The following is a 222,563-nucleotide window of genomic DNA, read 5'->3' as shown; positions in this document are numbered from 1 at the left end:
ACACACACACACACACACACACACACACACACACACACACACACACACACACACACACACACACACACACACACACACACAGTGAAACAGGAAGCAGAGGAGAGAAACGCCACTGTAAATGACAACAAAAAAAAGCAGAGATTCATGAGAGCAAATGAGCAAATAGAGCAAACAAAGTAAGTAAATAACTAAATAAAATATTTTGTTTTGTTTTTTGGTAGAGGAAACACAGACTACATTATTATTATCAGAGGATGTGAAGAAGATAACATAATATCTACAAAATCCCTTGGAAAAAGTCAGGTCAATTGTATTTATACAGTCCAAAGTCAGATTTTGCCTCAGAGAGGAAAAGCAAGGGTTGGAAAAACACATTTCTATCTTAGCTGGCCTGTTAAACATCTTGTGACCCCTCAGATTTACAGAGTCTGATCTTCACTGCACTTTCATCTTTACCTGATGAGATTACTTTCTCTCTGGCAGCAGTGTGGGAAGAAAGACTGTGCATGGGCCCAAATGTACAGAAAACCTAGAGACCAAAACACGTGAGAAATAGTGCAACTGCATGAAAGCTAAACTACAGGGACATAATAAAACAGCCCTACAAAAAACACCAATCTGCTGAAGCTCATACACAGCGTTCAGTCCCTGTTGAGTCTCTCAGCAGTGGTCATTTTGGAGGATGTAGTCTGTAGCGCTGTTAATATACAACTCTTAGAAATACAAAGTTGTAAAAAGACAATTTTTTATTACCACTGGTTCTGTTTGCTGGTGCTGTTTTCCAGTGTTTGTCATTATGCCATAACAGTTTTTGAGCCCCTGTTCTGCTCACAACATTACACAGTTTTGCAGCATTGATGATCTCTGCACCAGCAATTCAACTGCAGAAAACTACAGATCAGATTTATAAAAAGGCAGAAACTCATCAAACATTCATTCAGTTTTCAGTTAGCAAAAAGTTTTCTAAAATCTAAACTCATGATTCCAACACATGACAACTGTGTCCCAGGACCAGTGGTCACTGACACTGACACTGACATTTATTTTAAAATACAAAAATGAGGATGATTTGATGATTTTTGTTTGGGCTTGTGCCAAACAAGCATGTTCCTTTACATCTGGAGAATATGATTTGTATGTTTACATTTATGGTATGTTGTGACACATTTTACCTTCATCTGCGATTTGTATGTTCCATATTACATAGTGTCAGATTGCGATTTCGATAATATTTCAATTAATTGTTGAGCCCTACTTAACACTAGATGCCCTTAAAAATGACCATCTGGTTAAATGAAGGCTTCGCTCTCAGTTAAGTCTCAGTGAAAAAAGCCAAATTACATGATTCTGATTATGATGATATGAATATTTCTATTTATTTATATAGCACTTTTAAAGCTTAAGCACAAAGTCAGAGATTTACAGAGAAACACATTAAAATATCTGAGCCCTGAAAGACATACAAAGTTTAGGAGCATGTATCGACCAGCACTGAACCCATACATTAAGAAAATGTTTAACCCCTTTTCAACCTGTTTCAGATGAGCTCTTGAAATCACATTAGCAGCAGTGATCTACATTAATGCCTTGGCTTTGCTGTTTTAAGCGTGGTGCAAACATGTTGAGCTGCTGAAACGACATTTTACTCAGCTGACTCACCCTCACAGCAGAGACAAGAACGCCTCACTTGTACACAGTTGAGTCAGCAGCTGGTTCACTAGCTGCTCGACGTGTGATCAAGTCGTCAGTGAAAGGAGGCAGCGGGCTCCGCTGTGCTTTAATAAATGCATATTTCATAAGTGTGCCTGCAGACAGGAGAGGGTGTGCGGCAGGAGAAAAGACCGACCGACAGTCATCCCGTGTTTTTAAACAGAGGTTGAATGTCGCTTCTCTGAAGAACACTATGACTGTATGACATGCATGAGCACACCGCTGGGCACTGAATGATTCCAGACTGGAATAGATGGTTTAACTCCCTCCTCCTACAGAGGCAAAGCTTTTCCAGTGATGTATAGAGGCGCATCTCTCTGCACGTTATAGATCCAACAGCAAAATATTCTTTGGCATTTGCCGAGAATTTGTTGTAGAACTCTCATTAAAACAATGCAGGATAATTTGAATAGATGAATAAGACATGAAAGGACAATACAACAGAATATAGGTACAAATGTCAAAAATATCCATCTAACCTGAGTGAAAATGTATTGATATTGAGGGTTTTTTAAATGTTTTTTCAAGGAACAAACAAGCTGTAACATCATTTCCTGTCTCCCTGAACCAAGAACCAGTCATTAAGAAATGAGCCCATCAATCACCTTATTATCTTCTACACTGCCGCATTCCTGAACCAGTCTGCTGGCAAATGATTTGGAACAACAAAGCATAAATGGTACTTAAATTATGAATTGTCTCGTAAAGTTGAGAACGGTGTTTCGACCATGTTAAGTACCTACAGCAGATGACGAGAGGTCGCAGTCTCCGACCTGCATCAAAACAGCGTGTTGCTGCTTCTGCAAACAGCTGGTGCTGAGCAAATAGAGCCCCTCATCATTTGTAACGACACAAAGCCTTGTTTTACACATAGCATTTTCCAGAATGCACACACTGAAATGTTAACAAGTGCACATCAAATGCATACAGATTCTTTTCCCCTGCATTCAAAAGAGTGTTTCATGAATAAATCTATCAGGCTCTTATTGACTACTTTCCTGTGTCCTGAGCTCGTCAGAACAGAATAACAACACAGAAGCTAGGTTTATATATTCGAATGACTCAGTTTATTTCATGCACAAATGCTCCTATCCATCAGGACTCGCTGCACATGGGGATTTCTGAGCTGCTTTCCAACACAAAATCTGACATTTGTTGGAGCAATATTTCTACCAAAGGGACAGAAGTGACGAGAGATGTCACAGAAAACTCTGACTCGGATCGAAACAGAATCCTAAAGTGGTGGAGTTTGTTAATTCTGTATGCAAATGATGCTCATGCAGTGTTAAATGTTAATGAGGGCATGTGCTTATTGTGAGTGTGTCGGAGACTGTGTGTGCTTGAATGACTGGTGCCTGTTGACTTGCAGTATGTTATCTGCTCCCTCTCACATTCTGCTTGACCTTTCAGATACAGCAGCGATGGCTGGCAGCAGCAGACACACACAGCTGGCACACGTGCCACTGTTGTCACCAGAAGTTTGACTTCAGTAACACGACTGACAGAACTACGAGGAAAAACTGAAAACCTGAACACATCGTGGCTGTCAACTCTCTGAAGTGCACCCAAACATGCCAAATATAATTTCCTCACAAGAGCAACACTGACATTTTCCTTCAGACAGTGGTCTACATATATAATAATGTCACAGTGCTCCCTATATCATGATACGTTACACTGTAAGTATTCCTCTTTCTATGTAAAGGATAGATGATTGGAATTTGTTCTGCATTTGTTGCCTGTGAATTCCTCAGCAACACCATGTCAATGCAAAGTCCTGGCTGTCTAACAAGGCAGTGTTTCACACCAGCACTGGTTAGATTTGAACTTTGATTTATCTGACAGTTATTACACAATTACTCAGTTCATAGTTTCGCCTATGAAATGTCAGGAAATAGTAAAAACTAAATTATCATCAGTAACAGTAACAAATATGTTCAATTTTCCGTAAAATATGACTTCAGTCATGAAAAGAAGAATATCCTGCACACTGCTCCTGCTCAGCATCACAGCATCAATTTATTAATCATCCTAACGTTTCAGTCTCTCTAGACCTTCGTCAGAAGTATTTTAAACAGTTCTTTCAACCATGATCTTAAATAGATAAGGCTCCACCTATCTTGTGTGCCCAGGTGTGTGACAGTCATTCTCTTGTGGGAGTGTCTTTCTATCATTGACAGTGTTTTATCTTGAGTGTACCATACATAGATCTATAAAGTCCCTTTCAAGACTGTCAAGTCTTTACAAGACTAAAGTGACACTTTTTGACCCACCTGCACCTAAGATGTTTGGATGTGAGAATATCTTCATCCATAAAACACAATAATAAAAACAAAACAGCAAAAGCATGAAAACATTTGCTGAAAAATGCCTGAAACAATTAGTTAATCCTCAAAATAGTTGCTGATTAATTCTTTGTTGACTGGCTGATCAATTAATCAACTAGTCATTCCTTTTCTAGTTGAATTTATTAATAAGAACCTTATTCAAAATAAGGCTATTGAAAAGAGAATGATATTGTTGGGTTGTGGGGACAGGTGAACTCAGAGGTTTTTGATCTCCGGTTGATACTGTGTCTGATCTGACAACAAATTTGTCCCACATTTGGCTCCTGGCGTCGGAGTGTTATCAGTGACTTTATGTGATGTGTCCCGGTGGGACTGAAGAGAGGGAAGAAACAGTCAGTACCATGGACAGCTCCCCAAGCTCCTGCTAACACAAGTTGTTTCAAGTGTGATTCTGTGTGTGTGTGTGCTGCTGGCAGACAGTACACTCAGTACACCTGGTTCCAGTTTCACAACCAGTAGCTTCACTGCCAGCACTGGTCCTGCAGGTAGCCGAGTCTGTCAGCCACTTGCTAGGTTTGGAGACGCAGAGGCTACACAGCACAAAACTGCCAAGTGGGAACTGCTGTTTATTTGCCAATGGAGTTGGAAACAAGCTGCCTAATGCTGGTGCCCGTCATCCTCCCTGTTCTTTCCCCCTCTCTCCTTCAAGGAAAGCTCAGCGCTGGTGGGCTGAACAGACACAAGCCTCCCCGCAGGCTTCCTGCCGTCTGGTCGGGCTCAGCACGCTTAGTGAAAGAAGAGCCTGAGTGCCGACTAGGGGAGATTTCTTCCGCTGCCCTTTAACTAAACCTTTAATAAAATAGCCCATTTTAGTTTTTGTTGTAAAGCCTGTCTCCAGGATTTCTATATTGTGAAATCTTCCTGAAATTCACCCTGGACTACCACTGGGCATACAGCCTCAGCTCAGCATGTGGAGCGTCTAGATACCAACCACGCCAGTATACTACACTACACCCTCTGGAAATGACACCGGGGGAAATTGCAGCTGGTGAAAGCAGTGGATGGATTTCTCAGTCATAAAATTCCCTACAAATGCATCGGTGTCCTGCTGTTCCTAATGGTGAACTAATTTAAATTCTGGCTAATGGCCTGAGGTCATAGAAAATGTAGTTAACATTTGATTTGCATAAAACTGAAAGAAAAACACATTTTCCTAAATGCACAATTGAAACCAAAGGTCCCTGGTCCCATGCAGCTCTTGGCCTGGTGTATAGTACCAACCTCACCACAGCACATCACTAAACTGAGCAAACATTAGCCTCTTTCTGTCCATCAAATTATGTAAAGCACATTTTAATCGCTTTATCAAAAGTTATTTATATGCAGAGGCTTTCAAATGTATTCAATTTAATAAAACTTTACATTACCCAAAATTGTTGTAGCTCATGAAAAGTGGCAGTAGAGTCTTTGCACACACAGCTCAGTTTAACTCCAGTAAGTTTGGGATATAATGGAGAGTAGAAAGGTGAGACTTGATACCCGTAGTCAGTGCAGGGCTACTCTCCTGTACTACTCTACCTTGCCTGCACCATAGTGTCACTCAATTTGCATAAATTCATTAATGAATGACACAAAAACTCCCTGCTCTTAAAATAACAATGGAACTGCAAAAGACGTACAAATTGCTCTCAGGGGGCACAAAGGATGAACTCTTGACGAACTGTCATGAAGCGAGGACGGTGCATCTCTGGAACAGAGCATCACAGCACGGCATTAATCACGTTACACGTTCAGATGTATAAATGACAGCTGTGAACATAAAGATGTGAGCAGTGGCCATCATTATAAATCCGGTTCATTACTTTCAGAGGGAATGGCGGACGTTATCACTGAGTGTTAATGAAGACACACTCGATTAACTCTAACGGGCATTTAGATCTAAAAAGCTCAAACAAAATCTATAAAGTCAGTCTTCATCTGAGCGACAGCAGAGCTCCAGGTTCTGGCCTCTGACCGGACCACAGATCAGAGGCCAGGCTCTGAAGCCCAGCTTGACAGGAGGTATGGTCACGTTCACACACGTTGATTAAAAATCTCTAAGATCAATGGAGCATCTTGCAAATTCTGTTTTAATGAATTACATAGCAAACCTACATCCTACAAGTGATATTCATAGCTCCTGTGCTGGTTTAAATATGTACATATTTGGCTGCTGTAACGACAGCAGGAACCACATGGAGCGAAAACACGGCTCAGGAAAAAAATTTACATATTTTTCTTAGTGATGCAAAGAATTTGCCAGTTTTATTTCTTTGTCTATAACTTCACAACAACAACTACAACAACAACCTTCACAAAAAGCAAAAATCTGATCTACAATTGTGCAAGTGAAGCTCACATTACAAAGCCTGGCTGATGCAAATGACAACAGAGACAAATACAGCCAGCTATTTCAGAATAACTGACTTACATACAGTAAGAAAGAGCTGAGAGGCTGTTGTTCGCTTTATAAATCCCTACAGATAACAGCAGCTTCTCCTGAGAGATGAGACATGAACAAAAACACATCAGCTGACTGATGCCACACCGCCGGCCATGTGACAGCACGGCCCGCCGCTGCAAGCTTTTTAATGGCCCCGGACAAATGCGGTAAATTGCCTCTTTAAATATTGTGAAGCAGAAGTGTTGAATGTGCAGAATGAGGAGGCTGTGTGAGCTGCACCGGGGAAGAGGAATCAGTGGGAGACATAGAGGTGTCGCTAATGACGGCTGACAGACAGGTAAGGCTGTTTCTCACGGTGTCTGATGAAAACCTTGTATGTCCAGATTGTCTTTCAGATAAATAACTTCCTGCACAAAGATTGCAATCTGAAAATGTTTGGTGTTTGAGACTGTATATCCAAAGGTTTTCAAAACATATCTGTATACAGCTGGATGGATAAGAGCCTCAGTGTTCTGGGGATATAAGAACCATGTTTATAGTTCTGAATTAACCTTCGTATTGTCTTCCTGTCGACCAAAATTGACCCGATCTGATCCACAATTCAATAAAAATAGTGATCATTAATTACTTTTGCAAAAAGTGTAGTAAGTAACCATCAGTGTTATTTTCAGGCAATCATGTGAAAGAAAACCATATTTCTCATATAAAAACATTTGAAGACAACCGGAGGGTTAAAAAGGCACATGTTCATGGCTTTTGTTACCCTATTGTTTTTATTTCTCTTATTTTAATTTGAGGTTTCCAGTTTTGGCACGCCAGTTCCCATCCTGATTTGTGGGACTTAAGCAGAAGTGTAAGGTTGCCGTTGTGTCAGTAGATCCCCGAGTCCCGTGTTCTAGTCTTACATAGTTTCGATTTTGGCCAGTCTGCAGTATACAAAACTAATCTACATTAGTTACTACCAATCCCTGTTTGTACCCATAGTTGTACAGACACGATTTCATTGATCATTTTTAAAGGAAACATCTACAGTTGGTGATTTTGTGGTAGGATCTAATGTTACAAGGAAGTTCTTTTTATAGGGTTTCTTGGTGGATTATGGAAACTTTTCCTGGACATCACAGATATCCCTGGAAAGAGTCATGTGTGAGGATCCCAGCAGTATCAGTATTCCGGTTTGTAATCCATTTTGGTTTCACCACTCAACATGTAGTGGATAGTACATCCTAATTAAGTAATTACAGGGCTAACAGGCTATAGTCGGTGTTTAGTTGACCTCATGGGGACCCTCTACCCAAAAGCCATTTCTTATTCACCAAACAACGTGAACTGATGAAACGGGCAATGAGAAATTCATACATTGCAAATATCTCCATGCATATTAAAACTCCACCCTGACAGAGTATCTGGCGATTACTGTGTGCTGTGCAGCCAATTTTCCAGGCGGCAGCTTAATGTTGCATCAATGGATTAATATTTTGTAGGTCTAGTTCGTTTGCTGCCTGTGAGGCTGCCACTGCTGACTCTGGCAGACTGTTATTGATCAGGTTTGTGTTCTACAGGCCCGGGTGATTATTCTCAGACAGAGTCCAAAACAAAAGGTTCATAAACACAGGCTCAGCTATAGCACAGACCTGAAGTCAGACAGAGAAGCCAGCAAACCACGAATGCTCCAGGTGAGATAAACTACATGGAGAATAATGCATCACTGTGCTTTGCTGGCTCAACTGAGGAGGACGCTGCTGATTCTGTAGCACTGTATTGTTTCTCAAAGCATTACTGACTATAAAACTGACTAGGCGACGTGAAACAGCATCTGTCCTTCATGACTTGATATACTAGTGGCTCTCCGGTACACCACATCAAACACAGATCTGTTAAGTAACCAGAAATGTTTTCTGAAAAACGAAGCTCTGTATGGGTTTGGGATTCATCAGCGTGTACAGGCTTGTTGCCCAAAATAGTCATTTTTACGCAGTGGCTCCCGCTGCGTGACCGTCTGATCCACCTTAAAATCACATGACTGACTGTGCCTCTCCTTTATGTTTTTCACTACATACAGTCAATGATCTTCTCAATGTCCTCAACATATCTGTTTTCTACTGCTGTCAATGTTGTTCTTTAACTTTTGGTAACTGTTTAACTGGCTTCTGGTTCTCCATCCGCCTCAAGCTGGCATGAAGCGGAACTAAACATAAAGCTGCAATGAGTTTATTATCATTTGTATGCAGCACCATATTCCAGGTGAAACTATTTCAGTCTAACTTTGTTGTCGTCTTTCGCTATAGAGCAGCTCTTAGTGTGACTGCTTGAAAATAAATCAACTGAAAAGTGGTTAAAAAGCTGGTTTTACCACAGAGCACATTAAATAAATGATTCATCCTGAAACCAGTCTTCAAATATGTTTTTCAGGGTACTATAACAGCAGACTGTAGATGTTTAAATATCACCTGCTCGTCTTAATTTGATGTAAATTGATGTCAGTGATTATGGAGGTAGGAATGCAGATCCTTTAAAGGTTCCATATATGTGAAGTATAAAGGTAGATGTCCATGTGTTGTTTGATGATAAAGCAGGTCTAGGTTCTATATTAATACTGTGAAAGTATCAAATCGCTCAGTCCAAATAGAAAACGCACACAGCCTGTATTCAGAAACTGAGCCTCAAAACCAGCCGTCAGGACTTCTGGAACAAAGCAGTCACTGACCCAAGCCCCGCCCACCTGGACCCACCATCCAGTCTTGCAGGATTTGGTTTCTCTGAGTGTTTACCTGGAATCTGCTATATCTTTATTGGATCACTCAGTAAACAGTCAGCCAATCAGAAAAGAGGTTAAGAGCCTTCTCTCCTCTGACTGGCTCACTGTCCTGTTGTTACTAGAGCTCCAGAGAGAAGCCTGAGAGAGGAGATGTAAAACTACATTGAGATGGTTTTAGTATAAAAAAACCACAAATATATCTTCTTATGGATCAACACAAATAAAACTCAGGAAAATGGACATTAAGAAAGAAGCCAGACAGTTTACTGAGGAGCCTTACCGTCAAGCTCCTCCACGGAGATGCTGGCCAGCACGTCGCTGTCACTGTCTGACAGCGAGCGGCTCAGGTAGTTCCCCTTGTAGAGCAGGCCTGCCGTCACATGGTGGAACGGCATCTTCTCCCTGAGAGACACCAGAGGGAAACATTTAGACAGCAGTGCAGGCAGGGAAGAGGAGCTGAGGAGGAGATTTCTCTCTTGGGGCTTTTTGGAAGATTAATTCTGAACACAAACACCAATTAAAAGCTTCACACATTACACATGTTTCTGAACAATGTTTATCAACAGGGGGAACTCCCATGTGCAATATTTCATGGTCATTGGATTCAAATTAGCCACTAAAACACACAAAATAAAGTTAAATTGACCTGTGAGGAGCAGAAACCCGCTTTTTCAAACAAACTTAAAACTAAATCAAGAGAAAAGCAACATGAAATGTGAACCCATAATCAGCTACAGGGAGCTGCTCTGCCCATTTGTGATATTGGTGAAGCTAAAACAAATTAACGTCCAAGGGCCACAGCATAAACGAGCTCCATAAAAGAGGCAGGACTCATTCACTAAGTGGGAAGTCACACAGTGAGGGAGACTCATATAACTAGAGGTAAATGTAGTGGAAGTGTGTGTATGTGTGGCTGTGTGAGAGCTTGCGCATGTATACTGTATGTGCAAATGTGACTGAGGCAATTAATTATTCAATAAATTGAAGCCCAAGGGCACAGGAGGAAAATAAGAGCATAGCGAGGAGAGAGATTTGGGGCGACTACTTCCTTCTCTCTAATTGGATTTCGTCTGGATGAGCACTTTGAGAAGATGCTTCTGAGACAGAGCGAGGAGTTCAAAAATGGGCTGAGATATTACACAGAGAGTGACACAGAGCGCTGAACTTCTCTGAAGCGCTGGGCTTCTGGATGTGTTTGTCTCTTTCATCAGTTGAAGTTTACACCATGTTTCTGCAGAGGCGAGTAAGCCACACAATTACAAAAGCTTTGGTAATAAAAAAAAAACATGCAACATTTAACATGAGTTTAAAAGGGAAACATGCTCTTTGGAAAACTACGACAGTATGGATGTACAGCAGTTCTGTTCTTTGGGTTTTTAAGCAGCATCACACACGCAGGCTGTTGTTCTAGGTCGCTAACCAAATGAACAAATCTGAGCTCTCCTGAGCTGAATGAGTCTAATTTTTCAGCTTGTTATGTTGCTGGTTTCGTCCAATCCATCTCTTTTGAAAAGATGACATACTGCACATTCATCATATTCCTCTGCAATAAGGCATACTTAATGTACAATCGATGTTTTATTAATGTTATTCATCCTTTATCAGTAAGAAAACATTTTAAGAACAATCTTTTAGCTGAGAGCAAAAAAATACTTTAGGTAGCTCTTAAAGTGGCTATTTGTAAGTTTTCTCTGCCTCCAAATGTGGTTTCTTGCCGGTGTCGTGGTGATTGTCACTTAACAAAAGCTTTAGCCATTGTTGTCTTTATAAGACAAGAGGTTATAATAAAAAAGGAATGAAGTTTGATGCTGAGCTCACAACGTTTCTTCTAGACTGGTGAGTAAATAGCTGTTAATGCTAATGTTGTCTATGTAGCGATAGCAAAAACTTACAGATAGCTCAATTAATGTCACCCTGAAGGATGGAAGTAAGTTTATAGCACTGTTCTAGCACAAAAGCTGTTTTTGCCATAAAAGGAAAGTAACAGCGATAGCATACAAACACATTAAGACTGCTTGAACAGGCAATTTAGCCCTTTAGCCTTTTATAAACTGAGAAACTCATGATCTTTCTAATTCACTTCAGTCACTTTCTAATTGGCAATTAAGTTTTCTTATTAAAGATGTATTACTGAAATACAAAGCAATACTAAAATATACATCAGTTGTGAATAAAGCAGATATGAATAGCCAAGACACACATACATTTCAGATCAGCTTCTTATACAAGACTGGCACGAGTTGCACATTATACCCGAGTTCAAAAAAGATAAAGATGGACGAGAGGATGGAGAGAGAACACATTTCAATGTGTTTAAACCAGAAGCAAAAGGAACTGTGATTTTTAGAATTTCCTCATCAAATAAAGTGATTCGGAATATCAATACAGTAATTGTTAAAAGTTGTTTTGCTACCATTAACCCCATTTGAAGTTTTGTTTTTCTACCATGTTCGGCACCTGCCAGAGCCAATCCTTCACTGGTTGGAGCTGCCAGCCATCCATTGCCTCACAAATTGAAAACTGGTCCCTGCATCTTTCTTGTTTGTCAGTTTAATAAGCATGCATATTAAGACGTCTGCAGCTCTGCATAAAGCCCTCTTTACGACCAGCTTTCTTCACACGTAACGTCAGGATTTTTCACTTCCTAATTCATCAATTATTCAGTCATCTCTCAGCTGTCATTATGAATATTACAATCATTCCTCTTGTCTGCGTTTTCCCGTACTCTCGGTGCGAGGAAACCCATTTATTACGCAGGTGTATACTATCCTTAGTCTGCGCTGCTGCTGCGGCCAACATGAAGAAATATTGATCAGAATGATTAACCATGCATGCATTTCATTACAATGACTCTGCAGTCAGTAATGAACTGTGAAAACGCGAATGAGTCGTGGAGACAAAAAAAGGCTGTAATCTTATGCAGCTCAAGATTTTGGCTTTACAATGGCAAGAGTCAGCTGCGTGTGTGTTTTATGTGTTCTGTGTGTGTGCGCTCTCTGAGCATGGAGGGCAATCATGGCTTCCATTGTGAGTTTTCTCACATCCCTGACACCTTCAGCTCTGCACTCTCAAGTAATCTGTTTATCCGGCTGAAAGCTCATACTAAGAGAGGGCTGACCTGCCTTTTAGCAACAACATTTTGCTAATGTTGTTGATCACTACTGTTCAATCCCAAGATTAATACCCTTACCTGAAATCACCTGTCATCCTATTAACCAACCCCCAGGAAGTTATATAACCCCACCCTTCTGGTCTGCAAAGCCATTTCCCTCCAAACCCCCGAGAACAAAGAGAACCACTGTGATTTGATGAAGAATGGACTTTTTAAACCTTATGTTATTTTATCCATGTTAATATTATAGCAGTTCTTTGGTTAGCATTTTATTGTTGTGTGGCTTTTGAATGTTTATTTGTGAACACTGCATTAGATTCCTACCTGAAGGTGGAGAAAATACAGAGACATTGGATGCATAATGAAGTAAGTGGAAGTAATGTCAGCTGGATTTCCTTTATCTATTTTATTATTGTTAGTGCCAACATTTTTAATTGATATGTGATTTTACTTATTTTGTCTTTATGTATTTTGACCTCTCTCATGTACAGAAAGAAGCATCCACCCATCCATTCATCCATCTAACCATCTACCTAAGTGTCTTCAATTGTGACAAGTAAAATTTCTGGAACTGCTTCTGGATCCTGTGTTTAAATGTGCACATGTCCTCATTAGATGTTCAGCGAGCCAACGCCACCGCCCTGAGTGTAGTTTTTACCACACCGAGATAAGTCTGAGATGTAGCGGAGGAAACAAAGTCTCCGTCTGGAAACAGAGGTGGAGAGTCGTAAAGTATTTTCAGCACCTTATAAGTACTTTTCACATTTCAGAGGGAAATGTTGGGTTGTTACTTAGCTACATTTATCTGACGGCTGCCGTTTACCAGCTCCTTTACAATTAATGTGGTTTTACAAGCGGATGGGCTTAATAAAATGTGACGGATTGTTGGAGTTTAAACACCTGCAACAATATTGAGAATCATGTTGAAACAATAAACTGACTGAAAATTACACAACGGCAAATCATTGAGGTAGTTAAGTAGACAATTTCCCCACAAGCTCCATTTAGGAGCTGTTCTGTTCTAAATGGAGCTCGTGATGACCCCGTCTTCTCAGCTGTTAAAACTCAATCATTTAAGTTATTTATCAAGCCTGTATTCCCGCTAACAGCTTCTCAAATGTGACAGTTTTCCGCTTTTCTCAGCTTAAGACCGTTGTAATTTGAATATCTTTGGGTTTTGGACTGTTGATTTGGCTCACAAGCAATTCCAATATATAATCGACACATTAAAGCAGAGCGCTGAAGCCGCATTTATAGTGGCTGATCGGCGTCAAGTGTTTCATATAAGCTTCACAATCATTCATTCGCAGCTGTGTCGATAGTAAATCCAGTTATATTCATGCAGGTGTACGGCAGATGTATTTATTAAAAGGGGGGGGGTGGGGGGGTTAGTTCTCCCAGGAGAATCCTCATGGCTGTTCAGACGGTTTGAGAACTGCCTCAAAGTGCAGAGCTTCTTCCCACCAAGTCTAACTCTGTATCCAATGGCTGCTCTGGAGCTTTGACAGCCACACAGGGCTCTGCAAGGATGACCTGACTTCTGAGCCTCCATGACACAAAGACATCCTCTGCATCACTGAACAAGACCAATTAAATGTACCGACATGTTTACACTGAGGAGCACGAAATCTGACACCACTGACAAACAAACAAAAGATTTAGACATGTCGAAGCACACATGAAGAGGGGACACAAGTTTTGCTGCATTATTTTACTATGGTATATCACGAGGACATTATGTTTATCAATGCAGACGATGAAGAGTGAGATAATGTGCTGAGACAGTAAAACACCTGATCTTCAACCCCTCAGGAAGACGGTGTGGAACAGAGCTGTTCAGAGCCTTCACAATCATTACACTTGATTAAATTGATCAAGGTCTCAGCTGAACAAGCTAATGTGCCCTTCAGGAGCAGAGCAAAGTACAGTAATCACTTAAATCACCAAGTGATCACCGCAGCCTCAACCAAGCCCACATCTGTCTTTTTTCTGCCTTTTTTTTCCCTTCATCAAATAGTTATTCCTCCGCAATACCGTGATATATCAGTTCAATAGAAAAGAGGCGAGGATTCTGGGATTTAATACTCAGATTGAGCAGCTGATAAAAATGAGCCATAGAAATGACTTAAAGATAAAATCAATGGATGGCACCTCGACATTTTACTGAGCAGGCTGCTTTGGCAAATTCTGAATCTCCAACTCTCTGAGGAAACACAACGATGCTTTTTAACCACTTACACTACTATAATTAACAGTTATTTCCACTGTCGATTAATCTAATCATAGATCAATTGATTGTTTAATCTATAAAATATTATCAAATGGTGACAAAAATGTCCATCCAGACGAACAAAGAGCAACTTAGTGTGTAAAATCCCACAGGAACGTGAGAGTAACAGCAGATGAAACCTGCCCTTGTTTAATGGGATAGTAACTCATATTTTACATCACGTTGATGCCATTAGCTGATGCTGTTGTCCAAAGTGACTTTCAGAGAGTGAGTGAGTCTGGAGGTAGTGTCCGGCTCAAGGACATGTTGAACCGACAAGACACATGGCTGTTGACGGCTGCACTAGCAGAGATTGGACCTGTGGCATTTAATTGCAGGGACAACCTGTCACTCCGCTGTTTCCTGAGCTCCAAAGTTAAGCCCAAATGTGATTCCACACTATGATCAACCCCGTCACCGGTCTGTTCATTTCTCAGAGCTGAGTTACTGAGTCACGGTTCAGTTTGATGACTCAGAAAAAGGTCAGGATTCTGTAATAATTTGATTTCAGCAACAACCACAAACAGAAAATAAACAAATAGGTGATTACAGACTTTGAAGTCTTCCTGTTTTCCTCCACTTTTGCCTCCAAATATACCGATCCACCTGAGTAACACTGACAGTGTGGACAAGAGTCACACGTCAAACAATAAAGGAAGAAAAGGCTCTACACATTATCAGCAACATCATTTTTAACCTGAACAAGATTTCTGTACAGAAATGGTCTGATAAATAACAATACCTGAACACTTTACTGTTCCTGAAAAAAAAAAGCTCAATGTTTAAAAGCTCATCTTTCTTTATTTAATGGATTGCAGTGAATAAAGTAGCTGTAGGCCTCGGCCAGCCAGTCAGGTTGCAGTTTACATCCATGTCTGTCCAGACACATGTAACAGTCGTAGTAAAGACTCTGAAGGAATTTTACAAAAAGGTATTAAGTGTATTTTATCAATATTAGCTTTATGAATCCTCAAGTTATGTGAGGTCTTGATGTGACCTTGACCTTTGACCTCTGACCACCAAATTCAAATCAGTTTTTCCTTGAGTCCAGGTGAAAATTTGTTTCAAATTTAAAGAGATTCCCTCAAGGCGTTCCAGAGACATCACGCTCACCAGAATGAAACGGGGCCCAACCTGAAAACATAATGTCTCCGGCCTCGCCTGTCACCAGCACGGAGGCATGACACCGCTGCACGCGGGACAGCTGCAGACATCGCTGGATCTCACGTTTAAATTCTGATGATGTTCTACAATCAGTCAGAACAGAAAAGTCGAAGGAGCATTCAGAGCGTATACATTCTTGTTTTCTTTCAAAGTATATTTCCAGCCGCCCACAATAAAAGCTATTTCAAAGCAGCCTGACAGTAGACAAACTATTACTGCATCATTATTGTCCTTTTAAGTCTTTCCACTGTTGTTAAGAATGGGTCGCAGCAGAACTGAACCCAATTACAGCACAGACATAAATAAAACCACCTCCACTAAACCTGCGTGCATGCCTTACAGGGAGAGCACTTCTTGTACTGACACTTGAAGGAAAAGACAAAGATGACATGACTAATCAAAACACTTTGACCCTGAAGGAAGAAGCAGTGAGTCGCAAATTACACTGTTGCCATTAAAGCGCCGTATGTCCCCAAAGAACTGGTGGGAAGAGTTGATGAACTCATTCCTCTCTGCAAACTCACCGGAGGTTAGTGTCACACCTTAACATGCAACATGGAGGCGTGGTTAAGAGATCAGGGTCAGGACACTGAGATGTAGAAAAGAATCAATTTAATCTGATTTTTCTTTCTTAAATAATTTTTTTTAGTCAATAAAATGGCAAAGACAAACAAAATGTTAAAAAAAAAAAATGCAATAGCTTTAACAATTGAAAATAACATCTTCAAATAGCTTGTTTGTCCAAAAAAAAAAAAATTCCAGTGATACAAAACAGAAAAAAAACAATTAATTCTCTCATTTAAGAACCTGGAAACTGAAAATGATTGTTGTTGTTTTGACCTGATAAATGACTTAAATAATGACTTTACTAAATTGTCTGTAAGTGTATCTAATTTATCTCTGATTGGTTGTCTTGTTTCAAACATGCTGCACTTCCCTATAAAAGGTGGCCTTCATGTCCTGAGCGTCTGAAGCTGTCCAAAAAAAACACAATATCTCACAGAGACCAACTCTTGATATTTTCCACATGATCAGAGAAAGATGCTGCTGGAAAAGAAGAATAACTCTACCAACAATAAATCTGATAATCCAATTACATCTTCAGAGGATTTAATCTTGTCCTTCTGAAATACTGACACAGGATCATTGGATGATATTGTTCTATGTCAACACATTGACCTTCTCCTTATCGTATCACCACATTTCAGTCAGTCCTCTTTTTCTATAAGAAATGAACACTCAACCCACGACCCACACCAAAATACCACACCAGTCCCCAGCTCTGAGTCTTGACTCTTTGAAGAGAGTGCAACCTGATGAAAAGAGCACAGCTTTATTCAAAGGCTTGTGCATGACAAGGAGGCCAGATGGCAATTTCTCACATCAGATCCCGCAGCACAACAGCCAATACTGAGGGGGACACAAGCAGAACACTGTGTCCCGGCAGCAGACCCTCGGGCCACAAAATCAACTTTGTAAAGAGGACGGTGACACAGTGGCATGCTATGATCAGGTCTAAAAAGCTTATGTTGAGAAAATACACCAGTTCCAGCTTTAATAGATCAAGTTATCAGCAGGATGCAAGTCCCCTTTCAAGATGACGCCATTTCCATAACGCTGATGAACTGGCGTTCCTTCCCATCGCACAGGGGCAGTAAACTCCCCCCCTGCACTGCTCTGTGTTGGTTAAAATTCCTTTCTTTTTTTTTTCAATCACACCCTTATCAGAGACAAACAAAATAAAAAACATCAGCTGTGACATCACAGATTGAGGCGTGGTCACATCAGCAGAATAACTAAAAAGTTTCCACTCCAAGAGACAGATGCAGCAGCAAGTTTTCAGTGTGGAGTTACCAGTTTTACAATTTCCCATCGCTGCCAGAGAGACATAAAAGCAGGCAGCTGCTCATGAAAACAGCCTGTTGAGGACATGACAGCAGCCAAGAGGACGACATGTGGGGAATCTATAAACTTTAGATCCAGTCAGGAGTGAGGGATTCTGGTCACACTTCAATTTTATTGACAACCTCACCCTCCGTGTAGTGATGCAACTTGGTGTCAACTGACGACTATCCACTCATGTCAACCTTCACATTGATGATACTGTAAAGTGCAGCAGCAAACAAACGCAGAAGATGCTAAAAATCATCAGAGCAGTTCATCTATTAGGTCATTATTAAGACATTAATTAGCAACTGCTTTTGGTCCCCCAGCTCTATCTGATCCTCGTGTAAATGGCACCAAGTTATGCAACAACAAAACAAACGAGTGTCAAAATCTGTCCCTGTGATGTAAATAATACGAAAAATATTACTATGGATCAATAAGACATGCCTGAACCTCCTGAGAGAGAAATCAATGGGTAAAACGACTGTGCAGTGCTATGGACTGTTCAAGAGAGGCACACAGGTGCTTGAAAACGCAGTCAAGTGGGCGCAAAGGCGATCCATCAAACCATCACGGCAAACCAGGAGTCAAACGTTCTCCAAACTGAGAAAAGAGACGGGAGCGTCCCACAGAAGTGCCACCTCTCTGCACACATCCCCAGCTGCTTCCTGCAGCAACAGACCCTTTCCATTTCTCTCTGTCTCTCCCATGCTGATTCTTACCCATACTGGTGGCTGTGATTGTACTCAGCAGGATACTGCAGCACAACAGGCTCCCTCACTGGACTCTCCATCACGTCCAACGTCCCGTCCCTCAGGTACGGGTTCCCCGGCAAGTCTCCGTTTACCTCTGAGTGCGTCCCCGGCGGCAGCATGCCAGAGGGCTCCGCCGTCTGGGGATCGGGCTCTGTGACCTCCTCCTCCATCAGACTCTTAGATGCAGTGGTGCCTCCAGCAGCAGCAGCAGCAGCAGCAGACTGCCTGTCCACAAACCACTGAGCCCGGCTGCCTCCACAGTTTGGGCTTGTCCCAGAGCAGCAGCATCGGTTCCCAGAAACCCCTTGTTTAATATTTGAGCAGTGAGAGCAGCAGGTACGACAGCTCCTCTCACGCTCCACTCCTTGGCTCCTCACTCCCTCCCTCCCTCCCTCCCTCCTTCCCTCTCTCTCTCTCTCCCTCCCTCCCTCTCTCTCACTCTCTGACTCCCTCTCTCCCCCTTTGCTCTCTCACTCACTCTCCAGTGCAAACATTCCTCCACATGGGGAGACAGAGTGGAGGGCTCATTAGTGAGTCCCAATGACAGACTCAGCCCTGCCTGCCTGCAGCTGTGCTCACAAAATACACAGGGAGAGGCTAGAGAGAGAGAGAGAGAGAGAGAGAGAGAGAGAGAGAGAGAGGGAGGGAGGGAGAGAGAGGCAGACAGAGATAGAATGAGAAAAAGAGACAGAGTGCAGACAGACTAAAAAAAAGGAGTGGGAACCAAACAGAAGCTGACAAAGATGAAGACGGGGAGGACGCAGGAAGCAAGACTGACAGCTGAGGTGAAAGAACAAGAGACTGTTTGTGAATGTGTGTGTGCAGCAGGAACACACACACACTCATACAAACACACACACACACACACACACAGCCTTCATCTCCTTGTGGATTTTGCTTACAGTGCGCTCTGCAGGTCAACACGGGGATGCTCAGAAGGAACGTCACACAGGGAGCGACACATGTGCCATGACAGCGTGCGCCACCGTGTGGAGCAAGGAGCGCGCGTTGGACGCTGCGCAAACGACAGGCTGGTGATGGTGATGGTGGGTGGAGGGCGGCCGGCGTCCCGGCGGGGGTCCACAGTGAGAGCTCTGCTGAGCCCCCGTCACAGCTCCAGTACATCTCACACACACACACACACGCGCGCGCGCGCACGCGCACACGCACTTCCTGCGAGCTGCGTGTGACAGAAACTACATCCACGCAACGGCCACCATCATCACCAGCAGGCGTTAATGTCTGCATCTGATTAAAAGACATTCTGCCTCAGATCTCGTGTTGTCTCATGACTGAGTGATGTCGCTTTACAGTGAACACACAGGCTTATGTCTGACTCTCAAAACAACAACTCCAGCTGATAATGCGGGAGATTTCCAGACTTGTTACAAAAAAAAAAATTGGAAAAGTCAAATATTCATTTGGTTCATTCTCAAGCCTCTTCCTCACACATACTCCACAACACTCTGAGACATATACAACACACTGGAAACTGCAGCAGATGTTAATACGGACTCATCTGAGTGGACACCCGCAGGTCCTGCCCGATCCAAAACAACAGGTGTGGGCCTGCGGGGAGCTCCGATGCGAAAAACAACAGTACGTAAACAGGCTGTGGTAATGAGCTCCAGCCTGTTCGTTCCTCACTTGAAAGGTAATTTATTGTCTCATTTCTACAACTTACCGTTGAGTGTGTGAGGGTGATCAGTCAAATCCGTTAATCGATGCCCGCAGTAGGATCCAGTTTAGAGACTTGAGGTGGACTCAATCAGCCTCGTTGATCGATCCGTGTTGCTTTTTGCGTTATGAGTGAATTATTCCTTTATTTTTCAATGCACTTGTTTCTTCCCATCGTATGCAAAGATAAGAAGCTCACACTGGTTGTTATGGGGTTTTTTTCCTGATATGAAGTCCAGCAGCAGCAGCAGCAGCAGCAGCGCACCGAGCGTTCAACCGAGTTGCACTTTTCGCCAAACTCTCATCAATGTTTTAATTTCTTCTCTCGCTTCACGTCGCATGCGGTTATATTCACATTCACGCACGAGGGAGTCCAGTTAGCTCCGTTGACTCAAAGTACAAAAAAAACATCCATGAACTGAAGATCCACACACACTCACACACATACACACACACACATACAGGTGGAGAGCGTCGGTAAGATTGATGAGAGCAGCCCGGTGGCCAAAGGAGACGCTCCAAACCAAATCAATACGCAATCGAGCAGGAGGACGACGATTGGCTGCTTCTACACCTGTTTGCCTTCATCGGTTTGTTGTGTCGTTTTCTACCGGATAAACTACCCGCGCCGTTTAGTAACGTAATATTTACCTGGACAAACCTGCTCCATGACTGTCATTACGTTTCTTCCTCAGCTCTAAATTTAAAAGGTAACCTGTTTCAAATCAGCCAAAATAAGGCTGTATTTTCCGGTGATAACTTTCAAAATAATATCTTCACTGGTGAAATTATAAAGACAACATTTTCATATTGTTTTCACAATTATTTATTTTCTTTACAGTTGATTTAAAAGGCTTTTTCTTACATGTTTTGTTTTGATTCTTTTTCTCTTCATTCTCAGTTAGTTTTGTTTCTAGGATTTTATTTCCAAAGTTGAATCCTCCAGTTTCCGGTGCTTTCGTCATATCTGCTGGGCTTGACGAAATAATTAAGTAGCCTACTTTTTTTTTCCATCGAGATCTCTTGATATTCAGAGTCTTTCTGTTGCAATAACCTGTTTTCTGCTTGGAAGTAGATAAATAAAAAATCATAAACCTGTTGGGTGGGTGTTTGCGTCACAATTTTACTTACTCCAATTACAAAAATGTGTAGGCCTGCACTGTATCTAATCGGTTCTTTTCTGATTCTGTCAAAAGCCATGTGGGTGTAAGTTGTGGTGGAGGGGAAACAAAGAAAATAAATCTGTATGAAATTAAAATGTGTCTACTTTACTGACCACCATGTTGTTTAACATTGATTCAGATGAAAACTGTCTTATTCCCATGACCCATGTCCCACATCAGACTACTGAACACTGACTGTTGTCTACCAGAGCCAGAGACAAGAGGGATGAGTGGGACCAGCCACCTGCTCTGTGATGAATGACTGAATAAATCAGAGAGGTTTGCTCTGACAGTCTGCAGGTAAGTGATTCTCTTAGGATAAAAGGGCCTGTTTTGGTACAACAAGAGTTATATTCAGAATAGAGATGAGTCAAGACGTGGCACCTGTTCTCACAAGATGAAAAGTTGTTCTGGTTTGGAGACAGTGAAGAACACAGCTGGCAAAATGAAAACTGCTTTGTGCATGTGGAATTGTGAATAATGCAACACTTTCTGCATTCCTCTCAGTTATTCAGCCACTATTTGGACTAGACCAACCAAACTTTTATATATTAAACTCACATTCGTCTGCTAATTGCCCATGGTATTTGAAGATGATTACCTATGACAATAATTCACAAAATGCATTTGAATGGAAGAATTCAGATGTTGGCGCTGACCCCAACCCTGGGGACAGTTGCAGCACAGATCAGGCATGGTTGCAACATGTTAAAAAATACATTCAATTTCACTAATTCGCTGTAGCTTTTTTTCCTATATAAGCATAGTTTTACGAAAATATGCATTATTTTAATATTATATTATTTACTTTTACAATAATATTATGATTTTCTATATTTGTTTGATAATATTTTTCAAGGAACAGGCAAATATAAGACCCTGAGAGAAACAAGTCATTTCCAGAATAACGTAATAATGTATTCTCTTATGCATAGATATTATTGTTGCATTTGTTGTGCTCTGGGACAAAATTAGCTGCATACATTTCCTATTTTGAAATAAAAATGTTGAAAAATAATGTTGTGTGGTTTCTGTTTTGATATGGCTAGGTAGACACAGTGACCTTTACACATGCTAACCCTGTCAACAAAACAATGATCCAAACTAAGTGAGTTTTTATTCACTCAAACAAAATTGTCGGGACAGTTTGACGAATAAAATACTTTCATACCTCCAAAACAATTTTTTTTTTTCAATCAATACAGCAGCAGATGTTGAATGTGTTGTTGTCTTCCTGGTCAGTGAGGGTCTGGCTGACCATGTGCAGTATGAGTGTCATCACCATCCCCAGTCTCCCCTACCTATGGTTGTTATGGATGAGTGCACGTGACAGGACAACCTGGAGCCAACCCAGAAGAGTCTCTAAGGACGACTGAAAGAACCAGGTGATCCCTAAAGCTGAAGGAAGTTGTTGGAAAATAAGAAGTCACTGTGGCTGTGTTCACCCTCCTGCCACTGTGCTGTCACCCTGACCTAAATAAGAACCAAACAGACACATTGACAGGTGGTTCTGCTCTTGCCAACAAACATATCACAGTTCCCATGATTTAGCATTTACTGATCATGCTCCTGAAATTTGTTCACATTGAGGAAAGTACCTGTTAGGTTGAGGATCTATAACTCCTTCATGTAAATAAATTGCTGTTTAGCATAAAGTATATAGTGATTAAACAGTTAATGAAAGGTTTTACACTGACCAACTGATCAATAAGCAAATTTGGTTGAAAGATTTTTACATAAAATCAGCATTTCAGTGACTGTATTTCACTGTGTAGCAAAGGCCAGCTTCACTGAAACACTGTCAGTGAAATGCTGTTGGTTATATGCAGAGTACAAGTCTAAAAAATGTTCACTTTTCAAGCAGTTTTCACCTGCACATCTAGACATCTTTTGACCTGCTACTCAACTCTTTAACACACAGAGGAATGATTGCTTATCTCCAAAGGTGCAGCCAAAACGTTGAAATAAAAAAAAGTCTTGAAAAAGTAAGAAGAAGAAGAACGACTGAAAGAGATTTGCAGGCTAAATACCTGTTAGAAGCCGGTGGTTGATTTCTCCTGAAGGCTACAAGGTTGATGTCAGAGCACTTTTCTGCACACCCACTCTCCTTCTTTATTCCTATTCCTGTCACTTTAATCAAGATGAATGCATATGTCAAACAGGGTATTGTAAGTTTAACGATGGTAATCTAAATTCAGGGTAATGTGCCCACTATGAACGCCAGACTACAAAAAAAAAAAGACCCTGCCAAAATGCCACCCACATTTTCACTGTCATGGTTACAACCATTATTTTTCATATTTTGAGGCATTTAGAGGGTTCTCACCCGGCGTGACTTAGTGTGAGTCAGCAGGTAGGAGTCAGACGTCTCCGGCATGGATACAATATGTGGTTGTGACCCTTTGGTTATTGTATAGTCTGTATAGTCTCCAATAAGCACCAAGTACCTTTGAATGAATCACTGTAAATGTGTTATTTTCTCTAAGCTTTACAGCAGGAATGTCTCTCGAGGTCAGTGTAGGTGTTTTTCAAGGAAGTCCTGAGTTTATTGACAGTGTATGACATATCACATGATAGTAAATACAGCAGAAAAGATCGTGGGCACAGTAAATCAACTAATACAGACCTGTAAAGCCCGGAGGATACGATGCATGAAACAGACAAGAAAAGAGAAATAACTGCTCCATATGTTTTGATGCTTGGTGTACTGTAAACCAATCTGCAGCCATTTATCCTCCTTTTTATATAACACTCACATGATTGTAGGTTCCAATCACCCAGGCCTGTTATTCACATTCAGATTGATTTGGTCATGTGACCGTCATGCTGTTATGAATGCATCTATGGCATCCATGCATATTTTTAGTAGGAGCAACCTGTAACTTTGTAGTCCAGTTTCTGTTTGACAAACCAGTTTGGAGTTTAAATGCACCGTGATACCGACATTAGAGAGAGACAGTATTTCATTCATTTATAGCAGGAAGTTATTCTGGTTGTGTGGCTGTCTGAACACGAGGGAAACATTCATTTAAAACATGGATTACCTCGATAATGACATGTTCCACAAGATTAGCAATAAAATGCACATCACCATAGTTAGACCTGTCCAGGGTGTCACCCAATGTCAGATGGGATTGGCTCCAGCATCCCCACGACCCTATAAGGCTAAGCAGTATGGCTAATGAATGAATGAATAAATAAATGACTGAATGAATGAATAACCATAGTTAGTTAAGGAGACTGGTGTAAGAGAAAGTAAACAAGTGAACTTAGTAAATAATTTCTCAAGCAAGTCAGACAGAGAACTTTGAAATAATGTGCAGCCTTAGCACTTTTACTAGGTTTGGGTTTATTATGTGCCTCATGCAGGGAACACTGTGAGCTATTCTGATCTCCTCCTTCTATACAGACTACTACACACATACAAACACACACACATGCAGCACACACCATGTTTCACATATCCAATCTGTGCTCGGTTCCCACACCAGTTCAGCCTCGGAAAGCTCATCGTCATGAGGTGTGTGTATGTGCATGTGTGTGAGCGTGACTGCAATTCTGGGTGTCTCTCTCTCTCTCTCTATATATATATATATATATATATATATGTGTGTGTGTGTGTGTGTGTGTGTGTTCTTGATGGAATGAGTCACAGTGTCCCTGTTCCTGCTGTTGCTTCATCTAGATTTTTTCAAAGGGAAATCTAATGAGTCAATACGTCTGTGTGAGATTTGCTGCAGTGAAACTAAAGTCCTGACTGATACGACCCGACAGCTGCTGACGACCACAGAGACACCACCAACACCACTGTGACACATTCTCACACAGTCAACACTAAATGTTCATTGTCAAAAGTGTGATCCTGGGCAACACAGAAATAAAACGAAGCCTTAAAGGCAAAGTCAAAAAGAAACACCAGTTAACCTGCCAATAAAAATCTGGTCTAATTATTTATTTGTCTCAGTTGAGAATATGATGTTATTCTTTGCCAAGGATTACAATAATAGCATGGCAGCTATACAGAAAAAATAAGAGAAATAATGACAACATCAACAACATTACTAAAACAACAAATACAAACGCTTCACCAGTCTGTATATTTACTACCAGTTTATTCCCATTCAAGGTCATGGAGGCTAAAGCCATTTCAATGTACTGTGCAAAAGTTTGGGAACACCCTGTTCTCCTGTAAAAAAAACAAACAAGCAAACAAAAAAAAAAAAACGAGTGTACAGGCTGTTTGTGCAGCAGGTTGTTATGACCCATCGTCATCGTTTCGTTGCTAAGTGACATCCAGCAGCTGTAGTAGATAGTAGCCTATATGGAGTCCGTGTTCTGAGGATGATGGCGTGGACGCATGAGTCAACAGAACAGTGGTGTTTTATTCCCATGTGAATGTAGCATGTTGGTTCTATCATCCATGAGCATTGGACAAAGTTAACCACGTTGCTATTATTGTAACCATGACAACAAAGAACGTCTAATGTTGAGGAAGTACTTATTTTAACCCAAATCACAAACCAAGTAGCAAAGTGTTTATTGTTGTAACCATGACAACCCAAGATCTGGTATGCCTGCCGCTGTAGGAGCACTATTTCAGGAGACACGTAGACGTTATGGGTCGTACCAGAGGGTTGGACAAAACAACCTATTTGTTCAGGTTGGGGTTGGAGGACTTGTTGGAACACCCAGGACATTTCACCGTGTCCATCACACACACACATTCACACCATCACACACACACATCCACACCATCCAACACATTCACACCTATGAGCAGTTTAGTCTGTTCAAAGTCAGCTTCCTCCCACAGTCCAAAGACGGACTGCTTTGTGAATGAGGACCTCTCTGCTGTGAGGAGGCAATACAAATGTATGTAAATATGTAAATAGAAATCAATTAGAAAAGTAGCCTACTCATTTTTATGGACAGTCAGGGGGTGAATAGGTTTTATGAGGAAGTAAGTTAGTTCATATCCTGCTGCTGTTTACCTTGTTACTGACAAGGACAAGGTTCAACCAAAACAGAACTGAGCCAGCCTCCTCTGCTGCATGGAGGCAGGCAGCTGCTGAAAACATCACGTCTGAGTTCAGGGAGCTGGGCAGCTAACTGAATGTCCCACTGTAAATTCATGGAGCAGGTGACTAACAAGGTGGCAGCTGCCCTGCTGGAATATAGACAGGTACATTTGAGTATTGTTAAGTAGTTTTATATTATTTAACTTGTATTACACACATATTTTAGGCATTCAAATGAAATCCTTACCCAGAATAACAATAGTGGGCTCATTTACAGTGAACAAATAATGTGACAAAATATTCCTGTTGCCCGAGAATCATGAATCATGAATTAAAGAGAATCTCCATATGATTTGAAGTGCAGAAAATGAGACTGTGCCTCGAAAAATACACACAAAACAGAGTTCTGGCAATGCATTTATTGAGCTCACAAGCCAGTTTAAACCAGATTTTCAAAAGCAAACATTCATGTAAAACTTTGCATTTGCATTTTTGCACGATTGTTTCTTATGTTTGGCTTTTTTTTTTTTACTAATTTATGGATTCTCTAAAAAAACAAGAACAAGAACAACAAACAATGTCAGCAACAAACTTCCAGAAGATAGTCTAATGAAGATAGTCTAATGATATTTGACTGGTGATATATTATCTGTCATGATGACCACCATGATTCAGAGTTCCTGCCTTGTTAATGCAGCCGTCCATATTAAATGAAATGAGAGATGACATCCACTGTTTGAAATAAAAACTTGAAACGAGCAGCGAAGATGGAAGAAAACTGTCAGAAACTATCTTCTATCCTTCTGACGATGAGATTCATATAATTGTGTTTACTGGACTGCGGAGACACAGTCCTCACACATTGCTCTGTGGCTGCCTTGTCTTTCAAAGTAAACCCAGAAGCCAGTGGATAAGATCTACTCACCACTGCTGCAGCAAAGAAAAGGCCTCCTCTGGCAGTCAAGGACCGGTCTGTGGGCTCCCGCTGGCTCGATGGCTCACAGCAGTGATGTGAAAAGAACGTTCTTCTTAACTTTAGTGCAAGAAATTGCAATTTTTATTTCTCATGCAATTTTATGTTATTGTTTCACCTGTCACTCATCAACAGACAAAGAACAAAAATAGGTTCAGAAATGCAAAGGTAACCAAAAGCCTTTTCATACACCTTTACATCACTTATTTCCTTTATCGTGACAATATTCTTTAATGATCTGCCAAAAATGAAAGTGAGAGTAGGACAAACCCCGAGGCTCAGCTGTGCAGACAGAGAGGTACAGGTGTTCTCTACAAGATGACACAAGGTCACAACGTTCTCCTGGTTTGCAGCATTTTACGCATGTTGGAGGCAGACGTGTTACCTAGGACATACTGTATTCTATTATACTAAGGGAAGAAAAAAAATTACAAGATAAACAATTAAAACAATTAGGTGTATAAAAACCAATATATACTGTAGTCATTTAAGGAGGTCGCAGATTCTGCCAACCTGATTTCCTCGGGCAGATTGGAAACTGGACTTTTACCTGTGTTGAGCTCTAATTTCTATTGTTTCTACTATTGCAGTTTTTCTGTTTTTTTCATTTGGTGCAGTTTTCAGCTGCAGGAGAGTGACTGCAGACTGATTTATAGAATGAATAGCTTAGAGTAGAGTAGAAAAAGAGTCTATTGTGCATCTTTACAAAACAAAAACATCCCTATAGAGGTCTCTTACTGAACAGTCAAAACAGCTGACAGAAATATGGTGCTTACTCATGCAATCATGTCAGTCACTCACGCACAAGGGCTGTGCATTTTATTCCGTATGATAACCATCATCCTATGTTTAGCTGCACTGCCCACAGGAGTGGTATTTCTCTGGATTGGCTGCAGCCTTTCAACGTTTTGCAAATGCTCAGAGTGAGTTTGGCGGAAAAGGTCAGCAACTTCATCCGTATGCTGCAACAATCATGACGCAGGGTGAGGTATTTCAGGAGATGTTGGGATTGTATCTTACAAAGCTTTGCCCACTGTCACCATCAGTAGCCTCTACTACGCTGACATTTCCTTTACATTCCTCACACCTGGTCAATTGCTCATAATCACACAGTCCTCCTCCCGCTCCTATATTTGGCCCATCGCATTCCTGCCAAGCTCGCTGCTCACAGACTCGTTGCATACAGTATGCACAGTTTCTCCAGACAACAACTGAACGTGAGGCGTCTGTGTTCTGTGACTGCTCATGTGTTTAACACTGTGTCCATGTGCAGAGACTGCAGCTTCACAGTGTTAGAGACACAATCTCTACACACTCACAAAAGCGCTCATGATCACTCTGGCATTCTATTTCTTCAACAGAATCACTCTCGCTATCCCATAGCTCCATAATAAATCACAGCATGTTATATGACGTGTTGTTGGCCCAGTGGAAGATAAACTACTAAACCTACTGTAGCAGTGTCAGAGCCACTCATTTAGGAAACAAAACGATGACATTCATCTCCCTGATCCCAGAGGAAACTTCATCACAGCAGGAACAAAGACAAGGATGCAGGTGAATTAGCGGCGGAGCTCACTGAAGATTAAAGCGGTGTCAGCTCCATTATATTAACACTCTGGTCCTGCTGGAGTGAAATAAATGTCCTCATGTTGGCTAATGTCTGTTTGCACATTAACAAATGTTGTCTGTTTACAGATGTGCATGGTAGTGGAAGAGTATTTACATATATTACAAATTACAAATAATACATATATAATATATTCATTACTGGCTGTCAAAGCAATATATAAGTATATCTATGTGTATTGTATATATATATATATAAAATATATAATTATGAATCAAATATAAAATGCACATACAGTATCTGACCTGGACCAGGCCTGATTCTGAACCAGAGGAAGTGCTGGGTGCTGGTCCAAGTTTTTCCTCACAAATAAACCTGTTTAGGCCCCGAGTGATTTTTTCCAGTTTGAATAAAACCGTCTGGGCTGTAGGCAATCTATACAGCAAAGCAAATACAGAGCTCAGCATGTTTTAGATGAGTTCGGGAAAAGGTTAGCGAGAGCACAGGTAATCCCCACGTGTAGCCTTCTCTCATCAGCTTTCCATCCGTAGCATAATGTGCACAAACATACAGTATATGATGCAGTAACTGTTATATATTGCGTAACAGTTGTTCTTCTAATGCAATAAGGCATAACAGGACTTACCGCAACATTACACAGCCAACACAATGTTGACCTTTGAGGCTTCAACAGTTGTGTCAAATTTCAGTAAATTATGAAAAGTTGGCACTCTCTCAACCGTTGCCAAGTTACTTGTGACAGGGAATATGTCTTTATCGTGTTATTTGATGAATTGATCAGAGGAGTGTGATTCAGCTCTAAGACTTGACTTTCTGCTTGGCATCCTGCCTGAAATTCATATATTCAACCGTGTAACACAGGCTGTGCGCCAAACAACAGGCAGCAGGGACAATAAATGTCAGGGACGAATAAGATTCAGCCCAAATGTCCATGGCTTTTTACAGGTGCAGTTGGGGGTATTTGGGGTATGTTCAACTGGGAGGAGACCCCAGAGCAGACAAAGAACCCACTGCAGGGACTATACATATCCCATCTGGCTTGGGTGGGACCCCCAGGAGGAGCTGGAGGATGTGGACAAGGACATGACTAGTCTGTTGCCACTGATAGGTGCACTGTATAAATAATACAAAATGGATGGACGTCTTTATGCATGCTCATGAAGGCTGAGGTTATACAGCGGCACTTTACTGCGCTCTAATTGACAACAGCAGCAGGAACAAGGATAATCTCACTACATCTGGGCTGCTGCTGCTGCTGCTGCTGCTGCTGGATACTGTAAACGCTGCACTGCTGACACTGCTAATGCAAGTATTTCCCTCAAATCAACCTTTAATCAATTCTTGGCTCCTCAGGGGCGGAAGAACTTCAAAAAACACTGATTTACACAAAGGCCTGACAAATGATCACCTTGTTAGGGTGCGTGTTCACAATTCTCGCAGACACAGAAAAAACATTGGCATTCATTTGAAGTTATATTTATGCCCATCAGATGGATGTTAAATTCTTTAGCTCTGGTTTGGCCTCCATCAGCTCCAGAGAAAAATATCTGACTCCAGCTGCTAAATGCTCCACTATGGTCACCTGCTAGCCACTTGCTTTAGTCTGTCTGCAGTTTGATGCTTGTCTTGCAGTGTAAACTGGGTTTATAAGAGGTTTTCAAGCTGAAAACAGATTTTTACTGCTGCTGGAAAGGGGTCTGGTGAAAACCGTGGGACTCAACCGTACAGTAAATTTGCAGTATAACAAGAACAAAGAGCTAAATGTGGCTACAAGTGATGGTGATCTGCAGGGTTCATCACCTCACGTGACCCCTTTAAACTAATCAAATGAAACTTTTCCCGACTCTGGACACTGTGACACTGGAACCAGAACATGTTGGATCCTGAGAGGCTAAAATGTGAAGTTTCGATGTGTGTCATTTTATTTCCCTGTGACTGATCAATGCCAGGAAGCTGCTTTGATCACTGGTGTGTGGCTAAAAACGTGCAGAACAAACAGTTCCTGTTGGAGCGATCCTCCATCAGTGGCAGTGTGGGTCACACATGCAGACTGACTCTGGAACAAGGTGTTACAGTTTTTTTTTTATACAAGAGGTTGTGGCAAAAAATAACACACCTGTGTATTACACAACCTGTGTTATACACAAGTGGCATCAGCAGCCTTCAGTTTCAGGGTCAATAAAAAGAAATCTCTCAGTTAGAGCTGATTCAAGTGTCACAGGTCTTTATTTCAGGCCTCGTGTGTGATGGATAATAATCAGCTCGGTGCGATTCAGCTCACAGACCGAGCTGGCTTCGCGCCTGCAATCCTGCCTGTGGTTCATTCATCAATCACACTCTCTGGGCTCCACAGCATACAGCAGACCACAGGACACAGAGGTTACAAGAAAATATGCTTCACCTGATACCCGCCAATGATCTCTGTCACACATGCACACACATGCCCCGTCTCTGTGGGACGGTAACATCCTCAGATGTACTGTGAATAAGTGAGGGAGACAGAGAGGAGTTTCATTTATCATCTGTCTGGATTTCATTCACCTCTCGGGGGTTGGTTGGTGTCTTCACAAGGTTCATATTTATTTTATGTCCTCCTTCATCTCATGAGTGAATGCAATAGGCCCACTTCTCCTTTCAGTGCTTTCTACACTTAAATTTAGTAGCAATCATAATCTGAAAAAAGAAACAAAATTATATCACTTACAGCTCCAGGGTTATTGTAAATCAAATTTTATGTTGTAACCAGGGTTTGAATTACGGAGGGGATTGGGGGGGTATGACACCCCTGCTTAAGACTTGGACTCCCCCAATAGAAGTAAAAACAACAGTTCAGGAGGTTTAAACATTTGTATATTGTTCTTACCTGTAATTGTAAATATTACAATATATTTCCTACATTCATGTCTGCAAGAATCTTGTAATACAATTTCAGACAGCCCTAAAGTGGACTGCAGCATCTCTCTGTCTCCCCTGCCTGCCTCTCTTCATCAGTGGCTCCTGTCTTCCAGCCTCTGCTCCTGTGCATTGCACAGACACTGTAGGTAAATGTTCCTAACTTTAGCCCTTTTTATATACAGTCTATGCTTTAGCCTTAAGCTACAGTTTGTAACTGTAGCTTTAAGTTACAGTTTAACTAATGTTAGCTCGCTGATAGCACGGCCTTTCATTTCCAGTGTTAGCTTGTCATTTCATTACCAATATAAAATGTCAAATATGATCTAATGTTAGCATGTTTTTAGTCTTTTACCTTTTAGGCCTACTTTCTACTAGAGTACTTTCTACTTCACTACATTTATTCAACGGTTTTAGTTAATCAAGCAAGGTGCAGTAAGGACTGTGACACTTCACTGAAGCACTGTCCTGGCTTCCCTTTTGCCCCAGATAAAGAGTTGACCACCCTGATTGTCACTGTATAATTCACACTGTGGTGGTAGCCATTTTCAAACATGGTCATGAGCGTGCAGGGCTTATGTCTTTGTTTAACTTATTCATAACCAACAACTAGTATTAAAGACTCCTGCTTAAAACAGGAAGCAACAACCAGTCAATTTCATTTCCAATACAAATATGCCTGGTTGAAAATGTGTGGACATGAATAATAGTTGACAATTGGTTTTTAATGCAGATTGATTATCAACACAATGTGTCACTCCCCTTCATTATAATGAGGGGACAGGCAGATTATGGTTTAAATGGGTCCATCATTTATTTGCTTGTTTGTTTTGTTTTTGTTTTGGCCTTTGTAAATTCTATCTCTATGCAAATGAAGCAAAAGTGAAAACACATCTCCTCTTTCAGCACATATACACATAAATGTTAATTGCCACTTTCATGTTTGTTGCCAGCAGAAATCTCGTTAATACCACACTGCAAGATTTACTGTTAATACACAGCAAATCCTCAACAACAAACTCACTGTAATAAAATAAAGATCTGGTAAAAAAAAAAAAGGTGAAAAGTTTGAAAATAAAAACATTAAAAAAAATTATGCAGAACATAGAGAAGGCTTTCACCTTTAAAGTGATCTTTTTTATCGCTTTCAATGATGCAAAACTTTTGTGTGGACTGTTCCCTTTATTCGATGAGCTGTGAAACAGACCATATGACAGCTGAGCCTGAGGAAAGAAAGAATGATCCAGGACCAGGACACACAGCAGGCAATTAGCACATATCTCTCCTCATCGCTCCGCACCCCACATGCATTTCAGCACTCGTTATTGAGACAGATTTTCTATGATTCATCGCACTGCTGTGATTTACCACCAGTCAGTTGTCAGGCGAGAATTCATTACGCCATTCGAATGCAAATCCTCCTTCAAAAATAAAGCATCAATATGCAAGGCGATGCCTTCATTAGACGGTCATTTGGTTAATTGATTCACTTTGTTTAAAGAGGGGATTAGCATAAGAGCTAATGAAGGTCACTCCCCAAAACACCTGGCTCACACAGAGGAGGGAAAACGATGCCGCAGACTCACACTTCTGGGGGCAAAGGTCAGGTTTGAGCCAGTTGCATGTTTTGAGTGATGCGCGACAACAACACCGGATGATAAGTGACAGAAGTGAGCGAGCAAAACTCACTGAGTGAACTACCACAACACAGGAAGTCAGGTGTGTTTGTCTGTTGACAGAACATTTATGCTGCTGGCTTGTGATCACAGCTGAGCTCCACTGATGCTTCAAGTGAGGTGAAAAATGGATTTTGGTCCAGAAAGAGAAAAGAGGCATCAACACAGCTGGAGCAGAAAAAATCTGATCACTATCACATTCTCATACAAACTGTGCTTTCCTGCTGCAGCACTCAGATGTCATTACACTGCATCAATTATTTACCACATTATCGTATAGGAAACTATTATTAAGACTGAAGTAAATGGAATTCAACTGAAATAGAAAATGCTTCAGTATATATAATATAAGCTTGTTGAGGAGATGCAGTGTAAAGCCACAACAAGGTGCAAAAACCGTGTGCTTTTAACAACTTCCATGTACCAAGGTTAGAATGTAAAATTGGACAGATGAACAATATAAACAAAAGACAACTATAAAATATATGTGTTAGTCGGTGTGCTTGTGTCATTACCATAAAAATTCACCTGGACACAGCAACAGCAACAACAGCAACAACATGCAGCTATGAGCACAAACGTGTAAACAGTCTACACAAGAGGCAAAATGTGTGCAACTCTGTGTCTGAGGTGAGATGCAGGTCGAGTCAATGCGAGAAAAAAAAATGAAAATCAAAAACCCAACAAACTCTAGAGGTTTGATTTATTTAAATGAACCGACTAAAAATGAACTCATCAACGAAGTGGACTGGCCAGCACGAGTCGTGCGTCCTGCAGCTCTGTGGCTCATCACTAATACATGTATTAATGTGCGGTGAATGTTTTGGACGCCTAAAGTGCACATGTACTGGTCAGCTGGTAAGATACTGCTCCATTTGCACAGCTAAAAAAATGGAAGATAGATTTAATATCCACCCAAAGTACTCGGCTTATGTACGAAATAAATTGACAAAGATGAGAACTAAAGACTTTTCTTCTATAATTTTAGTAAGTTTTGTAAACAGTACAGTTTCAGTTAGTTATTGTTTTTCTATGAATGCTCATTTTTATTATTATTTCAGTTAATGACAATGTTTTTTCACATCTATATATTGTTATTTTGTTCGTTTAAGTTAACGTTAATAACCTTGCTATGTACAACCTTGTAGCTTTTGAGTCAAATGAAACAATGACCAATAAATCTATGTCTCCCCACTGTGGCAGGAGACATGGGTGTAAATTGTGTTCTCATTTGTTTTGGGCTGTTGATGTCATTTTCAGTAACTTCCTCTTTGGCAGAAGGCAGCCTGGTATTTGGCCTCTGCTCCCCTCAAATCTGTTGGTTTGACAGAGTGCCGACAAACTCATCCCTGCACGTCTGAGTGAATTCATGTACAGACAGAGATGCAAATCCTTAGTTCGTCCAGTTTGTAGCTCATCCTGTGTGTAGACTACAGATACAAAGTCACACGGGCACCTGAACACCAGCGAGCACTGATCCATCCACACAGATGCAGACTGAACTGCATGGACATAAACCACACGCATACATTGCAAGCCCTCCAGAAAAACAACTCATGTGAAATCCCATTCAGCAGAAATACTAATGAACTCATACACAAATCATAATACTAGATTTTTCCTGTATCGAATCATATGATATTAAAGGTGTCCTATTGTATAAAGGTAGATTTTCCACGTGTTTGATTATAAAGCAGGTCTAGGTTCTATATTAATACTGTGAAAATATCAAAGTGCTCAGTCAACAGAGAAATGCACACAGCCTGTATTCAGAAACTGAGCCTTAAAACGAGCTGTCAGGACTGATGTCTTGTGTGATGTCACAACAAAGCAGTCACCGCTCTCAGTCATGCCCCAACCCCCGCCCACCTGAACCCACCATCCAACCTTGCTGGATTTGGTTTCTCTGAGTGTTTACCTGAAATCTGGCTTTTCACTCAGAAAACAGTCAGCCACTCAGATGAGAGGCTCAGAGCCTCCTCTTGTCTGATTGGCTCACCAACCTGTTTCTACTAGAGCTCCAGAGAGGTTCATAATACCACAAATATATCTTCTTATGGATCAACACTTCAAATAAAACAAAATAATAAAACTGATGTAACTGATGTAAGGAAACTTCTTCTTCTTCCAAGTAAAACCAAAATTAAAACAATAATATTTTTGTTAGTTTTCAATTAAAATTTGTACTCAATCATAATTTGGACGACTGAATTTTGTAAAATGACAGCACAGATCATATCGTCCCAATACGATCCCAGAGACAGTCTGTGAACAATAATGTTGAATTAGCAACCGAACATTTGCTGACCGTGATGCTATCAGAGGCTTGGCTTACCACGTCCAGGAGGAGGTTATGGAAACAACCCACATCAGCCAGGAGGGATGCTGGGTAACAGACGGACACAGGCAGGGTGAGCCGAGGAATGGTGGAGTGGTTGGAGCCCAGATCCTCTGGACATCTGGGCCAAACAGGACACACACACACACACACACACACACACACATACACACACACACACACACACACATACACACACACACACACACACACATACACACACACACACACACACACATACACACACACACACACACACACATACACACACACACACACACACACATACACACACACACACACACACACATACATACAGATGTACATGAATAGATTGTTATAACAGCACACAGATATACCAACAGCAGCTTTGGAGAGGAAGGGACATTGAGTAATGGTTTGGGCCTTTTTTTTCCCCCACCATCTCTATCTGATGTACAAAAAATCACACAGATACCATCCTACAACATGCTCATAAATATACAGATTATCCTCAGGTCTGAGTGGAAGCTGACAGGCAGAGCGACACAGAGACTGTTTACAGCAGCACCATCGCAGGCTGCCTCTGAGCTTGTACTCACCACCAGCCGCTTAAAAATGGATGAGAAAAGCCTCCGGGACAAAAAGCAGAGAAAAACATCACCACCTACAGCTATTGTTCAACCGTCTCTACAGGGGCAGTGAGGGTTTTTGAGTTCTGTGGGCACCCTGCTGAAATAATGACACCCGCCCGAGCTGACCTCTGCACACCAGACGTATCGACCTGTGAGAATATGACTGAATATGGCTTACTTTGTGGGAAAATGTTCAACCTTTAATGGATATCCTGTCTCACGTTGTAGGCCTCCAGAGACACATCCTGGACTACACACTTCTAAACTAAATAAATAGATTGCATTTTCTAAATGCCAAAAAAATAGAGAAACAAAGAAATAGAGTCCCTGCTTTCAAATGACACCTGACAGAGCATCGAACACAGCGAAGGACCTGCAGTACAAAGCATTTTGGATGAAATGAAGCCATTTAACTCTCCATCTGTCATTGCCTGGGCACAGCCAAGTGTGTCCGTGTTTTATTTAGCGTCACATATGTTTCAGCTAAATGCTTATTTAGAGGGTTTGGGGTTCTGGGATCCAGTTCTTGTGGTGTGGGATTGTAGAAATTTGGAGAAAGAAAAGAAAAGAAAAGGATCTGTGTGTGATACATACTTGTTTGAGAGGAATCACTAAAATATGGAAGACACCAAAATCTGTCGTTGTCCTCCTCCTGTCCCTCGCTGAGTCCTCCTACAAAGCAAACTCACTCTCTCTGAAAACCAACGACTGCAATCTTTTCTGTTTCTGTTCGGTCTCAATTATTAATTATGTGTCTCTGGTGTTCAGAGAGGAATCGCTGGAGGATGATAAAACCAAATTCAAAAATGATCGCTGCATGTATTCACTTTATGAAAAGAAAAATGACCTTACACTTCTGGGAACTGCGGTCTACACACCCAGAAAAATATTTGGATGATAGAGATATATTCAGTAACAGTGTAGTGTGCTTGTGAAAGTCAAGTCAAGTCAATGTTTATCTATATAGGGCCAAATCACAACAGAAGTTATCTCAAGGCACTTTTTCGACCGTTCTCTTCATAATATTAATTTACAGACACCCAACAATGGCCACCATGAGCAAGCAGAGGAAAGTTCCTTTCAAGAGGCAGAAACCTCGAGCAGAAGCAGACTGGCCATCTGCCTCGACCGGGAGGGTTGAGAGAGACAGAGAGAGTGAAGGAGAGAGAGCGAGAGAGAGAGCAGAGGGAAAGACCACCATGCAATAATAATAATAATGATAACAGAAAGAGTAAAAAGTCAGTAAAACTTTATTTAACATTATTATTGCCTTGTACTATGAGGATAACTGGACCATAGAGCCTCTAACTGATATACACATTTAAACACAAGCATCCAAGAGCCATTTTGGGTTTAGAAAATTGCTCTATAAATAAAGATTATTATCATTACTATTATTTAACCATTTATTGAATGAGGGGAGTTGGTCAATGAATGGATGGAGGAATGGGTGAACGGATGGATGATCTTTCTGTAACAGAAACAAAAGTCAACTACTTTCTCTGCCAAATGAAAACAATTGTCCTTACTTACAGTGTTCAACTGATCTCAAAGGAAATATACTAAGTAGCTGTAAACACGACATATGATCTGCTTCCACAGATTTCTGCCTCAAAGTATCAAATGACTTCAAACAATACTTCAGGATCTGTCAAATACACCATAAATCTGGATTCAGAGCATGTAAACAGGATTCAAAGGAAATAAACAATAAGTGATCACAAACAGCTTACTGATGTGGCAGCATGGTCTTTGTAAAGAACACACCCAGTCCTTATATAACCTCCTCTTGGTCTCTAGACTTTCTTTGACAAAGTTAAAGAGACATATTTACTGAATGCTAATGGAAGCTGTTTTAATGATTTTATCAGACATTTATAATGGCTCAGTTGCAGCAAGAAAACCTGCTCCGCAGTAACAATATCAGATAAACATCTCACAGAGATACTTCCAACTTCTACTGGTGGATAAAGCTGCACTAAATCCATTCATCATATACAGTAAATGACCATTTGCAACAACATTCACCATTCTTCATTCAGTATAGATTAATGGACTGAAAATGGTCATTTACCCAATGATTGGATCCTGTGGAGCTTTTGCAGAGCACCAAACAACAGACACCATAGTCATGAGACAATGATCATTTTGAATCCTTCACTCATTCTCATCATCCGCTGTGGACAAAATAACGTATTTAAAATAAAGGTATGTTTTCAATTAGAAAAGTGTTAGACAACAACATTTGGTATGAAATAAATATAACAAAACTGTTCTTTCCTTCCTGTTCTATAGAAGTGTGTGGTGTCTCTCTGTAGTACTGCAGAAGACGTATCTGACCAGCAGACCAGCAGGACTCAGGCCCTGTGTTGAAGGTGCTACACCCGTGAGGATGAGTAAACCTCCCTGAAAATCCAATATTCTTCAGAGCTCGAGAGGGAAGGGCAGATCAAAGGTGTGATGAGTCGAGATCAAACCAGCCATGATGGTAAAACCTAAAACTGGAATCGCCTAGAACGTAATAAGAACATGCTGAATTCCAGTGTCGAAGCGCGTGTTTAACATCACACACATCTGTATATCTTAAGAAGTTGTGGTTTTGATACACTTAAGCGTTACACAGTTTCACACCATGTACATATATATACACACATTATACTGTGCCATTACCCATCATCCCCTGGGGCCCTGTCACAATCTCCCCGACAGGTTTTCTGTCCTGCTCCTGTCATTTATCTCACTACGCGAGCCGACACGTGTCTGAGGAAACACTGTTCCCGTGTGTAAACTACAGCAGCACCCATTCTTTTCTTTTTTTTTTTTAACCTTTATTTATCTGAGGAAGGTTTGTTTGCTTGTTGTTTTGTTTGTGTTGTTCATTTGCCCAGCAGCTGCAGGATGAGACCGTTTTACTCATCAACGTTATCAGACATATTAACAGGCAGCTGCTACATATTTATGGTTACACGACTTCACACTCGGCAGCTTCAATCATCGACAGTTTGCCCTCTGGGGAGTGTGTTCTCTCGTGTGAATCTGAATGTCAGACAGCTCAGTGAGGGACACTTTATATCTGTATCTACGCTGAACTTTGACGAATGAGAACTTCTGTTTGATGGCTGTTAATTTGATTCAATCAATTTGCTAAAGATTTTATGATGAGGAGATTTATGATGAGAGTTGCATAGAGGATGATGGTGCTTTCTGATTTTTGTCTCTCACTCATTTATTTATTTATTTTTTTTAAAAAGCAACAGCAAGAACAAGAGCCACTGAGGGGTCCTTACAATTAGGAATGAAATAAGCATTTGGTATTATGGAGTTACGTGAGGAACATTTCATTAGCTGTAAAATAAAAAATATTCCTTTTCTGTGCAGCACAGTGATCCAGCTTGTTTTTGGTTTGTGTATGGAGGTTAAGATCAAGTCAGTCTTCAACAGTCTTTTAGTTCCCCCACACGAAATAAAGCCTCAAAACTAAATAAAACTACAATCCATGACAGAATTAGATAATCCGCCTGGAACACATGCTGCATATTTGGGTGTGTTTCAAAAAGCACTGGACATTTTCCAATGAGGGCTTGACAGAATTTGGTTGTTTGGTTTTGACAGGGTTAAGTCACATGAAGCAATTAATATAATTACCCAAAATTGTGTTTAAAACTGGAACAAACCTCGCCGTCCTCACTGATGCCATGTTGGTTTGTGTCTCCACTGCTGTGCACCTGGCTGTGTGTGCCGCCTGAATTTGTGATGCAGAAAACCTGAGAACAAGTCAAACCTTTGTCAGATTTCCAGGGCGGGCAGGATGCTGAGCTGCTGCACAGACTGAAGAAAACACTGCAGAGAGAAAGACAAGATTTTTGGAAATAATAATAGAATTTTTAACAGTGTGTGTGCCTCCCACTGCTATGATGTTATTGGTAAATTGTATTATATAAGAGAGAATGCATGCCTTCTCTACATTAAGTTAAATTCTATTTGACGGGGTTTGTAATTCTGTATTGCAAAGAAACAAAAAAAGAATTTGCCTCAATCACTAAGAGGAATAACTAGAACAGCAGCAACAAACATCTGAGAAAACTTAAAAAAGGAATAACAGGAGCCGCTGTACTGTTGTTTCACTCCCGGACTTCACCTCTGCTCTATCCCTGTTCAATTAGAGCACCTCTGTTGGCCTCAGAGTGCAGCCCAGAAAGCTTTCACCACAGTTATTATGTCTTAAAATGTCAACTTCCCACTTTGTCGCCAGAAAAAAGTGAAAAAAAAAAAAAAAAAGTGACAATACCATGTCAGCCAGAAATACAGTATGACACATGTGCCTTAATGTGCCTGTGTGTATGCTGCATGTAAAAAACAACAATTGACAGAGCAGATTATTCCAAACACATTTATTACAGTGATCTATCCACACACCTGCTGTATGCCAGCAGGGAGGCACTGCAACATTAAAGACCTGACAAAAACAAATCTAAATTAAATGTTCACATCTGGATTTACATTCAAATACAACAAATTCAAATGGACTTCATTTTATACATCTGGATTTACTAAAACATCAGTCGAGGCTTTTTCTCTGACACGCTGGACTTGGGGGAAGAATTGTGGCGAGTTCTCAGACCAATGTGAAGCTCCGGTACATCACCAGTCACAGTGCTCATGTCTTAACCTGGATGACGTGTGAGTGTAGATCAGACAGGATAAATATTGACAATTGAAATGGTTTGTAAGTGAACAGTTTGTGTATCTTTGTGCCTAGTGTTGTGTATATTTAACTAAGAGCTGGGAGATATATTGACATGTGATATGAATTTTGACTGCAACACAAAACAGGCATGCCCTTACCTACTTTACTGTATTAGACCTACTGAGACTATGTCACCTGACCCTCGTGAAGCTCAAATGGTCAAAAATGTCATATTTTCCTAATAAAAGTAATCAAAGAAGCTCAAATCTATTAATTATGAGGTTTCATTTTTTTATTTTATTTTGCCCACTTTGAACTAATCTACATCAGAACGGTGGAACTACCTGTCAAACCTGCAATATGTTCTACTCTCCAGGCAAAGCTGAGACTACTCTGGCGTAAAAGTGCAACATTTGTACTGGGGAAATAAAAAACCGAAACGCCAGGAGAGCAATAAGAAGCGTGTGCTGTGAAGAGACTCTCCCAGTGGAGACGCAGCCTTGATGCTCTTCTCTCACTGCCAAGTAAACACAGCCACCGTCCTAATGAGTGGGTGGGAGAGCAAAAGGTGTCTGGGAAAGATGTGTAACTCCCACGGAGGACGTGAGGAGGAGGAAAGGAGCTGTTCCTCACATGCTAATCATGTCCTGTGCTGCCTCACTGGAACCTGCATTATACAAAAACGTTAGAAATGAGGCTTGTGATGAAACCGCTGCCAGGTTCAACTCCAACAGTGTAAAACCTTCCCGAGTGCTGCCAGATGATTATAAAGATCAAAGCCAAAGACGTTTATAATAATGACCCTTTCAAAGACAAAAAAAAAAGAGGGAAATATAAAAGATCTATGAATATATACGAAGCAAAAAAAAAAGCACTTAAAGTGGATGTGAAGGGGAATGTCTAGAAAATAAGTGTGAAAGAATTGATTCTGGCAGTTTCTGGCTGATCTCGGGGGGGTCATGCCAGTAAAATTAAAGATCCAAATTGAAGAGGAATGAAAAGAGGGAGAAAGAGTTTCAGTTCACATGAGAACGAGGGCAGTAAAAAGCTCTAACTGTCCTCTCAAAGTGACTGGGAATAATAACATTGAACCCTATTTATTTTTTGCTACAGATATCAGTACGCGCTCTGTCCACACTACCTCTCTCTTTCTCTCTCTCTCTCTCTCTCTCTCTCTCTCTCTCTCTATCAGCATCCTGAGATGTCTTTGGTTTTGTTGCGCCGTTGGAAGCGTGTGTCAGCAGGGTCAAAGCCTTGCTCGCAGGCTCCGAACAGAGCCCAGCTGGGGGTCTTGGCCATGTAGTCCAACGCCGAGAAGCTCTGCTGTCCCCCGCTCTCCTCGTGAGCCTGGACCAACTCCTGGAAACGCTCGTAGTCGATCCACGTCCACCACTCACCATCCACCTTGAACTGAAAGCACACGAGGAAGAGAGAGTAGTGAGAGAGGCTGTATATACATGTCTGCTGGCTTCTTCTGGGGCTGGCTGCACAAAACACTTTAAGATTTAAGATTCTCCTTTAAATCTGAGTTACGGTTCACTTAAGTATTTAAGGTTTTCTTCTTAACTTGTTCTTATACTTAAGGAATCACTTAAAGTCAGTTAAGCCATTGCACAAAAGACCTTAGCGACCAAAGGGAGAAAAAAAAAAAAAAACTAAAGGTACCTCTGACTCTATCTTAACTGCAACATGGCTGAGTTCATGGGGATAAATGAAGGAAATGAAGAGTGTTCTGCCACCGGGAGACACCCTTAATGCTGAGGAATTGGTTTTACATTGGTTTTACTGACCAGCAGTCAGTTTATGTCCGACCGTCTAGAGTTGGATCCCTCTACTTTCTGCTCTACGGTTTTAAGCCATATGATCTCTCCGGTCAGGTAAAGTCGAGGTATTTCATGTCTTTCTGTAAAATCTCTTTCACTGCTGCAAATAATTCAACTTTTTTTTTTCCTTATTTAAGGAAACCTTTAAAGAGATTCTGGGTAACACCCTGAAGTAACTCCCCCAGCTAAGGAGAAATAAAACTTCAAGTGTCATACTTCAGTGGAAAACTCCCTGTTTCATGACTAAAATAAAGAAACCAAGTAAAATCTTATCTCACATGACTTATTTTTGATTAATTGATGAATTGTGGTCTATAAAATGTCACAAATGATGAAACACCCACCTGTTACTGTGACCCATAATGGAACAGGAAATAAACCCAAACAATCCCAGCAAGGAAACAGAAAGTAACGCACATGTGATCAAACACACCCGCAGTGATTACAGAGCGTCTTGCTCCACATTTACCACTTGCTGTTTGCTTTGCCTTTTTTTTTTTTTTTTTTTTTTAAAACAATTGCTGTAGGTTCTCCAACTCCACCTCCTCCCTTCTCCTCACATCTCTTCTTTTATCAATCACTGCTTCTTAGTCCTTCACCCAATTCGCCATCCATTTTATTGAAGAGAAAAAAAGAGGGAGATAAATGGACAGAAGGAGAGCAAAAGTGTGTGTGTGTGTGATTATTCGTGTGAGGCACGGCGACTACCAGAGAGAGAAAGAAGAGCTTATGTGTTCAACAGTGAGGGAAAGACCTCTAACATCATTCTGCCTCTCTAATCCTGCTGATTTTCCCAAAACAAGCGCGGTGGGGGGGGGGGGTTGAAGAGCATGACCTCTGCTTTTCCAGCTCACAACAGTGCTCTCCAGCTCATACAGTACCACGTTTCCCTCCTTGTCTGCAAAGGTGGGAAAGAACTGAGAGAAACAGAACATGCTAAACATAGGACACAACCTTTCCTCTGAAGATTAGTGCTGTTTATGGCAGCGTGTAGCAAAGTCTGATCTTTAAAACAGCCCTTGTTGACTTGAACTCACTCGTGGGTATTGTTTGGAGGTTGTAACTGGATAAGAAATGGCACAAAGTTGTCACTGGGGAAGGCTGCTGTGCTTTTAGCTTTCAGCATTTAGCATTTTAAAGCTCTTTCAGGTTCATAGCTGCTGTCACCAGACCCCCCCCCCCCCCCCCCTTGTGTGCATTGGGTCTTGCTTTTTTTTCTTTTTAATTCTGAGCCTTATACCAAACTGCTTCTACAACTGTAATTCACACAACGGGAGGGAAAAAGCTAGAGTTACATCACTGACGTTCTCAGAAAAAGACAGCAGCTCAATATGACAAAATGTACTCATGAAGGACTAACATTTATTCGACCAGTTAAAGACTTTGCTGCTGGAGATGATGGCCTGCTGAGGGAGGAACTGCATTAAGCGTTTGAGTGTTAGCCTTTAGATGCCTTGCCCCTGCGTCAGCCATTAGAGACACGCTGCCCGCTGCATTGCTAATGAGGCCTGAGAAAGGAGGGGATTAAAGCAGCGTCTATTGTTAATGTTTCTGGTAATGAGAAGGGATGATATTTATTCAGCCGGCATCTCGGCAAACAATTTCAGTCTCTGAGCAACAAAGCGAAGCGGGTTCTGTACGGGGAGAGAACGAGGCGGCCTGTTGTTTTTACTAACAGCGACTTTGCTGAGGATCACTGGGGATGCTGAGGACAGCTTCTTCACTCAGCACCACAGGAGGTGCCTTCATGTATGACCACATGCCAATGAGCTGTGCGCTACTTTCACACTGATGTCTCATTCTGTCTTTAGGGAGAAATAGTCAGTGCTCAAAAGGAAGAAAATGTTATTTTTTCTTCCAGTGATGCACGTCCTGTCCGTGTGTAATAGTCAACAAATTGCCCATGTTGTCTGCATAAATTTATTTTATTTTTGTCAACAGCCAATCAAATAGTTCCAGACTTACAGTTAAGACAGCAGTTACAGTTAAATACCCACAGATATCTACACGACCAACCAACTGAGGAGGAGTCATACACTGTATCTGGTTTCATGTGCCAACAAACCACTGTAAATACTGTCTGTAACCTGATGGAAAAATAGCAAATTTAGTTTTAAAGCTAAAATATGCAAGTTCAAAATCAAGCTATTGCTACCATAAGACTTGACAGTCTCCGCCCAATCGACAGCCATGAGCTCCCCCCCCTGACTTCGGGCTCGTCTGATTGGTTAGAAGGGCGAGGCTCACTCAGAAATTTTTAGAAGGAAATATCTCTGCAATGCTGCAAAGCTTTTGACAGCACCTCTCCATGTTAACATATGTTTCACGTCATGTTTGCCTCCCAGCAGGAGGCTAAAAGGCTAAAGGAGACATTATTGTTCCCTAATAATGTGAATATGAGTAAACTCGCTAAAGAAGGCGATTGACTTTTGCACTGACACACACCGCTGCAGGGAGCAAGCACACACGCACGCACGCACACACACATACACACATACACACACAAACAAACAAACGAACAGACGCAGGGGAGAAACAGTGAGCTGCTGCTAGCAGGTGTGCAGAGTGGTAAAACCAATCCATCGTGTCTCATCTCGTTGGTGCGTTGCAGCCTCCGTGTGAGACGCTTCAACTGGTGATTGTGTGTTCTTAAAACTAATTTCAGGGCTGTCCTCACCTTTTCATCCCCGAGCGCAGTGTAGCTGTGGTGTTTCTGCTGTAACAGCACCCTGCTGGTCAGGTGCTCTGAATAGCTCGGAAAAGGAGTGAAGATTTGTGGCTTCACCCGGGTGTTGTGTTTACATCACTGCTGATTGGAGCCGGAGCTGATATATACATGTGTCTGCTGCAGAGTCATTTGGCCTGGGTGTGAATGATGATCGAACCCTTTTCCACGGCAGATAAAAGCCCCATGTTAGCTTGTCTTTTGACCGGTGGAAAAGGGGCTTAAGTCAATAGGACTTTCAGGAAGATCTGGGAGGTTTGTGTCTTAACTGTGTCATATCTGTTTTCTCTTTACACTGTCCTGTGAGAGAAAGGCCAATGAGATGGATGGAAGGGGGTGGAAAATGAGAGGAAAAAAAAGATGGGGGAAGGGAAGGAGAGAAAAAAGAGGAGAGATGAAAGAGGGAAACGGCTGAGAGTGTAGAAGAGAAATGCCTATCAATGGGAGGATCCCAGGGACTGAAAAGGAACTAATGATGATGATGTGTCAGTGCATGAAGGATCTATCGCCACACACACACGCACGCACAGCTCTGATGTCTTTTAAAGGACTACATCAAACAGTGATATCATCTAACTGGAACTCTAAGATCTGAGGACTGTGCAGTAAGCAAGCATGCACACACGACTGATGTGCTTCCCTGTGATGTGTTTCAAACTCTGCTGTTATGCAAGTTAACATTAAAACCTGGAGGACTTCATATTCTGGACTCTCTTTCTGCTGAGCCTGTGCCGCACAGACATTCAGTACGCCGAAGACACTTAACAGAATAACATCAGGCTTTCTGTTCACGGGAGGAACCTAAAAATGCCTCCAGTTCCCAAACTCTGCTGGATTATTGATGACCGAACAAAGACGGCGGTGTGCCGGCGCACACGCGTCTGTCAACATTTACATAGGAAGGCGCTCATGCTGAAGGTTCCAGTTTTTGATTAAGCTTTAATTTTCATCTCATTCTCAATTTTCCTTTCTACTTGACTGTGTCTGTGTCCTCACTGTGGTTACATTTTAATTGTGATGCACCGACTCCTAACTTTCTCTCCAGATACATAAACCCATGTATCAGCTGATACAGGGCGCCGATTTTAAACCTGTACTCTAACACATTTAGAGGAATGATTGTAATCATTTGAGGAAATATTAGGTTGTAACAACCTGTGACTTGGTGATCATATATTGAGACGTTCACACACTGTTCTTTGGGAGTTTTGCACATTTTAATTAGTTTGTTCTTGTGGTTTATAAAGTCATGTTGTTCCAATTCATAAAAGGCAGTGACACAGAAATAGTATTTAATGTGGATCGATCACGTGCAGAAACAATTCAATCCAAACAAGGGTTCACAGCTAGTTTTTTTTAGTGCAGCGTCTCAAGTTGTTCCATCTGCACTCTTGACTTCGCATGTGTAGTGAATAGTTTAAATAACAGACACTTCTTAGTAATTTTTGCTCAAACATCATCATTTTGCTTTAGGCATTCAGAGCCTTTTCTCTCTCATTATGTGCACCATTTAACTCACTGTCCTCAACAACCAAATATTTTGACTCGGACATGAATTAGTGCCACACTCTGCTCACACGCTGTTAACAGCCGTGATGATAACCGTTCATGACAGAGTGGTCAATTGTCATCTCGAGAAGACTGAATAATTCAGCACAAGTTGTCAAATTACAAAATAAAGTCATCAGTGTTTATGTTGGCCACAATAGTCATGATTAATAAAATCTCGAGATGAACCCAGGGTGAATTTGACTCACTTTTCATCCTGCAGTGATTTTTCATTCTGTAAACAGAATTAGTGTAATGTTTGAAAAAAATGTTTATGCTAAAGTTTTAAGTTTATCGCTCCCATGCTATAATGGATTTAAAAAAAAATTGTTGATGTTTTTCATTTCTGCTCCAGTTTCATTTAATTATGATAAACTTAATACACTTTCTCCTTGTGCATTTCTGTCACACTCAGTGAAAACAGAAACACCGTGACAAAGTTGTTTAAGTGTACATGAATTTCCCCATGGATACAGAGAAACAGGCGTACACACTCTGGGAAAATAAGCATAATTAGAGGTGCAGTGAAGGCATTTCTCTCTTCTGTTTCTTCTTGAAAAGGCCTTTACAGATGCTTAAAAAGCCTCACAAGACGCAGTGAGTGCACAACGCTGTTCATTCTTCTCACGGTGGCTCAGCCTTAGCCATTAGTTAACACACAGACAGATCCCGCTTCACAGCATCGAGCACTAATACTGCTGTATCTGTAAGACTGATGCAGGAAGTGAGCAAGTATATTAAGAAATACTGTCAGTTGTAGGCGAGAAGGTGCAAATAAATTAAGGTGTCTGTAATGTATACTACACAAATGGCTTTTTAACACCTTCTTTGTCTCAGTGTGTGTGTGTGTGTGTCTCATCACCAGGAGGGTAATGATAGTTATGATGATGATCTGAGGTTATACCTGGGTGTGCATGCCAGTTTATCTGTGATAACCTGAACTGCTGAACATGTGTGCATCATTTCTTTAACAAGATAAGAGTCTACAGCTCTGCTGCAGCTCATGTTTAGGACCTTTAATGTTTACCGTGTTCACCATCTTTAGCATATTAGCATGCTAATATTGCTAATTAGCACAAAACACAAAGTACAGCTGTGGCTGATGGGAATGTAATATTATCTTTAGTCCATTTTGTGCAACACATTTCCAGTTTCTACATTTTTTAAATTTGTTTTGGACAGGAGGGAAAAGGCAAAGTCAGTAAATCAACTTCCCCATTGGAAACATATGGCTATTTAATAAACATTAAACACCAAATATTATTGTTGGTAGGTCACAATATATGATATATATTTTCCATCTTTAGTAGTTACTTTGTCACATACAGCAGCACTAAGCAAAATGAAAATTCCTACCAGATTTATTCCCTCAACTTCCCTTTGTCTCCGCCATCATGATTCTGCAACTTCATAAGATTTGTGCTGCCAACTTCCTGCTTGAACTTACAGGAACAAAATGCTACTGAACTGTGATTTCCTGTGACTTTAAAACCAGTGATTTTTTTTAGCAAAGTCATTTGTGCAGCATTTTACATGTAGACCTGAAATAAACATTTCACTGTGCAGGAGAAAACTTGTCTAATAAATGATAAACATCATGTCTCTCTCCTGTTATCCCTGCAGGCACTGAGAAGCCCAGAGAGCGTGCAGAGACCACAGAGGTAAATCAATCTGAGAGCAATCCCATGAAAACAAAGATCCAGTAAATAAAAACAAAGGAGGATTAGGACTTTTCTGTGTTTGTGTGTATGATGAGGGGGTGTGGGTGCCTAGCTGACTGGCTTGAATTTCTATTCTGTCAGAGAGAGCCAAGACAGCAATTAATCATCATTCATTAATTATTGACGGACAGTTGCCTTGGCAGAACCCCCCACTGACTGATGCTTTCTGGGCCGGTGAGCCTCTGCCAGAGTTAACCACTCTGATGGTTGCATATTTCCAGAGGGGGGCAGACAGGAGAATAAATTATATAAATAATACAACAAGACAAAAATCAAAACATCAATTTACAAACTATGAACGTGCGGCGAAGTTTATGAGCTGTCTGGAAACCGACTTTGAGAGAAAATGGAGATAAAGGATGTGTGTGTTTGTGTCTGAGAAGAACCTCTATAGAATCACAACAGAAGCAAAGAAGATCACCAGGTACACATTATTCATTAGTATGTGTGAAGGGATGCTAATGCAGTATCCACTGTGCAGGTCCACTGATAACGCTGAAAACTTAGAAATGCTAATATGCAAAAACAGCAGTAGCAGGTAAGCTGCACCTGATAAATATATAAATTATATAATATTTAAAATAAAAAATATAAGGGACTAGTTCGACATTAATATTACTATATATATATATATATTATATTTTTGTTTGATCTAGCAAACTTACCTGATAGCAAGTTTTAAAAACAAAATCAACACAGCCAAGCAAAGAAAGACACATAATCTGGAGCAAACTATGCGTATTACGGGGCTTGACAATCACTTACAGAAATTAGTTACATCAAGACATTAATTACATCAAATGCTTTGGCCTTTTATACGAACACAAAGTCTGCAACAAAAGAATAATTTCAGTATCGATAAATCTGCTGATGATTTTCCCACTAAATTTGTTCTATAAAACGTGAGACAAAAGGGAAAATGCCATCAGTATTTCCAAGATGACTTCAAATTGCTTGTTTTGTCAGACCAACAGTCTAAAGCTTAAACACATTCAGTTTACTAGCAGAGAGGCTGGAACCAATGAATTCTTGTCACTTTTGGAAGAAAAAATAAGTTTGAGCAGAAAATTCATGCTGGGAACTGTTGGTAAAACCACCAGCAACCTCCTGTCTAAGCAAGCTAACATGATGTATTGATTCTTCATCAGTTCAGTTTTCTGCATTTTGTGTTCCCCATATAAAATGTGCTGGAATAAAAGAGTCTTACAATTTCATAAACAGATGCCCCATGTCAATAAATCCTGTATGAAGGATTAAACACCAAATAGAAGAGAGTTTAAGTTTATGTTTGAACTACTTCAGTTTCAGCAGGTGCAAGATCTACAAATCTCATTATATTTAATGCCATACGCTGCAGGTGTGGTACGTGATGTAGTTATGTGTGACCCCCTGAAGCTGAGCGCTTACCTTGGTGTGTGCGATGAGCAAACAGTTGGAGTGCTCGTGTTCGCAGGCGATCTCATACTGAGGCAACATGTCAGCCAGCTGCTGGACGAAGGCCACCACTTCCTGGTGCCAGGGGACGTTAGCCATGGTCAGGCTGCTGGCAGAGCTTTCCCCACAGTATGTCACACCCTGGACACACACGAGCACACGATCAGAACCAAAGCACAGAAAAGACAGAGCTTTACAATGAACTGACCCCAGGAGAACAACACACATCTGGAACATCAAACTGACTGTAACTGGGAAGTAAATTCATTTAGATAATAACAACAACAACAACAATCTTTTTTTCAAAATAAGAGTTAAACATTCAAACATAAAAATGCAGGCCGTTAAACTTTCGTGAAGAGCATTTTCTTTTTATATCTGCCAACTTCTATACTAATACCGATATATCTGTGAAAATCCACAGCCAACAATATGAGCATTTAAAAGTTTTTAAGTCCTCAGATAAAAGGTGGAAACTACAATTCCCAGCTGGTATCACACATGATTTCCGAACACCATCTGATTCTGAGCTGTGATTTAAAACAGATGTTTTCAACCAGAGGTCTGCGACCCCCCCCGGTGCGTCCATGACCATGCACTCAATGATAGTCTGAATGGTCGTCCCCGAGTCACTATCAGTTGAAAACCCCTGATTTAAAGGAATAAATTGTGCTGTTTTCACGGAGCATCAAAGTTCTCTGAAAAAATCGTCTGTTGTTTTCACAGTTGGGCTTCATGATTTTAAGGGAAAGCATAGTCTAGAGGTCTGACAAGAGGCTTCTGACAAATAGGTTGCTGATTGATGTCACACTAAAGCTACCCAGCTACCTGTGTTTCTTTCTTTCAGCAGCATCAGGAAAATGACTGACAACCGCTCAATGACATTTCCTTTACTGCGCCTTACAACACATTTGTCTGGACAGTGGACACTCAGTTTTCTCAAATTCAGGCATAAGATAACGGCATTAAAATATTAAGATGAGTTTAAAGATGATAGCATCATGACTTGCATTGGTGCAGCTGTACTGCATGTCTTGTGTTTTAAATATTGGTGTTTGTAGCATTAAGTCGTGATTGCTTGATGGAGAAATTCATTCAAAACCTTAAAGTTTCTTGGATGACTGTTATTCTGCGTGGTGGGTGGTAAATCACTAACAGTGCTTAGGAAAAACATTTCACTTGAGGCTCTTTGCATATTACAAACTAACAAACAACTCGTGGAGGTGAAATCACTTCACTTCTCTTGAAGCCTTTGTCCTCTCTGGTGAAAGACAGAATGACAAACAAATCAGCTGGAGAAATGCAGAAATGTGTTAATCCTAATCCTTGGATCAGAACAACTAAAGATATCATGAACACAAATAATGAAACTAATTAGATGAAAGAACTGCCTTTACTTTACTTTTAGTGTTGTTTTTATTCTGGAGCGTCTGGATGACAAAAAGGCTTCATACACAGAAACAACTGCTGATTATCAGCAGTAATCTTGGCAGCTGACATATAATTTCCCATTCGACTGTCGAGAGAAATGGGGTAGCAAGTGAAAAACCATCTGGCCTTGGCCACAGAAATCAATCGAAATAGCAGACTGAACGCTGGTTGTGTTCTGATCAATAATGGCAAATCTGGGCTGTGGTTACAAGTGATGAGGAGGGAGGGGCACTGACAGAACTACAGCCCCCCTTGGCAGAGACAAACTATTGATGAGTTTGACTGAGAGCTGAGAGCAGAAAGGTGTGATGGAGGCGCGGAGCGTGTATCTTTGATGTACATTTTGTAAGAACTGAGGGAATCTGCTGCAGGGTCCAATGCAAGATCTGCACCAGCAATCACATTTATCAGTAGTTTTTTGAAGCTGAGCTTTAATATAGATTCAAGAGTATTTGGACTTTCAGGTTTCAGTCCCTAACCAATCATACAGGCCACACAGTGGTCATTGTTTACTGTACTTCATTGTGAAGCTGCCACCTTGAACTAAGGCAGTTAACTGACAGACTGACCTTTGAGTTAATAAATCGCTGTCATTGTTGGAGCTCCTGAATTACACAACAAAAATATTGTAGAGGTGGCAGACACGACTGATCTAGAATCTGCAGAAGTGGTATGTATTTCATTTTTCAGCCTTTCTGTGAGCGCCAACATTGAATCAGCCTCTTAGTCTCCCAAACAAATGGAAGAGAAAGCTTCGTTGGGATGACATGCAGTCAGCACATACCTTTCCAAACACAACCAGAGCCGTGGGACCAGGTAAAACCAAGAATGTGCAGTATAACAATTTTGTGCTGAGGGAATCTCTCCAGAGACCAAAGTGTTGGATGGTCACATCTCTCTGCTACAGACAACTCTTCCATTTATGAAATATACAGCGAACAGTGGGAAAATAAGTTTTAAAGAATTACACGTGCCCTTGGGGGTTGGAACAGCCATCGGGGGCAATTTGGGATTCAGTATTTTGCCCAAAGACACTTCAGCACGCGGACTGAAGGAGCTGGGGATCGAACCACTCTGATTAGCAGATGACCTGCTCTACCTCCTGAGCCACAGCCGCCCCATATAGAATGCTTACTGCTTTTTGCAATGTGTACCATTTAGGTGGATGATAGTAAGTGTTCTGCACAAAATTACAGTGCTATAGTGTGCGCTTGTAGTAAAGGCAGGATTGCTTGTTTGGGATTCCTAGTGAAAGTTTGCTACAACACCTAGTTGGTGTAAACACGGTGTACCTAATCAGTAAAAGTTGGTTCACTCACTTCAGTATTTCTTACCAAGTTTTAATCTCTAACACACACACACACACACACACACACACACACACACACACACACACACACACACACAGAGGCCACCTGTGTGGCAGCGTGCTGTTACAGAGCCAAGGCAGCAGCTGTGCCATCTTAATTCTGGCCAGGAGCACTGTCTGATCCTCACCCAGGTATCTCATCGGGGAAGTACAGGAGTTAGAGAGCATGTTAAAAATGAAGTCAAGCATCTAGCCATTTTCCCCTCTGTCTCCCTGGTAACTGTAACGGTATCTCTAAAACAGCAGTGAACAAAGACTCAGTGCTGTAAATGTAAACATACTTGCAGTAGGCCATTGATCCAACCAGCCAGACATCCTAGTCAACCCCTGCTGTACGGCTTTATACATCACATACTGTATTATACCTGTGATGGCCAGCTACTCTCAAAAACAAAAGGAATCTGAATGGTCATGACGTTAACAATTACAGATTGCACCTTAGGATATTAGGCCCATTACCCACAATTACTTGGGTAACCTGGCTTAAATATTCTTTGTTGTGACATCACAAAGTTACGAAAGTCCTGACGGCTGGTTTTAAGGCTCAGTGTCTGAATACAGGTTGTGTGCATTTCTCTGTGGACTGAGGCTTTGATACTTTCACAGTGTTATTATAGAACCTAGACCTGCTTTATAATCAAACAACACATACTATATAGGACCTTTAAAAATAAGTTAATTCTGCTTCATTATTTACTTGTCATTGCATATCTCACATTTGCCCCGTTTCGTTCTTTAGTTAGAGGTGATCAAGAAGCCCCTCAGGACAACTGCAGATTATCTCTATGACTCTCAACTCCGGTCAGTTAAACTGTTCTGACCCCTGAAAAAGCGACATGCCCAGGGAAGATGAAAAACCAGATGTTACACGATACCAAAGGAGCCATTTCCTAAATCCAATAAGCAGAACTTATACCCATGAAAAAGGTGTTTTTTCTTGGGAAAGAGAAAACTCCCTCCTCCTTTTGGAGTATTTACTTGCTTTCCTCTGTGGCAGACTACACAAGACATTCTTCTAACTGATCGCTGTCTCTGACTGGCCTGGTTATTTCAAGGCTGCCCTTCACATCAATTCAGGCCTGTCCACTCAAGTGCCGTAGGGGATCTCTGACTTCAGTTGTGAACTGCAGCCATTTCTGCAGTAATTTAACCACATACGTCTTGAAGGGCTACTTGAGAATTCACCTCACAAAAGAAATCCAACACAACTTTTTTTTTTTTCTCTTTAGGGGTTGAGTTTGGAGAGAAAGAAAGAGGGTGTGTTTGGGGCTAAGACAGGGCAGAGATGCTGGACAGAATTTATGAGGGGCCTTGGTGTTATCAGCCTTGCCTGGAGGCCCACTGAATAAAGATCAACTATCCAGGACTCAGCATAAATCACCAGGAATGGGCAAAGCAGGGGGAGGGAGCAAGAAGAGGAAATGGGAAAAGATCTTTGAGATATACACAGGGAACGAATGTACTGTATCACTGAGGATGGTATGAGAGTGTGGGAGAGATGGGGGTAATGAGGAAGAACCCTTCACCTGCTCACAGATAATCTATGTCTTTTGCCTTTAATGGAAATCATAAATGCAGATCCTGAAGGCCCCCCTCACCATGCGCAACATACAGCTGTGTGCGTCTGACCAAATTTATCTCTACATTTACGCTCTGACCCACTCCCTTCTCCCTCACTCTCTCTCTCTCTCTCTCTTTCAGTAATCCATTTCCTTCCTGGGCGAGAGAGGGACCAGTGGCAGGTAAGTGGTATTGATGTTGCACTGAGATGATAAATAACACCTCAGACAACAATCAGACAAGCGGATGGTAAATAGCGCAGGCAGAATGTGTTGCGCCACATAAGATGACGGACTAATGATGAATGGGTCAATAACAATGGTGTTGCTGCTGGCGACGGTGGACACGCAAACACCCGTGCGATGTACCATTTTTACACATCCACACTTCATATATACAGTATATTTACATATATACATATAGAAGGGTGAAAAACATGAACCTGAATAAATGAGGGGAAAACATAAATTACAGATGCTCTCAATAATAATTGAGAAAGCGTTTTGCTGGCGTAGTTCGACTCCACTCGTTCCCCTTGGAGGGAAGGGTCCGTGCGAGTCAATGGAAGTTATTCTGAGTGATTACCTTTATACTCCCATGAAACATTTCAAATCTGTAAAAAAAGGTCTCTTCCATGATGAGCATGGCTCTCCAGAGGGCAGGAGGGTTCACTGAATAGTTTAATGAGTGTGAAAATAATGTGAATCGTGCTGTAGCCTTCACAGTCACTAAAGCTCAACCCAATTAAACACCTATGGGAGTGTTGGAAAGAGAAGAGCTCTCTATCATCGCGGTCATCAAAACAATAAATGTGGGAATATCTTTTGGAAGAATGGTGTTTCTACCTCCTGTAGAGTCCAGAGACTCAACCAAGGAGCACTGAATCTCTTCTTCTGGTGACTTATGGCTGCCCAACATCTTGCCAAGACACTTCATGTTGGCTTTGTCACACATTTAACTAATTACTTTAGAAAATCAATTTGTTCCACTTCTGCATAAATTATTGAGCTGTTATGTCCCTCATCTCCTACCTGTAATCTCTCCTTAGTCCCTAGAGATGGACTAAAGACCAGAGATGAAACTGAATTTACAGCTCAAGACCCAAATATCTGGTGTCATCTGTAATCTTAAATTACTACCTTAAATCACCAAAATTAGCAGGTATAAGCCGTTTTTTTAAACGCTGGTAAACTTGCAAAAAGTGATTGACTCCTTTTACACTGCCAGCCGAGTTTGCCAGAGAGGACGCACACAACTTCAGGCAGAAGTGTCACATACAGTTACACACACACGCACGCACGCACGCACGCACGCACGCACGCACGCACGCACGCACACACACACAGGGGAGAAAGAGTGAGCTCCTAGCTGCTCCTTGCGGACATCACTGGTGATCGGAGCCTGAGCCGATGAATACCTGTGTCTACTGAGTCATTTGAGCCAGGTGTGAATGCTGATAGTAGCCTTTTCCATTGCTGACAAAAGCCAGATGTTAGCAGGTTTTTTGAACCGTGGAAAAGGGGCTTTATATAGTATACTGTATAAAATAACTAGAGAGACCATCTGACAGTGGGATTACACTGGCTGTGATGTCTTTCAACATGTTGAAGCTTCAGTTTTCATTTGTAGATTATTGCTACAATATTACATGAGTATGCAGTACACTCATTGGTTGGACCACACCCATCTTCAAACTCTTCGTTGCCTTCATTTTAATCTCAAGTACTGTAAAATGTCATGACTGTATCTTGTACGGTTGTGACGCCATCACTGTAACTAAATCATCTGTGCACAGACAGACAGATATATAAAGTCCTAAAACCACCTCAGTGGTAGTTACCGCCACAGTAGGCGTCTCCAGGATCATATTTTGCCCTGATGACACACACACACACACACACACACACACACACAGACTCACAAGGTGAAAACAATACCCACCACCCGATCATGGCCGGTAAAAGTAAAAGTAAAGTTACTATGAAAGCCATTTCACAGACGTGGTGCTAGTGCCTTGGTCCCCCATCAGTCAGCAGTGAGGGCTAATTTGAGAGCTGGTGTAGTGAAGGAGCAACTCGCTCCGTCATACTGTCACCAGTCCATCCTGGGTCCATTACTGGGCTCATGATGCTGAAGTCGATAGCTTGCCCAAAGCTCAGCAGCCAGAGGGGTTCATCTGTTCAGTGAAGGACGATATACTGCTCATGGGCAGGAGGAAGGGAAGTGGGGGCCAAGAGATAAGAGAGAGACAGAGGAGATAGTTTATAGTGTTGAGAAAGGGATGAGAAGGCAGGGGCGCCTTCACCCTGACGGTGACCCTTTACCTGCGCCAGAGTCACGTTAAATCATTTTTTACACTGTTTTTTTACACTGTCCTGAAGATCAAACTTTGAGAAAGTGAAATACTTAAAGAGAAGGAAATAAATCATCACCTACTGTAGAACAGGATATTGGACAAATGCGGGGCCAAGGATGGGTATCAAATATGAAACGTTACAACAACCACTCACTGTGTGTGTGTGTTAATGAGGGAGTAAGGCAGAAACTAATGTTGTCAGTGTTATCAATTATTTTTCTGATTTGTCTTTAGATAAGTTGATGACATGGCAGAAAATTGTGAACAATGTCCATAACAACTAATAAATGAATGAATGTAGAATCTGCATGTGACATTCACAGAATTTTGTGTGTGCAACTGTTTATAGGTATCCAACTTCACCCCCTTAAAAAAATATCAGACTGATTGTGTTTTGGTTTTGTTCTTTGCTTCTCTCCTTGTGTGATAAAAGCAACACAAAGCAGTTACGCATGAACAAAGTGGAAAATGTGAGTGTAGCTTAATCATATTAACATCTCCGTTCCTGTGTCATATTTGATGGGAGTCTCTGATTACCTGTCCAGTCCAGCGCTCCCTGCTGTCTTGTTAGTGTTGCACGCTCTCTAATATAATGAAATGCCACGTAGTGGTGGATCAATATGAAATGTTTAATAGAGAAGCTATAGCCAAGTCTCAGGGGACAACCTAGATTCAGAAGTGTGTGTTTTTCACCCATTAAAAGCTTGGCTTGCTTCAAGCAAGTTTTGGATTACTTTAGTAGCAATAAAACGCAACATGTAAGTAGGTGAAAATAGCTTAATGTAGAGGGAAAAGGGGAGATAGACACGGGGATCCTTTAACTGTCACACAGCTGGTGCAATTCATTTTTGCACAGATGGCAAAAAATTACTTTGACATTTACAACACACAGTGAAAGATCATATTCGAACACAAAGAACAGACTCAAAAGAGAAACAGAGAGAAAACAAGTGGAGATGAGTTGAGCATCGGTTCATCTTTACACAACAGTGTAAAGTCATAAGAGACAGGGAACATACATTAGAAAATAAAAGAGAAAGCAGTTGATATGCAGATATATCAGACATAACTGTTGGATTTCCATGGTCTGTGTGCTTGTATCCAGACTAATCACTCAGTGAACTGCCCTCCAGCACGTCTTTTTCTTATGTTATGGTAATGATTTTTTTTTAGTTACCCTTTAACTCTCTCAACAAGCCCAACCTGTGTCAGACAGTCAGTTTACTAACCAGCCAGACAATAACTCCACCATCAGTTTTTTTTCCCGCTGATCACAACCTCAGAATCACAAAAAAAGGAACAGATGTTCAGTCACCAGCGTGACCACCACCACAGCAGGATTTATGCTTCTCCGGGGTGCTTGCGGGTAAACCCACCTCTGTGTAGGTTTGCAAAGTCGTTTACATCTATCTCCCTAAAGCATATCTCCAGCTTAAACTGTCGCACACTGCATCCCATCCGTCAGGTGAGCCATGAATGAGTGCAAAGATATTTCAGTGGATAGACAATGGAGGGAAAGTACAAGACAAACACAGCGCATCTCTGTACACAAAGGAAGCACAGGGGGGAGGATGATTAATAAGAATGTGAGCTTGTTAGTTTAGTTAGTTTTAAAACGGGAGCACACTGCCAAAAACACTTCATTAGGGGGAAAATGAAAAACACCTTCTCACACACCCAAACACAAACACACACACACTCCTGCTGCCTGTTGGCCCTTCAGAAAGTTTTGTTTGGTCCCCCCCCCCCCCCCCCCCCCCTCCCTTCCCCGCCAACATGCTTCCACCCTCGGACTGCAGAGATCCCTCATTACAGCACTGGCTCCCTCGTCTCATTATTTTGAGCTGAAAACTTGTATGCTGCTGCAGTTTTCTGACGGGGAAAGTTTAATATTGTTTTTGTAGTAAAAGTTGAGCAAATCTTTAGTACGAATGTGGCAGTCAGTCTCTGTCTGCACTGCGATGAGCTGGATGATTTGTTTGCTTTGTGTGCTTGTGGGCCAAACCTTTGTTGTGTAATTAGCCAAATGAAGGATGCATTTTTATTTTCAGTACAAACCCAGGGTGCCCAATCCACAATCCTCCCATTTGTTGTTTTAATTACGGAAAATATTTCAAAAATTTGTCATCTGCATGTGGAGCTGTTAATACACAGTGACTGACAACCAGAATAAATGTGTCGGATTTTATGATTCAAGTAAGTGCAGAGAAACGATCAATTAAAGCAATACCTACACTCTGGTGCTTTTATTAATATTTTGGCTGGACTACAACTGCGGGGCCAGCCCTGCAAATGCAAATGTCTGTTGCTGACTGATTGACTGACTGATGTTACACCATTCATCAGCTGTGTTGGAGTTCAACCATTGGCCTTCTTTCAAAATGAATTGGTGCAAACAGTTTCTATTACGCCATCAGTGGCTGTTTACAGGCAGTGTTGCATACTTAACGCCTTTGTTGCGATAGATTTACCGACTTTTAAGACTCAGCAACTTTTTTTTTCAAAGAATCACCGAGCTGAATGAATCTAGAGACTTTTTGGGGAAACATTAGCTACTTTCTGTTGAAGAGTCGCCAGTCCTGCCCCGCGAGCATGAGGTCAGGCTTTCCTTCCACAGGCACTCTCTCTCCATGCCTCTCATTCAACTGAGCACACGGCAGCTGACACAGACATGAGTGAACTTCTAACTTTCTCTCTGAGTGATCATCTTACATGTAAATACTGTATAGCTGAAATCACAGCACAGTTTTTGTCTTTAATTTATGTGTTTGGTGAGTCTTGTGTTTCAGTCACTATTTCATTCTTGTTCCGTTGTCTGAAAACAGAAACAGAAAACATGTGAATGAGAACAGCTTTATTGTGGATTCTGCTGTATTACAATACTATATATGTGAGCACAGAGAGGAGGAGAGAAGCAAACAGATTAAGGGCTGAAGGCTGACACCAAGGTGAACGCAAATATGACACAAATATTCATAAGTGATATATGATCATATGATAATTAGCATATTGTATACATCTAATGGCATTAAGTGACTTTTCCAGGAGGGTTTAGCTACTTTTAAGTGAAAGTAGTTGTTTTCAGTTGTTTTTTAAACTACATCCTCAATTTCGCACAGACCACACACTGTCCAGCCATACACTAGTTTTGACCTAGTCTTGCATCAGTGTGAACCGTGGGCAACACTAGCTTGAGGTGAGTGTGTTTTATCTTCACCGGTCTGGCTTTCTGTTGTCAGTGCTGCAGTGTTGGCTAACTGATAACCTGCAGATAGTTCCACAGTGCCTAGTGTGCAATAAGCTGCTCAGTGCTACAACATTTTTACCTCCAGTCACTGCCAGTCTTGCATGCACCTGCACATTTTCAACAGGATAAGTTGGGTCATAACCAGTTCTAGTGTGGGTGGTGTGATCGTATTTCTGCAGCATCAGCACCGTGATGCAGCACCAGAGGAAAAGAACATAGAAAGGATGAAGACAAGTTGTTACTGAACGTTGCTTAACATCATCTTTTTCTCCTTCCTTAGAGACGATGGCACTTCACCCAATGCAGATGTCAACGATGTGCACTGAGACAGCAAAACAGACACGTTTTACACTATCGACACTCCTGCCCCAGCTCTGCTTAAATATGTTATCTAGAGCTACAGGATATCTGTACAGAATGTACCTTTCCAGGAAGGAAGAGGGTTGAACGTGGCATAATCTGGGACTATCCCATCTCTACAGCCTAACAGGAGCAGAATTTTTAAGGCTGGCATCAATATTTGAAGGTTGAAAATACCTCATTTGTTTATTTGGTTTTTATTTTTTTTTGTTTTTTTTACATTAACACGAACAAATATTTTTGATTAGAATCCCTTATATTTGGTTATTTAAGATTTGTGACACAGATCTGTACTGAGAGAGGGCATTTAACAGTTAAACAAAAATAAAGCTGTCAGTGGAGAAGCTATGCAATGACAACACTGTTTCTGAGTTATCACAGACATATTTCGCTACAGGGGTTTCTTGTATGGGCCAAAATAAAATCTCATACTACTATATGGATGAGTGATCAGGAAAAACCTGAAAAAGCCAATGAGTGGAGAAATTTAAGAAATGCAAACACTTGTATAAAGTTCACAACGACCTTCACAATCACCACGTTTCAACCCAACTTAACTCCTAGGAAAATTTTGGACTGATGTATCAGACAGTGCTCTCCAACACAATCATCGCCACAATTATCAACAAAGGAAGAATGTCTTCCGTGGTGTTCACCTTGATATTTTTTCCTTAAATCTGTCGCAGATCTGTGTCTGAGATAAGATAATGCTGGGTGATAGTATGAGCCTCACCTATGTAACATTTTCTGTTCTCCCTCATTACCCACTGTTACAGTGCCCTTGAGTGAGCCACTTGACCCCCAGATGCTCCCATCTGCTGCTGGCCGACAGACATGATTGTGCTGGGCAGCTCCCAGGTGTGACTCTGTGTAACTGTGAACAGGCTGCTGATGAAAAACACCACAGAGCTCAGTAAACATAGCCTGGGTAAATGAAGGTTAAAGAAAGTAAAGGTTGCTATAGCTGGGAGCAGTGGGATCCCAGTGGAGACTGGCCGGTGGTGGCACTCTGTTGCCAGGTGGCACAGGAGCGAGATGTGCTCTGGATTATGAATGAGAGAACGTAGGGAGGGATTCCCATGTGGCAAGAGGTGCGTCACGTATGCTTACTTTGTCTGTGGGAAGCCTTTCACTTGTTCTTTTTGCCTTTACAGGAGGACGTTTAGGAGGAGGAGCACGTGTAATGGGACACACAAGGGGATGGGTAGGGTGTGAGTATTCGTGTGCAAGAGGGGTTAGGGTTAGTGAGCAGATCACCTGTTCAAACCAATTAGTTTGCACCCCTGCAGTGGAATGAAAATAGAATACAACTGAATCTCATCTTTGGTTAACTTCCAAGGTCAAACCTCTCTCTTATCTCTTCTATCTCAGGTGGAGACTAGATTAATTGTGCTGGCCTCATTTTTTACAGAGTAGGCACTGATTAAAATGAAGAGAGGAGAAACCGCACCACACAGCACATTCCACTACAGTTTACTCTAAGGAGGCAGAATATATAATCAAAACAAAGAACTGATGTTTTTGTTTGCATCCCTATGAGTACAGCGCTTTATGCTGAAAGGCAACATAAACTTACTAGAATTACCATTAGGGATGTAACAGTACACTACCTCTTTTTTTTTTTTTTTTTTTTACTGCAGGAGACATTGTTAGTTCCAGTAGATCTGCCCTTTCTGGGTGGCTCACCTGGCAGAGCACAGCCCATAAAGGCTTAGTCCTAACCGCAGCAGCCCGGGTCCGAATCTGTCCACTCGAAATAAATAACATGACAGTGAATTATGNCTGACTTTCCTGTCTCTCTCTCTCTCACTGTGACTCAAAATAAAAAAAATCACACTCAAAATAAAGGAGATTAGTTGACATACATACTTAAATTTCCTACTAAATTTTTTCCTCGACCAAAATGGGTATTATTAACAGTAAAAATTGAACAAAAGATAAACATGATAATGTGGATCTGTCCACTCGAAATAAATAACATGACAGTGAATTATGTTGATTCATCTGTGAAACAAATAAAAAAAATTTTTCCCAGCACAGGAAGTTTCAGTATCAGACAGCTAAATCGGCTGAGGGACGGACTGCACAAGAAGGAAAAAGAGACTGAGAATAAGAAAGGAAAGAGTAAATTCATAGTAGACTGGAAAGCATTTAGTTTATGGACGGAAGAAGCACAAAGGAGGGAAAGAAAAACACAGGCCGGGACGGATAAAACCTCATCTGCGTCTCAGTGTGTCAAAATACAGGACTCCGACCAGAACGCCAAAACCCATCACAACAACAGGATGAACCAGCAGCCTCCACTTCTCATCCCAGGTCTGGTCTGGTCTGGTGTACAAAAAGTCTCTAAATCCATTCAACCCTCCATCACCAGTGAGTACTGACACAGAGGAAAACCATCACCAGGTCCTGAATTTCCCCACGGTGGAGGTAGCAGGTGTCGATGGACATCCGATGTTAGTCCACAGACCACAGACTATTGAGGACGTTAAAAAGGCAACGACTCACCCCCCCACCACCATCAGATGGAGGTGGTGTGAAATTTGCCGCTGAACTGACTGTAGAGAGTTCCGCCCAACAACTTCTGAACTGAGACGACTCCTGATGGTAAAAATGGGCAATAATTGGGCCAAAGGCTCAGCAGGATATCCAGAGAGTGATGTGAGACTGGCCAACCCCCACTGGGCTCACAATGACAACGCAGTCTACAGAGGACACATCACAGATCTCAGTGGGCGCATCGAAACAGCATTCCCTGTGAGAATGGACAAATGTGCAAAATCTCATGTAGACAGGACGATGAAAGTGTTCATAACTATCTCGCTCGTCTGACAGAAGTCCACAACACACACAGTGGGCTGACACCTCCAGCTGGACCAAATGATAATGCTGTTAGAGCATGGGAAGCTCATCTGAAAAACAGCTTCCTGAATGGATTGAAACCAGAGATTTCCAGCATGGTGAAGCGTACGTGCATCACTTGGGACTCAGGCAAGTTAAGCCTCATTGAAGCACATGCTGTGCATGCTGGGAAAGTCCTCAGAAAGGGCCAGAAGCGGAAAGGAGAAAAAAAGATAGAAAGATCTGCAAATGGCTGCGTTGACTATGTTCCAAGCACATGCCAGAGGGCGCGGACGTGGCAGAGGGCGGATTTAGAGGTGGCCGTGGGGGCCAACGTATAACTGCTCCAGATGTTTGTTTCCACGGTGGCGAAAGAGGGCATTGGTTCAGAAACGGCCCAAAGAAAAAACCCAACTCACAAGGCTGATCAACTCGAGGCCGCAGCTCAGGAGGGGGAGGACTCAGCATCTTTAACTTTGACCACACTGACGCACGATGAGAGACGACCTACACATCAGACTGGTGATTGCACCTCACACTCACATACACACACACACACACACTGATTGATGATGCCATAGCTCAGTTAGAGAAGAATCAGGGGACAGTGAACACACATCCATTAAGAACATATGCTAAATACTCAGCTGATGCTTGTACAGGCATGCCCACACACACACACTACTTGTACATGTCGAACGTGTAACATTTCTTGTAGATGCAGGTGCAACACACTCTGTTATTAAAGCTGACACTTTTCCAACACCTCCAAAGATGAGTGGAAGTAACCCGAAGTCTGTAGGGACGTCAGGTGAAACAGTTCTGGAAAAATATACAACTCCATTATCATGCACTGATGATGTCACAGGCAAATTTAAGCATTCATTTTTGCTGTCAAACTGTTGCCTAATTAATTTGATGGGAAGAGATGCAATGTGTTTATTTGGTATTTGTCTTGTTTAAAAACCAGGGAGGGTTATTATTACTCGAACAAGTGAACTTGTGTTCCCCGACACTCACGTATTTGTGAAAAACACAACGCTGACACGCTGATTCATGTGTATGAATGGAAGCTCTGCACATCAGCTGTGACCTCCGTAACTCCTGCTCTTGTTGAAGCAAGCACACACACTCAACACAGACACAGACTACATGAAACCACAAGACCGACACTGCACTGCACACACGCATGAAGGGAGAGATGCAGACTTTGAGAAACGATGGTTCAAAGAAGGCCGTCTGAGAGAAAAGCTAACGTTAAGTTGCATGTTTTGGAATAAACACAGATGTGCAGTTTCAGTAACTTTACCCGAACTAACAAAACCAAAGCCAAGTGATGAATTTTCACCATATTTCTCTTTCAGTGATTCAGATTCTTTGACATTCCTGGTTCATATCCACACGTGTCACTTGCCAAACACAGGAAAGATAGACGGCAAGATTTGGGCCCATGGGTGAAGCTATGTGTCAATGCAGTAATATGGGAAAAAACATGTGACCCTTATGTTCAATATAACCCTGTTCAACTGGTACCAGACACACAACACACATCTGCCTATTTGCAGGAAACATGTGACATCATGAACAATCCAGCCTTACAGGAAGTACCAAAGACTCTGTGAGTCCAAGGCAAACATGATGTTGGTCTAATCAAAGGCATGCAGCCAGTTGTGATAACTCCAAAGTCTGATTAGAGGCCCTGGCAACCACAATATCCACTCAAAGAAGAAGCTATTGAAGGCATTGCGCCAGTCTTTAATGCTTTATTAAAGGCAGGTGTAATAATTCGCTGTGAAAATTCTCCTGTGCGCACACCAATTCTCCCAGAAAAAAAAATGAAGGTCAGTCAGATGAATGGCGTTTCGTGCAAAGTTTTTGCAAAGTGTGAATGACGCTCAACAACAACATGCCCCAAATGTTCCTAACCCGTATACCATTCTTTCTCAGGTGCCGCTTGAAAGTAAATGGTTTTCAGTGGTTGATTTGGCAAACGCATCTTTCAGCGATCCAGTCCATCCAGACAGCCAGTTTTGGTTTGAGTTCTCTTTTAAGGGCAAAAGCTACACATACTCACGATTATGTCAAGGTTTTTGTGAATCACCTGCCATCTACAACGACGCGTTCAAAGACAGTTTGAGCTCACACAATGATGGTATTTTTTTTTGTTTGTTTTTTTAAGAAATGTGTCTTTAAGCGCCTTTCTTGTGTTCAAGAAAAAACAAGTCATCCAATTAAAATTGAAATTGAAATTATGGCCAATTTGCCAGTGGGTTACAAGTTTACAATTACACATTTATATTTACAAGCTAAATTCATAATAAGTTAAAAGGAATTTAATGTTTTTCATGTCTTTTTTTTTTTCACTGTACCGAAAAGATACCAAATCATGAAATCAAAACTGAGTTATGTACCAAAATGTGAGTTTTGCCTTCCTTTACACCCCTTATTACCATTGTATGCCTCCAACAACCAGTCAAGTTGCAGGAAATATGGCCGCAATCTCCCCTTCTGTTCCTGAGTTACAGCACTGAATAACTGTCAGAAGTGTTTTTGCAGAGCATGATGATGTCACAGCGAAGTTGACCTTTGACCGTTTGGAAATAAAATGTCATCACTTAATTTTATCGTTACAAACATTTGTGTTGAATCGTATTATAATTATTGTATGAATTTGTGAGTTATGGCCAAAAAAATGTGTTTTGTGAGGTCACAGTGACCTTGACCTTTGACCCACAAAATCTAATCAATTCATCCTTGAGTCCAAGTGGATGTCTGTACCAAATGTGAGGAAATTCCCTCAAGGCCATGAGAATGGGATGGATTGACACCCTAAAAACATGACGCTTGTGGCCACGATTGACGCCTTCTAGGTGGCATAAAGAGGGCGACTTAAAAAGTGCACTATATGATATAATAAAGAACAGCTTAGTGCACAGTGCTTTTTTTTTTTCTTTTTAAGTCCATACATGAACAGACTCAGCAGCTATATAGGAAGAAATACACTGTGGAGTCCCTTAATGCTCACTGCACATTTAGACAAGCTCACTGTAATTGAAAAACCATGTTAGACCTGTCACAAACAAATTAATAATCATACTAAAGCATAATGAGAGCTGTGACATAGAAATAGATTGAAACAACGAAACCATAATGCAGCAGTCACACCAGACAGAGAAGCAAACGTTGTCCATTATTTTCAATATGAAGCCACCACACAACACAGCTGCTTAATGAGATTTCTGTGTTTTTAGAGAATCTATTTCATGCAACACATGAACTGACAAATAAGCTGCAGAAGCTCATGTGTGAGGCAAAAATAAAAATGAATATAGACTGCAGTATGGTCACAGGTCCAAAGCAGTAAGCCGGAGTAAAAGCTTAAAAGTTGACAGTGATTAGAGCACAGTAATTTCACCACTAATTAAACTAAAAAATAAAGAAATTAAATGACACAACAACCAATTAGTTATTATATATAGGTTATATAATGATTTTCCACTTGTGCCACTTAGGATTAGGACAATGTTACTGTCAGACACAATTACTTAAACAGTGTTGAAAATGACTGTAGATGAATAGCTGAGCCTTTTGTTATACAGCGGCTGCCATAGATGATTTCTGTTTTGCACTTGATTCCCTTTTGATTCCCTTTTTTAATGCGCCCTGTCAGTCACGCTGTTTTCTTGCACAACTACCCCCAAAACCTTTTCACCACTTAAAGAGAAAATGGAGAGAAAATGGCAGGTTTTGAACCCTGTAGTTGAGGTATAACCAAGATGTTGTGCTCCAAAGACTTTGCAGAGATGCAGCCCCACCCCAAAAAGTGAAGCAGCAAAGCTGCAACACACTCACTCTGCCAAAATAATCAGAGACTATTAGAACAAAATAAGCAAAGGGAGGCTTGTTGAATTTGGTGTTCTGGCTCAACCACTTCTAGGCAGGAAAAACTGTTAGCAGCTGTTACTACTACAACTACGTTTGCTGCCGTTATTACTGGGATCATATCTTGATCTGATAGACTAAATAATGAACGGTCTCAGGCAAGTTTGTCACTATGACAACCACAACCAGGTGCTCCCTCCCCATGCTATTAATACCTTCTCCACTAAATGACCGGATAAGGTCAGTGTGGTGTACAGCCCACTGTTCCAGTGAATTATCCCACTTATCTAGTGACATTTCTATGGACACATGTTACATAAAACCCACAGAGTGTTAACATAACAGCAGTGTTGGTGTTTGGCACAGAACAACTATAGATGTCGTTAAGACACCTTTGTGTAGGTAGGTTATGGAAGTGTTTGCCTTGTCCTTGAGTTTGGGTACAAACAATTAAGTTAACAATTAGCAAGCTCAAAGACTCACAAACGAACTCAATCACCAATAAAGGCCCCCAGACACATAAAGGACCCAGACGTTCTTAAATCATAAAAGCTTTAAATGAAACGAAAAAAGGTTGTTTTGGCTTTTGGTGAGAGGACTCATGATATGCAATATGATTTGGTGTTGCTTTTATATTTTCAAATAAAACAAAAATGACATACTGTACCTTGAAGAAAATGAGGCTTTGAGTATAAATATCAGGTTGTTTGTTCAGCCTGTTCCCTTCATGTATAAACTGGTGGAGTGCCCGAAAGACAAGCAAGGAACATGCGGATGATTGACTTTCATTTAAAATATTTAAACATGTCTGGGGCTGCCCTTATATAATATCATGACTTCAGGAATTTCAGTTGATGTGTATATCATGTGCTGGGTGATATCTTGTGCTAAAATTTTCTTTTTAAAAGGAATTTCTGCGGTAACAAGCAGCCTGATAGCCAGTGTTACTGGCTCATTTGCTTTTAGGGAACTCATTAACGAGGAGCAAATGTGACAGGCTTTGATTTTAGGAGGGTTTACTCCAGACGCACATCAAAGCTCAGAACAGATAAATAATGGGAAAACAGAGACAGGGACAGGGAAATAAGAACTAAACCTGGCGCAAAGACGATGAAAATTATTATACTGTGACAACTACTGAAAAATAAGACATTAACCGAGAAGGGAAGAAGAAAACACAAGCTGATAAAATGCACATGAACCCCTACCTTAACCTCAATGAAGTCCGGCTGGCCCAAAGCAATGAGCTCCGAGTAGGCCTGCATCTCCTCCACGTTCCAGGCCTTCACCAGCGTCAGTCTGTACACCGTCCTCTGTCTCTGGATGGACAGATGGGGGGTGGGGATGAAAGAGGTCAAAGTCAATGTGCAGGCATGAAAATTATGTTGCTGTACTACTTTTTCTATATTCCTGTTCTTAAAAACAACTACATTCAATTAAGACTACTCATACTTGTTCACATAAGTGTGATCATATAAAACCCAATGAAAGTAGTGTTCAACAGGCTGGTATTGCTAAAAAAAAACCAACAACACTTTTCTGTGACATTTCTGTATAGATATTAAGAGAAAATGTAAACCTCTAGCTGAGTAAAAAACTTCATCTTTGTACGTGAATTCACACAGTTTCTTGGCCCTTGTTATCAACCAGAATTAGATTAGGTGTTATAACACTGAGTGCTGCCATAACTGGAATGATTGCTGTTTTGGACGGGGTGTTCCAATCATCATTTCACACAACTCACACACACCACATCTGATTAAAGCTCATACTGTAGTTTTGTTAAGAAATAAAAAGGTCACGGGGCGTCGTGTGGCGTAGTGGTCTAAGCAGGCGCCCCATGTGTAGAGGCTACAGTCCTCGCTGCAGTCGGCCCCGGTTCGAGTCCCGCATCGGACGGCCTTTGCTGCATGGCATTCCCCCTCTCTCGCTCTGCCTCCCCATTTCCTGTCTCTCTACTGTACTATCGAATAAAGGCATAAAAAAAAAAGAAATAAAAAGGTCAGTTTGACCTCTTTGTTTTTCATTCAAATCAGGGAAGACAAGCATGTTGCTTTCCTCTGACACACATTAAATAAATTCACTAGTTGTGATGTTGTTCATTTATTTTGAGTCAAAACTCAAATTTCTATACTTATGCTCTTGTCTTTTGCCATGGCAGTTTGTTGTTACCAACATCTGTCCTCCACCAGCAACACAGCGGCCGCACAGTTGTCCTGTCAACAACCTACTTTCTTTGTGAATAATAACAGAGCAGTTAGGGAAAGGTTTGTGTGTTTACTAATGATCTGAAAACTGCTGTGCTGCAGTACAACTGAATATTTAAGGATCTCTCAAGCCGGTCTAATAGCATCTACTACATAACACCTTTTCCAATTCCATTTCCAATACTTTGTTTACTCTAGGTAGACAAGCTGTCAATAATGCTCCTTTGTGCATCCACAGAATATTTGAACTCCAGGGAGGGAACTGAGGATTGCACAAAATAAACAAAGAGAACCCATCAGCCATCATTCCAGTATGAATGTTTAAGCAAACCATGCGAGCAGAACCTGATCGAATTTATTTATTTATTTTTTTTAAAGCTTCAGTTTGCAGGTGCACCACTCCTCTAAAGTTCTGCTTTTATAGCTCAAAACTGCATTTGAACTTAAGGATTTTGTTTCCAAATTATTCCATCCTTGCTGCCACAATAGATCCACACCGACAAACATCATAGGACCCTAGGCCTTGTTTTCCTCAGTGTAATTGTAATCAACTGTCAGTGGGTTTCACAGCTTTTCGTGTGGACAGTGTATGGGAAAATACTTTATATACAGATTTGGATCGAGATCAAAGCCAAGTCTGGACATCCCCCTTATATGTGCTCAGCTAATTTTCCCCGGGTAAAGAAAAGGACTGAAAAAAGCCCTGCTCACAGTTCAGTGGTGCAGATTCAGGCTATTGTTGTTGCTGTATAGCAGGAGAAAGAGGATTATTGCGAATGTGATGGAGAGGAAGAGGGGTAAGAAAAGACAAGTGGAGGAGACGAAAGAAGGAGAATGGCGAGGACAGAAGACGAGAAATGAATAATAGAAAGAAACCAGTAAATGACAAGGGGAGGAGAGAGCATACTCTTTCCCTCATTTGTTCTCTCTCTCTCTCTGTCCCTCTCTCTCTTTGGAAGGTTATCTATAACACTAGGTCTTTTCAGCCCAGTAGGGTAGGAGATAATTGGCCAGTGGAAGCAGGGAGGTGAGGTATTTCAAGCTGCCTCTATTCCAAATCCGATGGTGAAGCACAACTCTATCAGTCCCACAGTGCACTGGCACGGAGGCCAGGTGGAGGAGAGCTGTCAAAAGGAGAACAGAAAGGGATAAGCGCTTAGGAAGGATGGAGATAGAGCCCACCATGAAATGGAGACTTAGGAATATGGAGCTGTGAAACACAGGCGGGAGGTGATGGGAACAGAGAGTTTATTTTTGGAAACTGGGAAGTTGCACACAGACAAACCATATTGTCACAGTGAGGTGTACACACACATACATACAAGTACATGTACAACCCTCTGGGACAAGTATAATCATATTAATGTTTAATGCTCAATAGCTGTGTACTTGTGTGCACTAATGTCTGTGATTTTTGGTGTTGGGTTTTAAAGTGACAAAACTTCTGGTCATAAAACTTTGTTTGTTCTGCAAATGTTGCTTTAAGATACAATATTCAAAGTATTTATAAAGTATGCACAAAACACACCCAGTGCTCTCCATTTCTTTTTATCTATGCTTGAATATGCCAACTATAGGGCCAACTATGTTCTGCTATGGATTTAAGCATATCTCTGAAATTATCATGAGAGAGCAAAATACTAGAGGTCACATTGTGCTGGTTGCAACAGTGAGCAACTGTCCCACTGGCAGATCAAAGGCAAAAACTGCTTTGCCAACACACAACACTTAAAGTTTCCCATATTTATAAAGGTAGATTTCCATGTCTTTTTATCATAGATCAGGTCTAGGTTCTTAATTAATACAGTGAAAGTATCACAGCGCTCAGTCCACAGAGAAATGCACACAGCCTGTATTCAGAAACTGAGCCTTAAAACCAGCTGTCAGGACTTCTGTAACTTTATGATGTCACAACAAGGCAGTTGCCGCCCTCAGCCATGCCCCAAGACCAGCCCACCTGGACCCGCCACCCAACCTTGCAGTGGTGTCTCGTTTCTTTGGAAGTGTTTACCTTTAAATATATGGACATGAGACTTTCATGCCAGAAATCCATTCTAGAGAAAAGAAGCTGTATAACATGTCCATATAGTTTTGAATATGATTGTTTCTGCTAATGTTTTCACAAAATAGAGTTTTTAAATTGGGTGTCATCCTCAATATGTCTCACACGAGAATGTGTGAAATCTTGATCTCATTGGACATTTTCTGACACTAAGTTGAAAAGTAATTCAAGAGATTGATGGCTCCTCTGACTGACTGTGAAGCAGAATTCAAATTAATGAGATTCTAGGTAGTAAGTGGTAAATGTGCCGGTGGGTAAAAGTGTCACTCTCTGGTCCAGCAGGACTCTTCTGTCACTCATCTGTCCTAAAATGGACTGATCCTGCAGTCACAGTAGACACTGAGAAACCAGTGATACCGACATAGCCATCATTACCAGCATCCCACTGTACGTTAGATACTTTTAATGACCACAAGTTGTGCTTAGTTATTGTTATGTTTTCCATAAATAGTCAGACAGAGATAGAGAACTTGACCGAGTTAAAAGAATGACAACACTATGGTCATAATGTTTTATCTCAGAGAATATCACATACAGTAATTATAGTCTAGATCAGAGGTCATTAATAGGCACAGACGCTGGCCTATCCGGACCCAGATGTACAACCTATAAATTTTATTAAATTTTGATGCTTTTCAAGCCTTCAAGGCACTGGTCACGTGGCACTACTCAGCCAATCACTGCGACACACACAGTGAGACACGCTGTCGGAAAAATAAGTGGAGAAAGTGGGATGAAGAGGTAGAGAAAGAGAAAAGGACGTGTTAAATCTATTCAGTTGTTACAATGTGTTGAGATCGTTTGTTATAAAAATGCTTGAGACTGTTGGTTAACTATTGAGAGTTAACCATAAAGAAGAAAAACAGAACGTCCAACTGCAATTTTCATTTCGTTTAGTAAAATCAAGCACTTCATTATCATTTTTCAAAAGCCCTGTTATGTAGTTATTTATTACAGCTGATATTATCCTTGAAATGATAAAACATGTTTATTAATATTATATTAGAGAAGGTAGAAGATTGAGGAGGCTGTTGGACGCAGAGAGTTCATGATTTAATGTGGTGAGTGGATCCTTTACTCTAATGACTTTAAAAATGTCACAGACTTGACATAGTGCTGTCAGAAATTGAATATCTTAACTTCACAGTCGTTGGTGTTTATTGTAGGCTGTTCATTAATTTAGTTCTAAGATGTTCCTATTATTTTGCCCACCCTGCAGTTACCCCACATTGATATTTGCTTGTTGGCATGTGGTGAAAGTGGTGATCTAGATGCAATTAGAATGCAATGATCCGTCGCTGGTGATTTGCCTCGAGCTGTGCAGTCACCAACACCTCAAGCTGAGTGGTAATGAATTTGTTCGTTGTTTGCTAAGGCATTAAACAAGAGGAAGCCGACCCATTACACAGAGGTGTAACAGAGGCTCCTCTGAGAGACTTCACAGCCCACATCTTTCTCAAGGTCGTCTGGCGGGTTACCTAAGCACCATTCTTCTCCTCACTTTAGCTTATTAGGAAACACACGAACGAAAAAGAATCGATTTACACAAGCGGAGTAGTGGCTAGATGGAGGCAGTGATAATGGACTTTCCCTCTACTCACAAATGATGAGAAGGCCTGCAAGGTTATTGAATGCACTTTTTTTTAACCGCTGCAGGGGTATCTGTGGACACAGATCATGCACTTAATAGACAAGTACACCTTTGGATGTTTTCACTCTTGTGGTCGTGGCAGTGGCATTATCAACTCTGATGAAGCCAAGATGTTAGAAGTTTCAAGAATCAATGAAAAGCCACTGTTCCACACTCGAGTAAAGTGGTAAAGGGTTGAAGTGGTCTCTCTCATTTATTGGTATCTTGCTGTAATCACATAGGAATTTGGTAAATACAGAGGACATCTCGATCTGTGATTTCTGAGAAGACTCAATCCGTCAGAGTTGGAGATAAGAGATTACTTTTGAGGTGACACAGGAGAGAGTCAAAGTGGATAGGAATACAAGTTTCTTTTCTATTCAAAGGTTTAATATTACTTTCCCCCAGACCTAAAGATGCAGATAAAAATGAAACAATAATTACTGTTTTTTTTTTTAGAACTTATCAGGACTAAGAGTATTTCATACAATCTCTTAAATAAGACACTGTGGTGGTGAGCAGCATCCCTTGTCTGCTTATCAACAACCATACATCAAGCTAAGCCAGTGCCCAGCACAGGCCAGAGCTTTTCTCTTAGAGCTGAGAGAACAAGAAACTGTGACAAACACAGGCGATTAAGTGCAGAAAATCCACAAAATATCGAGATCATGCTTCCCATTTATGGCTGATACATACAGGCTTAAAACATCCCCTCATGATGTAGCAAGATAAACAACATGCACTTGCAGTGTATCCATTCAATGAAAAGGGTTTAATTTGACATTTCATTGACAGCAATCATGCAATCAGACATAATTACTGGATCAATTTCATATCAATATATTATGAGGCTTTCCTTTTACAGGTACGCCAATTCTGAAAATAATTGGGCACAAACAGTGACATGATGATAACAGGAAAATACCCAGTTAGAAAATGAATGCAAGTAATGAAGCACGCAAACATTTCCAAGGGAGAATTAGTTTTACTTTTAATTATGCACTCAGAAAATATTCCAAGTATCATCATTCAGTGCAATTTGTGCATTTGTGATGCAGAATTACGAAGGCGAGATAATTAAATTGACTTGATTAAGCTTGAGGTAATAACAAGCTATGGGAACACAATAGTTAGAGCTTTATTGGCACTGAAACAATCACAGAAGTCTTATTTTCATTGATGCTGAAGTTAGGTTAATTGCATAGACGGTAAACCTGGCATAACCTCCATTACTGTTATTGTTAACACAGAGCAAAACTGCCAATTATCATCACAAGTGTGTTTAACAGTGAGATGCCTGACAAAAAAAAGAGCTCAGATCGCTCAAACTTTCAGCTCTTCTTTTCCTGTAAAGATCAAGTCCTGCTTTTTGCACATTTGTCAAATTGTCACTACCCAGCTAGAACAGCATAGAATGAAACAAATACTGCATGTTTACATTTTTAAAGTAAAATGGGAAAATCCTCTGGGCTGGCTGGGGCCTGAAACACATAAACAGTGTACGAACAATGTATTTCAACCAAGCAACATCGTCCAGGGCTAAAAAGTTGAGTAAACGACCACTACAGTCTATATCAAAAAGTGAGTCTGTCGCCATAGACTTCCATGTTAAAATGCCCAACTTTACAGCAGAAATAATCATGATTACAGCTTGGTATAAAAAACAGTTTTTGGTCTATAGCTAATTTCCTCTTTCATGGCAACTATACAGGGGGTGAATTTTTATATAACTCCCCCATTTAATTTCTATAGAGGCTTAAATTTATGCATAATTGAGGGTGTGCCACTTTGAGTGACAGGTGGGTGAGCGTATGCTTGCCACAACACGGCATGTACCAAAGTCTCAGTTCCAAACTTACCCCTCCTCTTTCCCCAGTTTTGGATTAGCTGGGAGTTAGGTGGAGTCAGGCTCTGCCAAGATGGCGACGGCGGGGCAGCTCACTCTGAGCTTCAAAACCACTCTTGAGAAACCACCTTTATTTACAGTCTATGATTTCAACAATGTAGTTTTAACCCAGTGTGCTACTTTTTTCAGTCTCTTTTTGAGTAGCACTGTAGCCTCTTTTTCACAAGCTCACTTTTCTAAACTCTCGACTGGAAACTAAACCTTGCTCAGGAGACAGCTTACCTTCTCTCCCAGGGCCTTGAGGCTATCCAGGAAGCGTGGCCAGAAGTCCTTGAAAAGTGGCCGGTCAATCTTCTTCAGACTGTCTTTGGTGCTCGCATCCACACTCACATACAACTGGGTAACTGGGACCAGGCTCCTGGAAATTATAGGAGTGAAGAAATTAGAAGAAATGAGGATAAGAATGATCCAGTTTGAGAAAGAAACAAGAAATGTGGTACAAACCCTAGAGGTATTACTCTCTTTTTCTTAAATCTTGGTCTCCCTCAATGTCATTAAACCTTAACATATTTATCAGAAAGCATGAGTGCATTTCTGTAAGAAGCTGAAGTTCAGTATCAGAGAAGACAGAAAACACTGAATATAAATCAGCTCCTCTCAGATTATTCAATAGGAACAATAACATGCAAAAACACGTCAAACATTCACAAAGCAACAGACTAATTGTACAGACAGAAGGGAGGAAGACAACAGGAAGTTGTGGTAAACTAAAAAGTGCTTCTCCTTCATAATAATTACACATTAACTTATTTGCGTGTAGCTACACTCCAACACAAGCTGTAAAAGCAGGATGCAGCAGAGTAGTAAACACAACCAGAAAACTGTAAAAGATTCACACGACTGAAACGAGAGGAGCACTTTAGATGGTAGATAAAGTATCTGCTGTACAAGAGAGACAATTATGTAAAGATGCAAAAATAAACAATTAGCTAAATGAGCAATGAGACAGAAAGTCAGGAAATTGAGTTCAAGAAGTTGAAGAAACAGTGCTGAAATAGAGACTCAATCAACTGAAACAGCTCATCGCCAACCAGGTGGCTCTGGCAGACAGGAAGAAAAATGACTGATGCCTGCTGTTCTTGCCGTCAACCTGCTCGATGAGTATATAATAAGTCAGCCTGTGACAGGCTAGTTAGCTGACATATCAGATATGTCACAGTATGTCTTCATGACAAGGCATCTAGACAGAGTGGCATCTCTAGATGTGAGGGGGGAAAGGGCACGGAGAGTGACAGACACCAGGGTAAACATGTGGACATGAAAACTTAATGTTTATATCAAAAAGGTGAAGAGACATAGGTCATCTTCACCTGGAAACTGGCAACTGTATTACTGTGATTTCTGGCCGAACATCAAAAGACAGTGTGATAATTTCCTGGTCTATGTGAAGGTTAGGTTAGGTTACTTTGTTCAAAGCAGAATGTAAATTTGGTTTGCAGTAAAAACAGTTGTCAATCTTACACATACATACTGAACACACAGCGCAGACAACACCACATGGACAAAGTAAATAAAAATGTATTAATCAATTGATTAAACATTGCTTCTATGCAGTGTTACTACAAGTTATTCATACGAGTCATGGCTGCTGGAACAAAGCTCTCTTTACACTGTTTTGTTCTTTGGGACTATGAACCTTCGTCCAGAAGGAAGAAGGTATCCGCCGTAGCTGTCTGGTTAAGTTGTGACTCACCAATCAGCTCACTGGACCATTTAACAATTTGATTCAGAGAATTCCTGCTCTGTAAGGATAGATTTCCAAACCATGACGCCAGATAAAAAGATAAAAATTGATTCAACAAAAGCACAGTGGAACAAGGTTATCATGGTCTTGTCAATGTGGAAACTGAACAGTTTACTCAGACACAACAAACAAATGTTAACGCCCCTTCTTGCACACAGCTTCACAATTTGCCTAGCATTTCAGCTGGTGTCAATAATTATTCCAAAGTATTTGTAAGATTGTTCACAATCATTTTATTGAACAACTGGTTAAATAAAATGAAAAAACCTAAATTTTCTAATGTCAGTCTGGTAACTGATGATCTGTTGGAAATAAACAAGTTACTAGGATTATTCTACATATAATCGGCTAATTCATTCCTGAATAAAACCTAAGCGCAAAGTGTGTGAGCTAACGTCATTAGTAATACAGTTGATGTCTGCTTTAACATCCTGTTGGTTTTGTCATGTTTGGGGGGTTAGGTGATCCATGAGTTTTATTTGAGTGGTGAAGTCCTTGGTCTGAGTTTGAGAAACACTGGTTTAAAGGAACAGTTCATCCAAATTACAGAGAAGGCATCTCATTAATTCTTAGTATCATCTCATGCAAACAATTTTGGTTTGATGTGCCAAGTTTTTGATACATCCTCCTCTGAAACTTCTGATGTCACCCAAACACAGCTGAAGTTAATGGAATTTTGTTTGTGTTTCTCAAAGCACACAAACCCAACACCACTGTTCTGTACCCTCCTTGTTAAAGGACATCAAGCACTTATTCTTTGAGAAACTGAACCTTTGATCCTTCCTGCTAGGCAACAATGTAACTGCTCAGACACACTCAAGCTCCCTACTTTCTAATTCATCCCCCCAGACTTCAAAGAGAAAGGTTTGTGAAGGCAGTGAACGAAAATACACTACAAAAAAATAGCCAAAATAAACTGACTGGAATAAATTTTTCAGAGTAAGATAGAAATAGTGACATCCACAGAAACAAAGGTATGTGCATCTGGTCTGTACCTACCTGATTTCCTGTGGGAACTGTGCATTGGTGACCAGGAAACTGGAGATTTGTTGAGAGTGGAGGAGGCGGATGAAGGTGTTGATTTCAGGGTACATGATTGGCTCACCCACCAGGGACAGGGCACAGTGCTTGACTGCTAAGCCCTCCTCATACCGCTCTGGCTTCACTCCAGGAACGCCTGGGGGGAGAGAGGACAGTGGCTGAATAGATAGTTTTGAATTCAATTCCACCTTTGACTTAATCTGTGTCTCCCAACAATAAAATGGGGGAGCTCACACACAGAGGCATAAATCAAAGAACAACCAATGCAAAGTTAAAAAACTGAGGTCAAACTGAGTAATTACACACAACCAAACAGAAAAGAAGAGACACGTTTGCTGCTCATGAAAAATAAAGAGGGGAGAGGAAGGGAGGGAGGGAGAGAAGAGACAGTATATTAAGTATGAGCTTTGGGAGTTCGGCCCAGAGCCCAGTTCATCCCTCTTCCACTCACTCTCTCCTACTTTCCACCAGGTGGTCTTGGCCTCTCCCACTGTTCAGTGGATCCACAAACTACAGGACGCTGTAAAAATTTGCTTGACATTAGTTCAAATGGGAAGGTTGAGTAGAAGGACAAAGATATGAGGGATTAATGCTATAAAGTTTAATTGACTATTGCTTTTAATATTTAAGATTACTAAATAAAAAAAGACAACAACTTATTATTCATAACAGTTGAATAGATAGGGATTTAATGTGATATTGCTGGAGCTACAGCAGATGCCATTGAATTTAAGAGTACATGCAGTGAATCTTAATTAAATTAAACTTTGGACTGTTGCCTTTATATGCTTTATAAAACTGTCTATGAATTATTGATAAGTTTGCAACATTCTCTACAGTTGAACAAGAGCAACTGTGACTACGCTGCCTTTCAAGGACAAATTACATCCCACAACAGATGCAAAGGCATCAAAAAGCAAGCTGTCCCCCAGGAGAAATCCCACTTAACTCTGTTCATAAAAGCTGAGGAGGATGAAGGATGAGGTGTGTGTGTGTGTGTGCGCGTGTGTGTGTATGTGTGTGTGTGTGTGTGTGTATGTGTATGTGTGTGTGTGTGTGTGTGTGAGAAGACTGAAGTGTCTGAAATCTCATTAAACATATGTATCTTACAGTTTTGTAATGTGAAATTCCATTAAATTCTGAACATGGTTCACTCTCTTGGGGGGTGAAGTGGGATCAAGTCGATCACTCAGATACTCTGTTACAGAATGTATAATTTAGAGTTATCGGCCGATATTGGCCTATCACAGATATATCAGTATCGGCACATATATTCTCCGATATGCGCTGACATGAATACTTTTATTAGGAAGCAATAATGCAGTGGAAATGCTTGGGTCAAGTCAAGTTATATAGGCAGCATTTTATGTATATTTGATCTTTTGTTTCATTCAAGTTATATATATATTATATACATACAATATTTGTTCTGTTTTTATTAATAGTTATTTATTTTTATAGTTATTTTATTTAATTCCCAGTGAAATTTACCGTTTCAGTGCATTGATGTCATTTTGGACAATAAAGTTTATTGTTAAACTGTAAAATATCCTGCTTTCATTACACATCTTTATTTATTTATATTATATATTATATATATATATATATCGGCCAATATATCAATATCGGAATTTTTTTTACTCCCTAATATCATTATCGCCATCGGTCACAAAAGTCCAGTATCGGTTGAGCTCTAGTATAATTATTGTTACTGAATAAGAAGCCACAGAACTGATTCAAGAGATGACAGCTATTATCAAAGACCTTTAATTTCCTCTGGACTTGACCTGCACTGTCTTTGTTGTGACACCAACACTCATGGAAAATGGTTAACAAATCATCAATCTCTGGTTTGCAGACTACTTCGCCCTGTTTAACTTCTTAGTCTGTGTGATTTAAGAAACAAACTTAACACTTCCCAGTGGAAGTGTTTGGTGTCTACAGTGGTGTCTATGAATTCAGTTGGTAAAAATTAAAGCATAGGTGCTTGGACGAAAGGGTGCAGTGCAGAATCACAGAATGCATGACAGGAGTGAGTCATTTTAAAAATTAAAAGTGCTTTGTTGTTGTAGCTCAGAAAATGACATTACAAATTTTTTTTTCAAGGTATAAATCAACAGACAAGAAAATCATGGACACAGCACTCCATTGAACAACCCAAGATGATCAGCTGGATCTGGGCTGGACTCCTACAGTCAGGCCATGGGATTCAGATATTTGTTCCTAGTTTCAGTCATCAAAAAAAAGAAAAAAGAAAAAAGAAAACACACTCAACTCTTTACAGGCAGAACCTGACAAACAAAACTTATGTGACAACTGGCAGGGTAATAAACTGCATATTTTTTTACATTTAAAGGGTGACTAATAACTTTTCATTATAAACGGTTGCATGACATTCAAAACTGCTATTTGAAGAGACCTTTTAGACAGTAGATTATCAGGTGGTCAGAGCAGAAACCAATCTGTTTAATCACACAGAGAGTTTTCAGAGGCAATGTCTGGAGAGTTCATTGGACTAGACCTTGTAAAATGTATCAGTCGATGGTAAATGGAGTTGAGGGCTGCCTAATTTGATTTTATAGTGCAACTGGAAAGAAAATTATGGATGATAATAACCATATAGGACTGCGTTTTGCTTAAGTGTGTTTCTAATTAGAATTGCAAAGATTTTCTTTGTTACAGCATCTTAAAATGTACTTTTCTTTATTTTCAGCACATAACATTATAACTGTAATCTCTTTAGAAACAAATGTGTTTTTTCAATCACTAAGTGAACTAAAAAGCAGCTTACTGTCAACATAACCTTATGTGCACTATTGTTCCATTGTTATCATGTCAGGAAATTAGATTTTCAATAATGACCTGCATTATAATACATCATGAGTGGCTGCTCTGAGAATGATGTTAGCTATAAAGTGGCCCTTTGAAGAGGATATGTCTCAGAAGTTTTTAGCATTTGACATTAACATCTGTATCGTTTCCTGAGTACAATAGCTGTACTGTTTTTATAATGGGATCAGCAGTGGCTTTGAGGTTAGAGATGCAGCCATGTGACTGTTAGGTCACAGGATGAAACAATGTGAGAGCGTATTGCTTTTCTGTTTTATATCGCTGTAAATTGAATGCGTGTTTTGTCCGACCAACAGTCCAACAGCCGAAGACAATCTACTGAGGTTCTGAGACTCTGTGCTGTCATTACTTTTTGACATGTTATAGATTTAATGATTAATTGTTTATTTGAAAAAGATACCAATAAATTAATCTATGAGAATAATGTACAGGTAAGGCTGTAACTGCTGTTTAAGTACTAATTCTAATGAGGTGAAGATCTTGTTTTAAACATTTAAATCCATGTGGAATATAAACAATTTTCCAATCAGTTCTTGTTTGCTTTAATAAATGTCTTGTTTTGACAATATTTCTCAAAGAAAATCTGCTTAGGGAATACTCACAGGATGATCACTAAATTCTGTTTTGACTGAGCTTTGGGCGTCTGACCAGTCGTCCTCAGCCAATGCTGCTAGCAGCCAGAGAAATAAGTCCCACATGCCAGCAGTATTAGTACAAGTAGTACAAGCTGAGCCCAAAAATGTGGGTACAGACGGGGTTAATTCTTTATTACAAACCATTACATAGTGTAATTCCAGTTTATCTGGAAATCTGACGAACCCTCAGTGAGGGTACAGCACAAATGTTGCTAAGTTTTGGGAAGATAAAGAGAGTGAAGTTGTGACAAACGTGAACGTGCCAGATGGGAAAATTAAATTGTGTGTGTGGAGTGTGTGTTGGGGGGGGGGTTGAGAAGTGATTGATGAGATGGGCTACTATAGCAAGGGTGTGATGAAACAGCAGACAAACCATCAGCATTTTGATCTTCACTCTGCTTCATTACACAAAGGGTTACAAGAGGTCGTTATCAGTAAGCTGGAGCCAACAAAAGTGCGCATGGCGAAGATGGTTTTTCCGTGTCCGTGTTTATCTCTACAGCAATAATTCAGATGTATAATGTGCACTCAAGAGGGCAACTGATTGATAGATAAACAGAGTGCAAGAGATACAGACATATACACAGAAGTGGAGAGACAGGAGTGAACACTCATGTTTGCATGTGTCACCAACCTCTGAACTGTCGAATCATGTTCTGGTGCTTCTCTACAGCGTCCCGCAGGATCTTCTCTGCAGGGTCCATCTTCCAGCGCCACTCCGTGCCCACAGGGTTGGTGTGATGTCTGTTAGTGGGGCAGACGGATAAACAGATAAGGAAGAACAGCAGACAAACTGAAACCAGTCGGTGAGGAACGCTACTATACAACTTCTTCACTGCCTGCAGGGGGACAACATCAACTGACAGCCAGTATGGATCTAAGGCATTACTCTGATTTAGACAGATTTAGGCCATTAGATCGAGTCATTAACACAAATAACACAGTTACATATTTCACTAGATCAAGAGGAAGGTGGATCATGTGTATTCTCACCATGAAAAACATATCAAGTGAAAGAATGCATCCTCCTGTAAAAACTGTACCTCCTGTGGGCGTTGATAACACCTTCTCACCGTCTAAGTGTGATGTCTAGGTGCAACAACAAATCCGGAGGCATCGCAGTCTGTTGCATCAGACAGTCTGTTGCATGCATATGCACGCACTCACACCACACATACTGGCCTTGCCCATCAAATCTAACTCCACCTGTTGCTGCACAGAGGTGGATGGTGAGGACGGCTTCAAAAATACAGCTGTGCCCTGAAACTGCTTACTTCCTGTCATCTCACATAGCGCCCTTAAGTAGAGACTGGCATATCTGCTGTGACAGGGAAGCAGTTCACCGCAGCAGCACATTGTGACAGCGACCTTTCAGTGCTCAACACAGTCGCCTTTTCAAAAGGAACTTGAGGGGAGCAGAAAGCCCAGTCTCTCGCCAATGTCATCATGAATCAGTGTCCACCTTTTAGGCCTCGCAGTTATGCCGGCCATTAGTCTTCTGCACATAAATCATTAACTTGTTTGCCATGGAAAGATCACTGCTCAATGTCAGGGAGTGGTCTTGACTAATGAGGTAAACAAGTTAGTTTTAGACAAGGAGACAAGTAAAGATGTGGGAAATAATCCCAACATGCTATAAAAGTAGATTCCCTGTGTACCTGAGATAGATTCCAGTGTTTTCTAGAAAGATAATTAAAGGTCCTGTTAACAAGATTTTAAACAATAATATAGCAGCAAACATCTATTTTCTATGTAAAGATATAGAGGACTAATGGCGTCCTGAGCACAGAACACTCTGTATGTGTTGTAATCTGAGTTTGTCTGTTCTTTGCTTCGGTAGACCGTTGGCCCTCCCCACGTTTATATGCGCACATGCGACATGACATATTGCACTACAGACTTCAGGTGAAAGCGACCTGCCAGAATTTCTTCCACTGAAGAAACCACTATAAATGTCTCTGACAAAGAAAAGATGAGACCAGAGCACAGGCGGACTGGCGATGGGGACTACCGGCTGAAATCCCCGTCCGCCGATGGACCATCAAAAACATCCATAAAGTTTTTAAAGTTTCTATCAGAGCTGCCGGTCCCAGAATGGCTCCAGCTGGACTGGGAACGGGCCTTTCTTCTCCTCCATGTTTAAGTAACTTGAAGGCTACATAATGTTACATGTCTGTTTTCATTAGTGACCGGCTACAGAAGGCATGATAATGTTAGCTAACTTGCTGTTACCGGCAAATGTTGCTATCACTAGCTGGCTAACTGTCAGCACTCCATGGAGCATATCACGGCAATGCTAGCGTGGGCTGATGGTTCTGGCTAGACTGTTTATTCATTTTTGCTGGCTCTGGTGTGCACGGTAACTTAATTCAGTTCTGCTTCTTGTTGTGTTTAGTGGCCGCTTTCACTGGGCTTCTAACACCTTGCTGGCTGAGAACATGAAGCGAGGCTGACGAAGCATTTGTTATGGTCTGAGACGCTGGTGGTCTAGTGTGACATCTAGAGGCGGTGACGATCGTCTACAGACGTTTTAAGACCTGAGCTACACAGTGGCTTTATTTGTCAGGTACATACCTCCAGCAGAAGACACACTTGTTAGCACAGGCGAGGCTGGGGGTAGTTTCCATGCACCGGTGGGACTCAATACCATAGAAAGTGTGCTTGTAACAGCCTCCTCTCCCACGCAACATAGACTAACCAACAGAAACAAACATTTTAATGTGATTCATGCATTCACTTTGACAGAGAATCTAATGCTCTACTAAGAAGCGTAAATTCGATTACCTTGGTCCATCGACAAAGCTTCACTCCTGAATGACTTCCAATTAGTTTGTACCCTGCGCGGAAAGATAAAGAACAACATGTGAGAAGAATAACGCTCTCACTCAGTATACACTTCTTCCATCCACAACCACGTAGGCCAAATTCAGCAGATACTTAATACAGAGGAAAGCGGCGATTTCATTTTCTTTGAGTGGTACATCAATGAAGCCACGCTCAGCATTCACAAAGTCATATAGTCACAGTCGTCTGCTAAAGGCTGCTGAACATCTCTTATAAAGCCACTAGTGACTGCTTAAGGACACGGCAACGGCAGCAAGGATGGGAAAGCATTTCCAATTCTTTTTGCTGCACAAAAAGGAGGCTAAAGTGTTTCAAATTCACTTTTCTTTACAAGTCCGCCTCTCTAGCACGGCCTCATACCACTGGATACAAACTGGATAAGTCCTTGCAGGGGTTACACATCCTTCTCTGTGATGTCTGTCAAAGAGAATGCTTTTATCTGTATCACTTCATCTGCTCGTGAAATGCCAGAGGATGATATTTGGGTTGCTTCTAGGGGAGTCAAGGATGGCTCACTTTTAAAGACGCAACGTTTAAAGATACTTTCTACTTCAGCCATAGAGCAGCAGAAGAGCCTGATGTTGAAGTCAGGTAGTGACTTTTTTTTATTTTTGAAACCTTTTATGTGTTGTAAGTGAAATATCTAATTAAAACACAGCAGGAAATTTGTATCAGGGTGGAAATGAGCTCTCACTGCTTCAACAGATCTCAGGTTTGATGCTAGATGAGTCAAATACAAATGTTATTCATCAAGCCTATTTATGCGTATATTTGCAGAAAAGGCTGAGTGGTGACAATACTCATTTTTGATTTACCAACTGATGGAAACAGCTTGCCATTCATCAGGTATGTTCCTTTAATAGGCAGAAAAATCGCTCTACTTCCGAACACACAAACACACAGAATTCAATTTCTTTTTGTTTTTTTGGTCAAACACCAAATGTTTGCTGTGGTTTTCTCTCTGGGCAAAAACATGTTGACATCCACCCTGAAAATACCTTTAGAGCACATGTCCTCCTCTAACCTCGCTCCTGGCAACTGCATAACACATAAAAATATATAGTCCCAGGCCTACAAGACCTGGACCTGCTGACAGTTTATTTAACTATTAATAATTTTAATGTGAGCAAAGTTTCCCCTCTTGTGTTTGTTGGGGAAATGGATTTCCAATGCCTCCATGTCCTTTAATGTGTCGGTGGAGAAGATTGAGCCAAGGTGAGGAGGAGGAGAAATGTATCTGCTGAAAAAGTACAACATGTGCTATGAATACTCATACTTAGATGTTGGAGGCATCAGTAGTTGAGACGAAGGGAAAATGTCCCAAAGCTTTGCCAGGAGGCATTTTAACAATAAGTTCATGGCCACACGCACAGATATTAATCAAAATGCACGTGTGTGTGTTCCTGTACAATATCTTAGAGGAAAAAAAAAGAGCGTGAGGAGACAACATCAGTCTGGATCAAAATTAAAAAATTAAACTACATTCAAATTAGAAAATAAAAAAATTAACAGATTGAAGCCCGTTACTCAAACATCTGTTTCTATGATTATATTAGTGACCACCTGCTTCTCAACCAGCTCTTTAAAGAGGACTTAAATTTGGCACCAGAGCTAATGAACTGAAAGCTTACAGAAACTCTGCTGCTGCGAAACAGAAACTTACCCATAAGGCTTTTAATCCGTATAGCACAAAATTCAGTGATGGTCTCCCTAGTGAGAAACTGAGGGCTTAAATAACTTGAAATAAAAGCTTTTTGGGTAAAACATTATTGACAACTCTGCAAACAATTTATACTTTGATCTGTGATACTCGACCCGGAGGGAAATAAAATGAGGAGGGAGGGGACTTGTTTAATCAAAGAGTTGGAAAAAAAAATCCATCTAATTTGTTTGGAGGCATTTGCAGCTTCTTTTTCAGGATCTTGCAGGTACAAATTTTCCATGTACTAATCAAAACTAAAGTGTCTTTCAATATTTCAACAGCACTCGTCTGAATAGTCTAATGAGAAATAGCATTTTTCCGATGTTTAGTTGTCCCTTCACTTAAAACTCTACAACCATGTCACGGATATCTTAAGATTTTGTGTAATCCTGCTACAACACAACTCCAGACCATTAACCTGGTATTGTTGTTCATCTGTTGTTGCAGACAAACACTGACAACTATTAAATGACACACAGCAGATGTGCAAGTTCTTCTACCAAATACAGTTCTTGCTAGTCATTAAAGTTGACAAGACCCATAAATCTGATTCTTTCCATACAGAATCAGATTTTAGTTGCAGGTATACAATCCCGAGTCCATTTGAAAGGTCTACTCTCCTGGGCCTTGTTGATGGAACATGATTTGCTTAAATATGGAGCTCTGTGGTAAAACTTTATTGGACTTTATGCAAGAGTTTCAATAGTGTGTGACTTTTGCATCCATGTCATGCCAGGAAGCGGCTATACAGGAAACGCAGCCATCCAAGACCCAATATCATTAAAACAAAGCCAAAACTTTCATCCTTCATCCTTTTATTCCAAATGAAACGTAGTGTCCACCAGGACCGACTGTTGCCAACATCAACACCACGAAATAGGTCAACATTTGGTCAAATGAAGTGAAGTCTTGCTCACAGTCCTATTTATAGAGTGTTGTGTAAGCTGACAGTGGGGGGTCATTGCCTGAAAATGACTGGCCTGTGGTATACTAGTGAATGAACTAAACAGTAGAAGAGTAGAATAGTAAAATGTTTCAGAGATAATGAGTCAACAACCGAGACTCTGTGGCTTCATTTAACACCAGTTTACCCAAGCACAGGCTCCAATATCAGAATATGAATATTGAACTACAATCAACTGAAAGCACTGAGACAGAGGTCTGCTTCAGACAATAGTAACATAACACAAATCTTTCACACAGGCAGCACTATTCTTAGACGATATCCCCACTGGATATTTTCACACTGTCTTGAAAGTGATATTGCCTGTACATTGTGATTATCAGGTGTGAATGCGTAATCAGAGACGTTTCACTGAGTTAATGTCTGAGATGAGCAAAGTTTTTTCCAAATGAAATAAGCAGAAAACAAAACATATATTATACTTGTACCAATACAATAAGATAAGTGCGTAAGTTGAACTACATGGTCTGGACATTGAATTAAGATCTTTAAGAGTACTGCCGTGTTGACACCAGCTGGGAGGAGTTTTGTTGAGGTTTCACTGCGGGAGCAGAGAGGACTTGGGACTGCACAGTGAGGACAGGAGGAGGCAGAGAGGATAATTGAACGGCGCTGTATCATTCAGTGACATTAGAAGACACACACTCTTCAGCTTCACGCCTCTCCTCATGCAGCACCTATGACCAGCTTTAACTAACCAATTTCTCCATCAGGATGTTTGAAAAAAGGCCGGAACAGGATGCAATTTCAGCTGCTAATTAACGTTAACACAATCCAAACTGAGGTTCCAACATATTACTTCTTTCTGCGTGGTACGCCAAAGTAATTAGCATTTGAGGCCAGAGGACGCTTGATGATTTACAAAAGACATCATTGAGTACCTCAGGTAAAGTGAGTTTGAGAATAACGACAGCTCTGTCAGTGACTTATGGACGGACACATTTAAGCAAAAAAGAAAAGAAAAAAAAAAAACTAACTTGACTTCTCTTCTGGTAATTTGTGTATGTTTGTTAGATTTACTGCTGAAATTTTAAAAAAATGACATGACTCATAATTTATGTTCTGAGGTGAATTACAACTTTGCTGCCCTTGTGGAATCAGCAAGGTTAAGGATACGCCGACAAGCAGCTGGTGTGCTAGTTCTGTAAAGTGATTTTTTTATTGCCGAGCAATGCGGCTAGATAATATGAATATATTATCCACAGTCACCAGTGACACGAGGCAGATGTTCTTTTGGAACTGGCTCTGCATTTTACTCATACAAGTCAAAGATTCATACATTTTTCTAATTCAGTTTTAGTTCGTGTCAGCTCTCAAATGTAAAACTTGTCCTATTTTTCCTCACCTTGCTTCGTCAGTGCTTCTCTAAGGGCCGGGGTGATCATCTCTCGTCGTTCCTCTTCATCCCCAATCTTCTTCACGCCATTCAACTTGGAGAGCTTCACTGTCTGGCCGTCTCCTCGACCCTCCTCTTTGCTCTGTGGCAGACACTCGGAGTCAGTTACTGTTTATAACCACCATCTGTTGCATCTTAAAATATTAAGCTGTGTTGCTGTGTTGTGACTGACATTCGTCATAACTACAAATCAATAGAATACAATGTTAGAAATTTCATTATGAGGGAAAAAAAGAATTCTTGTAGAAAAATTTAACACTAAAAACCAAAATCTTTAAGACGACCATAAATACAAGATCATAGATCAACCACATGACAAGAACTTGAAAAGACAAAAACACTGACATCACTTCATGAGGACACTTGGGGACAATACTAGAACAAGAACAGAACAAAAAGACAGAGTAGGTGAAACTGAGTAATATTTAAAGTCTACTTTGAATGTGTGAGTTACACCAATTCATTTACTTAAGTGACACGCATTCATATTTACTATCTTGGTGTCAGAAATACATTTTAGAGTCAATTGTGCATCGATGTGCTCTCACAGCTGCCCCCAACAGTAAGGTGTAAGAGTTATTAAAGAGTAAAACACCGTCATCACCCGTCACTACACTGAGTCCAGGCTATACAGTTTCATGTGGGAAGACCTGGTGATAGAGCACTTCACTGTTCCTCTGCTATCCTGGTCAAGAACCATGATTATGGGAATGAATCAATGAATGATTCAAGGGATTCCTACAGAGGAAGGCTAACAAATGGGGAGATGTGTTACGACATTGCTCTGCAACGTACTCGTTAATCACACCCACCACTGCAATAAACGTGTTTCCGATAGGGATTAGGGTTAGGGTTCTGAAATGTCAAAACTTTAACAGCAACAGAGAAGGTCAATGGAACAAAGACTTTAACAGAAACTGCACTGTACAATGATGTTTTTGGCCATTAAACACTGCATGGCATGATCATTTTTGAACAAAGGGGCATCATCCAGTCCAAACGGTGCAGTTTAAGTTGCTTTAAGGCCCTTCAGGGGCCCGGTGAAATGCAAAAAATATATATATATATTATAGCACATCGGCGTCTTTGATGCTTGAGCAGCTGCAGCCTATTTGTCTTAAAGATTAAAGACCTCCTTCAGGCTAGGATTACATTATTGCAGTGTACAGCATTTATATGTAAATCTTAATATCTTAGAGATATGGTGTTTACATATACAACTGAGGATTGATTAAGTCCTGCTAGAAAAGTTGCCCAGGGCATGGGAAAGGGTATTACTTTTCAGAAAGGCGTGATAGAAGAGGTGCCTTTGAAATTAACCATGTTAAGTGACAGCTCCACCCAATAACTGTACTGCTGCCACTGCTTCAGCTTGTCTATAGGGATCTATATGTCGCCTTCTCGGCACAGCAGCACTCGTAAGAGGCTGATACGACATCAGCAAACACTGACGAATGTTGGTACGTGAAGAACCGAGGTTCCTGCTGTGTAGCTCACTGTGGGGCACTAACACTTTGTTCATCAATCGCACAGCTCTAAATGTTATAGAAATGTGCCACGGAGTCTTAATAATGGCTCTGAGTACAGTGGGCAAATAGGCTCTATGTACTTCAGCCGAGCCAGTCTGGTCACTATTTGATTTAAAGTAGTGTGAACATCATCCATGTTTACTTGACTGGGTTGTCTTGTTGTCATATTTCCCATCTTTTCCAAATAACTCCTCGTGGATCTGTGTGTTTGGAGTCAGTCATCAGAGCAAACTGAGCTCCTGTTACTTCTGTTACTTAGAAAGTTACTTTGAAGAAGCCTGCAGTAACTAATTACTGTGGCCACTTGGGGGCAACGGGAGCAAGCTGTGAACACAACATTGACACCTTTTTATTTGAGATGGTGACCTTGTTAACAGCTGCTTCCAACATTAGCAGTCCAATATTCACCTTCCTTTTCCTCTCTACTCTGACCAACTCCTGAGGGAAATATTTGGCTCGGCTAGTTGCTAACTGTGTCTGTCTGCTGTTAGGTGCTGAGCAGGTCGGGCAGAGTGGGTATTTTGTTGAAAACAGCAGCTTGCTGCAGACAAAAATGAAGTTATGAAAGCAGTGAGAATGAACCAGAGCAGTAAAGTTGCTGCCAGACAGCCAAACAATGAGCTGAAACTCAGCATAAAGTCCTGTAAATCCGAGGGGAGCTGCAGATTCAGGTGTTAAATCTCTAGGTTCATCAAGACAAGCGACTCCTTTTACATTGTTTTCACTTTGTCATGCAAAACATTGTTACTATAGTAATTAAAAACATACCCATTATAGCAACTTTAAGTATTTTATAGTCATTAAATTGCTGTTTTACAGCCAAATTGAAAAGATCTTTTTTGGAAAGTTTGTAGTTTTGATAACATTATTGCTCCCGTGTACTTTGTCCTTCATATTTTAAAAACATTACTGAGGAAAAAAAAGAACAAAAGTATTATCTGCATTAGATATTGTTTTGTTCAAGTAATTTTTCAAGCAAAAATTGCCAACCATTTACAAGCTTGAGCTTCACAAATGTGAGGATTCGCTTTTTCATTATTTTCTTGCAATTCATGGACAGTTCAACTAATTGATTGAGAAAAGACCAGTCAGATTAATTGATGAAAATAATCATTAGGCACAGCCCTATCAATATCTAATGGGAAAAACTAAAAATACAACAAAGACACTAAATTGTAAACTAAAATGTAAAAGCTTTAGGAACCCCACAAACTTAAGTAAGTAAGTAATAACATCACCTAGAACAGACCAGGCTCTAACATGAGCTGTGTAATAAATACACAGCCCGTCCACTGTGAATCTGAGCATGACCTCAGCTGTTTGGCACTCATGTTTTTGCTGACGAGACTGACAATGGTGTCTTTTCACCTTCCACCTGGAAAAATGTAAGCCCATGTAGATATCTATCAGCTCTATCAGCTCTATGCAGCTGAGGCCATGTAGAGTAGAGATTCAACATCCTGACAGCAGCAGCGGACCCTCAGAGGAGCAGGCCCTTTGTCGACAGGTGATATGTGAATAAGCAAGCCACCGTGATGTGTCAGAGTCCTCCGACATCTCATTGTCAGGTGGAAAAAAGATTAGGTATTGTGCTGGATGACATTCTGAAACTTAATTTACCTCCCTGCAAATTATGTGCTGTTTTCCTATGGGTGGTTTAAAGGATGCGATGAATGGTGCTCTATTCCACTTATCGGTGCAGGTGTAACCAGTCAATTAGGGACAGCACCTGCCAACCTGTCAGCTGTTTAGGTTCACCACATATCTAAACCACAGATGGAAATTCTGTAACCTGCACTTTAAACCCCATAATGGGCGAAGACTAGTTTACCACGCTCAGCCAGTACAAATGTCCACCTTCACATATGGCATCCTTGACATGCAAAATTCTGAAAGCACACGCAACATGTAGCCAACAGTGTTACAATCTGTCCCTGTGGTGTTTGTGTGCAGCCCTAGCGAGTCATCTGGCCCCAGTCTCTGGTCCCCACTGCTCGGCTTTCACCCTCGCTCGAGAGCTCACAGTCATGCCCGAGCCTGTCTGGACTAACAGAACTGGGACATCTCACAGCATCGTGTTGTGCTCTGGAACCATGACACAACATGGGGCTGATGCAGACGGACAGTGCAGTAATAACACGCAGGACAAACAGGAAAACATGGAAGTAAATGAGCGTGCAGAGGCACCAAAAAAAGAGGGATCGAGTAGAAAAAGAAAAAAAAAAAGACCTGGGAAAAAAAATAAATAAATAAAATATCAAAAACCAAGATAATAAACACAAGTTCTATATTTGCGAGACTTAACTGTAGGATCTAAATCTATTTAATACTGTAGAAGGAAACTAATACATTACCACCAAATAAGAGTCTCAAAACACACCACAAAATTCACTCAGCTAAAGTACTGTCTCAATAGAAACAGTTTACATTTCAAATAAAGATCATATTTGTTGTTGTACTACATTGTTGTGTAGAAGATGTGATGGTCAGTATGTAACCTGACTGACAAACTCCCTTAAATGACACATATTCAGCAAACAAAGGACTGGCTTAGCCACTTCACATTCACATGATCCTGTCATTTTAAACTTGTGAGTTAATACAAAAGCCCTCGTAGGAACATCTTCTCCCCTGCTTCTTTCATCTGGACACTAAGTTAAAAACATCAAAGCTCAGCCCAGAAAGCCACGCAGCCGCTCAGGTTAATGATCCGTACCACACTAACTCCTATCTGGCAACAGTCCCACAGCATGAAGTAGACCACTCTGGCAGAAACAGAAGCCTCCTAGGACAAAGTTGAGACGCCAATTCGAAAGGTGAAAAATCAATCAGAGCAACAATGGAAATTAAGCTTACTGGCACTTGGCAGAATACAAACAGAATTACAGCCAAAGACTGATATAGACTAAAATTGGGCGATATGAGCTCTGCAATCTGGCAGCCAATCACAGCCTGCCTGCCTGCCAGTCTATCATCGAGTACATTTGAAGAAAAACAGTTGTGGGAAAGATGTACTCATCATCAAGTTCAGCAGTGATCCAGTCATTCTCAGTCCTGCCTGGCCACAAGCACCGCTGACATCAACACAGACAAATCCATCTGTGCCACATTTAGCTCAGCAGCATTCTGCTGTGTATGGGCTGGTCTCCATCAACCAACAGGCAAGGATGAGGTAACTATCAAAGTGAGAGATTATTCCTGAAGAAAACAGACGGTTTATTTAAGAAACAATAGACATTTATTTAGGTGTGATGGGTGTGAGACCATGAAATCCACAACCGGTGAAACTCATTAGTGAGAGAAAGCAGCCCATGTCTCTGACTGATCACAACTGTTTTTAAAATCCATCTTTTCTTCAGTGAAAGAATGAGTCCTCAGTCTAAAAGCCCTAAAATCATTCCTCTTTTTAATAATTTAATGACATTTCAACAGTTAATGCCACATGACCTCAGACACCTTTTTGGTAAGAATTTTAAAGAGAATCGAGTTCAGTAAAGGCTGACCTTTGTAATAAAAGAAGAATGCTTTGAGATATTTCACAAATCAGCCAGACTGATTTTTTTTCTTGAGGCCAACATCAATATTTGAGTGAGCAGGAAATCTTACATTTGAAAAATAAAACATACATAACATACATTGTCTCAAGGTACTTTACATGGTAAGGTTAAGACCTTACAATGTTATAGAGAGGAACCCAACAGTTCCCACCATGAGCTGCACTTGGTGACGGTGGAGAGGAAAAATTCCCTTTTAACAGGAAGAAACTACCAACAGAACCAGACTCAGGGTGGGCGACCGTCTCCACTACTCTATTATGGATAAATCATAGGATGGTGACACAGTTTCAAAAAATATCTTTTGCATTTCTGTATTTCAATTTCTTGTCATGTAATGGCTGAAATATGCACCGACACCATTATATCTGCAATGAGCCGCTAACAGCTGATATACTGGCCTGGCCAATTTATCAATCTGGCTGTAATACAAATATACAATTATTTCAAATTACCACTGGTGGAATGCAAATGTGCTAAGGTTTACTGCGAGGTCATGTTCTGTGCATGCCTCGGGGCTTACATAGTTGTGTAATGAATATTAAAAAAATATAAACAATACGATCAATTACTGTGGTAACATGTAAAATACAGAATGTGAAAACGGACCCGTCTCCATTTTGTCTTGAAGGCAGCCACAGAAGAAAGCACACAGTACTCAGAGATACCAGCGGTGCAGGAAAAGCCAGTGATGTATGCTATGGGGACATAAGCACGACGAGTCTTCACTTCATTTTTTTGACCGATGTGAGCACATCACTTGGACAAAATCCTGATTAATTCACTTAAAAACAATTACCATGACTGACTCAAAGAACTTGAATACAGCCTCACATAGTAAGTAAGTTTGAGAAAAGACTGGGAATGTAATGAAATCTGTTAAGGGTCTGTCTTCCTAATGTGCCAAGAGAATCCATGCAAAAAGCTCGGGAAGTGAAATAACAGTATAGTGTTAAATATCAGACGCTGCAGCTCTGCCATAGACCAGCGGTTCACTCAGAGACTTGAGCTGCCTTCAACTGAGAGTCTCTGCCATCACCTAGTGGCCGAACAAGTGAGCTTCCATCTGCAGTTATAATGAGGGGCGTCGAGAGCAGATAAAAACCAGGTTAGTGACATGGTTGATCTCCAGCTCCTTTTTTCTTTTTTTTTTTCTTTTTTTTTTTTTTTAAACACAGCAACACCGAGAGCAAATTTTATTCAGCCTTTATAACCTGAGACTTCAGTTTAAAAGGTCCTACAACATATTCATCTTATTAACAGGGAGTCATATAAAACAGATATTAAACTTCTGGATCTCAGCTGACTCTACATCGTAAATTAGCTAACTAACATATTCCAAGAGGGGAGTCTCTTTGTTCACACTTAATTTGCAGCTCGGCTAAATACTAGCCGTCTCATGGCAATAGCAAATGTTTAATGTAAAGAAACTAATTACATCTCACAATGCCTGCTCTGTGTGACCAAATTATGCTAACAACACTAATTTGTTACCACAGACATACAGCAAGTGTGATGATACAAGTCACTGCAGCAAATAATTATAATTATACGTCAATAATACAAGACAAGTTAGACTGAATAATATTAAAATACATTTGCAGCAGGAGAAATAGAAGTATGGAGGTCAATGGGCCATCACAAATATGTATTGGAATATCCTGATTTTGAGAATGACAATAGGAACCCATGACTTCCTAATAAAAACTAGAGGAAAACACTATATGAAATTTTTAAAACAAAGTCTGGCTCTTCCCACCGTGGCAGACATGACTGTTAAATACTGAGCTTCCCAGGCAACTTAAATCATCAGCTGATATCTCTTTAACAACCCAGCCGTGATGTGTAAACACATCATGCAGGAGTCTGTCCAAGCCTCCCACAGCTTACACACAATACACTAATATTAATGTGACAAAAGAAGGGACAAGTCTGGGAATCTGTTGTTTTCTGTTCTGATTCTTATGTTCCACATCTATGTGAGACACGGACACTTCATCTCCTCTCCAGCACTGTAACCACAACATTAACTTGAAAATAAAACAACATTAACTTGAAAATAAAATTTAAGGAACCAGAACGGCTCGTCAGCTACAGTCAAACCGAATGTATTGTCTTCGGTGTTCCCTTGAGTTACTGAATAACAGATCAAAATAATTTCACACCTGTCAAATCGGAACAGAAGAGAAAATATTCACTCGCTTGTTTGTCAGAAAGAGGGGGGGGGGCGCCACCTCCTCAAACGTTTGATTTCGTTTGTCAAAAGCTGTTCATGTTCTTTTGTTGCAGCCACAATAAAACATCATTTTGTGAGCATCTTATTGTAAGGACCTAACATTTCCAACTGAGAGAAAAGTTTGGAGTTGGACAAAATGCAGACAGAGACTATTTAAAAGTAGCAAATGGTGTAAAGTAATAGGACACTCATTATATCCATGAGAGACACACAGACGTGGATAGGTGAGGCCTGATGTTTACTGGGATTGTTTTTAATTGAACTCCTATTACACATTCAAGAACACCAAAGATTAAAAAAATGTTTTGGCATTAAAAAGAAAATTACCAACCAAGATTAGAATTATATTTTTTTCCAACCTGTAGTATAAACCAGACTGTACTGTACTGTACTGTGTGACACTGCACAGGCACTTTACTGCTGTGGACAATCCAACCTACATTTCTACTGTACTTGTACATGTAAACATATGCTATCACACACACACTATACACCATCTGTTTATATTCCCATTGTAAAAACATTTCCATTTTATCTCTATTTATTTTATTACTATTGTAATATTATTATTATTCTATTTTATCTTGTTTTCTTACTTCTATTGGTATCTGTTTATTTTGAATGTAAGGTGCTGGAACACTCCAATTTCCCTTTGGGATTAATAAAGTCATCTTATCTTAACCGCACCTGCGGATGTTTCCTTTGACTTGTGTCTGTTTGAGTTCTACCTTTGTTAATGCAACATGAAACTAGTGATTGTAATTTCACTCTGATCTAAAATACAAGAGGATCTGCCACTCAAAACAACAGGTACATGACAGGGCTGGATATATACATTTCCTTCCATTTCCCTTCCTCTCAGTCCTCACTTCTTTGCCCAACTCCTTCTACGACAGCCTATAAAAAGAGGGGCTGATAATGCCTCTTCCTTCTCATTTTCTTCTGCTTTTTCTTGAGTCACTCGTTCCTCACAAGTCTGTGAAGTGGGCGTCCTCGCTATTACGCAAGCCTCTGCTTCTCGCCTGCCGGGGTCTGGTGTCTATCAACCCATCTGCCATTTCTCCTCCAGTGACACCACTTTTTTCTCTTTACTCAACACACTTAGATTGGTCTGGGGTGGCGGAAGCTTAATGCTACAATGGGGCCCGTTTGTAGACCTTGAAGCGGAAACGCCGAAAATAAACCTGCTGGATGATGAGACGAGAACTCCAGAACTGTAACACTGTGAAGCAGGCAGCTAAGTACTGTATGTCGACCTCATGTTTACAAGTAGAACGGTACAGTACTTCTATGAATGCTCAGCTGTATAAGAGTTCCTGTGACTCCTTCAGTAGTAGAGGTTTTCTGAGGCTAAGTAAAGGTGGTATTAATTCATTCCAGGTCCCTTTTGGACAAGATTATCAGCTAACTTACCTGTAAAGGAACATGATGACTTGGGTAATGTGTAATGAGAAATAAGCATATGCATGTGTGGATGGAGTCTGACCTTGGCTTTCTTGGCGCTGTTCATGATGTTGCCCAGATCCTCCATGTCCACCACTGAACCTGATTTCTTCTCATCTTGCAGGCCGGACTCATCCTCATCACTGCTGGATTCTATCAGAGCGTCCTGAAACAAGATGTAAGAGAACAAAAACCACAAAAAATTATTAGAAAAAAAAAAAGGGGTCAAGGGTACGATGAGACAGACGAGTGTAAATGATTCTCCAAAGTACAGAGATTCACATATGTTCCAGCCCATAACCAATTATAAACTTGTCTGTGCTCGAGCAGGGGAGCCCATATGGAAAGAATTTAGTGCACATCATTATCCTCTGCCTGATTAAATAAGAAAACCATATGCATGTTTATGGTGTTTCAGAGGATTTATCACAATGTGCGCCCAGTGTCGAAGCTTCTGCCCACGTGTGCGGCTGCAGGATAAAAATGCATGAGCGTTACACTGGGTGGAGAAATCACAGATGATGGTCCCCTCGCCACAGTCCTCAGCTGCTCTTGGTTCCGGTTGAATGTCACCTCTGCTGAGTGCACTGAGTGCTGCAGACAGAGGGGACGGAGTCTCAGCTAGAGTTGGCTCTGAGGTGCCCGCTACCATGACAACTGGTCATCTGTGTGTGCTGTGATGCGTACGAAAGCTGTTAGTGTGTGAGTGTGTGTATATTATATGTCTGTGTTTGTACGTGTCTTCTAGAGAAATCTCTAATTTCAGTGATTAGTTAAAAATGAAGGAGCTATTTTCATATTTCGACGTGACTGACAGTGATGACAGAGATGACAAATTGCATGTAAGCCATGAAGAACATTTTCCTGAGACGATGCAAAATGCACAACATCTGTGCCACTAAATACAGACTTGATGAACTGTGAGTAACACTCCTCTTCCTGAGGCATTTAGAGTCCTTATCTGATTTTAATCACATTGCTGGGAGTACAACATGAAGCCGTAAGCTCAGCCAGTCCACGTCCAGTGATAAGAGCTGCTTGGATATCTAAAGTGCCCCTCTGCTTTTAAGAGGCATCATCATAAGCCAGGGGACGATTTTGTAATTAGATATCAGCTACACACTTTCTCACACTTCTTCTTCTTGTATTCACAAGGGGGACGAGCCCAGAGTCTATATCTAACAGTGTGGTGGGCAGGAGTAAGGCCGTGTTGTATCATATCCTTCAAGAACAGGGCTATGGATTGTTGTGATAGTGTGTGGTGAATGAATTAAAGAATTAATTCTGTTCAAATCCTGATGAACATAGTTTTGTTTTGTGTTTTATTTCTGTTGAGAAGCTACTAAATCCTTTTTTATTACAACAGAGGTTTTAATGCATTTTATACATATATATGTATTGTATACTGATCCAAGAGCTTGAAAGCTTTCAACGTTTTGCTCAAGGACACTTCAGCAGGACAGATACTTGCCAACAAAGGGGGCTGAACGTTAGTTATTCAACTTGAAGGAGTCTTTTTAAATAATAAGTCAACCTACTGCCCCATTAAGATGTTTATAGTGCGCCATGTAAAACAGAATAGAGATCTAAATTCAGTTTCAGTTTCTTTTTGTCATTACCTCAGGGCTGGGATTCTGTGGAGCTGCCTTTTCCTCCTCCTCCTCCTCCTCCATGTGTCCGTCTTTCCTCTTATTCTTACAAGAGCCTCCAGTTTTACAGTTCCCGCTGCAGCTCTTCTTCTCACCCTTGGCCAGGGCCTGCAGGCGGTTGAGGAACTTGACCTTCCAGGCCTGGAAATCTGCCTGGATGCTGCCGTTACGGCTCTTCACCACATTACAGTCACCCTCTCCCCTGGTCATGACTCGCATGCCACTCAGCATCCAAAGCCACTTGTCCACATTTTTACCCACCTGGAGAAGGAAAAAGAAAATATGGTTGAACAGGGTTTAAACAAATAAAGTTTGGTCATTCTTGGCTTTTGTACCAGTTACTGAATGCTGCGTGAGCTGCATGTGAAGTCAAGTTTAGATACAGATCATGTTTCCCACTGCCAGGCTACAGCTGTCAAACTTGTGGCTTTGGATACTCTTCAACTGATTCTAATAATACAACGTAGCAGTATTACATTATTATTATTATTATCATTATTATATTAACTGACAAAAATTAATATGGAAACCATTTCTCACCGTGTTATAGTGGCCAACATAGACAGAGTTTCCAAGACCGAACACTGCATATCTGAGGCCTTTCAGGTAGGTCTTGCCATATCTGAAGTCAGTGGATGCCTCTTCCAGCCACTTACAGAACCACTCAGCGTTCTCTGTGGGTTGTCCGTCAGTGTATGTTGCCACCAGAAACACACAGACTGACTTACTGGTGCACTGAATGAAGAAATGAACAATGGAAGACAGTGAAAAAGTGAATTAAGAGCATCTCAGAGAAGGATACATTTGTACATGTAGTGTTTCTTGAACTCAGACCTTTTCCTGGATGTTTTGAACAATGTTAAACACCAATGGTAATTTGGACTCGAGAGACAAAATGATTAAATCATTTGGAAACTTCAGAAAAAATGTCCACGCCTACTTTAAGTCATAACCAAAGACAAATCTTGCAATGCACTAGAGCACCATGAACAAGCTGCTCCAGGACAGGCGACTTACCATGTTTTCAGCAATTATTACTTATAGAAGCTAATTGATAAATAATTACACAACACTGATTTTGCTAACTGGTCCCCAAGACTAAAATTTAATGCAGAAAGATTAAATTTAAAATAGGTACACACACACACATTGTTTAGTTAGCCCTGTGGATATAAACAGCAACGTTCAGGAGTGAGACAGCTGACTTGTCTCATGTCTAACAGGGTGTAAGTTGCCAGACACATACTGTCTTCTTGACTGATGGCTAGCCAGTGAGAGTCAATGCACTGAGGAACAGCTGAATCTAGGGACCGACTGGTGCCTGTGGTCATTCCTCTTGTGGAGATTTTCCATCACTGTGAAAACTGTATCACTGTCCTGTTGAATAAATAGCTATTTTATCTCCTGTTGTGTGCCAGCCAACCAATCTCCTATTCATCTCTCAATGCACTACACAGCGCCTGTGCCCACAAAATAAAAAGGGAACACTGATGAAAATAATCCATCTTTCTACAGCTGAGCAGGATAAGTGTAACACATTTGTCCCCTGTGCCAGCCGTCTGAAGAATTGAATCAGTGAAAAATGAAAGAAAAGGCTGAGCTGCAACAGAAGTCCAGGATTACTGTACTGTTTGTTGTCAAGCTCTCAATAAATAACAGTTATGATTTATTATACTTTGATTAATTCTGTTCTAATTAAGCCTTGCCTTGTGCACAGTGCAAAATCTTATTGGCTTAAAGTTACATTTCAGAGATTTAATTAACAGTCCCGAGAAACTTCTGAGGACAGTATATACACTACACTTCCTGCAACAATTAACTGATGCATAAATTAGTCACTTAATTTATACAATGACAAAGTTATGGGTTCGTCACTGAGGAGCAGCTCTAACGTTTGCAGGTGTTTAGGCTCCTGTATGGGGACATGATTTTTTAAACTGACCCTCTCAAGTTGAGAAACATATGTCTCCACACACTGCTTTATTTTTTTTCCCATCTTTCTGCCCTTAATTAGATGAAAAAGCATCTTTTGTTTGCACTTGGCTTACCTCATCAGCAAGTTGATCATCTGGATCGTAGTCTTTCATGTCAGTCACTTCAGCTGGTATCCCCAAATTCTTCACCTCCTCTGACAGCTCTTTTGCAAAGGCCTGGACAAGTGAAGAGTCTCATTTGATGCTTATCAGACATCTCAGAATGGTATATTTACTATGTGTAAGCAGTCAGTCATTTCAATTTCATATTATGTGTGCAATTTTGAATTACAAATGTTTACATAACACTATTAGTCTGTATCTCTGGATTTTACATCAAACTATAGCATCATCTTGTGTACATATTAACATCATGGGCCAGTGAGGATGTTCAAGTATTCAGGAAACAACATCTGCACCTTTGCTGTTCCAGTTTGTGAGCCGTAGAAGATTTTAACTCCTGACACATGAACTGCAGTGTCTCTGTCAGAGCTGTCATTGTTCTTCACAGCTTTGTAGACCCAGGGGCCAATATCCTTGGAGAAGCTTTTCTAAAAGCATAAAGAGGAAGACATGTATTTTACATTTTGGAAACATGAGCACTACCTAAACACTTCACAGCTCCACAGAAATCTGCACTTATAAGAAGAATAACAACACAATATGTCTAACAGACCACAAAGGAGTGAAGGGGGATATCAGCAAGAGACCACTCACCTTCTTCAGTGCCATCTTCAGGGAGAACCAGATCCCGAAGACAAGGGCAGCAGCTGAGTACAGGTACAGCCTGTTGTGCCATATCGACATGAAATAGCTCTCACTGGGTCTGTGTTCATTCTGAGAGACTGGAGAGAGGAGAGGCATCAAACCGAGTTCTCTTTACAGAGGAGTAATGAACTGTAAAGGTTCGCTAACACCGCTACGTGTATTGCAACGCAGGAACAGTTGTACCAGACAGTGGCTAATCCACCAACAAGCGACAAGACAACAGGGTTAAACCCCAAACTTAGGTCACCTGCTGCAAACCAAAGGCGGGTGACTGGCTAGCAATACATGCTAGCTAGCAGTGTTACTAACGTTAGTTAAAATATAACGTAAACGTGAGGTTACGTTAAAACAACAAATAGGCTCACCTTTAGTATCCGAGGTAGATACGTGTCTTAAGAAAAGCAAAATAACTAAGAAGAAATTTAGCATTGCTGCAGATACTATGTACAGAGTCCTATGCACTTGATGTTGTGTGCAACCATGTTTTTTGGCCACTGAGCATGCTGGGAAGTGTAGTCTTTTCTAATGTCGATGTAGTAGCAGTCAATGCGACATTCAAAGCAGAATTGTGACAAACAATATATATCGATACATTGCCAAAATTCACATACCCATCAGTTTTTTGATTCCCGCATTTTTTTCTTTAAAAAAATGAAATCGTTTAATAAATAATTTCTACTATTTCTAATCATCACAAGTTACTAACGGAACACTTGTTTATCTTTGCTGTTTCACAGGGGACACTCATTGGGAGCGCACTTGGATATTTCTTGGCAGCAGAAACCTGGGCAGAGTTTCTATCGATAATTAGAAATATGTCTATATTTACGCCAACAAATCAGATACGGCTGACAAATGTGGCGGTGGTTAGGATGAAAAAAGGAGGGAAGCGGTTTGAAATCGCCTGCTACAAGAATAAAGTGATGAGCTGGAGATCAGGAGCGTGAGTAACGTTAAATGTCAACACCCGCACGGTTAACATGATTTTACTAACATGAGTTACTAGATTATCTTGTTTATTATTCGTCCGATTGAACTGACATTTGCTGTTTTGCTTTATAAATAACCAATCAAATCCACTAGTCTGTCAGTTTTGTGCCTCTCGAATACCAGACCAGCGAGAGCAAAGGTCTGAATGTCCAAACATTGTGTTTTTTCTTCCAGAGAGAAAGACCTGGATGAGGTTTTGCAGACACACTCTGTTTTTGTTAATGTGTCCAAAGGTCAGGTGGCAAAGAAGGACGATTTGACTAACGCTTTTGGGACAGATGATCTGACAGAAATCTGTAAACAGGTAAGAACCTGTTCCTAAATGTTTCCCTGGCAGCACGGTCCTGTGCAATATTCATTGTCACTCCGTCACCTTTTATCTGCTGTTTTTTTACTTCCTCTACTTATTTACTAATTTATTTATTGGACAGATCCTGGCCAAGGGAGAGCTCCAAGTGTCAGACAAGGAGAGGCAGTCCCAGCTGGAGACGATGTTCAGGGACATTGCAACTACCGTGGCAGAAAAGTGTGTAAATCCTGAGACCAAGAGGCCCTACACAGTCAATCTCATTGAGCGGGCGATGAAGGACATCCACTACTCTGTCAAGGCCAATAAGAGCACTAAGCAGCAGGTGAAGAGATGCATACGGCTTTGGTTTGCTCTTATGATTATAAACAACACAAAACAGTGTTTCCCATCTGCAGAATTTCTCAGAACTACAGTTACACAAATATTTGGCCTGAAGATTTATTTTTATTATGTTTGAATGTATTAATATATTTATTATATGTTGTTTTAAAAGTATGTCTGCACTTGAATATGCCAACTGCTTGAAATGTCCACTGAGAAGGTGCATTGTCGTGTAAGTTTGTAGCATGGTACAATGATTTTTTGTTAAATTCGCTTGGGAATATTACGATGTTGTCCAATGCTTTGACTACCTCAGATACATTTTCAGTCTGTTGGAGACACTGCCAACAATAAATAGACACATTGAGCTATGTCCATAAATGAGTGAATACAATAAAATGTATCATCTGTCTCACCTGGAGTGTGATTTTTGTAGTTAGTTAGCTGCGAAGATATTAGTTGTAGCTCACTCCAGACTAGTGGATCCCAATGACATTTGATGTATGAGTCTCAAAGCACAATAATATATCTACTTCAAAATCAAAATCTGATAATTAATTGAATGTGACATAGTACTTCTTGTTGGTGTCTAAACCTGGAAAAATCAGATAGTAATGTGACTGCTCTTGTCATTACAGTTTGCAGTGATGCCTTTAATTCAACACTCTTGAGATGGCGTTTATTATTATTGACATAGGTTTTGACTCTGCAGCAGAAATCAGACTGTGAGAGTCTGTGATGTTTTTCCCTTCACTTTATTCAGGCCTTCATTAAAGGGAATGATGATCTTACTGTACTCTTGTCCTGTTCCCAGGCTCTGGAAGTGATCCGGCAGCTGAAGGAGACCATGGAGATCCAGAGAGCCCACATGAGGCTGCGGTTGATGCTGCCAGCCAAAGAGGCCAAGAGGCTGAAGGAGAAGCTGAAGCCGCTCCTGCAGGTCGTGGAGAGTGAGGACTTTGATGAGAATCTGGAAATGGTGAGGAGCAGGGAGGTTTTTTTAAAATGGCAGTGTGTTTGTGAGTGTGATTGAGTGATCTCTCCAGTCACTGAGTAATACAAATAGATTTTTAAGACTGTGGATCTCTGCAGTGGGAGTTACAATCAGACATTAGTTAAATTCTGCTAAATTTAAAACTTGACTTTTTTATCCAGCCATGACATTAAAGTTGTGTTTTTTCTAAAATCATGAAATCCAATGTGACCTGTGCATACCTTTTACTTTCTCTACCACCTGTTATGTAAAATCTTCCCTGATGCCTAAACTGAACTGATGCCTTGGTTCCTCTTCTGCGCCTCCTTCCTCCTCCTCCCCCTCAGGTGTGTCTGGTGGATCCCGGCTGCTTCAGGGAGATCGATGAGCTGATCCGCTGTGAGACTAAAGGCAGAGGCTCTCTGGAGGTGCTCAGTCTGAGGGATGTGGAGGAGGGAGATGAGAAATTATAGTAACCCGACCAGTCAGGACTCTGCACCTTAATCACACTATAAGCAAACAAACTGCAAACTCATTCAAGAGACTATATATACGATCAGATTCAGGCTAATTTCAGGCATTCCTATTTCCCAGCTTCTCTTTGTTTAAAGGATTTATTTGACTATATAGAGTTTTTTTTCTATTTGTAATCTGGGTGGAATGTATTTTGAAAATGCGTTTGAACATTTATACCTAAACTTGTAGGTCAGTAAACAGATCGGATGGCCTGCACTGACTTATTTATTTAAAGTTTTTATGCTAGTACCTCTGCACCATTAGCAGTACTTCTGGACAAGGTCGTTTCTGCTTTCTCATCAGACATTGTGTGCCATGCAGCTATGCTCTATATCACAATTTTATGACTAATTTCTTCAACCTAATAATACATATTTTGTCATAATGAATAGGTTTGCTTTGTAGCAAATAAATATATAACAAAATATTTTCTGTTTTCTATATGCACATGTGATTTTTCTTGATATGCACACAGCTGTTTTGAAAACAAATGAGATCACAGGCTACATCCACACGAATACGCTTTTACGCCTACCGTCCACACTACTTGTCCAGCACCTAAAACAGAGACTTTTGGAAATGTTTTAGTTTGAAAACTCCAGGGTTGTGTTTTAGTCTGGATGGGCAGAAACTGAGACCTTTGGGGTTGATGATGTAGGCTCCCACAGTCGCTCCCTGATTGGGTCTCATCAGCTTCGACTACCATTGGTGAAAGCAACATGAATAATGAATTACCAGCGTTACTGAACTTGTTGTTTTTGCCTGCAGATGTTGTGGAGTTAAATTCTGCATTTTAATGCTATGACTGTACAGTACAGTTTTGCAGGACACCATGACCAAATATGTTCCAAAAATAGAAGGAAACAGGAAAAACAGATGTTTCCCTCTCAGGTTTTAACTTGGACTTCCACTGTAAATTCACGCTGGACAAAGTGTGCTGCGTTCCTCAGCCTGTAAAGTGCATCGTTCTGACTATCTCATGAAATACCTGCTAGAAATTGGCGAAGATCTGTAAATAGAATTCTGTAAAGCCCAGCTTCACATCTGATACGTTTTTTTTTCCAAGAAAAATACTCAGTAACAGTATCAGTCAAAATTACTGATCACCTTATTTCCTCCCCAAGTGCTCTGTGGCGTAACGTCAAATAACTTCTAAACCCTGATTCATTTCAAAGCTTTATTTCACAGACTCATCAGTCTCATCTCAGTTGTAAACACATTTGCTGCTCAACAAACAAAACAAATAGGAAACTGCTGTACTATATATATATATATATAATATACTATAATGTAGTGTAACATATGTACAGTATTTAGTTCTAGGAACAGTATGAACTCACTCAAACAGTAATGTCTTATGTCTCAGTAGACAGTAATATGGGAATCAGTTCAGTATCAATTATTGCATCAAGTCAAACAAGCTCAGAAGTTTCATGTTGCAGTGGTATTAAATTGGGATGTGAGAATTGAATGCAAAGCAATGCTACGCAGCATAAATAGTGTGTTAGCTTCAACAGAAATGAAACAAACACTTCAAATCAAAGTCCTACACACACCTTTATCAATACAACTAGTTAAATGACACGTTCCTGTGCTCTCTAATGTTAAATCCACACTTTATTAAACCAGTGCATCATTACTCAATATTTTTCCTCTGCTGTTAAATCCATCCACAGCCATTTCACATATTGATGATATTCCAGTTTAATCAGTCACACTCAGTTCTATATTACAACACAGCCCCCTCAGATGGGCTCTGATCTGCGTTCATACTGGCTGTGTGTGAACGTAGTCCTGTTGATCCTGTTCAGTGGGTGGTTAGCCTCCTCCTCTAGATTCGGGCACCTGCTCCCTTCATGCTGCTGTACCTGCCTCTCACTGGTGGGGCATCTGGTGGTGAGAAACACCCCTCCGACCAGCATCAAAGCAAAGGAGATCCAGCCGAGGTAGAGAGCAGGTCCCCAGTCTCTTCTCAGCAGCACAGCACCCTCCAGTGGCTGACTGCTGTGATGGCACGTCCATGCTGTGGGAACCAGCAGCAGGATTCCAGACAAAACAAAGAGAGCACCAGAAAACACTTTGATCTGGCCACGCTTAGGGAACCACACTGCCCCCACCGCAGCAATCACCGCAGCGAAAGCCCCAGCTCCAATGGCGGCCATGATGAGGGCTCTCCACGTCCGAAAACTTCCAGAAAGAGACATGAGAGACTGGTAGAAAGAGCAGTGCAGGCTGCCATCGTGGGCCAAGTCCCAGTGATCCCATTCCAGCCACACCCCGTCCCAGTAGGCAGGCAGAGAGGCCGTGGTGTTGTCCAGGGTGCCGCTCACCTTCCACAGGGCCAGACAGCGTGTCAGAATGGCACAAAGCCACCCTGCGAAGGCCAGACCGAGGGCAGCGAGCTCCAGCTGCCGCTCCATGACTCCGGCCGGCCTCTCTGCTCCTCCTTTTCACTGCAGGCCCAACTGCCTAACCAGAAACAGCTGGCAGCACAACGCACTGGGGTGGGGTGTTATTTTAACGTGTGTGCATGAGTGAGGCACAGACAATTTGCGCGTGTATGTGCGTGTGTGTGTGTGTGTGTGTATGTGTTTGTGTGTGTGTGTGTGTGTGTGTCTGTGTCTGTGCCTGTGTCTGTCCATTTTGCATGTCTGTTCAGAAAGGACAAACCGGTTCTTTGGTATTCATGAAAAGAAGAAGGCAGGGCACGGCTGTAGCTGGGTGGAGGAGGGAAGTCCCTCTGTTTGCCATGGTTTCAAAACAATCCCTTTCTCCCGGAGGAAAACAAAGGTTCCACTGTGCTGTGATTTTTCAGCCACTGGGTCGTCTTTCTGAGAGAAAATTTGATTTAAAGAGCCTCAAGTTCTTACTGATATAAAGTCATGTTCTCACATGTAGGAGTGTTGATGACTACTGGAGTTCTCAATGCAGAATAGTCATTAACTGGCACATATTTACACTGCAGCATTTATTTTGAAATCTAAGATGCAATTCATAAGCACACAAGATTTTAGAACGGCAAATGTTGGCTGCTAATAATTTCACATAAAAGAACGGTGACTAAAACATGATTAATGTAGTTTAATACTGAATCGAAATGCATGCACATTGAGCTACAAAGCTATTCATTAGTTTTCTTTGTGAAAGGAATAAATGCATATTTCATGAGATGAGGAAAGTCCATCTGATGAGTCACTGGGACAGACTGCAGCTATTTCAGAAGCTGCCAGTTAATCATAGCTGTATCAGACTTACAGTGAAATATATTTCTGCAGTGGCCCTGACAGCTCAACGCCCTGCAGCTTAAGAAAACACATACAAACAGACAAAACACAAACAAATTCAGAGAACATCGTCATCAATTTGACAACACATGTTCTGCAAATACTCACAACACGACAGAGGTGTTTGCAGGAGACACATAAAAGTGTTGAGGGGGCGCCTCAGGGTCTCACCTTGTAGATTGCGCACCTTGAAGGCATAGTCCTAACCGCAGTGGCCCTGTGCTGCATATCATCCCCTCTCTTTCCCTGACTCAAAAAAGTGCATGAATGTATTATAATACATCCAGACACAATTGTTGTTCAATGCTTTTGACTTGACATCTAGTGCATCCCAGCCAAGTTCACCACTTCGTTGTGTCCCCTGGAAACACTTCCGTTGTGTTGTGAGTATGTGCAGCACATGTGTTGTCAAATTGATGAAGATGTTTTCTGAATTTGTTTGTGTTTTGCCTGTTTGCTTGTGTTTTCTTAAGTTGCAGTGTGTTGAGCTCTCAGGGCCACCGTAAATAATAATTCATCTGCACATCATAACAACACTTCAATCTTACAAACATCTTCAAATGGCTGGTGTTGACACCGCTGTGGACAGAATTAAAGTAACTGTGTTCAAATCGTTGTGTCCCATCCTGCAGGAAACTGAAAACATATTGGAATGTATTGTAAAACATACCTTTGCAATCCTTTTCATTGTATACAAATGTTAAAGGTCCCATGTTTTACACTTTTCTGATGTTTTATTTGAAGTGTTGATCCATTAGAATATATATTTGTGGAACCAAAAACCATCTTAATGTAGTTTTACGTCTCCTCTGTCAGGGTTCTCTCTGGAGCTCTAGTAACTACTGGTCAGTGATCCGAAGAGAGGAAGCTCTGAGCCTCTCTTCTGATTGGCTGACTGGGTTTTCAGAAATCAAATAAAAATATAGCAGATTTCAGGTAAACACTCAGAGGAACCAATTACCGCAATGGTGGATGGTGGGTTCAGGTGGGCGGGGCTTGGGGCGTGGCTGAGTGTGGGGACTGCTTTGTTGTGACATCACAAAGTTACAGTCTTGACGGCTGGTTTTAAAGCTCAGTTTCTTAATACAGGCTGCGTACTTTTCTCTGTGGACTGAGGATCTGATACTTTCACAGTATTAATATAGAACCTAGACCTGCTTTATAATCAAACACATGGACATCTACCTTTATACTATATGGGACCTTTAATATATTGCTTTATGTTTTTCAATATCTTTATGGTCAATTGCATTACATCACACAGTGTAAGATGTGTGTGTTCCACCCTCGATCCTCACTTCACACATAGTTCTTGATGGCATAGCTGTTGTGTGTGGGGATCCTGGCCCGTGTGTACCCACTGGAGGGGAACCTGGCCCTCTGTGGGGGGCAGCTTGTGCACAGAATGGCTCCCCCACAGAACAGCAGCCCAGAGGTCACAAAGCCAATATATATGGCTGCTCCAAGCTCTCTCTTCAGCACCTCAGGAACACGCGGGTTGTGGAAGTCACTGATGATGGAGTTGGCCGTCCAGGAAACAGCGACTATGGTGGTGAAGGATGCCAGGCAGAAGATGGCCCCAGAGCTCAGCACCACCCGAGCTTTTATACCCGGGTGGCTCAGGCAGTTGGTGCAGCGTGCGCCCAGGAGGAAGATGAGGAATCCCAAACATCCCAGAACCAGGCTGATGCAGATGAGGCCGCGGGCTGCCTGTAGGTCTGGTGACAGGTCCAGCAGGGCGTCGTAAAGCTTGCACTGCAGCTGACCTGTGTACTCACTGACACAGGTCATCCACAGACCCTCCCAGAACACCTGCATGACCACCAGATGGGTGCCGATGAATGCCGTCACCTTCCACATTGGCAGGGCGCAGATCAGGATGGTTCCAGCAACACCTATCATGGAGAGGCTGATGCCCAGCTCCTGCAGAGCCATGGACAGTGAGCAGACTCTCTCACACCCTGGAACAAAAACAGATCAAGGTTTTATTCAGAATCGACAGATGCGATCTGACCTTTTATCACATCCTGACACTTTGCTGGTAGAAGTGAACAGTTAACAGGACACAGCATTTTGCTCCGTGATCTGTTTCATTCCTTAATGAAAAGCTTAATAATAATAAAGCTTAAAATATCCCAGTTCTTGCATGTCCTGTGTGGTCACAGGACATGTCCAGACATGTCACCCATTGAGCATGTTTGGGATGCTCCAGCCCTGCGTGTACAAGAGCATGTTCCAATTCCTGCCAATATCCAGCAAATTTGCATAACCATTGAAGAGGAGCAGTCTAAAATTCCCCAGGCCACTGATCAACTCTGTACAAAGGACATGCGCTGCACTCCATGATGCAAATGGTGGTCACACCAGATACTGACTCATTTTGTGATCCACAGCCCCACAAGTCACACAGTTCAGTACCTACTAAATGTCTTTTAATGCTGCAATATCTCAGTAACATTTTGAGGGAATTTCTTCAAATTTGGCACAAATTGTCCACATGGCCTCAGAGATGAACTGATTAGGCTTTGGTCGTCAAAGGTCAAAGGTCGAGGTCACTGTGACCTCACAAAACACGGTTTTAGCCTCTTGAAAAACCAACTTGAGGGAATTGGTTCAAATTTGGCACAAACATTAACTTTGAATTAAAGATGAACTGATTTGATTGTTGTGGGAAACGGTCAGCGACAGTGATCTCACGTTCTTGTGAATGCAATATATCATATCATATCAACATCCAGAGGGAATTTGATTACATCTGGCACAAACATTCATTTGGACTCAAGGATGAACCGATGAGAATTTGTTGTTCAGAGGTCAAATGTCACCGTGATCTCACAAAGCATGTTTTTAGCCATAATTCATGAATTCATACACTAATTATGACACAATTTAAATCAAATGTCTATGAGGATAAAATTAAGTGATGACATTTTATAGGCTTTCCAATTGGTCAAAGGTAAACTTCACTGTGACATCATATTGTTCTGCAAAAACGCTCGAGCTGTAAGTCAGGAACTTGATTGCAACTTGGTTGTTGGTGGAGGCATACAACCACAAGACTGTAATTCTAGTTTCAAAATAAACCTGCTCATTTTAGAGTGGCCTTTTATTGTGACCAGCCCGAGGCACACCTGTGCAGTAATCATGCTGTGTAATCAGCATCTTGATTTGATGCACCTGTCAGGTGGACGGAATATCTTGATGCAGGAGAAATGCTCACTAACACAGATTCTAAACACATTTATGAAGAATATTTGAGAGAAAGAACGAAGCCTTTTGGGTGATTATAAAAAGTCTTATATCTTTAATTTCAACTCATGAAGAACGGGAGCCAAAACAAAACTGTTACGTTTATATTTTTGTTCATTGTATAAAACTGAAATTTGTTCTTCTGCATCATGTCAACACAAACGCATGTGTGGCTTTTCACTTCAAACTACAACAAGGGATTGTGGGAAGAAAAATTTGAAAAGTTGTTTCCTGTAACAGATGTTGTAAGATAAAAATCTATGGAAGCAAATGGCCACTAGGTAGCAGCATGTCACAAAAGATCAAAAACAATGACAAGGTTTAATCTGCTCACAGTAACAAAAGACTGGAAGACTTGAGTTAAGGTGAGGAATCTGGGAAGAGGAACTGAAGAGAACCTCTCATCTTCTGATACAGAATAACTGTTGAAAATACCATTTAAGTTTAGACCGACGCTCACAAGTAGATCTGGTGTTTGTGAGTAGTCAGTGTTGAAATGGCGTCAACTTTTTTTTAAAAATCCCAATGTTTATGTGGTGTTGCAGATTTAACATTTATGTTGGAGGTATGTATCATCCTTTTAGCTTTTTACATGTGTCTTACATGTTACAAGGTAAAGTCTCACTATTCCACTAACAGAATGAAAAGGTGGGAGTGATGTCTGACCTCCACATCCAAGCCAGACAGAAGTTAAACACTGCAAATATTATTGTAACATTAATATTAACACCTTGGCAAACAACATGTTTAATTTCTCTTAAAGTTACTGGTTGGAAGAATCAGTGTAGGCCTTGGAGATACTCCATCTTTATCCCTCTGTTGCACTCACAGTACAGATAGTAATTGTAGAGGAAACGAAACCAGTGAGAGAGACACAGGAATGCTTAGTGGGGCAATTTGTTGTTTTGAACATTTCAAGCTCTTCAGACTCTTCCTGTGACATCTGAGTCATTTGACCCCCCCCCCCCCACACACACACACTTGTCTCTGATCTGCAGCATAATAACATGAGAAAATACAACACTCCCATGTTGTTGGCGGTGTTGACATCTTTCAAAAACAAATCAAAGCAAACTCTTTAATTTGAGATTGTTATTAACATTCATGCCTTTTATGGAAAAAACTTTTAATTAATCAATCTATTTCCTTCCTACAGAGGCAGAATATTTGTGCTGAACTGTTGGATGAAAAAAAAAAAAAAAAAAAAAAGAATGTCATGCATTACTAAACAGATTAGCCAGCAACAGTCAAAGTCCCTGAGTCACCCTGTTTGTTTCCTGGATAGTAATCAGTGGTAAGTACCTGACAAACAGGTTCCCCCAGTGTTTGGATCAAATAACCACGGGAGCATTTTTTGAAATGCATATAAACAAGAAGCATGAGAGAAGAAAAAAAAAATGCATTTATTGTGTAAAAATAGAATCACAAATATAAAAAAAAAGACCTTTTCTTTAGCTGAAACAAATCAGTTCCCATATTCCCACATGTAAAACAGAGTTTCTATAGTTCAAACAATCCTGATATAGATATACTTCATCACTGAGGCTGACATTCAGATTTAAAGCAATCTTCATACATCCAAAGTTTGATTCCTTTATGAGGACGATGTGCATATTTCCTTCATTGTGAGTTTTCTGTGCGTGTCCTTTTCTTACTTCATGAAGACAAAATCAGACAGTCATCATCCAGATTTCCATTTGCCTCTTTAAGGAACTCAAATATACGTCTTTGTTGGTGTAGAAGCTCGCAATGAGGCGTCTTTGCTGTATCCCCCTGACTTGTTCAGCAGGTAGTTCACAGAGTGGTTCCTATCTTCCTTGGGGGGACAGTTGGCACACAGAAGCGCCCCTCCCAAGACCAGCAGTCCCCCGGCCCCCCAGCCGATGTAAAGGGAGGCCCCGAGCTCTCTCTTCTGGGCGTCCACTAGCAGAGGGCTGTAAAAGTCCCTTATGATAACGCTGGCAGTCCAGGACACAGGGATGAGGCAGAGGAATCCACTGATGATCAGAATCACACCTGCTGCCACTGAGGCCCTCGCCTTGGCCCTCTCCTCTGGAATGAAGTTGGTGCACTTTCCGCCAGCGAAAGTTATGAGGAGCCCTACGATGCCTGTGATGATGGAGGCCACTGTCAGAGCACGAGCCCCCTGGAGGTCTGTACCCAGAGACAGCATGGAGTCGTACACCTTACACTGCATCTGGCCTGTGCTCTGGACCACGCAGTTCATCCAGATGCCCTCCCAGATGATCTGTGATGTAACAATGTTGCTGCCAATGAAGGCAGAGACCCGCCACATGGGTGAAGCGCAGACGATGATCGACCCAATCCAACCTAACAGGGCCAGAGCGGAGCCTGCCATCTGCATCCCCATGGAGGCCATCGTCTCCTTTCTCTGAGCGTCTCGGAGAAAATATCAAGAGCTGATCAGGTGTTAATGTGCATCTGAGGCAGAAGGAGAATGAAGAATAGGAGGCGTGAAAACCAAGCTATTAAGGACATATTAAAGGCCCTGCCAAAGAATACCAGCCATGCAGGATTCTTTGTGAGAAAGGACAATGGAGGTTGGGGTTTCGACCATTCTTCTGCACGGATATGAAGATTGTGTTTCACAAGGTTTCGTTGGTACTCTCAACTAGGAAAAGGATGTATGTAACAGAAAAGACACCAACTTGCAAATGTAGGTAGTGTATATGCAGAGTGGAGCACAGGGAGTGATTGCACAAAAGACAAGGCCACAAGTCTGCAAACTGTGAGAATGAAATGAGTCGAGGCAAACAGTGATCTGTCTCTGTATGTACACATGTCTATGTGCACAATGTGATGAGAGTGAGTGGGAATAAATCACTCCTGGTTGTGAATCATACTGTAGATATTTGGAGAGGTATCATCTTAAACGCACTGAAATATTATCAGGGACACAAATATGAAGAATAAAAGGAAATGCACTTTGGAGGTTTACAGTATATGCACATGTACGTATATCTACAGAAATCATGTCATATTGTGCTTTATAACTGTCTGGCTTTAAGAGAATCATAACGTGTTGTTCTGTGCCGACTATTCCAACCTCAGAAGCGATAGTGTAAATGTCTGTCTCTTCATGTAGGTCCACTGGTGGAAGAAGTATACAGAAATGTAATATATTACATACCTGTATATTTCCCTATATCAAGAGTGATGTTGCCATATATATCACTTATAAGGGGAAATAGTAATATCACTTATGACGAAGTTTATAACATGTATGAAATACGCAGTAAAATTTGTATATGTACATATATTAAAAACATCTGATGTTTACTTATATGGTATAACATGTTGCAACCACATATGTTAAAGATATATATTTAATTTATACATGCAAGTTTATCAAAATAACATACATATAAAAATTCTATATGCTTATATGTGTTTTTCTTATTGATTTCTCATTAATGTTAAACATGTCTATCTTCACATTCTAGGAAAGTGGTCTCAGACTTTTGGACTCTACTGTTTGTAATATCAACATACAGTATATTGACATGATGGATATATATTTCTGTAAAACATGTTTAAAGTATAAACATACTTACATAAACATACATATTTGTATGTGCTAGAGATGTCAATACATGAAATAGGTCAAATTTCTAATGGGTTTCACATATTATTTTTACATTTATGTTTTTATTTTATATGTAAATATATTTCATGTATGGAAATACATAGTATACATATATTACATTTGCAAGCGTTACTGTTGAAACATTATATGACCAGGTATAACCTAGTTAGGAATGGCATTTCATGCTGAAAGTAGAAAAATACCTTCATATGATTCATGTACCGAAACCAGTTTTTCCATCTCTGCTTGGTTACTGGTGCACTAGACTGTGATGACGGTGCTCCACTGCCTCATCTCACAGCTATGAGTATATTCTCTCTCTAATTGCAGCAGGCAGCTCAGGAATGTGATACCAGGTCAAAAGTAGAAACAGAACAGGGTGTGTTCAACACCGGTAAAACAACCTGCAATGCTGTGCTGACATCATGTTCTGACTCACAGCATAGGGAAAATGCAGAGGTCATTTCCTAGATGTGAAACCATAAGTGTTTGTAAACAACTCATCCAAAGTAGAAGATAAAATATATCAGGTGTAACTACCTCTTTTTCTGAAGCCTTCCATTTCTAATCACTATTGTAAAATAAACAGAATTTCTGATGTCACAATGCTCTGGTCAAGGTTTGGTTCGGTTAAGGGGACCTTCGTCAACATGGTCATAGAAATGACCATGTGGAATAACCAAGGTTTGTTTTCTTGGGACAGTGATACATTTTCTGTGTAACTCTTTTCACATTGGAACTGACATGACATAACAATGATATATACATATATATATGTGTATATATCATTGTTATGTCACATATATATATATATATATATATATATATATATATGTGTATATATCATTCTTATGTCATATATATGTATATATGTATATGATATAATATCAGTGAGCCACACTAGCTGTTGTGCCTGAGAGTCAGAGACAGAGAAGGGAAGTCATAGTGTTACGAGATGGTGTTGGTCTTGGTCTTTTCATGGAACAGAAAGAACAACACAATCCTTATCCTCATCATTATACATCAGTTGTTGTGGAATTTCAGCACCAGTGTGCGTGACTGCGGAGCCCAAACACACACGCACACGCACACACACACGCACACGCACACATACACACAAACACACACACACACACACACACAAAATCCGCATCCAAATACAAATATAACCCTGTCTACAACTAATCTGTAACAGCAAATACATATTGTAGGAAACATAATGTTTTCTATAACAAGGGCATGTTGTTGATTTGAACATGTGACCTAAAACTTCTCACACGTGTTTGTCTTCTGCCAAAATATCAGATCCTGCAGAATAATATCCACTTGTAGTGACTACACTGTTATTGAACATTTTCATGGTTCTGTTTAGAGGCTCTGAGCCTCTCTTCTGATTGGCTGACTGTTTCTGAGTGATCCAATAAAAATATAGCAGATTTCAGGTAACAACACTCAGAGAAACCAAATCCTGCAAGGTGAGATGGTGGGTCCAGGTGAGCGGGGCTTGGGTCATGGCTGAGAGCAGTGACTGCTTTGTTGTGACATCACAAAGTTCCAGAAGTTACGTTTGCTACAAAACATATTTGCTTTTGGAGTCTGGTTATTTAGAAACATACTTTAACGAGACAGGGTTTCTATGGGAGAAGCGAGTGTTGTAAAGTAATAAAAGATGTTTATTACCAAGAGAACAAGAAAAAAATTCCCTCACAACTGGTCAGCAACTACAGAGACTGTCTGATTATCTTTTCCACAGTGTTGTGATTTACCTGTAATTTAATTGTTTACTTAATGCAAATCCAAGCTAATACTTTTTAATTCAGATTGTACTGTTTGTATGTGTGTAAAGCTCCTCTCAGTTTATTCAAACTAACACACAGTTACCAGTTGTAAGGAAAAGCGTTGATGGGACGCCGCACTGTACAACTGGTTGAACCAGTAAGATGTCTGCATGAAGGGATCAAATAAACTGTATGATTTTAAATAGACTGTCACTACACTTTGTTAGTACAAGTGTTTCTCAAATAAATGTAACCAGTCAGAAACAGACAGTTCGGTTTCCTTTCTGACAGGCAGCATCAGCAGCTGGATCATCGCTGCTTTTGACAAGATAAAGTTGAAACTTATAGTTTCAGTCTAACATGAACAAAATTTGAAACAGCCCTTACAAAGCTACTGCTCACAGTCACCTCTCATTATATGAGATCACAAATATTACATATACTATACTATTTATTTCTTTTATTTTAAAGTTGCCTATACCCTGAACTTACTAAAAACATAATCATTGTATTAAAGAAATATTTTCTCACATCTCTTATGAATCTCTATGTTATTACTTGTTGCTGACCTACTTTATTCTACTGCTGTATTTATTTTAAGTTAATCTTGTGAATATAAACAACAGAAAACAGACCAACTCCTTTTTGAACATCAGTGGATGAATTAAAAGACACATGAATATCAGGTTGATAAAAGTTTTATTAAAAATCAGTGATTTCAATAAACATAAGTAATCATTTGACATTGCAATGAAACAAACATATTTGTAATCTATTTTATACAAGAAATTCACAATATATTAGTGGTACTGTACAAGTTTTCCTAGCTTTTGCTCACCATTAACCTTCTAGCACAGCTGAGATTTGCCAAACATTCAGAGGAAAAGAGCTTTGTAACAATCTTAATATAGAACAGCTTTCATTCAGTCCAGTCATCATGCTGCCGGGAGACTTTCTTGTGTGCACTGTAGTTTCACACCACCTCTCTGTGAAGTGTTTCTCATTCTTCAAGAAACACTCTCTCTCTCTCGCTTCCACCAGAGAATTCTGAGTTTCTCAGAAAATCAGTTCTCACTCTGCCTCACATTTTAAAAACGCGAGACATAAACCTTTGGCACTTTCACAAACTCACAGTGAAGGAGGGTTGCTCAAGAAAAGTAAAACAGTTTGCAGTCTTTCTCAGGAGAGTGGCGCTCTCAGACGTAGGCTCGGCTGGTGGCTGTGGACCTGGCGCCGCCGTATTTGACTGGATACTCTGGGCTTTTCTTTGGTGGGCAGGAGCTGCAGAGGAGGGCACCACCCAGGATGAGAATCGCAGCCGTGCCCCAGCCGATGTAGAGCGCAGCCCCCAGCTCTCTCCTCTGGGCGTTGATTATGACTGGGTTGTAGAAATCCCTGATGATGGTGTTGGCAGACCAGCAGACGGGGATGAGGACGAGGACTCCGGCACAAATGAAGACAATTCCAGCAGCGATGGCCACCTTGGCTTTGGAACTTTTGTTCTCCACAAAGTTGGTGCACTTTCCCCCAGCGATGCCCAGGAGGACCCCAAAGGCTGCGACAATGATGGCGACGACCACGAGAGCTCTGGCGGCCTGGAGGTCCTGAGGCAGAGCCAGAAGAGAATCATAGATCTTGCACTGCATCTGGCCTGTGCTCTGCATTACACAGTTCATCCATAAGCCTTCCCAGATGACCTGCGCTGTCACAATGTTGGCGCCAATAAAGGCCGTGACCTTCCACATGGGCAGGGCACACACAATGATGGTCCCCAGGAAGCCGATGATGGCCAGGGCAAAGCCCAGCATCTGTCGTCCCATAGACACCATGATGAGGTCTTGTTTGAGTCACTTGGAGGTTTCAGGAGGTCAGCTTAGCTCAGGTTGTAAAGTTGAATGAAGACCGTGGCACACTTTCCTCAGTTATAAGGACGTCGTTCTTGAAGGTGGAGTCAAAATGTCCTTCCCTCAGACCTGAAACCCAAAGCGTTGAACGACTTACTCGTCCAACCAGATTCTTCAACTTATCAAGAGTGTGACAGGGAGTAGTATCGATGAGATGAACATCAGTCTTGAAGGACTCTATGTAAATGAGGCTCTACATTCCTCATTCAAACAATGCTCTGCCAGTAGCCGTCCTTTGATTGGGCAGGTTTACTGGAAGATCAGGTCCGGTCACTGGTTTCAGCTTCAAAAACAGCAGCAACATGGGCAGCGGAGTATCACCGGATGTCAGACGTTGACAGAAGGGGGCCATCACAGTTTTACACATGACTTCCGTGTAACCGTCACCACATATTTACGAAGCTATTCAAGGAAATGATTTGGTTTTTTTCCTGTCAGAATGAATGTACTCACACTGACCAATGCTGCAGTTGATTGGATCACAACAAAAACCCCATTTAGAGCTGTTTATGGTTGACAGCTGGGATCATGATTAAGATTCAATAAAAGGGCGGCTGTGGCTCAGGAGGTAGAGCGAGTCGTCCATTATTTAGAAGCTCAGTGGTTCGATCCAGGCCGCATGACGAAAGTGTCTTTGGACAAGATACTGAACCCCACATTGCTCCTGATGGTTGTTCCATCAGTGTATGACTGTACGTATGAGTGTGATGTATGAATGTGAGTGAATGTGAAGTATTGCAAAGCGCTATGAGTGGTCAGACTAGAAAGGCATTGTATAAGTGCAAGTCCATTTACCATTCCCTGCTTCTCAATCACCAGATGGGCTCTGCCTTGCCTGAGCTCATCTTTATAGATGATATTTAACAATATTTCATAAAACATGTTGCGATAATGACTCCACAGACAGACAAGTGAATATACTACAAACATTTTATTGAAAGTATTTTGAATAATCTCAATAATAAAGTGGCATTTACAGAAAACAGACGCATCACAAATCATCACTATTTACAAAATATGCTCTGTATAACAAGGATATAAATATATTAAGAGAAACTTCCTTATGAAAAGCAATGCACAAAGCCATGATGACACAATATTCCTCTTATGTCAATAAATCAACCCAAAGAGAAACATTTTATAAAAGATTCATTAAAATCAAAGATCACAACGATTGTTTGTGAGTGAATTACTTTTACATTCCAGCAATGTATTGGAATACATACCATTCTCTATGAATACAATGTGTATTTTGGTGCAATTTTTGCTTTCTAGTGGCACAACAAGTTCCTGAAGCCATCGTGGCAGAAATTTCAGTCTTTTCTCCTCTGTGTGTCCTCTCAATCTCTACAGGTACTGTGCAGGGGAATATGCGGCTGGTGCTGCATACGGTTTGTTGGGTACATATGTCCCTGTCCCTGTCCCTGTATATGGTCGGCTGGATAGGGGAGCGTACACAGGACCATATGTTGCTGGGTTTGCCACTGGGCCTGCATATGGGTACATTGGTGCAGGTGGGTAGCCTGGGTATCCATACATGTGTTTTTGAGGAGGGCACGACGTGGTTAAGATGATCCCACCGACAAGAAGAAGTAGAGCAGAGGCCCAGCCAATGTAGATGGATGCTCCGATTTCCCTCTTCCGCGTCTCGACCGTCAAGGGGTTCTCGAAGTCTGAGATTGTGATGGCTGCAGACCAGCAGACGGGGATCAGGACCAGGATGGCAGAAAGAATGATGAGACAGCCGCCTATGATCACCACCTTGGCCTTTGATGAATCTTTATTCAGGCAGCTGGTGCACTTGGCTCCAATGAAGGTGATCATGAAGCCGATGAAGCCGAAGACGAGGGAGATGATGACCAGAGCTCTGGCGGATTGCAGATCCGGGGACAACCTCAGCACAGACTCATTCAGGCTGCACTGCATCTGTCCCGTGCTCTGCATCACACAGTTCATCCACAGACCATCCCACACTATCTGACCAGTCACGATGTTGGCTCCGATGAAAGTGGTCACTCTCCACATGGGGATCCCGCAGGTCACCGCCACTCCAATCAGGCCTATGAAGCTGATGACCTGACCTGCCACTTCCTTGCCAATCCTCCCCATGGCGAAGAGGCTTTGTCTGTGGCAGGAGAGAGAAGTGTTTCAGCGCAGAGGTCTGTTTTTCTTTCAGAGTGACACAGCTCTCTGACTTGTTGTTTGTCAGAGACCGTACAGGAGGTGGGCTGGCCCATCGTCGGGTGAGTTCTTCTGGCCAAACAAGATTCCTGTGGAGCGAGAGGAGTGGCATCCCTTTTCACACTAAGTCTTCCTTTTGTTCTCGAAAAAACGAATGCACTATTTCTGCAGGGTGGATGTGGTAATTGGATGGAGATACAACAAATCAGTGACTTCAAAGGTCCTGAAACCACATCAGAGCTGCAAATAATCAAATTGTGAATAGTTGTTGTTTTGTCAAACAGGCTCTTTGCTGTGGCAATTTGAAATGAGAGTAGTGGTGATTGTGGTGGTTTAAGATTACACTGAACCTCCAAACACAGCTTAAAACCGGCCGTCAGGACTTCTGGAACTTTGTGATGTCACAACAAAGCAGGTACCACCCTCATTCATATCCAAAGCCCCGCCCACCTGAACCAACCATCCAACCTTGCAGTATTTGGTTTCTCTGAGTGTTTACCTGAAATCTGCTATATTTTTATTGGATCACTCAGTAAACAGAGCTCCAGAGAGAAGCCTGAGAGAGGAGATGTAAAACTAAACTGAGATGGTTTTTGGTTCTTAAAACCACAAATATATCTTCTTATGGATCAACACTTCTTAAATCCTTATGAACAAGTAAAGTTAGTACAAAGTGGAAGTAAATAAATAAAAAGCAAAAATTACAATAAAGTAGTAATAATAATAAACACACAGTTAGCCAAAACCTAGGACCACCTGTGGTCAAATCCTGATTACTGCAACGTTGTCTCGGCTATATTTACTTGTAAAATGATTGCAACAGTTGTTGTCAATCAGGCGCTCCACATCAGAACATGATGAATCAGATAAAACATGGACCCAACCGCTAGTCCGTGTATCAGTGCATAAAAAACATGGATGAAAAACATGCTATGAAGCAAGGGTTGAACTGAAAAGTTGAAAGAGAAGAAAAAGAAGTCGCTCCAGGCAGGTGCAGCAAATTGTCAAAACGACTGACTTTTCGTTTGATGCCGCTGCTAGGTCGACCAACACCAGTGGAGACGGCAGTTAGTCACTGCAGGCTGTAAAAAACCCCTTTATAGAACCTGTTTGCACCAGAAACTTCCAGTGACGTGGCACTCAGCTGACCAACTGTGGAAATATGATCATTCAGTCACTCAGTCAGGAACCTTCCAGATTATAGGACGGGCCCTACTGTTGTGGTCCTGCCAAAAGATTTACATATGCAAATGTGCAAAAAGTAAGAAGTAATGTGTGAGGTAGAATCACACTGTGGACAAATGAAAACCTTAATGGAGTGATGAGACACATGAAGCCAGTCGCATAAAATGAAACTCAGACTGTGACTTTGCATTTCAAAAACACTTCCTACATCCCATGATAGATACCTCTGTTGTGTAAACAGACTGGTGACACTTTCACACACCTTACTCAGTAAGTATCAGTAACCTGATACTGTGCCAACAATCATTTCCACATTCAGGTCCAGTGAGGAAAGTTGTTGTTTTGTGAAATCTGTTGATGACGGGGACAGAACCCATGATGGATCCTTAAAGACCTTTAAAGAGCAGATTGTTAAAAGCTTAAATTAAATTTTCATGCAGGAGAAATTATAATATATAAGATACTGTTTCCATTCCTGCATTTAACTGGAGGATAATTCCTACTGAGAAGCACAATTGTGTTAAATGTTTCCTCTTTCAAAAACAAGAAGCCCAGTAGTAGTGAACACTCAAACACTGAAATAAGAAAGATGGATATTTAATGTACATGTGCATGCATCCTGTTTCCTTTGGAAACTATTGTATTGATGGCTTATTTAACCTGCTCCTTGCATGGTGTTGAATAGAATAATATGAGGCAAACAATAACCTTCCATTACAAATATGCTTTATTTACAGTGATAGAAAATTACAACTTTCACAAGCAAACACAGATACAGTATATAAAGCATTCAGAGGTTCATAGACTTAAATATGGAATTTGCAAACGAACAATAAATAAAAATGCTAAACACAGTGTTTTACAAGAGAAAGCAATTACTTACACCCTCTTTTGTTATTCAGGCAGATGTAATCACTCATCTTGCTTAAGTAGCTTAAGTTCTACATGAAGGAAGCGATATTTATTCTGCCATTATTTGTTAAGATATTAAATGACAATCAAGATAGTTACACTGTGGAACGATCTGAATAAATATTTACACAAATTAATTATTATCACAATACAAATCCTAGTAATTCATCAAGGAGTACAGTGAATGCAAAATTTCAAAAGGCTATTTCAGTTTTAGATTTTAGATATTTAAATAAAACATAATCATAAGCCAAGTTCCTGTTTTGGTTTTGAATTAGAAAAGCAGGAAAAGCACAGTGGTAACATCAGTGAGGATGCTGTTCCATTTAGGTGTGGCAAGCAGCATGCACAGTCCCAGGGCGCGCTGACACAGCTAAATAGAATGCAGCCGTTAGTTACTGCTGCTTTGAAAGACAAAATGTGAGAAACACTAACCGCAATAGAACCTCATGGGTCAGCTTGTCGGACTCATGCCATATTTACTTCACTTGTGAATATATGTTTGTGAAGTTTCCCTCTTGCTATTCCCGTGACCTTGAGAGTCCATGTAGAGGGGCAAACCATCTTATACGTATTCTCTTGATGTGGAGGCTGACTTCACAGGTGTGAATGTGGGTACATAGTGGGGGTGTTCATGTTTTGGCGGGCAGTTCCAACACAGCAGTCCCCCTCCCATCAGCAGCAGTGCAGCGGCCGCCCAGCCGATATACAGCGCCGCTCCTAGCTCATACCTCTGAGCTTCGATCAGCAGCGGGTTGTAGAAGTTGGTGATGATGGTGTTGGCGGACCAGGAGACCGGAATGAGACAGAGCAACCCAGAGACGATGAACAAAACTCCAGCCAGGATGCAAGCCTTTGACTTGGACCGCTCCTCCTCGATGCAGTTGGTGCATTTCCCACCAGCGATTGACAAGACCACTCCAAAGATTCCAGTGAGGATGGAGATGATGATCATGGCACGGGCGGCCTGCAGGTCCTGAGGCAGAGCCAGCATGGAGTCGTACACCTTGCACTGCATCTGGCCCGTGCTCTGCACCACACAGTTCATCCACATGCCCTGCCAGATGGTCTGAGCCGTGATGATGTTGGCGCCAACGAAAGCGGTGACCTTCCACATGGGCAAGGCGCACACCACGATGACCATGAACCAGCCAATCAAAGCCATCGAAATGCCGATGATCTGAATCCCCTGAGAAACCATGTCGGCGGTTTTGCTCCTCACAAGTTAGAATCCAGAGAGAAAGACGAGTGGAGTGGTGTGAGCTCGTATTTATAGGCTGATGTGTGAGAAGAAGGTACAGAGACATGAGGGTATGTGATACCGCAGTCCTCAGCTCCTTTTGGCTGGAAGGAGTTTACACACAAACAGAGACCCAGTGACCTTTAGTTGTGCTGACCTGCTAGAAATCCAAAGCTTCAAGGTCAGATACAAAAAAAATACTGGTTCCTTGTCCATGAACTGAATTTATTCAGGCATATGATGGATGAATAACTAACCCACTTTCACCAGAAAAAAGAAACATTTAATGACTTTGTCCATCAACACTGAATAAATGTGGTGAATATTTATACTAGTGTATTATGGATTCAAGTTTGATTGTGGTTTAATTGTAGTTGATTCTAATTATAAAACAATTAAACTTGATTTAAAAAATACTGTTACCTACATGAGCATGTGATACAGAACAGGCTTCTAAATATTCTGAAAACTGCAGCATTGAGCCCAAGTGCAACAGCTCAGTCAGACGTGAAGACAAACCACAAGATCTACCAGAAAAGAGCACCAGGACAACTTCCACATTCTCATAATTGTAAATGAAAATACAGATATTAGTTCATAGCACAATGAAATCAAAAGGAGTGTATGTGTGTGTGTGTGTGTGTGTGTGTGTGTGTGTGTGTGTGTGTGTGTGTGTGTGTGTGTGTGTGTGTGTGTGTGTGTGTGTGTGTGTGTGTGTTTCTTTTTAACAGCAGGGGGCAGTGTTGGACAGGACATCGCTTAGACAGGAAGCGCTTCACTAAATTAAAGCTTTAGTTCCCATTTCAGAGCTAACACACACATATATATATATATGTGTATATATATGTGTGTGTGAGAGAGAGAGAGAGAGAAAGAGAGAGAGAGAGAGAGAGAGAGAGAGAGAGAGAGAGAGAGAGAGACTATATTCATTGCATGTTTTTCATACAGACTGATTTCCCACCCACATTGTAATATTGTTGTATTGAGTCTATTTTTATTGCTTTTTCAATGATTATGTTGTATCATAAAATAACTATAAATAAAAAGTTTCATTTTTCTAACATCAAAAAAGAAATTATTCAGAGCTGATGAGTAAAGGAGTATAGTAATGATAATGGCAATGAAAATAAGGATTTATTTTGGGACCAGTTGATGTGTAGAACTTTGTATCACTACTAATTGGATATTAATCAGCTAAATTATATTTGTTGTGTATATAAGAGCCAAACCTCGTCTTCTTTCTGAAGGCTCAATTTTAGTTTCAGATGTATATATGTAATAATTTCAAAGGACACACGAAACATGATGATTCACTATTGATAAAAAAAATCTTTATTTACAGTTTTAGACAATCAAGTATAAAACACATTTTAAAATAAAATGATATGTAAAAGGAAAAGACAATCCATCAAAGTAATCATGATGTTAAATGTTGATCTTTTCTGCCTCAGGAGCAGTTGTCTGGGTGTGGTGCACATCTCTTTTTCTTGGCACAGATGAAACAAATCCAGAAGTGCAGTAACTCAACATGACAGCATCAAACCAAACTGTGAGCTCCATAACATCAGTGTGAAATTCAAATCATACTAAATGTGGCAATATGGATCAGTATCATTGATCACAAAGCCTTCGACTCAAGTCCGTTTTACAGTCTCTTGGCTTCCTCGTTTGGCTTCTCTCTCCTCAGACGTAGTCCTTGGGTGCAGATGAGCGGGCAGCCGAGTACTTGGCAGAGTAGTTATCCTTGGGAGGACAGTTGGCACAGAGGATCGCACCTCCCATGATGAGGAGGGCTGAGGCCCCCCAGCCGATGAAGAGTGAAACTCCCAGCTCCCTCTTCTGAGCCTGGGGCACTAGTGGGTTGTAGAAGTCCCTTATGGTGGTGTTTGCTGTCCAGGACACTGGGATGAGGCACAAAACACCAGCAACAATGAAGACCACTCCAGATGCTATGCCAATCTTGATTTTGGAGCTCTCGTCCTCCACGCAGTTGGTGCACTTGCCCCCTGCCATGGACAGGAGGATGCCGACGATGCCAATCAGGACAGAGATGATGATGAGGGCACGAGCAGCCTGGAGGTCCCGGGAAAGGGCCAACATGGAGTCATAAACCTTGCACTGCATCTGGCCTGTGCTCTGGATCACACAGTTCATCCAGATGCCTTCCCAAGTGGTTTGAGCAGTGACGATGCTCTGGCCGATGAAGGCTGTTACTTTCCACTGGGGCAGAGCGCAGGCAACGATAACCCCAATCCAGCCAATAATGCACAGGGCAGTGCCCAACATCTGACAGCTGGCTGACACCATGTTTCCTCAGAAAGCTTCTTGCTCAGATGTCAAAAAAAAAAAAGGTCCAAAAGTTGTGTCTCTGGAAGTCAGTAAAATCTTGCTTGGTTGAAGCCCAAGAGTAAATGTTTGGGCAAGGTCGGAGCAGGTCTTTTATACACTTAAGCCAGGAGGGGCTTGAGACACACACACTGTCACATAGAGCTGTGACGTAATGACTACCCTCACCACTCCCACTCCCTACCTGGACATGTGTCATCATGTCAGTTTTTGTCTCTGCCAGGTAATCGTTACAGGTGGATCAGCCACACTGTGACTAACAGGTATTGAGATTTTACAAAATACCATCAGCCACACCCTCAAAATGATGGTGTAGGCCATTATAGCTTATTTGTTCCTGTTTTCCAAAATGTTTTTTGTAATGTAAGGTGATGTGACATTGCCTGAATGTCAGCTGAAAATCGTGCGTGCATTAAATGTCAGCTTTTCCGGAACAATGAGGAACCCTTTGCTAAAAGATGATGACTTTGCTTTTGTTTAGTTCCTTCAAAATGTTTCCTAAAAGTGCAAATCGTTCTTCCAACTAAAACTTGAAACAAACAGTCGATGCTTATTTCAAGTTACCTGTCATTTCCATAGTTTTCATAAAACAATCTGAAGTTTAGTTTTTTGTAGACCAAAAGAAGTTCTTGTTGGGATTTTGCTTCTAATGTCTGTCGACATTTGACCTTTGGTCTCAGCTCAGGGAGTTTCTGGTGTACGAGTGAAAATATGTCTCCATCCGAATGTGTAGAATAAGTGTATAACAATACCATTCTCTTCCTTACTGCACTGTTTCTTGGTTTTAGAATTAAATACACAGAATTTTAGTCAGGCTCAATGTTATGAAAAAGATAAGAGTAGTTGAAGCTAAATTCTTCTACTGCAAATATTTAAAACAAAAATGACTTATATACGTCGAATAACTGTCGATGTCAGCTCCCACAACCAGCATATTGTTAAAGTTCTCACATTGTTCGTCATAAATAAGTGACTTTATTAAACTATAAAATAGAGAAGGGCAGCTGGTTGGATCCCTGCTCAGACCATTCTGGTATTAATAAATCCCAGTATCCTCAGGTATTTATTGCACAACTAATGAAGTACATCCTGTACGGACTGCACTGATTTAAACAGGCCTATCATACAGTAGTGAAACAGAACCGCAACAACAGCACAGCCAAAGGACATGCCCATGAAAATATTTTTATAAGTAGAAAACAGACCGCAAGATATTTAATAATGATGCTATTAAAAAGGAAAACAACAATAAAATGAGTTGTTGTTTCCATATAAACCCAGTTTATATATCGATACCAATCACAGAATTATACTTCATGAGATGTAGGGCAGGAGAAAATAAAGAGAAAACAAAACTGACCTTTCAGCGATGTCAGTCCTTAAAGTCTGAAGGTTTTGTTGCCTTCTCTGACAGGTTGTCTTTGGAGAAGATTGTGCACTCTGCAGCCCAGGTCCCACTTGAATTATTGAAAGTTTTCCACGGCAGTGAGAAGACATCAGGAGGGAGATGTTGGAGAAAAGGCAAACACCATGCCAAGTGATTCCATTTGACAAACAGTTGCAAAAAGAGGGAATGGTGAGAGGGGGCAAAGAGAGGTAGAGAGAGAATCAGATTGTTTCAGAAATGAATAGAGGCAGTGTTTAAGAGCCAAAACGGCCGTTAGGACTATAATGCCTCTATTTTATCCAAGGTAAGATCATTAAAGCTGCTGTGGCCTGGCTATGGAGATTGGGTTCCACACACAAGGAAGCAGGGAGGAATTTCCACAATTAAGACTCTGAGGAGAGATGGTCTCAGGGTGAGATTAGTCCTGATGGGAAGGTCCTGATCGGCCTCAGGCAGGAACATGCCTCATGTTTTAAAAAAAAAAAAATGCATATACAGTAAACATGTTGCTCATACACATGCAACAACTTCTGTGCCCTTACATATCAGATACTGAATAATCTTTTTTCTTACTCAATGAAGTACAAAAAAAAAGTACAAAAAAAAAAAAAAAATCTTAAAGGCTGAATGTAGGCGACTGTGTGAGAGTGTTTGCATTTTTGAAAGTCAATGACAGTGTCACGTTGAGCTGATGCTGCATTCATTCCTCACTGAGGCAACGTTGCAGAAGGGAGCAGGACAAACTTCACAGAAGCAGGGAAAAGACTTGACTCCAGCAGCCATGAGAAAATGCCAGAGGGAGGAGAGGTGACAAGTGTCAACAGGTAGTCTGAGGCAAGCCCAGACTTCTCAGTAACGGCTGGCTTTGACTTTCGCTCAGATGTCCAAGCCTTCAGTTAAACTGGCTGGGTCAGTACATATATCAATACAAAGTTATAATTTTGGCCGTTTAGCTTTGTCCACATAAGCCACGTTTATTGAGTTTCCCGTGGTTAAATATATATAACGTTAATCAACAGATATGAATGAAATATGTGTGTATATACAGTACTGCACATACATACAGAAACACATCAGTTATTTTGAATGTTTAGGGCAGGAAACTAAAGTTTACAAAATGTAATGTTTTGTTCATTAATTGATTAATTAAAAGAAGGAAAGTTATAAGAACATCCTGTTTTGAAACATAACTGTGCCTCCAGTTCTCTATGAAAATAATATTATTTTGTGATGTAATGAAAATCGTCCTCCTACATTGTTCGTCTTTTTTAAGAAATTTGAAAAAAAAAACTGTAGTTTCATGTACCAGATTGGGAAGTATGTGTGTGTGTGTGTGTGTGATGTCATCACTGTGAGCCCTGAGGCCATTGTTCAGGCACAGTCACAGTTTCAGTGGGTGGTTTAGGCACAGTAAGTATCTCTGTGGGATCCTCAGTGAGGCATGACACATTGTCAAATGACAAAAACAGGAACCAGAATCTGAGTCTGCAGAAGTGATTAGAGAGAATTTTAGAGATATTTTAGAGAAGTAGCATCGAGACTGTAAGACATCTCCACATATCAAACACCATAGTGTCACTTTCTGATCTGTTTTGTTCTTTTCTACTCTGAAAACACGATGGCTCAGATAATTCTCTTAATGCTCTTGTTTTTTTTTTTGTTATTTTTCTGATGGAGGACTCCTCAGCTGCAAATCTCATTTGGATGTTTTTCTTAATGAGAGTGCCATATAATATGTGAAAGTCGAGTGGTCTACTTGTGATATGGGCTAACATAAGCCACCCACAAGTCAGGATATAAGCCGTTCTGGTTGTTAAATAGGGAGTGACTGAGGGTTTGTTTTTTGGCCTGTGGAAACTTTGAGCTTCATTTGTGCGCACTGCGAGCAGCAGGGACCGGAGCTTTGCTGTCTTTAAACAAAACACAGAAGCAAGTTTCGCTTACTTATTTATTAATTATTGTCTTACTTCCTAATACATGTCGTTATTGACATTCATAATTGGACTTCCCTCTGTGGGCTTTAATAACTTGTCCTGTACTCTTTGAGATCAGTGGTGAAACAACCACAAATGCCAAACGACCAAATTACAAAATCTAAAGAAAGAAAGAAAGGTGTGAATTAAATGAAGACACAACAGGTGAGAAAGAAAATGTTAGTAGTAGTCAGGACTGTGAAGAAACAACAACCTACAGTAGACACCAGTACTCAATGGAAACTGGTCAGACCTGTTCGCACTCCCATACAGCGAAAAGTGAATATTTAGCAAGGTGCTCTGCAAGTAGCTACATGTATATCTGCAAGTAATAGTCCCAGGTGCACCTGCTGTAAGTGTGGGGAAATCCCTCAGTAATGGTCATGTTTGGTGTGGATAAGAACATCAGACAATGGCCTGGTGTTCAGAGACAAAGATCTTCACTGTATAAATCTGTTGTATCCAGCAAACAACACGTGCATGAGATGACTCACAGTGAATACAGTATGACATTCAGTGAACATTAACTGTGGTCTACTTAAAATGTAAATACATGTTTGCATAAATTTGTTTTGATTTTGATAAACAGCCTGTGCTCCACATTGAACCATAAGAAAGTTTATGCAAAATTACATTAAGGGAAGTTAATGTAACAATGCAACAGGCTGTTCCTGAAACTTTATACAAACAAAAACAAAAGCAGCCTCCTTGAACATATTAATGTGGGTAAATCTAGTGTCTTTTTTTTTTTTTTTAAACTTCATACACAATAAGCTGTATGAAGGTGCAAATCAAAACCCTGACAGCCAGTAACGAAGAAATAATACCGATTAAAAGTCAAATCTTACAGCCACACAAGAGGTAACACAAATCCAGTTGCAATATTTTACATGTGTTAGAAGTGTTGTAGTGAAGTGTGTGCGGACAGATTTATTTGAAACTCAAACATACATCACTCTCAGTAAAAAGGCAGTGTTAGTGTGAGGTTATCAGTGTGTTTTTGAAACTATCAGTTGTCCTTAGCAACGTCCAAATGTCCGGCCTCAGGCAGAATCTGTGTTGCACAAGTGCTGTTCTGCCTTACTATTACAGAGTAACTAAACACTTCACTTGTTATGCACACAGTATGTTTCTATCATATGTTTCATAATGATGAGTGGTCTATGGTAACGATACAGTGGAGAGGTTTACTCCCACTTCTCCCACTTTTAGCCTCCTTGCTCTGGCTCCCAGTATGTTTCAGAATTGATTTTAAGATCCTACTGTTGACTTTTAAAGCTGTTGACGGCCTCTCTCCGTGCTACATCTGACCTTTTAACAGCTTATGAACCAGCTCGTAGCCTGAGATCCTCGGGCAGAGGTCTTTTAGATGTTCCTGAGCCAAAGCTAAAAACCAGAGTTGACAGGGCTTTCACAGTCAGAGCCCCGAAACTCTGGAACAAGCTGCCTGAAGAAATCAGGTCAGCAGAGTCAGCGGCCTCTTTTTAATCTCTACATACTTTTATCGTAGAGCTTTTCCCGGTATTACTTAATTTTAATTTTTACTTTTGCTTTTATTGACAACTTTTTATTTGTTTATTTGGTTTTAATGATTTTCACCTATCGCCCTCTTGCTGGTGACACTGCCTTTGGTCTATTTGCACAAAGACACTTGAGTTTTGGTTGTATTTCTGATTGCTTGTTATAATTATTTAATTATGACCCACATGTTTGATTTCACTGCCCTCTGTAAATCACTTTGTAACGTGGGTTTAGAAAAGCGCTCTATAATAAAGATCATTATTATTATTATTACTTGCCAGCCTCATTTAAAATGCATCTCTGATTTAAGGGTCAATTATGATATTTTGTTTATTGCTTTACATGTCTTACCACTGATAGCAAGTAATTTGTATACTTGTTTTTTTGCATTCCTATGTTTTTAGATACATTGTGGAGAACATGTTATCAGGGTGTGAAAAACTGCTCCTGCATAAAAGGTTAAAAAAGCAGAGCACACCTCTGGAGACACCAAATCTTAGTGGTTTTCAGATGCATTAGCCAATCACACAAGCTGTATCTGTTTATTTCTGACTTTATCTGGTAATCCACAGAGCTGCACCACGCTCCACCGCTCAGCATTCAAATACTTTTCCTTGGAAGCACGAACTCCCTAACACTGCTCCTTGCACTCCTTGCACGGGGACTGCTGCCAGGTGCAAACTAAAGGCAAAGGGAGAAAACAACATTTGATTCATTTTCACAAATAACTGAGGAAATAAATCGAATTTGAAAATCACTTTTCAAACCCCAAGTTACAAAGTGCTTCACACAAGGCAACAAATTAAACAAATTTTAAAATTATCAGATTGAACTGACAAACAAACAATTCCAGTGATTTAAAAATGTTTTAAGAGATGTTACTGTCTCAGTCGACCTGATTTCTGTGAGTAAACAGTAAAACTTTCAGATATCAGAATTGCATGCATGCTAATCAACACGAACCAAGCAGATACAACCAAAATCCTAATGCAGGGCGACTCCTGCAAATCCAGTCAAACATGATCAACAACACAAAGGTATAATGCAATAGTGGCTCCCCCTGCCTGTAAAAGCATACACCTACATTATGATGCACATAAACAATCCCATGAAATGATTGTGTTGAAGTGAAGTCTAGCCTGCGGTGTTTCTGAGCAGATGTGTTCACCTTCTTCCTCTTCTTCTTCGGCTTAGCAAAGCTCTTTAAAATAAACAGTACTTCATGCTGGGGACCTTTATTCTGCAGCAGACGTTTTGATGTCATAGCGATGTCATCTCTGCCGTCTGATGCACTGAGGTCTTTTCTCAACAGGTTAATAACACCTTTACCAGAACTGTGACTATCACTCAGGCTGAAGCTTTAAAAAGCCTCATTTTCTAAACTGAGGGAAAATATTCAAGCTGATGGAAGAACGTTTTTGGCAGCCTATTATTCTTCTTACCGATGTACAATATTGCAATATTATGTCATTTGCAATCAAAATGATCTGGATACCAAAGATCCCGTCCGGTGTGTTTGTCTAAGTTTGTGTGGGAGGATGGGGGGGGGTGTGTGTGTGTGTACATGTGTACATGTGTGTCTGTGGAGGAGGTTGACTGCAGGGATGCTCATTCTGACCGCTGACCCCCGGTGACCCCTGTTAATTAGAGAAAAGCCTGTAATGACAGAGGGCTCACCTCAGTAGTCCTGTTGTCTAACAATGAAGCTGTTCTTGATATTTTAGAAGATATTCCCACCTGCTGAGGTATGAAGTGGTCGACATGATAAAAGGCTGATATGGATTCAGATATGGACAGAGCAGCTGTGATACACTATTATGTGAATGCTTAAGAGAGACAATGCTCACATATATATTTGATAGAGCTGCTTTCTGGGCCTTTTGCACCTTCTTTACCATTTTTGGTAAAATTTTTAGTCGAGTTTTTTTAATTGACTCGCTCAGACAGAACTGTTTTAGCCTAAAAACTAAATGTGCTCTCTGTCCTTTAGGTTTCCCAATAAGTGATCACACACAAAGGGGATATTTACTGAGGGGATTAGTTCCACACATGACGCACCATTAAGTCACAGGTATGTATTTATGGTTTAACATTTGCCACGGTGAGTCCCATGGAGATTCAAAAGAGTATCATCTGCTTATGCCAGATCATAGACTACAAGGCTGATATTGTCAGCGTGTTTAGGTTTTTGAATATGTATATATATATATATATATATATAAACATAAACCCCCAGAAAAACACCTCAAGCATGCAGACTGATAATGAGCCCTGTTCACTTACACCCTGTGTTTTTTCTCTCCCAGGTAGGATTATGTAGCTGACCAACAAAAACAAGGCCTGTCATTGTTGCTTTTTTTTCTTTCCTGCATGGAGATCTCATTCAGATGGTGATTCAGCATTTTTGTTCAAGGTTGTCACATGACAGAGAAACACAGATACTTACTCTTTCTCAAATTCAAAAGGCTTGAAAGGAATGCTGGTAAACTAGCATCTTAGTACAACCAGAACTGAGTACATCGATGATTCTTGTAAGTGTCATCTTTGTAAATGTGATTTGGATTAAAGAGAACACTTTCCTCCAGAAACCATGTTTCTTTAATATTTATTAATATTTTTTACTGTTATCTGAGACTCAACAGGAGCCTGACAAGATGTTTTCATCAAGAAAAGTGATTTTCAGGATTTTTACATCTGATTCAATTTCATTTTCACGCAATTTCATAAAAAGAAAAATATAATTAAAGTATCCCCAATGCGGGTGTAGTTTGAAGGTAAACATGATGCCCACCTTAAGCTGACTCCACCTTCAGTCGTCAAAGCTCTATAAAGAAGGTGAAATCTGTTTCTCCCTCTCTTTTCTCTCTCACTAAAAGTCTTACGCAGGACTTTGAGTCAACGAGATCCGATATCGCCTTCATCTCAGGAGGGTTGAGCCTGCGGACACAGAAGGCCTTCTATCCACTGAGCCCAGGAAGAGAGTCTTGTTCAGCTCCTTCTTCATCCCCAGCTCCAACTATGTACTCTGCAGGCGTGGAGATCCTCGGGATGATCCTGGCCGTGGCCGGTTGGCTGGGGGTGATGGCGGCCTGCGGCCTGCCCATGTGGCGGGTGGCCGCCTACATCGGTCAGAACATCGTCATCTCCCAGGTGATCTGGGAAGGCTTGTGGATGAACTGTTCGGTGCAGAGCACGGGCCAGATGCACTGCAAGGTGCACGACTCCATGCTGGGGCTACCGGTAGACCTGCAGGCAGCTCGCGCCTTGGTCATCGTCTCCATGGTGATGTGCATCGTGGGCATCGGTCTGTCAGTGGCTGGCGCCAAATGCACCAACTGTAGCCGGGATGTGAGCAGTAAGCCACGGCTGGTGGTGGCCGCTGGAGCGACCTTTGTGGTGGCCGGACTGCTGCTGCTGGTGGCTGTGTCCTGGACGGCCCACGCCATCGTCCTGGGCTTCTACGACCCACTGCTGGAGGAGACAGGGAAGAGAGAGTTTGGTAATGCTCTGTACTTTGGCTGGGCTGCCTCCTGCCTGCTGATTCTAGGGGGGGTCCTGCTCTGTTGCTCCTGCCCCCCCAAATCGGCTACAGCACCGAGCGGTGGTGGCTCTGTGCCTCCCCGGGCGGACTACTCAGCTGTCAAAACCATGTCAGTCAATGGATACACCAGAAGAGACTATGTATAAACGTGTGACATGCGAGTGCGGGTGCAGATTCACAGACCAGCGTTAATTAATCTGTGGTCAGTGGCTGGATGCCTGATGACATGGATTTTAATGCAGCACATTGGACTTGAACATTAAGTATGCATGCTTCATGACGTGTCCTTATGATGTTGTCTTTACTATGTTTTTCTGTAGTGGTGGGCATCTTATGTTGCTCTTAATATTTCATTTCTACTATTACTACATTTGATTTGTAGATTTTGGATTTTTATTTTATTAAGATGTCTTTGGTGTTCAGAAATTCACACAGTTTCTAAGCAGGTAATTCCAGACTAAAGTGAGTTTTAACGAAATTATAAATAAAAAACAAACTTTCAAACCTTCTTCATAGTGGAAATGCAGTTTGTAACTCGGCACTTTAATGCCACAGAGTCAGAAATTGATGCTTTAATTAAGTGTAACATAACCACCATTTCTACACAAGTTCTTCAGTATGCAGAAAGAGGGGCGTAAGCCAGCTGTAGGGCTCAGCGCAGTCTGAGCAATAAGAGCTGTACTGGTGCACACCGAAATTAGGTATTTTATTTCAATGCAAATGGAACACAGGAACAATGGTGGGCTTGTTTTAGAAGAGCACCTTATGCTTCCCTTCCATTGTGGCCTGTCCTCCATTTGCGAGAGTGAAACTGGGTCAGAGATAAAGGACTATCTGCAAGGGGATGTATCCCGGACTGTAATTGAGCCCAAATGGAGCCACAAAGACCCTGTTAATCAGCTGGTTTGCAACTGTTTACTTTGCTTCCAAAATGGGATTCACTTAAATAAACATGTATCTAATTGCTCAAAGAGTTACTGGAGAACCTAAACAAAATCAGGTACTGTGGGGAAAATGTGTGATGTGATTGAAACCAACAATGTTAAAGGTTTTTTTTTTTTTTTGGACACCTGTCCTATCTTGGTTTAATGTCAACATTTTGTCAATCTGCTGAAATATTGACATTCTTAATATCCCTTTTAAGACTTCTTAAAATCCTTGTTCAGCAACACATTCTACCTACAACTTATAGAAAATATGACTTGGTAATTCAGCACTCCTGCTTTGCAAGCAATATTTAAAAAAAATGAAAATCTAAGAAACAAAGACACAGTTTGAAAACATTTCTTGCTTTCTTAACTTGCTTTGGCTTAAGCTATGTGGCTAATGATCTAAAGAACAGGCGTTTAATATACTAAAAACTGCAGCACTGTATGTCTGAGTCCAAGTGCAACAGCTCAGTCAGAAGTGAAGACAAACCACAAGATCTATCAGAAAAGGGCAGCAGCTGGTCCGTGTAAGAAAGCCTGAATCATCTGAGATAGTTCATCTTGTGCATTAGATAATGTGTCTTTTGATATTCCTTGGACAACACAGATACAGATATTAGTCAGTTCATAGCACAATGATATGAAAAGGAAGCAGCAGCGGTGGAGCCAGTCCTCAGGATTTTACACATTTCATTTCATGTCATTTAAGTGAGTTCAACTTTTAGCTGTGTGTATGTGTTAGTGTTGGCTCCATAGACTTTGTCTGCCCAACCAAACAGTGTTTGAATAATTTTCCTGCCCAGCTAGCCCTGTTAGCTAGTTAATACTAGCTGTGCTACTTAGCTGTGTTTCCATTAACCATGAACCTGAAACTGCAAACTAAAAAAAACAAGGAATGGAAACACGTGAATTTTGCAAAAACTCTGAAATGTCACAAAAAGCAATATTTCACAAAAGTGAAATGGAAACACTTTTTCCACATTTAAGTGACATGACATGAGTAGTTACATGACATCCCAAAACATTGCAGACTATTATCTCCCATAAATCCCTGATACATATACAATATAAGGGTTTTGCTTTTCCCGTCGTTACGTGCACCACATGCCCACGTCGCCTTCAATTAAATACTACAAAACCTTCTTGTGGTGTATGCAATCGAAATCCCCATCCCAACAATTAGCAGATGATGGAAATTCAACGTGTTTAATTGGAATGATTTTGCAAAAGGTGAAAACACAGCTTTATTCACCGAACATAACACAGTCGAAACACAGACCATTCGCAATTGTGTTTTGTCAACTTTTCTGAACTGCAATGGAAACGCGGCAACGGCAATAAATGAAAATGTTATAGTCCTTGGGGTTAGTAGTGTTCTGATACTTAAAGGTCCATGTTTCCTTCAGGACTTTGAGTAGCTATCAGAAACTTTTTGACAAATGTTCAGTTTGTTGCATAGTCATCAAATACAGGTCGTATTTAAAGGTGAAGTACAGCTTTTGAATACCATTACCACATGATGTTGGTAAAGCAGCCTCTCGTTATGATTTAATTCAATTCCGATCCGATTCAAAATTCAATGCCGTGAAAGTAACATGAGAGACTGAGATAAAACTACTGGAGTTGAGAGTGTATGTTTAGGAGGAGCTTTCCCTGTGGCACGTGCAGTAGTTAAACTGAGGTTGAAACCCCTGATGCACTATGTGACCTTCAGGACAAGGACACTGATAAGACCACTGACCCACCAACCCACCCATCCATGTGCGCACGCACACAGACAATTGTTTCAGCTTCCAACACACTGGCCCACCCTCGCTTTGTGTGACCAGAATCACCATGAGAAGCATGTCTTTTTCCTGAAAGAAATACGTTATCAGTCCTGAATACCTTCCACGTGCAGATACTGCATATTTAGAGGGGGTTTGTGTAGTTTGCATTGCTGTTACCGCATGTGGTCTCAGTTATTAACCTCCCACGGTAACCAGTGAGACACATTAGTCAACTGAACATACTGTCAAGGCAACAGAGAAAAGCTATTTATCATCACGGATCAGCACACCCCAACGTTATTACGTAATATTTCATCATCTGCGTTGTTCTGAGATCTGCAGATCTGTTTTGAGTGGAGAGAAAAAAGTTTAGTTTATCATCATCAACATCCTCTCGTATGGGAAGGTACTTCTAGTTATGGGCAGCGTGTCAGCACACTCAAATGCTAAAAAAAAAAATTAGGTCAAGAGTAGTTACTGGAAACATTTTGGGCACAATGGTTCTGAAAGATGTCTAAAAGAACTTTTCTACACGTCCTCACCCACTCACTGCAATAGTTGGAGTCTGTAGATAACAGCTGAACACTTCCTACGAATCTGCAGTTAAAAAAAACCCAAACATTTTGGTTCTTATCTTAGGACGTTAAGCAATGATGGTAAGCCACAGTAAATGGAAACGTGAAGGCCAAGTTTTATCAAATTCACTGGAAAGATACAGAGGCTGACACAGGACAGATATGAATATACCCTTTGAATAATCACAGCACTCCCACCGGTTTCCAAAGAGTTATCCCCTTTTCACCACTGCCATCACGCCCCTCCTTTCTTCTTCCTCAGCTTCAGTTAATATAGTTCATATAAATAAGGTATAATTAAAGCAAAATGTGATTCACAACTTTTGTGTACAACTCTTAATGTTAAACATCTGACTCATCTGTCAGTCGCAAGTACAATGAGAAACCTGCAGCTCTTAATATTGTGCCTTCCACTTTCAATCATTCATCCAGAGATCTTTACCATGTCTGTTATACTTTAACTACTCCAGACCTGAGATACAGACCCTCTGTTTACTCTCCCCTCACCCAAACAGGTGGGAGTGCTACCGGGGGGGCCGAGCAAGTTGAATGATTAAGCTGAGGCTGTGACTGGCTTTTTTGACCATTCAAACAAGGTGGGACAGACGATGATTAGAGCCTGTTCCTGGCCAATAACCAAGTAACTCCACCTTCTGCTGTAGAGAAATGCGCTGTTTATATCAGCAATCAGCTCCACAGAGCCCACTCACTCAATCAGCTTCCATCTAGAGAGGGCATCAGTGCGCTTTGACTCACAGATAATTCAGACATGCCTTCAGTGGGACTGGAGATACTTGGAGTGGCTCTGGCTGTCCTGGGATGGATTTCCGCCATCGTGTCCTGCGCCTTGCCCATGTGGAGAGTGTCTGCGTTCATTGGGGTGAACATAGTCACAGCACAGACCACCTGGGAGGGCATCTGGATGAACTGCGTGGTCCAGAGCACAGGTCAGATGCAGTGTAAAATCCACGACTCTATGTTGGCTCTAAGCGCCGACCTTCAGGCAGCCCGCGCCCTCACCGTCATCTCCATCGTGTTGGGCATTGTGGGAATCCTGGTGGCGATTATGGGGGCAAAGTGCACCAACTGCGTGGACGAAGAGACAGCAAAGGCCCGGGTGATGATAGCTGCCGGGGGGGCCTTCATCTTGGCCTCTCTGACCCAGCTGATCCCTGTTTCGTGGTCTGCACACACTATCATCGCGGAGTTCTACAATCCAGTCATCCCTGAGGCACAGAAGAGGGAGATCGGCGGAGCTCTGTACCTGGGCTGGGCTGCAGCTGCATTTCTGCTCATTGGAGGCGGCATCCTCTGCTCCAGTTGCCCCCCACAACCTGAGAAAAGGTACGGGCCTCCGTCAAAGATGATGTACTCGCAAACCAGGTCAATCGCCCAGAGCGACTACAACAGGAGAAACTACGTCTGAACTTACACCTGCTCTTTTCTCACACCCTCTGCCGTCATGGAAAAGACTGATCAAAGAGAACTGGAGAGTACAGTCATTTTTTATAAATTATACACGTGTTGTCTTCATGTTGAGATGGAGGAAAAGCTGATATTCATGTCACCATATGTCCCTTCGAACAAACTTGTTTCCCTTAATTTTATTGTGTGCAACTTTGTCACTGTTGGGAGCCGTGAAGTGAACAACTGTATGTTAGTGATGTGTTGTCGCCTTTATTTTATACTTACTTTATACTTACTAAAATGAATTGTATACATTGTAACACACACTTAGAGAAAGGTTGGTTCTAGTTTTTTTGTATTGACTGTGTATGTGTTTCATGAAGAATTTCAGATTTGATTGGAGGTATGTGAAGCCACATAATGTAGTTTTGTTATCCATACATTTTTTAAATCAGTTCATCTGAAATGTTTTAATGTTTGACGTGTTTTTTTCATTAAAGGCCTTGATTTTTTTTGACTTAAGTTGTCTGTTTCTTTAACATTTAAGGCTGAGAGGCTGACACATTCTGTATTCCAAAGTTTGAAGAAATTATATGAAATATCAGACCAAAGACCAAAAAAACTAAACATTATGCCCTGAATTCTACTGGGACCTCATAGGTGGCCTGAGCCCTCAAATTGAGAACCAGTGCTCTATTACACAGTCTATACTGCATGCGCCCATAGTCAATAATTCAAAAAGCAGGTCATGGTAGATCGAAGTCATACATTGTTACACATTCATCTATAATCTTTTCATAACAGAACTGACACCAATGGGGAAATTGGAACTGCACAATCCAAAATACATCCAGGACGATGTTTACTCTGTATAGAAACAGGTGCAAAGAAAAATGTCTGACTCCGTGCACCCTGCATACCCAGCCATTAGTCTGACAACTGGAGCACCTATTCACCTGGCTGTCTCCCATATGTCTGTTGGGTCTGTGATAACAAGAACCACTGCTTTGTCAGCTGCCACCACACTCGACTATCTGCACTGCGCTCCCAAACAATGGACCCATTTCATGTCAGAGGGGGAGACTGGGTGAGTGGGGTGGGGGTGGGGGTGGGGGGTTGTCAACACTGGGGCCACAGAATGCTAAAGGAGGTCGCGCGGCATTTCAAGGGAGACAGTCCCAGCCTCAAAGAATTTCAAGGGCATTCTGCAGACAGACAGACAGAGTCATTAGGGCCTATCAAACATAACAGGTCAGCTGTCCGGTGAGGACCTCGTAACTCCAAGTTATCACACTTTCCTTTAAAGTTTAAGAAAGTTCTTTTATCCGTGGTCTCAGGAAACATTTAAAAAAACCTCATTGCATATATGTCAGTCAATGCGAAAGCCAGATGTATTTCGGAGATGTAAAGTTTGCACCACACAGCTCTGATAAGACGGTGAGGAGGCTGTTACTGAGAAATAGAGGTTAGGCATTCTTAAATTATTAGTCATTAAAAAAAAAAAAAACATCACGAGAGCTGCAGACAGAGACCTGAGCTCATGATGAGGAAGCGATCTATGAGGTACTTTAGTTTTTCAGTGATTAACACGTTCCGATTCGAATGAGGAGAATCCATTCACAACCTGTTTCATGAGCACCATAAAGAGAACTGTTGATTTATAAGATAAATCAGCCAATCTTTTTGCACTGAGGTGTGTACAAATATGAACACAACATTACTAAATAAAATGAAATACCCACGTTTTCAATCATACAATAAGAGAACTGTTTTGATATAACAACACGTGCAAAGCTCGGTGCCCTTTCAGCTGTACAGGGCCTCTTTGTGGCCAGGCCCTTTGTGAAGCTGGCCGTGTAAGCTGATAGCAGAGACTTCTGAGAGTGTCCAGGTCCTTCCTCCCCCTTTTGGTGATGTCAGCTCCTTCAGAGACTCCGCCCCCACACCTGATCTGCCTTATAAAGGATACTGGTGAAGTCGAGGCAACAGATCATCACACACTCACAGATGCGAAGCCTGAAATTAACTTAATTACTAGTTGGGATTACTGGTCTCTGGTTGACTCTTCCACTCAGCAGATTTTTTTTTCTGTGACCTCCTCACAGGTGTGACACACATTCAGCAGCAGGACAGGAAGACGTTTCAGTATGTCTATAGGGCTGGAGTTGATTGGTATCTCTCTCTGCATTTTGGGATGGATTATTGCCATTGTGGCATGCGCCCTCCCCATGTGGAGGGTGACGGCCTTCATCGGCAGCAACATCGTGACAGCTCAGATCATCTGGGAGGGTCTGTGGATGACCTGCGTGGTCCAGAGCACAGGCCAGATGCAGTGTAAGGTCTACGACTCCATGCTCGCCCTCTCCCAAGACCTCCAGGCTGCCCGCGCCCTCACCGTCATCTCCATCCTGCTCGCCATTCTGGCCGTGCTCATCGCCATCGCCGGGGCCAAGTGCACCAACTGCATTGACGACGAGGCATCCAAGGCCAAGGTGGTGATCATCTCTGGGGTCTTCTTCATTGTATCCGGGGTCATGCAGCTCATTCCTGTCTCCTGGTCGGCCAACACCATCATCAGGGACTTCTACAACCCTTTACTTCCTGATGCTCAGCGGAGGGAGCTCGGGGCCGCGCTGTACATCGGCTGGGCAGCTGCTGCCCTCCTGGTGCTTGGCGGCGGACTCCTCTGCTGCTCCTGTCCGCCACGTGAGACCAGATACAACCCTTCAAGAATGGCTTACTCTGCCCCGCGGTCTGCAGGCGGCCCAGGGTTAGAAAGGAAAGACTACGTATGAACGAAGGTGAAGAGGGAAAAGACATTACTGAATCTCACACCTGCTCCCCACACCAAGCTGAGGGCGTACTGAGGAAAAAAGGAGACTCCGCAATTAAGGATGTGTTTGAATTTGCCTTTAATGTTAAGTATCTCTGAATTAGGCTCCTTGTTTTTCAGAGACTGAAAAGGATTTGAGTGGAATTTTGTTTGTTTCAAAACAAATCCAAAAGATTTTGTTTTTTAAGTTTTACGAGCGTTTACGACTGAATAGTTTTTTATAAAGATCGCCATCACTGCTTCATGTGTCACCTTCATAATAAGGCACTTCTGTGTACAAAATGGAAGAACTGAACAGCAGCATTACCAACAGGATCATGTGTTGTAAATACTGTAATCTGAATATCATTGATCACCTGTAACAGTCACGACAGACAGTAACTGTATCCAACGCAGGTTTTCGTGCAGTGTGTTAAGGGGGGGGGGAGGTGGCAGTGTGCACTGAGGCAGCACAAAAGCACCACAACAATGATTATCTTTGTGTCTTATATACCATTGCCGTACATGTATCTCACAAGTGTTTTTTTTTTTTGTTTTTTTTAAATAAACATGATTTTTTTTTAAGATACTGCTTGTCTTGTCTTTTTACCCTTTCATTTGCTTATGCTTTAAGATAATGCTCCGTTTAGGGTTTTGTTTTTGCGTATTCACCTCAGCATGAGTCAGTAAACCGGTAACAAAAAATGACGGAGTGCGTTCTATCCTTTGTAAGAGAACCCTGACATTCAATCCTGAGGGCCACGTTACCTCCAACTGGCAATTTAACCACATGCGCGCTAAACAATTAGCTACAGGATCAGTTAACGGGCAGGGGTGAGAAGTGTGAGCACAGAGGAGTGGAAGTCATGCTGGGCAGGTTACATGATTTATTTGTCTTCTCACCCTTTTGACTTTAGTTATCATTGGATGCTTGGCTGAGCTGGCATGCTTCGTTCTAACACCCTGCCACATATTTATACAATTAAACACGTTCATTTGTGGGAGCTGCCCTGTATCACCACACACTTCTGCTGATGACTGAACAGGATGTACTGGTAAAATCAGAGGTGCCTTGCAAAAGCACAGGGTATTTTTAAGTGAAAGACTTTGTCTTCCAGGGGACCAGCCTACACTGTTCCAGCTTGGAGCCTCCTGGCAGATTCCTGGATGTAACTTCCCTCCACTTTTTCACTGTCCTGTTTTACAAGCTGTTTCTAATGAGGAGATGCAGCAAAGCAGCACACAGTTCTTTAGACTCCAGAAGATTCAAAAGACCCTATGAGCCAGAGTTTCCATGATAGACGTGAGTCGAGTCTTTCAGTCTTGTTCCAAAAACACATGCAGTCACACCTGATGACGGCAGCAACTTAAAAAATTCATGAACATCTCATAGTAAATATGGGAGAGGTCCCTTGCTGTATCACATTACTTTCCAACTGTTGTCTCTTACTCCAATATCAGTATCACCTCTCACCAAGGACAAGGAACTGCTTGACATCTGGTCATCATTACAGTAACTACAGAGCAGAGCTCATTTTAAATTGTAATGAGTATTCCACAAGTTTATATTCAAAGGTTTTTTTAATAGATACGACTTTCCAGAGAAAACTGCAACAGGTCGGTAGAGGATTGGTGGTTCGGTCAGGAATGAGTTCACAGAACAAATCAGTTGGATGGAATATCTGACTTTTGAGACATGTAACAGTCATTTAGACGCATCAAGACAAAAAAGATTTCCCGTTGCTGAGATTCTCAGAATTCAGAAAGACATTTTAAAGTTCCCATATTTTACACTTTTCCACAACATCTCAATGTAGTTTTACATCTCCTCTCTCAGGATTCTTGCTAGAGCTCTAGTTACAACAGGTTGGTGAGCCAATCAGAAGAGAGGCTCTGGCTGTGCTGGGGGCATGGTTCAGGGCAGTGAAGGTATAGTTGTGACATCACAAAGTTATAGAAGTCCTGATGGCTGGTTTTAAGGCTCAGTCTCTGAATACAGGCTGTGTGCATTTCTCTGTGGACTGAGGCTTTGATACTTTCACAGTATTAATATAGAACCTAGACCTGATCTATAATCAAACAACACATGTAATACAATATGGGATCTTTAAGACCGAATCACAAATGAGGAAATATATTTCAGATTGGACAATTGACAAAACAAGTTAATTTTTGATTTGTGTTCAGATGAAGTCAGATAGTCTAAAGCTGTAATGTATGTCATGGTAAATGCATAGCATGCTAACATGGCCGGTTGTGTGACCTTACTAAAACATAAAATGCATAAAATTGCAGCAATCTTTGAATGTATTACTAGTTATTAGAAATTCATCTGCTGAAAAAAATCTTCCTCTCACTTATCCTGAAACGTGGGTTTACTGGAAATTACACAAATGCTCCACATTTTCAAATCTTTACTGTTTGCTGTCTAATAAACTGTATGACTGTTTTCTGTTGTTTTTTGTTTAGAGTTTTTTGAGTGAGAAAGGTCGAGATTTTCATGTTTTGACAAGAAACTCAAAAATCGTCAATCATGTACCAACAAAACTATAAATCAAACAGTGACCACGTAAAAGTCCCTGAGGCTACGATGAAACTGAATCTCATCAAATACCTAAACCTGGGTGACTGAGGTAAAGGGCTTTCTGTGAGTGTCTGTGGTCATGCTCCGCTGGCTCAGGCCAAACTCTGGTCACATGACCGATACTGGGGAATGTGAAGGGCAGAGAGGTTGCCTGGCACCTGAAGTCAGAAAGGAAAACCCCCCCCCACCCCACCTCCCTGAAAATAACACAGGCTCACTGTGTCCATTCAGTGGGAACTGAGGTTTCTTGCCTGCAATCGCAAGAAACCCGAATCCAAATCTAAACAGAGCCACAAAGGAACTGATCCAACAAATTCAACAAGAAGGTTTCACAACCATGATATTTACTGTTATGTGCGCACGCACGCACACACACACACAAACACACACAAACACACACATAGACACACCTGTATCACTCAAATATTCCTATACTTGAATCTCTCCGTCATGTTTGTTCCTCTCTGAGACAGAGCACTGACTAAAAGTTCAAAACATTAAAACATTAACTGTAAGGTTTGTTGGTTTATAACAGCCACAAAACCGAAAGGCTGTCTAAGCTTGAAATCTGATCTGTGACTCTGCCAAAGGAAATACTGTAAGCACAATAACAGCAACAACACAACAGCTACACAACAAAGACGGTATCGTTGTTAAATTGAATTATATCATGCTATTTTATCCATTCACTGTAATTTGTTCATTCATTCTGACACATTAAAATCACCTTAATATTGTCATTGTCATTGCTCCTAATGTCTTTAGCTTTATTATGCAAATCTTAAATGCTGTAAGAATAACTCTCACTTCTTGAAAAAAAAATCTCTTCTTGAATAAGAATAAGTTTTGCATTGCATTACAGTTATTTAATGGAATACATTTAAGTAATTATGTATTCTACATTCAATTTAAAGAGTACAATTAAAGGTGCGACAGACAGGATAACCAGATTATCAAACTGGTGTTTTTCTTTCAAGCAATTTAAGACAAAGAAGATATAACACTGAAAATTAAGATTTGTTTTTCTATAACTTTTCTATAACTAATCAGGAGGTGAAAACCCCATTAAATCTCTGAGGCGACCATCATTAGTCTTTACCAAAATACTGTGAGGAAGTTAAGGGAGGATGGCTGTTCAGAAAGGTATGTGCCACAGTATTACTTAGGTCAAGTTGTACTGGCAAAATCCGTATGTGTATGCACGCATGTGTGTGTGCGTGTCAGCCTATTAGCTCATTGGTGAGGAAAAAGTGAGCAAATGTACCTGCTAATAAATCCAGCTCCCTCCCTTACATTCCAGCACAGTGTTTGTCCAGCTGTGCAGAGATAAGAAACATTCACGCTCACCACCGCTCAGGTTTGTGGTAGAACTAGTAAGGTTAAAGCTCGTTTTGGTGAGACAGGAATCTATGGAGAGAAGAGAAAAGGTGGGTTATAAGGTTGCCGGTTCAAAAAGTAACCCCACCACATTAATGAGTGACCTTCTCCACTCACTGAACTGCTGCAGGCCCAGAGGAGTTCAGTGAGGCACCTTAAAAATGAAATGAATGTTAGGATATCACATCAAAAGATAAACATAGTGCATACATCAGACACTTTGACAGATTGAGGTCAATCAAAAAATTCCTCCTCAGTCAGATTTGAAGGTCTCAATGTTACAATTCAAAGGAATTGTTTTATTTCTTTTATCATATTCTTCTTAATTTTAAAATGACTGCATCAAAAGAGGAGAGTGCAATAAAACCTACCTTTCACAATAAGGCACACGGAGGGGGATTTGTCCAAAGAAACAATCAGGGGAAAATATTCTGCTGCCCTCAGGTGGTTGGATTCAAAATCTGCAAGAAATCTTCAGTTGCAGCAGTTTAATGTAAAGCATACTACACTGGTTATTATAGGTTGTTGTCATATGTTGTGCAATAAGTGACACAACTAAAATCATTCATTTAGACTGAAAGCACAAACTGTTCCTCTTCTCGCTCTGATTTGACATCTAAATCTCTTTTTCTGTGTCATTCATTTTGTTTTGCAAAAATAAGAATTATGATTTATTTTGAAAGGGGATGATGAGATGGAGGAAGTGGCATTAGTGTGTTTAATGCATCCTGATGGAAAGCTGAGATTTTTGTGATTCTGACATCTGATAATCTGATGTTATAAAGTTTCTGCAGGTGTTTCAATGACTTCTAACTCTAATTTTTCATTCAAAAATCTAAAAACTTTTTATTATAGCACAATTGAAATACAACAGACAACTACTGGATCTGCTTTACTTTAACAACTTGATGCAACACCAATGTGTTAATACAGATGTAATCTTGAACTGTAGTTTATCATTACAGACGCAGAGCTGCTGCAGGTCCTCACGACCTTCAGAGGAAATTTAAGATCATAGCTTCACAGAGGTGTCCAACAATGTGTCTGTATCATCCATTGACACTCATCATCTCTGTCTCTCGCGCACACGCACGTACGTCTGTAAAAGTCATGGCAACAGAACGGTGACGCTTGACCGAGCTGCAGACCTGTCCACTCTCTCATTTGCACTTGGACTTGACCTGAGTTAACCCCTTTGCAAGACTTGTCTGTTGAAAAGTCGAACTCTGGAACAGCGCATCCCCTGGAAGACCTCTGCAAACCTCCTCAGGAAAACAACCTTGGAAAACTACACAGAAGAGACACCTACAGAAAACTCCTGCAAATTTCATCTGCTGAAAATGGCTTTGGATGGACCCCCCATGGAGGAGCACCTGCTTGACCCGCCTCAGACGGTGGATCACCTCCTTTGCAGGTATCTTCTAATTTTATGCCAAATGCATTAATTAATCTCCCGGATCTAAAAAAAAAGGTGTTTTGTGTACAAAATTAGCAGTAAATAAATGTAACTTGTTGAATATAGAGATAAAACATTACTAGAATGTTAGTGGGTCTGTTAGGAAAACACAGTTTTGACTGATACTCGACGTTTTTTTGGTGTAAAACTTTTATTACACAGTAAGAACGTGCTCAGTTTCCCGGGTCAGGTGTGGAGTGTGTTAACAATTGTGTGTTGACTTGAAAATATTGTTATTTTCATTTGATTGCGCCAAGTTTCCAAATTTGGCTTTGAAATTTTAAGGGAAAAAGATGGCGACCGGGCCTTTTTTTGAAAAATGCCAAAAAAAAATTTTTTTGTTGTGACCATGGAGACGATGGAATATACATCGGCACGTCAGAACGTGCAGGCCGAACCAGTGCAAGGTCCGCTCCTCTGTGTGGAAGGTCCAGTTTGCTTGTTGGGATTGTTGGAATTTAGCTTCAAATGTTTCCTGAGACATTTAAATTAACAGTTTATCACATTTTTGAACTAATTCTCAGACAAACTCCCAAAAACGCAGCAATAGATCAGTGTTGTAAGTGAATAAAAGTGTTATTGAACTGAGGCTACAACAACAGTCCAGTGATCAACTCTTACAGCTTGTACTTGATTAGAGAGGCATGTCATTTTAATAATTTATTGCTGTGCTATGCATAGCTGTATTGAAATATGATTTGGTATTTTCAGCACAGCAGCATCAAGAGACTAGTTGGTTCACACAAAAGTACAGATGTTTTTGTGGAAGTTGTTAATGCATGATTTAATTAAAATGCCAGTCGTTCAGCGTGCGTAATTACGCATGCACTTCTGGCACAAAATCACTCAACTGTCCACATCACATGCCTTTATGTAAAAAAAAAAAAAAAAAAGTGACATTAAGTGTAATTATCAGTCTGATATCTCAGTAATTTACTCATTATAAACCTAGAATACACTATAATATAAATACAATAATGTATGATAATGTGTATACAGAACGAGCTACATGCACGTTTATTCATATAATATCACATATTTAGCAGTTCACAGATTACTGGTCTGTCTCACTGATCATTACTCTTTGCTCTGTCTCTCACTCTGACCCCTGAGCTGCTGTTCACTGACGACAGAGAAGGTGAGCGTGAGCTTCTGACTTGGAAAGAAAGTGACTTAATCTATAGAATAGTTTGTGATATGAAGACATACACATTGGTGTTATTGTGTGAACCTGTTCATTCTTATATTAAGTATATTTATTGTTATTATTATTATCTACTTAAGATAATTAGTCTCATTAAGTGATCTAGAATAGTCTTTAATATAAAAACATAGAAAGTAATATTAGCTACACACTGTATGTTACACCTGTTTATACATATAATATCATGTTTATTAATTCAAAGGTTTATTTGTCTCTCACTAACCATTATTTATTGTTCTTCCTTTTTACCACCTGAGCTGCTGCTGTAAACTGTGGATGAGGAAGGTGAGTATGAGCCTCTGACTTAAAGAAAGTGTGCAACAACATAATGTAGCGACAGTAATCTATACTAATGTGTATATTAGCTACATGTGTGTTTATTCATATAATATCAATTATTTATCACTTATTCATCTACTGGTCTGTCTCACTGATCATTACTCTTTGCTCTGTCTCTCACTCTGACCCCTGAGCTGCTGTTCACTGACGACAGAGAAGGTGAGCGTGAGCTCCTGACTTGGAAAGAAAGTGACTTAATCTATAGAATAGTTTGTGATATGAAGACATAGTCATTGGTGTTAGTGCTAGTTTGTAGTATGGTCTACGATATGAAGACGTAGATTGAAATTTGTGTTATTGTTTGTTGTGTGGACCTCTTTACTAAACCCAAGGTCTTTTCTTGTCTGTGTCACTATTATTTATTGTTCTTCCTTTTTACCACCTGAGCTGCTGCTGTCAACTGTGGATGAAAGGACAATAAAGGACCGTCCTCTCCTTTTACTCTCTTGTGGAAACATTATAAGAGAATAAAAGTTTTCATTGGGAGCTTAACAGTGCGTGGACCTACTCTATTGTATACTGTTCAGCTGAAGGAAATGATTTGCCATCCAGCCTTAAATGTCCTTGTATTCCTAGATTTGAGTGTGAGGTACAGCTGTGAATCACCAGCAAAGACGTGACAGGAGATGTTGACTCCTTAGAGCTTAGATGTCTTGTTACCATGTTCTTCTTATTACTTTGCTCATGTTGAATCTACCCATGTTTTTCAAAGGAAGGAATGTACACTACACTTTACAGGCAGTGGAAAGGTAACAGGTGACATTTCCAGTAGCTGCTACATCTGTCGTTCACATTTGGTTTTCATCTGTATCAACAACCCCTGAGAGGCAAATGAAATTCTTTTTCTCTGAGAAGATGCAAGAAAAAAATTTAGAAAAATTTCACAAGTGTAAATGGTAATGGTTGTTCAATAAACCAGCAGTGTGGGTGTGGGTGCAGCAAGTCTCGTCACCTCGGATCTCCTTTCCTTTCTCTGCTTGGTTTCTCAATTCAACAGAAGCCTCTTCAGACGTTTCCTCTCGTTAGTCCACCTCCTGCCTCAGATTTGGTTTTGATGAATGCTGATCTATCACCCTTATGATGCGGGGAATATCTTCTTCCTGTAATCCAGATGAGATTTACAGCTTGATACAGCTGCTGCTCCTGCTGCCACCTAGTGGAGAGACAGAAAGTAAATCATTAGAGGAAAAACACCTGTTGCATAAACTCAAGACAAGAAGCAAGTTTTCTGAGTAATTTGGATCATTTTGCTGAGTCCAGAACTACCTCAGATTTTGAGGATGAACCCAACTACAGTGATCTATAACCCAGTAAAACTATTAGATTTGATGAGTATCAAGTTCATTCCTGTAGCTGTTTCCTTATGAGTTTTAAGTTCATTAGATTTCCTGGAATAAAAAATACTATTTAGAAAAAAGATTTATCTTCACAACTACTCTTAAATGGTCTTTTCATGTTTGAATTCCCTGAAAGGCAAAAACTGGAGCCAATTGTACCGATATGGAGATTGCATCAATACTGAACTACCTGACAAATCCTCATGCACACAGTAAACCTGTTTTAGAAACTATGAGCTGAGCTGACAGCTGTGCTCAAATCAGCTCCACCCTGTCACTGTTGAATCGAAGCATTATGTAGAAACATGCTCAGTGTTACCTGGAAACAGAACTGAAATTCCACGAACCAGACCTGCAACTGGTAAAATATTTACCTTCATAAAACAGGTTGTTAATTCATTTCCTTTACTCCATCCTGCTGTGTGAGGAGAATATGTCAAAACTGTCAGTGATAATTAAATCACTCTTTCTCATACGCCTGTACTTGGCTGTATAATCTTTGGTTCTTTTAATAACTAATACGAATTTATAGCAAATACAGAAATGAAGCACAAACCTAAATGAAAGTTGTTTTTTTTTTAATTTGATATGTACAAACAAAAAATACTTTAATAAGTCAAACACAAACTGGTAGAAGGAAGGGCGGGGTAGAGGCAAAACTCTTATAAAAACACATTCAACATTGTCCCATATTACTCATCCATTATTTGTGCAAAGCTCACAACAGATCCAACAGGCACTGCCACATTTCATACACAGAGCTCGTTTTGTTAAGAGGAAACAAAACACAACTAAAAAAAAAAAAACACACACAACTAGGTAGCATTTTGTTTTCAACAGCGTTAGCCATGTCGCTTAATTTTTAGCACGACGGGCAGCAGACAGACACACAGATGGGATGTGCACAGTCAGTTGGGCCTCACAGCTTTTCCCCTGCATCAATCAGTGGAGTGTAAAAGTACGCAGCATCGTCCTCCTCATAGATGATGGCCACAGTCTCACCGGCCTCTGTCACTGCTGCACTGGTCTGTATGTAAGCCTGAGGGGAAGGGGAGACAACAAAGACTCAAGGCAAAGTTTGACATTTTCAAACACCAAAATATACAAGGACACTTTTATTCCGCCAGCTAGAGGAAACCTGAGAATAACGATTAGAAATTTTATTTTGAAATAACTTTATTCGTGTCAGTACCCTCTCGAGCAGCTGCAGTCGCTCTTCGTTCAGCAGGTTGCTTTGCCTCAGCTGGCTAACCGTGTTCTCCAGACCCAGAAGTTTCTCCAGGTGTCGTCGGTGTCGCTGCTGCAGCACTTTCACCTTTTTCTGCAGCTCGGCCACAATCGCCTCCAGCTGCTCTTTACTCAGGCTGTTCTTATGGTAGCTGTTCATGTAAGAAAAAAAAAATGCAAAGAGACTGTAAAAACTGTAACACAGTGAGAGAATACAGGAGAGTAAAGCATGAATACTTGAACTGCTCTTCTGCAGTAATTTCAATGCTTTTATGTTGAGATTCACTTTTTGTGTCGGTGCTCACCAGTGCTCCTCCAGCTGGTGATCCTGCCTCTCTAGGCTATCGTCCTCTGACTTGTCATCATCTCCCTCTCCGCTGTCTGTGTCCAGTCTTTCCACAGTGAGAACCAGGGACGCGGGGGAAGGTGGTACATGTTTGGACACTATAGGCAGTGTGGATGTGATGGGCTTGGAGCTCAGAGCGGATGACAGCACTGTGTCCGGGGAGAAGGTGAACTTGGTGGAGGTTTCACCGGGGAAAACGTTTGGTATCGTCTCAAAGTAGGCGATGACTTGCGTTTCATGGCCTTCTTGGATATCTAAGAACTCCTCCGTGGTACAAGTCGCATCTTCAACACTGAGAGAGGCCGCAGCCTCATCGGCGCAGCCAAGTGTGGAGTCACTCGAGACCAGCCCGTGGCCCTGAGTTAAAATGGCAGCAGCGATTCCACTCACAAGCTCATCTTGCCCCTCGCCAACAGCGCATTCAGACATCACTACCACCTCTGTGTTCTCTCCACTATTACTCAGATCATCTACTGTCTGGAATAAGGTTAAAGGGAAATTTGCCCCCGTTTCGAATCCGTCGAATGATGCCAGCGTGTTCAGTTCTGTCCTGAGAGAAGAATCAGATTCTCCAACATCGCTCGGCTCCACCAGGCTGGCTTTGCCCTGCTGCGATGGGTCGACGGTGATCTCGTACAAGTGCACCGTGTGCAACGTACTTTCCACCTCCACAGCGTCGACAGCCCCCGTCCTGTCACCTGACACCATTATGCTTTGATTACCGTCAGCGCGAAGGCGTTTTGGCGTCTTCTCGCTTTGATCCGTGGCTTTCCGTTTCTAAAAAGAAGCAGCAACTTAAGAGTTTATTATTGTAAGCGCAACACTTTCCTACTGACTCAGGAACGTCATCAGAATTGGCCAAAGTATGGTAAGTCTTTGTAAATTGCAAATGATCAATTCAACATGTAAACATCATTTTAAGTGCAGATAATAAAAAAAAAAGAGGTGGTGAATTTACTGTCATTTTTTTTTTTAACTCACTCTGTTTAGAATAATAAAAAACATTCAAAAACCCTTTTCTGCCTCCTCTGGTTTAAGAGCTGCACATTTAACTGAGCAGAGAAAGAAACTTCCATGCTGCATAAAGCACAAATACTTCAGAGAGGTGATGGCTGAAGACCTAAACACAATTTTGTGTCCTCTGGCCTATAAATGAAACAAAGATTGTAGAGAAAAATGCATTCAGATGGTACAAATATTAAATAACAAATTCCCTTGAATAGCCATTTCTTCATGACTTTGGTATTCAGCAAAATAACACAGATATAATTACTTGCCAATCTTGTGCAGCCCTAAAATCTCAGTATAAGACTGTGGTAGGTCTCTTTGTTTTACCTCGGCCTCCTGGAAGACTGTGGGCACAGCGTCGCTCTCCAGGTAACGGATCCCCCATCGCACCTTGAAGCACGAAGGTGGAAAGTGTTCGTGGCAAATGTACTGATGTCGAGAGGGAGTCCAGTTCTCACGTCCCATGTTCCTCAGCCACTGCTGCAGTCGGACCGGGTCCTGTAGAGGGAACCTAAAAGACGATACAGATGTGAGACGCTGGTTTCACTTGAGCTCCTTCAAGTGAAATACTGTCAAGATGTTTGGAAATCGGAGCTTCAAAACCGATGCTGCCATCGGGTAACTGACTGACTCTGTGGACTCATCGCATTTCGGCTTGTGACACGGTACAGAGTGTAATTCAATCCAGCGCAGGCACTTTTGAGGGCAGTGGTTAGTAGTGATGCTGTATTCAAGTCAAGTCAATTTCTATTTATGTAGCACCAAACCGCAACAAACGTTAACTACAGGTCTAAGCATACGCTTTATAACATTGATTACAGAGACCCACCAATTCCCAATAATACCCTGTATGATTAGATACACAGTACCAGTCAAAAGTTAAAGGTTTCCAGTGTTTTGTGAGAGGTTGACAGAATATCAGAAAGACATTTTGAGATGATACTGACAAATACAACAAAGCCACAGCGCTCATCGTTCCTGCAGAGCTTGGCTACTGCATTCATTTTTATTTTATTGAATCCATTAAGCCTAAATGTTCAGTATAGTCCACGTTGTTCTGCCGTCAACATTACTGTAAACTCTAACTACTAAATGAGTGTCCAGGCTCTGTGTCTATTTCTCTCGCTCTCTTCACTTCCAGATGTTACGGACCTGGATCTTCGTCCTCCGGGACTCCCAGCCTCCTCCTAGTTTCTCCTTCTCCAGCTGTGTGTTTGTTTCCTTCTCCTGGACATGTGAATGATGTGCTTGGTCTTGCCTCCTGTGTGTTTGCGTAGGCCGTCCTCTTTCCAGGTCTTCATGGTGGAGAGGAGAGTGTGTGACTCAGGTCCTATCTGTTGGCGCCACCTGGGACTTGCTCGACGTCCACCCTGACCATATTCTTCATTAATGTTTACAATCTTTAATGTTGTCATCCTAATTGTCCATAGTGTAAATCTACTTTGTTGTTCTATTTTGTACACATGACATCTATTGCATGTCTGTCTGTCATGGAGGAGGTAGAGACAGACTGTTGCTCCTCCTGAGGTTTCTTACATTTTATAATCAAGTCAAGTCAGGTCAGGTTTTTGAGGATTTTTATTTTTATTATTGTTTAATTATTTCTTTTTTAAAATTTTTTCTAAATTGTTAAGCTTGAGGCAAATTTATGATTTTAAGTAATAAATCAAATTTGACCTGACTTTACTTGACTGATCCAGCTCGAGGATTAAGATGATGACATCACTACAATTTGTCGTGTTGATCGATAAACCGTGGCTGGAATCCACAAAATAAAACTGACATTTCCAGTTGGCAGTTTATTAAGCTGTTTCACAGAGGTGTTGTCCAACTGTTTGATGTCAGATGATAAACACTGTGGTGCTGGTGAACTCTATTACATTACACAGAGGTGTTTCTGATATTTGGCCTATCCTCATTGACAAAAACCATAGAAACTCCGGCTTCACTAACTGACCATGAAGTTGGAACAACACCTCAATTCAAAAACAATTTGAATAAAAACTGCTTACAAAGGTGGTGATAACAGCTTTACCTAATAAACTGCAAGCTGAGTATGTCTTGAATTTGCCCGTCAGTCAAACTGAGGCTCCATATCGTGATTCAATCAGGACTGTCAAAAGATCAGAAGACACAAACGATAACGATAGCGATAACCAAGCGATCACACGGCGCGGGTAAATGCTAATTTCCTACGACTGCCATGTTTCACTTCATATTAATGGGCCAAACTATTGTAAAACTCGACGTGGTGAGACAGCGTTTCTTAAAGTTAGATGATGCGTCTAGCAGCGGCACCTGATCAGCGAAGTGAGCTAGCTAAAACACTTTTTCTTTAAACTCAAACATCTTACTTGTAGAAGCTCTTCCTGTCGCTGCCGTTCCCGGAGTCATTCTTACAGTTTGGGACCGAGCAGTATTTCGGCATCTCGGGTCGGCGTCGTTGCGGCCGCTTCCTCCGCGTCCAACTGGGTTCACAACAAGGTGAAACTCGTGCTGTGTGTTGTCAACGCGTGGCGCATGGTTGACGACTGACGATCAGCTGTTCAGACGCGTGACGTCAAATAAATGCGACTAGGAGAAACGCAACTCTGGCAATGACAATTATGTGTAATAAAATAACATTAGGTAGTTTTTTTTTTTTTTTTTAAACGAGCATCTTCATAAGTAGAAGGTGAAAACATAAAGAAAGATACCAGCTTATTTCTAAAATCACAGGACTTGTTTTTTTTTAATTCAATAATTTTCTCCAAACATTACACGGAATCTTTAAATGATACAGTATATATACATATACATCAGTGTATTTTATCTAAAAAGTTGAGGGCCATTGGACAATGCAGCTGTGCGTTTCAAGACAGGATTGCATTTTGGACGTTTGTGTACTGAAGACATCCACATAGGGGGGGTAATAAGTCACCAGTAATCGAGTGCCATCAGTGTTTGCCTTACACCAAAGCTAGTTTGGAGAGTAGACTGTGCGGGAGCTGCCGGGTGAGTGGCACAATGACGGTCAAGGATGAAAACATGGAGAGCAGCAGTATCTTCCTTGACAGGAAGCAGTGCAGCAGTGCAAAATAAATGTTACCAGCTACATGAATGAACCAGCTAAATACACCACTAATGGCAAACAGCACCTTTCAGAGTGTACCCAGAGACAATCCATCTCTTTTTTTTGGACTGGGATCAGAACATGTAATTATATTTTGTATTCCTGCAAAATAAAAAATAAAAAGACTGACATACTGTAGGATGGTTTGAGAAACACTGATAGACATGCTGCTCTTAACCCAGTTTACAATGCTCTAAGCTGTGTACACAGGCCAACAGTACAATGCTAGGTTTCAGAGTCACAAGATGCATCTTGTAAAAACTGAACAATCATTTTCATCACAGATCTTTGGTACATACCATCTGCTGAGTATAACAAATATTTAAAAACCAAGCAGCTCCAAGGAGACTCATCTCAAATTCTCAGGGTTGGTTTTTTTACCCAGTGATGGAACACATGAGCGAGTAAAAGGACAATAGAAATGCGGGGGTTTTCCAGTTTTAACTAATAACATGGAAGGACGTGTCCAGTTTTGGACTGGGCTGAGCTGGTCTGGTCTAAGTGATCTCTTCCCATTTGAACTACACCACACGTTTTCTGCATACAACTAGTGGAAGTTGGTCGGGGAGAGGGATCCCTTAGGCTAAGCATGAATGAGAGCATGTCCAAGCACTGGAGGAGTGAGGTGGCTGGGATGGTTCGGGTCAGATGGGAGGTCATCAGTGTCACAGACAGATTAGCGTGGCCTCTACATCATCCCCAACTGCATTAGCGTGTTGGCATATGCCATGGGTTTGACATTCGGATGAGGCTGTAAAGGAGAATGAGGGGAAGAGAAACATTAAATCTGACAAAATTATGAAAACAAGACCAATCTTAGTACAAAAACATCTTTTAAATTAGATATCCCAATTCCCAGACATGTGGTTAATGGGTATTACTCTTTACAGTAAGGCATACTGACCACAGCAGTGAACTGGTGAAATTCTGGCTTGAGGTCTGATGCCCTGAGGTGAATATACGCTCCTTTGTTTCCCATCTGATCACTGCGGGAAGGCAGAATACAAGACACAATAGTCAAAGTGAATGGCTACAGTAACAGTTGACTCAACACTTTTAAGATAGCCGGCATGATCACGTACCAGTAGTTGGGTGCTGAGAACACGGTGATGCACTTCCCTGAGTGAGTGACCTCGTAGCCCTCAGCTTTGACCTCATGACTACGCACGATGAAGTCCAGCTTGTTCTGTTCCAGGAAGCGCTCCGTCACATCTGGCCCGAACTGACAACTCACGCCTCGCTTGCTGATCGACCGGCCATTCTGCATGAGGGAGAGAAAGAGAAATTGTTAATCCAAGATAGAGGTGGACTCAGTGCTGCTCTTACATAAACTACTGGATACTCTCAATCAAATCAAATACACCAAATGAGGTGCTGGGTGGGTGGGAACTGACCTGAGGCTGTGGATCTGACCAGAGGAGGTCACACATGGGACCTGTGAAAAAGTGGAGGAAGGTGTTGAAATCTAGCCGTTCTCCTTTCTAGAGATGATTTCTTGAAAACCAGTTTTATACTGATGGTACATTTGCAGTCTGACCCCCTACCTGAGTCTGGAGGCTGTCTGTTCCTGTCAATCTTCCTGAGGTCCTCCAATGTGACACCATCTTCACTGAACAGCCCCCCATGCATAACCTGAGATGGAGAATTTCATTAGGACTGTGTGTGTGTGTAACAGTACAAAACATCAAACCACTGCAGATTGCAGAAATCATATAACAACAGCTAGTGTCAGTAAGATTCAGGTAAATTATGGCTGTTTGTCTGTCTTCAGTAACAGCTGTGATATTTAAAGAAGACACAGTGATTGTAAATGAAGTCAACTTGCAAGTCTACTATTTCTCTGCCTTATAATGCATCTCTCCTGGATAACAAGGCGTGCAAAGATAAGACTTGTTAGTCTAGTATCTTTACTACACCAAACCACTTTGAGGTAGAAAGAACATCTACTCTATTCTGAAACCTTTTCTGAAAAATAACAAAACTAAAATCTCTTAAAAAGCAACTTCAACTGTATGAATGTTTTCAGTGAAGTGACATCTACAGTTAATCATTTTTATAAGTTTTAGTCTGGAAATGATGAATTCCTATTTTAATGTAAAGTTAAATGTCATACGTTTTGGCTCCATCAGACTTTTAATATGGAGAATTGCTTACCAATACTTTGTTATTGATACACTGTGCAAGAGGCAGCCACTGGAAGACCTCGCTGAACAGCTGGAACATCTGGGCTGTGTACTTGGCCTTGACCTCCCCTTCAAATCCATACATCTGGTTCATGTTGTCCGTCTCATGGTTACCTGCAGGTACAACCTTGGTTATTATCGTATAATTCTGTTTAAACGACTTTGTACATAAATACAAAGTCTGTAATTCAACAGCAGAAACCAAGTGACATGTGCACACAAAATGGCTACTTAATGCCCACACACATGTACTAAGTGTGACACACTATTATGACATACTCAGCAACATCTGCAGACACTACACATGCATTCATTCACTCATACACATGCAGGCAGTGAGTGCTCTCACCCCTAAGCAAGTGGAAGTTGTCGGGGTAGAGCAGCTTGAAGCCAAAGAGGGTAAGAATGACCTCAACAGAGAAAGAGCCGCGATCCACAAAGTCACCATTGAAGAGCTGAATTCTGTGGTTAAGAACTATGACGCACAAGTTCTCCATTTGGCTTTTGGCTGTTGGCTGTTGTTGTCATATTAGACACAGAATAGTACAAACACGTAGGAAAACCACATTCAACACAGATTTAAAGCCTGATGTGTGACTGTCTGCAAAGAGAAAGGATACATAAGGGTTGGTCTCTGAGGGTAAGCCGTTCAACTTGAAGATGTTGAGGAGATCGTAGTATTGCCCATGGGTGTCACCACAAATTGTTATTTTTTCTGTCTGTGGCAAAGAAAAACAGAAGACTTTAAATCAAGTCCAAACAAAAGATGATAACAGAAATAATATCACAGGAATATTTTGTATTTATTTGCTGTTGTGCTGTGAGTCTATAGTCCTCTTACAGGCCGACCACAAAGTTGATAATCAAAGATTGAAATTCTAATGTTGCACTCAATGTTCAATGTAAACTTTCATTCACTTCACTAAAGATCAAATCCTCACCTCTTTTAATGTGATTTCAACCAAACTTGGTAGTTTTGATAGAACATCTTTAACTTGCACCAAAATCTGAAAGAGTACAAAAATGTTTAATTACAGATACAAGCAGGTTTCCCTCAGTGAGTGTGCTGTATTTCATATGAACAAACCTGTTTACCTGATAAGCACACTTTCTGTGCAGCTTCTTCTGGTCTTGGAACCAATCCATCATCTCATTCATGAACTTCATTGAGACCTTCCCATCTTCCAGTTTGGGGCCAACGTAGTCGTCCTCGATCGCTGCAATACAAGGTCGGCTTAATATCAGATGAAAAGCCACAAAGTACAGCAAAGCAGCAAATAGTTCTCATCAGTGCATTTTGTTATCCTTAGCTCCTGTTTCAGATTGTTATGATTACAGATGATATATTTTTTATGACTTACTCATATTTTCAATGTCCAGTGAGTCAACAACAGATTTTTTTATCTCATCGCTGGCGATGGCTCTCTCAAAAGCCTTCTGTTTCACAATCTTGTTACATTCCTGATACTTCATCCTTGCATCCTTGTCATTTGGTCGAACTCTTACTACCTATCATCAGAACAGAGAAAAGACATATATTAAAACACACTGGTTCATCATGAATGGGCATTAAGGCAGACATAAGGGCATTCACTCAGTGTAGAGAACCAAATGTAAATGGTAATAACAGTATATCAAAGATCTAATTTCTTTATTATGCAAACACTTTCTTCTGGATGAAAAATAATTGTCTGGTACTGTAAATGTACAACATTTACATTTATTCACAGTTATTCACTGTTCTTACCTATATATTTTAGAATGTATGGGCAATCTATATGGCATTTAGTTTCAGTTGCAGTCTATAAATACATATAAATCCAGTTCCAACCTCTCATAGCTTCATGAGGATTAACTCTCTGTTGTCATGGTGCTCTGTCTAGTTTGTACAATAAATTGCTATGACTATGGCTGAGCTTTAGAGGTCTTTGTTGTCACAGCCCTGGTATATTTACACTGCTTGTTATGAGACGGCACGAACAACAATAGACACCAAATTAGCAGCGTCTTTACACTGGATCTAATTGGCATCATGACTGGATTAAAGGATAATCCCTATTTTTGGGCTGTTAAGGCAACATGAAGAGCCTAACTCAAGGTGACAGATCAACAGATGGAACTGGAGAGCTCTTTCTTTTGAGAAAATCAGGGAAAAACATTTACTTATACTGTGAACATTGCTCGTGTCCTGTATGTTCTCAGTTCAGAGTGCATGACAGCTAAAAGTCTGCACCTACTAATCGCCAAAGATCCTCCATTTCTTACCGTCTCGTAGTCCTTAAGTGCAGCCTTAAACTTGCCCAGTGCCATGTTGGAGGTGGCACGGCGATAATACCCCTTAATGTAGTTCTTGTCTATCTCCAGGGCCTTCGTAGCATCCGCCAGGGCATAACCATAGCACTCTGTGCGTAGGTATGCCAGGCTTCGGTTGCTGTAGTAGATGGCATTGGATGGATTGAGCTCCAAGGCCTCTGAGTAGTACTTGATAGCATTTTCATAGTCTTTCTCTGAAAAACAAATGTCACATCTTCACTGGACAAACACGGACTTTGTAGTTCTATAAAGTCCCTGTAAAAATGTCAAACACGCTGCAGAAAGCACAAATCACTGCCTGCAGTTTCACTGTTTACTGTCAATCATGTTTCAAGTGAAAGTACCAAACATTTCTTGGTATCTGCTTTAGTTTTTCTAATTTGACAACTAGAATTTGGGTTTGGGTTTCTGACATTGAGACAAAACGACACTTTGTGCTCTGGTGACTTGTGTTCAGCAAGATGTGTTTGATATTTTATGTACATGATATTTATTTTATTAATTCAAAGAATTGTATACATTGAAAGACAATGAAAATATGCCTTAATTGCAGCTGTAAGTAAAATAAACAATATCAATAATATGCTTCATTTAAAACCTCAAGATGGATAATTTAACAATAATCTGTATGCTTTTATTAAATATTTAACCTACAGTATGGATGGGCGATATGGGCTGTGAAGAGTAGTAATGTAGAGATTGTTCATTTCAATCTGCTAGTACAGTCACAAAAACTGTATCAGTAAATCCAGGAGCAACATTTTAGCTATATCACAGTGTTAGACTAATCAAAATCATAAATGACATTTGAGGTTGAGTTACCATATCAATAGTTTTGTCAATAGATACACAATATTTCAGCTCCAGGCCAAACACACTTACATCAGTGCTTGGACAAAAGGGAAGTTATGATACGCAGTGAAAATCATCCTTTAATCCCATTAGTGAGCATACTGTAAGGAGGAAGCCACACCACTGCTAACCGAGTGCACTTGTGCTTAACAGCCATATAGTCTGTTCAGTGTGACCTGCTGTATGTGATGGAAAAACTGCAATAGCTTAGAAGCCAATATCACCACTGTGATGCATGCTATTCTTATTCCCACTCAGCATGGGGGACAACTACATGTCCAATTTAACTGCTAAATATAACAATTGCTATTGTGTACAAAACCCAGAATGTAATTTTAGACATTTCCTGGATCAAGAGTCCATTTGTAAATTCAACACACAGCTAATATGATAATGCACTTTGGAATGAATGTGCAATACTTGTTTCTACCCACTTGGGCGTACTTGATCATACTTGTTGATCTAATTTTGTTACAATAACTTTATGAACAGGTCATATACCTGCCTTTACCAACAGACAACAAACTAAATCAGATTTTCCAGTTATAATATGTATTAATATTTGACAATAAGCCAGCAATGCATGACTGGCACAGTTTTCAAGTTTGACATGATGAAAAATGTAAAATAAAAAAAATAAGTTTTATATTGGGATAGGTGATGGCACATTCAAACTGCAACGACTCTGGATGATTATTAATAAATAGCTAACCTTGTTCTGTTTATTATTTTACTGTAGTAGACGGAGGGTAAGAATCCTGCCCATCCTACTACAGACAGCCTTTCCATTACATCTGCTCTGACTCATCACGGCGTCAGCCCTGGTAATGCCCAGGCCTCTAAAACCATCAAACTTCACCCTACAGGAAGCATGTCATGAAGGCACACTCTATAACATGCCACTGGCAAAAAACTCCAGTGTTTTGCTTTTGGGAGAACATATGGTTGAAATATACTTAGTTTAAGTTACAGGGCACCAACGGCAGAGAAGTTGACTATGCTATCGATGCTCCTCAGTCAAACTAAGTCTTGGACCAAAATGGGAGTTCAACGTGACTATTAGCATTTAGTTGCCCCTTTCCCAATGAACTGACGTCTAGTAAGAACGGATACATCTAAGTTGAAATGTTATGCATTGAAAGGCATAAGCAATACAACACTGAACGTTACGAGCCTCGCTGCTGCTCACATGCGTCGCTGGCGGCAGAAATTTCTAGTTGTTGTATCTGAACCTCCCATAAAACTACACAATAACCCAACAGCACGACCGAATAAAAATAAAGGGGTCACTGCTGAAGCCACCAGAGAAGATACCAAATCTGAGCAAGTGCACAAATACAAGACACGGGTGACCCCGTGGGTTAACAACGATGCTTTAGCGTTAGCTGAACTAGCTAATCCAATGAATGAGGTTTACAGCTAGCATGCTTTCTGAGCGATGTTAGCTTAGCTTAACGTTAGCTACCGGCTCCCGTTGGAGCGTGTTGCAACACAATCATGTCCTCCTGTAATTAGCGGTGACATCTTTATCTGTTACAAACCGCAAACAACAGCCACTGACTTGACAGGTCTGCCAAATTACCTTTGAAGTACTTATTCGCCTTCTCCTTGAGTAGCTCTGCATCATTACCTCCCTCCGCCATCTTCTTCTCACTGCCGTTTTCTGATTCGTGCGCCATTGGCTCGACGGTCGCAAAGGTCGCAAAATCTAAGTTAACTTTAAAGGATGAAAAAATGTCACTGCAAGAGGAAGATTATGTCTAAATATATGGAAGACACAAAAAAGTATTTTCCAGCCATAAGAAAATTGTAATTACATGTAATTTTTTAAAGTTTGTTAAAACGTTTATTACTTGAAAAATATAACTTGTATTGTAGTCAACACAAAGAAACTTCAATACAAAGACAAAAAACAAAAGACAAAGTTGAGTCTTTCTTAATTAATAAGCCTAATGCTAAACTACGGTAATAATACACCAGGTTACATTAAACTGCACCCTTCTGTTGTTATCTTGTGTTGAGGTTTCTACGCCTTAGATGAAGACTGTATGTTTTCATATTGACTGTGGCTATATTCCGTGTTTCCCTGTCTAGCAGTTATTTTCTTTGGTGTCCCATTAGTTCAATTAAAAGTATGTATGTGAGGGACACTGACAATGTCATTTAAAAAAGAAAGGTAGAAAATATCAAGTAGGAATATTTCCATTTAAGTTCTTTTGATTTATTATCCAGCAGGGGTCAGTATAGACTTTCACTCATATGCCCATGAAATGCTCATGAAACTGGGCAGCATTACCAGTTGAATTTGTGGGCAACAATGAGGCTGCTGATAGAGGGAATTACATTCATGTTTGGTTAACCAGAAAAATGTGCAAATGGTGAGTAATGAGTCATTGAATCATTAGTTAACGATTAGATTAGTGATCCATGAAGCCAAAGTTCCCTGGCTTATCTTGAATTATGGTTTTAATTTTTAGAAATAGCCTGTTCTTGAGTCTCCATCTCTCACTGAGCAGCAATAAATTTCCAATTAATTAAAATGTAGGCTTGTGTAACAGAAACCTACAGCCCCACTTACAATTCTTCTTGGTCCTCTTCCAGATGCCTCCAGGCAAGTTTCCTTCCATCTAAACACAGCAATGTCGGCCTCCGGAAAACCACAGTTACACCAGTGAGGGGACAAATATGGCACAGGTGCACATCCCCACAACTTTACTCACTCACACATGGCATCTGACGCACCCCAGCATCACATAACTGGTTTGCAAAAACATCACGCAACCTTAAGCGAAAACATCCAAGCTGAAACACCTTTCATTCACCAGAGACTCCACACTGTCTGTGGTCAAAAAGTTCTGTGGGATGGTGAAGTCAGGAGAGGGACATTTGTCTTGTGTACCAGAAAGGAAAAGTCAACCCTTTGAGGAATTGGTTTGTGGTTTGGTATGTTTGGGTTTTAGATGGTTAGGGTTAGAAGTTCAACAGAATAAGAGACGTTCAAGAGAACCATATGACACGGAGGATACAGCCCAGTCCAGTCTGCTGCCCTGACTCACAAGCGACATCCCGCAGTGAAGAGTAAGAGGCTAAACAGTCGGGTGACTCACTGTGACCCTTGTCGAGCACTTACTAACCCCAGAGTGTGAGTTCACTTTCTCTTAGCAAGATTACCTATGACTCGTCTCTTTGTCTGAGCGTCTACGTCTACTTCTCTGATGGTTTTAGTAGTGCTTGAGGGAGGGGGAAAAAAAAAAAAACACGGTGAGATTGAATGAGAACGAGCTGACGTTACAGCCTCAGCCCCACATGAGAGTAAACGCAGACAGTGAGTGGGAGAGACAGTGTAGGAGGGAGAGAGGCAGAGAAAATCTGGCTTGCGAGGCGAGGAGGACGGAGGAGGGAAATTGCTGTCCTCTTGGGTGTACGATGCATGAGCGTGGGCTTTGGAGGGGTCCTGAGAAAGTTAAAACAAACACAAATGGAGGAGTGCAGAGATATACGAGCAACCAGAGAAAGAGACAGATGAAGGTCAGGGAGAATGTGAGTGACATTCCAGGGCCGCGAGCCAATGAATGATGAGGCCTCAGCGTGAGTGGAGTATATGTTACATAGGCCTGATCCAGACCTTCTTACTATTTATTATCCTGTAGCATGTAAGACCATTGCATAGTGTTTTGAACATCCCCTTTTAGTCTTCTCCACCCCTTTAACTGTCATGCCAGTGTTTTGTAGAAGCTGAAATTGCAACAGAGTCTTGTTTCCCCTCCTCTGCTCCACTCTGTCCAAATAATTCACTAATGAGAGCTTGACTTGAGGGGGTCTGTGGGGGGTCGCACTTATTTGAACCACATGTTTTTCTAGTGGGCAGAGCAAAGGACTTCAAGCTAAATCAAAGATAAATTGAGAAAAAAAAACTCATCCTCTTGAACCCCACCCTTCCTCCTTTTTCTTATTTCCCTCTATCTCGCTTGTGCTTGCTTCAGATATTTGGTTCAAGTGTAAGCTGGCATTTTTTTTTTTTTTTTTTTGGCTGATGGTCTCTGAGTCATCTACGAATTGCGGGGGTTGCTCACATTATACGGCAGCATTACAAAGCCTCTCGTTCATGACCTAGTGGAACCTCCTGTTGATCAGTATAGCCATCTGCCAGTGTGTAAATCAACGTCCTGAAATGACACATCACATGTTCACTGAAAGTTGTTTGCGCTACGGGGGAGTGAGGAGTTGGAAATTTCATGCAAGTGGAAAAAGAAACGTGATGCATACCTGCCTAAAAAGTCTGCTGCTGGCTTTACCTTTCCACATTAAACCCCCCCCCCCCTTCTATTTCCCCCTGTGTTTCTTGGACTTGTAACCAGGGTGGTTAGGGGTGGGGACAGCAGGAGGGTATAGAAAGCAATTGTGTTTATATTTTGTTGAGCGTCTGTTTACATTTCTCGCAGGGCTGCTTTAAGTTTAAAGTAAAGTTGTTACCTTCAGTGCTCGCAGTCACTCACAGTCGCAGTGAAAGTGCTGGTGAGCAGATATGATTTTATAAGAATCCAGATAAACAATTTTTTTTTTTTTTTTGCTTTATTTACTTCTTAAAATTCTTTTCTACCGTTTCTATTCAAACACACAACATAGTTAGACTGACAACTATGAAGTTATTCAATACAATCTTAGTTAAGCGGTAGTGACTGATGCTCTATGGTGAACTTAAAGTTAACTAAGTCTAACAAATAACAATCCTCAATAACTTAACCCCACATTTAAGAGGAAGACTGTTTATCTGTGAGTGCTGGTATTCTGTTCGTTCTGTTTAGATAACAACACTGCATTGCATAACATTGCTGGAGTATTTGGAGATGTGCATGCTGCTACAGTCTAGTGTCTACCAAATCCTAAATAACCGCTCAGTTATTTTCTATACTTGATTATAATGACAAAAAATATAAGTTTTGCTGATATTTATCCACAGCTTGAGAAAACAGTGACTGTTGCAGAGGCTGTTTCTGTTGACATGCTGTTTCTCCAATAAAAAGAGGATTCATAAAACCTTTTTGGCAATTAGCAATAGAATGAATCACTACTTTTTAATTACCTGTCTCAAATGACTCTGCCATCCCTCATCATATATATTATTTTTTGATTTCAGCACTGTAACTTTGATACCCAAAAGCAGTGTTTCTGCCATATTTGCTGGTAGAACAGACTGTGAGTATGCACTGGCATGTGGTTTTATTTTTAGAAGATTTTCCAATCAAACAGGCAGTTTTGACTCATGAACTAATACAATAAGAATAGTTGCATTGGCCACTGAAACCACGACTCCATACCTGAGTACGAGCCCACACACAGCCTAAGTGGAGTCAATTCTTGATGGTGGAAATGTGAGGCAGACTATGGGAGGTTGTTCTTTTCTTTTTTATGGCACATACCAAGCAGCCCCCTCCTGATCGACTGGCACCACAGCCTTGTTAAAGGAAATTTAGAAAATGACCGACTAAACAGATAATTAGATTAAATAAAAACGAATTGCTATGGGAAGTGCGAACAGCAAAGATTACTTAAAAATTAGATTAGGAGGAAAAACGATCTTGCAGTATGAACTCAGTGTTTGGCATGAGACTGGCCTTATTTGGCCATATCTGTGGACATTATTATAATTAACCACTTTGTATTTCCTACTTCTTTTTCCTTTGGTTTTCACTGTGTCATCAGTCAGGATTTTCCCTTCCACTGTCCTCACATGTTCAGCCTGATTGTCTCCACACACCCCCCTCTGGCATTCACATCTACTTTTGCCATCATTCCCTCATTTATATGCTTTCTGTGCATCCTCCTGGCTGTCTCGATTTCTCATTTTGAGCAGCGTGAGTGTTTGATGTGTGCTGGGCACGAGAACAAGGGATCGGATACACACCCCAAACAGGAAATGAGAAATTCAAGCAAATAGACCCATGTCTGTGTGCCTCGGAGAGAAAGAGAGAAACTCGCAGAGAGGAATGTAGATAGATAGAGCCGAGCAGACGGTGGAGGATGTGAAATAGACACACTGAACCACGAGGCTGTACATTTTCAAGGTGAAAAGGTTGTTTCATACTGTATGTGAGCATGAGTAAAGAGAGAGGAGGAACACCCCGGGTATGATATTTATAGACAGTGACCACCCCAAACACAGCCCTACATCGCCCTATGACATCAACCATCCTACTGAACCACCAATAGTGACAAAGACTTCCATTTAACTGTAAATGGGATCTCGTCCAGTCATAGTACGCCTTTTTATTTTTTTTTCTTCAGCTACACCTTTTCAGTGCTCATTTTTGTGACAGACAGGCTCTGCATCACAGCCAACGTGCAAGCCAGCAGCAAAGAAGGGGAGAAGCCCCGGGATTATACTATCAAAGCGACAGTGGTGCTCAAGCAGAGCAGTTGTGTGACCCGCTGCCGCCCTCTCATCTGGCAGTGTGGTTGTTGTTTTCACGCCAGTTAACGGTAGCGACGACATGTTGTGGCAGCCGGTTTATTTTACATCACAGGCTGCGCTCCTACTGTTTATGAGCAATGAGCGATCGAGCACAGCACACATGGTCAAGATTTCCCACAGAAAGGAACCCGCATCATAAGTGACTCAGGATGTCTGGGTGCACACACTCTGACCATTAGATGACTATGGGACTTAAAAGGGAAGGCAGACTTAAATAGGACTCTGCAAACAAGGTGGAAAGAGAGACGGGTTGTTGAGAGAACCGGCCCAGCCTCTCATAACGAGACTGAATTGTCTCAAGTGGCTTGGATAGCTGAGATCTGATGTGGCAAGACAACAATAACAAACAAGCAAAGCAGCAGACAGACAACTGTGTCAGAAGTGTTCACGACGAACTGTAAATATCTGTCAGTGTTACAACATTACTTTCCCAACCACTGCATAATGGTGAATACACACAAGCTGGAACACAGATGCTTTTAAAAGTTACTAATGAGACACTAAAATGTTTGCCATGTCACTACCAGCTGTGGAGCACAAATACAGACTCTAGATACCCTGCGCAGTGTCTGAAAATATCCAGTCACACATAGGCAGGCCATCCAGGATGTTGTGGGGGAGAGTTTCCTCTTCCTGTTGCTCTTACTGTTGGACTTTCCTGTCAGTTAGCATTAACTACTGACAGACCTTTGGGTGCCTTCCAGACTCATCCCAGAGTTTTTTTTTTTTTTATCTCTAGGGAGTAAAAATTCTTTACTGTAAAGTATTAGTTCACATCCTGTACACTTGGGTGGCCAGGCAGGAGAGGCAGCGTCAGATCTAAGGTACTCTGTGGAGCCTCTTTGCACCTCTTTGCAGGGCAGAGACCAGCGGGTGTATCTTAAGAGAAAATGAGGACCACACTCTGCACATGTGTTCATCAGGTGGTGTGAACCAGAAATCAACCGCAGATATACCAACCTCCAAACTCTCACTGGACCTCAGTGGAAGGCGGTAGACGTTTTGATCTCTCTCCTTATCATCGCTGTGGTCACAAAAATGAATTAGAGATTGCTCAGATCCCACTAGGGAAAGCAGCTGTGTGTGGAGCTCCCAGCCGTTCCAGTGTAATGAACTTTAGGCTTTGTGATTCAGCAGTGTCAGTGGGCCAGACTGTGATACCGATGCTGAGATTGACCGGCTTGAATAACAGCCCAGTTTTGAAGTCTGAGTTCTATTATACCTGCCTTTGTGTTAGTGTGTTGAGCATATGCTACTATTTATAAGTGTGTGTATGTGTGAGCGTGTATGCCAAGTCTGATTTGTTTATTCGGTGCCTTAAAATGCAGGAGGCACGGTGTTTAAAAGCAGTGGTGGAAAAAGTATTTAGATGCTTTAGTTTAAGTGAAAGTAGCAATACCACAATGTCAGAATACTCTAATTACAACTACCTCTCAGTCTTGCATTTATAATTATAGTGTTATAAATATATTACCAAAGTATTATCAGCAGAAACAAGCTTCAAAACTTCACTATCAAAAGTAAAAGTAACATTCGGGATTATACTGTGTTATATCTGGTTTTGGATTATTTTTGGAACATTTTTATTCACAAAGAAACAGATTGAGATAATTTACCTACTTTGTATACTGTAGTTTAATATATAGGCAAAATCCGCAAAGTTTACTCATATATTACGCAAATAGTTGAAAAAAAAGGACGATCTGATATCTAACTAATGAGGCGTATTTGTGAATAGAATACTCAAGTAAAGTGCAGGTATTTCAAAATTGTACCATACTTTAAGATATGAAAGAACATATCAGATGAAGTGAAAAAGTACTGAGTAATAGTAAAGTTCAAAAATACACTGAAAGTCGATATTCTCTCTCAGTACAGATGTGGCAAGTGACCTATTGCGTGTGCGGCTGCCAATATAGTTATGAGTTCATGTATATGCATGAGCACGTGTGTGCATGTATAAACTGAACATTTATGCATGAGTGTGTTTGAATATGTTCTCATGGGTGTACATGTATAATGTGATTGCGTGTGAGAGTGCACTGAATGGGAGGAGAAATGAGGAAGCATTGCATAAACCAAACACATAATTTCACCCTGCTGCCCACTCCCAAAGTGCCCCGATCACAGGAAATGGGTGTAAAGGAATGACTAAGCTGGGTTTGACCTACACCAACCCCCCAGCTCCCTAACACCCCCACCCTCTCCTTCAGGGCTGCTTTAATTAGAAAAGCAACTCGTTTGTTTTTCTTTGTCTCAACACCGAGTCTAGCCCCTCTCGATCTCTGCCTTTTAAAATGAGCGCATCCCAAGTTTGGTGATGACTCATAGCTTTCTCCTCCACCCATCGCTCTCATGCACTCTCCCTGTCTCTGTGTAATTCGATTGGCCTAGATTCTGCCTTTGGTGCAGAGATGTAAAAAACAGCTGTCACACAGATGCATGGCCTTATCATACCTGTTCAGGTGCGTCCGATCTCCAGAATACACTCACATCACTCATACACACACACACTCCAACTTTGATAGTGTGATGCTGAAACGTTTATGTATTCACCAAGGCTCAGTTGCTCAAGGCTACTACACACGCACACATTTGTGCACCCATGCACATACACGTACACAAACACCCACCATGCTGCTTCAAAGGATGGCGTGTCATAAACAGAGGGACTGGGAAGGAGGAATGTGTTGTTCATTGGGGAATTCAGAGCCAGTGGGGAGAGGGAGGAGGGGTGGGGGCACGTTGACCTAATGTCCCTCTCCAGCGGAGGCAAAGAAGGAACTGGCTGCCGAGCGTTTCTCTCTGCTGTCATAACCCTTGTACGGCCATCAATACAGCTGAAAGCCCCACCGACACAGGAGGCCACAGATCATGGCTGACTAATCTGAAACAGACCCAGCACCAAGCTACCCTCGAAAACTTAACACCTCCCTAACCTCCCATTTATCCAATGAGAAGAGTCAGGTTACCATGTGATAAAGAGTGTGTGTGTGTGTGTGTGCGTGTGCATATTGGGAATGGGAAGATGATATTTCTTCCTGTCCACTGTGTAAGTTTAACGCCGGTGTGTGTGTGATTTGTGACTTTAGTCACACCTCTCTTAATTGGAGTCAGCAGCCGTGGCCCTGCTTTTTACTCCTTGTGTGTGTGTGTGTGTGTGTGGTGTGTGTGTGGTGTGGTGTGTGTGTGTGTGTGTGTGTGTGTGTGGTGTGTGTGTGTGTGTGTGAGAGAGCATGCACACTTTTAGTTATACACATATATATATATATACATGTATGGACAAAGGTGGCAGTTGAATGAGTAATAGAGTGTGATTGAACATAAGATTCAGTTCGGTTCAGCCAAGCTCACTAGGGGTTTATAGAGAGCTGAAGCCCCGCCCCCTTTCCAAGCATGCCTTATGTGGCTTCTCCACGGCTGTGTCCAAAATAATTCACCATTAACTGTATAGTGCACTATGGAGTGTAACATTTTGCAGTGTCGTCCAAATGTCCAGTTAGAATTATTGTACCCTTTGTAGACGACACAGAGGATCCAGCAATGTCCCATTCAAGGTATTTATCTCCGCTGACCAATATATTTTTAATATTTACAACAGTATTACAGCAGGTCATAATAACATGCAATTAATGATCATTAATTGGCAGCATGCTGGTGCAGTGGTTAGCACTGTTGCCTCACTGCAAAAGGGCTCTGGGTTCGAACCTGCCCCGCAAACCAGCTGGGGCATGTTCTCTTCGTGCTGGCTTCCTCCCACAATCCAAAGACATGCAGTTTACTTCCACATGAAGCAAAAAAAAAAAGCAAATCCTCTATAAATTTTCTGTTGATGAACTAATCAATTAATTGACCGTTCATTTAGACGACGTCATGTGAAAAGGGTTTCATCACAGTTACAAGTCCACTGAGAATACTCTGAAGCTGTACGCAGGCTTTTAGCCTGTTTGAACTTTGAGCTTTGGTTTAACCAACCCTGTGTTCAGCAGCAGGGAGCTGTTTTCAGCAAACTAAGGCTACATCCACACTATTACGTTTTCATTTAAAAACGCAGCTCTTTTGCTACATTTTCGCCTCCTGTCCACACTACTCCAGAATTTTTGAGCAATGAAAACTGAGACTTTTGGTACCAATGACGTAGACACCCATGGTTTCTCCAGTGGTGAATACAACACGGTTAATGAATTACAAGTGTTACTGACCTCGTTGTCTTTGCTTGCAGATATTATTGAGGAGTTGAATTCTGCATTTTAATGATACAACTGTTTTGCTGTTCCTTGTTCGTTGTATTTTTTGCATGGACCGGTGTGCGTGATTGCTCAAGTATGTATGCATTTTCAGGTGTGATAGCATAGATGGAGATAGTTTCTGGTACGGAGCTAAGACATCTAGACAGAGATCGTTTTCATTCTAAAATGAAAAAATAGAAGTGTGGATGTAGCAATACAGAGCAAACAGGTTAGTGAGTGTTAGACTTAGCCTAGAGTTAGTCATTAACAGTTTTAGAGTGACTCCCGGGTGACCAAAGCAAAATCAAATTATGCACATCTATATGTATAATAGTTGATGGACATTTTCAGTTTTTAATATGGACAAAAAACCCCAGAAAGATCTTCAGAGTTTTTACAAAAACAAACCCTCTAAAAATAACTCATTGAGTTACAGATGCTAATGTAATAGAGACTAGCAAGGGACTGCATAGCACAATCATGAGACCCTCTAACCTCAACCCCTACCAATTCTCCCCCCTCCCACCATCACCATCACCCACAGGGGTATGTTCCTGAGAGATTAAACTGCTATTTAGGGGCTGACTCTCCTCTGGGTATAGTTCCTATGGATGTTGTTGTCATTTTCAGACCCCAGAGTAAAATTTATTCCTCTGTTTATTACCCAGGGAGATAGTTGCTGTTTATAGGGACAGATTTGCCCCTCTGCATCCAGAGATAGAGACAGAAAGAGAGAAAGAGAGAGACTCTGAGAAGGAAGGAAACAGAGGGGCGGTACCGTGAGAAGGAGCCAGTCCAGAGATGTAATTGGTACCTTTCCTTTTTTAGAAAACATTTCTTACTTACTGAGGTCCAGCAAATGAGTCAGGGCGCAGCGTGCTTTATAGCCACACTCAGGCTCTCTCACATGGTTTATCATACTTTCCCTTTGTAGTTTTCCCTTTGAAGAGGGTTTAAGTTTCTCCTCTGTTTTTGATCCTCCATGTATTAAGCTATGATGTTAGCTACTGGTTATGTGCATGACAATAGAGCACATCTGGTGAACAGGAAAAGAAAGATTCTCATTTTTAAATATGTTGTTTTTCCCAAGACATATGTGCTAAAACATTTTAGCTGAATACCTAGCAAGCAGAGGTGTGTGGTCTTTTATTCTACCTCTCCCTCATTCATTCACTCACGCACATCAGTTTTCTTCCCCTATCACATGCCTTGTTGTTTAGTTCAGGTGATAACTCAAAACGGCCAGGGGGTCTTCAAAGAGCCAGCAGGGGTTGACAAAAAGATGAGAGGAAACGAGAGAAAAGAGGCTGAGTCAGACTGTGATAACCATCTTGGCTTGTACTGCAGGTGTGAAGTGAGAGGGATGGCAGTAAAGAGAGGACAGGTGGAGAGGGGAAAACCTGTCAACTCACCAATAACCTTTTGTATATTCAGCAGTGCTGCCTTCCTGAAAACATATCAGTACTCAATTAATCAGTAGGCGTTGTCGTGAAGTTCTCTGACCTTGACAGTGAGGACATTTTCACTGGTCCTCACGTCCTCAAAGAGCTTGTTTGAGGGTGAAGATCTGAAAACAAATTCAAATGTAATTACATAATATAATGTAAACCTAAATAGATAAATAAATTAACATTGAAGGAGCTATTTGTAAGTTTTGCTGTTGCTATATAGCCAGCATTAGCATTAACAGCTGTTTAGGCTACCTGCCGGTCTTGCAGAGTGGTGAGTAAAGGAATGGAGTTTGATGCTGAACTGGCAACGTTTCTTCTACACTGGTAAGTGAACAGCTATTAATGCTACCTCTGTCTATACGTCAATAGAAAACTTACAAATAGCTCCTTTGAACAAAATGAACAAATATCAAATTCAAAATCCAGGATAAAGAAAAGACAAAGTATAAAATAGAGGCATTTACTCAGATCCCTTATATCAATAGGTAGATTTCCCCACAATGAAAAGTTTACAGTGAACACATATTATAAATTGTTGAGATGTAATTTTAAAGACAATTCACTAATAAATAGATAATAAATAATAAAAATAAGTCTTAAGGTAAAGAGAAATGGGAGCCTTTAATCAAAATGTTAATTAATATGAAATAAATGAAATCACATTACAGTTATAACTGGGAGTAGGAAGGCATGTTTGTTGATGCGTGTGTATTTGTGTGTGCATGTACACACAAATACACACAAAGATTCAGCACCTGGAGCAACAATGGCTCTGAGCAGCTGTGTGTTTGTGAAACTGAGCTGAGCAGCAGCAGGACACCAGGGTGTGTTATTAAGGTCATAGTCAGCTCCGTCTGAGTCCACAGGAATTACACCAGGCCGCTTCACTGTTCCACTTTTAATGACCAGTTGTGGCAAAAGATCAGTGGACGTATAATTGCAAATGTCATAGATGTTGTAATAAGACAGAACCCAAAATAGCATTTCGAGACCGACGTCGTGGCAAATCAGCTTACATCCAGCACGATCAGTTTTCACTGTGAACTTGTTAAAGTGCAACAAAGGGAAAAAATGTTTCAGGCAGCATTACATGAAAAAGGGGCCTTTCATTTTTGCAGATGAAAGAAGAAATGAGAAGAATGAAACACAGCACATGGATGCAATTAAAGGGCCAATTATGTCAAAATTGAATGACTTACTTGCTCTGATAAAGTGCAACAACAGAACAATTTTCTGGTTACTCATGCAGTCGTATAAACTCGGCACGTGGATTGCGTTAGTGGTAAAAGAACACCTGCTTGACCTGGAAATGCTTCAGGCATCCATCTTCACGCTTTCTCTTGTATAACACTCATACATGAATTCAAGTGCCCCCTGTTTTTTCTTTTCTCTGTGGATGGAGCATTTCTGGGATGTGCCTCAGTCCGTGGCAGGAGGTGTCAGCAGTTTGTTTCAGTCCCATAAAAAGCCCGAGGGCTCGAAAGGAAGCAGCTGCTGAGAAATGAACATTGGTTAGAAGGACAAGCCTACTTGAGTTTGACTTCCCTCTGGGACTGTTCCATTAACACCATGATAGATTTATGGGCCTCTTGACATTCATACCCTTTCTTTGGTCATTACAGGGAAAGTAAAACAGGTGGAAGTGCTGGCGTTTTTAGAAACTAATTTTAATGATCTTGTCTCCTCCAACAAACCTCATGTTTTGCTTGTTTAGGTTCGGTAATGGTGCTGTTTTCTTGGAGAGAAAAAACCTTTTAACATTCCGATTACATTTGCCCTGCCAAGATAACACAGTACATATTGTGCTTGAGCACCATTAAAAAATCAAGACCTGGCAAGAGATCTGTCTAAATCATTTTGAGAGGTGAGACAAAAGGAGATTTAATTATGCTGATCATGTTTCATTTTACTTTGTTTATCTGCCTTTGATGAGCACTTTCCAAACAAGCACTCTCTGTGTTGACTCGCAGGAGAAAAATTCCTGCACTTTCCAAAGGAACCCTGGGTAACACGACCAGCTTTGGAACAAGACAGCACAGATCACTGTCACCTTGTTAGCATCACAAGCATCCCCCACACCACTCACTAGCACAAAGCTTATGTAAGGCATTTGACGTTGATGTGAGAGCCGCGGCTGTGTGTCAGTGGGTTCAGTGTTTTCATGTGCATGTGTACAGTATGTGTGTTTAATTTTCCATGTAGTCACTGCCCTTAAGTCTGGGACTTACCAACGGGTCTGGACCTGCTCTCCTCATTCCCAATTCAGTCTCATGGGCTGCCAGTAATCCCTTGAGTACTGAGTGAGAGGGGTGGGGCTGGCAGAGTGGGGGGTGGGGGTGGATGAGGTGCATTGAGATAGTAAAAAACATGGTGTGCATCCCTTCAGGTGAAGGCAGTGCCAAGAACAGGGCTGTGCGTCCGGGATTTCTGGTGCTGGCTCAGCCAACTGTGAAGCCCAGCAGGGCTTGCTGCTCGTCTTCAGTCAGTCTACAGTCGTCCAGTGTAAACAGGCGTCCAGTGGTTGCCCAGAAATAGACCACACGTACCTGGCACAAGCCACCCTTTTCCACTGGTAGGTCTCTCTTCTGATGTTGGACAGTCATTGCTAACAGCACAACCTGGATTCGTAAAAATTTAGCATCATGTGTGTTCTGTGCATGCTGGGAGAGGTAATGAGAGACATTTAAGTAGAAGAGTGACCTTGTACTGAAAAAGTGTGGGAGGAGAAGGTGGGGGGGTATCTGTATTGAACTACAGCCTTGAATTACTTTGGCTTACTTTCAGTTTCCCACTCATATCTCAGTTTTATACAAAATAAAGTTACGTTTTCAGCAAAGGTTCTTTACCTAAGCTAACCATACCCATAACTAGTTGCAGTTACCGTTCATAGACCAAACCATGCCTAAAACTAACGAGAGGACCTTTCATTCACATTTTTGCTTGTGTGCTCATTTTCTGAAATTACAAAAACACACATACACATGCATGCACTGACAAGTGCAATACACACACTTACACAACACAGCCCTCTGACAAGTGGAAACATTGCATGTGGTTTTATTTTGCTCACAAAATCTTCCACTCTGACGTGATAATTTAACATCAATGTTTATTTCAGATTTTGAAAATATTTACAGATACAAATTTCAAAAGGTAAGTGTGCTATAAAATATGGTAAACTGAAAAAAATGGGCTGGTTTTATTGCTAAAACAAATCATAGAAGCTGAATTAATTTGTTGTGCAAAAAGCATCACACTTCAGATTAAAGTAAAAACTTTCGAAATAAAAGGCAATAAATTGCCCCTAATTTACTATGGTAAAAAAAAAAAAACAGCAAACGTGTAAAACCAACACCACAACCACATCCCCTGACCCTCACCATCTAAAGGCTGGCTGTAAATCCCAAGAGGGAGAAAAACATGGTGTCATCACTTTTACAACCACTGATATTACTCATGGCTTTAACAGCCCAAGGACAAACTGACATAAAACACAAACACAGGCATTGTTAAAAAAAAAAAAAAAAAAAAAAATCATGTGGGCTGAACAAACAAACAACAGCAAGTGAAACTGATGGACGATTCCTGTGAAATGTTCCTCAGTTGGCTGACAGTTCCAGCCTCTCAGTCGGAGGGAGATCCCCAGGTCGGATTGTCCCTGTGACTGTCTGCTGTCCTTTACGCTGGAGCTTTCTCCAAAAACACCTGCAGCATTATTGTCCAGGAAAACCCCACCAGCCACTGTTTTCCATACCTGGGATTTAGCACCATTAACTACGACCTCTCTAGGAAGATGATGTGGCAAACAGAAATGTCCCAGACAGTCATCTGTAAAAACACAAATGTTCTTCCATCGAGGTCATTTTGGTCCTCTTGTCCTTTTCCATTGTCAAACTGACACACTTTTACACGTGTATCACTTCTTTGGAAATCTGTCCATCCAACAAATAAATTAATTCATTTCAAGACAGATAGTTTAGTACTGCAGGGGAAAAGTATATACACATAAAAAATATTATCTATCTCTATCAATATAAGAAGTCCATGGTTCGGTGTGCCTCCAACATCATGATGGCAGCGCTCGGGGGGGTGGGGGGGGGGGAAGCTTGACCACAGAGATCCTGATTACTTTGAATATTTTGTTCCCATTGTCCACATTATTCTTGTCCTCCTTTATCTCTGTCAAATGCTCCTCTCTCAAGTCTCAAACATGACTTCTTCCATCTGTGTGCATGTTTGAGGGGAGGCAGAGCAGTGTGCTGTATTGTATCTTTAGCTACACTTGCAGGACGTCACAATCATATTGGACAGCTGCTCTACCTGAAAGTAAAAATCAGCATCAGTGATAAATCATCTGTAAGTGTTCACATAAAATGTTCTGTAAACATTTCACCTCATAATGAAGGTTACTTGGCTGAAGTATAGGTACCTTGTGTTGCCTGCCCACGTAGTAGAGGATTGGCAGTGGCTCCAGTGCCTGGGGGACACAGCAGGGCTGGGCAGAGGCTCCTGGATTGTGATGCTTGTACAGGGCCAAAATCTGTAAACCATTAATATGATGGGAAATACAAGAAAACAATGAACTTAGCTCAACTTAGCTTGACATGTGCCAGAGCAACTGTTGACATTCAGCTTGTTAAAATCCAGGTATTAGCCACAGCAAGTGTTGTTTGTTGAACAGTGTTTGTAATTGTTTAGAAAAGTAGTAAGTAAAAGTAATAAATTCATTACTGATTGATGCACACTGTTTACCAGAGTTTCCTTAACAGTTGAATAGGAAGTGATATTTTAGAGGCTATTCCATCGAAAACATAAATATTTCAGTACACTGTGAATAACTGTCAGATTTTCAGACACACATTACTCACACAAAATGTTATCAATGCATGACTTCAGTTCAAGCCTAAGACTTTATATTAGTGGCTCTGTTAGGCTGTACATACACACAACAGTGCTTTGAGCTAAATATATCAATGCTAACATGCTGATGTTCAGCAGGTATAATGTTCACCATGTTAGAGGCTGCCGGGAAAACAATTAGTTGTGCAGGTTTTTGCTCGTGACTTTGACCTGATTGTGGCGCAAAAGAAAAGTCAGGGGCTCATCAGTGTGATTATAATTCATCCTGAGGGGGTAATGAATGTGTTTAATATAATGGTAATCCATCCAACAGTTGTTGAGATACACCAACACTGTCTTCCCCAGAGCCATGCTGCTAGCGTGGCTAAAAATTAGGCCTGCAACTAATTCTAACTGTCATTAATACTTAGTATGCCATTATTATGTTATTATTCTGATTATTGACTAATTAATTGATTAAAGTTCCAGGAAATTGTGAAAAATTTTAATCTCAATTTCCCTGTGCCCAGAGTGACGTCTTCCAGTTGTGACCAATTATTAACAATGATTATTGTTTCAGCACTGATTTAAACCCAAGCCCCCTCTCTCTCATACAGCACAGACTTCACCACTTGATGTGTTCCAACTAGCAGTCAGATCGGTAGCCAGGAACCGGAGAAAATCAAGTTGAGGGAATTCTTTTGGTCTGAGCTGCCAAACCACTCCCGAGTGCCTTATTCAACCACATGATCAGATGTGGATCATTGCATGCTGCAGTGAGGTGTTGCACTGTACCTGAGAATATTTGTTTTCAGCATTCCAGATGTAGGTGCAGGACCCCATGCAGTAGTTGGCATAGTAGCCTGTGGGCTTATGTATCCACTTCCAACCCAGATCTTTCCTGAAGTCAATGTACAAGCTCCGCACGCAGCAGGTCTCCGTCTGGCTGCATAAGAGAAAACAGTAAAACACCTTTTGTGAAATGGGGTGTGTGATGAGACGCCATAGATACTTTTAGAGCCTGGTTGCTGTAGAAGGTACATTTTTAAAAGCAGTCTGCACTGAGGATAATTTTAAGGTATGAATTCACACCCATCAGCTCAATTCAGTTCCATCCCATCAGTGTACAAATTGCAGTCTTCCCATCCTAAACAAGGCCACTAAGAGTTCCAGCATTTGCCTAAATGAAAGTCTGCTGTCTGATATACCAGCCACTGTTCTGAGGCTCCCGAGGATCCAAACTTCAGTGTAAAACACAAAGAAGTCTGTCTTACAGCACTGAGCTAATGCTCCAGTGCAGTTGTAGTTGAGGGTTTGGGGTTTAAACCCTGGCTCCTACTGTCCACACATTTGAGTGTCCTTGAGCAAGACAGAGCACCTCTATTGATCCTGATGGCCAGGCCATCTGCCTCGCATTGCAGCTTCGCCCTGCGTTGGTGTGTGGGTGAATGAGAGGCAAACTGCTAAGCGTTTCTCTGTACAAATGCAGTCCATTCACCATGCAGCTATTAAAGTGGCCGCAGACTTAAGGTGGATAAATGGGAATAGTTTAAGAGTTCTCATCGTGGCAGGTAGCTGCAAATGGGTTATGTTGCCTTGTACAGCGTTAAAAATGTCAGTGAAATAAAATACAACAGCACAATGTGTTATGTGTAAGATCGCTTACGCTGTACACGTATCCGTCGGCGTCGCTGACGTCGTCACGGCGCGTTTTTTGCGTGAGCTGACGCTGCTAATGTTCTGAGGGATGGACATGGTCAGGATGTAGGGTGGTTGCTCCATCTGCTTTTGTATTTGTCCTGTGTCTCCTCTAACACCCTTGGTCCCAGAGATTTCAAAATTGAAGCAACTCTCAGAACTTTGCTCGCTCTCGCTGCATCCACAGAACAGCCGCAGTTGGAAACCTTGCTCATCCTCTGGTGAGACAGAAATTTACAACACATCTTGTTGGTTACTTCATCTGTGAAGGTAAATGTACCATCAGGATTGCACATGGGTTGAAGTAAACAGAGGGACAGGTCATTAGTATTAGATGTAACTCACCAGTCCCTTTGAGCCACTCCTGCAGGGTCTCAGTGACATCGAAGGACAACCATTTGCCTTTCCACTGGTTGGTGATGAAGCGGGAAGCGAGGTAGCGGGGCGAGGTCCCCAGACCCCGGTACAGCTCCACACGCTGCTCAGAAGGTATTGTAGTATGCCTGATTAACATCCGCAGCTCCGCACTGGTCAGCAGGTGGCTCTCCCCCACTTTTTGCCGTATCTCAGAGATGTTGAAGAACATCGGGATGCTTTTGGTGGTGTTATTTCTTCCTGTGCGAGTTAAAACAACCTTTTCAGACAAAGCAACTTGAATAAATGCATATGAGAGAGACACATGCGAAAAAAGAAGTGTCCTATGAGCTGATCTGCTTTTAATTAATATATTATAGCTGATCAATTTCTGATCCTTTGTGTATTTCGTACCAGCTGTCATATAATACAGTGTCTTGGACCAATCTTAAAGGAGACAGGGAACCACTTTGGAGGGGAATTGTAATTCAAATGTTTGTTTAAGTGTGAACACTGTGGTATGTGTTTTTAAGAGCTATATTTTTTGTTCTTTTGTTCAAAACTGTAAGAAAGATAAAACTACTGAGCACTGTCCAGCTAGATTATGTAGGAAAATATAAATATTGGGTCAGGAATCTGTCAGCAGATACTACATATTACACTCCAAAAAACAAAGAAAAACAGTACTGAAAGGTTTTCCGTGGTCATGGAGGGGTGGTGGAGTTCGTGTGAGCTTGTGATCATGGAGCTCTGGTGTGTTTTTGATAGTTGGAAAACCACAATTATGGTCTATATTGTAAACTTTACACTAAACACTAAAAACATATGGTAATATCTCTTGGCAAAAGAGAGTATGACTTTTAAATAATGGAACATGGCAGTGGCACAAATGGGGAACAGTTAATGGGCATGAGGGTCAATCAAGTCTTTAAACTTATAAGTTAAGATTCTTTTAGCTATTTTTCTGTATTACACTGTATTCAAAATCAATTTTGTATTAACTAGTATTTACTATATTACCTCTAGCCTCTTATATACGTATACTTGCTGCAAACCGCACTGTAATTTACCGCATAATGTAATTCTGAGATGTTTATTAACCCGTTTTTCATAAGTAAACTTCATGAAAAGTTCTTTCAGACATGATCTTCCTGATTCTGCATGCACATTAATAAAATGGAAGAGCCAAGTTCACAGGGTTACTCAATAATCTGAACTGCAGCCAAACATTCATCTATTCCAGCTGCTGTAAAGTTGACCATAGAGAGCGTTTTGTGTTCTTACAGTATTGCTGCCCATATTTGCAACTTTTATTCCTGAGCCTGCCCATATCATGACAGCAGGAACATTCCCCACGCAGAGCTCAACAGAAAACAGAGCCAAGCTACTGAAGGCTTTAACACCATAAATCTAGCAGCGTTACATTACAAAGGATTAAGTCAGGCGGAGACGTGCAGAGATAAGCGCAGGAAGGCAGATGATCGAGAGTGAAACGCTGTGTAGAAAGAGACACTGAGAGGAGGTGCAGGGGGTGGGGTGTAACTGGCCAAATGCAAAGAAAACAGCAAAGTGAAGAATGCACTTATATGAATATAACTCACAATTGTGAGGGGTGGAAGTGGAAGGGCTGGTGTGAGCGGGGGTGCGGAGAAATTGGAGATGTGTATCAATAGAGCCTGGGGCCTACTGACCGTCTACTGTGCCTGAGCCTGCCAAAGCACTACTCTCAAGTCCAGGAATTACTCTTTGACAGCAGCTACAACCCAGCCTCGCATACTTGTGCTGCATAGTGGATCCAGGCTGCGTCAGGATCCTCCATGTCACGGCTGCTTGTGTATCATTTACCACTATGACCATCTGTGTTGTTGCTTAGGTAGTGTTTCACCCCTTGTATTGAAGCCAAACTGAAACCGAAAAGAGCTGGTGTGGAGTGCAAAGGGAAATGAGATGACATTTTACTGGTCCCACCCAGAGCAGAGTCAAATGTTTAGCTGTAAGAGCATGAATTGAAACACAGAGCGTCACAACCCTGTACAGTATGTGGAGAGAGGTGAACTGGAAGTGATGTACCAAGCAACACCAAGCACAGAAAGTCACAGTCTCCAGCTAGTTTCAGTAAACTGAGATAAATGTGTTAAGGGTTAGAGAAGCGTTTACAAAACAGGAAATTAAGTCACTTCCCCTAAGAAGCATATTGGCTGCAGCACCACAATTAGGGTGAAGCTCTATCCTCACTTCTACTTTCCAATTAACACAGCTTGTATCGCCTCTGGCGGATTATCTCCCCAAACTGTTCATGTGATGAAATTACAACACTTTGAGGGAACAAAGTGTGAAAATTCCTTCTCAAGAAGATAAGATAAGGCCTCGCTCTTCCAGACAAGAGGAAAGATAGCACCCTAGTCGGCGTACTAGCATGGGTGTGGGGGGGGATTTGTGTGTTGAATCAGGGCCTATCCGCAGGTAAGCTGGGGACAGCTGTTGTGACAGGTAGAGAGACAGGCCTGTAATTACCAGTGGGAGGAACCAGATTCCAGCAAAAGGCTAAATACCTGCCTCCTTCATATGCTCGGCTCCACCTTCCCACATCCCACTCGTCAATGTCTTGTTTCCCCACCTCACCGTGTTTAACACACCGTGTCTGACGCCTGTTGCTACTCTTCTCCATCGTAGGGTGATAGCAGCTTTATTTACTCTTAAATATAGTATTTAGCCTGGTTTCCAAAGAAGGAAAGAGTTCCCTCTATAAAACGAGCCAAATTACATTTGGACCAAAAACCATGTTAAATGCAAGAGGTGAATTTGTGTGGGCTTTATTGGAAGGATGTTACTTCTAACTGGCTGAAGGAAGTTAGCCTAATGCACCACACAATTACCATGATGGAGACTATTAGTATTAAGCTCTAAAATGCTCTGCACACAAATATGCATCCCTGTAGGCTGTTTTGGAGAATCAGGAAAGTGTGAGTCGTGCAGTAAAAAGAACCACAAACTGAAATGACGAATTGATAATGAATATTGAAAAAAACGTATTCTCCAGTGGAATTCTATTTTAATTACTTTGTTCAAATACAGAGCAGAAGCTGGCTTGTCTCACACACACCCTTGTATTGAGTGTGTTTGCAAAACAGTTCTTGCTAGGCCTATACACGTACACTTGGCGTTTACCCTTTCCCAGTGTCTGGAGGCTGGCTCTGTTTTACGGAGCCACAGCGAGGGTTAAGACAGTGGATGGGTGTTCTCTGGCATTCCACAGAGGTAGGAAACACATGCTCCCCATGGGCACCGCTTGCACCGGACCTGAGTCACTCAAGATCTCAGTGGCCATCAGCCTGCCTTCCTTCCTGCCAAGCTGCCCTGTCACAAACACGCTGCAAACACACTGATAATAGGCTCAGGAAACCCAGCAGAGAGAAGCAAGAGGGGAGGAGAGAGAGGGGGGGGGGGGAGAAGACGTGGTAATCAAGGGCAGAGAGACATGGAAATTAAATGGAAAATGGTCAGGACGAAAGAGAAAAAGATATGATGGAGAACAGGTGACAGGATAAGCTAATAAGGGAGAACCCAATTCTCAAGTTACAGGAAACCCCCAGTCCCTGAGGGACAGAGGGGGGGTGAAAGAGAGAGGGAGGCAGGGTGACGGTGAAGGAGTACATTTCATGTCTTCTCTAATCTTATTTTTCTATTTTCCCCTCCTGTTCTTTGGTTGTCATCTAAGCAGAACAAAATCATGCCCTTCATTCTCAAAGTTCCTTTGTTCTCCCTGTGCAGTTGCACACTCCTGAGCAGGGTCCATCCACTCAAGTCTTTCTTTTGAAGTGCTGGATGAAAGAGGGATAGTGTGGATGCCTGCCTGATGGAGTGAGGAGTATAGGCATGTAGAGAACAATGGAGCAAAGAAACAAAACCAAAAAAATATGTTTATCATAACAGTTTGAGAGTCATTGCGCAATTAAATCCAAAAAACCATTTGGCTGAACAAACAGCATATGCAGGCTAGCCAAACAAACAGCGCTAATAAAGCAGTAAAAATGCCATAGATACCACGAAAGCAACACAGAGCATCAGACCAGATGCAACACACAGTGCTGCTAACTTGTAACGCCTGTGATCTCTGAACTCCTCGAGCTGCCTGAAGATATTGGGTGGAGATCAGAAGAGGTACACATGTTGAGGGAATTTATGGATGAGATTGGAATTGACACCAGTCATCAGGCAAATGATGATTATTTTGGGCTGTAGCTGCTAAGTTCGTTCTATGTTAGCAACTATTTTAAGGCTTACTTATGCTGAAACGTGGGCCAACGAAATGACATGGTTAAAAAATGGATTTAAACAACACTATGTATGTATGTGTGTGTGTGTGTGTGTGTGTGTGTGTGTGTGTGTGTGTGTGTGTGTGTGTGTGTGTGTGTGTGTGAGAGAGAGAGAGAGTGTGTGTCTTGAGCAGTGTGCCTTACGCGCCTGTAAATGTAGGAGCATAAATCAGTCATACTATTACGTGACACTCTCAGTGCTGTAGTTAAGTCATCAGAAACTGCCTCCATTCTTGACAATGGGTGTTCATATGTGCACAGTACATGACTTATTGCTGCTCTGAGTTATCTGGTACTCACTGGTTGTGCTGAACTTGTGCAGCACCTTGGCGAAGTACTCCTCCTCCTCCTGCTCTGTGGAGATGTGTCTCTGGGTCTTAGTCTGCTGCTCCTTCAGTATCTCCTCGGTGCTGTTGTAGAGGGACAGCAGAGTGGACGGGATCTCCTCCTCTTCTCCAGCCTGATCAGGTTCAGGCTCTTTTGGTAAACGCAGTTTGCTGAGGATCTGGCTCCTGATGGCCTCGATGCGCTTTTTCTTCACCATCTCCAGGTCCACCGTCTTACATGTAGACATACCACTTACGTTGCCCACCAGGTACACAACCATGAGCATCAGCAGTGCCAGCTTCATTGTAGCAACCTGACTGTAACCACTTAGGTGCTTTAGTTCTTGGCTAATCCTCCGTCACCTTTTCTTTCACTGCCTGCCTCCAGCCAGGGATGCTCAGGGAATAGTGAATCACTCCGTGAAGAGTTGTGACTGACGCAAAGTGTTTACACACGACAGAACAATTAAAGTAGTGTGGAAAGTTCAGGACTATCCGGTGCCACCGCTGTCGCTACTGCTGTGAAAACCACCTAACACTTGTGACTTCTTTGCATAGAAGCAGGTGGAGAGAATCCCAGTGGGCAGACAGACATTGAGCGATGAGCCAGCCACTGACTCAGCCACACAGGTAACACAATGACGTCCTAGACATTCAAGTGAGTCCAGAGCGGAGCTGTCAAATCCTCATCCGAACATGCAAACAGACAGCGCCCCCAAGACTCAGAACACCTCTACAGCACCCATCAGTCCAAAACAAGCTACCAACACTCAAATACTCCACAGAGCCGGTTCTGTATTCACACACCAACTTGTGACTGATTTTTTTTCAAGCCTCTCTTTACATGTCCCCAGAGACAAGCAAATCTGAAGGGGGCTGTACAACACTCAGAATGAATGAGTGGTGTTGGCAGAGTTTAACTTACTTACATTCGAGGCTAAGGCTTTTCAATGGACACAGCTTCCTGTCCTCTTCGACCCACAAGGTTTCTTCAAAGATCACTCAGGACTATTCTGTTCATAGATGTAATGTGTACTGCCTCTGTTAATGTCTCGAGGAAAGAGAAGATAGCGATGATACGTCCTGTGCTGAAAGTGTAAAAAGGCCTTCCTTTTTCTCAGTTTTTGAAGTTTGATCAGATGACCTCTGGCTTCCCTTACAGCCGAGATAAAACTCTCAGGGGCTTTGTATCCACAGTGAAGGAAAAGAAAGTATGATGTAGTATTTAAAGATCTCACTTCCACTAACTTTCAACAACAGTCACAAACCTATGCAGTCGAGAAGAAAGAAAGAAATTTCCCTACAGTAAAACATTTGACAAACTTGTACGCTCTCCACTCTGACTACCTCTTTTTAGCACTAACAGCATGTGATCTGTGTACAGCTGCAGTTCACTAGAATTTGCTTTCAACGCCTCCGACTCATGCCTACTTCACAGAGAGAGCAGCTGTCTCTCTATCTGTGTCATTCTCAAACACAATAATACGATAGTGTATCTTCTCAAGCCTGAGATCAGAACAGCTACCAGGAGATAAAAACACAGCAAAACTCTCCTTCTGTCAGCGAAAAACTCTCCTGTAACAAAAGATTAAGTTTGACAAACCTTCCTTTTAAATGAGTGTACCATCCAGACACAGCAGCAGTAACGACAGCAGTAGCGAGAGTAATAGTCCCTCTTAGCTCACGCTGTTTTGGGAATCAGATTGCTGTCTCGTCTGGGTCCTCTCTTCCCTCTATCCATCCATCGGTGTCACCTCGTTTATGCCCTCTACAGCTCCGTCACACCTCCCCTCTTGAGCCTCCTCTGACACAACTCCCTATTCACACCTTTGTATAACTCCCTGCCTTTCTGCTTGTGGGCTCCCTCTCTCCTAGTGCTTGTCAGAGCTTGCTGGTGACAAAGTGATTTGTGGGAGCTCTGAGCACAGCTAACTTTTCTCTCGCACTCCCTCGCTCTGCCTCTTTCTCTCTCTCTCTCTCCCTCTAACTCTTCTCTTTTTTTTCTGGTTCCTGTTACTCGTCTAATAGAGCGAGGAGCTCTCCGCCCAGGAAATGAGGGTAACGGCCGCAGTGTAAAACATCTGCTGTTTAACAGAGTTGTGCTGCCTGCCTCCTGTCCACATCAGGAAGCCAGGAGCTGAACACGCTGAATTAGTGACTTTAGAGACACCAGTTCTCTCTCACACTCTCTAGCCTGTCTGAGATTGAGGCAATGATGACTGACAATGTCAACAAGCCCTGCATGGCACTAGTGTCTCGCCAACCGACCGCCACATTTACCTGGTGGCTGTGAAGGGTGAACGCCTGCCAGGCCAAAGAACTGAGGCACTTATGGGACAAGCCGGTCTAAAAGTAGAAGGGTGAATTTCAAGGGATGGAAAGCCAACAGGGCAGGACTGTGTGGTGCACTGCCCTTGGTCTGGGTGCTTTTTAGAGGTTGGATTGTGTATTTTCAAAAGGAAGGCCAGACTAAAACAAACCGGTGATGGTTTCAATCATTTTGTCTCTGTTTGAAGGATGATCCAATGCGGAGATATAAAGATAGTAAATTGCCATTGTAGTCTTTTTTTTTTTTTTTAGCTTTTGCCCAAATGGCTTTCCCATGGGTGTCTATTGTCGTCCATTGACTGGCACAGTTATGCAGAACGAGCAATTCATCTACCACTGGCAATAAATGGTGACATTAACATGAGGAAACTCAAGGCAAAAATCCCCCAAAACACCAGCTAGCTTACAATAACAACAGAACACAATGTATTGTCCTGAAGTGAGAACTGCACTATCTCTCTGATTACCGTCATGATAAGATGTTGACAGTAAAATTAGGGTAGCTATCAAATGTCAACAACTACAACTGTAACTTGTCTTGTTGTGTGTCTGTGGGAGCTTTGATGGGTGTGCACTGCCACCTAATGGTCAAAGATGGGATGTCATTTATAGGAGCTCATGATTTTCCTTTTGTGGTTGCCGTCAGCCATCGACCTCAAGACTCATGTTTAAATATTTTGTTTATATTTTCTCATACATGTTCGTATTTCTATCTATATATTCTTTTTGCTTACATAAAATACATGTGCAGTATAAATGTATGCTGTCATTATAACAGTAGGATAGAGAATAGTCACAACAGACATAATTACAGATCTTATCCTTGTATCACATTGTCTCAAAGACAAAATAACATTAGCAAAATTAGAAACGAAAAATCTTGCACACACCCAGAGGCTTTTCCTTGATGAAATTAAACTTAAGGAGCATTTCCTCTTTCACTCCTTTAATCAGAGATGTATTCTGTGACAGAAATAAGGACTGTGTGCTGTCAGACAAAGAAAATATGAAAGCTGTATTAGCCGAACAGAGGAAACCAGGGAACCGATGTACTAAATTTTGCTGTGACAACACGTTCCAAGTATATGTTCTGACCTATTTTCTCTGTGCTCCACTGGTCTTTTAACATTGGCCTATGAACATAACAGGCATGAGCCTTACTGACTCCGTACAACCAACAGGTCTCACCAGTCTGCCATGCGGCATTTCATACCCTTCACCACAAGGCCCTGATGCCAGCACCTCGAGGTGTCTGTGTGTCTCTGAGCACAAGAGTGCAACAAGGTCTGCTTTCCCATCATTCACTGTGAAGTTCTAAATGTGTGATTCTGCAGAGGATCCCACAGAGCTGTGGCAAGCCCCAAAGTCTTTGAGCCAGACGAGCCGAGGGAGGATGCTGGGAGAAGAAATATTCACAGTCAACAGAGAGAACAGTAACAGTCTACAAGTCATGTTACCACATCAGAACTGGTCCAGCATATTTAGGTAAGTAAAAGTAGAAGTACACCAATGCAAAAAATACTCCACAACAAGTACAAGTCCTGCATTCAAAAGCTTACTCAAGTAAAAGTATGGTCTCATCAGCTAAATGTAAAGTTAAGCAGTTGAATGAATACTGTCAGTGTTATATTATCATAGAGCCTATTCTTAGATTATTATTGCATAAACGTGCATTTTTGCTGTAGCGCTTCCAGCAAACCTCTGCCAAAACAGCAGATCGTCATTTAAAGGCTAACGGTCCCATGTACAAACAAAAATAAAAATAAATAAAACAGTAGTAGAGTGAGACTTACCTGCGGTTCTGGAGTCCGGTTTGAACTTGTACATGCATTGTCCAGATATGGATCCTGTCAGGTTTCTGAATGTTAATAAATCAAGCGCACCTTCTTCTTTTTTGTAGCTACTGTCCATTGTAACACTGCACATAGATAGATAGATAGATAGATAGATAGATAGATAGATAGATAGATAGATAGATAGATAGATAGATAGATAGATAGATAGATAGATAGATAGATAGATAGATACTTTATTTATTCCCTAGGGGAAATTCAGGTGTCCAGCATTTATTGCGTTTCTGGCTACATTAGTCGGTCGGAAAACAAACGGTCGGGGTGCTTAACCACCTCACCTGTCGGCCACCTGTCTCCATGGATACAACGCACGTGTATTCGCATGCGTTCTAACGTACGTAGTCAGCTCTGTGAATTGGTATCCAGTGCTGCGTCTTGTTGCTGTTGCTCTTTTCTGCGCAGTTTCTAAGGGGTAAGTTAAACATCGTAATGGGCGGCCGATTATTTCAGTGTGTGCGAATGTAGGAGACAGAGTTTCAGCATGAGGAGTGAGTAAAGATGAAGACTGAGACTGAGTGAGTGGACTGTACTGAAGGGAAATACTAAAGCAGACAGGGTTACTAGGGGTGACGACGCACAGGACAAGGAGACAGCGGAGAGAGTAAGTGAGTAAACAGTAGCAGAGAGAGAGAGAGAGAGAGAGGGTGAGAGACCTCTATAACAATAATCCCCAGTGAAGTTACTGAAGTTATACGTGGCTACGCTCACATATATGTCGCTTTGCGGACTTTTGGTGGATTTAAATCACCCGCAGACTCGCTGCTGACTTGTCCATGAAGACCCTGTCAGATTGTGGACAGGTGAGTGAGCCTACCAGCCTCAGGCTGTGATCGTGAGTAGGTTTTGTATACAAACAACACGCGTCTTCTGGACTGTGGGATTATCTCTCAGGTGTCACAGGTTTTGTCACACCTTTTGAAGAATAATAAAAAAAAAAATCCTTCGATCAGTTTTCTAAGGCGACTGTGTCCCAGTGGAAATAAACACCACAGAAGTGCATCTATTGATGTTATACTACTTTATTTTACTTTACTTTTACTTTTTTGAATGAAGTTTGAGAAAACTTTTTGCCTTTTGACAGGTGACAGCTTCTGACTGCCCAATGGAGAAATATGAAAAGCTGGCCAAAATCGGTGAGGGCTCCTATGGAGTGGTGTTCAAATGCAGACACAGGGATACTGGACAGATAGTAGCCATCAAGAAGTTTGTGGAATCTGAAGATGACCCGGTCATCAAGAAGATAGCATTGAGAGAAATACGCATGCTGAAGGTGAGCAGAGACTATTATCACCCTCTACTATCAGGTTTGTTCACACTGCAGGTGGATATGTGCAGGCACACAGGTACACATAAATGCTGACACAGTGTCCATATTCTCTGTTGGTCCTGCAGCAGCTGAAACACGTGAATCTGGTCAACCTGCTGGAGGTCTTCAGGAGGAAAAGACGGCTCCACTTGGTGTTTGAATTCTGTGAGCAGACGGTCCTCAATGAGCTGGACAAACACCCACGAGGGTAGGTCAGGGGCAACACAGCACTGTGTGCAACAAAACTGTCACCTCCTTACATGTTTGTACGTGTTCACTCTCTGTAAGCTGTTCTTCATTAGAGCAGTGACTTCTGGGAGATACTGAAGGGCCATATACATAGAAGCTGAATATAATCATTCACTTTTTATTCTCAGAGGTCTATCAGGTAACCTCTCTGAGAATCCATGACAAAATGTAAAAAGTAACCAAGCTCATTTCCTCAAGTACTAAAGGTACTTATACTTTACTTGAGTGCTATCATTTTATGCTACTTTATATTTCTATTTGGCTACATTTCAGTTTTTTAGACCACTGCCTTTCTGTAACTTCTAGTTACTTTGCAACTAAGATTTTGCCTTTTGCCTTTACGCAGCCTTGCTGTTGCATAAGTGGTACTTTTACTTTTGATACTTTAATTATATTTTGCTGATAACCCTTCTGCATCCGTACTGAAATACAGTTTTAATGCAGGACCTTTAGTAGTAATGGAGTATCTTTAGATTTTTATCTAGTTTTAATTCATCTGTTTACCCTGCAATTTAGCAAAGAACTCACTGTTTGCATTTATTCATTATGGGCACTGCCCAAACAGCAGCAGAAAGGAGCAGGCTGAATTACAAAGAGGGAGTAAAGACTGTTGCCAAGAGATTTCAAAGACATGGAAATGCCAGCAGCAGAGTCAGGGAGGAGCAGCTCAATCTAAAGCAAAAGATTAAAGTATTTAGGGAAAATGATTCTTCTCTTTGCTCCATGCTTTGAGCACACCTCATTCCATCTATGGTCATAAGATAAGATTTTAGTTTCGTTTTTGTCATGTGAAGTCACATAGCAAGGCTAAGCTACAATGGCTACTTGCTGTCTGACCATTTTCCTTTTTCTCTCAAGGCTGTGCAGCAGAAACTCTAGCTGCGCCTGAAAACAAAGGCGCTGTTGCTGTTAGAGATAGGACTAGAGTTACCTAGGTGACAAGAGGGTTGTGTAAAGCACCACTTCTTTTTTTAAATTGTGGGAATAATAGATGACGAAAACTTGTGTTTTGTTTCTCTTACAACAATCAGTATTCCTTTGCCTGTTGTTCTCTGCAGGGTACCCGAGGCTCAGCTGAAAAGTATAGTGTGGCAGACTCTGCAGGCTGTTAACTTCTGCCATAAGCACAATGTCAGTATATTTTATTTTATATTCTCTGGGGTTGTAATATAGGTTTGGGGTTTTCAGGACTAACTTGGAATAATACTCTCATGACATTACATTGAAGTTACTGGTCTCTGTAATCATTTCCTCCTCTCCATACTGGCCATGAAGTTATCCATTTCTAGTGTGACTACACAGTAAAAGATAGGGGACAAAGTCCACAGCTTCATGTTAGCCGAAGTTGACTTTAAAATGCATTTTTTTAAAGAGCAAGTATTGTGAATTTTGTCCAATATATTTTACAGAGCAGTTGAAAAGGAGAAATGTCTCTAGGAACAAATAACTCTCTACCTTTGGCATCTGATTATTGTTTTATAATAGAATCTAACTACCTGAGCACTTTTAAGCTGAATCAGTGAAATTACTATTAATCATTATTATATCATGGTAATACTGTTTGCAAGAGCAATCTTATTTTAGTGTAGAGTGTATGTTGATATTATATACAGTAGGGTCCAAAAGTCTCAGACCACTTTCAGGCCAGAATGGGAACATAGACATGTTTAAAATGATTGAGAATTAATAAGAAAAATATATATAAACATATAGAATTTTTATATACATGTTGTTTTAATAAACTTGCATATATGAATTAAATATATATTGTTAACATATATGGTCACAACATGTTACACCATATAAAAATTCATCATATTTGTAATATATGTACATATAATAACATATCCCCTTATAGGGCCGTATATATCATATATTACATTTCTGTGTGGGTAGTTAACTTGCTCACTGTGGCTCCTTGCTTGAAATATGTTTAAATCCCAGGGCCGTGCAAAACCAGCTCATATCTGACAGGCTCTTTTTTCAAAACAAAATATTAGCTTGGAAAACTTCTGAGAACTGACTGAAGCTGTCCATCAGGAGCCCAGGTTTCAGTATTAAAATGTGTATAGTTGCTATTGTTCTTCCACATTAATTCCTATTCTAGTCAGCATTAATATAAGCCTCTTTCTGTGTCACTAAGAGTCTGTGTATCATGTTGCCTAAATCCCTGATCCCTAAGCCTTTATGTTGCAGTGCATCCACCGTGATGTAAAGCCAGAGAACATCCTCCTGACCAAAACCGGAGTCATAAAGCTCTGCGACTTTGGCTTCGCCCGCATTCTGAGTAGGTCATCCAGAGAGCCAGTGCTTTATGTGCATTTAGTGTTAATGCTCCTCTAATGACTTATTCAGCACGGAACCTTTATCATCTCCTACTGATCTCCTCCTCACTTTCAGTGTTTCAATAAATGCATTGCAAAGGAGGAGCATCCAGCCAGTTAGTGCGTCTCTGTGTAGCGTGTCTCTGTTTACCCTCCCTGCCTTAGGTTTCAGTGTTATGTTACCATACATTAACATGTAGTCAATCAGCATGCCTTGTAATCCCTTCCTCTACAATGTACTTGTTATTTAGTGTTCATTATTCAGTATCTTAAGTGTGTATTGTGTCCATTCAAGTCATCTGTGTGTGTGTGTGTGTGGTTGCTATACTCAGCGGGACCAGAGGATGACTACACGGACTACGTAGCGACCCGCTGGTACCGGGCCCCGGAACTGCTGGTTGGAGATACTCAGTACGGGCCTCCTGTGGACGTGTGGGCTCTGGGCTGTGTCTTTGCTGAGCTGCTCCACGGGAATCCACTCTGGCCCGGGAAGTCTGACGTCGACCAGCTCTACCTCATCCGAAAAACTCTAGGTACACCGATGAATAATCTACCTATGGATGCACTTGCACAAATTTAAATGCATAATTATGAAGGTCACTATACAGATCACATGACATTACTTGACAGGTCCCAAGATTAGCAGATGGACTTACTCATAGCTCAGTTTTTAAATTCATGATAGAATCACGAAAAAATAATCACACACTGCTGTGGTTTGATTCTTTTGCTTTCACATCACAAACAAACTGCAGCAGTTAGCTTGAAAGCAGATCTGCCTTTTCCAGCAGTCATTGTACCGTTGTTTGGTCACCTGACAGCTTTCATAAGCTAACTAAGACCTAACGGGAAAATGCAGCAGAGTTTGTTTGAACTGGACCAGTAAGGTTAGGTGTGAAAGAGCCTTTAAGAAACATGGGTAGGAAACTCTTTTACAATCCTTTTACAATACAAAACTTCTCTTGTGGGTTTGTTGAATCAGTATAGAAATCAGGCCTTGCTACTTTATTTTGAGTACACCAGTGACATGAACTATGGATGTTTTAGATCTTAGTTCAACTTTCGCTTAAGGTTTGTAAACCATTTACCACATGCAGCCACTGATGCAAATTTTGGCAGCGGATGAAGATTCTGATTCTCTCGTTTCTGACCTCAGGTGACCTGATCCCTCGTCACCAGCAGGTCTTCCGCTCTAACGTTTTCTTCAGTGGAGTCAGTATTCCTGAGCCTGACACAACGGTACGAACCCACTGTTACAACTGGGAAGGCATTATGTTGTTACCGGAGAGGTGATGGAGTGTGGTGAAGGTGTAGTTACTCCCCATTTGTTTGTGCTCTTAGGAACCCTTGGAAAAGCGCTTCCATGGAGTGTCCCCTCACGCCCTGCAGGTTATGAAGGTATGTTATGTTTATGTTTAATAGATACGAACCCACTGGGAATGACTGGTATGCAGTATATGTTGGCCAATAAGTAATAAAAAAGTACAGAAAAGCTACTGCCATTACATACTGTCAGTCACAATACTTTAATAATCAAAATTAAGGTATCCTTTTAGAAAAATATTATAGTCGTTTTTAGGTTAATAAAGGAGTATTTGGGTATTGTATCTGCCAATGCGTCATGCTAACTCTGTACATCTCTGTGTTGAGCAGTCATGCCTGGTGATGGACCCGTCTCTCCGGCTGTCCTGCGAAGAGCTGCTGGAGCTGCACTATTTCCAGGAAGAAGGAGGACCCAACTGGGTCCGCGAGGGTGAGCGCCCAGGAAGACGACACGACAAAGGCACCCGGCGCAGACAGGCAGGGGTAAGTATGAAACATGGTGGCTTAGGGTTAATCCTGTAAGAAATCATTTCCTAAACCCCAAACCTACACCTAACCTCCACCTGCTTTAAACCTGGGTCATCCATCTGTACCCCATCCAAAATCAGCTTTTCTTTATCTATTATATATTATTATGCTCCAAACTGTTAAAGTATGATACACAGCTTACATTTGTCGGTAATGTGAGAGCTGCTTCCAACAAGCTACTTCCTTACTATTGCCATAGATTGTCACTTGCATGAGTTCAGACTGATCACAGCTGCTGATCTCTGAGATAGGAAACTACCAGCTTTTAGCAGCCACAAGGACAAGGACAATTCCTCTTACTGCATTTTTATCACTAGCCACCCTGTCGGAGCATCATCAATTAAAAATTGTTTGAGATGTGCACAGAGGATAGCTCATGTGGTTTACTCATGGGATCTTTCCCTCTCTCCCTTTCTAGGCGCAGTACCTGCCTCAGTTACCAAACAGCAATATCTCACCAGCACCAGATGTCAAGAAGCAAGTGAAGCATAAATATCACCTGCCCAACATCTAACAAAGCAACAAACTGGTCTACAAGTTTGTGCCTGAACTGAAAGAACATGGACGCTTCGTGCAATTATCTGAATACAGTTTAATTTGAATATACTTATACACTGGGTGTGAATGAGAAAGTATTTTTAATTCTGTGATCACGTTCACTCGTCCACAGACATCATCATTTTATATTCTTTACATAACAAACAACAGTTAGGGGGCAGCTGCAGGTTAGGCAACACACTACGATTACCAAAGAATGCACACTCCATGTGGTCAGTGCTGAACACTGTTTGCACCAAACACAATGGGCGCTGCATTTTAACACCTCTATAAGAATCATATAAAATATCTTCTTAGAATCACCAGTGTGCCATCATCACTTGGACATGAATACCGGAGTTTTATTGTTTTCTGCAGCAACTGATTCCCACACAGGTTCATACTGGCCATCGAATATGTACAATGTAATACTGTAGGATTAATCTATTCAACAAGCGAGTCAATAAAACACCATTTCAGTTGTATTTATGTTCTGATACGTTTCATTATAAAAATATGATGATTAAATGCATTTAGCTTTAGGTTCAGTAAACATATTTTTCATTTTGTATTATAAAAAGGAACTGATGTGTAACTTCCTGACTCAGTCTTGTTAAGGTCTAATACAAGCTGCCATGAAGGCTGATACGCTACGTAATTTGATGGGTTCTAATCAAATCGCAGCCCTAGTCTTCGACAACGATCCCTGAAGTCTGACATGGATGTCCACTCTGTTGCTCAGACACAAGACAGTGATACACTGGAACATGCATCAACACACTGACAGCCTGACACACCGCTTGACTGATCACCTGACCTTGAACTTATCAAATTACTGACGCAACTCCTTGTTATACCTCACTGTGCTGAGGGCTGTAAACCTGCAGGTTAAGGCCCTACAGCTGGTCTCAAGACGATTGATGGAATTTGAGTAAATATGAGGTATTTCTTGTTTTATCAGTAAATTAAGCATGAAGATAACTGTATACTGATTTATAGTGTGATTCATCCAGTTTTCTTCAAAAGCAAACTAACCCAGAAAAAGTAAATGCAGTCAAATGTATGTGCACTGTGTATTCTGGGTGAGAAAAAAAGAGAAGCACCATAATGACAAACAGGAAGCGAGGTATTAAGTGAGACAACCTTTCAAAAAACTTTGGAAAAGCTTTTTAACATTTGGCAAATGTGACTGTTACACTGTAAAATAAGGCACTGGCACATAGAATATGTGTAAACGCGAAGAGAAGGTGGTCAGACAAGACTATTTTGGTGAAGTCATGGCATATGTCAAAGTTACAAGCACAGGAGAAAGAAATATTTGTGTTTGAAATTGTTTGGAATTAAGTCCTTTGATATCAAATAATCCACTTTTCAGAGGTTGAGGGTCAGATGAAAGGCTGAAAACAGCGGACCGTGCCGTCACCGAGGCGTGGCGATGATGTCGTACCTGCGAGGCACATTGGCAAAGCCACTGCACTCAGGGCTGAGGTCTACACCGTCAGGTCCTCCAAGGCAAGAGAAGGTGAAACGCTGCAAAAGTGACACCAAGAAGAGGAAGATCTCCATGCGAGCGAGGGACTCCCCGACACAAGATCTCTTTCCTGAGAGATAACCACAAACCAATGAGAATGAAAATTAAAATTTATTGTAGGGACTGGGTTTATAATTAGCCTCTTCAGCTCGGAGCTTAAGCATGACAACACTAAAATCTGCTAAGCAAGCAGGTCCAATGTACAGCTACATTGTCTGAGCAAAATCAAAAGGGCAGTTACTAAATAATTTACCTGCAGAAAATGGCAGGAATGCAGGATTTTTCTTAAAATTGCCATTTTGGTCCAGGAAGTGCTGGGGGTTGAAGGACCATGGGGTTTCCCACTGTTTTTCCTCTTTCAGCACAGAGTGCAACAAGGGAATAATCACTGTATCCTGTTGAGACAAGACGTCATATCAGATGGAACATGTTGTGTTTTCTGTATCAATAACAGTGTGATGAAACTAGAATACCTTAGGGATTGTGTAACCCCTGAAAGAGATGTCCTGGAGGGAGTAGTGAGGGACGCTAAAGGGGACAATATCCATTAGACGCTGAACTTCATGGAGTACTGCATCTGTAAAGGGGAGGGACTTCCTGTCCTCCATAAAAGGACAACGCTCCTGTCCAATCACAGCATCAATCTCCTGCTGCATGTTCTCTTCAGAATGAGGAAAACACAGGTATTTAACTAGTGCAGAAACACTTAATTAATCAATTAGTAAATCAGTTCTCATGAATCATTTAAGTGATTCATAAAGCAAAAACACCCTGCCAACATTTATTAATTGATTCTAGCTTTTATATTTCACACATGCTTGAAATTCATCTCTGGAGTGAAGTACAGTGAATGTATGTAACAACAGAGCACAATGTCAAACTTGTAGAGCTCAAAATGCTCATCAGCATTCATCAACATTACATGCAACCAATGACAAGAGCTACAATGTCCTGAGTCTATTAAAGAATATTTATGTGAACCTACAATGATCATTGTATAATCAAGATGTGTTTAAAAGAAAGAAGGTTAAAAAATGTATTTAATGTAAAAAGTCATTAGACCAGTTTCTAGATTCTCTTTTAGACTGGTTTCCACTGGTTGAGACCTACCCTGTATTTTGGGGTATTTGATCAGCACAGTTATTGCAAATCTGATGGTGGAGCTGGTGGTTTCTGTTCCTGCCAGGTACAGATTCAACACTGTAGACACTAAATTGTCATAGTGGAACTCGGTTGTGGGAATGTGCTTTTCCTTAAAGGACAAAACGAAAACCATTTGACCGTTATGACAATACAACTTGCAGGATCAACATTCAAGATGTTAAAACAAGAGAGTTCCTCTGTGCACATAGTGGTCTGAAGTTCTCAGCATTTGCAGAACTCTCTTACATTATATACTCTATGTGAGTTAGCATGCTGACTGTTAGTTCACAGAGGCTTATTCTGGTTAATTCTCTGCCATACCTGACCGAGTCTCATGAGGAAGCAGTCGATGTAATCTCTGGGTGAGCTGGGGTCCAGCGTGTCCTCATGTTCCTGGATCTTTTTCATGGTAAACTCTCTCACCTCTTCAATTTTGGCAAACATATTGTGATGTCGACCCGGCACCCATTCCATCAGCCGAGGGAAGATATTATACATCTGTGATGTCGGGGGGGGGGGGGGGACTCACTGAATAATGTATTAGCTGAGTAAGAAGTACCTGCCAACCTTTGGTATTTGAGGTGTTACATAGAAAAAGAAGCACTGACCCTCACTGCATGCAAACCTCAAATCATTCCCTAAGGGTCTGACTGAAAATAAATCACCACCAAAAAGAAAGAAGAGTTTTTCTGTACCATGGCAACTGTACTTTTGCAGGAGGAATTGAACATAATAATGGGTTAAAGAAAACAGAAACAGGCAAAACACAACCAAGTGAAGCAAACATGCTATTTAGTTTAACATATACTGAACATCACATTTAGAAAAAAAAAAACTGCAATAAAATTGAGCAAATTAAACAAAATTACCAATTTGACAAGTGCAAACACAAACCTACAACGATGCTGCGCTTCAAACACAAAAGACTTAATACAAAAGGATTTAATAAAAATGTAATGCCAGGTGTTCAGCCAGTATCTCCAACAGTATCTGAATGATTGGTGAATGTGCTTGTTGCTTGTGCTTTATGCAGCATGCGACATCTCTTTCTAATCAGCTATAGAAGTTATTGCACTTATAAATGAGCTAATGGTGAGGTTCCTTCAGTATTAGTAAATATCAGATCATTAATTGCTCATTTAATGCTGGAGGATTTTGCTCAAAAGCACAAAGGTTCACCCTAACCACCATCCCACCCACCCAACACGCTGCTTCACATTCTCTGCACCACCTCCTCCTCTTACCTGACCCCAGGGACTGCTGATAAATTTCAGGACTTCTGAGATTGTCTGCAGAAGGTGGAGGAAGTGATCATCATCATAGCTGAAGCGCTGACCAAACACCAAGCAGCAGATCACATTGGACACAGTGCAGCTCAAGAAGTAGGTTGGATCAAAAGGTGTAGCTGGACCAAAAAGAAGAAAAAAGTGCTCATTACATGTTCAGTGTGACCTGTGGCTTTGGACAATTAGAAAAGAGAACTTAATCAAAATCATTTCACTGCCTGGGAACAAATCTTAAAATATCATAAACATATAATACTGCCATCATTAGGAAGAGAATCAGCAACTGATGCGATCATTCACACTTATTCAAAACTGTAGGTAAACCTCAGTGTTTTAAAAGATTTTATAGGTTTACAAGACATTTTATAAGATGGCTAATTTAATTTAGCATTCTTTCTGCACTAATAGGACACATATTAAATGATTAAATAAAATGTGCTCCTGCAGAGAGGAAAAGGATCAATTGTGGTATCAATAATACCATCAATAATCACATATTCATAAACTCTCAGTGTGATTTCAGTGAACAGATGACATTTCATCCTCCTACATGTTCTGCAGAAACTACCTGATGTTAACAGTCAGGCTTCTGACTACATAATAACAATGCCTTAAATGTGCTACTGTATTGCATAGACTTTCCATTTAGACAGCATATACTACTACACCATCAGCACGCTTGAATGAATAACTTCAGCTTGGGGAATCAACCATCAAATACTTATGTACGTGATAAAAGTATGATTGAAAGCTCCAGGACAGATACTAAATGGACCTTGTGATAAGATTGTAACAAATTAAATTTCAGTCTCAACTACATCAAAGTTCCTGTTTACAAGGATGGCAATGATGAATTGGTCTCAGGCAAAACATCATCCCCCGTCAATACAAAATTTGAGATACAATCATTCAGGATGAATCTGCATCCCAGTTTACCCCAATTTGCCTCGTGGTATCACACACATTAGCTTGCTCTCAGATGAGTTTTGGCAGTGAGAATAGAGAGAGAGAGATCTGTTCCTGCACATTTAAATCTGTATATCGGGGCTGTATATATATCAACAGAGCAAACACACACACAAGGCTTGCACAGTCATTCTCACACGTACATACCTTTGGTACTGTTTATGCGGGCCACCAGATGCTTGCTCTCTTCCTGGATCCACTCTTCCATCCCCTTCCGTCCCATTCCAAAGTCTCTTAGGGTTGTGAGGGTGAAGCGTCGCAACTGCCGCCAGCGATCTCCATTACTGATCCCCAAACCTTTGAAAAAAATGTAGAAACTCATTATAAATCATGATAAACAACCCTTGCCACATCGAGAAATGCTCAAGAACAGACAGGAAGAGGAGTACAGGGATCTGACGATGGCCTTCAGTGAATGGAGCGACAAGAACTGCCTCCTTCTGAACACCTCCAAGACCAAGGAGATGGTCATGGACTTTCAGAGGTGTGGGCCCACCCTTCAGCCAGTCAACACTCGAGGGAAGGACATTGAGGTGGTGCACACTTATAAATACCTAGGTGTGCACCTGGACAGTAAACTGGACTGGTCCCTGAACACGGAGCCGGCTCTTTTGCCTCAGGAGGCTCAGGTCCTTTGACGTCCGCAGTGAAATGCTGCACATGTTTAATCAGTCAGTGGTGGCCAGTGGACTCTTTTATGCTGCAGTCTGCCGGGGCAGCAGCATGTCAGACACGAAACCAAGGAGACTGGACAAGCTGGTAAGAAAGGCTGGGTCTGTGCTCGGGATCAATAAAATATCTATCTATCTGGCCTCCACCTACAAAAGAAACAGGCAGTTCCACTGTCTGCACTGATATACAGTCAGTAACACTGTTGGGGCGGTAAGGAGCAACAGGTCACTGTCTTCAAATTTTAAGCCAGAAGAAATCAGTGAAACAATGATGTGCAGCCCAGTATTAAGGACAGAGAAAGTCCTGCTCAAACATGTTGACGTGGTACACATATCATCACAAAAATCCCATATTACCATAGCCCTTGGTGACTCTGATCAGGAAAGGAAGAGGAACTCTGCCACTGAAGTCATCTGCCTGGTCCACCAGTGCCTCCTTCACAGCATCATACCCCACCAGAACCACAGTGCGCTGACGGCCCAGGTACACAGTCATCACAGGGCCATAGGTTTCACTGAGCTGGAGGTAAAACAAAGCAATAAATATGCACTGGATTCTTGACAGGGCATGCAACGAGCAAGACAAAGCAAACACACCCAAAGTGCACAGCAGTGAGCAAAAGGGGAATCCTGGGAATCTTAGCAAACACATATCACTGACACACAGGTCATGCAAACATAAAACTATGACCGAGACTTAGTAAGAGAAAAATAAATGAGCTGAAGTACACTTGAAATACATATACTACATATATTTCTTTTGACAAGTGAGAATGGCAAAAACTGAACTGTGAATCAGCAGAGTAATTTAGGCATTCGAGTAGTATGACTATTTACAGACAGTGGCCAGAACAAACATACAGCACGTTACACACACAATACACTAAAGCCAAACCAAGGGCAGCAAAGCTCAATATTGTTATGTGCAGACAAGTAGGTGGAAAAACATGACAGAGCAGTCAAACCTCTCACTGTCACCTTTCGCAGAGATCTGAACGGAGCTCTTTTGTCCAGCTGAGGCAGATTCCCTACGACAGGCAGGCCTGGGGGTCCCGGAGGTAAACACAGCTGACTGCGGCTCTTCAGGCTCAACAGCCACAGCAAAGCGATGATTAGTCCCGCTAAAATCAGCGTGCCAGAGAACTCCATAATACTGCACAACAGGAGGCATCGAGCTGTGTCCTCACACAGGTCTAAGTTGTTGTGGGCCGATTATGTAACCGTGTCAGCCGCCGAACCTTTAGCCTCATTTTTTTGTTGATTTATGGAATGCGGCGTAGTAGGAAATAGAAGTTAGTAATTGTTTTTTTTTTTTCCTCGTTTTTTTTTTTATTTAATTTTTTTTTTTTAGAAAACTTTATTTACACAATGGACCTTACAAGTTCCAACAACAGTAACAAGGAAATGTGTGGTCGAGGTGCACAGATCATAATACGTAAAAAAAATAAAAAATAAAAAATTTAAATAAAGAAATAAAAATAAAAAACAATAATAAAGAAAGTTCAATCAAGTACAAATAAAAACATTCATTACATAAAGCTTTAGTTTTCACAGTTTTAGTGTTTGTACAGTATTTTAATGTGTTCAGATATGATTTTAACAAGTGCACCTGTTTCCATTTAAAGTTTCCTCAACTCAAAATTTAAAAACTTCCAATATTTCCCATCAGTTCTTTCACTTTCGGGCCATCTTTGAATACTAATTTATTGTTAAGGTTGGTGCTACTTGCAGCACAGGCAGGTCCAATGAAGGAACTTCAATAGACTGATGAGGACCAGCCTAACAGTCAGATGAATGAACATGCAGGTACAGACAACAGGTAACTACTCGCGGGTAGGGGAACACACTGGGGGGGGGGGGTAAGTGGAGCAGGGAAACTCAGGTGATTAAGAAAATAGAGAACAGGTGAGCAAGTGGATCTGGAGACAGAAAGGAAGTCTGGAGACCTCTGGTGGGTGGATGGAGTATGACAGTTGACAGTACTGGAGGGAAACGGGGTAGGGGGAGATGGCAGGTCCAGAGGAGGGAACAAGAGAGCCCAGGGACAAACCATGACCGTTATGTTAGTTTTGATAATTAAATTTAGAGATACGTTAAGTAAGAGTGAATTATTGAGCTTCCAGTAAGCTTTAACCAGAAATCTTTCAGAGTTTTTATATTAGCCATCTATCAACATGATCATTTACAGTAATATTGAAATCTCCTCCCGACATGATCTTCATACCCTTCATAAAGTTTCAAACAATTTCTTGTTTTTCTTAGCATTGTTAGCACCACAAACATTGCCAGTTAGAAAAACCTAGATTATTGTAAGAAAGAACCATGAGAATGTAGAGTCCATGTGGGTCAGCTTGAGTGAGGATGATCTTCCCACGGAATCTGTGTGTTTCTGCTGAGTGCTGATTTCCAGGCAACATCCACAAGTCCTCCCTCCACTGTGATTATAATCTTCATCAACAGAATGATTTTCCCTTTTATTGCATAAAGGAATAATGTATTTACATGTATTGTCCAGGGCCTTCTTTAAACAGAACAACTGTCACTGTAACCTGAAAGCTTTTGTGTAGAAAGCAGAACTTATCCTTCTAGCTGAATCAGTTAGTGTTTCTCCTTGTTACCCACAAAGGCGCTCCCTTTCAGTTTTTTCACAATCCTCTGGAGTAAGATCCTCCTTGAAGCAGAGATGTCTTTGCTTCAGGTATTCGGTGCTTGGACGTCTTCCAGACCATGTCAGAAAAATGTCTCATTGAGAACTGAAGGCTGACATTGAAGACTTGTGCTTTGGTTGGGTGTTTTTCTGCCAAGCCTGTGAATAGAAAAAAGTTAATCCCACATACTTCTCTTTATAGCCCAGAGCTATGTTTTGACATATCGCTCACCTTCACTCTCGCCTCCTCTTCTTTTACAGGCAGATCGAGTAGGCACAGATCCCTCCTTTTTTTTTTTTGAAGCGCACCACCTCCAAAACTTTGCTTTTCAAAAGCTGGACCTTTTCTTTGTCTTTGTATTCTAGCTTTTATGTCTTGCATGTCTGCGGAGAGAAAGTTCATTGAAGATTTGAGCCCCACAACAGACTACAATGTTGTCTGCTGTTGCTTGTTCCTTTTTCCTTTTTTTTTTGTGATAAAGGCAATTTTGTAGGAGTAACAAGTGGGTGGCCTTCACTTTTCATTTTAGCTTTGGGATGTAATATTACTGCAATTCAGCAGATTATGTCTCTGATGTGCTTCTTTGAGTAAGTTGGAGGAGCCATAACCATTCAGCCGCCATCTTGGCCTCGACCTTCTCATTACCCAGAGTAACTCAAGTTCTCGGAGTACTGAGCACATGCAGAGCCCTAAAAAACTGTTGTTGCTGCTGGTTTATTCCCAGGCTTTAGCGTCCTGAGACAGATCAGTGCATTTAACCAACCAACCAGGCGGTGGAAAAGCTCTGGAACATGAATGAACTGATGTCAGTACTGGAGCCTGGAATGGAGTAACATGCAGGTATGTCTATTATTCCTAAATGCTCTCCTGCAGAGAACTTTGTTTCAACTTTGCTGAACATTTGCTTTTCTAGTGGTTGACTCCAATGGCAAAGGTAATTTATTATTTATTTATATACACACACTACTATGTAAAGGTTTTGGCCCTAATACTTTATTTTGCAGGCCAGTGGGAGTGTGTGCTCTTCACTATTTAATTGCTCTTCCTCCAATCAGATTCTATGTTGAATTACAGTATATGTAGTATAAAGAGGTGTATAGAATTTTTCCTCTGCAGGAACAATCGTGTATATAGTGATATTTACATTTGTGTAAAAGTGGTACATGTAAGGGGCGCCTCAGTGGCTCACCTGGTAGAGAGTGTACCATTAGGACTGGGCTCGAATCTGACCCATGACCCCTTGCTGCATGCCCCCCCCCCCAACCTTCCTGTCACTCTCTCTCACTGCTACTCTAATAAAGGCATAAAAAGCCCCCCCAAAAAATAACTTTAAAAAGTAGAACATGTGGTAATAATAACAACAAAACATTTTTATAGAAGTAATTTACTTTTGTTGTGTAAGAGAGCATGTTAATACAATTAATACAGGCACCAATAACTGATTGAAATATATACAAAAAGAAAAATACATATGAAAAGACCATCTTAAAAACCCTTCAAAATTGTGCTTGGGGAGTAGCTGTTCTTTAAATTCTAAGTCTGATGGGCTGTCTGCTATATCACAGAGGTAACAGCAAATATTCATCACAGCAAAAGCCACGTATGTTGTATAGAGATTCTTGTGTGTGACTCAGAGTGCTTTAAGCAATGACAGACGGTCTGAGTGGAGCTCCTCTTTTCACCGTGGCGTGGCGATGATCTGGTACCTGCGTGGCATATTGGCAAAGCTGCTGTACTCTGGGATGAGGTTTATACTGTCCGGGCCCTCAGTGCAGGATACGGTGAAATGCTGCAGCAGCGACACTATGAAGATAAAAAGCTCCATACGAGCCAGAGACTCGCCGATGCAGGCTCTCTTTCCTGTGAAGAGACAGTCACAGACAAAGCACTGTATGATAAAAAAAAAATCTTTTCTTGTGATTGTGAAGGGCAGTGAGTGAGATACTTTATATAGCACAAGGTAACATGGTTGTTAACATGGTTGGCCAGCAAGTTAATAGCACGTTAACTGGTGATTTATAAACTAACTATGGACTGTGTTTTACCTGCAGCAAACGGCAAGAATGCAGGATTTTTCTTAAAGTTGCCATTCTGGTCCAGGAAGTGCTGGGGGTTAAAGGACCAGGGAGTTGCCCATTGCTTTTCATCTTTCAGCACAGAGTGCAACAAGGGAAGGATCACTGTATCCTGTAGAGATAAGATGTCAAGCATTTTTTTCCCATTCAACATCATGTTAATCCATGCAACGCTGCGGGGTATAGACTCTGATGAATATGAAATCTCAGAATTGAGAATACCTTGGGAATTGTGTAACCCCTGAAAGAGATGTCCTGGAGTGCGCAGTGAGGTAGGCTGAAGGGGACGATGTCCAGAAAACGCTGCACCTCATGGATGACGGCATCTGTGAAGGGAAGGGACTTCCTGTCCTCCATGTTAGGGCAACGGCCTCTTCCAATCACACTGTCAATCTCCTGCTGCATTTTCTCTAAACAAGGCAAAGCAAAAATGTACTCTCTGTTGTTATGAATGCTGTTAGAGCGGTTTATCTACAGGCTTACTCAGCTCTTGACCACACTGTATTTACAACTGGTAAAATAGGATGACCGTGTCTTCTGTCAGGGGACCTACCCTGTATGTCTGGGTATTTGATCAGCACACTGAGGGCATATCTGATGGTGGAGCTGGTGGTTTCTGTTCCTGCCAGGAACAGATTCATCACTGTTGACACCAAGTTGTCGTAGTGGAACTCAGTAGTGGCAACGTGCTTTTCCTGAGAGGACAAAGTGGTAATAGTGCTATAAGATGCACCGCAGAGCAAAAATTCAGATTATTAAAATGCAGTTCAAGCAGCAGGTCTCTTTTTTTTTTATTGGATCATTTGAATAACTAAACAGCAAAATCAGTCACAGCTACACCAAGAAAACAATTCTTAGTACCCAAGATAATATTAAGGAATTATTTTAATGTTTTTTGATGAGACCCTTCAGATGAAAGTGATATTGCTCAGTAGATATTGCTCACGTTCCCCAAACAAAACAAATGATCCTGACGTTCTTTCCAACCTGATTCATTCGGATGAGGAAGCAGTCGATGAAGTCCCGCGGGGAGCTGGGGTCCAGTGTTTCATTGTGCTCTTGGATCTTCATCTCGATAAACCCCCTCACCTCCTCAATCTGGGCAAACACAATGTGCTGGTGGCCGGGGAGACGCTCCATTATCCAGGGAAAGATGTTGTACATCTGTGGGAGGGAAGCCGACAGCACACCACAGCTTTGTCTCTCAGGAGATAATAATGTGAAAATGCGTTCAGGATGTTGAAATGCTGTATATGCATTTTGGGAAATTATTACTCTCTCTTAATATATCTTGAGAACACCATATGAAAAGCAGAATAAAAACATTGTATTTGGAGGACCATCAGCCGCTCACCTGACCCAGAGGGCTACTACCGAACTTTAAAATCTCAGATAGGATGTTGAGGAGGCGCAGGAACTGCTTGTCTTCATAACTGAAGCGTTGGCCAAATACCAGGCAGCAGATCACATTGGAGACTGTCCGGCTCAACAACAATGCTGGGTCAAATGGTGTAGCTGAGGAGGGGAAAGGTCTGTTAAAGGTACTCATCAAAAGAAAAAGGTGATATTGGAGAGTTTACAAAATTCACTGAGAGCATGTTTTTACCCAACATGCACAGGTTTTTCTAACACCAAAAGCAAGACGTGCAAACTCTCTCACTGGACATTTCAACAACCCGCTGTAATCAGTCTCAGAGCATCAACAGTGATCTGGGAGAAAAGTTTGCATCTTTAAAAAGATGTTTGGTTTATTACAACTTGGGTTCTGCCTTTTAATCATTTAATTTAATAATTGACCTTTATTGGTCAATATTAAATGTTAAAACATCAATCAAATGTGTAAATTCACCTCCAGTGAGACAATTCACCACACATGCTATTTGTTCAGTAGAATGCAGTTTAAAATGCCCTGTTTGTTATCTTTGTAAATCAAGGCTTTGACCGAAGCCTCAGTGTTTTAGCTGGTTATGTAACATACTCAGTGGTTACTTTGCACACAGTGCTATCAGGCAGAGATAAAGATTAAAGATTGCACAGAGGAAAATACACAGAGCAACCCAACAGAGCTTCTACACTCTCCTTTCAGTTGCTGACCAATTATCTCATGTATCACCTACTTATTTTGTGTCTGTTCAGTCTATTTTGTTAAGGTTCCAATTTGCTGTCAATTTGTCCTCTGCAGACACAATAAGTTTTTTTTTTTTTTTTTTTTTTTTTTTTTTTTTCTGCTAGAGGTGTTTATGATTAAACTTTTCTTTATTCTCAGGTTCACTTAGTCATCAGATGTAAGAGTTAGAGCTGAACAAAGTAAACTCTGCTTGACAGGTTCTGCAGTAATCCTCTTTCACATCACCCCTGTGTGAAATACGTGCGCTTACAACAACAGCTGAACACACACCTTTGAATGTTCCTATACGATCCGTCATGTGTTTGCTCTCCTCCTGGATCCACTCCTCCATGCCTCTGCGTCCCATCCCAAAATCTCTCAGGGTTGTCAGTGTGAAACGTCGCAGCTGGCGCCAACGCTCCCCGTTACCGATCCCCAAACCTGACAAATGGAAGCGTGTGCTTGATGACCAACTGGAGCCATGTGAGAGCAGCCATGTTGATACAGAGACATGAAATAAATAAATCACTGGTGCCTGGACAGAGATGACAGATTTGAAGTGTTACCATAGCCCTTGGTGGCTTTGAGCAGAAACGGCAGCGGCCCTCTGCCTGTGAGGTCATCTGCCTGGTCCACCAGAGCCTCCTTCACTGCATCATACCCTACCAGCACAACCGTCCGCTGCCAGCCCAGGTACACTGTCAGCACAGGACCATAGGTCTCACTGAACTACAAACAGACGTCATTCTTTTTAGGGTAATAAACACTCTGATTCAGATTTCTGTTATTCAATGTGAACAATGCCGAAGAGAGTTCCTGCACTCACCTTGAGAAAGCTTTTAAAAGGTGCATGTTTGTCCAGTTGTGGCAGGTTTCCTATGAGAGGAAGTGCAGTGGGTCCTGGAGGCAAACGATACTTTCGACTGTTTTTTACACTAAAAAGCCACAGTAGAGCCAAGATTAGCCCTGCCAAGATCACTGTTGCAGTGAAGTCCATAACGCTCTGCTCGTGTCTCTTCACCTGTCACTCTGTGACTGTCTCTGGTATCCTGAATATTTGCCTTTATACGTGACAGGGGGCTGGCAGGAGTGCTGCATTAGGCCACAGGTGAACCATGTGACTCTCCTGTGTACCTTATTACACTTTCACCTGATTGTTGTTTTTCATCAGCTTAAAGCCGGTGTGAAGTGAGACGGACGAAGCAAATTGTTTCAACATTTGAACTGAATTACCCACAAGCAGAAACTTGTCATGCTGACATTGTTTCCCAAATGAGAAATCACACACACACACACACACACATACACACACACACACACGCACACACACACAACTTCTCCGTACTTTCTCATTCATTGTGTACATAGCATAATTGCATTCTGCATACAAAGCAAGTAAACAACCACTGTTCTACTCCTGAAATCTAAAGGACCTTCCCCTTCTTGTCATGCCCTATAACTAATCAATCCAGTCTTTGTAACAAATAATTGGTGTCACTATTTCCTTTCAGGGAGAGAGAGCGTTGGCTGTATTGGCTGTATTACAAATGCAGAAGCGTGCGCACGTGCCTTGAGATGGAGAGAACTTCTCCTGGACAGGTAACACGGGCTGATAACTTAGTTTCCCTGTAATATCTTGTTTTTCTTTTTTTCTCTGCCTACACCAGCTTTAAATAGTTATGTAATATATGTATATTTTGCCTGCACCACTATCAGAGTGAGAGAAGGATAAATGCACTGTGCAAATCCAACAAAGCTTTCAAAGCCTCTTCCTTGGTATATATGAAATATACGGATTAACAACAACAGCTGAATTGAATGTATTTGTGGTCCATAATGTGTTCCCCCCCAATCCCATAACGTTTTCTACATTTGGTATTGTTGTTGTCTTCTCATCAGTCTCTGTCATGCTGAATTACTATATCTCTGTTTCTCAAGTATTCGCATTATGTTTTGTTTATATTTAACGGGAAGTTGGCAGGAGCACAGCATTTTGCAAGAGGTGAACTGAGGTGTGCAATAGTAATGGTTATAATAACAGCATGTTTTTTTTTTAAATTCTACACAAAATATATAAAAATATAAGTTCAGTGTAAACTTTAAAAAAGCTCTAAACTTTGTTAGACTTTGGTCTGGTTGGCAGTCATGCCAATATTGAGCAACAAGGCTTTAAGTTATATTATAGTATTCATAATATGAAAAACTGAGTGCTGTTTGTGGTTAAGAGAGAGAGAGAGAAAGAAAAGAAAGAAAGATTACTGGTCTTTTAAGCAGAAAGATTCACATTTGGAGGGGAAATCTTCTCCAGGATATCAATTATTTATTTTCATATAAGTGAAAAATAACAATTTCTTATCAATTATAGTTTCATGATCACAGTCAGTTGAGTCCTTTTTATATGTGACAAAGGAAAACAGCAAGAAAGCATAATGTGATCATGCAGATATTCCGCAACGCTTTCCTTGCCCTCAGTGGTTTGTAAGCAGGTGCTGGATGTTGATCTCAGCACATAAAGCTAATCCTGGTGCAAACACTGAGAACACACACAAACACATGTACACAATTCCACATCCAGCCCATGAGCTTATTTTTGCTGTGAGACAAAATCTCAGATAAGCACACACGGCCATTCAGACTCATCATATCCCCCCTCGTCTGCAAATCTGCTCCTTCCTTCATCCCTCCTCTCCAAACGAGGGCCCGCTGTCTGCGCTGCTGCTCCGCGCCAGCCAACACGCGGTCATGGTGACAGCGGGATTTATTTAAGAGTTCACCTTTGGACTGAATTTCATGTACGATGCTGGTGTGTGCGGCTGTTTGATGATGTGGCAATTTCTGAAAGCAGGGCAAAAGGAATTCAAGCAAAGTGACATGGAGAGAATGTGGATGAGGAGAAAATATTCACAGAGATCAAGTTATTAAAAAAGTAGAAAATGAACACAGTGATGAGACAAACAGTTGAGAAACACTATTTATATCATTCTTAGACTAAAGTTTCCTCATAAATGACTGCATTGCTGTGTGGAATCATTATCCCTCAACCTCAAGCTGTCCTGTGGCATGGAAAGAGTGATACATCACAGACAGAGTGTTCAGAGGAGTCAGGATCATGAATGATTTACCTGAGGAGCATGGGCATAAGGCCAAGAAGCACACCTTCATTAATTTATAAATTAGACATATAGATAGCCCAACGAGTGATTAATTAATAACAATGCCTTTATATTATAAAGGAATAGCAACACAGGGATCTTTATGAGAACAAAACGTCTTTGCAACAGTTTCTAGTCACAACTAAAAAGCAAATCCTCCACAGTCGAATGCATCAAAGTCGGAGTCTCCTTCAAAGTCGAAGCTGTTGAAGTGCGGGGAGTCGACGTCCTGGCTGCAGGCGTGGAAGGAGCCTCCTGCCGGGAGCTCTGAGAAGCCTCCTGTGCCGTGGGCGATCTCCGGGCCTCTGCTGGCAAGAGGAGAGGACGGGGAGCAGGAGCTGAGGTAGCCCAGAGCAGAGGAGGCCGCTGCCCCCCCCATCAGCAGGCACACCGCCCTCACTGCCCGTGCATCGCTGCTGTTGCCGTGGCGAAGACAATCTGACACACGATGAGGGGGGGCCACAGAAACACTTCGTAGAGGCCGCCGTGGTCCACTGGCTGTAAAGTAAAGTCATTTGAATAACAATATAAACAACATGCTGCAATATAGAATAAATACAGAATACAGAATACTAATACATCCCTAATTAGAGAAGAGTTGGATAGTTGTCATATTCCCTGTTTAATGTGTAGCTTGAAGTTTTGGAGATTTTTACTTGTTTGCTCTTTATTCATCTTCTAGACTGATGTTAATGCTAACGTTGGCTATGTAGCAATAGCATAAACTTACAAATAGCTCCTTAAAGCAATATGATTTATAATAACACTGAGTCAGTTTGCTATAAACCTCCTTCTCTGCAGCTGTCTTTGCATTTTTCTTTTTGTTCCCTGTTTAAACTTGTCTAACTCAAAGCAACAGAGAACTAAACTAAGAAAGAAATGGCTGGTGAGGCGTGACAGGCATTTTCCACACAGATATTTATCACAGCAGTTGGTCTGCCAGACCAGAACTCAAAGACTATTATGAAGATTAGACTTAAATTCATTAGATGGAAACAAACATGCTATGACTCCAGTGAGATGCTCATGTTGTCTGCTGGATGTGTTAGCAGAAAACTACTTGATAACATGTTAACCATAATAACTTGATGTTATCGACTTTATATCCAGATGTGTCTGTGACTTTTTTTTTTCTAGACTTCACGCTCATCATCTCACTACACTGAGGCCTCATGAAAACACAAACAGGATTAACTGTGGTGCCTGCAGATATAACTGTGATCCGCACATCTCTAATCAGGGCACAGGGTTCTTTACAAGAGCCTGAAAATCGTTTACACTGTCTTCTAAGCCAATTTTCACAGCTGTGTTTATTTCTGATAAATGTTCTGATTTCCCATGCCCCCCTGGATCTTAGTCCATGTGCCACCTAATTTAAAAAGTCCTAGACTCGCACCTGCTCTCAGGCATCGTACTACATTCTCAAATGCAGTTCAACTTGTGATTTGCACCACTGCTACGTAACTACGGACGACCTGATAGCGGACCTTGGTTTTGGCCTCTGTCTCTGAAGGAGCCTCCCCGTTCAGTGACCCGAGACAGAGGAGGAGTGGCCTCACCGACCCTGGGTGACCCGGGGTCTTTGTCGCTGGAGGAGTCGGGCAGGGGGTCTCTGTCGGTGATGCAGGGAGTGATGCTGCGCTGTCTCTGAAGAGTCAGGGGTGACATAACACCCTAGGCAGTGACACAAACACATCGCAGAGGTATGTAACTGTGTAACAGTAACACAAAAGAATAATATATTCTGAAAACACACAAAGAAGTCCTTTAGTTACATATTCTTCACTGTTCCAGATATTATTAGACATATAAACACAGTACTAGAAATTAGAGGTGAGGTGTTTAGATAAAGACATTAAACAGGACTGAATGAAGACACGGCACAACCAGACTGCCAAAACTGCTGACTCACCTCTCTTACTTTTCTGATCAAGTTCAACCAAAGACTGAAAGATAAACATGACAGTTTAGTATGTGGGACAAAGGAGACCTAAATTCACCATGTGCAGTTAAACATCTGATGTTGGGCAAAGGGCATTTGTGATCCAGTGTGTGTGTTTGTATAAGAGAGAGAGAGACGCACTTGCAGTCATCAGGATTGTCTGTAAGCAACAGGAGGAACTTGTTCTGCGGCAGGATGAGGGCGAAGCAGCAGTCCCTCCTGCCCCCTGGAGGCAACTTGGGGAGGTCAAGGATTTCCCTCCCCTCTGCAATGGACTCGCAGTTGGTTTGTAGTGCTACCACCTGATCGGGAGGGGATTCTGCATCGCGGCACACCAGCAGGCTTCCCTCCATGGTCAGCACGAGGTACTTCTCCTTCCACTGTTTAAACATGAAGCCCCCTGCAGACACACAAAGAACAGACAAAGGCATGTAGGTGGAGGTGGTCCTTTTATGTTTTTGATGTAGTCAGGTAATAAATTATCTGGAGTGATTAATGGTAAAAGATAGAAGATAAAAGGAGAGAGTGGAGAATCCCAAACTGAGAAAATATGGAGAGAAGAGTTTTTTATTAATACTACCAATGATCTTTGAAATTACTGCCAATTGTACAGCTGTCTGCATTTTGTCAGCACAGTGGAGAGTTTGTGACTGTTTCACTTGTATTCATTTTTGTTCAGCATGAAAAACAGCTGTCATTTTCACAACATTTTCCTGGGCCAGACCGCCTGTCGGCGTAAACATGAAGCCTGTCACCCTTTCTGTTCTATTAATATTTAATTCCCCTGTGTAATTTCCCATTAATGCTGAGTCCTCCTTTAGATGTTTGTTTTTTCATGTTGTGCTTTGAACTGCACTCTATTAAAAGGTGTTTCTAATACAGTATCATGTCCAACTCGTTGATATAATTGGATTAATATTACAATGAAATATTACAAATATACCAACATACAGAACAATACAACAGCATCAACACAATGCAATTCAATACAACAGAAAAAAACTCCAGCCTTGAGAAATTACCTTTGAGATGGATAATCACTTCTCTGTCAACAATAATAAAAAACAGATGCATTGCGCAAATACAGTATTGTACATTACTGCATCTTTAAATGGCATTGACAAATCCATGTCCCTTCAGGAGAGCTGTCTTTAACAGAACACCATTGAAATTTAAAATTAGAGCTGTTCTAACGTTGACACAATGTCAACAAGGACAAATAAGGCAAACAAGGGAAAAAATGTAATTGCATGTGGCCTGAAAATCACCCCGCAGCATAAATGTGTAAAAGTTACGAATAAATGATTATAACATGTAACTCTGCCTGTCCGTGCACCACTGTTAGTTACTCAACTTTAACCTTTAACCTTTCACCTGTAGAAACAAAAGGAAAAGCTTCTGTTTTTGGAACAAACTGAGTTTTTTCAGGACAGGACGCACATGACAGCGCTAGACTGTCAAGTGTCCCAGACAGCCATCCATTGTGTAATAACGATAATAGATGCAGAGCACATGTTGATGGACGGGGAATACTTGCTCTATTTCTCCATACAGAGGATTAAAGATGAACAGGTGGATTTTGTAAAAGAGAGAGAGAGAGAGAGAAAGAGAGGGACAGGGAGAGAGAGAGAAAGATGTATAGGAGTTTAGATGGACTGCCTGTTCATGGCATGTACTTGGAAACACTAGATTTGACCCTACAAAGCATTACTGTAAAGGTATTTACTATCATTAGTTCTCACAGTTGAGAGAGAGAGAAAAGAAAAAAATTAATCTGATCTGCTGACATTGCTAGTAAACAGTAAACAGTATCCTCTGCCTCAGTCCCCAGAGCCAGCATGATTCTACTATCAAATGAAATCGAGGGAGATATAAAACAGATGTAACATAAGCACAAAGACATGAAACATTGGCTGAGTCCGCAATCATAACTTGGCTTTGAAAATGAACATCTCATCATTCTGTAAAAACACATCTGGCAGCAATTATATCGCACAGAGTGACTCTCAGACTGATGTCACTCATCTTAGAGTTGGATTGTCGACAGTATTCCTCTGCAGCCCTATGAGCTCTGCTGTTCATAGAGTAAATATTAAGACTTATTACCGTTTGGGGGAAAATATCACAAGCAAAAGCTCATCATTTGGTAAAATAAGTCTAAATAATTGGTTTTAATTCTGATTGTCAATCATTTCCAAAGGTTTTTTGCTTTTCTGAACAATTTGAATGGTCAAAACTCTCCACATACACTAAAGAATTACTAATGAGCTGCTGGACACCTGAATTTCCCTTAGAGGATGAATAAAGTATCTATCTATCTATCTATCTATCTATCTATCTATGACATCAACTCTGCTCAACAGATGTTGTACAGTATAAGACACACAAACAGCATGGCATACAGAGCTAAGCATAGCACAGATTTCAAGTAAAGTGCAGTCTGGAAACTGCAGGTGGATATGTTAAAGAAACAGAACTGTGTGTCAGTGACCTCAAGCAAGCGCAAAGAAATCTACTAATTATCTTTGTTTATGTCAGTGCATTATTAAACAAAGATGATTAGTATGACCTTGGCCTCTGATTTATTCAGACAAATAGAGACACATCTGACATTTCTGTATGTGATGGCAGAGAACTGCATAGTGACGAGGGAATCAAAACAGGCCTACCATATTTCCTGAGGAAGCCTCGGTGAACGCCTGCTGTGCTCATGCCTGTGGTCATCATAGCAATAGGAATTGAAATGAGAGGCAGAGCATCTGATGCAGAAAAATAGGGTAAGAGAGGGAGGGAGAGAGAGAGAGAGAGAGAGAGAGAGAGAGAGGGAGAGAGAGAGAGAGAGAATAATCCCCACTATTTAGGCCTTCCTTCCTTAAACCCGTGCTGTTGTGAGTGGAATTGGAGCCTGGCCCCTGCTTATGTGCACAGAAACATCATATGAGTGTAAGAGGCCCAAATAATCATAACAGCGATGGATAAATCCCACCAGAAAGATCCTTTGATTTTCATCGTGGCCATCAGCAGATGTCATGTTGGACTTTCCCATACTGCTTCCTCTCTCGGGAACACGCACAGATTTAAGCCTCTATTTGCGGTCCTGCACACAACATATGGGCGATTCATAATAGCTTATCATTAAACTGTCATCAAACCTGTTTCTCAGTGTATCGCTTTGCCCTTGGATGGCCTCCGAGCCAGGGCTTGGATCACCTCCCGCTCAAGCAGATTAAAACAGAGGGATTATTATTCTTGCACAGCTGGAAGCCTGTTGATGCAGTGCTGTGGATAGGCCCAACCAAGATTTCAATCTGCCCAGACCTGGGATACCTCCACAATCTTTCTCAAAGCAACAACCTCCAAGATATTATCTCTTTTTCAATGTCATATATCCACGCAGGATTAAACACCAGTCACTGTCCAATCAGAGCTCGCTTATCACAATTAGAATAACATTATATAACAGGATGGATCTCAGAGAGACACAGCGGTTTTCACTTTGTCCTCAATCCGGGAAGTCAAAGGTCATGCTAACCTCAGAGATCCCACCTCCAGCTAGAATCAGTTCAGTGACTTGCAAAGGAAAACTTCAGATGGCCCGAAACCTGCCAACAAGGAGCTCAAATCTGGGACTTCAGGTTGAGTCATGCTGGTCTTTAGGCTACTGAGACAATGGTCCTACAGCTGTTGTCAGAGGCTGATAGCGGCTGATGACATTTTAATGCATTTACACTTTTATTCAGTAGAAATGATCCCTGCTCAAGAAAAGGAACAAATCAAACTACACTGAAGACTTTCTATGTGTTAAAAGTCTCCATCTGCAATGACATGTGCAGGCAGATCCGGTCGCTTGACTCATTTGCCATCTGGGGTAGTTCATGCAAGACTATGGCCCTCACTGCCCTCCCCAGGTCACCAAGTCAAGTCAAGAAGACCAAGTCAAAAGTCAAAGCTCTTCGAGACCAGGGGAGATCATGAGTTTTCCATGTGCGTTGAATACTCGCCTTGAACTGAGCGTCTCGTTACTGGTGGTGCACACGGTTTAATGCGGGTGTGGTTTCACAACAAAACCATGTGCTGCTAACATACATTAACAAGACATGTCAAACCCATCACCCACGTTATGTTCAGTCATAAGGACAAAATATCTGTCAGTTTATCTGAGGATATGAATATACGCAGTGTTGGAGAGCAGTGAGCCACATGTAATTAAACTAGTAGATTAGCTACATTTTGCAGTAGCTTGCTGCTAGTTCAGCTATATGTGCATAGTAGTTAAATTACTTTTTTGACATTTTTCTATAGTTAACAATAAAAACTACAAAAACTACAACAATTTTATGCCATGAAAGGAAAGGAATGATTTTTTTAGTCTTTCATTTTATCATTGCTTCTCTCTCTTTCGTCCTGACTGCAGTGAAGTCATACCCAGGCAAAGCCTTTGTCAGGCAGCCACCACCACACACTCAACCTTTGTGTAGTGCATGTGCAAAAGCCAAGGGCAGGTGTTGCTCAGTGGTCGATCGACATCATCATCATGAATCCCAGCCTAAGGAAGAGTTACCATGGTCGGACTTAAACAGCTATTTTTTTATAAAACCAAAGCTGACATTCCAGCACTTTTCCATGAATCATGAATTTTTTGGTGTATGTATGGCCTGTGAAAAAGAAGGCACTTTTTGCAATGAACTGGCTTGTGACTTTTTGTGTTATATTTTGTTATAATTTCATATCACATGTACACTGTCAATATGATTATTTTTTTACAAAGTAGTTCACAAATTTTTCTAAGTAGCTTTAGTTAACTAAACTGGATTTCTTCCCATGTAAAGTAATTGATAGCTTGCAAAGCTATGCTATATTCAATATTCAGTAGCTTCCCCACCACTGAGTATAGGTGTCTGATCCAAGGATGGCTGGCTGTGTAGACAAAGCTTCCAGTTCTGGTATCAGACGGACCCCAATCTCCAGTATGTGTTATAACATAGCAATTAGTTAGTCCAGGCTAATTCAGATATAGCAAAATGCCCTGGCAGAGGAGCAGACCTTTCTAAAAACACGCTAACATCCCATAATGTTAGCTCTGTGCTCTGCACTCTATCACCATCCTGGCAAACAGGTCATCTGTTTGCCAGGATGGTGTGCTGACAGTGTGGGATATCTTAACAGGAAAGGCCGTCATGAAGTTTAAGGTCACGCCAGTTCAGCGTGTTGGGCTCACTGCCACGCATTGATGGACTGCAGCACAGTTTCCCAGGATGGGAAAGTGAGAATGTGGAACCTAAACAGTGGAGCAGAGTTTGCTACTCTTCTGGTGACCGTGCCAAGGGAGGTGACAGGTATTGTCTACATAAACAATAGTATGTTTGGGTCAGGAAGGAACTCAAAGATCACTTTGAACCTAGATATGGAGGGATATGAGTGGGGCTGCGTTGAAAAAAAAAAAAAATTTCTTTGACTCAAATCGATCTTCATTTGAATAATACAATATCAATCTTTTAATATCTTTTACAGTCTCCTGTGGATGTTTGAAGCTGCAGTTATGTGTGAGCCTTCTCACACAACAAGATCTGGTCGGGAATGCAGATATTGTTATCTGGGACGCCGACACTGCTGAGGTTCTCTACTGGCTTAATGCCAGTGAGAGCAAACATGGCAGATAAACATGCTCAAGGCCGGACTGAGAGTCAGGCTGTTCAGAAGAAGCCAACAAGTGTCATAGACACTGGGGAAATTCCTCTACATGAAAAATCTACAGCTCTGACAGAGAAAAGCACTGGTGTGAAGGGTGGTCACTGTTGACACTGCCACACCGCTGACTGCTGCAGATGGCTACATCTATACTTCATTAGGAAAGTTCAGGGCTGTGAATGATGAAGGTGCAGTCATTAGCACAATGTCAACTGATGTCAATCAACAGATACTATTGACAGGGGACAGTACCACAAGGATTAGTCTGTGGGACATTCAGGGATTTAGGTTTAAAAACAAGTGGACAAAGGGCCATTTGAGGATATTAATGAGTGCCGTGTGTGTGTGTGTGTGTGTGTGTGTGTGTGTGTGTGTGTGTGTGTGTGTGTGTGTGTGTCACTGTGTCCACTCCTGGCAAGCTCGTCTTACAGAGATGGTGAGAGTTGTATGTGATCTCACTTGTAAAAACATAATCACTACAGGTTTGGACTGCAACGTCCGGGTATGGACAAACACAGGCAGCTGCAGAGGACTCATTGGGATGCTACACAACACTAGAATGCTGACCAGGAGCAGGCAGGAAAACCACACACAGCAGAGATAAGAAACATTCAAACAACACTCCCTGAGTCTCCAATATCATCACCACCCACATCACAATATCTGACTTTACAGACCTCTGTGAAAGAATTAAAAAGGCAACCACAACACCTAAGATTATGCCAATACTAAGTGAAATATAAATGATAAAAAATAAACAAATAAAAACAGTATTTTCTGCAAGTATTTAATTCATTTAACAGTTTCATTAACAGGAATGACTCAGTTGGCTGTTGGCCAATGTTTTTGCAACACCGTACTGTTTGATGATTTGTCTAAATCACTTTAGACATCACGGTGACTTTTCTTAGAAATAATGTCTGTACACTGTACAACCTCATCATGGTGTGTGATGCACCCAATACACCCATGCATGTGCAACAAAACAACAAAACAAAGTTTATATATACTGTATGTATGTGTGCTATCATATGAGTGAACATGTGGATGTTCACAAATGTTTTCCTCTGAAACGCTCAATATACATAGAAAAATATATACATGTAGCATATATATTGTGCTTTATCAGATCGGCCATCTGGTGATCTGACACAGGCAGAACAACCTGGAGCTCAATGCACTAAAGGCAGTGGAGATGATTGTGGACATCAGGAAGAGCCCAGTCCCACTGACGCTGTGGATTGTAGGTAAAACAAGAAATTGAATGAATCGCTTTTACATGATCTATCACCGGAGGTAGGATCCTGCTATGAAAGGTTGAGGGACTATCTAGATTAACATATGCTGCCCTGTCTTTGCATGTTGCACAGTCATGCAACATACATCGCACACGTAAAACCATACAAGTGAAAAAATATCTTTAAATCGCTTTAATATCTAACAAGGAGTATTTGGTTCCATATACAGAATGGGGGCTTTGCATTTGTTACCAGCAGAGGGTAGTAGAGCCTCTGCAAACATTAAGCAGTCACATGTCCATTATAGTCCTTGTGATGTATCATCAGGTTGGGGGAAGCACTTTATCTTCGGCTGCATCCAGGCTGCAGAAAGAGGATGAAGAAGAAGAAAAGGCTAACTCATTATTAGCACCCCCGGGTGGCCCTGTAGCTGGGAGAGCAGCAGGAAGGTGTTTCCCATGTGTTGCAGCCAATAAGAACTCTCCTTTGAAACGAACAGGTTGTTATGTTTTGCAGACAGTGCAGCCCAACAAGGATATTGGTGGTGTGTGCTGTGTTGGTACTGCACTGTGTCTGCCTTTGTGAAGGAACATAATAACTGGTATCCATGTAAGTCATTTTGCTGGTACAAGTGGCTTTGTGACTGGAAGCATGTGCTTTCATCTCTGTTAATCCACTTTAGCCTTATCTAAAAACCTCTAAGTCTCGGTATTCAGCGAATCAGGTTTGCAGGATTTTGTTGTTGCTTAAACCTAAAAACCGAGTCCTGCAGCTGATGCCCACCACCCCCAGACTCCAAACATTCACTCCTTCCAGGTCCATGCAGCCCCCAAACCTTGTGTTTTTGAGTAGAACACCCCTCTTTCTTGTACAGGACCCCCTCCGTGACCCTCCCCCCTCCCTCCCCGCCATTCTCTCTCTGTGCTTCTATCTGGGAGCAGTGAGAGCACCATTGCTCAAGCTCCTATTGAAAAGAGTGCATATACAATGGGGTCTTTCTCAGTCCCTCTCTGTCTCCATTAAAGACCCTGGGAACACAACACTGTCCACAGAGCCACTCTTAAAGGGCCAGTGGGACCCAGGTCTTCGCAACCTGAGTCCCAGTACCTCCCATCGTTTTCATGGGAAAAATAAAAAAAAAAAGAAGAAAGAAAGAAATCTACACAGCAAATCAATTATTCATGAATGGTATGTGAACTCTGTGGGGCCGTCTCCTATGTAGGCAGAGAGCACCAGCATCATCCCTGTTCAAACACACACCTACCCTCAGACATTACAGTCTACAACAACACAATAAACCCCGCTCTGAAGCTCCTCTGTACATCTGATGGGAATGAGGGACAGCGGCATTTGTTTAGACTGCAGCTGATGATGCTTCAGTCTGTTATGGCTGAACATGTTTAAAAAAAATTCCCAGACACTCTGATGACATAACCCTAGCGATGTGGAGTAGCAATAAATACAAACACAATAATCAGAGTATTTTTACTGTTGCTTTAATACATTTTTATTCTCTTGGCTGGCTGTCATTGTAAATGAGACATTGATATGCCTGTTTATAAATGAAGGATGAAACATTTAGCAGCAAGCTATTAAAAGTCACATTGTATTAGTAGAAGGCAGAAGTTTTTCCTTCCAAGAAGTCAAGGAACTATTTGATTTTCTTGATTTTTAATTAATCAATTTACATAAACAATGCAAATTAATTAACTATGGTGTTGATGGGGCTGTGTGATTTAGTTTAATTGACTCTGGGCATGATTTTGTTAACAAAAATACAAAAGCTGTGAAACACATTATGCAAAAGATTTAAGACAAAAAGACGAAACACAGGCCCACAGGCTGTCCTGCAGCATTAAACCAGCGGTAGATAGGAAAACAAGTAACTCTGACATTAATGTATCTCATGTGGGAATTAATTTAATAATCAAGCAACGTAAGTAAATCACTACTTTACTCTCTTATCACAATGATACTCTGTGTATCTATAAGTAAACGGACTCATTTATAGTCTGCCTGGACACAGTGTTGTCTATAAGCAGTGCACAGGTCTGTGTTTGTCACGGACTGACAGTGTTTCAAGCGGGAAACGGATAATTTACTGGGCTATTTACAACTTCTGGAGACCCGTGTGTAATTAAACAGCGAATGGGGGATTGTGTTAAGACAATCAGCATGCCGCAGGGTTTCTCATCCTCTGAGAAAAGGAGGGAGACTCAGGAGGAGGAGGAGGAGGAGGAGGCGGAGGAGGAGGAGGAGGGTGGAAAGAACTTGAGTTGAGGAATTTGAATCCTGTTTGAAGGGGGGAGAGAGGGAGAAGAAAAAGCCAGGGGAATGTCTGAGTGAGTCTGAGGGAACCGGTGGGCAGGAGGGAGACTTTGGACGACAGGCTGCAGGAAACACTGGATTAAAAATACTCCCTCTGTTTCTACAAATAGACTCGGCTTTGGACAACTTAATCAGCTGCTAAAAAGTTGCTGCGCGCTTTTC

The 222,563-nt window shown here is 41.3% G+C and overlaps 19 protein-coding genes across 25 annotated transcripts in view; 5 read left to right on the top strand and 14 right to left on the bottom strand.

Moving 5' to 3' along the window:
* The window catches only part of LOC111216924 (calcium-binding protein 8-like), a 61,439-nt gene extending 42,794 nt beyond the window's left edge, over window positions 1-18,645 (bottom strand). The window contains 2 exon segments of the mRNA XM_022738583.1: window positions 9,480-9,601; window positions 18,354-18,645. Coding sequence (XP_022594304.1) covers window positions 9,480-9,601; window positions 18,354-18,556 — 325 coding nt within the window. The 5' untranslated portion in view covers window positions 18,557-18,645.
* Window positions 18,646-40,704: 22,059 nt separating this feature from the next.
* tyw1 (tRNA-yW synthesizing protein 1 homolog) lies at window positions 40,705-101,928 on the bottom strand. 2 transcript variants are annotated; one of them, XM_022738668.1, is made up of 16 exons: window positions 101,811-101,928; window positions 101,395-101,522; window positions 101,097-101,228; window positions 100,753-100,854; window positions 99,245-99,439; window positions 98,675-98,965; window positions 97,099-97,221; window positions 88,243-88,375; window positions 84,172-84,224; window positions 83,962-84,080; window positions 82,022-82,131; window positions 77,861-78,038; window positions 75,340-75,475; window positions 68,521-68,631; window positions 50,240-50,407; window positions 40,705-42,425 (listed from the first exon to the last, which is right to left on the bottom strand). In XM_022738668.1, the coding sequence occupies exons 1-16, from the start codon at window positions 101,872-101,874 to the stop codon at window positions 42,204-42,206; spliced, it is 2,265 nt and encodes a 754-aa protein (XP_022594389.1). In that variant the 5' UTR covers window positions 101,875-101,928; the 3' UTR covers window positions 40,705-42,203. The 2 variants fall into 2 exon arrangements, with proteins under 2 accessions (XP_022594389.1, XP_022594390.1); XM_022738669.1 differs by lacking the exon at window positions 50,240-50,407.
* Window positions 101,929-102,189: 261 nt separating this feature from the next.
* sbds (SBDS, ribosome maturation factor) lies at window positions 102,190-104,966 on the top strand. Its single transcript, XM_022738590.1, has 5 exons — window positions 102,190-102,388; window positions 102,610-102,739; window positions 102,867-103,067; window positions 103,881-104,045; window positions 104,387-104,966. The coding sequence occupies exons 1-5, from the start codon at window positions 102,261-102,263 to the stop codon at window positions 104,510-104,512; spliced, it is 750 nt and encodes a 249-aa protein (XP_022594311.1). The 5' UTR covers window positions 102,190-102,260; the 3' UTR covers window positions 104,513-104,966.
* A 776-nt stretch (window positions 104,967-105,742) lies between these two features.
* Window positions 105,743-107,010, bottom strand: LOC111216959 (claudin-3-like). The gene has a single exon (XM_022738629.1). It carries the CDS (start codon window positions 106,973-106,975, stop codon window positions 106,301-106,303), a length of 675 nt encoding a protein of 224 aa, XP_022594350.1. The 5' UTR covers window positions 106,976-107,010; the 3' UTR covers window positions 105,743-106,300.
* Window positions 107,011-108,987: 1,977 nt separating this feature from the next.
* Window positions 108,988-109,774, bottom strand: LOC111216934 (claudin-4-like). Its single transcript, XM_022738594.1, has one exon. The coding sequence runs from the start codon at window positions 109,772-109,774 to the stop codon at window positions 109,139-109,141; it is 636 nt and encodes a 211-aa protein (XP_022594315.1). The 3' UTR covers window positions 108,988-109,138.
* Window positions 109,775-112,365: 2,591 nt separating this feature from the next.
* LOC111216860 (claudin-4-like) lies at window positions 112,366-113,505 on the bottom strand. Its single transcript, XM_022738492.1, has one exon. The coding sequence runs from the start codon at window positions 113,466-113,468 to the stop codon at window positions 112,803-112,805; it is 666 nt and encodes a 221-aa protein (XP_022594213.1). The 5' UTR covers window positions 113,469-113,505; the 3' UTR covers window positions 112,366-112,802.
* Window positions 113,506-117,155: 3,650 nt separating this feature from the next.
* LOC111216878 (claudin-4-like) lies at window positions 117,156-118,390 on the bottom strand. The gene has a single exon (XM_022738520.1). It carries the CDS (start codon window positions 118,300-118,302, stop codon window positions 117,670-117,672), a length of 633 nt encoding a protein of 210 aa, XP_022594241.1. The 5' UTR covers window positions 118,303-118,390; the 3' UTR covers window positions 117,156-117,669.
* Window positions 118,391-119,295: 905 nt separating this feature from the next.
* Window positions 119,296-120,560, bottom strand: LOC111216863 (claudin-4-like). The gene has a single exon (XM_022738497.1). It carries the CDS (start codon window positions 120,484-120,486, stop codon window positions 119,725-119,727), a length of 762 nt encoding a protein of 253 aa, XP_022594218.1. The 5' UTR covers window positions 120,487-120,560; the 3' UTR covers window positions 119,296-119,724.
* A 1,898-nt stretch (window positions 120,561-122,458) lies between these two features.
* LOC111216908 (claudin-4-like) lies at window positions 122,459-123,880 on the bottom strand. Its single transcript, XM_022738557.1, has one exon. It carries the CDS (start codon window positions 123,854-123,856, stop codon window positions 123,221-123,223), a length of 636 nt encoding a protein of 211 aa, XP_022594278.1. The 5' UTR covers window positions 123,857-123,880; the 3' UTR covers window positions 122,459-123,220.
* Window positions 123,881-125,209: 1,329 nt separating this feature from the next.
* Window positions 125,210-126,313, bottom strand: LOC111216886 (claudin-4-like). The gene has a single exon (XM_022738533.1). The coding sequence runs from the start codon at window positions 126,200-126,202 to the stop codon at window positions 125,579-125,581; it is 624 nt and encodes a 207-aa protein (XP_022594254.1). The 5' UTR covers window positions 126,203-126,313; the 3' UTR covers window positions 125,210-125,578.
* A 7,530-nt stretch (window positions 126,314-133,843) lies between these two features.
* LOC111216869 (claudin-4-like) lies at window positions 133,844-134,809 on the top strand. The gene has a single exon (XM_022738505.1). The coding sequence runs from the start codon at window positions 134,141-134,143 to the stop codon at window positions 134,807-134,809; it is 669 nt and encodes a 222-aa protein (XP_022594226.1). The 5' UTR covers window positions 133,844-134,140.
* Window positions 134,810-138,548: 3,739 nt separating this feature from the next.
* Window positions 138,549-139,842, top strand: LOC111216893 (claudin-4-like). Its single transcript, XM_022738539.1, has one exon. The coding sequence runs from the start codon at window positions 138,706-138,708 to the stop codon at window positions 139,360-139,362; it is 657 nt and encodes a 218-aa protein (XP_022594260.1). The 5' UTR covers window positions 138,549-138,705; the 3' UTR covers window positions 139,363-139,842.
* A 1,501-nt stretch (window positions 139,843-141,343) lies between these two features.
* LOC111216884 (claudin-3-like) lies at window positions 141,344-142,593 on the top strand. The gene has a single exon (XM_022738527.1). The coding sequence runs from the start codon at window positions 141,491-141,493 to the stop codon at window positions 142,136-142,138; it is 648 nt and encodes a 215-aa protein (XP_022594248.1). The 5' UTR covers window positions 141,344-141,490; the 3' UTR covers window positions 142,139-142,593.
* Window positions 142,594-151,040: 8,447 nt separating this feature from the next.
* Window positions 151,041-155,539, bottom strand: LOC111216949 (THAP domain-containing protein 5-like). The gene is made up of 5 exons (XM_022738614.1): window positions 155,388-155,539; window positions 153,361-153,544; window positions 151,985-152,802; window positions 151,645-151,831; window positions 151,041-151,491 (listed from the first exon to the last, which is right to left on the bottom strand). Exons 1-5 carry the CDS (start codon window positions 155,459-155,461, stop codon window positions 151,372-151,374), a joined length of 1,383 nt encoding a protein of 460 aa, XP_022594335.1. The 5' UTR covers window positions 155,462-155,539; the 3' UTR covers window positions 151,041-151,371.
* Window positions 155,540-156,385: 846 nt separating this feature from the next.
* ppp5c (protein phosphatase 5 catalytic subunit) lies at window positions 156,386-164,120 on the bottom strand. Its single transcript, XM_022738400.1, has 14 exons — window positions 164,072-164,120; window positions 163,076-163,210; window positions 160,594-160,835; window positions 159,690-159,837; window positions 159,424-159,545; window positions 159,270-159,335; window positions 158,949-159,047; window positions 158,678-158,783; window positions 158,300-158,442; window positions 157,690-157,777; window positions 157,540-157,580; window positions 157,228-157,406; window positions 157,050-157,131; window positions 156,386-156,896 (listed from the first exon to the last, which is right to left on the bottom strand). Exons 1-14 carry the CDS (start codon window positions 164,118-164,120, stop codon window positions 156,834-156,836), a joined length of 1,563 nt encoding a protein of 520 aa, XP_022594121.1. The 3' UTR covers window positions 156,386-156,833.
* A 13,627-nt stretch (window positions 164,121-177,747) lies between these two features.
* Window positions 177,748-187,148, bottom strand: LOC111216899 (transforming growth factor beta-1-like). The gene is made up of 6 exons (XM_022738547.1): window positions 185,153-187,148; window positions 180,528-180,797; window positions 180,151-180,400; window positions 179,280-179,430; window positions 178,075-178,185; window positions 177,748-177,965 (listed from the first exon to the last, which is right to left on the bottom strand). The coding sequence occupies exons 1-6, from the start codon at window positions 185,481-185,483 to the stop codon at window positions 177,918-177,920; spliced, it is 1,161 nt and encodes a 386-aa protein (XP_022594268.1). The 5' UTR covers window positions 185,484-187,148; the 3' UTR covers window positions 177,748-177,917.
* Window positions 187,149-189,730: 2,582 nt separating this feature from the next.
* Window positions 189,731-196,111, top strand: LOC111216957 (cyclin-dependent kinase-like 1). Of its 5 annotated transcripts, none has more exons than XM_022738627.1 (10): window positions 189,731-189,771; window positions 190,441-190,629; window positions 190,752-190,873; window positions 191,973-192,045; window positions 193,111-193,201; window positions 193,571-193,771; window positions 194,395-194,477; window positions 194,580-194,636; window positions 194,892-195,044; window positions 195,508-196,111. In XM_022738627.1, exons 2-10 carry the CDS (start codon window positions 190,462-190,464, stop codon window positions 195,601-195,603), a joined length of 1,044 nt encoding a protein of 347 aa, XP_022594348.1. In that variant the 5' UTR covers window positions 189,731-189,771; window positions 190,441-190,461; the 3' UTR covers window positions 195,604-196,111. The 5 variants fall into 5 exon arrangements, with proteins under 5 accessions (XP_022594348.1, XP_022594347.1, XP_022594344.1 ...); XM_022738626.1 differs by lacking the exon at window positions 189,731-189,771 and adding an exon at window positions 189,784-189,874; XM_022738623.1 differs by lacking the exon at window positions 189,731-189,771 and adding an exon at window positions 189,784-189,960.
* Window positions 196,112-196,204: 93 nt separating this feature from the next.
* On the bottom strand, window positions 196,205-202,497 carry LOC111216956 (cytochrome P450 2F3-like). Of its 2 annotated transcripts, none has more exons than XM_022738620.1 (9): window positions 202,202-202,497; window positions 201,581-201,743; window positions 200,700-200,849; window positions 199,545-199,705; window positions 198,622-198,798; window positions 198,268-198,409; window positions 197,631-197,818; window positions 197,411-197,552; window positions 196,205-197,227 (listed from the first exon to the last, which is right to left on the bottom strand). In XM_022738620.1, the coding sequence occupies exons 1-9, from the start codon at window positions 202,370-202,372 to the stop codon at window positions 197,046-197,048; spliced, it is 1,476 nt and encodes a 491-aa protein (XP_022594341.1). In that variant the 5' UTR covers window positions 202,373-202,497; the 3' UTR covers window positions 196,205-197,045. The 2 variants fall into 2 exon arrangements, with proteins under 2 accessions (XP_022594341.1, XP_022594342.1); XM_022738621.1 differs by having other exon boundaries at window positions 202,189-202,278.
* Window positions 202,498-205,276: 2,779 nt separating this feature from the next.
* LOC111216859 (cytochrome P450 2G1-like) lies at window positions 205,277-209,050 on the bottom strand. The gene is made up of 9 exons (XM_022738491.1): window positions 208,880-209,050; window positions 208,620-208,782; window positions 208,345-208,494; window positions 207,301-207,461; window positions 206,934-207,110; window positions 206,500-206,641; window positions 206,169-206,356; window positions 205,917-206,058; window positions 205,277-205,731 (listed from the first exon to the last, which is right to left on the bottom strand). The coding sequence occupies exons 1-9, from the start codon at window positions 209,048-209,050 to the stop codon at window positions 205,550-205,552; spliced, it is 1,476 nt and encodes a 491-aa protein (XP_022594212.1). The 3' UTR covers window positions 205,277-205,549.
* Window positions 209,051-222,563: the final 13,513 nt, after the last annotated feature.

The sequence above is a fragment of the Seriola dumerili genome, unplaced genomic scaffold (genome assembly GCF_002260705.1).
Source record: "Seriola dumerili isolate Sdu_G_001 unplaced genomic scaffold, Sdu_1.0 BDQW01000036.1, whole genome shotgun sequence".
In the NCBI taxonomy this organism is placed as follows: domain Eukaryota; kingdom Metazoa; phylum Chordata; class Actinopteri; order Carangiformes; family Carangidae; genus Seriola; species Seriola dumerili.
The sequence above is the reverse complement of the archived record's forward strand: the minus strand, read 5'-3'. Positions and strand labels throughout refer to the sequence as shown.

Bases quoted from the DNA above. Each gene is read 5' to 3' on its own strand.
- LOC111216878 (XM_022738520.1), bottom strand. From the start codon at position 118,302: ATGGTGTCTATGGGACGACAGATGCTGGGCTTTGCCCTGGCCATCATC.
- LOC111216956 (XM_022738620.1), bottom strand. From the start codon at position 202,372: ATGGAGTTCTCTGGCACGCTGATTTTAGCGGGACTAATCATCGCTTTG. The intron at 199,706-200,699 runs GTATGTACGTGT...TTTTTGGTCCAG, and splicing joins CCGCATAAACAGTACCAAAG to CTACACCTTTTGATCCAACC. The intron at 198,410-198,621 runs GTATGGCAGAGA...TTGTCCTTTAAG, and splicing joins TCCTCATGAGACTCGGTCAG to GAAAAGCACATTCCCACAAC.
- LOC111216869 (XM_022738505.1), top strand. From the start codon at position 134,141: ATGTACTCTGCAGGCGTGGAGATCCTCGGGATGATCCTGGCCGTGGCC.
- LOC111216884 (XM_022738527.1), top strand. From the start codon at position 141,491: ATGTCTATAGGGCTGGAGTTGATTGGTATCTCTCTCTGCATTTTGGGA.
- LOC111216863 (XM_022738497.1), bottom strand. From the start codon at position 120,486: ATGGGGAGGATTGGCAAGGAAGTGGCAGGTCAGGTCATCAGCTTCATA.
- LOC111216886 (XM_022738533.1), bottom strand. From the start codon at position 126,202: ATGGTGTCAGCCAGCTGTCAGATGTTGGGCACTGCCCTGTGCATTATT.
- LOC111216949 (XM_022738614.1), bottom strand. From the start codon at position 155,461: ATGCCGAAATACTGCTCGGTCCCAAACTGTAAGAATGACTCCGGGAAC. The intron at 153,545-155,387 runs GTAAGATGTTTG...ATCGTCTTTTAG, and splicing joins GACAGGAAGAGCTTCTACAA to GTTCCCTCTACAGGACCCGG. The intron at 151,492-151,644 runs GTACTGACACGA...CCTTCCCCTCAG, and splicing joins GACTGCAGCTGCTCGAGAGG to GCTTACATACAGACCAGTGC.
- LOC111216934 (XM_022738594.1), bottom strand. From the start codon at position 109,774: ATGGCTCTGCAGGAGCTGGGCATCAGCCTCTCCATGATAGGTGTTGCT.
- LOC111216859 (XM_022738491.1), bottom strand. From the start codon at position 209,050: ATGGACTTCACTGCAACAGTGATCTTGGCAGGGCTAATCTTGGCTCTA. The intron at 206,357-206,499 runs GTAGGTCCCCTG...TGCCTTGTTTAG, and splicing joins CAAATACCCAGACATACAGG to AGAAAATGCAGCAGGAGATT. The intron at 206,059-206,168 runs GTATTCTCAATT...TTATCTCTACAG, and splicing joins GGGGTTACACAATTCCCAAG to GATACAGTGATCCTTCCCTT.
- sbds (XM_022738590.1), top strand. From the start codon at position 102,261: ATGTCTATATTTACGCCAACAAATCAGATACGGCTGACAAATGTGGCG. The intron at 102,740-102,866 runs GTAAGAACCTGT...TTTATTGGACAG, and splicing joins TGACAGAAATCTGTAAACAG to ATCCTGGCCAAGGGAGAGCT. The intron at 104,046-104,386 runs GTGAGGAGCAGG...CCTCCCCCTCAG, and splicing joins TTGATGAGAATCTGGAAATG to GTGTGTCTGGTGGATCCCGG.
- LOC111216893 (XM_022738539.1), top strand. From the start codon at position 138,706: ATGCCTTCAGTGGGACTGGAGATACTTGGAGTGGCTCTGGCTGTCCTG.
- LOC111216860 (XM_022738492.1), bottom strand. From the start codon at position 113,468: ATGGCCTCCATGGGGATGCAGATGGCAGGCTCCGCTCTGGCCCTGTTA.
- LOC111216957 (XM_022738622.1), top strand. From the start codon at position 190,133: ATGAAGACCCTGTCAGATTGTGGACAG. The intron at 190,874-191,972 runs GTAGGTCAGGGG...TGTTCTCTGCAG, and splicing joins CTGGACAAACACCCACGAGG to GGTACCCGAGGCTCAGCTGA. The intron at 193,202-193,570 runs GTAGGTCATCCA...TGCTATACTCAG, and splicing joins TGGCTTCGCCCGCATTCTGA to CGGGACCAGAGGATGACTAC.
- tyw1 (XM_022738668.1), bottom strand. From the start codon at position 101,874: ATGCTAAATTTCTTCTTAGTTATTTTGCTTTTCTTAAGACACGTATCT. The intron at 101,229-101,394 runs GTGAGTGGTCTC...TTATGCTTTTAG, and splicing joins TGAAGATGGCACTGAAGAAG to AAAAGCTTCTCCAAGGATAT. The intron at 100,855-101,096 runs GTGCAGATGTTG...TCACTTGTCCAG, and splicing joins CACAAACTGGAACAGCAAAG to GCCTTTGCAAAAGAGCTGTC.
- LOC111216959 (XM_022738629.1), bottom strand. From the start codon at position 106,975: ATGGAGCGGCAGCTGGAGCTCGCTGCCCTCGGTCTGGCCTTCGCAGGG.
- LOC111216908 (XM_022738557.1), bottom strand. From the start codon at position 123,856: ATGGTTTCTCAGGGGATTCAGATCATCGGCATTTCGATGGCTTTGATT.
- LOC111216899 (XM_022738547.1), bottom strand. From the start codon at position 185,483: ATGAAGCTGGCACTGCTGATGCTCATGGTTGTGTACCTGGTGGGCAAC. The intron at 180,401-180,527 runs GTGAGTTACATC...CTGTCTCACCAG, and splicing joins GGAGTGGCTCAAAGGGACTG to AGGATGAGCAAGGTTTCCAA. The intron at 177,966-178,074 runs GTACCTATACTT...TTTTACTTTCAG, and splicing joins ACGTGGGCAGGCAACACAAG to GTAGAGCAGCTGTCCAATAT.
- ppp5c (XM_022738400.1), bottom strand. From the start codon at position 164,120: ATGGAAGGAAACTTGCCTGGAGGCATCTGGAAGAGGACCAAGAAGAAT. The intron at 158,784-158,948 runs GTATCCTTTCTC...CACAGAATTCAG, and splicing joins CCTCAGAGACCAACCCTTAT to CTCTTCAATGGTGACTTTGT. The intron at 156,897-157,049 runs GTCAGTATGCCT...TCTCCTTTACAG, and splicing joins TTCACCAGTTCACTGCTGTG to CCTCATCCGAATGTCAAACC.